This window comes from Rhinatrema bivittatum, chromosome 13 (assembly GCF_901001135.1).
Source record: "Rhinatrema bivittatum chromosome 13, aRhiBiv1.1, whole genome shotgun sequence".
Lineage (NCBI taxonomy): Eukaryota > Metazoa > Chordata > Amphibia > Gymnophiona > Rhinatrematidae > Rhinatrema > Rhinatrema bivittatum.
The window spans coordinates 45,316,811-45,605,168 of record NC_042627.1 but is presented as its reverse complement, the minus strand read 5'-3'; the positions used below and the strand labels follow the sequence as shown (position 1 = coordinate 45,605,168).

The following is a 288,358-nucleotide window of genomic DNA, read 5'->3' as shown; positions in this document are numbered from 1 at the left end:
CTGATTCCATGTTTTGTTGCTTTTCCACCCAATCCCTTCTCATCTCTTCCTTCCACCTTCTCTTCCCCTTCCCATCTTTATCCTCTTCATCATCCTCCTCATCTCTGGTCTCTCTCCATCCCTCACCTTCTCCCTTACTACCAATCCCCTCCTTTGTATCTCTTGCTTCCCTCTCCCATCTTCCCTCACACTCTCTCCCTTAGTATTGCTGACGTCCTCATCTCTCTTCTTCCCTCTATCCCTTTCCCCAATCTACTAATCCCTATCCCCCATGTTTTCACAGCTTTCTCTCCCCCATCTCCTCATCTCTTCCTTTCCCAGTTTACCTCTCTTTCCAATGAACCATCTTTAACTCTCGCTCCAGTATTGGACGTTTGGTTGGGCAGGCAGGAGTAGCAGTGCTGCCTGTATCCTAGGTCTAGCATTGCGGACATGGAGCAATCTCAGCACTACAGGCCGTGGGACCTGAGAGCATACACAGTGTCTCCGCTCTCTGGGGCCCCCTCCTATCTGCATACTTCCTGTTTGAAAACATCAGTTATGTGGGCCAACAAACCATCCTGCCTCAAGAGTTTTCCTGTGGAGTGCCTTAGATCTCAGTCCACTTCCCAGTATTTTACTTTTCAACATCTACATGCATCCTATCTGCAACCTCATCCACTCTTTCAGTATTGAGTGCCACCTATTTGCGGATGACATCCAACTCCCCATCACAATGGCATCTGACCAAATTTAATACATTACCAACCTCAATGACTGACTTACAGCAGTAGCCCAATAGCTTAGCAAACACGAACACAGATTAAACCTATCTAAATGGGAACTCTTTTGGCTCAGCTGCCAGGGTCACTCCCTACAGTCACTTTCCTCATTAGCAAGTAACACCTTACACCCTAAGGAGCCAGTACAAAGCCTAGGAATTCAACTCAACCAAAACCTCACAATAGAACACCACATCTCAAGAGTAGTAAGGTTCTCCTTCATATATCTGCATCAGATCCTCCAATTATGTAATTTCCTTGATAAACACAATCTTGATGCTGTAATTCATGCATTAATCAAAGGCAAATCAATTATTGCAATTCCTATCCAACAGCATGGCACAATACAGTTTGAAACATTTCCAGTTCTTACAAAGTACAACCATGAGAAGTTTTATAGGTGCATGTTATGGCTCAGGAGATGACCCCATAAGCCACTGCCCTTAACCCCAGCGCCGACAGTCTTCACAGTGGGAAGCCGCTAAGCCACACTGCAGGTCGCAACCATTGCCTGCCCCTCCTGGCTCATCCCTTAGGAGCATGCTCACATGTAAAGGGCCCATGGCAGGAACCAGGCTGTAGCTTCCATGGATGATGTCATGGCCCTAGCACTATTTAAGGGCCTGCCAGACCTCTGCCTTTTGCCTCAGCATACGTTCCCTGGTACTTGTTTCCAGTGCATGTTGCTTTCCATGTACCTTGCCTTGTCTGTGCCTTGTCTGTCTTCTCTGTCTTGTGCATTGTTCCTTGTGCCCTTGGCTAATTTCCTGAACCTTGACCTTGGCTTGGACTCAGACCTTTGTTGATTGCTGCCTGGATTTGAGCCCATGCTTCGGACCTGACCTCACTCTGTCTGCCGTCACCCATTGGCCATGGCCACCACTGAATTGTTAAATAAATAAATAAATAAATAAATAAATAAATAAAGTTAAATTCAGTTAAGGGAACCCCACTATCAAGATGCTTCATTGCTCATATTTTATTTATTTATTTAAATCTTTTTCTATACCGTCGTTAAGGTGGGTACCGTCACAAAGGTTTACAGTAAGGCACAAAAGTAATGCTATTAAAATCTATCAGTTTACACAGGTGCCATAAGGTTTGGTAGCAGTTTTTAATCAATGTTAGTTGTTAAATGAGTGTGAACACTATCATGTCCAGGTCAATTCTATAGCAGTTTTGAGTCTAGGACTCATTCTATAAATGTAACTTATCCTTAGTGATGAATTCTATTAAAACCTACACCCTTAGTGATTCCTGTTTGTGTGGGTGTTTCGTATCTTGCACTTCCCTGCTTTTGAACCTTGCAATTCCCTGGATTCTATTCTCCCTTCTCTTTTTGAAAGGCTTGTTTAAATAGCCAAGTATAGGTATTGCTTTAAATAATGGCTCCCCCCCCCCCCCCCCCGCCCCCAATGCTGGTATACCTCTTTCTCTATGCCCTGGCCCCCAGCTGGCAAAAGAGTGGCACAAGCAGCTTCTAACCTGCTTCTGCTGCTAGCAGGACCTGCTTCTCCCGCATTTGATTCAATCAGCTGTTTAAACTACATGGTGTTTCCTAGATTCAGAGTACCATGAAGTTCAAACAGCTATTCTATGAACTATGCAGTAGAGAAAAGTTTCTGTGGTAGGAGTGAGTTGGGAGCTCCAGGCTGTTAATGTATGATGCTCCCCTGCTTGGTGGGACCAGGCTGCAGATGGGTGTGGGATGTATGGGGATCTATAGCAGTTTGGCTTTCTATTTTAGCAGTATGAGATATAGTGGTGTTCTAGAGCCTGCTGTAATATTTGCAGTGTGGGCTTTTCTGGCGGGCCGATACAGTAAAAAATCGCAGGAGAGCGGGCGAGTGCTTGCTTTCCCGGCGCGCGCACAGGACACTCTCCTGTGCGCGCACCTCTTTTTGGACAGGAACGGCGGCTGTCAGCGGGTTTGACAGCCAATGCTCAATTTTGCCGGCGTCGGTTCTATAGACCACTGACAGCCACGGGTTTGGAAACCGGATGCCGGCAAAATTGAGCGTCTAGTTTTCAACCCACGGGCCCATTTAAATTTTTTTTTTTTTTAATGTTTTACTTTTTTTTAACTTTTGGGGCCTCCGACTTAATATCGCCATGATATTAAGTCAGAGGGTGCACAGAAAAGCAGTTTTTACTGCTTTTCTGTGCACTTCCCCGGCGCCGGCAGAAATTAACGCCTACCTTTGGGTGCTAATTTCTTAAAGTAAAATGTGCGGCTTGGCTGCACATTTTACTTTATCGCGCGGGAATACCTAATAGGGCCATCAACATGCATTTGCATGTTGCGGGCGCTATTAGGTTCGGGGGGTTGGACGCGCATTTTTGATGCGCTATTACCCCTTACTGAATAAGGGGTAAAGCTAGCGCGTCGAAAACGTGCGTCCAATTGCAGGTTAACTGCGCTCTGCCGGAGCGCACTGTATTGTATCGGCCTGTTAGGTGATTTCTGTTTTGAGTCCTGGTGCATTGTGTTGTTTTGGTCTGGCGGGTTTGTTATATAATTTGAGTGTGTTTCTACAGGGTTTTGTATTGGTTCACAATGTTCCTGCTAGTGGAGAAAGTTTGGGTTGCTGTTACCAAGGGAACATAAGAATTTGAATATTTTTTTTGTACGGTGAGCTGTAAGTGGAAATGTGCTGCTTCTGCTCTGTACTCATTGTGAAGAAGTTTTGTGGATGCAGAGTATGGTTACAGAACTGGAGGTTCAAGGTTTATCTTAGGGTTCTGTCCCATCCTGTTTAGAGGCCAAACTTTACTTTCATATAGAATTGGTTTAATGATGATAGATTTACTGGGTGGTCAAAACCAATCAGGGAATTCCTTATTACATATAAGAAAAAATTATAAGGGGTCTGTCTCTCTCTCTCTCTCTCTCTCTCTCTCTCTCTGTATGTATATGTATATATATCTATATCTAGATGTATATATCTATATGTATAGATATAGATATCTATCGATATCTATCTATCTATATCTATATAGCTATATCTATCTATATATATATATATATATCAGTTCATAGTTCTCTGTAAGACCTGTTTGCTATATTTAGTTTTATGTAAACCGATATGATGTTCTCCTACTAATGTCGGTATATAAAAATCTACAAATAAATAAATGTGTGTTTTTACAGGATAATTCTTGGGTGAAGAATGTGATTGCAATTGTTTAGTTTAAGTATCAAAACTGGGGAGAGGATGGAGACAGGAGGACCCATGGGCCTGTTCCCTGGATCATTTTTAGCAATGCCTCTGAGATTTGAGTCTGTATTTCTTAAGGGCTGCTTCCTTTGATTTCCAATCCCCATCTTCACGTCATGTAGCGCAGCATCACCCAATTCCTTCTGACGCAGATCTTTTCATTTAAAAAGTTAGCAAAGGACTGAGTCCAAATTGTCTGGATCAGTGGCCTCACTATTGGACTGAGGGTTTTTTTTCCTATACTGTTGCCATCATTGTAAGATGACAAAAAGTTAACAAAAAATAAGAACATAAGATGTGCCGTGCTGAATCAGATCATTGTCCAGCATCATATCTCCATAATGGCCAATCCCAAAAAGTAGAACTATTTCTTAAATCAAATCCACCTGCACCTAGAGAAATGTATAAGAAGCATCTACAAATAGAGAGACACAGGCAGCAATAGGCTTCTGTTGGCCTCCGCTGACCTTGTGAAGTATATTATTTTGTAAAAACCTCTGCACAGCCCTCAGTCCAATAGTGAAACCACTGATCCAGACAATTTGGACGCAGTCCTTTGCTAACTTTTTAAATGAAAAGATCTGCAAGCGTCAGAAGGAATTGGGTGATGCTGCGCTACATGACTTGAAGATGGGGATTGGAACTCAAAGGAAGCAGCCCTTAAGAAATACAGACTCAAATCTGGGGCTCAGAGGCATTGCTAAAAATGATCCAGGGAACAGGCCAATGGGTCCTCCTGTCTCCATCCTCTCCCCAGTTTTGATACTTAAACTGAACAATTGCAATCACATTCTTCGCCCAAGAATTATCCTGTAAAAACACACATTTATTTATTTGTAGATTTTTATATACCGACATTAGTAGGGGAACATCATATCGGTTTACATTTATTTTATTTATTTATTTAAGATTTTTATATACCGGCATTCATGATACAATCACATCATGCCGGTTTACATATAACAGGGGTGTACAATGAACAACAGTGTAACCTGTGGAAGTGAGCAGTTACAAATAACAAGGGAATTAAAACTTGGGAGAAGAGAAGAAAAAAGGAGAGGATAACTTTAGATAAAGAAATTTACATTAGATAAATATATTTACAATATCTATAATATAAGCTATAGATATTACATGGAGAAGGGGTAGGACTGGTTGGATAACGTCTGGTAGGACTGGCTGGATAGCGTTTGGTTGATGGTGTGAGAATTAGTTGGTGTCCGGGAATGCTTGTTTAAACAGCCAGGTCTTAAGTCTTTTCCTGAAAGTTGGGAGGCTAGGTTCTTGTCTGAGGTCGGGAGGGATGGAGTTCCATAAGGAGGGGCCGGCTGTTGAGAGGGCCCGATCTCTTAAAGTGATGTGTCTGGTGGTTTTAGTAGGAGGTACTTGAAGAGATCCTCTGAGTGTGTCTCTAATTGGTCTGGAGGAGTTGTATATTTGGAAAGGGACTTGTAAGTCGAGTGGAATATGTAGATGGATGGTTTTGTATATTATGGAAAGAGATTTGTAGAGGATTCTGAAGTGAATTGGCAACCAGTGGAGATCTTTTAGGATTGGAGTTATGTGGTCCCTTCTCCTGGAATTTGTCAGTAATCTTGCTGTAGCATTTTGTATTATCTGAAGTGGTTTAGTGTAGGAGGAAGGGAGGCCCAGAAGGATAGAGTTACAGTAATCGATCTTGGAAAAAATGATAGCTTGTAGAATAGTTCTGAAGTCCTGAAAGTGGAAGAGCGGTCTAATTCTTTTCAGAACTTGGAGTTTGTGGAAACAATCTTTGGTGGTTCTGTTAATGAAGGCTTTAAGGTTCATCCGGTTGTCAATTAAGACTCCTAGGTCTCTCACTTGTGTGGTAGTAGGGATAGCCGGAAGATTAGAGATGGAGTTGTTGTTATCTGGGGAGATGAGCAGCAGTTCGGTTTTGGAGGAGTTTAAAACTAAGTTTAGGTTGGATAGGAGGCGTTTAATTTGAAGGAGGCAATTTTCCCAGTAATCCAATGTTTTCATATAAGATTCTTTAATGGGTATCACGATCTGGATATCGTCGGCGTAAAGAAAGTGTTTGAGGTTAAGGTTGGAGAGGAGTTGGCAGATTGGTAAGAGATAAATGTTGAAGAGTGTAGGCGACAGCGAGGAGCCCTGGGGGACTCCTATGGAAGAGTCCATTCGAGATGATTCCTTATTCTGTATCTTAACCTTGAAGCCTCTATTGGAGAGAAAAGATTTAAACCATGAGAGTGCGGTGCCTGAGATACCTATAGAAGCCAGTAAGGATGTGAGAGTGGAATGGTTGACCGTATCAAAGGCCGCTGATAAGTCCAGTAGAATCAGGAGGAAGGATTGACCTTTGTCAAGGCCCATTAAAATGAAGTCTGACATGGAGATGAGGAGGGATTCTGTACTCATTGATTTGCGAAAACCGTATTGTGAGGGGAATAGAATTTTGTTGTCTTCAAGGTAGTCGGAGAGTTGAGTGTTTACAACTTTTTCTAGAATCTTAGCTATGAATGGAAGATTGGCGATGGGGCGGAAATTATTAGGGTCTTTAGTGTCCAAGTTGGGTTTCTTGAGTAGGGGTTTAATGGAGGCCAATTTGAGGTCGTCAGGATATGATCCTTGGGAGAGCGAGCAATTTATGATGTCCGCAAGTGATTTGGCGATGGAGTCAGGGATAGCCAAGAGCAGTTTAGTGGGAATAGTATCCAATGGGTGGGAGGAGGTTTCATTCTCCTTAAAAGAGCTTGTATCTCTAAGGTAGAGATGGGTTCAAGTGATTCCAGACCATTTTTGTTGAGGGAGGGTTGCAGAAGAGTCGGGGGGGAAGTAGGATCGGGGGGATTAGAAGGCAATTGTGTTAGAAGGCAGTTGACTTTGTTGTAGAAATGTAGAGCGAGTTCTTCAGCTTTGGTTTGCGCTAGGTCACTGGGAATCTCCTGGGGGTTAATTTGGGTTAGATTAGAGACATAGGCGAATAGGGCTTTTGCGTCGAAGATCAGGTGGTGAATCTTGGATGCATAGAAGTCCCTTTTGGAGTTTGAGGTAGCGGACTTGTACTGGTGGAGGGTGGCTTTGTAGATGGAGAGTGTATTGGTGCTAGGGGATTTGTGCCAGTTGCTCTCTTTCTGTCTTAGACTTTGTTTTAGCTTTCTTAATTCTTCCGTGAACCATGGTTGTCTTTTGGAGGCGTTTGGGAGTGATTTTTTGGTTGCTAGTGGACATAATTTATTGGCTATGGATTTTGTGATGGTATTCCAGGAGCTGAGAGCTGTGTTTGGGTTTGAAAGATCTATGGAAGGTAGTTGAGAGTCTAGGTGAGAGCTAAGGTCCTCGGTGGCACAGGATCTTCTGTATGGGAAAGATGATGAGGGCACCTTAGGTGTGGTATATTTTTTCAGAGAGAATGAGGTTGAGATGAGTGAGTGATCAGACCAGGGGATCTTCTTGCTCTTAAGGCGAGATGAATGCTTGATACCTGGGTTGATAAAGATAAGGTCCAGCGTGTGGCCGGCTTTGTGGGTGGGTTTGTTAACTATTTGCTTGAAACCCAGGGCAGATAGGGCTGTGAGAAAGGTTTCACAATTGGATGAGAGGGTGGGGTTGTCCACATGCAGATTAAAATCTCCTAGAATAATTGCTGGGGCATCCAAATTGATGAGAGTTGTGGTTATTTCTACTAAAGGGGAGGGGTCTGTCTCTAGGAGGCCCGGGGGGGCGTAAACGAGTAGGATTTGTAGTTGTTCCGATGTAAAGAAACCAATTTCTAGTTTAGAGTCTGATTTGCATGGGTGCTGGGTGAACCCGAAGTATTTTTTGGATGCAAATAGGAGTCCTCCTCCCCTTTTTTTCTGTCGAGGGAGGGAGAAGATGTCGTAAGTTGATGTGGGTAGTTGGTTTATTGTTGCTATGTCTGTGGGTTTAAGCCAGGTTTCCGTAATTGCGCAAATATCTGGCTTGGCGTCTAGGAGATAGTCGTTGAGGATTAGAGATTTCTTGGATAGAGATTGTGCATTGAATAAGGAAAGTGTGAATAAAGTGAGGCCTAAGAGTTGTGTGACTGGTGTTATCAGAATTGGGGTGAGTGATTTTAGATTGCAGTATAGCGCTTGTCGATGGGCTTTGTTTGTTGATGGTAAGTAAAGCTTGTTTGGTTTTCCTGATGAGGGTAGGCCGTGTTGAAGAATAGGTATTGGGAAGGTGGGATACATTCTAGAGAGCTGCGCTTTTGGAGGTGAGGGACCGGAATAAGAAGGTCGACTTGGAGAGCGGAGGCACGTTGGAAGCAAGTTGGTAATGAATGTGCTGCCCTCAAGGGCAGCATGAAGGGGCACACAAAGGGGCAGGCCCCTTTGTCGCGCTCCTTTGGCGTGAGACGCCTGGCGCGAGACGCCAGGGAGCGAGTCAGAGATTTAAATGAGTGCTGGGTGTCAGCAATTGGCTGCGATAGCACAGGGGTAGTCAGTGGGCGGATCGAGGGCCGAGCTGGGGCTCCCACGTGGTCGGCGCAGGGGTCCAGCGGCGGTAGGGCGAGAGGAAGGCCTTACCCCGGTGGGCTCAAGCGCCGGTCGCGCGGGCCCCTCTCCCAGCTCCTGCGGCCGACAAGGTGAGTTCCTCGGTGATGAGGCTGCGGCGAAATGGCGCTTCAGATCGCGCCTAAGATTTTAAATGTGCAGCTGGGCGGCAGCAATTGGCTGCGATAGCACAGGGGTAGTCAGTGGGCGGATCGAGGGCCGAGCTGGGGCTCCCACGTGGTCGGCGCGGGGGTCCAGCGGCGGTAGGCCTTACAGAGAACTATGAACTGAGTGAAGAAAAGCTTAGAACTAGGAACTGCATTATGAACAACTATAATATAGCAACGGGTTAAAATTAAGCTAGAATGGAGGAACAGGGGAATGAATGCAGGTTTTACATCTAGTGTATATATTAGGGAGGGATATCAGCCTATCACAAAAAACAGGGCCTAAATATTCATACAGTGTAGCATAGTCATTACATGGGCTTTACATCTAGTATGATTATTAGGGAGGGATCACAACCTATCACAAACTCAGGGTCTAATTATTCATATAGTGTAGCATAGTACAGAGCAGCATAATCTTTACTGTCAAAAAGCTATGAAGGCTGATATATATCAGCTGGGGGAAGCGTAGAGGAAGAGTGTATTATTGGTTAGGGCTCTCTAACGATCAGTATTGGTGGAAAGTACTGCAAGGACAGAGATTTATTTTTTATTTTATTTATTTAGGTTTTTTATATACCGGCATTCAAGACAGCAGTCACATCATGCTGGTTCACATAAAACGGGAGTGCAAAATAAACTTTAAACTAGAACTATGGTGCAGAAAAAAGTAGTTACATGTAACAAGGGTTGATAGAACTGGGCGAAGAGGGAAAAGAAAGGACAGGCTAATAATGGATAACGATAATTACAGGTAGTTAACACTGAAGTAGATGATGTTTATGTATTGATGTTGAGACATTAAATTAATTGGAGTCCGGAAATGCTTGTTGATGGGGGGGGGGGGGGTGAGGTAGGGAAGCTCTAGGTGCTTTGTGAGAAAAGCAGTTCAAGTATAAGCCTGTATGAAAAGCCAGGTCTTTAGGTTTTGCTTAAATTTCTTCAGGCAGATCTCTTGGCGTACGTTAGTGGGCATGCTGTTCCATATTGTAGGGCCTGCAATGGGGAGAGCACGGCCTTTGGTGGAGGAGAGATTGGTAAGTTTAGGTGATGGGGTGTGTAGGGTTGCCAAGTATTGATTTCTGGTGGGTTTTGTAGAGGTACGAAATAATAGTCATTGAACCAGAGCATGTTTCGATTGTATAGGGATTTATGGATGAGTGTAAGGGTCTTGTAGAGGATCCGGGATGAGATAGGGAGCCAATGCAACTCTTTGAGTACAAGGGTAATGTGGTTGTTTTTGTGGGTGTTGGTGAGAATGTGGGCGGCCGCGTTTTGGAGCATTTGGAGGGGTTGTATGGTATTTTTAGGAAGGCCTAGCAGGATGGCATTGCAGTAATCAAGTTTTGATAGTATAGTGGATTGCAGCACTGTACGAAAATCATGACATTGTACTTAACCCATTTACATTCAAGCTACTTCCCCAGCTTTTTTTTTTTTTTTTTAAGAGAGCAAAGCTCTTCTGTGTATCGGGAGAGTTATGACTATTTTTAATCAGCTTCCTTGATTCTATTTCCAGTTTATCTAAGGTTAACCCACCCTCTTGGTAGCACAACTCCTCCAATTCCGTAATAGATAGCATTATGGACTCCAGAGGAAAATTCTCTAACGCCTCTGTGATAACGCCTGATAATATCAGGCATTAATTTCAAACTCCTCACTAATTTACACAGCTCTAAATTTAACCTTCAATGAGAAAAGTACATTGAAAGAGGTCATAAAATGGTCCGACCAAGCTATAGGGACAATTTTAATATTGTCAGTCATCTCTGCACCAACGTCGTCAATAGAAAAAAAGAGGTCCAAACCATGACCTGCTTGAGGTGTCAGCTGGTAAATATATTGTTTTTAATACCTAACAATTGCAAAAATTCCAAAAGATTTTGTATGGGGCCCTGACCCGGGTGCTCTGCATGAATGTTAAAATCACTGTGCATGGAAATTCCACCTGTACTAAAGAAGTAATTTGGGACAGTTCAACAAGAATTACCTATATTTTCGAAGATCCTAGTAAATAAGAAAAAACAAATCAACTTCTCCCCTAACCTGATCAATAAACATTCAAAGTCAGATGAGCAGAAACATTCCTGTTTGCTAATCTGAATGGCCTCTTACTATCATCCCAAATCCTCTTCCCCTGCTCTCTCTGAGCATGGATTCTGGACCCATTTTATAAACATTTGGACATAATTGATTGCAAAGCACGGTCATCTTTTAACCATGTTTCTATTGATATTCTGTTTCTATTGCTAAGAGTGTGCTGGGGTTTTTTTTTTAAGCATACAACTGTGTAGTTTTGCTTTCAGATATTAACATTAAGAATTCCACATCGGAATCAGTAAAGGTGGTGGTGAGAGAGGTTTCTGGAGGATTGTAATATCTGAAGATTCATGAAAGCCAAAGAAAATTTCCCTAGTATATACTCGCTTGTAACCAAACCGTAGGGGATAGATTTAGTCGAGCCTTCTTGCAGGTAGCTGCCTTTTCTGTTTCAGCAGAAAGCACATAGGGAAGCCCTCATCCAAGAAAAATGGTAATCGTCTTGGGTAGGTAATCATAGTGAATAATAAAATATGGCAGATGACTGTAAAGGTAACATACAAATGAAGGTAAACAGACAATGCACATTAATAATAATACACAAAAGATGACCAGACATTCATTTACATATATTAAAAAAAATCACATTTAAAATTTGAGTGAAAAATAGATGCATTCATACATAAAAAATGAGCAGAATCAGTCCAATAATTTTAATCATTGGTATGTAATGATTATATACCCTGAAAAAGATTTTTTATAGTGTTCTGTTCAATATTCAATATCCACCCAATTCCACTCCCTTGTTTCATGTATATTTGTATCTTCTAATAAAACTCTTTCACCACTTGTTTCTTCTTCTCCTCATTGCTGTTCACTAAAGCCCCTTCTCCTCACTAACTTTTATCTTCTCATAAACTCTTGTCTTCTTCTGCTATCCCTTGTTTCACCCGATCAGGGCTTCCTCGGGCGACTACACTTCTGTAAATATCCTTTAAAAGTTGCTGATTCCAGCATGCTCCTTCACATCCATATTCCACAGCATAACGCAGCACCTAGAAACACAATATAATTATGCAGTATAGTGAATCTCCATCTTCCATTCATTCCTTCTAAGGTAACACATGCCCAGTCTACATCAATGGAGGACTCCAGTTTACCACATTTCACATTCAACAGGACACCTTTGGTTTACCCCAGCCTACAAAGCCCACTCGTTCATCTCTTACTGGCCCTAAATACTAAAACAACACATGCAAGAGCAATGCACCCACCATGACCTTGATGAGTTTTTGAAATTTCAAGAATCATTCCCACCTATTGCTGCCACCACTGCTCCTCGCTTCAGGTGAGTGGGGGGACGGGGGAGAGATCTGCTGTTATGGTTTGGTTGGCAGCTAGAGGATCATGTGAATTTTTAAGTGTTAAAAGGGGGTCATATTGGATAGAAGTTTGGGAAGTACTGAGCTGAATAATGTTACTAATTAAGGTGACCCGGTTTAAAAAAAAAAAATTGTAATGGGATGTATTACTCAGATGCTCTTTTGTTGTTTTTGTTATATTCAGACTCTGACAGCAGAGGAAATCATAATCTAATTTCATTTGCTCCTGGAAGAATCACTAAATCCTACGGCATTTTTAAGGAGCAGAAACAATTTGGGATAGATTTTATAAATCTGCGCGCGCACGTACTTTTGTTCGCGCACCAGGCGCAAACAAGAGTACGCGGGATTTTAATAGATATGCTCGTATCCATTAAAATCCGGGGTCGGCGTGTGCAAGGCTGCCCAAAATCAGCAGCCTGCGTGCGCTGAGCTGTGCAGCCTGCGTGCGCCGAGCTTTGCAGCCTGCCTCCGTTCCCTCCGAGGTCGCACCGAAATCGGAGCGGCCTCGGAGGGAACTTTCCTTCCACCTACCCCCCCCAGCCCTATCTAAAACCCCCTACCTCTTGTTGTACAAGTTATGCCTGCCCGAAGCAGGCGTAACTTGTGCGCGCCGGGCCAGCTGCCGGTGTGCGATTCCCAGGCCCAGGAGCCATTTCAGAGGCCTCGGCCAAGCCCTCGAAATGCCCCCGGGCTGGAACCACACTTGCGGCCCCGCCCCCAAATGACGCCGCCGCGACATGCCCCTCGAAAGCCCCAGGACTTGCGCGCATTCCGGGGCTTGCGCGCACCGCTGAGCCTACTCAACATAGGCTCGGCGCACGCAGGGAGTACTTCGGCCAGGTTTTCGGGAGGTACGCGCATATCCCTTTGAAAATCTGGCCCTTTGTGTAGAAAACTTCCTCCTCTCCACCTCCTATCCCATCCAAAAAAGGAAAAAAGAATGAAAAGATGTGTGATCTGTTCATCAAAGAGCATCAACTGCAAGCAACCTTAAGGGCTTTGGTAGCAATTTTCACCAGTACAATGGTTTCAGTAGTTATCCCAAAAATTGCTACCAAAGCTCCCCGTAAACTATCTGATTTTAATCAGCTATTTCTGCAATTTAAGGCAGTTGCACTTTTATCCTACCACTGCTCAGCATCAAACAGAAGTAGAGCGCAACTGTCATATCGGTAACATTTAATTTACGCTTGGCAGGGGCTGGAGCTTTTCCTTGTATGCCATGCTGCTAATAAAATTCCAGTGTAGAGGAACAGCACCACCAAGTGGTTAGAACAGGTTATTGTTTCTAAGAATTCAATTTGCTCCCTTTTTTTTTTTTTGGTTCATTTTATTCAATTCTTAATAAATAACCTACGGGCCGATACAGTAAAAAACACGGGAGAGCGGGCGAGTGCCCGCTCTCCCAGCACACGCACAGGACACTCTCCTGTGCGCGCGATACAGTAAAAAAATTTATTTAAATTAGGCCCGGCGGTAAAAAGAGGCGCTAGGGACACTAGCGCGTCCCTAGCACCTCTTTTTGGACAGGAGCGGCGGTTGTCAGCAGGTTTTACAGCCGACGCTCAATTTTGCCGGCGTCGGTTCTCGAGCCCGCTGACAGCCATGGGCTTGGAAACACCGGCAAAATTGAGCATCCAGTTTCGGCCTGACAGCTGCCAGTCCATTTTAAATTTTTTTTTTTTTTTTTTAACTTTTTTTTACCCTTCGGGACCTCCGACCTCCGACTTAATAGTTTCTGCCGGCACCGGGAAAGTGCACAGAAAAGCAGTAAAAACTGCTTTTCTGTCCACCCTCCGACTTAATATCATAGCGATATTAAGTCGGAGGGTGGACAGAAAAGCAGTTTTTACTGCTTTTCTGTGCACTTTCCCGGTGCCGGCAGAAACTAGCGCCTACATTTGGGTAGGCGCTAATTTCTTAGAGTAAAATGTGTGGCTTGGCTGCACATTTTACTTACTTGTATCCCACGCGCATACCTAATAGGGCCATCAACATGCATTTGAATGTTGAGGGCGCTATTAGGTGCCACGGGTTGGACGCACGTTTTCTTCCCCTTACTGAATAAGGGGTAAGGGAAAACGCGCTTCCAAGAGCAGGCTAATGGTGCGCTCCATCGGAGCCCACTGTACTGTAGCGGCCTGCTAGTTATTTATGTTGGGTTAAAAGAAAATCACTCCCTCTCTCACCTTCCCTTTTACCTCCCAGCCAGCCAGCAGAAGACAGTCCTAACCTTATTCCCAACCCCTTTATTTTTTTAAATTTTGGACTAGTGCTGAGACCTATTTATGAGAGAGCAGCAGATGATTAAGAAATGCCATCAGAGACTGCCCTGCAGGTGGCCCTAACCCAGGGCTTCCCAAACTTTTAGCCAGTGTGACCCTGTTTTACATTTGAAAATTCACATGACCCCAGCAGATGAGCCATGTGCCTTTGATTCAGGCTCCAAGTCAAGGCTGGTGATCTGTACATAGGAAGGTAGACATGTAAGAAGCTGCATTGCTTCTCTCACAGTTTATGGCGAGTACCTCCTGCCTACCACTCCGCCTGTAGGGCCTGTGAAAGGAGCAACTGTGTTCAGGCCCAGCATGACCGGCTGTGCATTTGCAGGGAGTGCCACACCCAGGGAGGTGGCGGGCCGCCAGCTGGTTAGGCTCCACCGGCGGCCCGCGGCTTCACCTGCTGCCATACTGCCCACCGATCTTCCTGCTTTGGGGGGGGGGGGGAGGGAGGGAGCGGAAGCTGTGTAGGGCATGCCTTCCTACGCACAGCTTCTGCTCCCTCCTCCTCCGAAGCAGGAAGGTAAGAGTGGGCCTGCACCACCACTGCTGCCTAAAAGAAGCCTGCACTATGGCTCAAGAAGAGGAGAAGAGCGAGGAAGGGCCAGCAGCAGAAATAAGGTGAACCAAAGCCAGAGCCTGGGGAAGAGAGAGAGGATAGTCGATATGAACTTGGGGGGGGGGGGGGGGGGGGGGGTACTGGAAGAGAGAGCCTGGGGGGAATGTGCTGGGGAGAGAGTGGGGACCACCCGGTGGGGGAGAGAGCAAGACAAATGGGGATGGGCTGGAGGAGAGATCGGTGGGGGTGATGAGAGAGACTGGTGGGAATGGGTTGGGGGAGAGGGAAAGATTGATGGGAATGAGCTGCTGGAAGACTGGTGTGATAGCAAGAGAGAGTGGTGAGGATAGGCTTGGGGGAGAGAACAGTGGGAAAGATAGACGGCCGATTCAGTAAAGTCCGCGGGAGAGCACAGGCCACTCTCCTGTGCGCGCGATTCAGTATGCTAATTAGGCCCGGCGGTAAAACCAGGTTAAAGGAGGCTGTCAACGAGTTTGACAGCCGACGCTCAATTTTGCCGGCATCAGTTCTCGAGTCCGCTGACAGCCACGGGCTCGAAAACCAGACACCGGCAAAATTCAGCGTCCGGTTTTCGACCCGACAGCCGCGGGCCGACTTCAAATTTATTTTTTTTTTTAACTTTTGGAAAGTTTCGGGACCTCCAACTTAATATCGCCATAATATTAAGTCGGAGGGTGCACAGAAACGCAGTTTTTACTGCTTTTCTGTGCACTTTCCCAGTGCCCAAAGAAATTAGCACCTACCTTTGGGTAGGCGCTAATTTCTGAAAGCAAAATGTGCGGCTTGGCTGCACATTTTTTCTGAATCGCGTGGGAATACCTAATAGGGCCATCAACATGCATTTACATCTTGCGGGCACTATTAGGTTCGGGGGATTGGACGCGCGTTTTTGGCCCCTTACTGAATAAGGGGTAAGGGAAAACGCGTGTCCAATGGCGGTTAACAGTGTGCACTGTACTATATCGGCCCGTTGGAGTGCACTGTACTGTACTGTATCGGCCTTGGAGATTGGTAGGGATGGACTAAGGGGATACAGTGTGGGGAACAGGCTGGGGAAAAGCATGGTGGGAAAGGGAGAGAGATCACTGGGAACAGGGGGAGGGTTTTGAGGCAGGGTGGAAAGAAGATTTGCTATCACCCCCATCCTCCACCCCATTTCCATCATCCCCAATTCCTTCCCTCCCCCATACTCACTACTGATCTAGTCTCTTTATTTCTTACATAATCACCCTGAGCACTGACTCCTCAATTTCTCTGTCAGTTTCTGGAATTTGAATTTATTAAAAATGTACAATCCGCACTTTCTCAGGCCAAATAATGTTCGGGGTGGATTTCACTCAATAACAACCATAAAATCCTTAACATGATAAAAACAGAATGACCACAGCAATATACAAACATATAAGAGGAAAAATTCTTGCATCAGCTCTGACACAGTGCCATAAAATAGGAGAATAAGGGTGTCATATCTGTTGCTGCCGCCAATAAAAGCACCCAAAATTATTGCTGGCAGTGCACCATGCACAGCTTCTATTCCCTCCTCTCCCCCCCCCCCCCCCCCCCCCCCCAAGCAGGAAGATTAGTGGGCCATATGTACAAAGATAGCAGGAGGCTCTCGGGCCGTGGTGGAGCTCATCCCGCCACGGCCAGAAGACAACAGGAGACCATGATGTGTGTGAGCTTGTATGCGTATGTGAATAAGTGAGAGCCTGTTTGTGTATTTGTGTGAGAATCTGTGTGTTTGTGTATGTTTTGTGCCTGTGAGAGCCTATGTGTCACATATAGGATCTCACAGGCACACACACACACACACACACACATACATACACACACATACATACATAATGTATCAGTGAGGGACAGGCAGCCTATGTATGTTAGAGGGAATGTGTGAGAATGAATATGTTGTTGTGCATGTGTGAGAGAGAGAAGATAAAATTTGAGTGGCCCTACCTCCCCCAATCCACAACAATCTCAGGGTGACTAGAAATCAGATCTCAGGTATGGAGAGCAGATTTTTAAAGCCGTATTAGTTTTAATTATTGGGTATAATCTGATGATTCTTCTCTTTTGAAATATTTGTTTTGTGGGGGGGGGGGGGGAAGAATAGAACATTATTTAATTGGATTTTTTATTCATCAGATATTTGAAATTTTTTTTTGGTGTTTGGAAAATTTTTGATATTCTATTCATTAACTGGTTTGAAATATTCTTTTTGGGGTAGATTTTAAAAGCCCTGCGCGCCGGCGTGCCTATTTTGCATAGGTCGCCGGTGCACGCAAAGCCCAGGGACGCATGTAAGTCCCGGGGCTTTGCATGGGGGAGCGTGTCGGGGGCGTGGTGGGGCGTGGTGGCAGTCCATGGGAGGGGCCGGAGGCGTGACGGCAGTCTGGGGGTGGGGCTAAGTGCTCCAGCACAGCGGCCTGTGCCGGGACAGGGAGCCGGCAACGCACACAAGTTACGCCTGCCAGAGGCAAGCATAACAACGAAATAAGGTAGGGGAGGGGGAGTTAGAGCTGGGGGGTGGGTTAGATAGAGGAAGAGAGGGAAAGGTGGGGGGGGGGGGGGGGGGGGGGAACAAAAAAAAGTTCCCTCCGAGGCCGCTCCAATTTCAGAGCGGCCTTGGAGGGAACGGAGGCAGGCTGCACGGCTCGGCGTACTTTTTTTAAATCTGCCCCTTTATGAATATGACTTTACTGTTATTATTGTTTTATATTTCTTGATTTTATTATTTGTTTTTATAAAGAATGGTAATGTTTCTGTTTTTCCATTGTTGCTCTGCATATAGAGGCTGCTTGTTGTGGGTTCCGGTTCAGTCCTCCGTAGCACGTTCCTGTTTATACTTTCCGATCTCTTTATTCTGAATTTGGTGAGGGTCTGTCTCTGTTCTGCATATGTGACTGAGCTAAGGTATTTTGCTAGCATGTCATTTCTGTATAGGGATCTATAGCAGCCTGGTTTCCTAATAAGAGCTTTTATTGGTGTTCTAGGGCCTGGTGTAATATGTGCATTGTTGCCTTTTCATAGATAAGGTTGTTAGGGTTGTTTTGGTATGGGAAGTTTACTATACTGTAATGGTAATTGTATTTGTTCATGGCTTTCTGAGGGCCAAGCCCACACCCAGCATGCATTACAAGAAGTCTAATTCCACAGGAGCTTCAAGTGTCTTTTTTGCAGAGTTTTCTGGTTGGCACCACATGCATATTGTGGTGCCAACCAATATGCATATTGTAAGTGATATTTTTGCCTCAGCAGACTGTACTCTTGAATGTTCTTTTTCATGTCAAATTTGTTATATATGCATAACTTAATTGTGTGTCACTGTAAAGGGTGTGGGAGTGTGTGTGGAAAGGGGTGGTGTGTGTGCAAGGCTGTAAGGTTTGCCTAGGGTACCTGATACACTTCCTTATCCATGGGTTCTGGGCTGGGGGGAAGGGGGCTTGTCAGTTTAAAAAAAAATATAGATTGCAGGACGGAGCTGGGTATTTGAGGGGTCCGGGACAGACACTGAATGAATTGGAGGGGGGGACGGGGCAGGCAGCACAGTCACTTTTCACAGAGGGGAGCCGGTCCTGTCTGTGTTCCTCTGCATAGGGTGAGAATTTCAACAAGCTGCTGCTCTGTGAGATAAGAGCATGGTGTCCACATACAGGTAAGGAAGGGCCCACTATGAGGAGTTCCCTTCACCAGCCCCCAGTGGCAAACAGAAGATTCTTCATTGAGAAGAGCCTGAGAATCAAGAAGAAGGCAAGAACCACTACACAGGAAGAAGGCTGCTGCCTCCAGCTGGGGCAGCTCACTTGGGTTCAGAGGGCTGTGACCTGATACCTATCCAGGAACATTTCTGCCGTGTTTGCTTCGAGATTTATTGAGATTTTCCTGTAGACCTTCTTTTGGAGCTTTGAGACGTTCTGGCATCCACTTGGAAAATGGCATATGCTAGCCATGGACTTGTTAATCTTGCTTGGCTAGATGTTAAAAAAGCAGAACATAAATCTTAGGTTGAATTAATTTAATTTAATTCTATGTGGTGAGGAACAAAACCTATGTGGTGAGGAATAAAAGCTTGACACTGACCTGGCATACAGGTGTGTGGAATAATCTTACATATAATAGCACAATAACTTCTGTTGAGGATCTGATGTAATAGAAAATCTCCATAAAGTCAAATTTATTTTCATTCACTTATTGTCTGTTGGGTTGGTGAAGGTTTCATTGTTCGCATAAATGACAAAAAAAAAAAAAAGGCTTGAGCTTCATGCAGCTTAATAATGTATTTCCATTTTTTTACAGCGTCTGCTAGAGTCTACTACCATGAAAAGCTCTGATTGCAAAAAATAAGTTTTACAGAATGTGGTTTTACTTACACATGAATTAAATACAATGGTAGATGTTATAAAACTACAACCAGCAAATTCTTGATGTCAGAAAATAGTGTGGCATGCACTATTAATTTATTATTTTTTCCAATTTGTTATAGGCCAGGCCACTGACCCACCCTTAGCATGATACAATAAAACAAATATACATAAAATAAATCTAGCATAGAAATCACTTAAATAGCAATTGATATCAACACTCTAATTTCACAGGATACCATAACATCAGCACAAAATGTAAAATCAAGAAAAGCCTACACTAGCAGGCTATGACTGTTCATGTATTGTCCTGATTGCATCTGATATGTGTTGAAATTGTAAGTTATTTCCACAGGAGGGAAAACAACAGAGCCATTAGATTAACATTTTATATAATGTTAGGTGTGTGTTTAGGGAACATGGAGCAATCAGATTGTTGAATACTGCTAGATGCAGAATTTGTGAGCCAGGACTAGAGGAACACACAAATGGGTGAAAAGGGAAGCAGTGATAGCAACTTACTTTCCTGCGAGTCATTTTGAATAAATGAATACAAACCAACACTTTAAATCTCTTAAAGAGGAGGAACTGGCATAGAAAAAAGGGAGATTTATTAATTTTATATGGAACAGCAGTGACATGAAAGGAAATGTTTAGGAGGCTGAAAGTGAAAACGAGTACCTTCTTTTGCCAAAATATGAGCAAGTCTCACTGCAGAAGATGGAGAGTTTGCAGTTTCTGTTCCTTTTCCCTCTTCCCCTCACCCTTAGCTGCTCTGATTCCTCTTTCCTCGAGTCTCTCTCAGCCCCATAATTAGCTGGGTTTCTTCTCTTCTGCGTTCAGTGTTTTATGTCAGCTGTAAATACCTCACCACTGAGTCACTGGGGCACACTGAATAACTGGATGAGCCGGTGTTGGAGCATTGGACAGGTACACTCACACGCCCTTAATGGCAACAGTTTATTTTAAACTCTTCTCCTTAGCTCTTGCCGAATCTCACATGGGTAATACTATGCTGTAGTTTCTCTTCATTGAATATTTAATCTTTCTCATTCACTGTAAAAGAATCCAACGTGTTATGATGTTTTTGAGCTATAATGAGGAGGTCACCATGTCCAGCCACCAGGTGTAGACAACAACCCATCACTGTAGACACCAATCCACTCTGGTTTTCAGGATATTTCCCTTTTGATGGGGATTCCAGCAAATGCAGCGAGAGTGTTGCAGATGGTTCAGAACAGTGCAGCCAGCATGCTCAGGGGCACTGCTCCACGAGAACATATTATTCCAGTTTTGAAGTCACTGCATTGGAGTATTAAATATAATGTCTTGATGCTGGTACATAAAGTGCTTCATAATAACCCAGCTTCATGGATAAATGCCATTTTATGAATTTACACATCATCTCGTTCACTCTGGTCTGCAGACATTGGCTTACTGGAAGTCCCTTCTTTTTGTCTGGTACATCTTAGATGAAGCTAGGGATCGGGTTTTTTCAGCTGCAGGCCCAGCACTTCCAGATGATGTCAGAACTTTTTAAAAAGTTGTAAAAACCTTACTTGTTAATCTGGCTTTTGGCATGGAAGCTGAGGTAAAGGGAATTCCATATATATAGATTTATTTCCATCTGCTGTTGCAGTTTTATGTCTATAATGGTTGAAAGCTTTTCAGCATATAGCAACTTTGTTTAACCAACTTTTGAATTTAGCAGATGAAATGTTGTTGCAGGGTTTATGGGTGGGATCGTTCATTTTTTATCTTAATGTCGTGTGTTAGTTTGGTGTTTTATTTATGAGGGCTCTCAGTGTAATCTGCTTTAAATGCTGTGATATGAGGGGAATAGAAAATTTTAATAAAGAATATGCATATGAGAGATGTGCATACAAATCCAAGCAGTGTACATTCAAATCTCTCTCATGCATATTCATTATGGATATTCTGAAATCATGAGCGAACTGGTGTCCACGTGGACTGGAGGTTGCCTACAACTCCCTGCCAGTCACCTAGGCAAACACAGAACGGATTATTTGTTGGAAAAAGCTGAGATAAGATAGAAGACACACCCAAACTATATATATAATATTTACTCAAGCTGTGAACTCTGATACTGCATCATGCATGCACATTTGATTCCTATATTAAAACCATGCCAAGTTCATTTTTTGTTATTTTAGGAAAGATAATTTAAGTTTGGCATTGTAAACAGAGGTAGGGTTCTGTACCTTATTCCAACACCGTCTGTATACAAAAGGCAGGACACACATTCAACCTCTTATTGTAAGTTCTGATCTTATTTTGCTCAGGTACTGTGTGGACTTTAAAACTGGATTCTTTGCAGATTGCAATACCTTCTATTGGACAAAACATAATACTTATTCAAAGAGGTTGTGCTTTTGAGAGCACACACCTTCCTTCTTTAGATGTGGCTTTGTGGTCTCAAAAGCTTATCTGTTTCATCTCTGGATCGTTCTTGTCTTGTTTCATTAGAAGGTGTCACAACATGCAGAGAATTCGGTTTTCTCCAGGTGGAAGCCAGTTGTATTCCTGCAAGCAGGGCCTATGTTTCTTCACTACAGTTATTGCCACGAAATTATATAAGGGCTGAATTTAAGCCATTGACAAGGTGGTGCACTTCCTGCATAGAGGAGTTCCTGGTCAAATCTTTATTTGCGTAGGTGGGAGACGTAATCTGAGTGAATTATTAGATTATAGAGGCCTTGTGGCACTCAAATACCATATTCCCACAAAAACTCTAGGATCATCAGGCATGTTTTTATGGCATTCACTTAAGGAAATATATAATTCATATTTGTTTTTAAATGGGAAGAACTTAATCCATTCACCATGTGCAAGTGTTTCTTGCTAACAAGTCATCTATTCTCCTGATTTGAGCATCATTTCTGAACCAAAGATGGAAGAATGGGCAGAAGATTCTCTCATTCTTTATAATGAGTGCATCCTTTAAATATGTCAGCTACTGTAAACAGTGACTTGCATTTCTTGCATCTTTAATGAGAGCTAGAACAAATAGTTACCATCGAGGAAATTCCCTAGGGCTCACTGAGGTACTTACCCCAACATCACAGATTAATATGAGCATGGGTGAATGCAGGAATTTCAGTGATTTATATTCAACTTGCAAACTGCAGAGTACATGTGTCATGCCAAGGGTCAGATGTACTAAGGGGGGCCCATTGAGTCTATGGGAAAAATGCTTAGTGCATATGGCCCTAAATAATAAAGGGAAATGCCCGGCTTACAGCTGCATTGATCTGATGATTGGTAATTTAGTCCCCTGTGCTTCAGAAACAGCACAAGCAATAGCGGCACTTAGGCATACAGACTAAAATTTCTTTGTTACTGCTCTTGTGGATTTAAAAATAAAAAAAAATCGTACATAATAGCTAAAGAAATATTAGGATGCTGGTAATTCAGTGCACACACAATAAGCATGTATAAAGCGGGATGAACCCTGATGCTTTTCTCTTTGATGTTTTAGTCCATTGGTGTCACCAGAAAGATAAATCAGTAAAAGAGAGAATATAAGATGACCCAAGGTGGCTGCTATTGTAATACAAAGTTCATTAAAGCTATCTTTCAATAACAAAACCGATATTTATGTGGAAGCTATTGCAAAACACTAAGGTGTACATTTTAAAAGAGAGCGCGCGTGTACTTTTGTTCGCGCATCAGGTTATGCGTCCCAGGGCTTGCGCGCGCCGCCAAGCCTATGCAAAATAGGCTCGGCGTGCGCAGGGGGGTTTTAAAAGGGGTTAAAAGGGTTTTAAAAGGGTTAGGGTTCCCTCCGAGGCCGCTCCGATTTCGGAGCGGCCTCGGAGGGAACTTTCCTTTGCCCTCCCCCCGGCCCTATCTAAACCCCCCCTTACCTTTATTCCACGATTTATGCCTGCGAAAAGCAGACGTAAATCTGTGCGCGTCGGCCAGCTGCCCCGCTCCGTGTTCCGGTCCTGGGGGCTGGTCCGGAGGCCGCAGCCACGCCCCTGGGCCGAAACCATGCCCGCGTCGCCGCCCCCAAAACGCCGCGTCACACCCTCGAAACGCTGCGTCATTCGGCCACGCCCTCGACACGCCCCCTCCCGCCCCTTTTAAAAAAACCCAGGACTTACGCGCGTCCCGGGGCTCTGCGCACACCAGCGGCCTATGCAAAATAGGCGTGCCGGCGTGCGTAAATTCGCCCGGATTTACGCGCGCAGGCCATTTAAAATCTGCCTCAGAATGTATATTCATTCAATAATGAAAAATGTTCTCCTTTTAAAATGCTCAAATACCCATTAGAAACAATATTGCTTGCAACTAAAGATAGTCGCCATTCACTTCTCTTGGTCAATATTTTCCATTATTGGTTCATAATTGATTTTATCCAGGACAGTTTATAATTTTCTTCTTTTTTATGCCGCTGTCTTGGTTGGATAAGCATATAAGATCCCCAACTTAGCTTACACCCAGCACCCCTCCATTCCCACCTCTAATCACAAGGCTTTAAAATGATCTAAACAGTTACCATGGCTGCTACCTGAACCTCCAGCCTCTGCTAGATCCATCCAGCTCAGAGAGCACCTGTGTCTCCAGGAGGGCCTCTAGTTATTACTGTATTTAGAGCAGCTTCTAAAGTGCATGTTCCTTGACAGGCCTAAGCTGAGGACAAATTATCCATTGAGGAAGAGAGAAAATTCTGGCACATGCTGCCTTGGATATCAGAGAAAAGTATAACTTAAAAAATAAATACATAAAATGTTAACCTCTGAAGGATGTATTGAATGCTAGGTCCTATCAAATGAGCAGCTGAATGTAGCTGACTTTTTAGTGGCTGGCTCGAATGCAGCCCCTGAATTCTGATGTATTAGTAACAGTATCTGTAAATAAGCTGAAGAGAGAATCATTGTAAAACCTTAACACCAAAATATGTGAAAGATGAGTGGGAAAACTCTCCCAGTTAGAATGAACCATATTGCAGCTCTAGCAATATAGTAAACCAAAGATGTGATTGCATGTTTTAAAGAGAAGGGTTAAGCCACAAAGTACAAATAAACAAGAGAGTTATTTTGTTAATTTCTTTTGTTTATTGATGTTTTCACTTACTCCTCTGATTTGAAGTGACTGAATTTACTCCAAGGATTACAAGTCTGTACTGAAATCCACTAAGACAGTAACATTGTACTTTCTGGCAGATACATCTTCTTTGTTGAGATGGTGATGAATGCCTGGAAAAGGCCACCAGTGAAAGTTGCAATAAACAGAATGGTGACAGAATTGAAACATGCATGGGACACTTACAAAGGGAAAAAGAGGAAGATTATTGAAGATTGAGTAGAGTCTGCAGTGATCTGGTAAATAGGGATAATTGGGGAGATTGCATGGGTGAAGAGGTTCTTGCCTCACATGTCCTTCTTTCCAGCATTATATCATGAACCTTGTTCATGAACTGCTTTTTCTATTGATAATGCTACCCTTTTATTGAAGCCTGTTGGACATATTAAGACCCTATCAATACAATGGTATTTCTTCATCTAAAAAAATAAAATAAAAACTACCAGGGCTTAATTTATAGACAAAAAAAAAGAAAGAAATTGACCTGGGGTTGAGCAGGGGCTGGGCCGGGTGTGACCTGTGAAAAGTGGAGCTAGGGCCACATATAATCTGTGAGAGGCACGTCTTTCACATGATTCCACATAGATCAGGGGGCTCTCAGCCCAGCCCTTGGGGCATACCTAGGCAGACAGGTTTTCAAGATATCCACATATGCATGAGATAGATTTGTATAAAATGGAAACAGTGCAGGCAAATCTATCTTATGCATATTTATTGTGGATATCTTGAAAACCTGACCTACTAGCTGTGCGCAAGGACTAGGTTGAGAAGCACTGTCATAGATGATTTATAAATTAACTGAGCACCCTAGGTATGGGGCCTAAAGTGACTGACCGGATTAGAAACTGATTGAGTGGGAGGTGATAAAAGGTAGTGATAAATGGAGTACATTCTGAGGAGAAGGGAGTTACTAGTAGTGTGCCACAATGATTGGTCCTTGGACCTGTTTGATTCAGCATTTTGTAAGCAATACTGTAGTTGGACTTTCAGGAAAGGTTTGTCTTTTTGTGGATGATACCACAACCTACAACAGGGTAGCTACCCAGAAAGGTGTGGAAACATGAGGAGAGATCTAGCAAAGCTTGAGGATGGTCTAGAGTTTGGCAGCTAAAAAATGCAGTCATGCATTTGGACTGCAAAAACTCAAGGGGACAGCACAATAAAGGAGGTGACATTCTTCTATGCATGAAATAAGAGCGAGATTGGGGGAGGGGGCGATTATATTTGATGATCTTAAGGTAACCAAATAGGCGGAGAAGGCGACAGCAAACGCCAGAAAGATGCTTGGTGCAGAGGGAGAGGAATGATCAGCAGAGAAAAAGGTGTAGTATAAATGCTTGGTGAGGCCTCATTTGGCATACTGTATACAATACTAGAGACTGCAATGTCAAAAGGATCTAAACTGGGAGGCCCATTTTCACACACAATCCAGATAGCAATCTGGATAGCTGACTAACTTCCGAGTTAGCCGGCTAAATGCTTTTGAATACGGACCTCTGGATAGCATCAATGGTCTTTTTACTATAAAGCACATAGGGACAGATCTAAACATGTATACCCTAGAAGAACGTTGGGATGGGGAGATATGATAGAAACATTTAAATACCTCCAAGTATCATTGCACAGGAGGTGGGCTCCTTTAAATGGAGAGGAGGATATGGATCAAGGGGTCTTGGCATGAGGGTGAAAGAGAGTAGACTGAGGAGTAATCTAAGGAATTATTTATTTACAGAAAAGGTGGTAGATGCATGGAACAGCTTCCCAGAATAGGTGGTGGAAACAAGGACAGTGTCTGAATTCAAGAAAGCATGGGACTAGCACTGAGGGAGCAGTAGATATTGTAGAGATGGGAAGACTGGATAAGTCTTTTTCTGCCTTCATATTTCTATAAAGAAAGAAAAACAAAAAGGGAAACTAAAATAAAGAGGAGAGTGCAAAATGTTGCATCTCCCTTCTCCCACCACAGCAGCAGGGGAGCAGAACCAGCGGTAGCCCAGGACTCTTCTAAAGTGCTGGTGCCTCTCCTACTCGTGAAGTAGGAGAGGCACCACACAAACAGATATGTCAGCTAAACCACACAAACAGATATGTCAGCTAAACTGTGAAGTACACGGCAGGAAGATCACGTGTTCAGTGGCAGTACTGCTTCCCTGCCACTTGAGTGGGTGGGGGATAGGAACGGAAACTTGTATGTCAGGTGAGAGAGAAATGCTGGCACTGGGGAGGAGTGAGAGTTGAGGCTTAAAGGCCACAGGAGAATCAAGAGGGAAATGCTTGGAGACTTGAGGACCAGCAATGGATAGAGAAGAGTAACTAGAAAGGAGAAACTCTGGGACAGGGCAGGGCAGAGCTCTTATAGTGGAAGTGGCATCTGCAGGTTTACAGTTTTATCATCACCATCCCCACCCCTCACCTCCCTGGCTAGTCTATGCTCCAGGTACAGTGTCAGATTGGAATGAAAGGTTGCAGATTATGAGTCCACCCTCTTTCTCTCGCTCCCCACTGATCCTCCATCTCAAACCTCAAGGAAGATTTTCTAAAATAAACAGGGTGCCAGGTCAGGTGGGAGTATGGGGTAAACTTCTCTCCACTCCCCTACACTACGGTGGTACAGACCCTTCCCCCAAACAGGATTTCTCTTACTACATGAGCAGCATATCTTCTTCCCCAGGGCCAAGCCGGTGTCCTCTTTGGCTTGCTCAGGCCACTAACACCATGGTCCCCTCCTTCCCTTTGGCTCATATAGGCCGCTGACACCAGTTCTTGCTCTCTCTGCTCTTAGCCCACTGACCCGAAAAGGATCTGGGTCAATGAACCACAGTAAATTGTCCTCCTTTTACAATACTTAACTTTAGGACCCCTTTTCTCATTACTTTCCTCTTCTCTCCACTGCATCTCATGATTCTCCTGTGGCCCTCAAGCCCCACATCCCTTTGTCCTCCAATCCCTGGTGGTCCTCAATTCCCAGGCTGGTCAATAATTTCCTCCCCTTCCCTCTGCTCTGCAATACAGAAGCAGCAGCCTTCCTGGCTTTCTTATCCTCTCCATTGGGGAGAGGGGTTGCAGAAATGGGCCAGTGATCCAACAGCACCTTTGCTCTTCCTCTGCCTCTAGGGATGGGGTGGGGTGGGAGTGTGCTGCTAGGAGCCAACCACATGGCTGTGACCCCTGTTCTTTAGCTTTGGGAGCAGGCTTGAGCTGCTCTTTCTTTGCTTCTGTGGGAAAGGAACTATTGGGAGCCATCCATATTGCCAGGCAGCTACTACAGCCACTGCTCTTTAACTCCAGATGCAGGCTGGTGCTGTTCTTTCTGTGCCCTGGGGGTGAAGGGGTGGGGAGATGGGATTGGTGAGAACCAAACATGGGGCTGTTGTTCTCTAACTTTGGCAGTGGGCAGAATTCATGGCCAGTGCTGCTGCTCTTCTTCTGCTTGTTGGGGGGGGGGGGGGATGGGGAGTGATGCCTCCATTGCTCTTGGTCTACCACTGCTATCTGATCTTTTTGATCTCCTAATTCCTTTCTCAGGATCTCCTGTCCATTTTCCATGTCTTCTTCAGTTCCTCCCCTACATCTCTATTTAATATTGATATTTCCCTTCATCTAATTTTTCTCAATTTCTCTCAACTGGATTTGAACCCTCATTCTCCCCTTCCAATTCTCTCAACTTCACAACTCTCCCCTCTACTGCCCATCAACACTTCATCCCCCACTTGTTGGGTTGTTCTCTTTACCATATAAGCTGGACCTCTTGTCCTTCCCTTCAACAGCTACCTGCATTCTTGGTTTTGCAACTCCTTCTCCCCCCAACGCACACAAAAACAAATCCTCCTCCCCTTGCCTCACATTACACCTTCCCCTCACCCTATGGACAGATTCTGGGGATTATGGAAGCCTTGGAAGGTAGTACTCCCTCCATCAAAATACTCCAGATGCTGATGCTGAATTGGCACCCCTCCTCTGCCAATCTGACCTGCCTAAGCCTATCCCTTGCCTCCACAAACTAAGTGAGCAAACTATGCCTCTGCTCCTTCTCACCTTCCAACCCCCTTTCCTTCCTCCACCTGCCTTTCACCCTTCCCTCCTTTATAATCTCCCTCACCTTCCATCTTCCACCTCCTTCTACCTTCTCCTCCTCTTCCTCACCATCCAACCCCCTCATCTTTTATGTTGAAAAGCCCCCTCCTCCCTTTCTATCCCCCTGCACCATCTATGTTACAACCATACCTTGGAACTTTTGATTTCTAGTCACCCTGAGATTGTTGTGGCTATAGGTGTGTGTGTGTGTTGGGGGGGGGGGGTGTGAGTGAGAGAGCTTCCTGCGGCTGCTGGGAAGTGGCAGAGCAGCTTAGACCGGAGGCAATCCAATCCTTTCCAATCCTTGCTAACTCAGTTTGTTAGCAAACGAAGGGCAGGCTAAATACCAGGATGTGATGATGTCATTTGGGGATGTCCTCGACACCACCCACGTCTATATCCATGATGTGGAAATAGATGTGGGTGGCGTGCGCGCGCACCCTAGGAGGCCCTCAGGAAATCATGGCAAACACCATCGCCAATCCGGGAACGCTGGAGAGAGTGGCATGAAGACGCGGCAGCAGCCATCTTCCCAAGGCTTGAGGAGAGAGAAGGAAGAAAGGTGAGGCACAGAGGTTGAAGCCGTCTGAGACCAACGAATGCAACAGTACCCCCCTTCAAAGGGTCCCCTCCAGACCCCCTACCTGGTCTAGGTTTTTGAGGATGCGATCAATGAAATTGACGAAGCATCTCTTTGTCCATGATATTAGCCAATGGTTCCCAAGAGTTTTCTTCTGGTCCGTATCCCTCCTATGACAGGAGGTATTCCCAAACTCTGCCTCTCTTTCTTACATCAAGGATGGCATCAACCTTATACTCGATGTCTTCTTCTGCATCAACAGGAGTAGGTTCACGTGTCTTGGTGGAAAACTCGCTAAGAGAAGCGGTTTCAGCAGCGAAACAAGGAATGCATTATGGATCTTCATAGCTGGAGGAAGTCTCAGACTATAGGTGAGTGAGCCCAACCGTCGAAGAATAGGAAAGGGTCTGACAAAGCGTGGAGCAAATCGAGCAGATGGAAGCTTAATTCTCAAATGTTTGGTAGACAGCCAAACTTTATCACCAGGCTGGAATTCAGGAGCCTTACTTTGGTGAGCATCATAGCCTTTCTTTGCTCTTTGTCCTGTTTTTTGGAGCAACTCTTTAGTCTTTCTTCAGAGCTGCTGTATTTCTTTGGCAGTAGATTGAGCTGCCAAGGATGACACAGAAAGTGGAAGTGGTAAAGGTTGTCGTCCGTAGACCACTTCAAATAATGTAGATCCAGTAGATGACGTTGGATGGGAATTGATGGCAAATTCAGCCCAGGGCAACAGTTCAGCCCAGTCATTCTGTCGTGAACCGACATAGGTGTGGAGGAACTGTTTGAGAGTTCTATTCTTTCTCTCAGTTTGGCCATTTGACTGAGGATGATACGCAGAGTTGAAGTCATGTGTGATGTCGAATTTCTTACACAAGGCTTTCCAGAACTTTGCTGTAAATTGAGCTCCTCTGTCAGAAACAATAGGGCAGATTTTTAAAAAAGTACGCGAACACGTACTTTTGTTCGCGCACTCGGCGCAAACAAGAGTATGCCGGATTTTAATAGATACACGCGTAGCCATGCGTATCTTTTAAAATCTGGGGTCGGCACATGCAAGGCTGCACAAAATCGGCAGCCTGCGCGCGCCGAGTTGCGCAGCCTGCCTCCGTTCCCTTCGAGGCCGCTCCGAAATCGGAGCGGCCTCGGAGGGAACTTTCCTTTCGCCTTCCCCCACCTTCCCCTACCTTCCCCTACCTAACCCCCCCCCCGGCCCTAACTAATTCCCCCCCCCACCTTTATTTCAAAAGTTATGCCTGCCCGAGGCAGGCGTAACTTGCGCGAGCCAGGCCGGCTGCCAGCGTGCCATGTTCTGGTCCGGGGGCTGGTCTGGAGACCGCAGCCTCGCCCCCAGGCCAGAACCACACCCGCGGCCTCGCCCCTGGAATGCCCCCAATGATGCGCCGGCCGTGACACGCCTCTGACACGCCCCCCAGGAAATCCCCGGGACTTACGCGTGTCCCGGGGCTTTGCGTGCACCGGCAGCCTATGCATCATAGGCTCAGCGCACGCAGAGGGAGCTTGGGGCAGGTTTTCGGGGGGAACACGTGTATCTTATGCGCATACCCCTTTGAAAATCTGCCCCAATATGTTTAGGCATGCCGTGGAGGCGAAAGATGTGACTGGTGAATAACTTAGCAAGTTCCATGGCTGATGGCAAGCCAGGGAGAGCCACGAAGTGAGCCATCTTCGAAAATTGATCCACTGTAGCCCAAATGGTATTGTTACCTCCGGAAAGTGGCAGGTCTATCACAAAATCTGCTGCAATGTGGGTCCAGGGCTCATCCGGTGCTGGCAAGGGTTGAAGCAGGCCCCAAAGGATGTCCGGGTGAAGGTTTCTGTCTGGCACAATTGGAACAGGAGGCTACATACGCAAGAGTGTCTTCTTTCATGGTGGGCCACCAATAGTACTTTTGTAGCTTAGCCAGTGTTCGCCATTGACCAGGGTGTCTGGCCAGTTTCGAATCGTGAGCCATGTTAGCAATTTATTTCTTAGATTGCAGGGTACAATAGTCTTGCTCGGGGGTACCGGATGTGTAGGTGTAAGAATCACTCTCTTTGCATCAATAATATGCTGGGGTTCATCAGGTACGTCCTCTGAGAGGAAAGAGCGAGATACTGCATCTGCTCTGACATTCTTGTCACCAGGGTGATATTTCAGCAGAAAGTCAAATCTGTTGAAGAACAGGGACCACCTCGCCTGTCTATGGTTGAGGCATTCAGCGTGACGGAGGTACTCCAGATTTTTGTGATCAGTGTAAACAGTGTTGTGCACGTTCAAGCCAGTGGTGCCATTCTTCAAATGCCATTTTTATTGCCAATAGTTCTTTATCCCCAATGCCATAGTTCTTCTCCGCTGGCGAGAAGCGACGGGAAAAGAATGAACAGGGGTGCAAGATCTTTGAATCACTGGTCTGGCTTAGCACGGCCCCTACACCAACATCAGAAGCATCGACTTCAACAGTAGGGTCTGGATGGCGGAGACATGGTTTGCTTGAAAAGGCATCTTTTAACTTCTGGAATGCTGTCACAGCTTCCGTAGACCAAGTGGCAACGTTGGCTCCTTTCTTAGTCATTCTGTAAATGGAACAGTCAATGAAGAGTAATTTTTAATAAAGGTCCTATAGTAGTTGGTAAATCCCAAAAATCGTCTTAGAGCTTTTAGGCCAGTGGGTTGTGGCCATTTTTGGATACTTTCAAGCTTCTGAGGGTCCATTTGGAAACCTTTGTTTGAGACAATGTACCCTAAGAAGGGCACCGATTCTTTATGAAATTCGCCTCTGTATCGCTCCATGGTGAGACCCTACCTTGAATATGGTGTACAATTCTGGTCGCCGCATTTCAAAAAGGATATAATTGCGATGGAGAAGGTACAGAGAAGGGCTACCAAAATGATAAGGGGAATGGAACAGCTCCCCTATGAGGAAAGACTAAAGAGGTTAGGACTTTTCAGCTTGGAGAAGAGATGGCTGGGGGGGGGAGGAAATATGATAGAGGTGTTTAAAATCATGAGAGGTCTAGAATGGGTAGATGTGAATCGGTTAGTCTTTCAGATAATAGAAAGACTAGGGGGCACTCCATGAAGTTAGCATGTGGCACATTTAAAACTAATTGGAGAAAGTTCTTCTTCACTCAACGTACAATTAAACTCTGGAATTTGTTGCCAGAGGATGTGGTTAGTGCAGTTAGTATAGCTGTGTTTATAAAAGGATTGGATAAGTTCTTGGAGGAGAAGTCCATTACCTGCTATTAATTAAGTTGACTTAGAAAATAGCCACTGCTATAACTAGCAATGGTAAAATGAAATAGACTTAGTTTTTGGGTACTTGCCAGGTTCTTATGGCCTGGATTGGCCACTGTTGGAAACAGGATGCTGGACCTGATGGACCGTTGGTCTGACCCAGTATGGCATGTTCTTATGCATTTGGTCAATTTGGCGTACAAGCGATTCTCGCAAAGTCTCTGCAGAACTCTTTTGACATCTTCCTGATGGGATTGCAGGTCCTGAGAAAATATCAAGATGTCGTCTAAGTAGACAACGACACACTGGTAGAGTAAATCACGCAGAATATCATTCATCATGTTTTGGAAGACAGCTGGGGCATTGCACAAGCCGAAGGGCATCACCAGGTATTCAAAGTGCCCATCCCGGGTATTAAAAGCGGTCTTCCAGAGCGGATGCAAACTAAATTATAGGCTCCTTTGAGGTCAAGCTTGGAGAATATCTTGGCTCCCTGTAACCTGTCGAATAGCTCTGAGATGAGTGGTAAAGGGTAGCAGTCCTTTATGGTGATCTCATTGAGACCTCTGTAGTCAAAGCATGGACGTAACGTTCCATCCTTCTTTCCCAAGAAGAAAAATCCTGCGCCGGCAGGAGACTTAGAAGGTCTTATGAAGCCTTTCTGGAGATTCTCCTGGATGTACTCTGACATCGCTTTATTTTCCACTTCGGAGAGGGGGTAGACCCTTCCTTTGGGTGGTTCTGTATTTGGCTTCAAATTAATTGTGCAGTCATATGATCTGTGTGGAGGCAACACATCAACAGCTTCTTTTGAGAATACATCTTGGTAAGATGCATATTGAGACGGCAACCCAGGCAACAATGGGGTAGTTGGCATGCATGGTATTGGAGAGACTTCCATCAAGCATTTGCCATGACAATCTGGACCCCAACGTGAAAGCTCCAAAGTGGCCCAGTTGAATTGTGGCATGTGTTTCTGCAGCCACGGTAGCCCAAGTACCAAAGGGTGCATGGCCTTCTCTAGCACAAAGAAGAAAATAGTCTCAGTATGAAGAGCACCGGTATGAAAGCTCACTGGTTCTGTGAGCAGGGTTACTTCACCCGGTAAGGGCTCTCCATGAATAGAAGACAAAAGTAATGGAGGTGTCATAGTAATGGTAGGGATCTGCAAATGTTCCACTAGATGTTTCAAAATGAAATTTTCCCCTGCCCCAGAGTCTACTAAGGCAAAGGTCTGGCATTCCAGATGCCTGCAGATTAAAGATCCTGGAAGAGAGAGTGGAGTAGAGGGTGCAGTTAGACCTAAGAAGAGTCCTCCCACAGAACCTAGGTCTGCCAGTTTCCCGGACATATAGGGCATGTTTGTACAACATGACCAGCTTGACCACAATACATGCATAGTCCCAACCTCTTTCAAAATCGTCTCTCTTTAGAAGTCAAATGACTGCGGCCCAATTGCTTTGGTTCTTCTATGCCAGCAACAGGCCCTGGGTGTGTAGGCCTCGGTACAGACTTGACACGAGTCTCTCCCTGAAGTGGTCTTCTGGGACTCTTGACCTCTTGAACCTTATCACGAATTCGGCAATCAATTTTTACTGCCAAGTTCATCAGTTCCGCTAAGGTCTCAGGCATCTCACGAGTCACCAGTTCATCTTTCAACCGGGAGTTGAAAGATGAACTGGGTCCCAAAGTAATTCAGAAGCCATCGTCTTGAATTAAATTGTGAAGTCTGGTAAAGGTTTATTACCTTGTTTTAGATGAACCAAAGTTGATCCTGCTGTTGAGTACCGGGCAGGGTCATCAAAGACTGACTTAATCAGTTCAAGATCATTCAGGATAGGGTCATTGCGCTCCCACAGCGGTGAGGCCCAAGCCAACGCTCTTCCGTCCAGTTACAGAAGGATATAGATGGTCTTGGCATAAGCTGTGGGGAAATGGTTAGGTGGCAGAGAGAAGTGCATGCAACATTGATTAATAAATCCTCTACATTTCCAAACTTCACTCACGAAGCATGTCAGAGCAGATAGAGGCACTGTAGACTTGACTGTCACTTCCGGCAGTATAACTTCTTTACCTGCGGCAGTCGGTGTATTCATCTGTGCATGTAATTGATTAAAGGCAGCAGTCAAATTGTCCAACAAATTCTGTTGTTCGGAGATTCGCTGGGCCAGGCCCGGAATGGCCTGTAAAGCGGTGAGCTGAGCCGAATCCATGGAGTTAGTAATCTGTTATCGTTTTGAGGTGTTGGAGTGGATTCTTGGGTACTGAGGTAATGGCCACTCCCATGGGGAGGAGCCCCATGAGGAACCGCAGTACTAGGCTATTTTTATTTACTTTTATTTATTTAAGAGTTTTTATATACCGTCATTAAGTTATTTACCATCATAACGGTTTACAATAGTGCACCAATATCCAAGTGAATATGGATCATAATTTACATAGGTGGTGCCAGTACTATTCAGTAACAAACAATATGGACTAATATAATTTACTATAAGGATTATGCATATGAAGAAAATCAATTGGGGGATTGTCTGTTTTATAGTGATGTATCCTATGCTTTGATTACAGTTAAAATTAGTGGTGAGCTAATTTCCAGTAGTAACTGGATTTTGTGAGCTTGTTGCTACATGTCCGCTTATTCTTGTTTACCTGCTTGCATCACTCTCTTTGTTGAAGGCTAGTTTGAAGAGCCAGGTTTTGAGTTGTGTTTTGAAAAATTTATGGTTGCTCTGAAGTCTAAGTTCAAGGGGCATGGAGTTCCATAAAATGGGACCGGCCAGAGACAATGCACGTTCCCTGACTTGGGTAAGTCTTGCTGTTTTCACGGATGGAATGGTTAAAAGTGCTCTGTTTGCTGATCTTAGATTTCTGTGTGGAACGTGGACTCGAAGTGCTGTGTTCAGCCATTCTGCTTTTTCGTCATGGATAAGTTTGTGTATTGTGCAGAGTGCTTTGAACTGAATTCTTTGTTCAATGGGTAGCCAATGTAGCGTGGTGAGAGTCTCTGTGATGTGATCCCTTTTACTTTTCCCAGTGAGAATTCTAGCTGCGGCGTTTTGTAAAATTTGCAGGGGTCTTACAGTAGTATAGGGTAGGCCGAGTAGTAAAGCATTACAGTAGTCAGTGCTAGACTCTATGCACGCAGACACAGAGAATTTGTATTTATTATACAGCTTGATAGTACTGCCCGGGGTGGACAGCAGTGAAGGTAACCCAGTAGAAGTAGTCCAGGGGTCCTCAGCCGAGGAGACCAGTCTTACACTTGAGTAGATGATAGGCAGCGCAGGGTAGCAGAGGCAGGTCCTGGATGTAGACTCCGAGCGCTGAAGCTGAAGGTGAGACAGACTGAAAGAGTTAGTACTCACTGAGTAGTAAGCTGTATTGATGAAGTTCCTGACAGGCAGAAGCAGATCAGATGCAGGCATCAAAGTAGGGAGAGCAGGCCCTCGAAGAGCGAGTACCCGGTTTCCCAGACAGGTACTTGACAGAGAGCAGAAGGGCCCCCGAGGAGCGGGTACCCAGGTTAGCGATGAATTACCCCGAAGGGCAGAGAGAGAGAGCTTCCTGCGGCAGCTGGGACGTGGCAGAGCAGCTTAGACCGGAGGCAATCCAATCCTATCCAATCCTTTCTAACTCAGTTTGTTAGCAAAAGAAGGGCAGGCTAAATATCAGGATGTGATGATGTCATTCAGAGGGGACGCCCCCGAGGTTCCCGCCATGACGTGGATATAGACGTGGGTGGCATGCGCGCGCGCACCCTAGGAAGCTCTCAGGAAATCATGGCGAACACCGTCGCCGTTGCCGATCTATGAACGCCGGAGAGAGCAGCATGAAGACACGGCAGCAGCCATCTTCCCAAGGCTTGAGATAGAAGGAAGAAAGGTGAGGCACAGAAGTCGAAGCCGTCTGAGACCGATGGATGCAACAGATTTCTCATGTATGGTAAGTTACTACCCTCCTCTGCCCCCAACCTTCCATCTTCTCACCTCTTCTCTTTCACTTAAAAACCCTCCCTCCTCAGTTTCCATCCTCCCCCACTTCCCCACCAATAGCCCAATAGGAAGGAGCATTTCTATCTAAATACTACCTTTTGCTGCTGGCCCCTCTCCCTTCCTCACAGTTCAAACAAGTTGACTTGTGCATGAGGGAGGAAAGCAAGCAATAAGCTGGGGGTGCTTAAAAAGAAATGCTGTGCTGGGGCTCTGGTCTCTTGCCTATCAGGCTGTGGGAAGGCATACAACAGTTGATCTTCATCCCTGTGGTCCATCAGGGTAGGTAGGTGAAAGGGCAGGTAGGTGCAAGGTCTGAGGGGGTGGAACACTGTAGGATCAACTACTCTTCTTGGTCTCTAGGGTTGCAGCAGCATACCGAGCCATCTTTTTTTCAAAAGAGAAGCAGCTTTTTTCAATAAGCATTGTGAAGGAGTTCTGACACCCCTAGTGGTTGGTACCCTGAGCGATTGCTCATGTCACACACCCCAAAAGCCAGCCATGACATTGTCTCAACTGAATACAAAAATGTCTTATACATATTCATTAGGGATATCCTGAAAACCTGACTGGTTGTTGGCTTTCCAGGACCAGAATTGCCCACTCCTGAGCTAGAGCATTGGTATATAATTAATTATGAAGGTGGCTTGTATTACACAGAAAAATACATGTGTGCATATCACAAAGGAGATGACACACAAAAGGGTTGAATTGGCACAAGTTTCAAACTTATGAGCAGTAGTGTTGATTGTCAAGGCTTCAGCCCTGGCTACTCCTATTCACTTAGGGCAGGATTTTAAAAGGGTTACATGCATAAGATACGCGTGTAACCCTTTTAAAACGCCCCTGCGCGCGCTGAGCCTATTTTGCAAAGGCTCAGTGGCGCGCGCAAGCCCCGGGACGCGCGTAAGTCCCGGGGCTTCACAAGGGGTGTGTGTCGGGGGGGGCGTGTCGGGTGGGTGGCGCGAATTTCGGGGCATTCCGGGGGCGTGTTGAGGGTGTGGCACCGGCCTGGGGGTGTGGTCAAGGCCTCCGGACCAGCCCCCGGGTCGGGTGATGGCGCGCCAGCAGCCCGCTGGCGTGCGCAGAGTTACACCTGCCTCCGGCAGGCGTAACTTTCCCAACAAAGGTAGGGGGAAGGTTTAGATAGGGCCGGGTGGGGGGTTAAGTAGGGGAAGGGAGGGGAAGGTGCGGGGGGGTGGAGGGAATGGGCAGTGCGTGCAGGGCTTGGCGCACGCAAGTTGCACAAATGTGCACCCCCTTGCGCGTGCCGACCCCGGATTTTATAAGATACGCGTGGCTACGCGCGTATCTTATAAAATCCGGTGTACTTTTGTTCGCACACGCATAGATTTATAACATCTACCCCTTATCTTTCATGTACATTCAGAATTCTACCATCTTAAAAAAAAAAAAAGTCTATTTAAATGGAGAGCTCCTTTGAGATCGTTTGGAGAGTGTAATTTTGATTATTTTGATGTAGGAGATATGCGGTTAGTTAGGCCTCTATCCTTCTGTGAGAGAGATGGGTTAAGAGTATGACATTAGGGATATTATTGTATTTTAATTATTCAAATTGCTGATATTTCATTGTCCTTTTTTCATTTATTAATATTTTATTGTATTTGTTTCTTAATGTTTTAAGCCACTCTGAATCTTATTGGAATATGTGAATATAAATGTAACTAGAAATAGGAAAACAGAAACAGATATTTTTTATTTTGTTTTATTATTCATTTCATTTGATTTGTTTCTTTTTCTTTATTTAAAATTTAAAAAAGCACAACAAAATTAAGAACAAAACACTTTTTAAAAGAAATAACTCCTGGTTCTCCCTCAACTCCCCTGCTCCCTGATACCTTCATACCCTCTTATTGCTTGAAATTTTCTACATGATGTAGAAATGATTCCTGGTCCCTCCTACTCTACCAGAAGTCCGATTGCACCATTGTTCATTCATATAAGAAAATGTGACACTTTATATTAATTCACGGGAAAGCACATAGAAAACAAGCTAAGAATAGTATGGATGTTTTTGCCAGTAATGATTGGAATATGCTAACCTATACAACACAACCACATATAATGGAGTATGTAAAGGGTTTATGAATTAGTGTTTCATCCCTTTTTTTTTTAAGCCTTTAAAATAAATATTTGGCAATAAAAAGTAAAAACTTCATAAAGAATAAATAAAGGGAATCTTTTGGGTGTTTCATGTTTTGTGTTGACAGAATTAGGAAGTGATTCTGTGGTATAAGTATATACTTGTATACTTTTATATATATACACACACACATATAATTCTTTTTTACTTTTAAGTTTGTTACTTTTCTGAGTTTGAATTTTTAAAATACTTTATATTTCAGAACTTTAATAATTAACATTTAATTCCTTTTTAAATTACTTTAGTGTTAATGGTGTTTTGGGTTGGTGACCTCAAGTCAGGTTCACCAACTCTCTGCCATTGTAATGCCATTGTCCAGCATCATTTCTCCAATAGTCATTCATCAGTGTTCTGGTTTCTCAAGGATACCAGTTTTCTTGTTCTTTATTTTTTATTTATTTATTTATATTATTTTATATACTGATATTCTGATTACAATCATAATGGTTCACAATATAAATATACAAAAAATAAAATCAACTGAAATATAAGATGACTAGTTCATCTAGACAAAATCATATAATTCAGCACAGATAATACAATAAAATTCAAATAAAATACATCCATAAAAATAATAAAATAACAGTAAACAAATAAAATCAGAAAATTAAACATCACATTCAATTAAAAACAATCAGCATACTATCTAATTAACTGCCTCATTTGGTTATGTTAGTATTCCTGCATAATATATTATTTCAAACTATCTGCACGCTCATCTATACGTTAATCTGGTTTACATTTCCATATGCTTGTCTAAAGAGCTAGGTTTTTAGATCTTTCTTAAATATTAAAAAATCAGTCTGCAGTCTTAAATCAACCAGGAGTGAATTCCACAATTTCAGCCCAGCGATTGATATGGCTCATTCCCTCACTTTACTTAAATGTGCCATACGCACAGAGGGGCAGATTTTTAAAAAGTACGCACGAGCGTACTTTTGTTCGCACGACCGGCGCGAACAAAAGTACTCCAGATTTTAAAAGATACGCGCATAGCCACGCGTATCTTTTAAAATCCTGGGTCGGCGTGCGCCGAGCGGCCTCGGAGGGAACTTTTTTTTTGTCCCCCTCCCCACCTTTCCCTCCCTTCCCCTATCTAACCCACCCCCCAGCCCTAACTAAATCCCCCTCCCCTATCTTATTTCATTGCGCGAGTCGCCGGCTCCCTGCCCTGGCACAGGTCGCTGTGCCGGAGCACTCGGCCCCCGCCCCCGGACCGCCTTCATGCCTCCGGTCCCGCCCCTAGACTGCTGCCCCGCCCCCGGACACGCCCTTGAATGCCGCACCGCCCCAACACACCCCCGACACGCCCCCAAGCAAAGCCCCGGGACTTACGCACGTCCCGGGACTTTGCGCGCGCCGGCGGCCTATGCAAAATAGGCGCACCGGCTCGCAAGTGTCCTGCATGTGTAAATCCGGCAGGATTTACACGCGCAGGACTTTTAAAATCTACCCCAGAAGGTATAGTTAGACCTTTATTTGCTGATCTTAAGTTCTGTTGTGGTGTAAGAATGTGCAAGGATGCATTTAGCCATTCTATTTTATCATTGTAAATAGATTTGTGAATCAGAGAAAGCACTTTATAGTCTATCCTGAATTTAACTGGGAGCCAGTGCAGATCAGTTAAGGTCGGGGTAATATGATATTTCCTTCCTCTGGTTAAAATTCTTGCAGTTGCATTCTGCAGTAATTGGAAAGGTCTTAATGTACTGGCGGGGAGTCCTAAGAGAATGGCATTGCAATAATCCAACTTTGAGAAAATCAAAGTATGAAGCACAGTCTGAAAATCATTAATGTTTAGAAGAGGTTTTAATTTTTTTAAAATGTGCAAATTTTTAAAGCCATCTCTAATCAAAAGAATTATATTTTTTCATATTAAGATCACTATTGACAATGATCCCAAGATCCCACGCCAAATAAGTTAAATTGTCAATTACTCCAGCTTTGTAGAGAAAAGGCGTTTTCTGAACTTGTTTGTTATTTAATAAAACTATTTCGGTCTTTTGGGTACTCAATGCTAGTTTCGAAAAGAAAAGTATTACTTACCTGCTAATTTTCGTTCCTGTAGTACCATGGATCAGTCCAGACCGTGGGTTATGTCCCCAATCCAGCAGATGGAGTCAGCAAAAGCTTTGAGGGGGCGTCACCATAAGTACTACTACCCCCTCTGCAGGAGTTCAGTATCGAGTATATCAAAGCCCGAGTAGACAACCAAACCCCCGTATTGGATCAAGTTTAAATGAATCGGCAACAATGAGCCGCTAAACCTAAGTAAAGAACTGCAACCGTCCCACCAACCGGTGGGAAGTCGTGAACTCAGCGTGTCAACCCGAAAGGGATTGTGACAAACAGTGAAAAACTGAAAAGTCGTGAAAGACATAAAACACTACAGTACCGTAGAGAAAAGACGAGCAGGATTACAACCCAAAACGCGGTGGGCGTCTGGACTGATCCATGGAACTACAGGAACGAAAATTAGCAGGTAAGTAATAATTTTCTTTTCCCTGTACGTACCTGGATCAGTCCAGACCGTGGGATGTACCCAAGCTTCCCTAAATCGGGTGGGGTCCTGCGAGGCCTGCTCGGAGAACCTGCTCGCCAAAGTGTCCAGAGACTGAAGAGGCGAGGTGCAGGCGATAGTGCCTCGAGAACGTATGTAGCGATTTCCAGGTGGCTGCTCTACAGATTTCTTGAGAGGAGACCGAGCGAGCCTCCGCCCAGGAGGCCGCCTGAGAACGTGTAGAATGCGCTACAATGCCGGGTGGGGGAGTCTGCCCCACCCCAATGTAGAAAGCGGCAATGCCGGCCTTCAGCCATCTGGCAATGGTCGTCTTCGAGGCCTGAGACCCCTTCCTAGGGCCGGACCAAAGTACGAAGAGATGGTCAGAAGTTCGGAAATCATTCGTAGCTTCCAGATAGAGACGCAGAGTGCGCTTGACATCCAGGAGTCGGAGAGCCCTCGACTCAGAGGGAGAGAAGGATGGCAGTTCCACCGTCTGATTCACATGGAATGCAGACACCACCTTCGGAAGGAAGGAGGGAACGGTGCGAAGCGAAACTCCAGAGTCGGAGAAACGGAGATAAGGCTCTCTACACGACAGGGCCTGCAGCTCCGAGATGCGTCGAGCGGAGCAGTTGGCCACCAGAAACACAGTCTTGAGGGTGAGATCTTTAATCGTCGCACTCCGGAGTGGTTCAAACGGGGGCCCCGACATGGAACGGAGCACCAGGTTGAGACTCCAGGAGGGACAAGGGTCCCGCAACGGAGGCCGCAAATGCTTGACACCCTTGAGGAAGCGAACAATATCCGGGTGTTGTAGCAGAGAGCCCCCATCGCGCAGGAGCGAACCAAGGGCGGCCACCTGAACCCGTAGTGAGTTATAGGCGAGCCCCTTGTCCACCCCCGCTTGTAGAAACTGAAGGATCTGAGGAACCGAAGCCTTAGTGGGTCTCGTGTTCTGGCTGGTACACCACAGCTCGAAGACCTTCCAGACTCGAACATAGGCCACCGACGTCGAAGTCTTTCGGGAACGCAGCAGCGTTGAAACTACTGCCTCCTGGTAGCCCCGGCGCCGGAGGCGGTGCCGCTCAAAAGCCAGGCCGCAAGACAGAAGAGTTCTGCCTGATCGAAAAATACCGGGCCCTGGTGCAGGAGGCGGGGGAGATGTCCCAGGCGGATGGGTCCGTCGATCACCAGTTGGAGAAGATCCGCAAACCAGGGTCGCCTTGGCCATTCTGGCGCGACGAAGATCACAGTCCCCTGATGAGCCTCTATTCTGCGAAGTAGTCTTCCCACCAGTGGCCACGGTGGAAATGCGTATAGGAGGAGATTGGTCGGCCACGGAAGCACTAGAGCATCTACCCCCTCCGCTCCTCGCTCTCTTCGGCGACTGAAGAAACGGGGAGCCTTTGCGTTTTGTGCGGACGCCATCAGATCCATGTGGGGGATTCCCCACTGCTGGACAAGCAGTTGCATCGCCTCGTCGGCGAGGGACCATTCTCCGGGATCCAGAAGCTGGCGACTGAGGAAATCCGCCTGGACGTTGTCCACTCCTGTGATGTGCGAGGCCGCCAGGCGGAGGAGATGTCGTTCCGCCCACTGCATCAACATCGCTGCCTCGAGCGCGACCTGCGGACTGCGAGTGCCGCCCTGTCGGTTGATATATGCCACTGTGGTCACGTTGTCTGATAAAATCCGAACCTCCCGATCCCGAAGGAGTGGCAGGAAGTGTCGCAGAGCTAGCCTGACCGCTCTGGTCTCCAGGTGATTGATGGACCACGTCGTCTCCTCCGTGGACCACGTCCCCTGCGTGGCGCTGTGGTCGCAGACTGCTCCCCAGCCGACGAGACTGGCATCGGTGGTTACCACCACCCAATTTGGCAGATCGAGGGACACGCCACGAGCCAGATTCTTCGGGTCCATCCACCAGCTCAGGCTGATCCTGGCAAACTGTGGCAGGGGAAGGAGCACCTGGTAGTCCTGTGAAAGGGGTTTCCAACGGGATAGAAGTGCTCTTTGTAGGGGCCTGAGGTGCGCAAATGCCCAAGGGACCATATCGATGGTGGAGCCCATCACCCCCAGGAGCTGCAGGTAGTCCCAGGAGGTGGGAACTGGTAACGCAGAGAACCGCTGTATGTGTTCCCGCAAGGCGTGTACCTTGTACTGCCTCAGAAAAACCTTGCCCAGACGAGTGTCGAAGGTCACCCCCAAAAAATCCAAATGCTGCGAGGGCACGAGGGAGCTCTTGGAGAAATTCACTACCCATCCCAGGGACTGCAGGAACTGTATTACCCTGGCTACCGCAGCCTGGCCATGTAGGAAAGACTTCGCTCGGATGAGCCAATCGTCCAGGTAAGGATGGACTAGAATACCCTCCTTCCGAAGGGCAGCCGCCACGACTACCATGATCTTGGTGAAGGTGCGCGGTGCCGTCGCCAACCCGAACGGGAGCGCTATAAACTGGAAGTGTTGGTCCAGGATCTTGAACCTGAGAAGACTATGATGCTCCCGGCGGATGGGGATGTGAAGGTAGGCCTCCGTCAGGTCCAAGGAGGCCAGGAACTCCCCTCGATGCACCGCCGCAATCACCGAGCGCAGCGTCTCCATGCGGAACCGGACCACCCGGAGGGACTTGTTGACTTCCTTTAAGTCCAGGATGGGCCGGTAGGATCCGTCCTTCTTTGGCACCACGAAGTAGATGGAATAATGGCCCGAGCCCACCTCTCCGGAGGGCACAGGCGCAATGGCGCCTATCTCCCAAAGCCTGTCCAGGGTCAACTGCACCGCCCTGTGCTTGGGGGCCGATCCGCAGGGGCAGAAGATGAACCGTCCCTTCGGAGCGCGGACAAACTCCAACGCGTAGCCGTGTTCTATGGTGTCCAAGACCCACTGGTCTGAGGTGATCCGCGCCCACTCCTCGTAGAAGAACGCCAGCCGACCCCCAATCCTGGGGACGGCGGAGTGGGCGAGCCGAACATCATTGGGAGGATTTAGGCGAGGGTTGTCCCGACCCGAGGGCGGGACGCGCGGGCCTACGCCCGCGAAAGGAGCGCGACCAGGGCTGAGACCTGGGGGCAGAAGGCCTGGAGCCCGCTGGTCTGTAGTTCCTGTAGCGTCTTTGCGCCCTGGCTCTGGTCCGGGAAGACGAAAACGCCCTGGAGGGCCGGTATCTGTCCTCCGGCAGGCGATGGACCGCGTTCTCCCCTAGGGACTTGATGATCTGGTCCAAATCCTCCACGAACAGGAACTTACCCCTAAATGGCAAGGAGCCCAGGCTCGACTTGGAGGACGTATCCGCCGCCCAGTTGCGGAGCCATAGCAGTCGACGTGCCGCCACTACCGAGACCATGGATCGAGCCAGGACCCGAAACAGGTCGTAGGAGGCGTCAGCCCCGTACGCCACCGCAGCTTCCAGCCTATCCGCCTGGGCGGCCTCCTCGGCCGGCAGGACCTGAGAGGTGAGACGTTGTTGCACCCAGAGAAGACTCGCCCTCTGGGCAAGCGAACTGCACATCACTGCCCGCATCCCCAGCGCGGAGACCTCAAAGACCCGCTTGAGGAAAACTTCCAACTTGCGATCTTGCGTATCCCGTAAGGCCGCTCCACCCGTCACTGGTATGGTCGTCCTCTTCGTGACCGCCGACACCGCGGAGTCCACTTTTGGTACCTTGATGAGATCCAGAAAATCCTCCGGCAGTGGATACAGTTTTTCCATGGCACGGCTGACCTTTAAAGAAGCTTCCGGGGTGTCCCATTCCCTAGTGAGAAGCTGCAGGAACGACTCGTGAATGGGAAACGCCCGAGCCCTCGGTCGGAGGGCTGCCAAAACCGGATCTCCCTTCTTAGCCGAAGTGACGACAGCGGGCGCTATGGGAGCGGGCGGGTCCGGCGGCGGATCGAGATCCAACTCCTGGATAATCAGTGGGATAAGGTCGTCCAGCTCTTCTCTCTGGAAAAGACACAGCGTGCGCGGATCGTCCCCCTCTGTAGTGGCGTCTCCCTGACCCAAATCCGCGGGGTCCAGCCCAGGGGACGCTGGGGCTAGCACCGCTCCCCCAGAGCCCACAGGAAGCCGGGTGCGGGCGGGAGGCTGAGGGGCCCCCACTCCCACCGGGACGGGGGGAGCCTGAGAGGGAGGCGAGGGCCGCGGGAACTTGGCTGGGGGTGGTCCCGCGGGAGCGTCGAGGCCCTGCAGATATGCAGTGTGCATTAGGAGTATAAACTCCGAGGAAAACCCCGGCCTACTCGAGGGAGCCCCGGAGGGGGGAGACCCCGTGGGACCCGGCCCCAGCGAGTCTGGCTCTGGCAACAAGTTCGGGGGAGAACCCTCGGGGGAGTCCCTGTCCTCCAGCGCTGCCCGAGTCCCCTCAGGGCGCTGGGTATGTAAAATGGCCTCCGTTCCCGCCAGAAATGGGGGAGGGGCCGGCCCACGCCACCCGGGCAAGCCTGTAAAAAATGAAAATTCGCCGAGGGACTGCGACGTGCCCTCCCCCCCTGGGAGGCACTGGGCACAGATCCCCTCTCGCGAAATTCGCGATCCCGGCTCTCCGCAGGCCGAGCAACGCGACGGCCGCGGCATCGGGAGCACTGCTGAAGACGGAGCAGACAGGCAAGACACAAAGAAAAAGCCTCGGGGGGGGGGGGGGGGGCCGTGAAAGAAACGCCGCTGCGGGGGGCCCGATTGGCCTGCACTGCCCGCCGACGGAGAACGGTGCCGCGGGGGGGCCCTCCTGGCCTCACAGCCCGCCGACTAAAAGCTCCCTTCCTACCTCCGCAGCCCACGAGGAGCAAACAAAATGGCCGCGGATGAGGGAGAAACGCGGGGAGGCCGGTCCCACCGGCAGCCGCGATCAAAAACGAAGCTGTAAGAGAAAGTACAGAAAAATGTACAACTTACCCCGGTTTGCAAGCGACAGGCCAGCACCGAGAGAGAAAGAGAGACAACACAGAGGGAAGCCACGCCTCCCCAATTTGAACCCTCTTTTTTTTTTTTTTTTTTAAAGAAACAAACTTGATCCAAAGGAAATAGTGAGAGAAAACAGGTAAGAAAATTAAACCAGAGAAGAAAATGGCTTAAGGTAATCGGGAGCAACCCAGATTCCCCTACTCGCATCTGCTGGAGTCAGAAGATACTGAACTCCTGCAGAGGGGGTAGTAGTACTTATGGTGACGCCCCCTCAAAGCTTTTGCTGACTCCATCTGCTGGATTGGGGACATAACCCACGGTCTGGACTGATCCAGGTACGTACAGGGAATGGGATAACAATTATTGAATTGAAGACATGTATACCTCTAGTAATTTAATAAAATAAAATAAGATTGGACTTCTCTCATCTGGAAAGATCTTCTGCATCCTAGATGTTTGTTTGTCTTGTTCACTGGATACCTTATATGAAACTGGAAATTTTAGCTAAAAATGAGTATACAAATGTTTCTTGTTTTGCTTTTTTTTTTTTTATATATAGAGGAGTGGAATGTTTCTCTCATTCACTCTCTTAATCATTCATACTCCTATATATAGTGGAAGAAAAGTTCTCTTTAGCCCACTAACTCACTGGCACAGATGTCAAACTCATACCGAGGCACTTTTGGGGTTTTTTTTTTTAATGTGTTCTATGTTAATTTTCACAAAATTCAGTCACAGAACATTCAGACTTTGGAAAGTTTTTTTTTCTTAAAGGATACTTCTACAATTGGCCAATTTGTTAAGAGGAGAAGCTGTTTCAATCAGAGATTTTTTAAAACCCCTTAGTGGTGATATTTCTCAAATCCCTCTGGGAAGCCATCGGTCTTTCCCAGGTTTGTTGGCTTGTTTATTGTACTCAGATTATCTAGGTTTACTAATTGTTTCCCCCTTGAACCCAAACCAAATCTTGACATCTTCCCTGGCGTTTTAATTTCAGTCAGGGGACACTAACAGCACCTTCACTAGCACTTCTTTTAGTTTACTCACTAATTCTCCCACAGTCCTCTCACCCTGGGCAAGCTTTCCCAAACCAAACAGGTTTTGGTAAGGAACACACACACTGCCTCGGCTTCCCTCTTTCCTCACTTTAGTTCTCTTAGCAGCAGCTCTCTAGCTGAGTGCCAGCCTTCTCCTTTTCTTGTGCAGGACCCCACCGACAGCAACAGGAGCCCTCTCTATAGCGTCCGCTGCAGCTGAACCTGAACCCCGTGGTTTCTCTCTGGCTTTCCCCTCCCCTTGCTTAAGGCACAGCACAGGCTAACCTGCGGAGCTGAGCAGCCATGCTGCCCATCTCTACCTCCAACTGGCAGCCAACCCAATGGGCTGCTGCATTACCAGCTGCTCCAGCACTCGTTCTCTCTCTAAGGGCCAGTGCCCAGCCAGGCAACTTTCACCGCCCTCCCGTCTCAGAACAGCTACTGTGTCTCAACGTGACCGGCAGAACAGGCGGCTTCAGGTGCACTATCTGCCTGTAACCTGAGCTGCTAGCTGCCTGAGCTCCCGGCGCATAGACGAGCCGACGCCCTCACATACTTTTAGCAAAAACAAAACGCGAGCGAGCCCCCCGCCGCCGCCCAACGAGTCAGGTGAGAAACTGGACCTGACGGGGGATACCTGGCGGTTGCCTGGCAACGCATGACAACCCGGCCAGCTGTGGCAGAGAAACGCAGAGGCGCGTGCGCCGGCAGCACCCCCAGTGGGCGGGGTTCGGAGGCTGCTTTCGTTTCGGGCTTCTTTGGTTGCGAGTTCCTCCCGTCGCGCGCTTCGTTTCCTGGCTCCGGTGCCACTTTTGTTCTTTGACCATGTTGGGTAAGAATTTCTGGTCGCGGCGGCACGTTTTCTAGCCTGGCGACATCTTACGGGAAGAAATCGGTGAAGTGTGTTTTTTTGGCCGGAGCGGCTGCACATGCAGTTACATAGAGCTGTATAATCATTCTGTCTCTGTATAAAACCCCCAAACCTTCCAAGCCTGTGCCAGCTTTGGACAGAATGATCAAGTACAACTCAGCCACTACTTTTGCCCTGACTACGACTTCGGAGACTCAAGAGACTCCTAGGAAAGTAAGTACTTGGAATGGATTGTACTTTTTCAATGTCCCATTAGCTGCATGAAGTTATTGACGCTTAGCAGGGCAGTGTCACACAAACTAGGGAGGGGGACCATTGCAGAGCGCATGCAAGGCTCGGACTCGGCCGAGAGCGGCGGCACCCTGCCTTCCCCACTCCACCCTAGGGATAGCGGCGGACCCCCTCCTCCTCCTCCTCCTCCCCCTGTCCTCGGATCCGGCGATCGCTCTGCCCCCTACTCGCATCGCTACATTACCGCCTCTGGACTTGCTGTGCAGGCACCATGTGAAACGGAGAGAGGGAGAGGCAGCGGAAATACAACCTCTCCATTTTCGTGTCCTTCATGGAGTTGTTTGTTTTTTTTGTACAGGTATTTAATGCAGTATGAATTCGGCAACGCAGAATCTTTACTAAGGATCGTTTCAAAATTGTGACTTGGCTAGACCCTGTCTTATGTCAGACATATGATACCAAGCTTGTCTTTCAATTTTTGTTGTGTTCTGGTTTAAGTGAAGAAAAACGAAATGTAAATTGAAATTAAACTAAATAGCAAACAAAGACAAATTCTTGTTACTTTTATGGGGCTTCGCACTAGGAAAGTAGGCTTCCAAAATTCTTGTTGAAAAATATATCCAAAGATAGTAACAGTTTAGTGGATGCAAATAGCAAAGTTGCCAATTGAGAGGGGTGGGGGTACTTAAAAAAATTATTTAATGACTAAGATCTTGATTTTACAACATTCTTTAGATACATAATTGATCAAATATCTGAAGATAAATGTTTTGTACAATTTGTTTTATGTTTGTGGATCAGTGAGGATATTTTGGCTGGGTTGGAGAGATTTGCAGCTGCTTATAAATTTTTGCACACCTCTGAATTCTGCAGACTAGGGGCCTGCATGCAAAAAATGGTCACATTTTGTTTGCGCTAATGTAAGTATGTCATCTTTTGCAAAGCATATTTACTGCTTTATAAATGGTTCCATTGTCAGTTTTTATTCTGATATAGAAACTTACAAGATTTGGAGGAAAGAGAGGACCAGTTGGTCCAGCCAGTCTGCCCATTTGTGCTTGCTTACTGTGCTGTCTTTGGTCGTTTTCAATTTGTTGTCTTCCTCTGCCACTGAAGATTTGTGGGTTGGTTTTGTTTTGTTTTTTTTAATCCCATGGAAGTCCGTTCTCAGTATTCACCTGATATTCTATGAAAAAAACTTTTTTTTTTTTTTTTTTTGCATTCCTTTGGAGTTTCCTTCTCTTCAACTCATATGATGATTCATTGTCCCTGAGTTTTTCATTTTATGGAAATTGCTATCTTCTGGTTCTTTGTAGCTCTTTAGCTTCCTTAGGGCTAGATTTATCAAAATACCGCATGCGATAGGAAGAGGAGCATGTTTTATAGTAATAGCCTATTTATTGCAATGTGCATAATCTTAGTGCTTCGCATAGGTTATTTATACTACTATAGGAGGCCCACCTAGTAACTTGAAATGAGGTTTAGGTAGTACTATAGGGGTTAGGGGCCACTTTGACATGCAGAGTGAGACATACAAACATAACAGTGCACTCTTGTGAAGATTTGATGTCTTTCAGAGTGAGGAAACTCACACAACGATGACATTTGTACAATGTTCTCTCACTCTAGTTTGATGTTACCCAGGTAGAGAGTCCATAAATCTAGGTTGAGAGAACAATGTACAAATCTCATCGTTGTGTGAGTTTCCTCACTCCAAAAGACATCAAATCTTCACAAGAGTGCACTGTTATGTTCGTATGTCTTACTCTGCATGTCAAAGTGGCCCCTAACCCTTACACTACTACCTAAACCTCACCTCGAGTTACTAGGTGGACCTCCTATAGTAGCATAAATAGCTGCTTACTCTGGTGCCATCCCCAGAAGCTCTCACTCTCCATATCTCAGACTCTTCCCCAGCCTAAAAATGCCCAAAACAGAATTTGTGAAAAAATCACAATTTGTGTTATGTCCATATCGCACAGCTTAACACTAATGAAAAGGGTGTAGTTATTTTCGGCGTTAAAACACTGCGATATCATGCATTATGGCTTTGCACTTTGCGAAGCCAGCCCATGTTTACAAAATTCCTGCCCCCAAAAATTAGCATCGCACCATTCGTTATGGTGCTTTTTGCATGTGTTAAGGCATTTTTCGCATCAAAAACACCATAATGCGAGTTGGAAAATGACCCTATTAGTCTGTGTATGGCTTATGTTAGCACTGGATGGATGTTTAAAACATAGATTTATTTTAATTTTATGATTGCACACTATAATTTTCAAGGATATCATGGAAAAATAAAGCACTTCAGTTAGGTTTGAGAGTAAGGAACAGTATGGAAATCATTGACCAAAGTGACCCTGCATATCATTTGAAAATATACAGATTTTTGAACTTAGTCTTGTAAGAAGGACTATTTAAAATAATCTGCTGTGCTAGTAATTTCCCTTATGTGAATAGCCATGATGATTTTCCCAGATCACAATATAAATCTATCTATTTGTAAACAAGTCATATTGTATATAGGTTATATGCTACAAGCTTATATTCTCTTTTATTTGTATTCAACTGTTACCATGTTTTTTATATACCATATTTATTAGTATTCAACTGTTACCATGTTTTTTATTTCAATTGTTTTATTAATTGTTATCATGTCACAATGTAAAACAGGGCAGATCTCGCCCCATTCAACCTGTTACCCGGAAACCGATGTGATATCTCTCGATCGAATGTCGGTATATAAAATAAATAAATAAATATATCAGAAAAAAATAACTTTTTTAAATTTATTTTTTTTATAGTTCTGTTTACCCTCCATGTATTTTCTCTGTTTCTTTTCTTTGCATTCTTTAGTAAGAAACTTGTATGGGTTAAAGTAGCTTTCTTCTTTGTGTGGTTGAAAATTACTGTCCTATCAAACACATTAGATTAGATTATAAAATAGAAGGACTTATTCCCTGATGAAGGTTTTATTATGGAGTGGAAATGAAAGCAAAGGATGGTGTTTTATGGTTAATCTGTTTTTTAATTGTAAAATAGCAAAAATGACAAACATAGCATGAAATGGAGCATGTTGGTTCCTTACATACCCCAGATACACAGATCATAATAACATTGCTTCTAACAGTGATAGGGATGGTGCTTTAATAGATAATGCTTATACATATTTGATTTTGGTGGTCACAGTTTATTTTAAATATTATTTTAATATGGACCACAAGGTGACAGTGAACTAATTATAGCAGCATGTTAACCTAGACAGTTCCAAAGCAAGTGATGTTGAAATGTGACCCAGGAATGTCAGAGGAGAGTTTAAGGTTGCCATGTACTGCAAAAATCTTATCTGTGGACAGAAAAGGTTCCAAGATAAAAACATGATCATAGGATACCAGCTTTCTTTGGCATCAGTTGCTGGAAGCAGGTTACGAGAGACTATATCATTTAGTTGGTTTACTTAAATTCACAACTATTGAGTGTCTTTTGAAGTGTGAAAGCTGGTTGGCTGGTCGAGAAGGGATTCCTGCTTTGGTAATATGTTACTAATTGAAAATTCCTTCCCATTTTGTCAGGTTATTATCCTGAGTCTGACTTAATCTTAGTCGATCAGTTTGCAGAGGTATTCCTCTTTTATGATTAATATTAAGGTGATGTACTGTTGGTATTTTGGTTTCTGCTCCTTTAAAAGGCATATGGTGTTTCAGGGTGTGGGTTTTGTGGAACAAAAATGCAAACTGGGTGGTTGAAAGCACATGGCAAAACTCATCTGGGGCGTGTGGCACAACCCACACTTTGGAATGTCACATGGATTATATAACTCTTGTTTATAACTCTGTATACAAAAGGGTGTAGCTAAAGACTGCATTTTTTTAAGATGTTCTGGAGACTTGCACTTCTCAAGAATCTCCCCCCATCTAGTTCAGATTCATGCTATGAAATATAGAAAATAAACTGTTTAACTTGATTGTATTAAAGAGCTGCTGCTGAGTATGTGGTGATGTTCAGTTCATTAACCTTGCATTAGGCAGGGCTTCTAAGGGTCATGTGATATGTACTAGTTCTAGACCATTACAAATGAATGGATTTCTGTGTATCCCTGGGAATGGCAGTTCTTTGAGGGTGCAGCTTTGTGCAATATATGGGCCTGATTTATTAAAGCTTTTCTCCCATTCTGTGTCTGTGGGAGAAATGCTTAGTGAATAAGGCCCTATGTTTGCCATTTCTGTTATCCTATTCATTATACTCAGTAGGCTCCAGTGAGTTTAACTTAATCTGTGACACCCAGGCGCCCAGAGAAATGCAAGTGTACTGTTGAAAGAATTGTAAAAATTATGACAAAAATGAAATGCACACAAAGTATTAGTAATGGTAGTGTGTGTACCACATTGAAATTTTAGTTCATAGGAAATGAATTCTTTAAATTATTTTCTTTTTTTGTGTTAAGTTAGCTATCTCATAGAGTATGTATATTGTCACAGGCCAGTGTTTCCCTGAAAGTACAATAGGCAAAATGATGGCAATCCAGTAAAAATGTATTTTCCCGTTTTGAGCCTCTGGTTAATCTTTTTGATTGGTTGAAAATGGTCGCTATCATTACAGTTGCACTTATAGAAATCTTTCAAGAAGAGAATCTATTGCACACTTCCTAGGTCTCACTGCTGGATTAGTTGACTTGCCAAAAAATTGTGATGCACATGTGTGTGTGTGTGTGTGTGTGTGTATGTATAAAAAACAATGTTTACTGAATATGAATAAAGTGGTCACCAGTATTTCTTTTATTTATTTGAGTATTTTATATATGTTCTTCCAAAAGAAGATCACAGTGGTTTACAAAGGCATCATTCATATTCTAGGTCAACATTCTATACATCAACAAATACATGTTCATGTTCGACACTACATTGATACAAGTTAATAAGGGTTAGGACAGTAGTTTGTTATACATGTGTTCTACTTCAATGACATTCATGTATTTTCCAGTAAGTTATCATAATAGACTTACATCTCTCGTTACTCTTTGCTCATTCTATTAATAGTATCTGGTTTTTTTTTATAGTGAATTAAACTAATTTGTAACAAACAATTTAAAGCTCATTCTTATGAATATTTTTTCCTAGGGTAACATCTGTAGATTACGCTTAACTGTACCACCTGAAGAAGCTTCACACTGTGAAATTAAGAATGAAAGAACAGAAAAGGTAAGAAAAGCTAAGGTGCTACGCCAAGTAATGAACGTTGTCATTATTTTGAAAGCTGCAAAATTGCCAAATCTAATCTTCAAAGCTGTATTACAGGATTTAAAACTTCCATTTTTAAGGTATCTTCTACATTTGTTAGACCATTATTTCCACATTTCAAGTGGACTAACAAACATCCACAATACATTTTTCAGGGAAACTAGGTTTCAGTTCAGGCTTTAAGCACATTAAAGAAAAAAATGTATACCTCTGAACTACTCTTTGTTTAAATTGATTTCTAACACACAGGCCGATACAGTAAAGTTCGCGGGAGAGCGGGCAAGTGCCCACTCTCCCGGCGCGCGCACAGGCCAGTGTCCTGTGCGTGCGATTCAGTAAAACAAAATATTTAAATTAGGGCCCATGGTAAAAAGAGGTGCTAGGGACACTAGCACATCCCTAGCGCCTCTTTTTGGACAGGAGTGGCGGCTGTCAGCGGGTTTGACAGTCGACGCTCAATTTTGCCGGCGTCTGTTCTCAAGCCCACTGACAGCCATGGGTTCGGAAACTGGACACCAGCAAAATTGAGTGTCCAGTTTTCAACCCGCAAGCCGCGGGCTGATTTTAAATTGTACATTTTTTTTAATTTTTAACTTTTTTTTTTTTAACTTTTGGGACCTCCGACTTAATATCGCCATGATATTAAGTCGGAGGGTGCACAGAAAAGCAGTTTTCTGTGCACTTCCCCAGCGCCGGCAGAAATTAACGCCTACCTTTGGGTAGGCGCTAATTTCTTAAAGTAAAATGTGCGGCTTGGCTGCACATTTTACTTACTGTATCACGCGGGAATGACTAATAGAGCCATCAACATGCATTTGCATGTTGAGGGCGCTATTAGTCTCGGGGGGGGGGGGGGGGGGGTTTGGACGCGCGTTTTCGACACGCTATTACCCCTTACTGAATAAGGGGTAAAGCTAGCGCGTCGAAAACGCGCATCCAAATGACAGTTAACAGTGCGCTCCACCGGAGCTCTGTTTTTCAAAAGTGAATTAAACAATTGGTCATGCAGTTAGTTGAGTTGAAAATGCATGTTGAGCATTTGCAAGCTTATTTCTTAAATATACACATATGTGTACTTGCCAAACATTTAATGTGCTCAAATGGCGAGATTTGCACAACTTGGCTAATGACTTAAACATTTGTTATATGTTGTGGAAAATGGAGCCCACAGGGTTTATATTTGTAAATTGTAAATTTAAGTGTTAATAGTTGTCTTTGCCATGCACACTTTTTTTTTTTTTGTCTTGTTTATATGTAGTGCATTTAAGCTTACTAAAACACATAGCTGAAGATATAAAATATTTTGTTAGCTTTTCAGGCTGAATAGTATTATAAGACAGTATGCCTTTAAAAATGGAGATGGATGAATGGGGTTAGCGGCTGAAAAGGAGAAAGTGGGCTGTCGTCCCACCTCAGCTTGGCTTCTTGACATTTATTTAAACATTTCTAGATGGTTTATCAACTTTACCAAGTGTTTTACAAATAGTCGTTCATAAAAATTTAAAATAGAAATTTTAAAACAAATTAAAAATAAAAAATAATAATCATGACACTATGGCAATTGCTATATTTTTCGATCCATAAGATGCACCTAGGATTCAGAACGGGAAAATAAAAAAAAAAAATGGTGTGCTTAAACCGGATCTATTCCCGGGCGTCTGTGCGTCTTATGGAGCAAATTAGGGTAGAGCACAAGATGGCGCCGGCTGTCCATTGCTCCTACCATGTGACAGGGGCCGACCAATGGCACCGGTAGCCCCTGTGACATAGTAAGGGCAAAGGCTATCGGCGCCATTTTGAATACTGGCAGCTGATGGCCCGAGTGCAGGAGATCGCTCCGGATACCTGCTGGACCACCAGGGACTTTTGGCAAGTCTTGGGGGGGGGGGGGTCAGGAGGGTGGGGGTTGTAGTTAATTAAATTTAAAGGGTTGGGATGGGGAATGGGGACAAAAAAAACATTGGTTGTAGTTAGGTTTTTTTTTTTTTTTTAATATTTGCTCCATAAGACGCACAGACATTTTCCCCCTCACTTTTGGGGGAAAAAAGTGCATCTTATGGAGCGAAAAATACAGTAATATTTTTCATTATCTGTTTTTAAATTTTTAACAACAATTGGCAAAAAATAAATCAAGCACAGCACTGACAATAGTTCACAAAATAAAACACAATTAGATCACTCTGCCTCTTTCCAAGTATGTGGGCAATTTGATGTAGGAGCAAGGCAAGTATCATGGATTAAAAGCCAGTTGGAAAAAGGTGACCTTAACCATCTTCCTGTTTGTTTTACCTGGCAGATTATTCCATAGCACAGGGCCCTGAACACAGAATAATCACTCACTTAACTCATCCAGTCATATCTCTGATCTTAGGCTTCTTAAGAACATAAGAAAATGCCATACTGGGTCAGACCAAGGGTCCATCAAGCCCAGCATCCTGTTTCCAACAGTGGCCAATCCAGGCCATAAGAACCTGGCAAGTACCCAAAAACTAAGTCTTGTTGGTTGATAGTTTGAGTGCTGCATTAAAGATTAGATACCCTTATCAAAGCAGTATTTTAAATTTTATTCTCCAAGTGATAGGTAACCAGTGTAAATTGGCCAAAATAGGAGAAATGTGTTGGTGAGTTGGTATTCATGCAATCATATGTGCTGCAGCATTTTGCACTAGTTACAAAGCAAGTAAAGAAGATTGTGGTAAGCCAACAAACAATGCATCGCAGTAATCAAATAATGAAATGACCAATGTATGCAAACTGATTTTAAGTCATCATCATTTAGAAAAGGTCTCAATCTGTGCAGAATGTGTAGTTTTATAAAAGGCACTTTTCATGACCTTAATATGAGGTTGGAGAGACAACTTAGGCTTCATAATCATGCCAAGATTTCTGGCTTGCTTAACTGAAGTTCTCTCTGTTCGCACTGAGCATGAAATATCAGGAGATAGAAATCTTGCTAGGTAAATAGTCTTTACAAAGTGTACTGCATCGCCTTCTTGAGAAGTTACCCTACTACCCTAGATAACACAGGGTATGCACAGTTTGTTTATTTATTATAAAGCTATTGGTCGCTCGCTCCAATGATTGCAGCGACTAACAATTACATTCATAATTAAAACATAACATAAAACAGAATACACATAAAATGCACTTACCAATATAATATGCCATATCCATTTTTATTCATTTTAATTTATAGCACCACCCCTTCCTGTATTCATAGCCTTTCCAAGTCACTTCGCTATTCTTCTAAGTGCCTTTATTCACTGAATGTCTGTTTAAATAGCCAGGTTTTGAGATCTTTTTTTTAAAGGTTTTTACATCTTTTGTCGTAGGAAACAACTGAAGCATAGAATAGGACTAGCAACTAATATAACCCTCTTATCTACCTCTCCTAAGTGTGCCTGTTGGATCATAGGGACAGCAAATAAACCTTGGTTTGCTGGCCTTAAACTGCATAGTGGTGTATATACATGATGCATGCCTATCTTAAACAGCATTGTAAATATGCCTGCTATATTTGTAGTCTTGCTTTCATTGTAAGTGAAGCATGTATTTTATCTTTATTTTAAAGAGTATATTCTGGTATATTTTTTCTAATTAGAAAATCTCATAGAAAAGTGAAAACTTAAATGCAAAAAGTTGCTCTTGAAGATTTTGTAATGCGCAGCAGGACATGCAAGATTCCATATAAATGTGGAGAATGGCAATATCTGATATGTTCAGTATATTTTTATCTTCTGTGAATAATTGTTAGAAATCCTGGGCTAATGATTCTCACTGACCTTGACAAAGCTATTGGGATAATCTTTAATGTTGGCAAATTTTGTCCTTGAAAAAGTACTTTTTACAGATTAGTACAAAGAGGCTTTTGTTTAACATCTGGCATGAATATCTTCTGTAAGCATAGCCCGGTGACCCTTGCAGGGTAAATTCCATTCACCATTAGATACTGTGTTCTGATACAGTATCAGCATGAGCACTGCTCACTTCTAGGGGTACAAAGAAACCAAGAACATGTTTTCTGTGAAAAGGGAGACAGTGTGCAGGAAGAGGGAGAATGTGTCCCCAGATAGACATGCAAGGAAGCTCTAAGGTGTGCTCTTGTCTCTGTCTCCCAGAAACTATTTCTGGGAGATTGACAGGATATTGTTTGTTACAACTTTGCCATTTCCTTTCATTGTGATATAAATGTAAATCGTTAACCTTTTGTGTAATTACGAGTCCTTTGCATATCTCTACTGTTTCCAACAATATACATCTTAGAACTAGAATAACATGCTGCTTATTTAAGATTTGTATTGGTTTCTAATCCATGGTCAGGCCAGAATTCCTTGGATGCGTTATTTTATTTGCTTTTGTCTTAGTGAGTTGGTTTTGAAGGATTGTTTGTATGGTCTAATTTTGCACTTTCTTGTGATGTAAGAATGTTATGAGCTGTGGCTGTTCTCACTTTTCAGATAAACTTTTCAATTTTTAATTGATAAGCTTTTATGTTAAGCACTTGTTTTACAATTTATTTTATGAATGTTTTAATTGTTGAATGTTTGAGTTTTTAATGTATTGAGGTTCATGTATGTTTACTCTTTATGGGGTTTTATGTACTGAAGTATTCAAATAGTATGTGTTTGATTTTATGAAATTATTTCTATGTTTTGGCATTTAGTGTTACATCTGCTTTGAATTATGCAGTACGTTTGTTATGTATTTTTATTGTAAATTGCCATGGGTTATCAATGAAAAAGTGTTAAGACTAATCCAAATCTGCTTTTAGAATAAATATTCCACAAATGAGGTAGCCATGTATATATCAAGCCATTACGTCCCCTCTACCCCATCCCTGGAATACCATTTATGGCAGTCACACGCCTCTCCTTTATATTTCTGGTAAGGTCATCTTGTGCTCATTTGCATTCTGAACTGAAGAAGAGATTATTTGCTCTCAAAGCTAGTCGAGAAATATTTAGTTAGTTCAATCAATAGGTATATACCTTTTGTATATTTTTCTTTTTTTGTCAACCTTTTATTTCGTTACATTCAAGTGGACTAACACAGCAACCAAACTACTGTTTTTTTTATTAAGGCATATTTCATCAGTGCAAAACGCCTACTTCCATCGCCTTGTGTCTCTGACCATTCATATCAGGAGCAACAGAAAACCTTTTTTCTTACTTTCCATTTACAGATAATGTCATTCTTTCTTATGTACATTTTTTGCATAAATAATAGATTGGAATTATTCATTTCCAGACCTACCAATAAAATACTTGATGCTAGAAAACCAGTAGGGTCTTCTTTCTGCTTGTGGGCAGGGATGGCCTGCCCCTGAGAAAAACAGCATTACTAAACGAAGTGTCAGTATTAAGCAACTATTCTTTACTATGCGGGGATAGAGAGATCAAGTACCAAGAGAAACCAAGAAAATGTGGCCTACAGATATCGAAACAGTCCTAATTGTTTGGGCACCACTCGCTTGCTCAAAAAGAACATCTAAGCTGACCTTGATATCTCGCCCCAGCATTTGCCCCCTGGAGAAATGAGAGACGGTGAATGGCAAGGGCTTGTGGGTTCTGAACTCTCTCAGGGATGATGCAAGGATATTAGGCACCCTAGTGAATCTTACAGCTTCTACCCCCGTCCCGCAATACACACACAATAATTATGCATTTATAATTGAATGTTCTTTTTCATGTAAAATCTAAGTACAGTGTTCTGAGAGATAATATACAAGTTATTGTAAGTGATAATTTTATTTACAAACACTGCTCTGATGCCAACAAGGAAACCTGCAAAAGACACTTGGAACCCATATGGTATTGGGCCTATTCTAAAGTGTGTTGGGTTTGGTGCTTGGCCCTCAGAAAGCCAAAAGTAAACTGAACTACAATTACAGTATGTTAAACCTCCCATACCAAAACACTTAACTGCCAGCATTCAAACCGTAATAATCCTACCCATGAAAATGCAACAATGCGAATATTACTCCTTAAAACACCAATACACATCCTATTATGAAAATAGAACACGTCAGGCTGCTATAAATCACTACACAGTAGCAGAATACCTCACCACGGTCACTCATGCAGAGCACAGAGAGACCTTCACAAAATAAAGAATAAAGAGACCAGAAAGTACAAACTGAAAAGTGCAGACAAAAACAACCGGAAACCACAAGCCAGACTCTGTAATGCAACAATGGAAAAACAGAAACCTCATCATTCTTCATAAAACATTAAACAATACAAGCTTCTAGATATGCTTGGTAAGTAGTGAGCCCGATAGAAAATTAGAAGGGCAGGGGGAGCAATCATGATCATTTTTGCCCTGAATTTGGGGGGGGGGGGCATGGCTCCTGTCCCCTGTTCCATCTTTCCACTGCCTGTGTTTCATATGAATATATTAAGCATCCTGTCCACTGCCTGTGTTTCATATGAATATATTAAGCATCCTGTCCATGGGCAAATTTTGACTGAAATTAGGTAGGAGAGTGTTTCTGAGATGTCAACACATCTGTCAAATTTCAGCCCCCCAATACATATGTGGTGAGAGTAGGCCCATTTGTGAACTGGAAGGTCAGGGGAAATGTTGCTTAAAAGAAGACCAAGAAATGTGACTTCTGTTATGTTTCTCCACCTTGTTATAAACTGGACTGGAAAACAGTCAAAACTTTGGTCAAATGCCATGTTTTGGCCCACCTTAAATACCTACAAGTGTTTCCTTGTCAGCATAAGCATTTTAACTCAGATTTTCTGTTTGGCTCACCTACTAGTGTATCATATTAGAAATCCTTTTCTGCAGTTCAGCAGTGTTGCATGCATGTGTGGTTACTTTCCTGTCTCACTTTCGTTCTTTTAAATCAGTGCAAACAAAGCAAGAACTTGCATGAAAGCTTATCGGCAAACCTTTTGGTTAATTTACCTTTTGCGGTGGCTTAGTGTCACTCTGCTAACAAGTTAATCACAAGTCGGTCAACTAGGTGTATTATGTACCAAGGCTAAAAAGCAACAATTTAGCATAACACACAGCAAACCAGACTGAACAAGATTCTTGCTGTATTTGAGCTTTATATTACGTGTAGATCCTTTCCCCACTTCCCAAATGTGTTCAAGTCTAATCTTAAAAAATGATGCACTCTTTTGGATTGCATGGTTTGTGTTTGCTGCTAACAACCATAGCAGACAGTGTCAGAGCAATGTTAGCATTTTACTGTGACAGTAAAGTGCCACTAGCACCTCCAAAGTTTCCTTTCATCATGGCAAAGGAGCTAATGGTACTGTTTCACACAGCTGAACACATTACAATGCAGTGAATAAAATTGTTCATCTGGTTTCAGAAATGCATTGTAGGGTATTTTGTGCCACTAAAGCCTTTTGTTATTTTACAGATAAAATGACTCTGTGAAACAACACCAGAGTTTGCTGACCTAGGGATACATGCGTTCCGCTAGCCCAGCACCTGAGAGGTTGCCAAATTTTCAAAATGCATGCAAGGCTGTGTGTAATAACCTAGGCAATATGACACTTGTCTCGCTTGGTATCTTTTATTTGCACTTGCTTTATCTCCACCTGCTCCATTTAGGAAAAGATCCAGAATTCCTGATCAAACCAAGTGCTTAAAGAGAGGCAGTCCACCTGCAGTACATTGCACATTAGTAATAGTTCCTCCTTTTTTTTTTTTTTATTTGGTGACGCCTTTGGCTGTGGTAGGGAAATTTTATAATTGCTCTATAAAACCTGATTCTATGCGTGTTTAGTGTACACTTCACAAAGGTTAAAGAACAAACTTCTTCCTCCCCCCACACCCTCTCGTAATTCAGAGGGGCATGTGTGCCCAAACTGCCAACTGAGAGATGATTAACAACATTTTCAGTCATTTTGTCAGCGTTCACTGCTTGTGCTGTATAATTCTCCTGATTCAAGCTTGGGACATACAAAGGGGGCGTCACATTTACAGATACTATGACTGTTTAAAGCTGCTGCTAAACAATGCCTCGGACAATGTTTGGAACATTTTGGTGATTTTTATTTTAAAGTCTTTCAATTTTTATCATAACAAACCATCAAGACACAATCTTAAACACTTCACACACATAGTGCATGATATAAATGAACTTTATTAGGAAATATTTCAAGTAACCACTAATTTTAATGGTGACATTAATATCCAAGTTCTCCTCTTTTAGGAAGTGGACTTCTTTTTCTTAATTGCCTGATGGTGAGCCACTGCTGGGATCCTGGCACCATGAATCTTCACAATTACCTGAGGATTTTTTTTTCCTTAAGACCCTCCTACTTTTTCCTCTTCTGGTCCATTGCAGCAATGGTCTGGAGGCTGGGAACCACACTCCAGCTCTCCTTCCAGGGCTCTGTATCATAAAGCCTAAATCCAGCAACTGGAGGTTGTGCTTATTGATGATCATGACTCCCCACTCCCTCCCCTCCCAGGGGCTGTGACTGCACAGCATCCCTGGGCCCAGCCAAACTGGGGTGCAGAAGACCCAATCTGGGAATCAAACCAGGACTTTTTTGCATGGAAGTGCAGAACACTTGCCACGAAGCCACCGGGCTGGCCCCTGAACTACTTGCAAAAATGATGAGCAGGTTTTAGGGGGTGACTTCCTAGATTATAGAGGAGTGGATTTTTTTCTTAGTGTAACGATAAGTGAGTTTCTGCTTGTGGTAATTACTGTATTTTTTGATGCTATGATCTCTACAACAAATAAGGCAAGTAGTATTAATGAAAATGTTCTTGCACCATAGGTGAGTAAAGTCATTTTATGGGGTGTAAATATGTGGTTCTAATTATCTGGAACTTGGTAACACAAAACCTGTTGTTTGAAGACTGTCATCACCTTGTGATTAGCAACCAGTAAATAATGAAGAAGGTTGAGACAGTCTAGTCAGAAGCTCTGTGACACCTCTAGCGTTTATTCTCTTTGCTAAGAGGGCATAGCAGTACAGTCTGCTGCTCACTGCTGAGCCTAATATACTGAAGGAAGTTCGTGATATATCTGGGATTCTGCCACAAAAGAGAGAGGCCAGAAGTTTAGATGAGAATAAACTTCCACAGACACACATTTACACATCACAGAGAAAAGCAAGGCAAAAACTCTAGGGTGGGGGTGGGAGGGAAAAACTATTTTTTGGATCCAGATCAGTGTTCTTATGATCTGCATACTAACAGGCAGAGAAGTGCATTTTGTTTTTCTGTTGTTGCATGAATAAATATGTTGTGTTTAAAATTGTATCTATATGAAGAAAAATATATTTTAAACAACAAACAGGAGCACTACTGCACGCAAATAATCTCAGCAGACCACAGAAATGTGCAGGAAAGAATTCAATGTCCACACAAAGTTCAGTGATATAATGTTTTCATTTTTAAACAGCAACACCACAGTGTTAAATAAGGAAATTGAATGGCGCTATTTCATCTGAACCTGTAAGCTTCGGGTTACTTTATTTTATCTGTCTGTCCTACATGTAGTATCTTATATATTATTACACACCATCTGCTGACACTGTTTTGCTATACCGTTGAAAATCTATTTGTTTACATGTACAAGTTTTCCTTTTGTATCTTATGTAAGTAACTTATGGACCTTGTACGGCTTTGACTGTCATAATCATTTTCAGTCTTCTTTCAAGTCTGTTTTCTTTTTCTGAATATACTCTGTTAGTCTTCTGTCACGTCCGGTTTATAGTACCTTCTTCTGATTGGTTACTGAACTTTCGTGCCAAACTTACTGAAGTCAAATAGCCACCATTTTCATGTTCGCGTTGCACTCCCAGTGACGCCATAATTTGAATTGGACAAAGGTATGTCTGAATATATTTTATTTAAAGTCTGGCACATAGATTTTCTAAGATTTGTGCATTTCTTGGAAGATGACAACCCTCAGGGAGCCCTGTCCCTTGCCTTTTCCCATTGCCCATCATAGACGAGCATTGCTACAGGATGGCAAGTGTGCCCGTCCCCCCACCCCCCCCCCAAAAATAAATAGTCTTGCCACTCCAGTCTTGGCCGCCACCTTTTAACACATTGTGGCTGCGGCTACTGCTGCAGTTCTGCTTCTAGCTTGGGCCCTCGTCCCTGCCTCCTGCAATCCATACAGTTGAAACATGAGACGTTTGAACTGTGGAGCTCTGATTCTGTGGAGCCCTGAGTGGTTCAAATATCTCTTTGAATGAAAAGGACCCTCTCAGGAATTAGTTCACTGGCATTTTTTTTTGTTTTCTCCACTTATGAATATTTTTACTGTATGCCTTATCGAGCTATGGATGATATGTGGCCTCCAAATTTTTTAAATAAATTTAATGGTAGTTTTACTGAGTGCTTGAAATTAATCTGATGTTTTTTTTTAATTGAATAGAAGGTCCTTTAGGACTTTTCTTATTGCATTATGTAGTCCATTTCCAAGGCAGGAAGCCATGTTGTGGGGATGGATGTGAGATGTATGAAAATGTCACTTTGGCTTGCCCCATTCTATAGTTAGTTTACAGCAGCCCCCTACTGTCTAGAAGTGTTTCCTAGTCTGTTCAAGACATACCTACATGAACAAAACGTTATATGACACACCAGCCTCCATGGAGCAGGGAGTGTAGACCTGGAGAATTAATGGCTAAAAGAGGAGCTACAGAAGCACCAGTTTCTCTTCAAAGGGAGAGAGGGAAGGTGGAGACACACATGAACTCATGACACTGGACCAGCTCCTTCTATGTACAAGTACAGGAGAAGGGCGAAGTCAGCCACATGACTGCCAGAGTTCCTCAGAGTGAGTCATATCCAGTGCTCTGTGCACAATGTTCATCTCACATAGCCTGGAGATAGGACAGAGCCTGGAAGAACTCAAAGGAGACTGAGGGGGAGAAGGTGCTGTATGCAATGTAAGGCAAACTTTCAAACAACCGCGTGGGCGTCCATGAGAGTGTGGTTCCCGGTGTGCGCACATGCACGCACTGATTTTATAACGTTGAGTCACTTTGCTGAGCCTGCTACTGTCCTGGCTGCTGCCCTGGAGACTGGAAATCAGCAGATGATGGGAAGGGGATGAGCATTTCTTGCATTTCACCCAGACACTCGGAATTTGCATCAATTGCAGGTCTCTGGGGAAAGTCTAGAAAACTCTGGTTGTCTCTGTATTTACTGCTCCAGCCACTTCCCTTCGTTAAGCCTGGAGCCCTCACACTGCCGAGAAATTGTAGAAGGGCTGCAAGTAACTTAGTCTTGCAGCTGTGATTGCAGGTCTTTGACCTCTGCTGAGGGCGTACAGGTCAGGGGGTGGAAGGGAAAGAATGCTGAAGGGGAAGAAAAGTGATAGTGGCGGAGAGAGTGAGGATCAGCAGAGAGGATGTGGCAAAGAGAGAGCTGATAACGTGTTATTGCACCCTACTCTGCCTGCTATCCACGACCATTTTCAGGGTGATCATGACTGGGAAGTTCCCAGGGATGGGGAGAGGAAAGAGGAGAATTTGTGAATTGAAATTATTCGAAGGACAGGCTGCAATCTTGAATCCTTTGCCTTGGGCACAAAAACCCCTTGTCGTGGTGCCGTGCAGGAGCCCCGCTTCTGCCATGTAGACATTCATGGGCCAGATATCCCCGTGTTGTTCCCAAGCCAAAATATTCTTCTCAGAAAGTTCATGGATAGAAAATACTGGCAGCCCTGTATCTAAGTGATTTGATTGCCTAGGTTTCTGGAGTTGAAGAGACTTTGTGCATAGCCAGCTCTAGGCTAAACGGCTCCCATGCCCCAGTGAAAAGTGTTTTGCTTCAAACACGCCACCACCCTCAGCCTCTTCAGGGATTTTTCTGTTCCCCCTGCTAGTTACATTTAGACTTTTGCCGCTTCTAGGCACTGTGGTGCCATCACATCCAACAGAGGCCAAACCAGGCCACAAGAACCTGGCAATTACCCAAACACTAAGAAGATCCCATGCCACTGATGCAATTAATAGCAGTGGCTATTTCCTAAGTACCTTTGATTAATAGCCATTAATGGTCTTCTCCTCCAAGAACTTACCTAAACCTTTTTTTAACCCAGCTACACTAAGGGGTAGATTTTAAAAGAAGCGCGATCAGCCTACTTTTGCTTGCGCATCAGACTCAAGCAAAAGTACGCTGGATTTTAGTAGATACGCGCGGAGCCGCGCGTATCCACTAAAATCCCGGATCGGCGCGCGCAAGGCTATCGATTTTGTATAGCCTGCGCGCGCCGAGCCGCGCTGCCTCCCCCCGTTCCCTCCAAGGCCGCTCCGAAATCGGAGCGGCCTCGGAGGGAACTTTCCTTTGCCCTCCCCTCACCTTACCCTCCCTTCCCCTACCTAACCCACCCACCCGGCCCTGTCTACACCCCCCCCTTACCTTTGTCGGGGGATTTACGCCTCCCGGAGGGAGACGTAAATCCCCGCGCGCCAGCGGGCCTGCTGCGCGCCGGGCCGCGACCTGGGGGCGGGTACGGAGGGCGCGGCCACGCCCCTGGGCCGTAGCCACGCCCCCGTACCCGCCCCCAAAACGCTGCCGACACGCCCCCCGGAACGCCGCGACGACCGGGCCCGCCCCCCGACACGCCCCCCTCCTAGAACCCCGGGACTTACGCGAGTCCCGGGGCTCTGCGCGCGCCGGGAGGCCTATGTAAAATAGGCTTCCCGGCGCGCAGGGCCCTGCTCGCGTAAATCCGCCCGGTTTTGGGCGGATTTACGCGAGCAGGGCTCTGAAAATCCGCCCCTAACTGCACTAACCACATCCTCTGGCAACAAATTCCAGAGCTTTATTGTGCATTGAGTGAAAAAGAATTTTCTCTGATTAGTCTTAAATATGCTACTTGCTAACTTCATGGAATGCCCCCTAGTCCTTCTATTATTTGAAAGTGTAAATAACTGATTCATATCTACCCATTCAAGACCTCTCATGATCTTAAAGACCTCTATCATATCCCCCCTCAGCCATCTCTTCTCCAAGCTGAACAGTCCTAACCTCTTCAGCCTTTCCTCATAGGGGAGCTGTTCCATCCCCTTTATCATTTTGGTTGCCCTTCTCTGTACCTTCTCCATCGCAATTATATCTTTTTTGAGATGCGGCGACCAGAATTGTACACAGTATTCCAGGTGCGGTCTCATGATAGAGCGATATAGAGGCATTATGACATTTTCTGTTCTATTAACCATTCCTTTCCTAATAATTCCTAACATTCTGTTTGCTTTTTTGACTGCTGCAGCACACTGAGCTGACAATTTTAAAGTTTTATCCACTATGATGCCTAGATCTTTTTCCTGGGTGGTAGCTCCTAATATGGAACCTAACATCGTGTAACTACAGCAAGGGTTATTTTTCCCTATATGCAACACCTTGCACTTGTCCACATTAAATTTCATCTGCCATTTGGATACCCAATCTTCCACTCTTGCAAGGTCCTCCTGTAATGTATCACAATCCGCTTGTGATTTAACTACTCTGGATAATTTTGTATCATCCACAAATTTGATAACCTCACTCATCGTATTCATATATATATATATATATATATATATATATATATCAGTCCAAGTACAGATCCCTGAGGCACTCCACTGTTTACTCTTTTCCACTGAGAAAATTGACCATTTAATCCTACTCTCTGTTTCCTGTCTTTTAACCAGTTTGTAATCCATGAAAGGACATCGCCTCCTATCTCATCTCAGTAACAGCAACACAAACGTCCTCCACTATCAGGCACTCTGTGATGCAGCATAAAACCCTGCAACAAAGTCACTCTGAACCAAAATAGCAAACCTGCCATACCAGAACAGCACTAATTCCCAGGATCACACAGCATCAACCCTATTGTGAGCCCTCTGGGGACAGAGAAATACCTACAGTACCTGAATGTAATCTGCTTTAAAGTGCCTGAAAAAGCACAATATAAATAATAAAACATGAATAGGGCATAGAACATAATAAACCTCTGATTGGTAAAACAAAACAAACAGGATTGTTAGAGTGTTTGTACATGCTAGCAGGATATCTGACCTTCTGACACACACACACACACACACACACACACACACACACACACATAGCACAGACTGTCAACAAATACAGAATAAGTGACCAAAATTAGAAATAAATAAGCAAGTAAAAAAATAAAATGGAAACCCAAGAAGCCAGACTTTGTGTGCAAATAGGATAAAATGAATTTCTGATTCTATCTTGTGCAAAATACAAAGAGATGCACGTTCTCAAAACTGAAATATTCTATTTGCTAAACTAAAAATAAATCTTTTTTTTTCTACCTTGGTTGCCTGAACTTTTTATTTTTCCAATCACATTTTTACTCATCTGTTTTCTGTTTTCCTGTTGATCTATTAACTCTTATTTCAGGATCTCATGTCCATTTTCCATTTCTTATTTCCTTCTCTCTGATGAATCTTTCCCTGTTGTCTAATTCTTCTTCATTTTTCTCTCTTACTTTAAAATCTTAGCTAAATCTCATCCTGTCTTCTCCCCTTCCTGCTCTACTTGTCCCAACCCTAAACCTCTCCAACTCTCCTCTGTCCTCTAGCTCTTCCGTGTTGGGTTGCTTAATTCACCATCTCTGGCTCTCTTGACCTTTACCTCTTACTTTCTGAAATCCCCTCCCCACCCTCAATTTACAATATTCCTCACTTTCCATCCTTGCCACTGCCTCCTCCTGTCCCACCCCCCCCCCCCCCCTTCCTCAGCTTTCGATCTCCCTTACCTAACACACTTCCTTCTCATCTCCTTGCATCTGACCCTCACCTTCCACTACCCTACTTTTCACACTCCCCTCTTTAGGCTTTCAGTGGCCTCACTTCCATCCTCCCCTTCCCTGCTGTTCTGTCCTGCTCCCTCCTCTCCCTTAGCTTACCTTCCTCCCCAGCCCCACTTCTCCGCAGCTTGATAGGAGGGAGAGCGGAGTTGGCAGCCGGTGCCACTAACTTCTCTTTCTGCCATTAGCTCCTCTCCCTTCCCTGTTTAAACGAAACAACCAAACCAAGCAACTACTTTTCGGCCCTGGGGTTGCAGCAACTCCTCTGCCTCACAGGCAGGATTACGGAAGAGAGCCAACTTTTTTTGCAGCTGCATTGGGCGTGGGTGCTGGAACCCTGGGTAACTGCACAGGTGGCATACACCCAAAAGCTGGTGCTTTCTTGATGCTCCTGACTAAAAAGCAGCTGTTGTCACCTGGTCAGTATTTGCACATTTTTTCACTTTAAATGCAACTCTTAGCTGATGATGGAGAGAAATTTGCGATGCTGTGTAACAGGTTTTCAGCTGGGCTGAAACTTTTAACCAGACATTGTATTTACAAGATTGGGATGACACTACCAGTAGCAGTATTAAAATTACGTTTTTAGTCTATATGAATAGAAACTATAGTGAATATGAAATCAATGCTAAATTTAGGCACAAGCTACCTATGCTACAGCTTTGGGCTTTTAAATATAAAAAAATTACTGCATTTCAGGTTTGGTTTTTTGAGTAATGCTGTGGGGCCTTTTAAACTTCACATAGTTTAGGGCCTCAGTATGTCTTAATCCAGCCCTGACTATGATTGTTAATGTATAAAATGATTAGCATAAAATTGTATACAGAAGTCTTCCTGAAGCAGGACTGGTTTGGTTGTGTTTGAGAGGCCCTCTCTTTGTGTAGTGCAGTGCAATAAATGTTTAGTGGCAGTAAATCAGCAGTGACCACAAACCATGTCTGGTGTGAAAAGCGTCCTGTAGCACCGGGAGGGAATGAAGCACGGCGAGTTCCAATCTCAAAAAGCTTAAGGCAGAAGGCCTGCTTCTGCAATGCGCTGGTGGGTTAGAGGGAGGGATAATGGACATTTCTGGAGAATTCTCTTTGAAATTGTTGAAACTTTGTCACTTTACATGGAAATGTTTTGGATTTTTTTTGTTTCTGTGTGGAAATTTTACACATTGTTTCTATTTAGAGGACAATGGTTATACATACAGGCTTTTAAACAAATGGAAGGAGATCCTAAGAACAAATAGTTGGTATTTTTCTTAGTCTTTAGGATTTTATGATTTTATTCTTTATTTGATTTCTTTTATGCATTTTTAGTAATTTTATATTTATGCAACAATGTTTATTTTATTATTTACTTAAACTTTTAGTATCATTATATAATAATTTGAATTATAATATTGTTATTTATATATTTTATTGTGCGATTTGTAAACCGTTCTGATGGTACCTCCAAACGGGGGTATAGAAAAGCTGTCAAAATAAATAGACAATTTCTACCATTTTCTTAAAAATCTATGCAGTTTTTTTTTCCATTTTCTGGGCCTCTCCTTCAGGGCTGATATTTGTTTACCAGCCCTGAGCCTTTAGTGACATCGGACACGGCCCCAAAGAATAACAGGAAAATGTAATGTGTTTGCTTAAACTAGTTGTTTGATTCATTTAAAATTACACACATGAGAATTGATTGCAGCTTTGGTGTGAAGTTTTGTGAAACTGAAATATATATATTTTTTAATTTTCTTTTATTAAATTTTTAGCATAGAAAACAGTACAACCCATAACTATCAATACAAAAGGTATGCAAAATTGCAATGTCGTACATGTCCCCCTCTCCCTCCTCACTCCCTCCCCCCCCACCCCTCCAATACAGCAGAGTGTTACAAAATAAACAAGCAAATGAACAGTTCGGTGCATATATGGTGACCTGGGTACAATCCATATAATATGCAGTAACATAATCTCACATGGTGTGTCTCTACAAAAAGCAAAGTCCGCAATGACTTCGGACCCTATGGATGCCAAAAGTCCGAGTCCATAACATATAAAAATGGTAAGTTACAGTCTGTTAATATAGGCCATAAATGGTTGCCAAATATTACGAAAGGAAGCAAGTTTGTCATTCTTTTAGCAGTAAGGGAAGCTAAATGATAAGCATGCAATTTAGTGATAACTTGGGGCAAGGAAGTCTTTTTCCATTTAAGAGCCAGCAAGCCTCTAGCAGCTATAAATACATGAGTGCATAATTTCTTAATCCCTATGGTCATAGAGTCAGGGAATTGCTGCATTAGGGGCAGTGGATATACCCAAAATGTTACTGATCCCCAATGTTACTGTATACAAATGTTACTGTATACCCAAAATGTTACTGACATAAAGGAGTGGCTCTTTATGTCAGAAACAATATCCAAGCATCTGAGCTGCAAGGAAGATGGGGTAATGAAGAAGCACTATGGGCCAACTTAAAAAAAAAGATGGGGCATCCATTTTTTATTGGAGTGGTTTACAGGCCTCCAAACCAAAAGGAAGAGCTGGACAGAGATCTGGTTGAAGACATCCACAGGATAGGAAAGAAGGGAGAAGAGGTGATCGTTGGAGACTTTAATATGCCAGATGTAGACTGGAGAATCCCATCTGCAGAAACTAATAATAGTAGAGAAATAGTAGATGCCCTGCAAGTAGCTTTGTTCAAACAAATGATAATGGAACCCACGAGAGAAGGAGCTATTCTCGACTTAGTGCTTACTAATGGAGATAATGTCTCAGACGTCCAGGTGGGTGTCCACCTCAGCACCAGTGATCATCAAACAGTATGGTTTAATATCACAAAAAGGACACGGAAAAGAAGCACAAAAACCCGAGTTTTGCTGTTCAAAAACACAGACTTTGATGAAATGGGGAAGTACCTGGAAGAAGAACTAAAAGGCTGGGAGAAAGAGAGAGATGTGGATCAACAGTGGACCAATCTAAAAGGAGCAATTACCAAGGCAACCAATCTATATGTTAGAAAAGTAAAGAAAAGCAAAAGAAAAATGAAACCTATTTGGTTCTCAAAGGAGGTGGCTGACAAAATAAAGGCTAAAAGAACAGCATTCAAGAAATATAAAAGATCCCAAAAGGAGGAGCACAAAGAAGAATATCTGGTAGAACTGAGGGAGACGAAGAAATTAATCAAGACAGCAAAAAGTCAAGCAGAAGAGAGGATTGACAAGGAGGTAAAGAAAGGTAACAAAACATTTTTCAGATACATCAGTGAAAAGAGAAAAGTTCAAAGTGGTATAGTGAAATTGAAAGGTGGAAAGGATCAATGTGTGGAGAGAGATGAAGAAATGGCAGAAATATTAAATGAATACTTCAGTTCTGTGTTTACTAAAGAGGACCCTGGAGAAGGACCGTCACTAGTTAACAAGAAACTGGAGGGGAGTGGAGTAGATGTAACGCCATTTACAGTACAAAATGTATGGGAAGAGCTGAGGAAACTGAAAGTGGACAAAGCCATGGGGCCTGATGAAGTTCATCCCAGAATACTGAGGGAGCTCAGAGATGTGCTGGCGGGTCCGCTGTGTGACCTGTTCAATAGATCCCTAGAAACGGGAGTGGTGCCGAGTGATTGGAGGAGAGCGGTGGTGGTCCCACTTCACAAGAGTGGGAACAGAGAAGAGGCTGGTAACTACAGACCGATTAGCCTCACTTCGGTGGTGGGAAAAGTAATGGAGTCACTGTTGAAAGAGAGAATAGTGAACTATCTACAGTCGGGAGAATTGCTGGACCAGAGGCAGCATGGATTCACCATTGGAAGATCCTGTCAGACAAATCTGATTGACTTTTTTGACTGGGTAACCAAGGAATTGGATCGAGGAAGAACACTCGATGTCATCTACTTGGATTTCAGCAAAGCTTTTGACACGGTCCCGCACAGGAGACTGGTGAATAAAATGAGAAGCTTAGGAGTGAATGCCGAGGTGGTGGCCTGGATTGCAAACTGGTTGCGGGACAGAAGACAATGTGTGATGGTAAATGGAACTCTCTCTGAAGAGAGAGCGGTTTTAAGCGGTGTACCGCAAGGATCGGTGTTGGGACCGGTTCTTTTCAATATCTTTGTGAGCGACATAGCGGAAGGGATAGAAGGTAAGGTTTGTCTTTTTGCAGATGACACTAAGATCTGCAACAGAGTGGACACGCCAGAAGGAGTGGAGAGAATGAGACGGTATTTAAGGAAGCTGGAAGAGTGGTCGAAGATATGGCAGCTGAGATTCAATGCCAAGAAGTGCAGAGTCATGCATATGGGGAGTGGAAATCTGAATGAACTGTATTCGATGGGGGGAGAAAGGCTGATATGCACGGAGCAGGAGAGAGACCTTGGGGTGATGGTGTCTAATGATCTGAAGTTGGCGAAACAATGTGACAAGGTGATAGCTAAAGCCAGAAGAATGCTAGGCTGCATAGAGAGAGGAATATCGAATAAGAAAAGGGAAGTAATTATCCCCTTGTACAGGTCCTTGGTGAGGTCTCACCTGGAGTACTGTGTTCAGTTCTGGAGACCGTATCTCTAAAGAGACAGAGACAAGATGGAGGCGGTCCAGAGAAGGGCGACCAAAAAGGTGGAAGGTCTTCATCGAATGACTTATGAGGAGAGATTGAAGAATCTAAATAGGTACACCCTGGAGGAAAGGAGGAGCAGAGGTGATATGATACAGACTTTCAGATACTTGAAAGGTTTTAATGATCCAAAGCCAATGACAAATCTTTTCCTTAGGAAAAAAATCAGCAGAACTAGGGGTCACGATTTGAAGCTCCAGGGAGGAAGACTCAGAACCAATGTCAGGAAGTATTTCTTCACGGAGAGGGTGGTGGAAGCCTGGAATGCCCTTCTGGAGGAAGTGGTGAAGACCAGAACTGTGAAGGACTTAAAAGGGGCGTGGGATAAACACTGTGGATCCATAAAGTCAAGAGGACGTCAATGAAGAGTGGGTGGTTCGCCAGAATGACGGCTACTACCTGGGGATAATACCCTTATTTAATAAACATACACACGGTTACTGCAACTCCAACATCGCTCTAAGCTTCAACGGCAAGAGGAAATGTGGAAAAAAGGATTTGCACTCTCAAAGCGGGGAGTGGCTGGCTTGTTGCGGCGGTTGCTACCCCAAACCAAATAAGCCTGATGCTTCACTTTCAATGCATATCCAGCATAGCTCTCTGCTTCAACGGCAGGGGAGAAGAAAAAACTGATACTTCACGCATATCCAACAGAGCTCTCTGCTTCAACGGCAGGGGAGAAGAAAAACTGATACTTCACGCATATCCAGCAGAGCTCTCTGCTTCAACGACAGGGGAGAAGAAAAACTGATACTTCACGCATATCCAGCAGAGCTCTCTGCTTCAACGGCAGGGGAGAAGAAAAACTAATTCTTCACGCATATCCAGCATAGCTCTCTGCTTCAACGGCAGGGGAGAAGAAAAACTAATACTTCACGCATATCCAGCATAGCTCTCTGCTTCAACGGCAGGGGAGAAGACAAACAACCAATAAGGGCTGAATAACATAGTCTGGGTAAACAAATAAGCATGGGTGTAGCTTGCTTATTGCGGTGGTTACTACCCCTAACTAATCAAGCTTGATATTTCACTTGGATGCAGCTCCATCACTGCTCTCTACATTAATGGTGGGGGTGAAAGGGAAATAGAACCAAAGGTTACTAAGAGCCAAGAGAAACAGATAAGTATGAGAAAAAAAGAAGTGTGAAGCTTGCTGGGCAGACTGGATGGGCCGATTGGTTTTCTTCTGCCATCATTTCTATGTTTCTATGATCCAGGCAAAACCTCTGTCCAAAAAGGGGTGAGTTGAGGGCATTCCCACCATATATGCAGGTAAGTACCACTAGCCCTGCATTCTCGCCAGCAGGAGTTAGGAATATGGGGGTAGATTCTATTAAGTTTATCCGGAGTGAGATACCATCTATAAATCATCTTCTAGCAGTTCTCTTGCAACCTGGCGGAAATGGAGCACTACCTAGTGAGGGAGATAATCTCCCCCCAGGTTTTCTTGGTCAGAGGAATACCTAGGTCAGCCGCCCATTGTAGCCTATGTTTGTGCTGTGCTGAGGGAGTTGGAAAGAGCAATTGGTAAAGTTTTGAGGTGGCCTCTTTATGGCATCACTGCTAAGAAGGTAGGATTCCAGCATCGTCCTACCTGGCTTTAAAGATTTGGAACGTTGAATGCATCGTACAAAATGGGAGGCTTGCTCATAGGCCAGAAAGTCCTGAGAATCTAGGTGGTGTAGATCAAATAACTGATCCCGTGATAACAAGCTACCTTGATGGAATAGATTGCCTACCGTAGTAATACCCTTTTCCCGCCATAAGTGCATGCTTTTGGATTGAAAGCCACTGGAGTATATATTATTAAATAGGGAGGTTTGATTAAAAATAGTCGTGGGTGCCCACCAAGGTCTGTTTATTATGGGCCCAAATTTGCAAAGTAGTCCTCAGTGACCAAGGGATACATTTGACTGGGCGCCAGGTATTTTGGGGCTGCCACACTAAAGAAGTCAATGCCATTGGGCCTACTACAGCCTGCTCTATATGCGCCCATTGTTTGGCAGTCAACTGGCAATGGAAATCCAAAATCGCTCTAAGTTGACACGCACTGTAGTACCATGACAGGTTAGGTACCGCCATACCGCCCTGTATCTTTGGTTGGTATAGCATAGCTCTGGCTATCCTCGGCCGTCTTCTCCATATAAAATCAAAAATCTTTTTCTGCCAAGTACGGAATATGGATGAGGGTATATAAACGGGAAGTGAAGAAAATAAATAAAGAAATTTTGGTAGGATCGTCATTTTGATTATGGCAATCCTTCCCATCCAGGAAAATGCATTCTTGTTCCATCTACTGAAGTCAATCGTTATTTTGTGTATGAGAGATTTAAAATTGAGAGTGAACAGTTCAGATAGGTTGGCTGATAGTAGGATACCCAGGTATTTTATATGGGCTTTGGCCCACCGGAAGGGAAATTTGCATGCTATAGTCATCTTGTCTAATGGGTTTAGGTTAATGTTAAGAAGTTCTGATTTTTCTAGATTGACTTGGAGACCCGCTACCTTGCTAAAACTTGTTAATTCCCTCATCACCCCCTGCAGAGAATGGATGGGATCAGTTAAATGTGAAACTGAAATATTTGATAGAAATGGAAAGAGAGAGCCCAAATTTATAGCAGCAAGCTTATGGCTAAAGTGTACGTGGACTTCAGCTCGAATTTTCAGCATGGACTTGCAAGCATAAATCCACTTTGAGTATTAGTGGGACTGCACGTCATAGGGAGCAGGCAAAAATGTTCATGCACATACTTTTGAAAATAGAAAACATAGGCATAAATGACTTCCCCACCCCAACTCTGCCCTCGGTGATGCCTCTTTCAAGAATGTATATGAGTAGGTGTGAAATTGCTTCCACGTGGACTCTCTATGTATACAGCCCCACCTCCTCCCCCCCCCCCCCTGGGTATTTTCAAAAAGCCCATTTGCCCATATAAATGCTTTTGAAAATGACTTCCAAAGCATTCTGCTTTTCTTAATGCTGCCCTGCATGCTCACAGCTGATATTGAGCTAGAATTCCCCAGGGGTACCAAATGGCTTGGAGCTTGAAGCCTGATCCACTGAACTTGCTAAATACCTAGAATTGCAGCAAGGGAAAAATTAATTTGTGTACAGTTCAGTAAAGCACCACATCTCTGCATTTTCTTTTGAGGGAGCAGTTTTCTTGTGTGCTCTTTTTTCTACTTTATTTTATTTCATTGTTTTAATTACAGATAAAACTATAAGAAAAGTACATATGCATATATTAGACACATGGTAGCATGTCTGGCGTTATGGCGCATTTATTTATTTAAACATTTTTGTACTCTGCTCCTTCCAACTTATTTTTCAGAGTGGATTATATGGTAAAAATTCATAAAAATATCAAATACCAAATAAAAATGTACAATAACTTAAAAAAAAAAATTACAACCAAAGCAGACCAATAGTGCATCAGCTATATGCTTTGATAAAGTACAGTGCCTTTACCCTTTTTACTAAAAATTTGTAGGTCTCCCTCACCTTATATCCCAGCTGGGAGAGCATTCCACAAACTGTGTCCCACGTAAGAGAATGTCCGCACTCAGGCTGTTTGAAGCATATAATCTTGAGTTGTGGAAATGCTCAGCATAAAGAAGTTTATGGTAACCATGAGAATTTTAAACTGCGCTCGCCACTTTATTTGTAAGCAGTGAAGATCGCATAAAATAATAAAATATGGGTAATATATTCTGTTGGTCTAACACCTAAAAGCAACATTGCCACTGCTTTTTGTATAAGCTGTAGCATCCGAATTTGTTTCTTCAGCGGACTTAATTGCCCAAACAGCAGGGCCTGCAAAACGAATCTAAAAAGCTCTTCAGACAAAAAACAACTTTTAAAGGTCTAAATTTAAGAGGGTCATTTATCATTTCATGTTAGGGCTTTAACGCTAGCCCTAATGCATGCGATAACGCCATAATGTGTACTAATATGCAAATGACACATTTACTATGCAGGTGGGAGGAGTTGGGGTTGAGTTAATGTTAAATGTGATAGAGTAACACACAGCATCACAGCTTTTAATGCCAGAAATAACCACATCTTTTTTCTGTGTGTTACCAGACAAAAAGGGGGAGGGGCGGGAGAGAGAGAGAGCAATATGTCACTTTACTTTGGAGTGTGGGGTAGATGGGGGGGGGGGGGAGGTTTTCACAGACACAGTAGGAGGTGCGAACAGCAAAGTTGTCATCACTGAAGATTTTCTGCTGTTTGAATCGATGAAAGGTACAAGAGGAATTGATTTGTACAATGCATTCTCTACCTACGGTAGTTTGCTGCGCTCTCTGCTTAGCTTGTTTGAAGCTAGGTAGAGAGTGCATTGTACAAATTAATTCCTCTTGTACCTTTCATCGATTCAAATAGCAGAAAATCTTCAGTGATGTCAACTTTGCTGTTCATACCTCCTACTGTGTATATAAAACGGCCCAATCAAACCCCCACTCTGAGTTAAAAGTGCTGCCTCTTACAGTGGTATAAATAGTAAAGTGACATATTGGACTCACTGTTGCTCTCTCTCGATTAAAAACCTTTTCGCTGTAACACGCCTGCTTGAATTAGATGAAGCAATATTTCACATAAAATTTTATTATCTGCTCATTTCTCTAAATATATGAGAGATGGGCAGTGGTGGTTTCATATATTTGCTGATAAAGGTATCGACTTGGTTACCTAATAGTCAATGAATTATAATCATTAACTGCCCGCCGACCACCCTTATTTAATAATTGCAGTTTAACTACCTAATTTTTTTTAGAAAGAAATTTTTTTGCATATAAAATCTACACCATGAGCGTATTCTAAAATAAAATCCATAAATTATTTACCACATTTTTCGCTCCATAAGACGCACTTGGGATTCAGAGCGGGAAAATTAAAAAAAAAAAAATGGTGTGCTAAACTGACTCTGTTCCCGGGCGTCTGTGTGTCTTATGGAGCAAATTAGGGGAGGGCTTAAAATGTTTTTTTTGTCCCCATCCCAACCCTTTAAATTTAATTAACTACAACCCCCCCACCCTCCTGACTCCCCCCCAAGACTTGCCAAATGTCCCTGGTGGTCCAACGGGGGTCTGGGAGTGATCTCCTGCACTCGGGCCGTCAGCTGCCAGTATTCAAAATGGCGCCGATAGCCTTTACCCTTACTATGTCACAGGGGCTACCGGTGCCATTGGTCCGCCCCTGTCACATGGAGCCATCTTGTGCTCCTACCATGTGACAGGGGCCAACCAATGGCACCGGTAGCCCCTGTGACATAGTAAGGGCAAAGGCTATCGGCGCCATTTTGAATACTGGCAGCCGACGGCCCAAGTGCAAGAGATCACTCCCGGACCCCCACTGGACTACCAGGGACTTTTGGCAGGTCGTGGGGGGTTGTAGTTAGTTTTTTTTTTTTTTGTTTTTGTTTTTGTTTTTTTTTTAAGTATTCGCTCCATAAGATGCACAGATATTTCCCCCCCACTTTTGGGGAAAAAAGTGTGTCTTATGGAGCGAAAAATATGGTAATATATTGCCATGCAATCATTATATCTTCAATAAATCTATAATTTGTTTTTGCTAACAAAACAGAGATCTTATATATCTTTGCTTCCTCCGTGATTACTTAGCTTATTGTCACCCAACATGGCCAAGTTTCGGAGGTTGGTGCTTTGATCAGCAAATATATGAATCTATCAATGTCCATCTCTAATATATTTAGAGAAATGAGCAGATAAACTTATATGTGAAATATTGCTTTATTATCTAATTCAAGGGGTTAAAGATTTCATTTTTATATGGTTTAAGTGTTAGCCCCATGAATGGAGATGTTTTGGTTGATTGGTGACTGGTCATAAGCATCTTGTGATTTACAGTATCAAAAGCTGACCAAATACCTAGCTAAACTAATATCCCTGGTTCACCATGCTCCAAGTTTTCCATAAGGGGTATCTACAGCAAGGAGTAGCAGTGTCTCTGTACTGTGCGCCTTTCGGAACCCAGACTATTGATCTAGAGCACCATATGCTTCCATATAATCAAAATCATCCAATTGTAAAAGTACACACTTTTCATTTAGTTTTCCTAAAGTTGTCCAATTTTGAAATGGGACAAAAGTTAGATAACTGTTATAGTTTTCGTAAATGGTTCTTCTATATAGGGCTTAACAGTTGCCATCTTTAATTTCGCTGGCACACATCCCTCGGCCAGTGACATATAAACTCGTAGGAGGTATCCCTAAGCTAGTTAATGACACTGAAAGGGCAAGGGTCTAATTATAGAATGGGTTAATCAAAGTTTTCCAATAACTGATCTCTCTTAATGAGACCATACTAAAGCTATGCCATCCCTCTACAACCTCTTTTTCCTGGTACTAACTCAACAGGCCCTTTATTTCCCTTATCAAGTTGTGCTTTTTTTTTTTTTTGTACTCTTTATTTATAGGATATAACAATACAGGAAATGTAATGTAATGCACAAGCGACTTAATATCAAGGCGATATTAAGTCTGAGGTCCCGAAGAGTAAAAAAAGTAAAGAAAAAAAAAATTTTAAATGGGCCAGCGGCCCATTTTAAAATTGAGCATCCGAAAACCGGATGCTCAATTTTGCCGGCGTTCTGTTTCCGAGCCCATGGCTGTCAGCGGGCTCGAGAACCGACGCCGGCAAAATTGAGCGGCTGTCAAACCCGCTGATAGTCACCGCTCCGGGTCAAAAGGAGGCACTAGGGAGCGCCTCCTTTTGCCCGTTTCTACTGCACCACCTAATTTAAATACAGAATTGCGCACGCCGGGAGAGCAGGCGTTCGTCCGCTCTCCCGCGGACTTTACTGAATCGGCCCGATAATGATATGGCTGAAAGATGTTTCAGGTGAATTGCAGTAGGTCCTACTGACTGGTTTCATAACTATTTTAAATATATTTTTTTCCCCAGTGAAATTCTGATAATTGTACTGGTCCTGGAGAAAACTGGAGTCTTAGTAGGTTGTAATTTCTTTTAAAGGACCAGCAAAAAAAGATGTGGTACATGAATTTATGAAAAACATTGTTTGCTCCTTTAAAAGGTATAACAACCAACTTAAACTCAGTAAAGACCTCCTGCAAAGCAGTGACAGATTATCCCTAGTGGCGATATAGGAGCACTGTTAAAGAAGAAAGGATGCCTGTGAATTACTAGTGTGGAATTAAATAAAGAGCTAAAATATTCAGCCCTAAAGCAGGCATTGGCAAGCCTGTTGAGCTGGTAGTTGATTTACATCAGTAATTTTAGATGTCAACTAGTACAAATAAAGATGCATATTTTTCCTTTAAGGAAAAAAAGACTTATCCTTTACTGCTAATCATCAGTGGTGCTATTGGGGAGGGGGGGGGAGAGGAACACTAGCTTTTAGTGAATTTCTTCGACATGCCCATAATTCTGGTATAACCGGTTTTAGTGTGCTGTTCATAACCAGAATGCTTTGTCAGGGTCCGTTGTGCTGTTATACTGCAATGCTTTGTTTTTGTACTTATGAATGGTAGGTAGTACAGATGTACAGCAAAGAAAAAAACATTTTTCATTTTATCTTTTGTTTTCGGTGGCAGGGGGGTTATTAGCTTCATGTAATGTCATTTCTCTCTGGTTTGTTTCCTGAACCAAAAAACCCCATTAAACACAGCTCTCACTTCAAACCTGCCGCTCACAAAAGCTGTGGAGTTTGGGCCTACCTAGTTGGGCTTCCATGGTCCCTTCCGACTCATCCCCTCCCCCCAGCCTCATAAAAAATGAAGCCCAAGGTCAACTAAGGTGTGGCCGGCGACATTATTTTGTGTGGCCATACAACATAATGATGCCAGCCACACTCGAGACAGGTGCCGAAGTGATACCACGTTGGCACTATCTCTCTATGCAGCCAGCACCATGTTTAAATCTATGATTGACAGGGCAAGATTGCTCCTGCTCTTTGCATCCTATGGACTCCATGGAAGGGAGTTAGTGGGGGCCCAGGGAGGGACACACAGGTAGGCCTGGCTCCTGGGATTGATTTTTCCGAGGCTGGGGGGCAGATTCAGAAGGGCCCAGAGATCCTCTGGCTGAGTTTGTTTTCAGCCTAGCTGGGTAGGCCCTGAGGTTTTCCTGGGGGCAAGGGGGGGGGGGGGGTTAGAGGGCCTCTGGGAGTCCCATGTTTTGTTATGTTTGTTTTTTACCAATTGGAAATATTCTCTTGTATCCCATTTTACCTATTCAGATGAAACCAAATGCACATCCCAAATGGGCAGGAGAGATCCAGTTTGGTTGTGAGGTTTGGTCAGAGACTGAGAGTTTTCTTTTTCTGCCTTGGGTCATTACGTTTTCATATCACTATTAGTCTCCTCTTTGTCATTTGATCAGAAACTTGGTGGGTGGTACTGGCAGTTCCAAAGCTCATTCTGTTGTGTAGTCTTTTTGCATGGCCACCTATTTTACCTACTGATTGCTAAGCTCTTCTGTTTGTGTTTCCAGGTGAGTTTCAGTTAAGGCTTTTATATTCCCATACAGGCTGACTCAGTACTGTGTTCTGGCCACAGTGCATGGCTCAACATGCGACTGGATACACAACTGTAATCCCCAATGCAAAATGGGGGCTAGCGAGTCTGTCCAAGTGCATAGCTTGTAGTGCTCATCACATGTAAATCCATGTTGATGAGGCTATTAGATATTTTTCCCTGATGCAAAAAAATAAATGTGTGCCCAATGCGCACATTTTACCCTCAAAAATTAACGCCTGCCTGTAAGCTGCTGACTGCAACCTCTCCTGAGTGCCCACTGCCGAGGAGGCGCTAAGGGAGGACCATTTCCCTTAGCGCCTCATTTTTACCGCGGCGGCCCATTTAAATATAACATCGGGTTCCCCGGAGAGGTGCATCGGCGTGTGTTAGAGCGGGCGCTCTGTCACGAGCGCCCGTTTTTTGTGCACCAATATTGCATCGGCCTGCTAAATTCTCTTGCTTTGCCACAGATACAGCAACCGATGTACTTAATTGTGAATGGCTTTGTAAACAGTTCTTCACAAAACAAAACTGCAGACAGCATGAGTAATTGTGGGTGTAAATTTTTTTGCACATGCCATTTTTCTGTGCATAATTCTGTGTTTGCAAAAATTACGCAAAAAGAATGAGCTGAAGAATCATGCAAAAAACCTCAATAGCAGTTTCAAAGTGGCAAAATTTTATTCAGTGTTTTTCTTTCTTTTCTTTCTTTTTTTTTTATAGTAAAGTCTAATTTCACGTGTACCTTATCTCAAACAAAATCCCTGCAATGCTGTTTGCTTGATTATTTAAATTGCCCATTGTTGCAAGAGAAGCTTCTCACTGTACCGGCCCATTTCAGCACAGTTTTCCAGTTAGCATGTTGGGCCTCTTAGTCTGTAAATGTCTCTTGAAAGAAACAATGTGAATTTTCAAAAGATTACGCCTGTTCGGACGCAGCTACTCTGCGAAACGTTGCCGACATCTGCATTTATTGGAATGAAAATGGAGGCAAAAAAACAGTTGTGCTTAAAAGAAATAGAAAAGATAAGTGCATTTGGATATTACTTTGAATATATGCATAGCCGAATTGTTAAATGATCATGGTGTTCATTGGAATGAAATAGTTGAACTATTTAAGTGATCATTACAAAAATGTTGGGCATAATTCTGCTGTTTTAATAAAAGCAAAAGAAAAAATATATTTGTTGTTAAAAAGAACTTTATTTATAAAATAAGAAAAAGAGAGCTTTTACAGATCTGTGATTGTACTTATTTATTTATTTATTTTATTTATTTACGGATTTATATACCGAAGGTTCCTGTATAATATACATATCACCCCGGTTTACAATGAACAGTAACTATCGCTTCAAGTTAGCGGTTTACAATGAACATAGTTAATCCAAGAAACAGAAAAAAAAAAATATATATAACAATGCTAACAATTAATAAATAACAATTAATAAATGAAAATAAATGCAATAACAATTAATAAATAATAAATAAACAACAATAAATATCAATGAAAAATGGCAATAAAAAATGACAATAAATAAAATACAATAGCAGTTGGTAAAATAACATGAGGGTTAATGAGAAAAATAACATGGTTAAATAACAAGGTTATGTGAAATATGCTGGGGTAATCGGAAAATATGTGACTGATTTTCTTCCTGCTCTTGGTTCTACGGGAATGCTTGTTTGAATAACCAAGTCTTAAGTTTCTTTTTGAATGTAGCGTGGCATGGTTCAAGGCGAAGGTCTGGAGGAAGCGAGTTCCAGAGTGAAGGGCCCGCTGTGGATAGAGCGCGTTTCCTCAGCGAGGATTTAGCCGGTTGGGTGGTTAGTCTGTTTTGATAAGCGCTTCTGGTCGGTTTTGTAGATGTGTGTAGTTGAATTTGGAATGTTAACTTGAGCGGTGCGATGTTGTGCAAAGCTTTATGTATCATCATTAAGGATTTGAATTGGATCCTGAATTTAATCGGGAGCCAGTGGAGATGAAGAAGGATTGGGGTAATATGATCTCTTTTTTTGGCATTTGAGAGGATTCTTGCTGAGGCATTAAGGACCATCTGAAGTGTGTACTTACTGGTATGGGATTCAGCTTTGGCGTTTTCCACAAGTGCTGAGATCTTTTCCTCTTTTTTTTTTTTTTTTAAAACCTTGTCTGTCTTTGGTGACAAAGAATTTAATATTAAATGTGAGTGCAAGAGTTATTCATTATAATTACACTGGATATTTGTTGGACTTTTCATGGTATACTGGTGTTTTTCCCTGGTTGAGATTGATAGTTTAGCAAATAGTTAAACAATTTGACTCCTTATCTAAAGTCCTATCTACAGTTTTTTAATTGTCCTAGGAGAGTCCCAAAAATCAAAAGAAGTCTTTCATAACTATAACAGATGATCATGATGTGAACTATACATGTTTGAGATCACTTGCGTAATATAATTAGCATGTGTAAAATTATGCTTAGTAAGTTGCCAAATCCTACATGTGTAAACCTTTTTTTAAATAGCAGCTTATGCATGTAAGTGTTGGCCCTGCCCTGAATGTCTCTCCTACACACTTATATTTGCACCTGAACCCTTATTTCCTTGCATATGATTGAGGTTTAACAAATAGAATATGCATGCATATATGCTAATTTTTCCATGCATAATCTTTTAAAAATTCACCTGTCTGCTTTTATTCAAGTGCTACTAGGACCCTGATGAGAAAATACATCAAAGGGTATTAATCAAGCTAATTAAGCATACCACAGACCTGTAAAGGTGATAAGCAGTTACACTGGAGTATTGGCTGGGTTGGAGGTCTGGGAGAACTGAGGGGTTTAGGCTGAAGAGCCAGAGGGTCTCTGATCTGGAGATGGACTGGGCAAACTGCTAGAAATTTTGCTGACTTACAAGCGTAAATAGGGGCTTACAGGATAAGTCCTACTTAATTTTCTCACGCAACTTCTCTGCTGGTAAAAAGGTGAATTTTAAAAGCCCACTGCATGCGCCTAAACTGGGAGCTAGGCAAATATGTCGGGCTGGCGCATGCCAAGTGGATTTTAAAAGCCGCCTGAGTACTTGCGTATTTCCCGCTATGCACACAAATAAAACATTTCAAAAAGGGGCGGAGTTTGGTCTGGGTGGGGCATGGGCATTCCTGGATTTCACCATGAAACCAGCACATAAATTCTTATGTACATAAGTGTCCGCCGGGGTCCCCTGCCGCATAAATTTACTTCTGCTATGGATGGCATGTAAGGAAAAAAAAATGTAGGCATGTAAGCGGGGTTTTAAGGGACAAGGCTAACAGGAAAAGGCAGGCTATTAAAATAGGGGGTTTGGAAGTTCTGTACATTATCTGGCTGAACTGGGAATGAAGTGGAAAAACTGGTAATGGCATCGGTGTGCTTGTGAATTAAAATCCCCCCCACTTACACGCAGCATTTGTGCCCATAAGTGCATGCCCACTTAAAATTATGCGTGTGTGTGTGCACAGTGAGCCTATTTTATACCATGCATGTATATGGTACGCATGGGTTATAAAATACATGCATGTGGCCATATAAGCACATATGTGGGGCCATGTGCAGTTATTTAAAAGTTAGCCTTCCTATCTTTTAAAATGATTGTGTCCTTTTGGAGATCAAAATCTTGGCACTCTTTGAGAAGGCTGGGGTTGACATTTTGCTAAATTTTACAGCAAAGAAAACTACATAGATGTTTAACTTATCAAAGATTTTATTTTTGCATGAAAGAAGATGAAGAAAACAGAGACTTTTAAAAAACATTTTACCATAAGCATAAGCTTGGAGATCTCTAGGAAACAGGGTCTACAGTCTTCTACATTTAGTCAGAAAATAGAATTTTAGATACAGAAGAATGGAATCATAATTTTGGCTTTTTTAAAATTTTTGACCTGCCGGTTTCCTCCTGCTCTTCTGGACTTCCAGCTCAATTGAAGGGTGGGGGAGAGGGAGCGGAGGCGGCACTGGATACATGTGTTTTTGGAGGAACCACGAGGCAACTCAAGCAGATGGAGGAAAAGTTACAGCACATGCCCACCTCCTTGGAAAAATGGCCTGCTGGTTACAGTTGTTCAGATAATTTTACCCACATAATTTTCCCACTCGCTGGTTACTCAGTATGGACCTCAATGTCTTTCTCACTCTTATGCAAATACTTAAGAAAGTTACAGAAATGCTTTGAAGAGAAATGATTGTTAACGTGTATATTATTTTATATATTTTATATATTAAGTAAACTTGTTTACTTCATTTGTTCAATGTAAAAACTTCGTTTTTTAATTCTGTTCTATGTAAACCGCTAAATGTAGCGATAGTTACTGTTCCTTGTAAACCGGGGTGATATGTATATTATACAGGAACCTCCGGTATATAAATTATTTAAATAAATAAATAAATAATTTTATCATTGCTATGCCAACATGACAAGAGCTAAGTAAGATGCTTACATCATTTCTTCACTGTGGTTATTGAAATTCAATATTTCAATATCATGAAAAAATTAAATATTTTATAAACAGTATAAAATTACAAACACATCTGTTCTTCTTTAGAGTTCATCATATTAGCATCAAACTAGGTTTAAGGTATTGATATATAAAATTCTTTTCTGTGCTTTTGATTCATTTGCCATCCTCCAGTGTGCCATTTATCTACAGAGGAGATTCTTGAATTCAGCTTAAAAATATATACAGTGTTCAGCTAGCTTTGTACCTCTTGTCTAAGAAATTCTCAGCCCTGGTAATATGGTTTTCATTTTCTGCTTATCACAAAAGACCAAATTGTTCAATATATGTAAAGTCCCTGAGTTCTAAACACACTCTCTTGTGTTCCTTTATCACTGGACACGGTTCTCTTGACCAAGGCTTGTAGTTTCTACAAGTTTCCTGAACCATAAAGAAGCGTTGGCTGCTTGAACACTTTGGAGTATGAACAGAAACTTTTTTTTTTTTTTTTTTTTTTTACCAGAGGCAGATTTTTGTCAGACGAATCTGATCAATTTGGATTGGGTAACCAGAGAGTTGACTCGGAGGAGAGTGCTAGATATAGTGTACTTGGATTTCAGTAAAGCCTTTTACATGGTTCTGCAAAGGGGACCTAAATTGACTGACTGGGTCAGAAACTTATTAGAATACACCACCTTAACTCATTAGAATACACCACCGCCCTTGAAATAGAATCATTTATTAAGAAAGCCAGACCTTCCTCCCACCCCTCAGACACAATCCCCACAAAACACCTCCTTTCTATCCCCACCAGACAATCACTAGTTGTCCTTCACGCTTACCCGTTATGGTGATTACACTCACTAATGGACTCTGACACCTCCAGGTTAAAGCACCATTATGCTTTAACCCGTACGCCCTATGGTATCACCTCATATTTATTTCCTGCCTTATCTTCTTTCCAGCTTGTTGCAAGCTTCCAAGTTCTCTTACCCTGTTGATTGTAACTTTGACTCATTCCTACCTACTGTTTTTGCTGTACTTGAATTGTTACCCCAGTTATATTCTTGTTAATTATAAACCGATCCGATATGGTTATTTACTATGAAGGTCGGTATATAAAACTGTTAAATAAATAAATAAATAAATCCCTAACTTAATCACCCAACCCATAGCCAACATTATAAATGCCTCCATCACATCAGGCCTTGTACCTAACCCCCTCAAACAAGCTATTGTCAAGCCAATACTGAAGAAACCAAAACTCGACCTCACTGATCTGTCTAATTACCCCATCTCAAACCTTCCGTTCATCTCAAAAATCCTTGAAAAAACAATCAATAAGCAACTCACAGAATACCTTGATGACAATCATCTCCTTGCTCCCTCACAGTACAGATTCTGGAAACTCCATAGCACGGAAACCCTCCTCCTTTCCATGTCAGACCAACTTATTAAAGGCCTTGATAAAGGACAAGCTTATATCTTAGCCTTCCTAGACATATCCTCAGCATTTGACACCATCAGCCACAATATCCTCCTGCAGCGACTAAATTAAATTGGAATAACAGGTGTTGCCTACAACTGGTTTAATTCCTATCTCAGTAATCGAAACTTCAAAGTGAAAATCGGAAACCATGAGTCCAAAGCAATACCCCTCGACTAAGGAGTCCCACAAGGTTCCTCCCTGTCTTCCACCCTCTTCAACGTTTACATCCTACCACTCTGTCACCTCCTATCCAACCTCAAGCTTCCCCACTATATCTATGCAGACGAAATGCAGATACTTATTCCAGTATCTGACACACTTCCTAATGCCATGAACATCTGGAAATTCACTCTACGTTCAATCAACAAGCTCTTAACCAACATTCACCTTGCCCTGAACACTGCAAAAACTGAAATCATGCTTATTTCACCCCAAAGTCACCCTAACACCCTTCCCCTGCTTCATTCTCTATCACCACCAATCCCATTCTCTCAACAGGTACGGGACCTAGGGGTCATCCTCGATAAGCACATCAACCTCAAGAAATTCATTAACACCACTTTAAAAGAGTGTTTCTTTAAATTGCACACACTTAAAAAAAGAAAAAGACCCTTACTCCACCCTCCTGATTTTCGTACAGTACTTCAAACTACAATATTTTCTAAAATTGATTATTGTAATTCACTCCTCCTAAGCTTACCGAAAAACTCCATCCACCCTCTCCAAATTCTAAAAAACACAGCTGCCCGGATCCTTGTGATTGTTATTGTGATTGTTATTGTTCAATGTTTAATGTTCTATGTACAAAACCCCGGTCTAACCTCCCAGACCAGGGCAACCTTTTCATTACTTGTAAACCGGAATGATTTGTATTGCATACAGGAATTCCGGTATATAAAAATTAAAAATAAATAAATAAATAATCCTCACTAACACGCGCAGAAACGAACACATAACACCCGTACTAAAGGAATTACATTGGCTCCCAATTGTATCCCGAATCCAATATAAGACCCTCTCTATCATACATAAGGCACTTCACAATCCTGAGATGAATTGGTTCAACGATTCATTGATACTCCACGAGTCAACTAAACCTACCAGACACCAATACCTCGCTACCATTTATACACCCTCCCCCATAAACACCAACCTGGCCTCCACAAGAGCACGTGCGCTCTCCGTAGCCGGCCCCGCCCTTTGGAATACAATGCCAGTTAAGCTACACCAGGAGGACTGCCAAAAAATGTTCAAGCAGAAACTTAAGACGCAGCTTTTCACAAAAGCTTACGCCTAACACTATCCAGCTTACGCCTAACACTATCCAGCTTACACCTAACACTACCCAGCTTACACCCAGCTTCCAGCTTACACCTAACACCACCCAGTCTATTCACCCTATACCTTACGCACCCAACTCCCCTGCTGTCCCTTCCTCCTCCTTATGTCTATTTTCTGAGGCAACCCCTTTCCTTAATGCACTTCCTTGATACTATTTCCGTGACACATGTTCACCATTCCCATTCATCTCCTTGAGTCGATTTCCACATCTCATGTTCAGTCTTCCCAAATCCTGCAGTATAATGGAAGCAATCTTGCAAGTAATTGATAACCTCCCTTTGTATTCTTTTAAGCATTCTCAATATACTTGAAGCAATCTTATTAGTATTTGTAGTGCAATGAATATAGTTCCCATTTACATACCACCTCATATATACAATCTTTCTGACTGTAGGTTTCTTTGAACCATCATATTCCGTCATATAGTGATCTTGAACTTCCATTTATCCATATATAGCTAATCTTTCTGACATATATTTTTTCCGACATATGATTTGTTCGCCTGTTTCATGTCAAACGCATCTTAAGCGTAGTTTACTGTTTTACTGTTAACCGATGTGATATGTTTGATGAATGTCGATATTTAAAACCATTAAATAAATAAATAAATAAATAAATAGAAACTGTTAGAGTGGAAGGTGACAAAGGGTAGTGGTAAATGGATTTCATTTTGAGGAGATGGGTATTACTAGTGGTGTGCCGCAGAAACAGACCCTAGGATCAGTACTTTTCAACAAGCTACAAAGGTACTTGGCTGCATAGGGAGAGGCAAGGTAAGCAAAGAAAAGGTGATAGTGTCCCTGTATTAATCCCTGGCAAGACCTCATTTGGAATACTTTGTGTTTAAGAAACCACAACATAATTGGTCCTGTTGTGCTATTATGTTTCTATATTTCCTTCAAAAAATTATAAAATAGTTGGTCCAGAAGGTGGCTGCTAAAATGATTAGTGGTCTTTGTTCTAAAGCATATGGGGAAAGACTTAAAGATTTAAGCATGTGTGCCCTAGAGGAAAGATGAAATAAGGGAGATATGATAGAGATACTTAAATTCCTCCAGGTATTTAAGATGCAGGCCTCTTTAAACAGAAAAGAGGATGTGGAACAAGGGGTCTTGGGATGAGGGCCAAAAGGAGTAGACTGGGGAGTAATCTAAGGAAATATTTCTTTATAGAGAGTTGTGGATAGTTACATGGCACAGCCTCCCTCTGGAGGTGGTGGTGATCAGGGCAGTATCTGAATTCATGAAAGTATAGGATGAACACAGAAGATCTCTGAGTAAGTGGTAGGGATTGTAAAGCTGAACAGTTGGTGTAAATGGTCAGATTAGATAGGCTGAATGGTCTCTTTGCCATAGTTTTGATGTTCCTCAGCAAAGCTGGCAGAATTTGTTGGCAGGCGTCTGGAGAAGAGAATGAGAATATCTTTAAATGGACAGCAATGTCTATTGGTGGACTTTAATGAACCTTTTATTATAATGTTTTATGCTTCAAATTTTTATTTTATTTTATTTGCTTTGATTTTATTTTATGTTTTAGAAAGTTATTTTTTATATGATAAAAGCATATGTTCATTGATTTATGCTGTATCTAAATTTTATAATATTTTATTCTATAAACCAATGTGATTGATCCAGAACACCGGTATATAAAACCAAATAAATAGTTTTCTACTGCTGGATATCAAGGCATTAGGGTATTCCTTTTTCCATATAAACATGTAAGAATGTTTGGTGTATTTCTGCTTGTGAATTTGGGGAACACGCCATCTGCTGAATTTGTGTCCTAGGAGGTAAGAAAGGGGTGGAGCGGAGGAAACTAACCAGTCAGAAGTTTGAAGACAAACCACTTCTGAGGAAGTTGCAGTGCTTTTGGGAAAGAGAGCAAGCATACTATTTATGTTGTTTTCCTTTCCTTCTCTCCCTCATGCTTGCTTACTGCATTACTCGGTGGTCTGCCTTTAACACTCGCTTTTTGGGAAAAGAAAGATAGAAGCAGAGAAATGATTAACAATACTGTGGAAACTGGAGAGCTTTCTAGCGGGGCACAATACTGCCTTCAGAATTGTTTCATTCCTCTGTTAAATGTGCAAAGCAGAGCAGCAGAAACCAAATTGTGTCCCGTGTGCAGCTTATGCTGGAAGGCAAGAGAGACAGAAGCTGATGACCTGCAGAATCGCATGCCCTCTTATGTGCTGAGATGGAGGCTTGAGAAGGCCTTTCTTACTCCCTGACCTTTATTCTGGCATCTATAATGAGAATAATTAGCATACATAGAAGGGAAAAGTATGAATTAAAGATTCTAATCATGTTCTTATGTAAGTATAATTAATGTATATTTCAGGCATGTGTAATTATATAGTATAATTATATAGGTGAAGGTATTTAGTTTTAATTGTGTGTGTTTGCCAGTAGTCCTGTTAAAACAGCAATACTACCCAAGTTCCTTAAAAATCTTAAGCTTTTTGTTTCTGGGCTGTGTTGCTTCTCTTTTGGGTAATTTTCCTAAATATCCTTTTTTTTTTTTTTTTTTGTTTTGCCCTGTAACTTCTTTATATTTTGGAATAAAAAGCATGCACACAATTTTCTTGGGCCCAGTTTGCCCATACTTCCCCCTAAATTCTCCTTTTCTGAGCTCGTTTTTCAGTTGCTCATGTTGTATTTATGCTTTACGTATATCCATGTTGTGCCTACAGAGAGTCCTGGACATAGTCAGCACATCCTCTCCCGGGTTTAAATAGATTCATAACGATAGTCGTCACTCAGAAGCCGATATTCAAAAGATTTAAGTGCCTTGATTTGGCAGATTGAAAATTCCTGATTCAGGTGCCTCAAATATGGGGTGGGTCTAGGGGAGAGGGGTCTGGTCGGGGGAATGAAGTTAGGGATTCTGGGTTGATTTCCAGCGCTAAGGCTTCTAAAGTTAAAAGTAAATGGCAAGCCTCAGTTTTAGACACAATAGGGCCGATGTAATAAGACCCAAGGTGAAATCGGCGCTAGTTGTCTGCGTGTATTTTTTACTTTTTTTGTGTGCGTGGCAAAAGCAGGTGCCTCCATGGGATGTAATAAAGGATGGTACGCAAATGAATTGCATGCAGAAAATCCGCACTAAATTAAAACACGTGTGCAAGTACGCTTGGTGAAAACCCGCACTGATACCTGCATTAATGTGGTGACCCACGAGTGATTCACGGAGCAAAAGCCTTCCCCTTTCATAATACAGTGAAGAAGTTAGTGGTCCAGGAGTGGGACTGAAGATGGGTAGAGCAGTGTCTAACCTCTTCATGTTCAGTGTCTGATCTCGTGGCAGCTGTACCGATTTCTTCAGTCGACCCGCTAAATGTACCGTAGCATCTGGAAGAAGTGAAGGTAATCTCACAACCACACCAACGCCAGCACTAGAGTAAACCGGCCTCCAGGCACACGCTTTAACTCCTACCCTGACCCATGCGCTAGAAACCCCCCACTAACCGATGCACGGCTCCCTGCATTGCCTCATTTGCATGCACGCATGCAAAACCAGCTGCGGGTTTTTCCTCGCGCTGACTTTGTATTACATATGCGCTTAAAACTAGCTTCGGAAAGATGCGCGCAAAAACCTGCAGCAGCTTTAGCGCAGCTTATTACATTGGCCCCAAAGTTTGCCGAAAATTAAGCACCTAATTTAGCTGTCCAGCTTTTTTTAAATTTATTTTTGAAAAGCAGCCTCTTAGTAAATGGCGTTTTCAGAATAGTTTTGATGGGACAGTTTGTTCCTCTTCACTACAAAACAGAATTGTTTAACTTTTTGTTTGCTAGCATTGCTGCTCTGAAACAATAGTCTATTAACAAGCCCTGTACTAAAGAGCAAGGGTTTCTGTGATCCCGTGCAAAGCCGTGAGGTGGTCTGGCTGGATCTTTCTTCTGCAAGGCGGAAAACTGAAAAAGCAGCTGTTTGGTGGTGTCAACCAGCCATGTGCAGTAGCAGTCCAGTTTCTTTAAACGTTTTTAGAGTCTCTTGAGCTGCCGCATACGGCATTATTTATTTATTTCATTTGGTTTATATTCCGCCTTCCAGGCCCTTCAAAGCACACTGCTTTCAGGTTAAAAAAAAAAAAAAAAAAAGTTTTGTAAAGCACTGAGTCTATTTATATGTTCTAGAATTCTGTTCTCCCGCTGTTCACTCCGCCCCAAGAGCGAGTGGTTTTGGTGTTTCCAAGAGCTTGGAATGCTGTACTACCCACGTTTCGTTAGTATGTGCGCCCAGCTCGTGTGAGTAGAACGAGTGCTTTTCTTTGGATGGGGAAAGAGTCTGAAACGTATTTCCGTTTGTGTGCTGCTGCCCCTGTTGTGCTTTGAGTGATTAGGACTTGGGTACTGTGTAATTCTGAATACATCCATTGCCTCTTTTCAACCAAGTGATGATGTTTCAGAGATGCCACCCAGCTGGTACATGCATGCCCAGATGTCACTGGAGGAAGAACAGCCTATTGTTTGGCTAAATTGCTCAGTGTTTCTTATATTTTTCTGCTCTGGCTGTTCACGTGCACTCGCAAACAGGAGCCAGATCGCTTGCTTTGGTGCCATGGAAAGCATGCTCTTGAGCCACCAAAAGCAGTTTTATTTTTATTTGCTTAAGTTAATGGTGAATGAAAAACATAAGGATATTTGTTGCTGCAGATAGTGTAAGCCCAACGGTGTTGGAGGACCTCCTAGGCTAACTTTTGGACATCATATAATTATTTATTATTTATTTTTTTAATAATTAAATATTGGAACACAAGAACTGGTTCGGCAGCGGTAGAGTTTGAGCATTAAACCAAAGCTTTGCTCTGGAGGAGAAACAGGATCATTCCAACCATGGCACAAGGTGGGCACCCTTACTCAAAATGCACTCAGCAAACAAATTCAGAATGTGAAAAACCTACTGGAAACAAGGAAGCCAAGCCAGCAGTGAGTACAACAGCTGAAAAATGTCCTGTAGGCTGAGAGAAAATATGACTAAGAAATAATACACAATATATCAGTTTGACCTCCGTATTGCTTTAAGTACATGGAAGTATTTTTCCTGCTTTTTTTTTTTTTTTTTTTTTTTTAAGACAGTACCCTAGGGGGATATTGAATGTTTGTTTTTTCTTGAATTCTGACTTGAAGAAGAGACTATTTAGCTTGTGAAAGCTAGTCAAGAAATTTATTGTTAGTTTAATAAAAATATATCACTCTATGTATGTATTTTTGTTTATTTACTAGGGGGAGATTGACAGCAGTACAAATAATAATTGTTGTTTGAAACTGAGAGAGAACTCGCAGACCCTCACAGCACAGAATCATTATCACAACTCTTCATGCTCCGCTCTGTGTCCTTGGTTTTCCAATAACTTCCCTTTCCGCTGATTTGCTTGCTACACTCCCACACACCTTGAAATGCTTGTCAGCAATGCATACACCTGGCTCAGCAATTAGGCTGTAAGTCTTCTGAGCAAGTGGACTCGAACAAAAAAGGCATTTCATGGAATTTCCTCCCAAAGAAGTCAGGCTAGATCCTTTACAATATCACCTTGCTTTGTACCCAATTATTGCATTCTGCTTGATCTATTCATATAGATTTAGCTCAAGCCATTCTATTGGTAGCTGAAGGTGAGTTAAATTCCAGTTCTGTAGGTATTTCCCCCACCCTAGTCTAAGGGCTTCCTTTTCTGTGTCCATGAGAAAAATGCTTTCTTTGTACCTAAGGCAATGGAGGGGAAAGCGACACATGCCCCATGATCCCGGCACAAGAATGTGGGTTTTTGTTTTTTTTTTTTAAAGGTACCAAGAAGGTGGGTAGGATTTGGGGTTGAGGGGGAGGAGGCATTGCTGGCAGATTTTGCCAAGCTGAGGAGGAGGTGGAGAGAGGGGAAGCAGCCTCTACCAGTTTATTTTTTTAAAGAGCTCTTGCAAGGGGTTGGGGAGGACTTGGTCCAATGGGACCCACGTTTTACTTATTATTGGGTGAGGGGGTAGGAATCCGGTCACCAGGCCTGTATGTCACTTATTTTTTTTCTTTCACTATCACTGTCTAACCGGCTATATTCTTTTGAATATAGTTGTTTAAGTCTAAAGTTGCCTAGAACCTGTTCCTGGGTAAGTTTTAGATCTGCTCTGGGAGCTGCTGAAAAACATATTCAGCTAACTCCTAATATTGGAGTTAGCCAGATAATTTTCCTGGTTACATTGTCCCTGCCCTGGAAAATTCCTGAAATACGCATTACTTATTTGGCCAATTTTTAGCTGGATAATGACTTACCTGGTTAAAAGCTAGATAAGTAAACTATTTATTTAAAACTTTTTCTATACCGAAGTTCAGGTAACAGAGTTACTTATCACTCCGGTTTACATTGTAACATATTTAAATGTTAAACAATGACAACAGTGTCTTACAGAGAACAGGGAAAGAAACAACTTGGATAACATAACTGGGAGCAAGAACATTACAAGCTATTAATGTGAAAACAGGTCATGGAAAGGGAGATTAGCTATTGGTGTTTACAGTCAGTGGGAGTTTAAAGTACTTAGCAAGTTATGGGAATGCTATATTGAATAGCCATGTCTTGAGTCTTGTTTTGAATGTGCTCTGGCAGTATATCAACCTTAGTTCCGGAGGAAGAAGATTCCACTGTTTAGGGCCTGCTGTAGAAAGAGCTCTTTTTACTTAATGATGTTTTCATGGGAGGCGTGCGTAGCGTTCCTCTTTGTGCTAATCTTATTGGTCGGGAAGAAGTGTGAAGTTGGAGAGGAATTCTGAGGTCCAGTGGGGTATTGTTGAAAATGACTTTGTGGGTGATTGATAGAAGTTTGAAGAGGATTCGAAATTTGACAGGGAGCCAGTGGAGCTTTTTTAGAATTGGAGTTATATGTTCTCTTTTGCTGGATTTGGTGAGACATCTAAAACCTCCAGGTAGTTGCAATTGAAGGCTCTTGGCAGCAGATCCAAACTCTGGTCCTGATTGAACTGGAAGCCCAAAGGAGCAGGAGGAAGCAGTGCAGTCAAAATAAGATCCAAGTCACAAGTACCTGGTAATGTTTGGGATCCTGCCAGGTACTTGTGACTTGGATTGGCCACTGTTGGACACAGGATGCTGGGTTTGAAGGACCTTTGGTCTGACCCAGGATTGCATTTCTTATTGTCTTCTGTATGTTTTTAAGATCCATAGAATCTAAAATGTAAAAAATAGTCTTTCACGTCTGTTCGGGGAGCAGAGCTAGGGGTGCACCTGAGGAAAACCTTTGGTTTCATTTGCTGTTTATTTTTCCATTTTGTTTGTGTTTTAGCATACACGGAAATAATTTTGTGCTCATTAAAATGCAGGAATGAAAGAATTTGGGGGTATTTTTTGTTTGAGATGGGAAGTGACACAAAGTGAACCAAAGAAGAAATGTCATTTAGACACTTATTAAAAACTTATTAAAAACGTGCCACAAACAAATTCAGTTAGTCCACTATAAAGGTTGTTTGCAGAAATAAGTCAGCAATGTGAGTTTCCCCAAATATCTTAGACTAGTTCATATGATGGACAAACTTGAATGCATTTGTAGCGTTCTATGCCTATGGGAATAATCTTTTGAGGAAAGGTTTCTAAAAGTGTGTCCTTCACAGGGCCAGAGGAACCACTATTATTTATTACTTTTTTATATACCGACATTCGATCTGAGATATCACATCGGTTTACAGTCAGGTACTGTAGGCATTTCCCTATCCCCAGAGGGCTTACAATCTAGGTTTTGTACCTGAGGCAATGGGGAGGGTAAAGTGACTTGCCCAAGGTCACAAGGAGCGACAGCAGGACTTGAACCCTGTTCTCCTGGTTCGTAGCCCACTGTTCTAACCACTAGACTATTCCTCCTCCCACTAGGCGAGCTAGGCCTGTGCCTAGGGTGCCGAGACTTAAGGACGCCGCCGCCGCTTGCGGCCACTTCAGGTGGCAGAATTTTGAAAGGGCAAAAAGTGCCCCTTCAAAATTCTGCCCAGCACCAGCCTCACCCTGCTTCCCCCCCACCCCCGTCGTGCCACCCTCCCGACACCCCGCTGGTGGTCAGCGGAGGGTCCGGGAGCGATCTGCTGCTTCCGGGGCCTCGACTGCCACTAACCAAAATGGCGCCGGTGGCCTTTAGCCCCTACCATGTGACAGGGGCCAACCAAAGGCACCAGTAGCCCCTGTCACATGGTAGGGGCTAAAGGCCACCAATGCCATTTTGGTTAGTGGCAGCTGATGACCCGGGAGCGGCAGATCGCTCCTGGGCTCCCTGCTGGACCAGGTGTTTTTGTGAGGTTTTTTATGGGAGGTGGGGGAGTGGCGGCATGTGGTCCCTGCCCCTAGAGTCAGGGCTGTGACCGGGGGGGGGGGGGGGTTGGTGGCAGCATGAGGAGGGGGGGGGGCGGCGCGGCGCAAGGCTGAAGGGTGCCTAGGGCGCCGAATCCCCTTGCACCAGCCCTGGTCCTTAACCCAACGTTAGCATCCAAGAAAAATTAAAGCGGCGAGAAATTAAAAAATGCGCCGAGATCGGAAGCCCCGCCCGCCGAACAAAGCCTCCAATCGCAGACAGCCCAGAGGGGCTTTAAATCCTCTTCAAACCGGCGCCATTTCCTCTTCATCACTGCTGCCACCATCGGGGAAGACCTGCGCGATCGGCGCCGAGCCCCGCCGGGGGAAGGTCAGTAAATTGCTCTCCCCACCCGGGCGGACTAGACGCCGACAGCGCTGCTAAAATCCCTACTGCAAAAAATTAAAGCGGCGAGAAATTAAAAAACGCGCCGAGATCGGAAGCCCCGCCCGCCGAACAAAGCCTCCAATCGCAGACAGCCCAGAGGGGCTTTAAATCCTCTTGAAACCGGCGCCATTTCCTCTTCATCGCTGCTGCCACCATCGGGGAAGACCTGCGCGATCGGCGCCGAGCCCCGCCGGGGGAAGGTCAGTAAATTGCTCTCCCCACCCGGGCGGACTAGACGCCGACAGCGCTGCTAAAATCCCTACTGCAAAAAATTAAAGCGGCGAGAAATTAAAAAACGCGCCGAGATCGGAAGCCCCGCCCGCCGAACAAAGCCTCCAATCGCAGACAGCCCAGAGGGGCTTTAAATCCTCTTCAAACCGGCGCCGCGCGACGAAGGAGCACGACAAAGGGGCCTGCCCCTTTGTCTCGCCCCTTCGTCGCGCGCCCCGAAGGAGCCACAAGTCAAACCCTCGGTCTTCCAGCTCTGGTTTTATATCTCATCTCCTCGTCAGCTGCTCACCATTTCAGCTCCTTCATAATAACAGCGGATCAACTACTGGCTGAAGTATCAGAGCTCAAACACCGAAAGACAGCGGCACTAGCCTTCAATCTCCATCCTCCCACAATAAAACCTACCAAGCCACTCCATACTACCGCGTCCAAGATTCCAGCTCCAGACCCGCACAGACCACACCAGCTTCAATCCAAGAACCAGTGGAATTGCCGGAGTGGCAACAGATTCCACAGAGGAACTTCAGAGATCTTAGAAAAGGAGACTATTCTCGGACTACACTAACCCAGCATTCGCCCAGCATACACCCAGCATTCATCTGATTACATTCTCCCAGCATTCGTTCGACTACAACGATTCCGTCAGACATCTGACTTCAGCTACCTCCACCCGCTAACATGCACCCCATCACAATTCCCATTATACATAACTACAAGTGGAGAGCACCAAAACCCCCCCACTCCCCACCTTCACAACTGCCCACATAGATTCAGGCCCTTCCCCATACCAAGACAACAAAGACTCATATCCATCATGACTTCTCCCATCACGCAACTTCTTGGCCTCTCTCTTTTCACTTTAACCCTATTCAACGCTCAATCACTTTCCAAAAAAATTCACCTTCTCAATGATTACCTCATCGACAACAACCCAGACATATGTGCAATAACAGAAACTTGGTTAAAACCTTCAGACATAACACTAACAAACCAGCTACCAACTCAAACATTTGACCTCTTCTCAATACCCAGACCCAAAAAAAAAGGAGGAGGAATCCTACTTGCCGCAAAAAAACAACTGGGCCTAACCCTACAACAATCATATTCCACTACAAAACTGGAATGCTCCCTATTCAAATCACAACAACTTCAAATATTTCTCATCTACGCCACACCAGGAACCCTAGACACCAACCCCTCTCCTCTAATAGAGCTAATAACCAAACACCTCAACTCAGAAAAACCATCTATCATCCTAGGAGACTTCAACTTACACGTCGACTCCACCCCTCAATCTTCAAACTGTGAAACATTTCTTACCTCCCTCAGTCACCTAGGATTCTCACAAATAATCAGCGGTCCCACACACAAGGCAGGTCACACATTAGACCTCATCTTTATCAACGACAGCTTATCTACCTATTCCAATCCCTCCTGTACTCCAGTCCCCTGGTCAGATCACCAGATCATCAACACGACTCTCAAAATGAAAAACACTCCACCTCCAAACATTAACAAAACCAAGATTCATTTTAGGAAACCATGTTCGATTGATCAACTTAACGAACAATGTTCCAAAGATCTCAACCAACTAGACCTCTCAGATGCCGACACAGCCATTACCTCATGGATCAAACTCACAAACAAAATAGCTGATCAACTTTGCCCAATCTCCTCCAAAACTATTCAACCAGCACGAGACAACAGAAAACCGTGGTTCACCCCAGATCTCAAATCCCTGAAACAAAAACTTCGAAACAAAGAACAAAGCTGGAGAAACAACCCTTCACACTCAGCAAAACTGGACTACAAAAACACCCTCAACACCTACAGAAATGCCATCCACAAAACAAAGAAAGACTTCTATGCAAAAAGAATTCACAATTTCATCTTCGATTCAAAAGCTCTATTTTCATACGTCTCATCTCTTACCAAACCAATGCCCCCATCCATTCCAGACCAACAAGCACTCAACAAGGCAAACGAATTGGCCACTTATTTTAAAACAAAAATCTCCAACCTCACTCAACACCTTACAACCCACAACTCCCCACCTATACCTATGAGCGCTTTTCAATTCACTCAGAACGCCAGACTAGAGGCTTTCGAACCCACATCTGCCATGGAGATCGAAAACATACTCAAAAAAAATTAAACCAGCTGCTCATCCCTCAGACCCACTACCAACCAACTTGCTCACCGCCATCACTAACACTGTAGCAAAACCCATTGCAGAAATCATTAATACCTCCTTAGCCCAAGGCATGGTACCCAATCAGTTGAAACTAGCAATTCTCAAACCACTACTGAAAAAACCAAACGCTTCACCTTCTGACCCAGCTAACTTCAGACCCATTGCTAACTTACCATTGATTTCCAAACTGATGGAAAAAGCTGTCAACAAACAACTTTCCGAATACCTCGAGGAACACAACATTCTCTCTCCCGCACAATACGGTTTTCGGAAATCATTAAGCACAGAGTCCCTTCTGCTTTCTCTCACGGATACCTTACTTCTGAATCTGGAAAAAAAACAATCATACCTACTGGTTCTCCTAGATTTATCCGCAGCATTCGACACGGTAAATCACTCACAACTCTTAGACCAACTATCAAACATAGGAATTAAAGGCACGGCTCTCAGTTGGTTTAAATCATTCTTATCAAACAGGTTCTACAAAGTCAGAATAAACAACAAGGAATCTGAACCTATCCTATCAGACCAAGGCGTTCCACAAGGTTCATCTCTATCTCCCTCCCTGTTCAACATTTACCTCCTCCCCCTCTGCCATCTGCTATCAAAACTCAAGCTTACCCACTACCTCTACGCAGACGACATCCAGATCCTCTTACCCATCTCAGAATCTATTCAAAAAACTTTATCCTTCTGGGAGGACTGTTTACAACCAATTAAACAACTACTCTCCAACCTTAACTTGATTTTAAACTCCAGCAAAACAGAGATGCTACTTATCTCACACGACCCACACATCAACTCACCTTACCTTTATCAATCCACCTCATCAAATATTGATCTCTCTTCAGACGTCAGAGATCTAGGAGCATGGCTTGACAATCAACTTAACTTGAAAAAATTTATAAATACCACCACCAAAGACTGTTTCTATAAATTACAAGTCCTCAAAAAGTTAAAACCTCTCCTTCACTTTAATGATTTTTGCCTTGTCCTACAATCCATTATTTTTTCAAAACTCGACTACTGCAACGCAATCCTGCTTGGCCTCCCCGCTAACAGTGTCAAACCCCTTCAGATGGTACAGAACGCCGCCGCCAGAATCCTAACAAACACCAATAAAAAAGAACATATCTCCCCTATCCTGAGCAACCTCCACTGGCTACCCATCAAACAGAGAATCCTTTTTAAAACCCTTACCATTATTCACAAATCAATAAACAACATCGCCCCTATATCTCTCCAAACGCAACTTCGTCCACACCTATCCTCCAGACCCATCAGAAGCGCCTACAGAGGCACACTGTTCGCCCCACCAGCAACATCTTTACTAAGAAAAAGAGCACTCTCAACCGCAGGACCACACCATTGGAATGCTCTCCCCCCAGACCTACGCCTTGAACCCAGTCTGCCAGAGTTAAAAAAAAAGTTAAAAACCTGGCTCTTCAGACAAGCGTTCCAATTTACAGAATCCAACTAAGCACCTTATCCTGATTGTACCTTAAATTTATTGTTTTATACAGTTAACAATATTCAACATATATATATGCAATATTTAACTTTTTAATTATTTTAATTTAATTTAGGTCACGAAAACATTCAATGTTTAATTGTTAATTGTTATTTTTCAATGTTCATTGTTCGATGTTCATTGTTAGATGTAAACAACCCCGGTCTGACCTCCCAGACTGGGGCAATCTTTTCGTTTATTGTAAACCGGACTGATTTGTATTGTATACAGGAATTCCAGTATATAAAAATTAAAAATAAATAAATAAATAAATAAGAACACTGAATGCAGGTCAGGTTTGGACTAGTGGAAGTATAATTGTGTTTACTTACTTATTTAAAACATTTATTACCTGCTCGCCTCCAATAACGTTCATTGCAGTGTCATCCTCTGGGCTCTCAGGAGCTGTTTGTTAAATTTATTTTATAAAACCAGTTTTTGAGCGTGTGGAACAAAACAGACGAGAGCCCCTTGATGATAAATGCAGTAGGAGAAGGGAGATGGGACATGGAGCCTTTTGTGGGGGATTGTCCAGCCATGTGTTGTGGAGCCGGCTAGAAAATGGTTTCCAAATTGAACGGTTGCTCGTTGGTCAAGCATGATGAGCTAAGACTATGGTCTCCTAATTGCTTTATTTTTTTTTATTTTTTTTTTCTTTTTAAACAGGCAGAAACGACAAATACAGTCGCAAGGAGGAGACGAAAAAATGGCTTGTTACACTCTGAGCAGCCTACTCTGGTGAGATGATGCACTAATTAAAACAAAACAAAACAAACTTTATATGGCTGAGTTCTTGGTTGGTTATAATGAAGCTCTTTGGTAGACCAAAATCATTATGGGCTAAGAAGAACTTTTGTAACTTAAGCATTATAACTTGGCTGCCCAAAAGTTGGTAGTTTTCATCTAACATGGGAGAACTGCCAAGATGATATTCCCAGCAGGGACAGCTCTCAGCTTACCACACTTCTGTGCTGCCTCCTCCACCCTACCACCCCCACAGTGTTCAGCAACTTTTCACCTCTTCCTCACAGTGCTCAGGAGCTTCAGCCCCCAAACCCAGGTAGAGATGTTACCCAGGTAGAGAGTCCATCAAGCTAGGTTGAGAGAACATTGCACAAATCTCATCACCGATGTGATATCACTGATGAACGTCGGTATATAAAAACTGTTAAATTGTGTGAGTTTCCTCACTCCAAAGGTCATCAAATCTTCACAAGAGAGCACTGTTCTGTTCGTACATCTCACTTTGAATGTCAAAGTGGCCCCTAACCCCCTACACTAATACCTAAACCTCACCTCGAGTGACTAGGTAGGCCTCATATAGGGGTATACATACCTGCCTGGTATGAGGGCATTATGGCTTCTCTCTCTCTCTTGTTCTCTCTCTCTCTCTTGCGCTCGCTCTCGTGCTCTCTCTCTCTTCCCCCCCCCCTCCCCTCCCCCCCAGTGGTTGTAGAAGGGCCCAGATAGCTAGGCTGGATCTCCAGCAGCTTAAAATGGTCCCCCCAGTGGTTATACGTAGGAAATACAACAATTCTGGCATTTCTTGCCTCACAAATCTGCTTCACTTTTTTGAAGGAGTTAATAAACACGTGGATAAAGGTGAACCGGTAGATGTAGTATACTTGGATTTTCAGAAGGCGTTTGACAAAGTTCCTCATGAGAGGCTTTTAGGAAAAGTAAAAAGTCATGAGATAGGTGGCGATGTCCTTTCGTGGATTGCAAACTGGCTAAAAGACAGGAAACAGAGAGTAGGATTAAATGGACAGTTTTCTCAGTGGAAGGGAGTGGACAGTGGAGTGCCTCAGGGATCTGTATTGGGACCCTTACTTTTCAATATATTTATAAATGATCTGGAAAGAAATACGAGTGAGAGAATCGAATTTGCAGATGACACAAAATTGTTCAGAGTAGTTAAATCACAAGCAGATTGTGATAAATTGCAGGAAGACCTTGTGAGACTGGAAAATTGGGCATCCAAATGGCAGATGAAATTTAATGTGGATAAGTGCAAGTGAGGCATATAGGAAAAAATAACCCATGCTATAATTACACAATGTTGGGTTCCATATTAGGTGCTACAACCCAAGAAAGAGATCTAGGCGTCATAGTGGATAACACATTGAAATCGTCGGTTCAGTGTGCTGCGGCAGTCAAAAAAGCAAACAGAATGTTGGGAATTATTAGAAAGGGAATGGTGAATAAAACGGAAAATGCCATAATGCCTCTGTATCACTCCATGGTGAGACCGCACCTTGAATATTGTGTACAATTCTGGTCGCCACTTCTCAAAAAAGATATAATTGCGATGGAGAAGGTACAGAGAAGGGCTACCAAAATGTTAAGGGGAATGGAACAGCTCCCCTATGAGGAAAGACTAAACAGGTGGTTAGGACTTTTCAGCTTGGAGAAGAGACGGCTGAGGGGTGATATGATAGAGATGTTTAAAATTATGAAAGGTCTAAAACGGGTAGATGTGAATCGGTTATTTACTCTTTCGGATAGTAGAAAGACTAGGGGGCACTCCATGAAGTTAGCATGGGGCACATTTAAAACTAATCGGAGAAAGTTCTTTTTTACTCAACGCACAATTAAACTCTGGAATTTGTTGCCAGAGGATGTGGTTAGTGCAGTTAGTATAGCGGTGTTTACAAAAGGATTGGATAAGTTCTTGGAGGAGAAGTCCATTACCTGCTATTAAGTTCACTTAGAGAATAGCCACTGCCATTAGCAGTGGTAACATGGAATAGACTTAGTTTTTGGGTACTTGCCAGGTTCTTATGGCCTGGATTGGCCACTGTTGGAAACAGGATGCTGGGCTTGATGGACCCTTGGTCTGACCCAGTATGGCATTTTCTTATGTTCTTACTTATCGCAAAGTGCGAAAAAGTTATCGTAGTTTGCGGGAATACCAATGTGAAGTGCTGATAGCGCACTTTGCGATAAACTATTAGCATAAAACACACCCCTTTTCTTATCGCAGGCGATATTTACTGCATTTTGATAAATCCAGGCCTTAATTATCTGTACAAGTAGCGGTTCCTGAGACTTATGCAGCTAAGTGCCCCCTAAGCCGCTACTTATCCAGAGAAGTAAAAATGTAGTTGGATAAGTGGTGTAAATCTGCTAGGCATGCGTATTTGTGCTCCTAATTTTAATCATTTACACAAGAAAATGTAACTCCTGTGTCTTCCTTAGCACTTGATGGCTTTTATGCGTGTAAATCATCAAATCTTGTTGTTTATTTATTTATTTACTTACAGATTTTTATATACCGGGGCACCTAGGTAACATCACCTCGGTTTACATTCAGACATTAATTCAGCATAGCGCTTTACAATATAACATAATAACTGAAAGAGTACAATACCATGTATAACTTTGTATTAAGAGAATAAAAATCAATATATGAGTGTCTGTGGATATAAACTAGGATGAATAGTAGAGGACTCAGTTCATTAATAGTAAGCTTTTTTGAATAACCAGGTTTTTAGGTTTTGTTTACATTTTTTGTGGCAAAGTTCCTGGCGTAATTTAGAGGGCATGGTGTTCCATATTGTGGATCCAGCAATGATGAATGAACGTTCTTTCATAGTAGAAAGATTGGTCAGATTAGGCACGGGGATCTTCAGTTTAGCTAAATGCTGGAATCTAGTTGGGCGGATTGATGTTTGAATTGTAGATGATCGGTGAACCAGTACATATCTCTGTTGTGAATGGCTTTATGTATAAGCGTCATGGATTTATATATTATCCTGGAAGCCACGGGTAGCCAGTGCAAAGACTGAAGTGCTGGAGTAATGTGCTCGTGGCGGCTTGTGTCGGTGATGATGCGGGCAGCTGCATTTTGTAACATTTGCAAAGGTTGAATTGTAGTTTTAGGTAGACCTAGTAGCAGTGCATTGCAATAATCAATCTTTGGTAAAATAGTTGCTTGTAAGACTGTGCGGAAGTCATATTGGTATAAGAGAGATTTAATACATTTTAGTGTGTGTAGCTTAAACAATCCATTTTTAACCGTATCCGCGATGAATTTTTTAAACGTGAGATTGCTGTCAATGATGATGCCAAGGCTGCGTACTTGCTGTGTCATAGTGGAGATGTCTTGTGTAAGACCAGTGTTGCTCAGTGTTGCATTTTTGGAGGTGAAATTATGATAAGCTCAGTTTTATTGGTGTTGATAGCCAATTGGTTGTCCGTGAGAATTGTTTTAATTTCTAATAAAGCTGCATTCCAAGTGTTCAGGGCATTTGTGATTGTGCTGGTAATAGGTATGAGTATCTGAACATCATCTGCGTAGATGAAGTGTTGAAGACCCAGTTATATAGCGTGTGAAGGAAATTACCAGTTTTACCAGTTACTTCAGTTTGCCCAGTCTATCTTTAGGTCATAGATACCCTTCTAGTTCTTCAACCTAACCTCGCCCCTCCATTTACCCAGACCCCTCACCCAGTCAGTATTTGGATATGAAGAATTTTATTCTCACTTACGCCAGACAGTTAGCAGGTGTAAATATGCATAGGTAACAGCCATACACACATCACTTTCACAGGTTATAAAATAGCAACTTATATGCATAAATGCTGGCCCCGCCCCAGAACTCCTCTAGCCCTCCCCTTTATTGTACTAGCAAATTTATTCACACACCATTACTTGCACATGTATGTTTAAGGTTGATAAAATAGCACTTGCACAAATATGCGCTATTTGCACACACATGCTAATTTGTATATGTGAAGCTCTTTGAAAATTAAGCAGGGCTGGGGAGATGTTCACATTTAGGTGCACAGTTTGTATTTTCAAAAGTATGCACATCACCCCAACCCTGATTGCATTGTATTGGAGCCAGTCGAGTATATACAAAGTTCTAACAATAATTTACAGCAACATGAATCCAAACAATGACTTGATGAGAATAACATTTAAACCACATATTCCCACATGAGTGCTTAGATCTCAGAGCAAAGGCCTGCTAGAAATCCCGACCATAAAAAAAATTCTCATCTAACACAAATGAGAGACAGAGCGATAACAATTGCAGGCCCAATACTATGGAACTCAATGCCAGAGAATCTTCGAATAATAATAGACATTAAGAAATTTAAGAAAGAATTGAAAACTTGGCTTTTTGATAATGCCTACTCTCTGGAATAACCAATTCCCCCTCACTCTGATAACCTGCTATATCCTGCACATTACCCCATACTGTCATACCCCTCCTATAACAATTCCAAATGCATCTTATTTGTCTGTCTTTGAAGTACACCCTTACATTTAGAATGTTTACCTGTATGTATGCCTGCCTTTGTAACTCATCCATTGTCTGTGAGTGTTAAATCTGTGCACCATTATGATCTAGTGATTCTCACATGGAATGATGGTATATAAAACACTCAAATGTAAATTTTCCTACAAAACATCTGCGCCCAAATTAGCAAATAGAAGCAGGCCAGGGAGGTTTTGGTGGGATTATTTTAAAGGGAAAATATGTGCATACTTTCCCTTTTGAAATTCGTGTAACTTTTATGTTCATGTTTATTTTAAAATACATATGGACTGCTACAAAATTACCCCCTTCAGCAAGCCCAGCATTTTCACTTGTATAGCATGTTTTAGCAATTTTCCTACTTTGCTACGCTCTCTCTCGTATGACAGACCCTGTGTTTATCTTTATGGACTACTAATTTGTCTTCAACTATGACTAAGCCTATGTTCTCATGAAGTGTCTCTTTAACATAGGACTTTTTCCCACTCCAATAATTATAAATACTGGTGTCAGTTTGGGTACAATGCAAATGACTTTAGCACTGCCCTACCTGATAATGAGTTGTAATATAATTGGTGTACAGATTTTGAAATCAATTGTAACATAATTAATGTTTATTTTTTTTAACAATTTGTAATTCTTATAAGAGCATTATTGTTATAGCACCATTGGGAACAAATGCTAAAATACTGTATAACTGTTTCTGATTAGCTTCTATGAGAGCATGAAACACAAGTGAGAGGATGAGCTAGCAAGCTCGTGATAGAGACTAAACTTACACAATTCTTCCTCTGTTTGTTTTGTATGTTGCTAAGTTTTACAGTAATGGTTATTTTTAATATACGTTAACTTTTTTTTGTTTGTTTTACATTTTTTGGTTTTGCTTGGACTCGTTCCGGGACATTATTTTCCTGAGGGGAATATTTTCCTCTCCTCCCAGGTGTGATGTTGTAGACTGGTGATGAGGTTAATGGTTTGCTGGGTTTTTTTCCACAGCATCTCTACACCGTGCCCAAAGGAGGATCCCCAGGCACGCCTTCCCATGGAGTTGTGTATGGAGTGGTGCACAGGCCCGATGACAACCATCAGAATGAAGTGGTGGTGTATGAGTGGTCGGCTCGCCAGCTGAAAGAAGAAATGAATTACATTAAAGACGTGAGTCCTAAATTTGTTTTTCTCCCCGCCATCTTTGTTTGTGTAATTTCTCTCCAAAATGCTGGAAATGTGTATAAAGGATGGACCTGTCATTCTGAAGTTATAGGAAACAACTGGAAAGGCAGGCGTGAGATTTACTCAGATGTAGTTTATAAGACACTTTATATATAGGAGCTGGATAATAGGAGAAAATGTCAGATTTTTTGCCATTGTTTGTGGGAATCTTCTCAAGTTATATGACTTGCCAGTCACTGACATTTTCTGAAGCACCAACTAATTAGTGGCTTGACCCATACCAAGTCCCAGCTAAGCAGCAAGCAAGAGCAAGTGCCAGATGATAGGGCCGCCCGACCTGCTGGTGTTCCCTAAAGACTCCTTTCTGTGGTTAACAAAAGCTTTTTTAACTTTCCACATCCCTTTTAAAAGGCATACCCCCAAAAAGTTTTTAATCTCTAATCTCCCCTCAACCTTTTTTGCATTACAAATGTAAATTGTGCTGTGATTTAGGTAACTCTGCTGCTTTAGCTTTGATCTCTTCAGGGAAAGAAAGTTTATTTATTTTATTTATTTATTGGATTTTTCTATACTGGTGGTTGGAATTACCGTCACATCGGTTTTGCTTGTTATCTCTTGTCTGCATGGTCCCGAATACACAAAGTGATAGAGACCTTGTCAGTTGCCAATGCCACAGGAGCTATGATAGGTTAGCGAGTTCCACCTACTGCAAAAGCTGTACAGGGTGAAGCTATGGCTGCTGCTAGCTGTTTTACCTATTTTTGCAGGTGAGGGAGACCCTGGAGAAAATCAGAGAGAGGATGTACGGAGAATACGATGACATGAAGCAGAAGATCAAAGAGCTTACCAAAGAAATGCAAGTAAGCAACGAGTTATTCTGACACAGGCAAAGATCACAGTGGATAATTTTATGAAATGTAATTATTTTAGAAATACACTTTGATTTCGATACTTTTTCAAAGGACATTCAAGGCCCCAAGTTTCCTGCAATTCTGCAGCCATGGCAATTGCAGTATAATTTCTGTTTTGCTATGGAATCATAGGAAATGAAAAATAAAGCAAAAAGCTGAAATGGAGAAAGGGAAAAATATAAGGTTGTTCTGATTCATGTAACAAAGGTTACAATTTTTATGTTAAAATATTTAAAAGCTATGATTTTCACTAAAAATAGGCTTTACATACATTAAGTAATCTACAGCGATGTGTAAATTTGTATGATATGCTACAGAACTGACCCAGAACTTTCTAGCCCTTTTTGCAGAATCTGCCTCCGAGCAGCTGCAGGAAATAGGGGCTGCGAGTGAAGAATAATGCACCCTTATGAATGCAGGCACACTGTATTAAATTCATGTGGGAGGGCATTGCAGAAATGATCTAGTTAGTACAGCTGATAAAAAAGGTTGAAATATTCCCAGGGATGCAATGGTAAAGCACAACATTGCACACACTCAAGAGGAAGAGAACCTTTTAAATGAAGTGATTTGGAGTTTGATATACAACTCCAGATACTGTGGAGTCTATCATGGAGTGCCTTGCTCCTGCAGTGGTGGTCTTGATAGGTCCTGCAGGAGGCTAGAGGTCAGCACTCAAAATAAGCCTTAAAAGTATGAAGGAAATAATTTAAAAAGTTTTCTCCTTATTGAGAGTGTGTAGTACTATTTTAGTGCTTTTTACACCCTTGAGTACCATTCAGGGTTGCCAACTTCCGAGAAACATTTTTACTGATAAGAACATAAGAACATGCCGTACTGGGTCAGACCAAGGGTCCATCAAGCCCAGCATCCTATTTCCAACAGTGGCCAATCTAGGCCATATAAACCTGGCAAGTACCCAAAAACTAAGTCTATTTCATGTTACCATTGCTAGTAATAGCAATGGCTATTTTCTAAGTCATCTTAATTAATAGCAGGTAATGGACTTCTCCTCCAAGAACTTATCCAATCCTTTTTTAAACACAGCTATAGTAACTGAACTAACCACGTCCTCTGGCAACAAATTCCAGAGTTTAATTGTGCGTTGAGTGAAGAAGAACTTTCTCTGATTAGCTTTAAATGTGCCACATGCTAACTTCATGGAGTGCCCTCTAGTCTTTCTATTATCTGAAAGACTAAATAACCGATTCACATCTACCTGTTCTAGACCTCTCATGATTTTAAACACCTCTATCATATCCCCCCTCAGCCGCCTCTTCTCCAAGCTGAAAAGTCCTAACCTCTTTAGTCTTTCCTCATAGGGGAGCTGTTCCATTCCCATTATCATTTTGGTCGCCCTTCTCTGTACCTTCTCCATCGCAATTATATCTTTTTTGAGATGCGGTGACCAGAATTGTACACAATATTCAAGGTGCGGTCTCACCATGGAGTGATACAGAGGCATTATGACATTTTCCGTTTTATTCACCATTCCCTTTCTAATAATTCCCAACATTCTGTTTGCTTTTTTGACTGCCGCAGCACATTGAACAGACGATTTCAATGTGTTATTCATTATGACGCCTAGATCTCTTTCTTGGGTGGTTGCACCTAATATGGAACCTAACATTGTGTAACTATAGCATGGGTTATTTTTCCCTATATGCATCACCTTGCACTTATCCACATTAAATTTCATCTGCCATTTGGATGCCCAATTTTTCAGTCTCACAGCGTCTTCCTGCAATTTATCACAATCTGCTTGTGATTTAACTACTCTGAACAATTTTGTATCATCTGCAAATTTGATTACCTCACTCATCGTATTTCTTTCCAGATCATTTATAAATATATTGAAAAGTAAGGGTCCCAATACAGATCCCTGAGGCACTCCACTGTCCACTCCCTTCCACTGAGAAAATTGTCCATTTAATCCTACTCTCTGTTTCCTGTCTTTTAGCCAGTTTGTAATCCACGAAAGAACATCGCCACCTGTACCATGTCTTTTTACTTTTCCTAGAAGCCTCTTATGAGGAACTTTATCAAACGCCTTCTGAAAATCCAAGTACACTACATCTACCGGTTCACCTTTATCCACATGTTTATTAACTCCTTCAAAAAAGTGAAGCAGATTTGTGAGGCAAGACCTGCCTTGGGTAAAGCCATGCTGACTTTGTTCCATTAAACCATGTCTTTCTATATGTTCTGTGATTTTGAGGCTTAGAATACTTTCCACTATTTTTCCTGGCACTGAAGTCAGGCTAACCAGTCTGTAGTTTCCCGGATCGCCCCTGGAGCCCTTTTTAAATATTGGGGTTACATTTGCTATCCTCCAGTCTTCAGGTACAATGGATGATTTTAATGATAAGTTACAAATTTTTACTAATAGGTCTGAAATTTCATTTTTTAGTTCCTTCAGAACTCTGGGGTGTATACCATCCGGTCCAGGTGATTTACTACTCTTCAGTTTATCAATCAGGTCTACCACATCTTCTAGGTTCACCGTGATTTGGTTCAATCCATCTGAATCATTACCCATGAAAACCTTCTCGGAACGGGTATCTCCCCAACATACTCTTTAGTAAACACTGAAGCAAAGAAATCATTTAATCTTTCCGCGATAGCCTTATCTTCTCTAAGTGCCCCTTTAACCCCTCGATCATCTAACGGTCCAACTGACTCCCTCACAGGCTTTCTGCTTTGGATATATTTAAAAAGTTTTTATTGTGAGTTTTTGTCTCTATGGCCAACTTCTTTTCAAATTCTCTCTTAGCCTGTCTTATCAATGTCTTACATTTAACTTGCCAACGCTTATGCATTATCCTATTTTCTTCTGTTGGATCCTTCTTCCAATTTTTGAATGGATAGTCTAAGACATTGTTGATAACCTGAAAACCTGATTCGCTGTGGGGTCCCCAGGACAGGTTTGGGAAGCCCAGTCTTAGAATATCAGTAAAAATGTTTCTCGGAAGTTAGCAACCCTGAATGGTACCCAAGGATGTAAAAGCACTAAAATAGTACTATACATTCTCAATGAGGTGAAAATAACTTTTTAAATTATTTCCTTCATAATTTTAAGGCTTATTTTGTGTTTTTGTTTTAAACTGTCATTAAAAGTAGCTCTTGGGCATCACTGGACTCTGAGGGGCAGGGCCCCTGGGTGAACATCTCTCTGTAAGGAACAGGAGCCCCTCCAGACTCAGAGATCCTGGCCTCTGTCTCATTCCCTGTTTACAGCGCCATCCCTGGACTTATCCACCTTATGAATCTGGTTGCTGTGTTGTTCCTGTTTGAAGTAGTATCTTTGTTCACTTTTGGCAAAGATAATTTTTAATATATTGCCATTGCAGCAGTATTATATTTATTTTTTTACATTGATAATCAGTTTGCTAGCATGTGATTGTTCTTTAACTTCTCTGTAACATATTCAGATTGCAAGTGTTCAGCAGGAGTCCTGGCAGAGTCATTCCCAAACTCAGTCCGCTGCTTTGGATAGCTTTGGTGACATGAACAGCTCCCTGACGGCGGTGGCAGTAGACTTACAGGTACCTGTATTTTCTTATACAGCTTATTTGATTGCCACACTTCCCCCAGCCTGTATTTCTAGTGTACAGATCCTGTTGGATCCCCTATAGAATAGTCCATTAGTGTGGGGAGGAAACAACATAGTCAACATGTGGGTAGGTAGTTTCCCCATGTGAGAGAGTGTACCGCTGATTTAAATATTCTGACCACCATCTTATGTTGTGGATTTTCCTATTTCCCTCCCAGAGTCAGCATATCTTGACTGTCCCCTGATTTTTCTGTTTAAGTGTTAATGCCTCCTTGGAGCCTCTTGTTTTGGATGGGAATTTCTTTCCAACCTCCTTATCCTTTTGATATTTTTATGCTATTTTATTTGAGTTCCGAGTACTCATTAGCTAGGGACTCAGTAGTTGTTTCTTTGCTGTTCTAATATCAGTGAGAGGGATCTCTTCACTGAGAAGGAACCGGTGAATTATCGGTATCCAGAGGAGGGATGACTTAGAGCCATCCCAAGGAGAAGGAGAGAGGGGATAAAGGAGTTGGGATGGACCCCTTTAGGGCCCATGAACATCTACTGGAGATTTTGGAAGAAGAGGATTAATGAGTATCGTTCTGATACTAGAGAGGAGAAGAGGAGAATAACTGGTGCCATTCAGGTACTGTGAGGAGACTAAGGAGTGTGAGAAGACAGCATGAAGAGGTAGGAGAGAAATGACTGTGTAAGACTGGATTTCATCTTTAATATTTCACCTACATTGGGAGGGAAGCAATAAACTTGCCCTATGCCAATGGGATGGGAAAAATTAGATTAAAGATTGAATTAATTGGCTTTTTACCATCTTAAACTTTTAAACAAGACATAGAGGTCACAAATTTATTGAAAAAATGTTCATCATTTCACAATATCTCAGTAAAAATAATGGTAGAAACTAAGTCAGCTTCTAGTGTGCTTTTTTGCTGTCTAGCGACTTTAATGCTCATTAGTGCTGTTTTCATCACTGCTGGGTACAAGAACTATGAACTAGGACTTAAGGGTTTGCAATGACAAGGGCCTTGAAAGTAAGATTTTCCTCTGCTCAGCAATTCCTGAAGATCTAAGTAATTTACTATCAAGGGAAATGTACCTCCTAAAACTGTGATTTGAAATATGGCCTCTGTATCCACTGTCCGGTATAAACCAGCTCAGGAGTACAGTGTCAAAAAGCAATTGCATCATTTAAGTACAGAGATCTTTCTCCCAAGCACTTTGTAAAATAAAAATTCCTCTGTTTATCTAAGGCAAATCCAAATGTAAAATTTATAATTTTTTTAATGCAAAAATATTTTGATACTGATGTCCTACTGTTTAAAGTCATTACTATTTTGGCTTATCAAAATTGCTTGCCTCACTCTGCTTATCTTGCAGTCCATATGAGCGAATCTGCATGAGGTTTACAGTTTGATACAATAAGATGGACTGGCAGCATCACTATTGACTTACATTATTTCTAGCTCTGACACAGGTGACAGTTTGAAACCTGTATTACTAAGCTCCGGTCATCGAGAACCTTGAGCATGCCAGGTTTTTTGAATTTCATCAGCTTGGTCTGAGTTGGTTTTTGAAAAAGAGAAAATGACTGGAAATTCCAACATACGTCAATACCTTTGTATCACAATTCAAGCAAAAAAGGTTTCAGAACTGAAGCAATATTACAAATTTAAGGGCAAAATGATCAGAGTGCCTATGCATCAGTTTGCTGGGGGCGGGGAGGGAAGGGCAAGGGAGATGCTGGGGGAGTGAGGGTGAGGGTGAGGATGGTGCTAAAGAGTGAGGGTGCGAGAGATTGATGGGGAGGTGAGGGAAAGGAATTCAGGAAAGCATGGGATAGACCCAGGGAATGCCTGTTGGTTCAGAAAAGCTAGAGATCAACTGGGGCCTCTGGCATCGCACCAAGCAATGAAAGTGGCCAGGCTAGATGGGCTTTTACCATTATCTGCTGTCATATTCTGGTTTCTGCATTACTTGGATGAATATGACAGCACTTGCTCTTACAATTTCTTTAATTTTTTTTTTTATATATTTGTGTTCTTTCAGAAAACACTAGTGGATGTGACTCTAGAAAACAGTGACATTAGAGATGAGATAAAAAGTTTAAAACACTCTTATGAAGAATCCCTGGAAAAGCTGAAAGAAAAGCAGAACCTGCTGGAGGCAGCTCAAGTTGAAAACCAATTACTGCACCTCAAGGTATAGTACAAGAGTTTAGTAGTTTAGAGGTTCTGCAGTAAATGAAATTGTTGTCATGGCTGAGCTGACTTGCTTGGCCTGCTGGTGAAGGAATGTTGGAAAGACGGAAGGTATGAGAAGACTGCATGGGCCCAGTCTGTGCAATGTCGCGAGATTATCGCTGCCAGTGTAATTGCAACTTACTGTGTGTTAGTACTTTGAATGATGCCCATCCCCAGCCCTGACAGAGAGGCTTTGGAATTGGAGATATTTTATTGTACCCCGTTTCAAGTGTGTGTGTGTCGGGGGGGTCATTCCTTCCAAGGCAATTTCCGTAGCTATGGCCACTTCATTTTCTAAAATACTTCTCATTTTGGTGTGTGTTTATGAGTGAAAGAAGTGATAAAGTATCCCCAGTGCTTGCAAACTCGACCATTACTATTTTATTTTGGTCATATCTCCATCTCTTTCTTTTCTTTGTAACTCTCTCTACTTCTCATGCAAATATATTACAACTGTTCAGAATACTTTTTTTTCCCACCCATTTAATATGTCCATATGACCATAGCGGAACAGTGAGTGGCAGAACAGGAAAAGGTCTTTAAAAGATGAAAGGTTTCTAGAAGCATAGGGAAAATAAATATGGCTTTCCTTTAGTTTATATTTATTGTTGCTGTCCTGTGTTTCTGTAACATGAGCCATAAGAACATAAGAAATTGCCATGCTGGGTCAGACCAAGGGTCCATCAAGCCCAGCGTCCTGTTTCCAACTGTGGCCAAACCAGGCCACAAGAACCTGGCAAGTACCCAAACACTAAGAAGATCCAATGCTACTGATGCCAGTAATATCAGAGGCTATTCCCTAAGTCAACTTGATTAATAGCCGTTAATGGACTTCTCCAAGAACTTATCCAAACCTTTTTTAAACCCAGCTACACTAATTGCATTAACCACATCCTCTGGCAACAAATTGCAGAGCTTAATTGTGAGTTGAGTGAAAAAGAATTTTCTCCGATTAGTCTTAAATGTGCTACTTGCAAACTTCATGGAGTGCCCCCTAGTCCTTCTATTATCCGAAAGTGTAAATGACCAATTCACTTCTACTTGTTCTAGACCTCTCATGATTTTAAAAACCTCTATCATATCCTCTCTCAGCCGTCTCTTCTGCAAGCTGAACAGCCCTAACCTCTTCAGCCTTTCCTCATATGGCAGCTGTTCCATCCACTTTATCATTTTGGTCGCCCTTCTCTGTACCTTTTTCATCACAACTATATCTTTTTTGAGATGCGGCGACCAGAATTGTACATGGTATTCAAAGTGTGGTCTCACCATGAAGCGATACAGAGGCATTATGACATTTTCTGTTTTATTAACCATTCCCTTCCTAATAATTCCTAACATTCTGTTTGCTTTTTTGACTGCGGCAGCACACTGAACCGACGATTTCAAAGTATTATCCACTATGATGCCTAGATCTTTTTCCTGGGTGGTAGCTCCTAATATGGAACCTAACATCGTGTAACTATAGCAAGGGTTACTTTTCCCCATATGCATCACCTTGCACTTGTCCATTAAATGTTAGGCCTCTCAGACCATTTGTTACATCCTAAGGATCATTCCCTTTTCTCTTAAAATACATCAGCAAAAAGAATTGTTTTTGTCTCCTGTGCAGACCAAGATTTTAAAATTTTGAACTGCGCAAAATACTGTTCTTTCAAACTGCAGGATTTTTCCATTTATGTAGATCAGCAAAACTTGTATAATACTTCCTGTTGACAGGCAGAGGGCCCTTGATATAAGGAAAACCAGATCCCTCAATAGACAAAAAAAAAACCACCTGCAGGCTAAAGCAGCAAAACATATCGCCTAGTGGGCAATTTTCAAACTGCCTGCCTAGGAGCATCTTGCACCTAATTTTCAAAGAGAAAGTACACACATACCTTCCCTTTTTGAAAATTGTCAAGGGAAAGGAAGACGTGTTTTTTTATGGGCAAAATTTCTGAGGAAAATAAGACATGTAAGTTTCAAAATATAGTCTATGCCCCCAAATTCCCACCCCCCTCCCGAGGAACAGTTCCTTTAGTCTGGTTGACAGTGTATGTGCTATGGAACGCTGTGCATGCTTTTAGCTGGACTGAGTGAGGGCAATTTTCCCACAGTAAATTTACCCAGTTGAAGGATTGTGAAAGCTGCCCAGATAGCGGTCCATTTTCAAAGCAATTTGTGGGTAAAAAGTGTTTTATTCCTGTGAACCATCTGTTGGAAAGCCTATCCTCTCTCGCTTTTAGCTGCATGGAGAAGGAAGCATTCCGGGGGTGTGAGGGCTGGGGCAGGGAGGTGTGTTTAGGTCTGAGGAGGAAAAGTGCATATGCAAATCCTCGCATGTACTTTTCCAGCAGAAATCAACCTACACAAACAGCAAGTACAAGTCACTGCACGTGAGTTTCATGCATACTTTCACCCTGAGAATCTGTGTAAAGCTCGAGGGTAGGAAGAGCACCGGGACTCTGTGTCCCCCTGTGGATGGTATGAAAATTGGCCCATAAAGTTAGAAGAGGACTGATTACTTTTCCTGGTAAGCTGAAAGCTCCAACTTCACAGGACGTTCTTTTTGTTTATGAAGAAAACAAGTTAAGCCTCTAACAGCCTCTCTGCAGTGTTACCCTTTGAAAACGCGGTGGGGGATGTTTTGTAACCCACATTGCAGGTTAAACGCGCTGTGACTTTTTTTTTTTCAAAATGATATCCCTACATGTGTTTGCACGGTCCTATCCTAACCCCATGCCTAGTGGGCGAATTGAATTCTATCCCAAGGACAGCAGCAGGTGCCCATTCTCTGTCACAAACAGTCCTAGAATTGCACAAAGCAGAACCACACTCGAGCAGACTGAAGCAGTTTCAGCTCCTAATCCACAGCTGTGTTGCTACTCGTACGATGGGTAAACTTCTGGTAAACCTCTCATAAGATTTATTCAACAACTTCAGCATGGTGGCGTCCTGGAAGAAACATTTCCTCTCTGTTTCTGGGGTTTCTGGTTTCCTCCTTTCTTAGTTACTCTTGTGGGACCACAGCCCTGAAGCGGTGCAGAGGAGTGGGTGACTCATTTTGTCCTGGATACGGGGCTTGATGTGTGGGGGAACTGTCTGGAGCTGAGTTCCACCACTTCTTTTCAGATTTAAGAGGTGGAACAGCAGGGGCTCCAGCCTCCTCCCCTCCAGGGAAGAGGAAGGTGAGCCTGGAGCAGGCAAAGCAAAGAAAGGCCACTGTGCTCTCTAATTCAGCCTCCTGTTATTCTGCCCCCCCCCCCCCCGGGGTTGAATTATCACAAGTTTGGCATTACTGCTCATAAATTTCAATCATCAACTCTGCCTATTACACTAAACTTGTGTAATTCACTGCCTTTCTGTGTCTGTTACGCAGGACTTAATTTCTGAAAAAAAACAGTCTAGAATGGTGTTTCATCCAGAACCTGAGGAAGTGAAGCAGGCTGATGGTGTAAATCAGTTCTTGTGGGTAAAGAACAGCCTGGGGTTGAGCACTGGTGGGTGCTGGGGATGGAGGAAGAAACGTGTATTTCGGTATGTGTCTGAGATCTGTCCCCAGTCCATCACACATGTCACGCCTAGCCCTGGCCTCCTCTTCCTCCTCTCCGGCTGCACAGTTCCACTTCATCTACAAATTAAGCCCTGCCTGGATGTATGTGTATTTATCTTAGAAAAAATAAAGGCAGGAAGAATTTTTTTTTTAACTTTTTGAGATTTGTGAACTTGGAAATGCAATTTGTAAAATGCAGAAAAATTGGTTATTAAGTAATAAGTAAAAAAAGCAAGAGTGCATGAGATCCCTTTGCACAGATTGGAGATACAGTTTATGAAAATTCATCTCGCTGTAGATAACCGGAAAACCCATCTGGCTGTGGGGCTGACCAAGAAACCTGCATTAGATAAAGGATGTGTGTGAGAGGAGGGATTCCATAATAACCAAACCACCTATCCCGTAATGAAACCCCCCCCTCCCGCAAGCAAGCCGGAAGAATGAACCCTCCAAACAAATTCAACCATTCTGCATTTTCTTTGGCATTTACCTCTTTAAAAAAAAAATTAAAAAAAATTTTAACACTGTTGTGTTTCCTGTGGCAGGTGGAATCTTCTCAAGAGGCAAACGCTGAGGTGATGAGAGAGATGACCAGAAAATTGTACAGCCAGTATGAAGCAAAGCTACAAGAAGAAGAGTTCAAGCACCAAGCTGAAAAGGAAGCACTCCAAGTGTGTAAAACCAGTTCTTAACTTGCAGTCGTGTCCATATCTGAGCTTTTATTAGAGTAATTTAGCTGCTTCGTCTGTAAATACGGAAAGTCCGAGGTAATTTCCCATTAAGTGCAGTCTGGCTGTGCTGGTCATTAGAGGTTTGTATCATTCAGGAGAATGAAGGGCCCTTCAGGAGTACTAATCCCAGGTATGTAAGAGACCCCAGGTGTGTATATCTTATCTTTATCTTTCTTGTTATCAACAATGTATTTATCGCCTGGTGCACATGGCTGTAGGCGATTTACACAATAACATACGTAATAAACTTGGTATTGTTACCTGGTACAAAGAGGCAGTTTTCAAAGGGATTTCCTGATAAAAGGTATAAAAATCCACTGTCTGAGCATTACCCACATCCTGTATGGGGGGGGGGGGGGGGGTAAAAGTATGCGCATAGATCTACAACGTGTACTTTTATCCGCATTGCAGTGGAGATGTTCCTGAGGAGGGATTAGGTAGGGGGAGAAAGCCATGTGCATAGTTTGTTGATGGATGATAACCTCTGACTTTTATCTTTCCTCATTTATTATTGAGTAAATTTTCAAACGAGCAACATGCAGAAAAATAACATGTTCATAAATATCTTGTGTGTGTGCGCGTGTGTGTGTGTGTGTGTATGTGTATATATATATATATATATATATATATATATATATATATATATATTAGTTATAAACATTGAAAGTACATGTGCATCTTCATATTCATGCACACATTTTACTGCACAAAAAAGGGGCAGTCTAGGGAGGTCAAGAGGTGCATGCGGTAGTTGCTAATTTATAAGAAACATATGCATATAAATAATCAAATTTAGGGCCTGGTTCACTGAGGCATTTCTCCCATTCTGTGTGTATGAGAAAATGCCTTGGTGAATCAGGTCCTTAGTCATAATATTTTACACTTGCTAATTGACTGATGCAAGTGAAATTGGACTTGTCTACTATGAGCAATTTTTGGACTGGTTGAACTGGTGATTTAAAGTACATGCTCAAGTATTTTCAAACCTGTGTACATGCAAACTTTATAAAATACTTGCCTTCGCGTATACATCAAGGTTATTACACATATGTTTTTCTTTTTGTGCCTGAATTATACATGTGTGTGTTTATAAAATAGGTAGAGAAAATAAGTGCTTTCTTGCAGTGGAAATATTTGCGTGTACTTTCAGAGCAGAGCTATGCAGTATTTTATAATCTGTGCAGTTCCCACCCACACATTTTTATAAAATACTAGGCTAAATATGCACATGTTTACTTACATATGCAAATGCAGTTCTGTGATTAGGTTTGAGAGTTAGGCTGTACGCAGAGAATTTTCAAAAGGATTTAGGTGTGTAAAAGGGTTTTTGAAATTTGTTACTTTTTTCACACGTAACTCCTTTGAAAATTCACTCCATATACCTGAATTGTCAAAAGGTTTTACACATGTAAATGGGCTTTTGAAAAATGCTAGGATATATGCTAGTTTTAAACAAATCCTTTTGAAAATAATCTCGTGGGAGGATAACTTTTTCGAAACAACTCCCATGCATATATGACCGCTTGGAAATCTAAAACAGTATTATAACCTACACATATCAAATCCTTGCAGGTTATAAAATATGTATGTGTCTGGTTAAGCATGTGCATACTTTCCCCACCTATTTTATAAAGATAAGTACATACATTTTGCATGCAAAAAAAAAAAAAAGTCCGACTTACACAAAAACGATGATTTATGCACACAAGCTGACACATTTTAAAAGACATGCACGTAATTGAAATCGCCATTTTGGTAATACCGCCCAGTCCTTTTCCGAGTCATCGAGACCCTCCCACCCAACAAATAGTAGACAATAGATAAGACAGGACCACCATCTAATATACAATTGTTATCTAAGAGGGGTTTTTTTTGGAGTCCTACCCAGGGCCAAGCCTAGAAGTGTGTGTGTGGGGGGGGGGAGGGCTTAGGGCAAGTATGTGGCCCATACCCCCTCCCATACACAAACGTGTTTCTCTCCTTGCCCCCAGAATGATCCTCTTCTCCACCCCACTCAATTCCCCCCCCCCCCCCCCCCAGAAGAGAGCAGTACTTCTTATCTGCATCTGCCACCTCCTCTGCAGTCTTCAGTCTGGCCTATGTGCTCATGGCCCTGCACATTCAGACTTCAGGTTTTAGCTGGCAGAAAAGGAGATAAAAGGAGAGGGATGCAGGTAAGAAGCTCTCTCTTCCTGCCAGCAGGAGGAGAAAGAGGATTGCATTGGGTAGGGGTGGGAGGGAGGGGGAGGGAAGAGGGGATCGCACTGGAGGGGGTTGTGCCTCAGGTTAAATAATATAAAAGGATCTGCAGAACGATGCATTTCAGATTCATAAAATGATTGTGGCTTGACTTCTGTTGTTTCACCGTTGCTGAGAAGAACCTCAACATTTTTCTTTAAAGGCCCAAACAAATCAGTTTTTGCAAGCTATTGAGGAAGCCAACGAGAGAATTCAGTTTGCAGAAGTAAGAATAGAAGAAAGAGATCAGCGGATTGCAGAGCTGGACAGGTTAATCTTTCACATGGACGAGGTACTCTGATTCTAGAAATGGTTCTGACTTCTTTTCAATCTTTATTTATCTAATTCAGCATAAAGAAGCTTTGTGCTAACAGTGAGTGAACCTGAGAAGAAAGGGGGTGGAACTTTTGTAGGTACTTTATCTTTATAGGCTGATTTCCATGTACTTTTGCTTTGAAAATTACCCGAGGGAAAACTGCCAGCACAATTACACCTGCTAATGCCTGTGGCCAGTTTTCTCGGGGGAATTTCCACACGTGCTTCTTAAAATTGAAAAGTGTGTGTAGATGCTAATCTCATCCAAACAACCCCCTCCCCACTGAAAGATGCCTCTTTTTTTTTTAATATGCAATTAAAAATACTGTGTACAGGTGCACATGCTTTGTGAGCGGGATATTTTCTAACAGGCTGTTTATGTGGGTAAAGCTCTGTTTTACCTGCATGAATGCCTTGAAATTTATCCTCAAGAAGACCAATGCAGGAAGGGTCTGATTCACTACAACTTTTCTCCCATTCTGGGTCAATGAGAGAGAAATCTTTTCAACATTTTGGTTCAGAATGTGGACCTGCATCAAGCATTAGTCTAATCTTGGTGAGTACATCTTTACTATCTCCCAATCTCAACATTCATTAAAGATACTAAAAAAAAAAAAAAAAAAGAAAAAAAGGCAGTTTCAGCTCATAAATATGCAAATTGCCTATTTGAGGCAACAAACAAGATACTGGAAAATGCATGGAAAACAAATATAGAAATGAGGGGCATAATTTTCAAAGACAAAGAGCCACTGCTTTTATGCTTTATTTTTTTGTTGTTGTTTTTTATTTTACTATTGTATTTTATTGTATGTGTGTTCTGTTTGTATCTGGAAAGCAAAACTTTAATTGAAATAGAAATGAAATGATCAATGTGGCTAGACTGCCCTGTATGAAAATTGCCTTCCTTTGGTGCAGTCAACAGTGTGTGTGTTGCAGTACTTGTGCTTTTGGTTGTATTGGAAAGGAGTGCGATTAGGGTGGGGGAGGTAAAAATGTGTGGGGATTTCTGGGGTACTTTTGTACATGTAGTCTTGGACAGCCCTGAATTTTTATTTTTTTGTTATATTTTCAATTTACATACAGAACAAGAAAAAAAAACATTGCATTTAGCTGTAAACTATAAAAGAAATACAAAAAAAAAATATTAAAAATTACTTATATATACAATGCGGGTAACCAAACATTCAGCAAGTTATAAGAAAAATAATGAGAGATGGGAACAGAATCGAGGAGAGCCAAAGAAAACCAATATCTAAGGAAACAGCTTGACATGATTTCAGGGTCTGCACTAACTCTTAATGCCATTACATCGGATCATCAAATGGGAGCTGGTGAAGATGTTACTCTTTTCAAATCAAGGAAGAATTTCAGTTGTTAAAGATATTTCTTTTGCTCTGGATCATTATATTTAACCAAGCATTTGCTTGGGTTTCTCAACAAAAAGGAAGCACTAATGAAATAACTTCTGACCCGAGATAAAAATCCTTTTCTCCTCTGTGTGATTTTCGAAAGATCAGGACAAATTCTTAAGGCTTGACAATGAAATAAATTACTTAAGATTCTGAAAATACAATTTCATAACCTTACAGATATCCTGTTCAGTAACAAAGGAAACCAAAATCCTTCTCTCTCTAATTTCAGGCCCTGAATTTTCCAAAATGTTAGTCAAATTAAAAGGTTCAGAAGAAATTTGTACAGACTGATTCTGTTGCAGATTTCAACATGTGGTACCAGGCAAAAAAAAAACAAAAACCTTTATTAATCAAGGGTACCTAGTCTGAATCAAAATGTCCAGAAAGTATTTCCTTAGCATCATTAACAGCATCTCGCCCATAATTTCGGGAAAGTTCAGAAAGCGAAGATTCAAGTGCTTAGAATGACTTTCTAAATATTCAAGTCTCCTAGTGTAGTCTAAGTTCTCCTTTGCAACAGCAGAGTTGAATCCTTTGTCTTTAATGTCTCCTTCTAAAGTGGTGATCTTTTTGGCATTAACTTGTAGGAGACCTTCATGCTGATGCACCAAAGGCATTTTGGGACATTTGATCAATCTTAACGGCACAATCCTTCAAGGACTTCCCAAATCCAGCAACCAGCTCTCATAAAGAGTCTAATGTTACAATCTCTAGTTTAATCAAGGCGGCAGGGAGCTCAGCCCTGGATTTTCAGAGGCAGTCTCTGCAGTACATTAAGATGAACACAAATATGCATTCACATTGCTGTGGTAAATCCTCCTCAGTCTGAATATGGCTCTCAATTGTTTCCCAGCCTCTCTTTGGCTAAGAACAAGTGTAAGTTTTGAACCATGAGCTAGGGATGATACCTGCTTGGCTTTTTGACTGAGCCTGACAAACCTGCACAATGTGAAGGGTGTTGACGCTCTGCCACCTGACCCCACCAGTGACATGAAAATGGATTAAGCTCAGAGTTTGAGAATGAAACTGGTATCATAGCTAAACATATCAATGCCAGAGGAGTGGTGACTGGCGGGGGAAACCCCCTCCAATGACATATGGCCAGTCTTCTGCTCAAAGCGGCTGGTGGGATATATAGCATTGCTGCAGGTCTGACACTGGCAGCAGCGGTAGGGGATCAGCTGATCTAGTAGCTGCACGGTCACCCATCTTGCTCGCCCCTTGCAACAGCCTTGCATTAAATCTCCTACTAAAAACACAATTAAAAAACCCCCCCAAAAAAACCCCTCACCTTTTGGAAGGAAGCTAATTATACTTTTAGATGTACCTATGAATGTGTTTTATTTCTGGAATATAAAGATCTTCTGTCTGCGCCATCTGAAGGGGTTGTGAATAAGCTGGGAGGGGAGGGGAATGAGAGAGGGGGAGTGACTGAGGGGAGGGGGAGGGAGGTGAGAGGGAGTGGGAGGGAGCATGGGGAGGCGGGAGGGGGAAGGGAGAAGGAGGGGGGAGGAAATGGACCGACAATTTTTTTTTAATGTAGCCCGTTGTTACGGGCTTAATGGCTAGTATATTTATTAATGATCTGGAAAGAAATACGACGAGTGAGATAATCAAATTTGCAGATGATACAAAATTGTTCAGAGTAGTTAAATCACAAGCAGATTGTGATAAATTGCAGGAAGACCTTGTGAGACTGGAAAATTGGGCATCCAAATGGCAGATGAAATTTAATGTGGATAAGTGCAAGGTGATGCATATAGGGAAAAATAACCCATGCTATAATTACACAATGTTGGGTTCCATATTAGGTGCTACAACCCAAGAAAGAGATCCAGGCGTCATAGTGGATAACACATTGAAATCGTTGGTTCAGTGTGCTGCGGCAGTCAAAAAAGCAAACAGAATGTTGGGAATTATTAGAAAGGGAACGGTGAATAAAACAGAAAATGTTATAATGCCTCTGTATCGCTCCATGGTGAGACCACACCTTGAATACTGTGCACAATTCCAGTCGCCACATCTCAAAAAAGATATAATTGCGATAGAGAAGGGCTACCAAAATGATAAGGGGAATGGAACAGTTCCCCTATGAGGAAAGACTAAAGAGGTTAGGACTTTTCAGCTTGGAGAAGAGACGGCTGAGGGGGGGATATGATAGAGATGTTTAAAATCATGAGAAGTCTAGAACGGGTAGATGTGAATCGGTTATTTACGCTTTTGGATAATAGAAAGACTAGGGGGCACTCCATGAAGTTAGCATGGGGCACATTTAAAATTAATCGGAGAAACTTCTTTTTCACTCAATGCACAATAAAACTCTGGAATTTGTTGCCAGAGGATGAGGTTAGTGCAGTTAGTATAGCTGTGTTTAAAAAAGGATTGGATAAGTTCTTGGAGGAGAAGTCCATTACCTGCTATTAATTAAGTTGACTTAGAAAATAGCCACTGCTATTACTAGCAACGGTAACATGGAATAGACTTAGTTTTTGGGTACTTGCCAGGCTCTTAATGCCTGGATTGGCCACTGTTGGAAACAGGATGCTGGGCTTGATGGACCCTTGGTCTGACCCAGTATGGCATGTTCTTATGTCCTCCAATATTGTGCCTGGTTGGGGAGGTGGGGCGGGTTCCTCTCTGATGCAGCCAGCAGGCCGGTCCTCCTTTTTCTTTTTTTTTTTTACATTGATGCAGCCATGCAGGGGCTTACTTCTGCTATCTTGATAGTAATAGAGATGGCAACCTGACTCTACCATCTTTCTCTCCCCTACCAATGGCCCTGCTCCTGGTTTTGGAATTGGTAGGAGAAGCCTGGGGTGTGGATGTCTATCTTCATATTTTTCTTGTCTTTTTCTTTTCCAACATGAGTATGTAATTCATTCAGGGTAGAAAAGAATCCGGAAAGTGAAGAACTGGGCTTCTACACATGAACTTGGCTAATTTTGAGCTGATTGTTTTTTTTTTTCTTTTGGCCAGCTCAGCATATTGTTCCTAATTTGAAGCGTCTAGGGAGATGTACTTCTTTTGGAGGACTATAGAATATGTTATACAAGGAAAGCACATAATTACTGTGTAGTCTGGTCCTGCAGTAAGATTTTCTTTCTCCTGCTTTATGTGTGTTATTTCTGACTCTTGCTTGTTTGTTTGCTGATCAGCAAGATCTGAATGCTGTCAAGGGGCAAACAGGAGTATATCAGCAGGTGTGAATGTACACTGCTTTGATAATACCCTATCTTTTTTTTTTCTGTTGTGATGAGCCTAAAACATATATGAATATAAATTTTGATTCTTTTTAACACGATTGAGCCTCTATACAGACTAGTCTGTTGGTCATGGGCGTGTATATATGTTGTTCTTTCAGATTACTCATATATTTCCGTAGGCAAAGCCCACACCCAATGTGTTACACCAGTCTTACCAGCATGCATGCATATAACACATCTTCAAATATAATATATATTCATGAGCTGGAACCAACATTTAGGTCACCTTTAGTGGATGTAGAGATTACATGGAGGTTAGGGAAGGGATTGGTTGACTTTGGGTGGCTATTTTTTAAATTAAATCTATAATAAATATGTATGTAAGGTCACTGAAATCTGGTAGTGGCATGGAGTAACTTGTGTTCTTTTTGAATGTGGAATACCTGCTGCAGGGCTTTATGATTTCTTCAAAGCCTCCTCGTTTTTCTGAGTAGATGTCCCCTTTGCTGAATTGATTGCATTTTACTCCTGGGGGAGTGCAATGCATTTCTACTTCCTTCAATAGGCATCTTTAGAACATTTGGCAGTAAGGAAAATAAATTAGATTTGATGCCAATAAACTGCCTCTAGGTCTTGCAACCCCCTTACAGCAAAACAATAGCCATGTTATGTAAATCAATAGAATCTCTATTAATTGTTAGTGAATGTAACCCTGACATTTGTTTACCAATCGTCCAGCCACCACAAACAGAAGGACAAAGTTTGACCCTCTTATGCCATCTTGTTTTTTCACACACAAAACTAAAGGGGAGAGTACTATCACAGTGCAATTCAGTGAAAACCCAAGCGCACAAAGCAGAATTGGAATATATTTTGTCATTGTGTATGAAATCATTAATACCGTAATACTTGGATTATTCAAATGTGTTAATATGTAATACAGATTGAGTGATGTTTCTGGTGGTTTATATGTTAGTCAAGACAGAAATTGAATATGCTGCTACAACAATCTGAGGCCCATAATCAGTCACTGTCCAGATAGAAGTTAGCCAGATAAACTTTTTCAGCTAACTTTGGAGGTATATTAAATAGTGCAGCCACACTATCGAATATATCCGGCCATCTTAAATTTATCTGACTAACTTTAGCTGACTAACTTTAGGAGAGCTCTTTGGACTGACCAGATTTAGCCAGCTAAGGTATCTGGTTAACTCTGAATTCCTTGCAGTTCAGTTGCCTGGATATTGTTTTTGATATAAAGATCTACTCCTCCCCCTTTTTTGTTCTCTCTGTCCTTCCTTAACAAGTTATAGCCCATTATGGCCATATCCCAATCATGAGACTCAGCGAACCAGGTCTCTAACAGCAACTATGTCCAAGTCCGCTTCCACCATTAAGGCCTGCAGGTCTGGGATTTTATTGCCCAGACTATGAGCATTTGTGGTCATAGCTTTCCAGTTTGTCTCCCTAGGATTGCTGCTCTTCTTAGTCATCTTTTCTGCTATTTTGAGTTGATTTACTTGTTTTTCTCCTGTCTTGCTTGGGAGTGACATGGCAATTTCATTTGCCACCTCCACCTTATAGTTTAAATGCCTCATAGTATATGCTCTGAATTTCTCACAGCATCCTATTTCCAGCCAAGGACAAATGTAGACCATCTTTACAGTATAACCTTTTACTGTTCCATACACGGCCCCATCCACCAGTGTAACCAAAACCTCTTGATTTACACCCTGCTTTGAGCCAAACATTGAAGTTATCTACATGGTAGAGCCTTTCCTTCCCATTTCCATGAACAGGTAATATTTCTGAAAAGGCAATGGTCTCTGCCATGTGTTTAATCTTTGTCCCTAGGTTTTGGAAATCTTTCTGTACTGCAAGGATACTAAGTCCAGCAAGGTCATTGTTCCCCAGATGGATGATAACATTGGTACTGGAATCTGTACTTTCTTCTGTAATTGCGTTGACTATCTGGTTGGCTGAGGATGCTGGAAGGCATTTAGCTGTTGTGTCCCCATCAAAATTATTACCTAAATTGGTTCCTCTGATTACTGAGTCTCCCAGCAGAAGAAGAAGCTTCCTTTTATGACCTTTGATGTTTAAGGGTTTCAGGGCACACAGGGTGACTACATCCCTTTCAGATATCGCCACATTTTCTATTCCTGGAGCTTCTTTGTTATCCAGTGCAGAAAAGATATTATGTAAGAGTAATGGTGGAGAGAGTGGGTGTCTTTTCATCACAGGCCTTATTCTGCCAGAGCCCACTGTAATCCAGTTATTCTTGATTTCTGAATCCTGGATGTCCGACTTCTACGTGGGAGTGGGGTTGGATATTCAAGATGCTCCACAGTTAGGGAAATTGGCTGTCTATTCTTTGCGTTTTGTTTACAAAAAGCTTTTTATAGTTGGGGCAGGCTGCAAGATGGAGAGAAGGCCCATTGCTCAGGTTGCAGGATTACACATGTGGTCATGGAGGTGATGTGCTCATGTTTGGGAGGGGGGAGGGGTGGTAGAAAGAAAGGAAGGCAGCTGCTACCGTGGTGATGCTTTCTGATTGTACAGGAAGTTTGTCCATGCTTCCAGAGACACTCAAGCTTGCTATTTGAGATGGGGGGGGGGGGGGGTTATGTAATAAGGGATGAGTGGGAAATCAGAGAGAAAATATTTTTTGCAAAAAGATCAGAGATATGATGAAGCTGAAGCCAAGTCATGAGACAGAAGGACCATAGTATTTGACCATGGGAACCATGAGAATCTAAAGTAGTGTGGATGAAAAGAAAATAAGCCGAGGAAGACAGCCAGATTCCTAATGGATATAAACTAAATATAAAACTCTAACCATAGATCACATTCAAATGTCTGGAAGAAGAAATACAGTGGGGGTATATTCAGTAAGTCATAACTGGCCTTGCCAAGGCAAGCAGCCTCCAACTCGCCCAAATCCCTCCAAAGATGTTTAAAAAAAAAAAAATGTTGCGGGTCACAGAACAGCCTCCACTTCTCTCCTTCCCGACCCCCCTCCTTGCCCTCTACCCACCTGTAACCTCAGGCACATGACCCCCGATCCCTGAAAACTCAGCTGAGATCAAGGTATCTCTTATCTGCCCTGGTGCTTCCAGTGCTGCTCTGACAGAAGAAGCACAGGAAGCATAAATAGGCTAAGTTAGCCAAATAACTTAGGACTCCCCTGGAACACTTTTTTTCTAAAAAAATTTTAATCCAGCTAAATTTTTGCTGAATATGACTTCAGCTAAAATTTAGCCAGATAAGTGGTCCAATATTAAAAAAAACTTGCCATTTAACTGGATAACTTGTGAGTCACACCACTTAAATGGTTTTGAATATTGACCCCCAAAGTGTATAGTATGATGCAGAAACAGGATATGATAGAGACATTTAAATACCTCAGATGGTTTCTATGCAGAGGAGACAGGCCTCATTCAAAGGAAAAGGAGGCTGTGGAATGCGTGGGCATGGGATGAGGGTAAAAGAAGTAATCTAGGAAATATTTCTTTACAGAGAAGGTAGTGGATGTATGTAACAGCCTCCTGGTGGAGGTGAGGACGGAATCTGAATTCAAGAAAGCATGGGATAAACATAGAGGGGCCAATGTAATATCACACATGTACAACTGTGCATCCAAGCTGGGCGCCGTTTTTTCAATGTGCACACATCCACCTCTCCTGGGCGCGTGATGCAATATTATAATGAGCTGCCATGCTAAAAATGACGCGCTAGAGTTAAATTGTGTGTCCCTGGTGCTCAAAAGCATTGGGCAGGGCACCCAGGAGACGTGGCTGTGCACAGGTTAGGAAAAAGATGCTCAGTATGAAGGTCTGTTTTATCCCACTGCAGATAATTTACTGGCACAATATACACAGCCTGAAGCTGTATATTGTGCGCCCCAAAATTATTTTTTCATCAAACCTTTTATTTTTTTTAAATATTTTTTTAGTCATCACAAGTATTAGATCTTAGTATCATAACGATACTAGGTAGGAGGAACCACAGAAAAGCAGTATTTTGTTTTTTAGTTAAACCCTTGACGCGTAGCAAGACTACGCCAGCACAGGGGCTGGCGTTGATTTGCTGTGTTAAAAAAAAGTGCATGTTGGGCACACAGCATTTTTTTGTTTTGTTTTGTTTTTTGCATCAGGATAACAGCTAATTGCCTCATTTACATGGCATTTGCATGTGATAAGCGCTATTAGCTATGCGTTTGTTTGGACGCGTGTTGTGGATGAGCTCATCCCCTTTTTATTGCATCGGGTGTTAATTTAATGCGTCCAACCGCAGGTTAACCTGTGCTCTAGGCTGAGCGCACTTTATTGCATCGGCCTAAGAGGATCTCTGAGGGAGTGGTAGGGATCGTAAAGCTGAATATTGGTGTGGACGGGCAGACTAGATAGACTGTAATGGTCTTTTTCTGCCATCATGTTTCTATAGGAAAGGGCATAGAGGCTTCAATTTCTTGATCTACACCAGACAAAGGGGCTATATTCTAAGGAAAGGACAAAAAAATAGGGAACAGTTGTATGCAATGCAGTTGTGCAGGAAATCCTACAGGTTGCATCACTAAGCAATAAATATACTTTGCACAAAGAAATCTACATAAGAATCACAAATCGTTTAGCCTGCACAATTTAAGAACATAAGAAAATGCCATATTGGGTCAGACCAAGGGTCCATCAAGCCCAGCATCCTGCTTCCAACAGTGGCCAATCCAGGCCACAAGAACCTGGCAAGTACCCAAAAACTAAGTCTATTCCATGTTACCATTGCTAATGGCAGTGGTTATTCTCTAGGTGAACTTAATAGCAGGTAATGGACTTCTCCTCCAAGAACTTATCCAATCCTTTTTTAAACACAGCTATACTAACTGCACTAACCACATCCTCTGGCAACAAATTCCAGAGTTTAATTGTGCGTTGAGTAAAAAAGAACTTACTCCGATTAAATTTTTAAATGTGCCCCATGCTAACTTCATGGAGTGCCCCCTAGTCTTTCTACTATCCGAAAGAGTAAATAACCGATTCACATCTACACGTTCTAGACCTCTCATGATTTTAAACACCTCTATCATACCCCCCATCAGTCGTCTCTTCTCCAAGCTGAAAAGTCTTTCCTCATAGAGGAGTTGTTCCATTCCCCTTATCATTTTGGTAGCCCTTCTCTGTACCTTCTCCATCGCAATTATATCTTTTTTGAGATGTGGCGACCGGAATTGTGCACAGTATTCAAGGTGTGGTCTCACCATGGAGCGATACAGAGGCATTATGACATTTTCCGTTTTATTCACCATTCCCTTTCTAATAATTCCCAACATTCTGTTTGCTTTTTTGACTGCCGCAGCACACTGAACCGACGATTTCAATGTGTTATCCACTATGACACCTAGATCTCTTTCTTGGGTTGTAGCACCTAATAAGGAACCCAACATTGTGTAATTGTAGCATGGGTTATTTTTCCCTATATGCCTCACCTTGCACTTATCCACATTAAATTTCATATGCCATTTGGATATGATGTAAATTTCACTTAACATGTAAATTAGCTTTAAGTAAGTCTAGTACGAAAAAAAATTGTGCATGATTTATTTATTTTAGATTTTTATATTCTGCCTTTTGCACTTTTTTCAGCACTTCAGATTACATTCAGGTACTGTATGTATTTCCCTGTCCCCAGAGGGCTCACAATCTAAGTTTGTACCTGAGGCAGTGGAGGGTAATGTAACTTGCTCAAGGTCACAAGAAGTGACAGTGAGACTCAAGTACCAATAGCACTGGGGAGCTTTTGCGCAATGTATACATTTAACTCAAAGCCTGCTATCTTTATAGGCTGTGATACATTTCAGAGAACCAACAAGAAATCGGATGTAGTATGTGAGCATTCAAGGCTTCACAGTCTGCCTCTTCTCATAGACTGCCAGAATGCAAGTGAAATGTCAGTCTAGCAGTACAAATCAGTTTCCTGCTATTGATTATTGTTTTCTGAGAACAAAAAAAAAAAAAATCCTTTTTTCAGCTGCATCTTCTGATATCATATAAATCTTTAATAGTTTATTGGCATAGCATATAGAGTTATTTATTTGGATTCACAGGACCTCCTTTTCATGAACACGTGTGTGGGGTTGATCAGTGAACTAAAGTTTGGGTTATTTAACCTTTGCTCAAGTTGTTTCCTTTAGTGGACAATTTCAAAACTATCCTAACAATCGCTAACCAGTAAAGTATTGTATTGCGCATGGGATAGTGGTGATTATAAAAAAAAAAGTAAATTGGTCCTCTTGATGATTCAGGAACGGCAGCATCTCCAAGCTCAGTTGTCACAGCACGAAGAACAGATTCGTGGATTTGAAGCACAGCCTCAAAGCGGTGACGTAAGCAGAGAGAGGTAAAGTCCCGTTCCTTGGGAGATCTCCTTATGTTGATCACTTCTGCGCTTCAGCGGGAATTGATGGCTCCATACTCAGTTGTTTCAAAAGGGGCTGGCCCTTTTTCAACATTTTTTTGTGAATTCTTTGTCTGCAGCAAAAACATTTATTTGAAAGCCAGGTTTGATGTACTCTTCTTCACATGAATTGGAAGGGAAAATGCCAAGTACAAATTATGTATTGCAGTTGCATTTGTAGTCTGGATATTGCATTGGCTACATACCTTATTACTTGGGAAAACTTGCCGTCTGATAAAATAAATGCTTACAGTGTGTTGTACTAACCCACGCTGTTTACTGTAGGTTAATGGCCCTTTTGCAAAATTTTGCTACAAATACAAATGAGGTCATTTGCACCCACAGCAAAAGTGCAAGAGAAATCTTTCATGCATTGCCACAACTGAGAAATTACAAAACATTTCTATGGCTGGAGGACCCGGACAGGGCCACCATGTTGTGTAAGAGCCATGAGGCCAGACAGACACACACACACACACACACACACACACACAATATGCAGCTCTTTGCAGAAAGCCCTGTTTCCCTGAGCCAAGAAAATAACTACATCCCTTTGAAGCATAGCTTTATTTTGTGTTTTTCTTTTATGGCAACGGACCCGCAAAGCTTCTTTTGCACACCCGTTTTCACAAAATCCCCCTCTAATAAATTGTTTTGCACGATTTTACATTGCAGGAGCTCACTGGGGGGAAAGGGTTTGAAGGTAGGGTTTCAATAAATGTTTGCGTTGTAGCCAGCTGCATGTGAAAGTTTTACTTTTGTGAGGACTGCTTTTGTGAAATTATTTTTCTGCAAAAGAGGTTTTTGTGAAAAGTTTCATGCAAAACACCCAACTTTTCGCATTTTTGCATGTTCACAAGATGCGCGCGCCGAGCCTATGTTGCATAGGCTGCCGGCGCGCGCAAAGCCCCGGGACGCGCGTGTTGGGGGCGCGTCGCGGCCGGTGCATCATCGGGGACATGTCGGGGGCGTGTCGCGGCGGCATGTCATTGAGGGCGTTCCGGGGGTGTGGCTGCGGCCTCCGGATCACCCCCTGGACCGGATCATGGCGTGCCAGCAGCCGGCCTGGCGCGAGCAAGTTACGCCTGCCTTGGGCAGGCGTAACTTTCGCGATAAAGGTGGGGGGAGAATTAGTTAGGGCCGGGGGCGGGTTAGTGAGGGGAAGGTGCGGCGGGGTGGAAGAAAGTTCCCTCCGAGGCCGCTCTGATTTCGGAGTGGCTTCGGAGGGAACGGAGGCAGGCTATGCGGCTCGGCGCGTGCAGGCTGCCAATTTTGCACAGCCTTGCGCGCGCCGACCCCGGATTTTAATAGATACGCAGTTGTAAGGTTGTAAGAAATTGTTCACACTGAAACTCATTGTGTAGAAAATTTTTTGCGCTTTAATTCATCAGTCACCTAGTGATTGGTTATTTATATTAGACCCAGTATTTCAAAGATATCTGGTTATCTAAGTTATTTGGATATAACTTATCTAGATATCTATGCTGCTAACCAGATAAGTATTGAGCAGGTCTAACTTATCTGGTTAACTTAACCAGATAAGGCTGAATATAGGCACTTATCCAGTTAAGTGCCCTGCCTCAATCCACCCATTGCCTGCCCCAAAAATATCTGGCAATCTTCTTAGCTGGATAAATACTTATCTGGCTAAGTGGCAGCTGCTGAACATAGCCGAATATTCAGCACTGCAGCTGCCACTTATCCAGATACATCCTACATATCTGACTAAGGAGCGTTTCAATATTGGCTTCATTATGAGAATGTGCTCTTTTCTGTAGTTGTGGAGACCCATGTCTGTCATAGAATTACAATTTAACAATTTAGCATTGAGTGTTGTAATCATCAAAAATCCCCCATCTATTATCGTTCTGTAGTATTTGACTCGTTTGACTACAGGATGAAGTGTGGTTGTCTAATGATACTTCAGACAAATTCACCAGCTACCACACAATTCAAAAACATCTTACTTCTGATGTGAGTAAAAACACCACCAGACTTCACTAGATTTATGGCTGGATGATATAGTCTTGAGAAAATATTTAGCTTATGATGCAAAATAAATTTTCTCTCTTGAGGATTTGTTACCTTCACAGAGTAATGTTAAAAGCCATTTCCATTGGTAAAACAGTGCTTTACCCACAGAAATTAGCTTTTTAAAAATTGCTTTCCCTGTATGGGGGTAAAAGAATGCATGTAGGGCTTCTATCTGTGCACTTTTATGCACAGTGCACAGAAGTGCCCTGGGGATAGGGGGAGGGGAGGGGAGGTTGCACTTATACCCATGCTTTTTGATTTAAAAAAAAATTGTAAATGTGTGTGGGATGATTTTCTAAGGGAAAACACATACTTTCCTTTGAAAATTAGTATAAAGTTTGCAGGTAAAAAGTATCAACAGACTTTGCACAAATGTGAGCAGTTATAAAATTTGCCCCCTGAATTGCTAGTTTTTATGCATTTGTAGGGGAGACCCTCCCTTAATCAGCTTTAGCAGCTTGCACGTTCTGCAGGCAGAAAGGTGCATTTGGCTGAATGCACCCGTCTACGTCTGTTTGAGCAGGGAAGACCCAGGAAGTTTACTGTTTAACATTTTATCTGAACGCATTATATGTTGCACTTGTAGTAATGTTGAGTGACCACTGGATGGCATTTATTTATTTGATTTTGTGAGAAAGAAATAAAAGTATGGACCTGGCCAGTAAGGTACTGCTGAGATGATTGGCGTTGGTCATGGCTCTTTTTTTGTTTGTTTGTTTATTTGGATATACTCAGGTTTTGGCAAAGATTATGTACATTCTGTCTGTATCTTTGTTTTAAGTTTATGGAATTATGGATATTCTGTTTCTCGCTGAGATGTTTGGATCAACAATTTATACATTTTATAAACAAAATGAATTATCTGAGCAATGTAATATGTTAATATTGCTTGGGTTTAGGGGATGATGTGCCTGTTCCCTTAATAACATGGGTTTACATGATTGATGGAAGAAGATTTAGCGGGAAGTATAAATTTGGTTGGATTTGGCGAGAGTTTGCCCTTTCCCAGGTTGGAGTTGGTGTGAGAGGAACCTCCAAGATGTAATGGCCTGGAGTAGCCAGCCTGTGGGCTGGTGGGCCTGGGGACCATTCCAGTATGGGGTGGGGCCCTGCAGGACCTTTCCCTTCAAGGAAGAGGTCCGAGGTCATACAGTAGAAAAGTTTCCTTTCCCTGAGGAAAAAACTAGGAGTTAAAGGTGGAGAAAAGGCCTTTCCTCCCCTTGAGGAAAATTGCCTGGTTGAAGAAGAGAGGGGTGGCTCTGAGCTGAGGAGTACCCCATGAAGAACCCTGTGCATGGAGGATACTAAGAAGACCTGCAAGTGAGTATAGAAGAGGAATGGAGAAACAGGAATGAAGAGGCAGTTGTGAGTAATTCCTAAGGAGGTGAATCTAATTTCCCACGAGGGGTCGAGACTGGTGTTTTAAAATGGAGAGGGATCTGGAAGTGTTGTAACTGTCCCTTGTGTTCAGAGTGGGTTGAAATATGGAAAGGAAAGTGTATCTAATGGTGTGAAAATGGGAGAGCTGTACTATGAGGAATGAAACAGTTATATTTCTGTAAAATGTTTGGAAAGTGGAGTTGAGAGATCTGACTTTCGAGTGTAGGATGAGTGACTGACTGCTGCACTTATTCTATGGAGTCCTATATGGTATATTATGAGTAAGATTGCTCAACTGTTTGTATCCCATGAATTCTGAGTATAAAGAGGTCCATATTCAGTTGCTGTGTGGCTTGGCAAGTTAGTCAGATATATTATCTGGCTGACTTTGCCGGGATAGTCATCATTGTGGCAGTGCCGCTGAATAAGTTTATCCTGCTAACTTTAAGACAAGTAAGTAGCATGACTAGAGTTAGTTGGGTATGTTATCCCACTAACTTTGCATATCAGACTTAGATAACTTATCTGGCTAACTCAGCTCCTTCCCGGAACACCTCCCGCCTGCCCCCGGAATGCCCCCGACTTATCCAGCTATATTCTAGTAGGATAACTAGTTATCAAGCTAGAATTTAGCCAGATAAGTGGCTGAACATGCCAGTTTTGCCATTTACATAGTGACATAGTAATGATGGCAGAAAATGACCAAATGTTCCATCCAGGTGCTCAGCAAGTTTCTTATGGTATTAACTGCCACTTCATTGAGATTACCCCCGGCAGTATGTTAAGGGTAGTATCTACCTCTCCATGTAGATTACCCCCAAGCCTTATGTTAAGGCTTGGGGGTAATCAAAACCAAGCAACAGTCAAACCCATAACAAAATTACTGCTATCAGCATTTGTACAGGGCGAGCAATCTTCTTGATAATTCAGACAATGCTGCTTGAATGTGATTTGCTTTTGGAGTTGGTTGTATTAGTAGTCCTGCACATTGTCCCAAATGTTTGCACATCATTATCTTGGACCGTAAATGTCAGGGCCCAGCGTTGGCTGTTGTCTGAATCCAGTTTCCCTTTTTTTTTACCTTGCCCTTGAAGCATAGAGCGATATTGCAGTTGTGTCATAATCATGAAAGCCAATTAGTTAAGGGTAGTAATCCCCATGCCTTCTGACAGGGGTAGTAGCTACTGCTCCATGCAGGTTACTCCCATGCACCCTTTTCTTTATTTCCACCTCTCGCCTTTAGGGATCCAGTGTTTATCCCATGCCTTTTTGAATTCGTTTACCATTTTCGTCTTCACCACCTCTTCCAGAAGGGCATTCCAGGCATCCACCACCCTGTCCTTGAAGAAATATTTCCTGATGTGTCTGGTCATTCCTCCCCCCCCCCCCCCCGGAGTTTCATTTCATGACCCGTAGTTCTACTGTTATATTTCCAACTGAAAAGGTTCAAGGATTGTTCATCATTAAAACCTTTCAGGTATCTGAAGGTCTGTATCCTATCTCCCCTGCATCTCCTCTCTTCCAGAGTATACATATTTAGATCCTTCAGCCTGTCTTCATAATTCTTCCAATACTGCCCCCACACCATTTTGGTCATCCTTCCTTGGACCACCTCAGTCCTGTCGCTATCCTTTTTGAGATGTGGACTCAACTGAACACAGTACTTTATTTACTTATTTAAAATGTATAAACCGCCTATCAATATTTCTAGGCAGTTTCCATAAAAACATTCACAATAAAGTACTCCATTATCACCTTTTTCTTACTGGTTATTCTTCTCTCTATGCTGCCCAGCATTCTTCTGGCTTTAGTTATCACCTTGTCACATTGCTTTGCCACCTTCAGTTAACTTTTAAGTTATCCGTCTAAATGGCTTTTGAATACGGACCTCTCAGTATATTTATGTCTATGCTATTCCTGTATATAGTGGCTGGATTAAAACCAGAAATAAAGTTCAGAGTTTGATTACCTAAAAGTGATGTGGTTCTGCTTAATCTTGATTGCTGCTAGCAGTATGAAATAGTTTAAGGGCCAGAGTTCATGGAGGGGAAGTATAAGCTACCCCTGCTGTCTCCATTCAGGTCTACTTCACCTTCAGCATGACTCATAATTTTGAATCCACTACATTAGTTTGGGAGATGGATCCTTCTTGAACAGGGAAAACTCTCCCATCGTTTTATGTGTAGTAAGATGGGGTTACATATATACCAATTAGATTGGTATTGTAAATACCCATACAAATCCAAGAAGCATGACATCATTGAGGCAACTTTCAATGCTAGAACTTGTGAAACAATTCTCTAGCCTTGTATGACTCCCTCTGAAATGCAAAGTGAAACTCAGCATAGAGATGTAGTACTGTGATCAATTCCTTTAGTATTGCTATTAATAATCCAAAGTATGATGATATGATAACTTTGGAAGGTAACATGTGGCCATGCCACAGAACACTTACATATGCCTTGCTATGGAATCTACCTTCAACTTGTTGGAGAGTGCTAAAGTCATAATGACCCATAATAACTTGCAGAATCAACTGAAAATAAGTTTTTCTGAAAGCTAGTGAATGAGAAGTTTCATAGGACTCAGCAGCAGGCTGCAGTTATGATTGAGTGCTTAGCTAAGTCCTAGTTTTCTGAGAAATAGTATATTATTTCTACGATATATTTAGTTAGCCAATAACTGGTAAAATGCTGTTTAAACTATGTTATTTGTCTAAAGAGGCACTTTAACATAAAATCCCTTTAAAATTGAGCAATAACAGTTGTTCGTAAATAATTAAATAAATGACTTGCTTGATGGAAATACTATTGGACATTCTCTAGCCCCTCATATTTCAGCACATTTATTTTAGTCAAGTTGCTGATTCTTTAGATGCCGAGTCAAGCCAGTGCATAATTTATGTGAGATTGCATTTTTGCTGCTTATGCTGCATTGCCTCATAAAATAGTTACTGAATCTTCCTTCCCATTGTGTTAGATCTCAACATCTGGAAGAAGCAGCAGTCAGTCTACGAGAACGAATTAAACACCTGGATGACATGGTTTACTGCCAGCAGAAGAAAGTAAAAAATATGATTGAAGAGGTATGCTGTAGAAAAAATTCATATTCCTTAAATGTGTCTCATGAATATCTGCATGATTTGTTGTTTAAAATGCTGTGGTCTTAGTGGATTCAATGTGTTTTAGCTGCTGTGTGTCACTAAAAATAGAATATTATTTGCCATTTTTATTTAAAAATTTCTTGTGGTAATATGAGTAATAGTTCACTTTATTTATAATTTCTTATATTTCTAAAGTGCACAGAATTGTGTACTTGATTTCAATAAAAGCTGCAGAAAAAAAGTAGCTGTTGCTGTAATATACACTTAGTGTGTCCAGACACACATTGTATATTTAGCCCATGAAAAGTGCTTAATGGGCTAATATCCAGCACACATAGAGAATAGGTCATCCATGGAAAGCTAAATCATGTTATTTTCATGACTAATGGTTCCCCTGGAGGACATTATAGAGTCTACCTACTATATATATATATATATATAATATATAGATATAAAATCGATGATGTATGAACATTTTATGAGCAAAGCAGTATTTTGCTTTAAGATGTGCTGCAATACTGTAAGGTAAATTTATATTGTCCCATGACTTTGGTCGACAAAAACACATTAAACTGGGAAAGACATATGTTGATGTAATGTAGACACTGTTGCACTTGCCAAGATACTTGGTGGTCCTGTTGTGAAAGCTGAAAAATGTGCTGCAACAGGAAGCTTTTATCTGGACTTCAAAGGAGAAAAAAAACATCAGTATTGCTAACTACAAAATAAGAGCCTATAGTCTTACACAGCTGTTAGAAAACATTGTGACAATTCAGTCAAAGCAAATAGTAACACTGTTGAACCTTGGGTGCTGTGTCTTCAAATGCGAGCAGAAAACATGTTCAAGAAATTGGCTGAGCTGTGTGCTTAATTTTGATGTAATTACAATGTTTAATAAATCACTACTATACATTTGTGAAGGCAGGCTCAGAACACCTTAAGGAACTGGCAGGTATCTGGCCAGGTCCACCTTAAGAATAACTCAGCAGGGAATCCTGCTCCCAGGGCATTTCCCTTAGCAGGGGGATAACTAGCCAGACCCAGGAGAGAACAAAGGGCCTCAGGAGGGGAGAAAGGAGTATCCTGAGCTAAGACTCATCTCATCCAGTTATGCCTCCAGAGCGCCCCTAACTTACAGATCGATACTCTAAGGCCGCGGTAGAAACAGTGCGGCAGTGCCGGGCGCACCCTCGTTCCCCGCATGCACAGTTCTCTTCACCTACCGCTCGATACTCTCTTCAAATTGCATGCAAATGCATGCCGCGGCCGCGAAGCGTTAGGCAAGCGTTAGGCCCGCGCAACCCATTTTACTGTATAAGGTGCTAATACAGCGCCTATACAGTATCCTGGGTGCGCTGGTACCTGTCATTTCAAATGTCATTTCAAATGACATTTGAAATGACAGGCACCAGGAAGTGGATGGTTCCCCCCCCTCCCGAAGCAAGGCGCAGGGCGAAAATTAAAACGGGAATAAAGTGTAAAAAATGGGGGTAAAACCAAAGGGAGTAAAGTGTAAAAAACCATGGACGACCTCCATATTAACATTGCAGCGTAAGTTGTTTATATATATGTATAAATACCTGTCACTTTCCTGTCACTTTCCGAATCCCCCAGGCGTGCGGTCATTGAGGCGGCGGCGGTGGGAGCCGGCGGGCGGGTGGGCGCGTGTTCGATCCAGGCCGCGGCCAGGTGGGCGTGCATTCATCCAGGCAGAGGGAGCCGGCGGCGAAAGCGGCCTCCGGAGGCCGCTTTCGCCGCCGGCTCCCTCTGCCTGGATGAATGCACGGCCCCCGCCGGCAGTGAAGGAATGCCCGTGCGATTTCGGCGCTCAAGGCAGTCACATGGCGTGACGTCAAGCGTCGTGACGTCACGCCTTGAGCGCTGAAATCGCACGGGCATTCCTTCACTGCCGGCGGGGGCCGTGCATTCATCCAGGCAGAGGGAGCCGGCGGCAAAAGCGGCCTCCGGAGGCCGCTTTCGCCGCCGGCTCCCTCTGCCTGGATGAATGCATGCCCACCCGGCCACGGCCTGGATCGAACACGCGCCCACCCGCCCGCCGGCTCCCACCGCCGCCTGGATCCAACGCGCGCCCACCCGCCCGCCGGCTCCCACCGCCGCCGCCGCCTCGATGACCGCACGCCTGGGGGATTCGGAAAGTGACAGGAAAGTGACAGGTATTTATACATATATATAAACAACTTACGCTGCAATGTTAATATGGAGGTCGTCCATGGTTTTTTTACACTTTACTCCCTTTGGTTTTACCCCCATTTTTTACACTTTATTCCCATTTTAATTTTCGAACACCACACTAACACACCACACTAACACCAAGTAGAGGGTAGCGGTAAACTAACAGGTTAAGGATGCGGCAAAATAGCGGGTTACAAAGGAGATAATCTGAGCGCGCGTCACAGTATCGGAGGGGAATAGCTAATTCCTTCATTATACAGCTAATTCGTTCATTTACATATCATATACATGCTGGGTGTGGAAAGGGTTATGCGTCTGTTTTAAGAAGCGCTAAGGACGCGTGAAACTGGAGACTGTATCGCTGGATTGCCTTGCGCGTCCGAATTGTGCGCTCACAGCACGTTACAGACGGGAAATCTTCAACCGCACGTTACAGTATCGATCTGTTAGCTGGCTAAATTCCAGCTGACTAACTTATTAGCTAGTTAAAATATAGCCAGCTAAGGGGGTCATTTTTGCTGCAATCACTAAATGGGGGCAGAGTCGGCCCCGGAAGAGGAGGAGTTGGGGCGGCACCGGGGCCGACTCTGCGGAGACATCGCTGGCGGCGAGAGGTAAGGACCCTTATCGTCGCCGGCAGCCAGTGCACCGCAGTGGCGCGATGGCTGCCAGCTTTCGCAGGCCCGCCCCCCATTACCACCGGATTTTCTAAGGTCTGCGACCTTAGAAAATCCAGGCCTAAGTGCCCAAATATTAATTTGGCCAGATAACTTCTGAGTTATCCATCTAAATGCTTCTGAATATGGACCTCCTAATGTTTTTATTTGTTTTACAGACAACTATCATAACATTAAAAAGAGCCATAAATTACTAGAAAATATAATTGCTAAAAATGGATTTCGTCCATCTTCTTCAATGATCTGTGTTCTTAATGGAGGACAAGGGCAAATTTTAAAAGCGTTGCTTGCACTATAAAGCCCATATATGCGAGTATTTGGGCTGCTCACAAGCAATGCGTATTTTAAAAGCCAGAAATGATGTGCATACATACTTATGCACGAGTTAAAAAAAAAAAAAAAAAAAAAAGGGAGGGGGGAAGGAGTTGGGGGGGTGGGGCATGTGTGTTCTAAGGCAGGGTCAACAGTTATATGCACGTAATTCCATATTTTAAAACTGGCCGCTGCAGTGCGCAGTGACCTGTTAGCTGCGTATATTTACTGCTGCTCCTGATGAGGTGCAAGTCTGCAGAAATTGCTATTTAGGCTTAACACGCCAGCGAGAGGTGTCCGGGTCAACTGGGGAGGAGTGCAGGATGAAGAACCAGAGGGGTCTGGATGACCTTGAGATAGACTGGGCAAACTGGTGGAGCAATTGGAAAAACTGGCTGTGTCTCTCACGTGAGCATATTTTAAAATCTGCTTATCTTTGCACGTTAAAGCCGACAATTTCTTGAGGAAGATACCCAAAGTACGTTGGCTCGAGTAATGGCTTAAAATTAGGGCACGCACATGCGTGCAATGTGTATTTTAAACCTTATGCATGTAAACGTGTGCATGATTTAAAATTCCAGCATATGTTTGTTTGCATGCCCATATGCGTGTGTATGGGCACCTGTGCGCTTGTTTTAAAGTTATCGTCCTTGAGAGCATTATCAGAAAACTTGGTAACGCAAAGTCCTTGTCTTTTTATTTTATGCTGCTTGTAAACCTGTTCACCCTGATGATAGAATAATATGACTTAAAATAACAAACAACTCTCTTTGGTTTCCTGTCTCAGAGAACTGCACCACATAGATTATTTGAGATGGAAAGGTAGCAATCCATTTTAAGCATTCTTTCATGCTACGATTCATTACCTGGGATGGATTTATGCATGGTGTTAGTTTTCAGCATTTCACGATGCTTAAGTATTCAGTGCAGCTGGCCTAGTCCTACGTTGTACCAGGCACAGATCTTTTGTAAGATTTATTGCTGTGGGTCAAACTTGGGAAGATGTAAGAAATAAAAGTGCACTAATGCCTTGTGCTATGAATCGAAACACTTGTTTGTATTTGTGCGCTTTTATCTTTTGTTGCCAACAGAAAAGGTGACAGATGTTATGTGAATGGCAGTCTGGTCTAACATGTGCCTTGGAATACTCTTATGTCTCTGATAAAGCAAAATTTCAACTGATTCAGAAAATAATGTAGTATTCTTCCCCATTTTTCTGGGTTTTGTAGTTTAATTTTATTTTTGATGAGAGAGATGTTTTTGGAGGATGTTTCTAATTAACCAGACCCACTTATGAATCTCAGTAAATGAGAGTCTTGTGCAAGCATCACGTTGCATGTTGACTATGGAAGGACAGTTTAAAAATGTGGTTGTACAGACTGAAGAGATGCACTTTTAAAAAGGTGAAATGAGTAATAAAATAGGGCATAAAAAGGACCTACATATAAGGCCAGAATAGTCCCAACCCCTCCTCCTCCAAGTGAGTTGATATTTTGACAAATTGAGCTAGTAGCGTTGATATATTTTCAGAAACTGATATGTAGACATATGGGGAAAAGCATAGGACTGCTTCTACAGCCAAGTAACAAAGCACATTAAGCAGCATTGTCTGAATTTTCAAGAAGGCTCATCACCCAGTAAAAATGTTGCTAGCAGTAAATTTTTATGGGTTATCATAAGGCTTGGGGATAACTGCACGGGGTAGCAGTTGCTATCCTTAAGAGAAACATAGGGGTAACCTGCATGGTGCGGCTGGTACTACCATAAGCTTGCTGGGCAGACTGGATGGACCATTTGGTCCTTTTCTGCCATCATTACTATTTTTTTTTAATAATTTATATTCTGCTTAATCTTAACATATTAAAAATTCAGATTGCAATAAAACATTCATAAAATATAAAACAAACACATACAAAACATACATAAACATACAACTTAATATATAAAATTAACTATACCATACCATCAACTATCACAATACCTCCAAATCGCCCTCCTCAAAAGCTTTGTGGAATAATTCTTCTTTTAATAACTTTCTGAATTTTGAGTAATCAGATTCACCTCTTATTCCCATAGGTAGAGCATTCCACATAGGTGGTGCAGCAATAGAAAAAGCCTTGGTTCTAGTTCTATGCAGCTGATATTTTGTTATAAAAGAAATTAATAATAATTCTTGACTTGAGCACAAATCTTGGTAAGGCACATATTCCTCAACCCTCTTCTTTAAGCCGTGTGGAACACTGTACACTACCTTATGCATAGTAGCCAGTATTTTAAACTGCACCCTAAAACTAATTGGTACCCAATGAAGTTTCTTTAAAAATGGTGTAATTGATGTCCTCCATGGTAAATTAAAAATAACCCAAACTGTTATGTTCTGCACCTGCTGTGAAATCCTCAGCAGTTTTGCAGATGTATATGTTATGTAAGAAACAAAACTAAGCAACATTAGAGGCAGTTTCACTGGTCTGATTCAAAAGCTGACCAAGCTGAAAAGCCGCCTGGTTGGCATATGGTACTAGAAAAGCACTGTTATACTGCTGGCATATCAAAAAGTAGGGTGCTATCATCACAGCTGCCCGATGGGCTCAGCAGAGACTTAGGTGGCAGCTTGGTGCAATGCACTTGGTAGAAGTTCTGGTACTAGAGATGAAAAGGTCCATATTAAGATACAGTCTGGATAGCAAAAATAGCATGGTAAGCTTATCCATCTAACTTTGGAGGGAGGTATATTTAAAGAATGCAGCCAGCATTCTTAAAGTTAGGCGGCTAACTATAACCAGCTAACTTTAGGACAGCTCCTTAGCCCAACCAGACTGAGCCAGCTAAGTCATCTGGCTAACTCTGAATATTGGAGTGTGCTTCCTACTGATTGTCTGTAGCCCACAGCAAAAAAGAGATTTCTTTTGCCAGCACAAGGAATGCTTTGATATCAATTTATCTTCACTATTGCTAGCCCATATTGTATGAGTTTTGAGTTTTTAGCAGCTCAATTTTTGTTTGTTTCTTGTATGTACAAAGGGAGGTGTTTTGCTTATGTTTAATACCGAGTATCACTGAACAAAATGGTTTTTTTTCTCCATTCCAGAGTGTATAACTCTGCATTTTTATACTGTATTACCCACAGGAGATCATCACCTCTCAACTGAAGCTAATTTCCTACGGGTAGAACTACGACATTGTATCAAATGCAAAGTTTTGTTTCAGTCTTATCAACTGCTTGCTGGTTATTTTAGTGGGTTGCTGTAGAGAGAATATCTAAAATCTCATATAAACTGAAATCAACTATTTTTTATTTGAAGGAATATAAGTTATACCTATTATATAAATAAATGGGTGAATTTTTTTTTCACAGGTTGAAATATTAAGAAGAAAAATCCACCACAAAGACCTGCTGATACAACAGCTTTTAGAAAGGATAGCCTTGCTGGAAGGCGAGGTAAAACCTTTAGACTTTATTCAGCTTTCCGAACACTGGCAGGAGAAACTAATTCTTAGCATTTGCACTTTTCTGTGGAAACACTGAACTTCTGTTCTGCAGATGCCTGTTAGAAACATTTTGACAGACTTGCTAAGTGTGTTGGTAAAATAAGCAGTTTATGAAAGACACCATTTTATTCAGTTTAACATAAGAGGCCTGGACGGATATGTCCTTCATTGAACGGCAGCTTATTATTGCATTACCTACTCAACCTCAGGTTCGCTAAATTTTGCCTTTTTTTCAGTGTTTTTTCATATCCTACATCTGTGGTCCAAATGTTCAAAAATTATTGGTTCTTGCGTATGTATAAAAACGAGAGGAATTTAAAAACTGATCATGAAGATGAGGAAGCAGATCTTTATTGCTTGTCGTCAAGCATTCTCTGCCCCCCCCCCCCCCATATAATTTCTTAAATCGTGAAGCTAAGTTAAATAAATTGAATTGAATGACAGAGTTGTCTATGGCTGATGGACTGAAACTTTAGCCTAGATATATAAATTACATTATACTTCATATGGTAAGTGCAAGGATTGAAATTCCCAATGCAGTCATTACAAGATTCCAGGTAACTGCAGACTACACAACTCACTGTCTCTCCTGAATGATGCTTGAGCAGACCTGATTCTGTAAGTTGTAACATAGTAATATGGTAATTGATGGCAGATAAAGATCCAAATGGTCAGGCTAAGAGAGAATTTGAAAAGAAGTTGGCTGTAGAGGCAAAAACTCACAGTAAAAACATTTTTAAATATATCCGAAGCAGAAAGCCTGTGAGGGAGTCAGTTGGACTGTTAGATGATCGAGGGGTTAAAGGGTCACTTAGAGAAGATAAGGCCATCGCGGAAAGATTAAATGATTTCTTTGCTTCGGTGTTTACTGAAGAGGATGTCGGGGAGGTACCCGTAATGGAGAAGGTTTTCATGGGTAATGATTCAGATGGACTGAATCAAATCACGGTGAACCTAGAAGATGTGGTAGGCCTGATTGACAAACTGAAGAGTAGTAAATCACCTGGACCGGATGGTATACACCCCAGAGTTCTGAAGGAGCTAAAAAATGAAATTTCAGACCTATTAGTAAAAATTTGTAACTTATCATTAAAATCATCCATTGTACCTGAAGACTGGAGGATAGCAAACGTAACCCCAATATTTAAAAAGGCTCCAGGGGCGATCTGGGAAACTACAGACCGGTTAGCCTGACTTCAGTGCCAGGAAAAATAGTGGAAAGTGTTCTGAACATCAAAATCACAGAACATATAGAAAGACATGGTTTAATGGAACAAAGTCAGCATGGCTTTACCCAGGGCAAGTCTTGCCTCACAAATCTGCTTCACTTTTTTGAAGGAGTTAATAAACAGGTGGATAAAGGTGAACCGGTAGATATAGTATACTTGGATTTTCAGAAGGCGTTTGACAAAGTTCCTCATGAGAGGCTTCTAGGAAAAGTAAAAAGTCATGGGATAGGTGGCGATGTCCTTTCGTGGATTGCAAACTGGCTAAAAGACAGGAAACAGAGAGTAGGATTAAATGGACAATTTTCTCAGTGGAAGGGAGTGGACAGTGGAGTGCCTCAGGGATCTGTATTGGGACCCTTACTTTTCAATATATTTATAAATGATCTGGAAAGAAATACGACGAGTGAGATAATCAAATTTGCAGATGACACAAAATTGTTCAGAGTAGTTAAATCACAAGCAGATTGTGATAAATTGCAGGAAGACCTTGTGAGACTGGAAAATTGGGCATCCAAATGGCAGATGAAATTTAATGTGGATAAGTGCAAGGTGATGCATATAGGGAAAAATAACCCATGCTATAATTACACAATGTTGGGTTCCATATTAGGTGCTACAACCCAAGAAAGAGATCTAGGTGTCATAGTGGATAACACATTGAAATTGTCTGTTCAGTGTGCTGCGGCAGTCAAAAAAGCAAACAGAATGTTGGGAATTATTAGAAAGGGAATGGTGAATAAAACGGAAAATGTCATAATGCCTCTGTATCGCTCCATGGTGAGACCGCACCTTGAATACTGTGTACAATTCCGGTCGCCGCATCTCAAAAAAGATATAATTGCGATGGAGAAGGTACAGAGAAAGGCTACCAAAATAAGGGGAATGAAACAGCTCCCCTATGAGGAAAGACTAAAGAGGTTAGGACTTTTCAGCTTGGAGAAGAGACGGCTGAGGGGGGATATGATAGAGATGTTTAAAATCATGATAGGTCTAGAACGGGTAGATGTGAATCGATTATTTACTCTTTCGGATAGTAGAAAGACTAGGGGGCACTCCATGAAGTTAGCATGGGGCACATTTAAAACTAATCGAAGAAAGTTCTTTTTTACTCAGCGCACAATTAAACTCTGGAATTTGTTGCCAGAGGATGTGGTTAGTGCAGTTAGTATAGCTGTGTTTAAAAAAGGATTGGATAAGTTCTTGGAGGAGAAGTCCATTACCTGCTATTAAGTTCACTTAGAGAATAGCCACTGCCATTAGCAATGGTAACATGGAATAGACTTAGTTTTTGGGTATTTGCCAGGTTCTTATGGCCTGGATTGGCCACTGTTGGAAACAGGATGCTGGGCTTGATGGACCCTTGGTCTGACCCAGTATGGCATGTTCTTATGTCCTGTCTACACAGCAAATTGCTTAAATGGTAACTGCTGCTCCTTGCAAGTTACCCCCAGTGTCTTCAGTTAAAGTCTGTGTGGGTAACCACTGTGCCTTCTGTTAAGGGTAGTAACTCCATGCCAATTACCTCATTCAGAAATATTACATCTAAAGAAAAAGTTTAGGTTATCCCTTTTCTTCTTTTCCATCCTCTAGTCATTAGGGATCCTCCGTGCTCATCTCATGTCCTTCTGAATTCCATTACTATTCTCGTCTTCACCAGCCCTTTTGGAAGGGCATCTAACACCATTTCTGTGAAGAAATATTTCCTGATGTTCCTGTGTCTACCCCCAGGAATGTTAGCTTTCAAAGGGGCGTGGGCGCACATTGACGCATGTGCGTTGGCACAAATCCCAGGGACACAGCTATTTTATAACATTGCGCACATACACACTTATGTTATGTTATAAATAGAATAGGCACATGGATGTATGTACTGTATTTTGCAACTGGGTGCACACAGCCACACAAATCGGTGTGAGCTGTGTAAATGGAGGAATTTTATAACAGATGCATGTCCATGCCATGACCAATTTCACCAGTTCATCCACCAGTTCACCCAGTGTAGAGCTAGGTCCTCTAAATCTCCTGGTTTAATAGCCTGCACGCCCCCCCCCCCCCGCCCCCCAGTTACCCCAGACCCTTTAACCGTTGAGAAATGGCTGTTTGGTTTTTTTAGTTATATCTCTTCCATAGCAGAAATAAAGTTACGTGGCACTGGATCTGGGGGTGTGCCCAGGTGCACAAGTATTTGTGTACACGTCTTCCAGCCCAACCATGGAATTCCCATGTCCCGCCCACGCCATGCACCTTTTTGAATCGGAGTGAGATATTTGCTCCACAAGAGATGCGCGCGCACGTAGGCAGCTTTTAAAATCTGCTTGGCGTGCGCATGCATTCACATCTTCCAATTTTGGCACACGCTGGGTTTTTAAAATTTACCTCTTGGATTTTCAGATTGTGAGCCCTAGTTCTACAGCTTCTATCCATCGGAAAAGGTTTGATTTTTGGGCATTATTTATACCTTTAAGATATTTAAAAGTCTGTATCATATTTCTTCTGTTTCTCCTCTTCTCTAGTTTAGATCTTCCAGTTTCAACTCATAAGACTTTCCATTTTAGTCATCATTCTCTGGACTACTTCATCCTGTCTCTTTCCTTTTTGAGATAATCTCCAGAAATGAACACAGTACTCCAGGTGAAGCCTCATCAAAGACCTGTACAGGGGCATTACCACCCTCTTTTGTTATGTCTCTCTCTATGCAGCCTAGCATCTTTCTGGCTTTAGTCACTGCCTTGTCAAATTGCTTCACTACCTTCAGCTCATCAGACATTTTTCCCCGAGATCTCTCTCCCAGGCAGTGCACATGAATCTCTTACCCACCAGCATGGACAGCTTCTTTGGATTATTGCAGCCCAAATGCATAACTCTGCACTTTTTGGTATTGAATCCTAGCTGTCAAACCTTCAACCACTCTTTGAGCTGTCTTTGATCACTTCTCTTTCTCTCTGCTCCTTCATAGGTGTCCATTCTGTTGCAGATCTTAGTGTCATCCACAAAAAGACAACCCTTTCCCTGTAACCCCTCCATAAAGATGTTGACTAGAACAAGTCTGAGCTGACCCTTGAGGCACTCTTCTTATCATGTTCTCTTTTCAGAGTTTGTTCTGTTTACCATTTCATGCAATTGTCTGTCAATCAACCAATTTGTAATTCATTCTTTGGGACCCACTCCCAAGCTTTTCATTTTATTAATGAACCTCCTTCACAGGACCATATCAAAACCTTCCAAGTAAACCACATTGAATGCTCTTCTTTGATCTAATTCTGTAGTCACCCAATCAAAAAAATCAATCAGATTCATTTGACACAATCTTCCTTTAGTAAAACCATGTTGCCTTGGATCTTGCAACCCATCGGATTGTAGATAGTTCACTAAAATTTCCTTCACTAGCATTCAAATTTTCCTGTGACTGAGATAAAGCTAACCAGCCTATAGTTTCCAGCCTTTTCTCTGCTATCACTTTTGTGAAGTGAGACCACAGCCTACCTTCTCCAATCTTGTGGCACCACTCCTGTTTCCAAGGATCTATTGAACAGTCCATCAGTGAATTTGCCAGCACCTTTCTTAGCTCCCTTAATATCCTGGGCTGTATCTCATCTTGCCCCATGGCCTTGTCCATTTTCACTCTCCTCTGTAAATGGGGTGGTATCTACCCCTCATGCATCTGTACTCTTTCCAACCAGCAAACCTAGTAGTTAGTAATAGGAAAAGGAATGACATTTACGTTCAAATTATCCACTGCCAACAGCCAGAGATGTAATTCTTAGAAAGCCAACCTACAACTGGTTAAAGTGGCTTAACTCAAAATGAAATTTTACCTTGAGTAAAAGGAAACCTAAACTAAACCTAAGCTTTTTCCCAAATGATTCCCTTTTTTAAAAAACTTTTTCAAATGAGTCCACAATCTCCATTTAAAAAACTTTTTCAAATGAGTCCACAATCTCCATTTTTCCCCCCATTTTTGTCTCATTATATCCTGACCAACAATTGGATATTTTTAAAGCAGTATCCAGGGTCCTTTGGATACACAGGATTCATTTTGCAAGTCTAGTTTGACTGGGAGCCCACACTGTTTATACAGTTCCCTCTCCCTCTTCTTGGTCACAGGGTCTTGCGCTCATGCTATTTGTGGTGGTGCCACTGGCAGAAGAAGAGGCTGAGATGGAGAGGAGGGAGAAGGTTTTATTTTATAGAGCGGAGAGGGAAAATAGATTGAAAGGGGGGAGAGGGAACTTGAGGGAGCTGAAGAGAGGGGAGATGGGAGATAATATTCCATATGTGCATAAATGTAGATAACACAAGGGACTGGGGGAGAAAGACAGAACTGTAAAAAATGGAGGTAAAATTGTTTAGGTGCTGCCCTACTTATTTTAATGTGTGTATTAAATATCCTGTAACATGCTATATAATTTGCTAATAATATGTAGAACTAAAATGGCTGCTCTAAAATGAGCATAGCCACTGTGGAGTGTCCACGCTCTGTATGTCAGGACCAGGCATGGTCTACCCATGCTAACCAGCCCGAAGTCGAAGGGTTGGTTAGCATGGGAGGCCTCTCGCCTATCTCCCCAGTGCCACCTCTTCTGATTTCCCCCCTCCCCCCACCTACTCTCAACAACAAAGACACACCTGATGTCCCCCTTGCTTCCCACAATGTGTATAGTTCAAAGTTCATAGTGCTGCTAAGCAGCGGCATTACAAAACAGTAAGCCTGGCAGCCACTTGACTTCTGCCAGCTGCTTTAGGAGAAGGGGAGAGTTCAGTTGGGCATCTCTGTTGCCAGAAGAGGAATTGGATGGGCGGGGGGGGGGGGGGGGGGGTGGGATTTGGGTGTCTGTATTGCCAGGTGGTTGGAGGGGATCAGAAGGGACGAGGTAGGGAAGGAGGAGAAAAAAATGGACATAATAAGATAAGGAGAAAATGAAGTCAAGAAAAGATTTAAAATAAACTTAGAACACCTAATAATGGCTTTATTATTCTCTGCTTTTACAATCGGAGTTTAACACTAGAACATTCTTTGGTTGGGAAACCAGTATAGTCACAGAGCCTGAGAGAGGAGGATTCTCTATTATCAGCACTGTGGTAGGAATATCCATTACAGAGTTACTGCAATTAGTGCTTCTTTAGAGGTACATATTCAGCCACTGTGCAACTTGGCAAGTTAACTGGATAAACTTATACGGCTAACTTTTCTAACTATGAATATCGGCATTAGCCAGATAGCTTCTCTGGCTAACTTAACTCCTCCCAGTTATACTCCCAGAACGTCCCTGACTTATCTGGCCAAATTTTAGCTGAAAAAAATGTTTTATTTATTTATTTAGATTTTTATATTACACTTTTCGCACTTTTTTTTTTTCCAGCACTTCAAAGCGGATTACATTCAGGTACTGTAGGTATTTCCCTATCTCCAGAGGGCTTACAATCTAAGGGGTTATTTTTCAAAGTGTTATCGCATGCGTTAGGGCCCTAACACATGCGATAAGGCAAATTAGCTGGAGGGGAGGAGTCGGCCGCGGCATCTCTGCTCGCGATAATGTGAGGAACATTATTGCCGGCAGTAGCGCGGCGAATAGCACCATCATTTTTACGGTGGCACTATTTGTGCGAAAGGCTGCAGCCGGCCGCACTACTACCGGTGAAATCGCATCGCCGCGGTGCGAACGGCTGTGGCCTTTCGCAGGCCCACCCCCCCTTCGCCCCCCAGCCCCCTTTTTCATGGGATTCATCATTCTGTGAAGAATGATGAATCCAGCCCCAAGTTTGTACCTGAGGCAATGGAGTTTAGCCAGATAGGGCCCAAATATTCATTTAGCCAGATAACTTCTGAGTTATCTGGCTAAATGCTTCTGAATATGGACCTCCATATTTCATTCAAATTCATAATGGTATAAGATTGTGATTATTCCTCCAGTATACCAATTCAGTGGCTGTTATGGTTTGTTATTATGTCTGTTACTAATTAGAACTTTATGAAATGTGTAATACATTAATTTTAAAGAAAATAAATTCAAATAGCACAGTTCAAAAATTCTATTTGTCCTAGACTGAAGTCTACAAAGTCTCTGAACTGTGTAAATGGACACGTGTTCAGAAATATTCGGTCCATAGCAGTTTCTTATTAGGCAAATAAGAGACTTGGATGGAGTGTGGGAATTTTTGGCTTCCTCCAGTGCATAAATTTACGTACACCTCTGAGGTGTGCAGGACTGGAGCCACGTCGTGTTTATACTCTGTGAGCTACCAGCACTACCCTGCTTTGAGTAGCCCTGCATATGATGGTCCTAAGCGTTTGCAATTTTTAAAAGTTGTTGGAAGTTGACCGTAATCATTGATAGGTGTTTATACTGTTTCCATAAAGATCAGCAGCTCTTATGCCATCCTCCTACGTACCTAAGAGAAAAACTAAAAAAAATATATATATATTGTTGAGCAATCCAATATTCTTATTTCTTCTAGGGGATGTAGGATTATATTTAATACATTATAATTTAGCTGATCTTCAGTTTCAAGATGTTTCACAAAAGATACAGAAAATAAATTTGGTAGATTTTACTAAGTAAAGGAAGAACAAAGGCTGGTTATGGGAAGTGGCTGCTCTCCCTTCACCCCGCTGGTTGTGGGAGGAACCAGCTGCAGAATGTCTCTCTCTGGCTGCATGCCACTCTGTCTCGGCAGGCAATCAAGTGGGTGGCTTCACTGCCTGCAGATCCTCTCATGTGGTTTATGGTTGGAGGTCACAGTGCCAATAGGGTTTCATGTCTTTCTGAGCAACACATACCTTTTGTAGGGCTCCAAGGATAAGGAGAGAGGTTTGTATAGATTATAATTTTATGAAGTCCAGGGATACATTGCAAGTAAATAACTTTTTTTTTTTTAAATTGTCTTCCCTTTGTCTCCCCAGAGATCTTTACTGCCTCTCTTGCCTTGCCTCCTATCCTTCCCAACCCTGTGGTTGGCATGCTTGGGAGATCCTTGGCATTTCATAAGCTGGAACGAATCCTCTCCCCAAGGCGTACCCTTAAAACCAGTAATTGGCTGGCACAGTGACAACCAGCTTTCCAACTCTTTGGGTCTTACATGTACTGCTACTGCAGTGCATCCAGTGCCAGGTGGCCCGGAGGAACAGGGGCATCCAAACCTGGATACCCATTGAACACAGCACTAAATCCTGAGCTACTTGGCAGGCTCAGTAAATGGCTTTTGTACAAAATTTAATTTGCTTCTTTTAACAGTGTCTATACCCATGGAGCAGCAAGTTTTCAGCTGGCTGTGCTGAAATCCTATTTTAAAATGTGACTCTTTAAACCCTCAAATCTTGTCCTCCTTGACCTTGTACCAATGGGTATATAAGAAATATTGGGTGAATAAAGTTTAAAAAAAAAATCTGCACTGGATTTATTTTATAGGCATGTTCAGAGAAGCTACTTAAAAGCTTTAAGAGAATTTTTTTTTTTTTTGCAGAATAAAGAATTGGAAGATAAGCTGGACTATTTAAGAGGACTACAGTCTCAAAGCGACGCAGAAACCCAAGACATTGGAATATCTTGTGATCTTACTAAGAGGTGTGGCTGGTTTTGTATTGTAACAATACATGTATTTTTGGTTTTATAATTTCTCATCACCTCTTCTGTATAATTCGTCTGTTTCTCCAATTCTAAGCAAGCAGTGCATGCTCCCATTTTTGAACTTTGGGTATAATAATTGATTTAAGAAATCATTATACAATTTACACTTTTTTTGGTGATTTTGACCTAACTAGAAAAAGAATTGCATTTTTTCCAAAAATAAATGTAAGCCATTGGCAAAGAATGTTTTTAATATTCATAAGGCAATTGCAATTTATAGTTTGGTTAATAGAAAGGCAGATAAGAAATATTTATTTATTTAAAACCTTTTCTATACCGGTGTTTGTGTATATCAAATCGGTTTACATCATAACAAATAGCTTGGAAAGTACATTTAACAAGGGAACAACATGGTAAGGGACGGTGCACTCAAAGAAAAGCATAGAAAAACAGCGCAACTGGCGAGAGGTTCCAATATAGTAAATGCTGGTATTTATCATGCTCAATAATATCATAATTGTATGTTATTATTTACATTATGTGCAAGAGTGCATATAGTCGCAGATTATAGTGGTATTAGCGATGGTGGCGGCAGATTTAGGTTTAGGGGAGGCAGATTGTAGAAGGAAAGGTTGGTTAGTCAGGAAATGCCTGTTTGAACAATCAAGTTTTTAGTTTTTTTATTAATTTGAAGTGACAGGATTCAAGACGGAATATTGAGGGCAGGGAGTTCCAATGTGAAGGGCCTGCAATTGTGATGGTACGTTCTCTTGTGGTGGATAGGTGTGCTATTTTTAGGGAGGGCACATTAAGTGTTCCTTTATTAATTGTTCTGGTGAGACGATCTGGGTGAGCTGCGGTGAAAGGATGATCGAGCCAGTTGGAGTGGTGGGAGTAAATGGCTTTATGGGTGATAGTGAGGGTTTTGTAAAGAATACGAGAAGGGATGGGGAGCCTGCAGGTCTTTGAGAGTGGGAGTTATGTGGTCTGTTTTGCGGATATTTGTTATGATTCTTGCCATGGCGTTTTGGAACATTTGTAGGGGTCTTATGGTGGAGTAAGGAAGTCCTAAGAAGAGTGCGTTGCAGTAATCCAGTTTTGATGATAGAGTGGTTTGGATCACTGTCCGGAAATCATGGGAATGTAGTAATGGCTTGAGGTTTTTTAAGCACATTAAGTTTGAAGAATCCTTCTTTAAGGATGGAGTTGACGTGTTGGTCAAGGAGAACTCAACGGTCTCTTACAAACGGTTGTGTGGTGATCAGCTTGAAGGCTGGGTCAATAGCAAAGGATAGTTTAGGGGTGGAGTGGTGAGAAATAAATAGTAGTTTGGTTTTTTTTAATGTTGAGGGCGAGGTGGAGATTGGTAAGAAGGGAGTTGATTGATTTGAGGCAGGTCTCCCAGTGAGCTAAGGCATCAGATATGGAGGTGTGGATTGGTATGACGATTTGAACATCGTTGGCATATAGAAAGAATTTTAGCTTGAGATCTGAGAGGAGTTGACAGAGCGGAGTTAGATAAATATTGAAAAGGGTGGAGGAGAGGGAGGAACGCTGAGGGACTCCATGAAGGAGGGGATAGGGGGCGGAAATGGCATTACCTATTTTCACAAATATTTTACAAAATATTTTCTGTTGGAGAGGTAGGAAGAGAACCAAAGGAGGGCTAAGCCTGAGATGCCAATGTCTTTTAGGCAGGTGAGGAGATGGTTGTGGCATATGGTGTCAAATGCCGCTGAAATATCTAGAAGGGCAAGGATGTAGTTGTTCCCCTGGTCCATGCCTCTGAGGAGGTAATCGGAAAGGGTGAGAAGGAGGAAGCCAAATTGTGCAGGGTGAAGGATTTTGTGGTCTTCAAGGTAGTCTGTCAGTTGTGAGTTGACTACTCTTTCCGTTATCTTGGTTATAAAAGGGAGGTTTGAGATGGGGCGGAAGTTGGCTGGGTCCTTTGGGTCCAGCGAGGGCTTCTTAAGGAGGGGTTTAACCACTGTTTCTTTTAGTGAGTCTGAGACTATGCCTGTGGAGAGGGAACAGTTGATGATGTCAGATATGGATTTCGCAATGGAGGTTGGAACAGATAGGAGTGCTTTAGTAGGGATGGTGTCATTGGGGTGGGAAGTGGGTCTGAGCTTTTTTAGGATAGATTCAACTTCTTTGGAGGAGGTGAGATCCAGGGAGCTTAAGGATGCGGTGGAAAGGCTGGTCCCTGATGGTGTGGGGTGCAGGGGGTTGGAGAATCTGGAAAGGAGATTTGTTATTTTATTATTGAAGAATTGCGCCAGTTCTTCACATTTGGCGTGGGCTTTGGAATCAGGAATCGCGTGCGGAATGGATTTGGTGAGGCTAGAGATTTTGGAGAAGAGCGCTTTGAGGTTGTACAAGTATTGGTGGATCTTTAAGGCATAGAAATCCCGTTGGTGTTTAAGTGTGGTGATTCTGTAGCAGTGAAGGGCCGACTTGTAGTTGGAGGTATGCTGTGGGGTGGGGGTCCTTGCGCCATATTCGTTCTTTTTGTCTTAGTTTATTTTTCATTGTTTTTAGCTCTGAGGTGTACCATGGGTTAGAGTGTTTGGACTCCGTGTTTAGTACACGTTTGGAAATTGGACAGAGTTTGTTGACAATCTCCAACGTGAGATCGTGCCATGAAATAATGGCCAAGTCAGGGTTGGTGCATTAGAGATTGGGTAAGGAGGCCGCTAGAGCTGAGGCAAGATCATCACTGTTGCATGACTTCCGGGAGATTATGGTGGATCCAGGGTCGGTGTGGCTCAGGAAAGAGGTTTTGATGGTGAGGAGGGTTTCAATAAGGAAGTGGTCAGACCACAGGACTGGAGAGCAGGAGGGGGGGGGGGTTGTATATTGAAGGCCCGCATTAGTGAGAATCAGGTCTAAAGTATGACCAGCTTTGTGGGTGGGGGAAGCAATGATTTGTTTAAATCCTATTGCCTGGAGGGAGTTGAGGAGGGTGTCACATGAGGATGTCAATGGAAGGGAGTCAACATGGAGGTTGAAATCTCCTAGGATGATGGTCAGGATATCGGAGTTGATATTGTCAGCAATGAATTCAATAATGGGTGACAGGTTGGATTCCAGGAGGGCAGGTGGGGAGTAGACTAGACATACTTGTAGTTTGGAGGACTTGTAGAGGCCGATTTCAAGTTTAGACTGGGTGACTATATGGATGGGTTTGAGATTTAGGGGTTTCTTGGCAGCAAGTAGAAGGCCACCACCTCTTTTTTTTTTTTTTTTTTGGGTCTGGGGATGGAGAAAATATCGTAGGAAGAGGTGGGGAGTTGGTTGAGAAGTACAATATCTGATTCTTTAAGCCAGGTCTCTGTGACGGCGCAAATGTCTGGCTTGCAATCAATCAGTAGGTCACTGAGGATGGGAGTTTTTTTAGAGAGCGATTGTGCATTGAATAGCACCAAAGAGAGAGTGGTGAGGCCCAGGAATTGTGTCAGCGGGGATATAAGGATAGGAATAATAATGATTTATTTGATAATTCCATTTAAACCTAGATTCTCAAGGTTCTGCATATTTTTTAGATTGTAGATAGCATATTATTTATTATGTTGACTACATGTTTTATTGTCATCTGAAAGTTTGACTTCATAATCTCAGATATAGCTGCAAAATTTGCTTATTAGCAAGTTCCCAGACTTGCACTATTTTGTCATGGGTATACTAGATTGTAGAGATGTGAATCGGAACCGGCATCGGTTTGGATTCCAGTTCCGATTCACATCGTGAAATTTTTATCTTGCAGTCCGATCGGGTTTTTTTATCGGCTGTGCCCGAGCCCATAACCAAAAAATACAGCCAACTCTTTAAAATGAGTTTGTTAGTATCCCCCTACCCTCCGAACCCACCCCCAAAATTTTTAAATACCTGGTGGTCCAGCGGGGGTCCCGGGAGCATTCTCCCGTGCTCGAGCCGTCGGCTGCCAGTAAACAAAATGGCGCTGATGGCCCTTTGCCCTTAGCATGTGACAAGGTATCCGTGCCATTGGCCGGTCCCTGTCCCATGGTAGGAGCAATGGATGGCCGGTGCCATCTTTAAAAATGGCGCAGGCCATCCAGTGCACCTACTATGTAACAGGGACCGACCAATGGCACCGATAGCCCCTGTCACATGGTAAGAGCAAAGGGCCATCAGTGCCATTTTGATTAGTAGCAGCCGACAGCCCGAGCATGGGAGAATGCTCCCTGGACCCCCGCTGGACCACCAGGTATTTAAAAATTTTGTGGGGGGGGGGGGGGGGTCCGGAGGGGGGGGGGATACTAACAAACTTATTTTAAAGGGTCAGGTTGTGTTTTTTGGTTGTGTCCTTTCTTCCCGCCCCCCCCCCCCATAATGATAAGAAAACCCACTAAATTAATCGTGGGGTTTCCTATCGCTATCGGGGACCCCCCCGATATCTGACGATATTGAAAATATCGACGATATTTTCAATCGTCAGATAAACGATTCACATCCCTACTAGATTGATTTGGGACTGTTTCCCAAAAATTGGTTCTGCCTATACCACTGAAGGTGAGAACTACATAAGTGACTTCTATACTTTCAGTATTAAATATGCTTTTGACAGATGTCACAAGCAATGATTCTCAACCTGATCTTTGGGATCACCCAGCCCATTGTGTTTTCAGGATATCCATAATGAATATGCATGAAATATTGTTGCATACAGTGCATGCAGATACATCTCTTGTGTATTCATCATGGACCTGTTTGAGTACTGACAGAAGGAACTATTTAAACTTCTACATTAAAACTGGCATCATTTAGACTTTATGAATGGATTAATAGCTGAGATTATCCAGTATCAGGAGGTTTGTTGTTCAGCATTACATGTTTTTTTTCCCTCTGTGTAGTGATATGCCAGAAGATCTCTCTAGAAACAACACTGCACTTGTGTAAGTTATATAATAATCATATTTTTTACTTGCTGGCCACCTTCTGAGTGGGAGCATTCAGAGGCATTGCCATGATTTAACATTTCTTGTTTCTTTACAGGAGAAGTGGCAAGAGCACAAGCAGTGGACTCTGTAAAATCTCAGACCCTGCACAGAGATCTTGCACCCCATACATGAGAGTCCTGCAGCTAAGCATGAAAAATATAGAATCCTGAACAGCATCCTTCCGAGAAAGAAAATGTCTTGGGCTTCAGCAGGTCAACATCCAATGTGAAATGTTATCAGATACTGTAAATAATACAGTCGCTGAGAGCCTTGGTCAGCATGTTCAGAAAGCAAATATTCCATAAAAGCACATCTGATACTGCTACTTAAGACTTGGTGTGCCTAAGGAAGATGGAATTTATTGCCTCTGAAGGAGATGCTATTGTGCAATATGTCCTGTTTAGAATACCTGCCCATGGGAAACACTTATACATTTTTTCAAAATGCATTGTGTATGAATTCTAGTAACAGTCTGTAATATAGAACAATTCAATTTTCAAATTAAAATTAATCACTGTTCATTAAACAAAATCTCATTTATAGTGCAAGGATGCACAGTTTTAACTAGTTGCTTGGTAAATGTGTTCCATGGTTCGGTAAATCTTGGGGGGGGGGTGTTTGTTTTTTTTTTAAACAAAGATGTGCAGAAATTGCACACACACTGCTCTCATTGTATAACAGGAATAGTTATTTTGTAAAACTACTGGATAATAAAAGGATAGCAGCTTCCACTCGTCTACTGAACTGTACCTGTGCAGTCACTCTGCCCCATAGTGACTTGTGCATGTAGCACAAACAGGAAGATACTGCAGTATGGTGCTAGAAGTTTAAAGTTGCCAGGAATTTGCAGCTGTGTCCCTGTGGAACTACTGCAGTAATTCAGTGTAGTTGCACTGAGTCTATGATGAGTTGCTGAGGGATTCCATGGATTGCTTGCAATTTCACATCATTTTTAAGTGCATTTTGCTGGAGTGAAGTGCATCTGTCTTTTCATCCATATTCTTGATGGAAGTCTGAAAACTCTAAATATGTTGCTGAAATTTGGGCTTTGAAGGAAGAGTTATCATGCAAATTATAATTTTGGTTTGACTCGAGCAAAATTGCAGTCGCCTGACAACTTTTACTGTCTGTTTCCAGTACCGATTTTTTACTAGCGCTGAGAAAGGGAAATGTGCTTCTGTATAATGCTTGTAGCATGCATTTTGCACCTTCTTTCTATTGTCAGGACTGATTTCTAATTCATTATATTTGCTCAGAAAGCTTGTCGCAGGGTATGTGAGCTTAATAAAGCAACAATTTTATTTTTTTTTTACCAGAGAGGTATAAAAATGAGAGGTTTTCATTGTAGTTTTTGAATATTCTAACTAAGAAAACAAATAAAAGTTGAAGTAATAAAGGGAAAAGAACCCACAGGTTGATACTTCTGTGGAATCTAATACTGTGACTTTAAAACAAATCTATCGCCATTCCTCACTTTGTTGCTTTTTATGGTGGCAAGGTAGGGAGCTAAAGAAACATTAACACAGCCAGTGTGTGTTTAAAGTCCTTTTCAGTGAGTATAGATCACTTGCTCAGTGTACCGCTATGCTACAGGAGGTTCTTTAGAATTTTGAGGCAATTTTCAGATCTAGCACAGTTAGCTGACATTTGACCTTCAATGGATTTTATCTGTAAGCAACTTGGGAACATATGCAGGACCTCAAAGGGCCCAAGGGAGCAACACTGAGGTCCTGAAATTACAGAAGGGACTTTTAAAATGAGCTTGCTTTTACCTTCTCCGTGTGTATGCTATAACACTGTATGCATGGGTAAAGGCATTAAATGTAGGCAGATGTGGGGTCTGCTATGTTGAAGTATTGCTTTAACTGGAATTTTTACATATATTTAATGCAGGGGAGGGGAGATTAGAAATTGCTGGTTATGATGGGGTAAATATTTAAAATATTGTTTGTTTTTTATGTTGTGTTTTTAAAAGTAGTCCAGTTCTGCATCAGTGTGTGCATAAGCGTGGCTAGAGGTGTGTGAAGATTGTGATAACACAGAAGTGTGTGAAAACTGTGAATAATCCCTGAACACTTCCTGTTTCCACCCTGTTAGATTTTACTCTGATCTCACAGAAGTGTGTTATCAACTGGTTATATTTTTTGCATTTTTTTTATCTTCAAGTTAGATTGCCTGTTTGTTAAAAGCTTTTGCTAAATTTTGACACTGCTTGTGAAAGATTTTTGCATTATAGCCTCTGGCAAAGGCTTTCTCATAAAGCATTCTGGTAGTATTCACAGAGCGAGAAATTTACAGTTCACATGTCCTTGAAGAAAATGGGAGCCTTTAAAAAAAAAAGGTCCTTGCCATACAGAGACATCTGAAACACCCCTCCTCCCCAAATGTTTTCAAAACTCCATCTAGTCCATAAAAATGAAATGTAAACTACTAAAGACTTTATAGCACAGCCCTACAATGTCTTTTGTTTAGGTATGCTGTTTCCTCTTTAGCAAAATGTGCAATTTTTTATTTATCAACTGGTTGCACACACACATATATATATATGTATGTATGTATATATGTATGTATGTATATATATGTATGTATGTGTATATATATATATGTATGTATATGTGTGTGTGTGTGTGGGTTTTAATATATATATAGGTTTTAATGTTTACACATGTATATATTAACTGTAATCTACATAGAATCTGTTTTTCTCTAACTCAGCTGTAATATTGGCTTTAAATGTTCTCAGGCTTACATGCCGGATTATATTCTGGAGTGTTTTACAAGGCCATTATGCAACCTTTTATTTGGTAAATATTAAATGTTTTGGTAAGCACTGATTGTTTTGTGATGCCATGAAAGGACACTCCTCTTTTATTGCTGAATGATGACAACCTTCTCTACTCCAGAGAACTGCAATAAATAAATGTAATTCTGAAGCAGAGGGAATCTGTCATTTTTAAATCTGATTTCAAAGCACTCTTTCAAAAGAAAATAAACCTCCCCCCCTTTTCCCTGTCCCCACCAGAAAGGTATGTGATGATCACACTTCCTTACAGTAGTTCTTATGCTGTGTCTGGAGAGGGGAGATTTGAAAACCATTCTGTAAAATTCTAAGATTCCAGTTTTGTTTGAAATGCACTATTGTCCATTTCAGGGACTAGTTTGTAGAGTTTTTGCTACACACACATTTATCCTGATCTATAAAGCACCAAGAAGAATTTGGCTAATTATATTACTCGATTAGCTAACGGGCTCCCTGTCTATAATTCCTGCAAGGTGTTGCCAGAGTGGAACAGCAGTGGGAGCGAGACAAGAGGGAGCATCACCCCCATCCCTCAAATATAAAACTTTGTAAGTGCCTTAAAGTATGTTAAGATATGGTGGGGATGGTGTCTTGCTAGATGGTTAGGGGTTCGCAATCAGCTTGACAAATGAGTATATGGTGTTGCACCTCAGTATGTGTTAACTTATAAATTATCTACAAATGTTGTAGTTCCAGGTGCTCTATAATCAATTAAGACATTTTTAATTCTAGTTAAATATCCATGTCCACTGATACTGATCCAGTGGACTAAAACAATTTCAGTTTACATTTCTCCTTGAGCCATACCTATGAAAAAAATACATATTTATAACTTCTGTAAATACAGCATTGTACTGCCTGTATCCAAAATAATGTACGTGAGGGATATGCATGCTTGGGAATGTAGAAATAGCTTTCTTCAGCAAATGTATTCTAAAGAAGTGCATTATTTTTATTAACAGTATGTTGTAAAAATATATAAATATTTTAAAACAGTGCTTTTGTATAAAGATGCTGTAACAATTGCAATATATTTTATTACTTATGCATTCGTATATTTGCTGCATTAATATGGGCACTGCTGCAATTACATATGCGTTCATGTATTTGCTGCTTTAATATTCATAGCTGTAATGAATCTGTTACTGCATTTGAAGGTTTTGGAAATAACTTCTAGATGAAATAATAAAGTAGCTTTTTTTTTTTCTACCAATTTTGGCTGAAATATTTTGTCAACATCACATAAAGTTAAAGTAGACACAGCAAAAAGTGCAGAAATGAACCCAGAATGTCAGAATTTGGTGCTTTTGACTATGCCTTTAATTGTTGCCTTTGGCCGCAGTACTTTTGAGAACAGGAAGTCACTCCCTTGTTACAGATTCAGGATACTTGTTCAGAGTCGCAATAATTCAGTACAGAAACTCGGATCACCTTGTAGCTACAGAAATGTGTGGCTCATAAACTTAGATTTTTTTTTTTTTAATGAGTGTTTCCCCTTAAAAACAAAACAAAAAAAAAGCCATAAAACAAAACCCAGAGACTTCCAAATAACTCCTTTGAGGATTGGCATAAGACTTGAAATTGTGGAATAAATCTCATTTCCACCTAGAACCCCTTTGAAGTTCCTGGTGTGTTTTGCATGGTTGGTTTTTCTCCAAAAGACTGAACATAAAATTCTCTCTCATCTGTCTGGAAAGAATTCTGTGATGTAGAGTATTTGAGGGTTTGGTTGGGAATTGGTTGTTTTGAGTCTGCCAGTAGATGCCTGCCACATGTAGTCTTTGGGAGGGTTAAACTACTTATTTATTTAAAGACATTTATTACCCGTCCATCCTATGTTCAGAGCGGGGAACAGTAATAGCATACATAATCAGAAATAAAGGGGAAACATGACAGTACATAGGGCCGGATTTTCAAAGGCTCGGTGACGCACATAAAGCCCCGGGATGCGTATAAGTCCCGGGGCTTGCAAAAAGACGGTCTGGGGGGAGGGGAGGGGGCGTGGCCAGAGGCAGTCAGCCAGGGCTGAAGTAAGTTTTGAAATAGAAGCCAAAACCCGAAAACATTAAGGGGGAAAGGGCGGAGGAGGAAGGGGAAGGGAAGGTGAGGGGAACGGGGGAAGACAGTGCGGCTCGGCGCACTAAAGGTGCACAATTGTACATCCCCTTGCGCGTGCCGACCCCGATTTTATAACTTGCGTGCAAGTTATAAAATCGGGCACACATGTAAGCCCGCGTGCACTTTTAAAATTCTACCCCATAATTGGAGGGGGGGGGGGGGGGCGGGCAAGATGGCGGCGTGAGCAGACAAGGATCGCTGAGCTCTCGATATCCACAAATTTTTACGTTTAAGATGCCGGCAAAAAGGAAAGGAAAGCTCCGAGTCTTTCCTTCAGAATCGGAGATTGCAGCCACTCAACGTTTGATCACCTCTTTCGTGTCTGCTAAGGCATTTGAAACGGGAGGAGAAGTCTCCATTGCGGGAACCGGCAAGGGAGCATTGGTCTCGCCAGGAGAAGTTACTCTGAGTCCCCCGGATCTTCGTATGCCCGAGATTGCTACTTTCCCCAGCTGCTCTCAGGCTGCTGAGTCGCAGAGCCATGACGTGGCAAGAGCGACGGCAGCAGAAGGAAGTCTGAGGGCAGAGGATGCCGGAGCACCGTTACAGCCTTCTGTGTGCCTAGATCTTTCATGAGTAGAAGTTTTAATCTCTACACCTCCCGAGCCTATTTTGACACGGGAGAGGGAAACTGAGGTTTTGGAAGGAGCGACTGCACCCACTGCAGAGGAAGTTTCTCTGGCTGGTCTATCGCCTGTGGTGAAAGCGGGTGAGTTTTTCCAGCGTCCCCGCCTTCAGATGCCCAGTAAGCCAGAAAAAAATGGCGGCATAGGTGAAGTCAGTCGGGGATTTTCAAGACAAACTTGAAACGGTTGATTGTAAGTTGGATAACCATGATATTCAGTTACAAGAATTTAAGCCGAGGCTGGAAACAGTAGAAGCTGGATTGATGAAGTCCCAAGATTGCAACGTAAAAGTAATGAAGGACCTTAATGTGGTTTCTCGTAGATTGGAACATTTAGAAAATTATTCCAGACATTTAAATTTAAGATTTCTTAATTTCCCTAAGATAGTTGCAGAACTCCCTTATATTACACTTAAAAAATACTTTATGGAGATTTTGAAATTTCAGGAGGGAGAGTTACCTTCAGTGAACAAGCTTTATTATTTACCAGAAACAGCTAAAAATAGAGACAAGTTAGTGTAAATAAGGGAAATTTGACTAAATTTCTGGAAGATTCTATTGCTGAATATTATGAATGTGCTACATTGATGGTTTCCTTTATTTCAGAAAAAGATATTGCTGAAATTATGAAAAGATATTTTAGAAATATAGAATGCCTTTTCAGAGTTTACAGATACGGGTATTTCCAGATTTTGCTCCAGTCACATAAGACAGGAGACATGAATTGCTTGCATTGAGGTCTCACATTGTTGCTTTGGGGTATTCATTTGTTCTAAAATATCCCTGTAAATGTGTCGTGAAAACTCCAGCGGAGTGTTATATTTTCTTTTACCCTGAGCAGTTAAAATCCTTCCTTAATGCTAGGAGGGTAGTAATCACCTCCATTAAGTAACTTTAGTGAGAAGATCATAAATAAATGAATGCCTTATTTCATGTTAAGCCTTTTTTTCATGTACTATTTCTTTATTTGACTCTCTTTAAATTATCTGCCCCTCTCTCAAAATTTTCCTTAAAGGGGATTGCAATAGCACTTGATTATGTTAAAGATTTAAACTTGTTTATTTGAATTTGTGGCTGTGCTCTATTGCATTTCTGTTTTCTGTAAGTGAGAAGTATCTTGCTGTAATGTTTAAAATGACAAAAACAAAAAAATCTACCCCATAATATTTAAGCTTGAGTTTTTTTTGAAAAGGAAGATTTTGAGGGCTTTTTTTTAAAGAAAGTTCTTTGGATAGGGTGTTCCAAAGGAGTGGTGCTGTGGAGAAGAAGGCGCGTTCTCTGGTTTCCTCGAGGTGTATAAGGCTAGGGGATGGGACATCTAAAAGCATGAGATTAGATGATCTTAGGTGCTGGGAGGGGGTGTGGATTTTTATTATAGAGGAAATCAAGGGGAGTGTAAGTTATGAATATGCAAATTTCCTCTCATGCATATTCATTGTGGATATCCTGAAAACCTGACTGGCTGGGGCCGTCCCCAGGACAGGGTTAAAGTAACCCCCCACCTTAGAAATCAGTAATTTTATAAAATTCAGAAGAAAGACTATCTGGCCCAGGAGATTTTAATAAGTGAGCCTTTTTTATGCCCTGCACTATTTCTTGCAATTGGATAGTTGATTCAACATATTCAAGTGATCTGTAGAAATATGGGGTAATACAGCCGCTAACTGATAATCTCCAATGGTTTGTGGATGTCCATCATCTGCAGTGTATAAGGTTTGATAATACTTTCTAAACACCCTCACATATATCTTTCCCAGAATTCACCCATCTCCCCTCTGAGGTGTACATAGCAGTGTCATATTTAGTGCCAGTCCAATTCCTGGTTAAATTGGCCAAAGACTTCCCTACCTTATTGCCATGTTGGTAAAATTTACACCTATACTAGGCTAGTGTTTTCTTCACCCTTTGGTGAAGCAACTCCTTTAAAGCCACTTGAGTCAACAAAAACTTAGCTTTCAATTTGTTAGTGGGATGACACTCATATTGCTGATTGTCCTTATAAAGCTATCTATCCAACCCCGATATGGCTGCTGTCATCGCTTTGCGTTTAGCTATAACATAGGAAATGATATCTCCCCCCCCCCCCCCCTCAAATCTACTTTTGCAGTTTCCCAGTACAATACTGGGCAACTACAATGTTCCTGACTATGGAGACAATATTCATCCCACATCTTTAAAAGATATTTGCGAAATGCCAAGTCATTGTATAAATATCTAGGAAATTGCCAGGCATAAGTGGCATCTGCAGGGTAAAAACCCTCAATATCGACCCAAACAGGAGCATGATCGGAAATCACTGGTGACCTAATCTCAGCAAGAAAAGTTCTGGAAAAAGTCCCAGGACCTAGGAGTACATAATCAATCCGGGCATGTTTATCATGCACTTGAGAATTATGGGTGATTTCCCTAACCAAAGAATGGAGGGAATGCCAGCCATCCACTAAATTTTAAATCATTAGCAGGCCGATACAGTACAGTGCGCTCCGACGGAGCGCACTGTTAGCCTGCTCTTGGACGCATGTTTTCCCTTACCCCTTATTCAGTAAGGGGAGGAAAACGCACGTCCAACCCGTGGCACCTAATAGCACCCTCAACATGCAAATGCATGTTGATGGCCCTATTAGGTATGCGCACGGGATACAGAAAATAAAATGTGCAGCCAAGCTGCACATTTTACTTTCAGAAATTAGCGCCGACCCAAAGATTGGCGCTAATTTCTTCCGGCGCTGGGAAAGTGCACAGAAAAGCAGTAAAAACTGCTTTTCTGTGAACCCTCCGACTTAATATCATAGCAATATTAAGTCGGAGGTCCCGAAAAGTTAAAAAAAAGTTTAAAAAAAAAAAAAATTTTGAATTTGGCCCGCGGCTATCGGGCCGAAAACCGGACGCTCAATTTTGCTGGCGTCCAGTTTCCGAGCCCGTGGCTGTCAGCGGGCTCGAGAACCGACACCGGCAAAATTGAGCGTCGGCTGTCAAACCCGCTGACAACCGCTGCTCCTGTCAAAAAGGAGGCGCTAGGGACGTGCTAGTGTCCCTAGCGCCTCCTTTTCCCCCATTTTTACCGTGTCACCTAATTTAAATACAGAATCGCGCGCACTGGCCTTTTGCCGGTGCGCATGCCGGGAGAGCGGGCATTCGTCCGCTCTCCCGCGGACTTTACTGTATCGGCCCGCATGTAAGTAATCTATACCCTTTCTCTGGTCAGCTCTTATAGAAGCTCGAGGAACAGAGTGATCCAGTTGAGGGTCATGTACACAATTCAGGTCTCCTAATATCAAAGAAGAACTGTAAGAGAGAAGTAACTGTGCCAACCACTTCAAAAAGGAGTGATCATAAACATTTGGGGCATATGCTGTACAAAACAAACACTATAGGTTTCCCCGAATAATTTCCCCTCTACAATCAGATACCTCCTTACCTCATCAGCAGTGATCTTAATATCCTGAAATGGGACAGCTTTACCCATCATAATTGCCACTCCAGCCTTCTGGGTGCCGGACTGTGCAGCATAAACTTTCCCCAACCACTGTCTGCATAATGTTTGATGCTCCTTAGCATCTAAGGGGGTTTCCTGCAAAAGAGCCACTTGTGTTTTCCAGCAGTGTAAAGCTTGTAAAACTTTGTACTTCTTAACCACCAAACCGATACCCCCACCATTCCAAGTTACACAACGGAAGCTATTAACCATTATCCCAGTTCCATAGAGTAAAAAAACATCACTTCAACTGCCATAATACCCAGTCAGCCAGGGCTCCCCAGCCTAAGCCCCAGCTGGAACTCACACTGGAATTGCCACCATTCAAGAAAATAAGAAAAGTAAACCCCATTCACAGGATCACAGGCTCCCATTCCTTCCCTACCTGACCCCTCCCTCCTCCCACCCTCAACACCAAATGAATCCCTAAAAAGCACAATATCAACCTCTAAGTCCAACAGGCTGAAAAACTGAGCCATGGGATACCGTGAATACTGTCAGGGCCCCCCCCCCCCCCCCCCCATGTATAATAAGCTTGGGAGAGAAAAGGAAAACTTGCAAATCTCCCAATTAGGCTATATTGCTACACTGAACAATGCAACTGGAGGAAAAGCAACGCCTAGGAGGAAACAGTAGCATTGAAACCCCAATGCAAAGAAATAATCCCCTAAGAAGTCTGTCAGCCTCCGCAGCAGGAGAGAGTTGATCATCTGTTCCCTTCAGCCTGGGGTGAAAGAAAGCTTTCGCCTCTGTGACCATCTGAACTTGTTAAAGGAGACCTTCAATCATGCAGGAAACTGAAGAGTGAAGCTCACACATTGGCGCACCAAAGTGGAGCAGATATTGGCAAACGTTTTGCATCGCACAGAAATCGCTGCGGAATAGTTGGCAAAGAGCAATATTTTATTGCCTTCGTAGTCTAACACATGATGTTGCTGATAGTGAGTTAAAAGCAGTTCCTTGTGGTGAAAGTTACAAATTTTCGCTATTACAGGGTGGGCTTTATTTTGCCCAAGTGTCTTGACTCCCAAGCGATGCACCCGCTCGATCTGCAAAGCTCCGAGCTCCCCCTCCAAGCCGAAGGCGCGCAGTAGCCATGTTTCCAGCATGCTCCACAAGTCTCTATCCAGTATCGTTTTGGGCAAACCAATAAATCTCAAATTATTCTGCCGGGAGCAGTTTTCAAGGTCCTCAAGTTTGTCCGCTTTCCCTAGCAATGATTTGTCTGAGTCTAACTCAATTTCTAGTGTTTGTACCAGCTCTTCCGCTGCATTGATATGCGTTTCGGCTTCCCTTATTTGGCAGGTGTTGTCTTGCAGTAAGGCTTGAATATCATCAAAGAGGGTATGAAGCTTTCCCAGCTTTTCGTCCATTGCCGAAAGGACAATTAAACAGGCATTAAAACAATTAAACAGGCCTTACCCCAGCGGGTCTCCGGCGCCGGAGACCCGCCGGGGTAAGGCCTATTTAATTGCACTTATCCACGACCGCCTCCGCTGACCACGAGGCAGCCCTTTCCTCCCTCCGCAGACGCTGACGCCATCCAGCCGACCTTCTTCCTCCTCTGAGACGGCAGCCAACCCAGCACGAGAACGCTGCCGACGTACAGCCAATCAGGGGACAGCCCTGATTGGCCTTTAAATCCACGCGGCTCCCGAACAGAGCCCTTTTAGACCGGACGCACCAGGAAGAGAAGGAGACATTGGAGCAGTGCAGGGCCTGCGCGATCGGCGCCGGAGACCCGCCGGGGTAAGGCCTGTTTAATTGCACTTACCCACGACCGCCTCCAACGCCGACCACGAGCAGCCCCTTCCTCCCTCCGCAGATGCTGACGCCATCCAGCCGACCTTCTTCCTCCTCTGAGAGGGCAGCCAACCCAGCGCGAGAACGCTGCCGATGTACAGCCAATCAGGGGACAGCCCTGATTGGCCTTTAAATCTGCGCGGTTCCTAGGCGTCGCGCGCCGAAGGAGCGCGACAAAGGGGCAGGCCCCTTTGTGCGCCCCTTCGTGCAGCCCCGCAGGGCAACTAACAAGTCCCCCTATAACAGCATCACTTAACAAAATCAAAAAGAACTAACCTACAACCCTCAGGCCAACAGGGAACTCGCATTCACCGGACTCAGCCGCTTCAGAATTCCTTCCCCGCGCCCAGCAAGGACAACACCTCAGAGAAATAAGAACCTGACTTGAATCTTGCACACACTAAAGCCCATCGGGGCAAGGACATCTCTCCTACTCTACCCCCCAACGGCCACCTTCACTTCCTCGAGGCGCTCCCTTAACACACCCCCTCTGCCTACAACTACCTCCACAGCAGGCCTCCCCAATATCTCCAATGCTCAACTGTCCACGCATGTACAAATCTCTCATCCCCATCATGATCTCCCCCACCACACAGTTTTTAGGACTCACACTATTCACCATCATTCTGTTCAACGCTCAATCGCTCACTAACAAAACGCTGATACTCAACGACCTTCTTCATGATAACAACCCAGACTTTTGCGCCATAACTGAAACATGGCTCAAAACCTCGGACATCGCCCTCATAAACTAATTACCAACACAAAACTACGATTTCTTCTCCATCCCAAGGCACAAAAAAAGAGGTGGGGGTATTTTCCTAGCAGTCAAAAAATCTCTGAGATTTACTCAACATCCAATCAATTCATCTACCAAACTTGAAATAGGCCTCTTTAAATCTGAACATCTCCAAATTCTCCTAGTCTATGCCCCCCCCCCCCCCCTTCTAGACTCGGATGCCTCTCCCATTCTGGAAATTATAGCATCTCACTTAAACCTAGACTCCCCAGCCATAAACTTGGGAGACTTCAATCTACATGTTGACAAGTCCCCTCTCTCATCCAACTGCGAAGCCTTTCTCACGGCCATGGCAGCCATGGGTTTCAAGCAGCAAATCAACAAACCCACCCATAAAGCGGGTCATACGCTGGATCTTATCTTTACTAACCCTGGCATTTCACACTCAGAGCACCCGGAGTGTAAAAAAGTCCCATGGTCAGACCATACATTAATCTCCACCTCATTCTCACTGTTACAACCGGGCTACAATCACTACTCCCCACCATCATTTCTCTACAGGAAAACATGCTCCTCGGAGCACCTCGCCAAGCTTCTAGCCCCAGATCTTTCTCTCATAGACGTCTCCACTCCCAACTCAGCCCTCCAATCCTGGTCTAAAATAACAGAATCAGTAGCAAATATACTATGTCCCCTGACAACAAAAAATTTCAAACACAATGCGCCCAAGTGTCAACCATGGTTTAATGAGGAACTGCGAAAACTCAAACATCTACTACGACAGAAAGAAAGAAAGAAAATGGCGTAAAGCCCCATCACTGACCTCCCTAGCTGAATACAAACTCTCCCTCCACTTTTACAAGAATAGCACCTTGAAAACCAAAAGGGACTATTATGCCCGCAAGATCCATCACCTCATCTTCGACTCGAAAGCTCTGTTCAATTACGTTTCCAGTCTCACAAAAACCATCACTCCAGTCATTCCAGATGACCTAGCACAGAATAAAGCAGACGAACTGGCTCTTTACTTCAGCAGAAAAATCACCGACCTCCTCAAACAGCTGACACCAAACCCATATGCATCCTCTAATACATCATATCTACACCCAAACAAAGACATCTCTCTCAACTCCTTCGAAACCCATCACCATTTCTGATATACAAACGGTTCTGAAGAAAATGAAACCATCATCACACCCTTTCGACCAAATCCCTACCAAAATGCTCTTACTAATCCCGGATACAATATCGAAAACTCTAGCCGACATTATAAATTGTTCCCTATCCCAGGGTATCTACCCAGATGACCTTAAAATGGCATCAATCAAACCACTCCTTAAAAAACATACTTAAACACCAGTGATCCCAACAATTTCCGTCCCATTTCCAACCTCCCGTTTATAGCAAAAGTCATGGAAAAACTAGTAAACACACAATTATCTAATTACATTGAGAATCACCAAATTCTATCCCCTAATCAATTTGGATTTCTCAAAGCATTAAGCACGGAAACACTACTACTCTCTCTTACAGACTTCCTCCTAGCCGGCATCAATAAAGGTCACGCTTACCTTCTAATCCTTCTTGACTTTTCGGCGGCATTCGATACGGTCAACCATCACATCCTACTAAACCAGCTGGCAAATCGGAGTTACAGGCACAGCACTGACCTGGTTTAAAACCTTTCTGGAGAACAGAGGATACAAGGTCAAAATTCATACCAAAGAATCTCACTACCATCCATCCTCGCTAGGGGTTCCACAGGGCTCTTCCCTTTCACCCACCCTTTTTAATGTTTACCTGCTCCTACTCTGCCAACTCCTAATAAAACTAAACCTGAAACACTTCCTATTCGCAGATGATGTTCAGATCGTAATCCCTGTAAAAGAATCCATTACAAAAACATTAGAATTCTGGGACAGCTGCCTAATTGAGATCAAACACCTCCTCAACAGTCTAAACTTAATTCTCAATGCTTCAAAAACAGAATTTCTCATTATAGCCCCGGAAAACAATAACATCTCCTCAAACCCACCAGCCAACCTGCAAACCTCTCACGTAAGAGACCTAGGAGTTATCATCGACAACCGTCTCAACCTAAAACCATTCATCAACCAAATGACCATGTTCCACACGCAAAAACCTTTCAACACAAATCCCTCAAAGACAGAGCGCTATCAACAGCAGGACCACTTTTATGGAACTCCATCCCAGCTGAACTGCGTCAGGAACCATGCCTACCAACTTTCAGGAAAAGGCTAAAAACCTGGCTTTTTAAAAAAGTCAATCCAGACACAGACTGATCCCTGCTACCGTCGTCACAAACACATTGTTATAAATGGGTTTAAACACCAACACTCTGTCATCAACCTCATTCTCGACATCATTTCTTCCACATTGGAATTAATTTTGCATCTCTGTAAATAATCATTGTAAATAATTTGCTGTCAATTAATCTCTCTTTTCTTCTTCCTCTGCTCCCAGTTGTGTACTTCCCTGTTTTATTGTAACTGCAATTCCTGCACCAGTTATAGTTGCTCGAGTTCTCTGTATAATGCACACCCTGTTAAATGTAAACCGGTTTGATGTGACCCCTGTCTTGAAAGCCGGTATAGAAAAATAGTAAATAAATAAAAAAAAATAAATCCCCTGACTCAGTGGTTTGTTGGCCGGGCGAAGGAGGATTGCCGGTAACCTCCGCCATCTTGCCTCCAGCTAACTTGGGCCGCTCCTTGTGAAGGGTTTATGTGGCCCTCTGCAGTGAGTAAATACTCCTCCTGCACTGACCCCAAAAAGAAAAAAATTGGGAAAAAATAAGCAAAAGAGCAAGACTAGCACGGCAGAAAAGCTGATGAGACGGATGTGGGGAGTGGGGCCCTGGAGCAGCTGAAGAGCATGTCTTCACATGCTCACCACATCACGTGACCTGTAAATTGTTTATTCATTTATTTTGTCTCATATTGCTGATGTTTCTTTGTACTTCACCCAGAATGTCTCCTGACAAATGGCATGTGCTAAATATGATTAAATAAAATAAATACATTTTTCCAGTTTTCCTTTAATATTCAGGACTAGGCAATGGCCTTTGAGGGCCACAAACCAATCTGGTTTTAAAATTGTTCATAATGAACATTCAACAGATATAGCTGCATACATTTGGGCTGTGTGAACTGGGTTCAGGGGCAGACTGACAGTGATGTGGGCCACCAAGCAACAAGGGTCCTTGGCCCCTTGGCCCCTTGGCCCCTAAGTACCCATCCAAGGATAGGACAGAGTGCTGTGGGTCCTTGGGCACTGCCCTATTGCACAAATGGTCACTACACCCGTGATCATGTTCATTTGTCTGTTTTGCTTATTCTGAAAACCAGATCTCTTTGCAAACTGACTGTTGTCTATCTCTTATGTGTATTGATTACCTCTAGAGGGGGCTATTTAGCTTTGGTAGGTCTACCCTAGGTGCATTTTTTTATTTTTAAGTGTACATTACATGCCTTTTTTTCCTAAGAGAGTGGTTCTCAAGTTCAGACCTTAAGAACTCCCAACAATAGTTTGGCAGCTCTGACTGATCCTGTTCCTGGACATTTCATAATGAAGTAATGATTTTATGGACTGGGCTTTTTGAAACTCATTTATTTGAGAGAAAGCAGCTTAGTCACAGGTCTGCTCCCAGTAGAAAACAAGTACCTGTGTATGGATAGTACCACTATCACAAAATGATTGATGCATTCAACTCATTTGTTAACCTAAAAAGAAAATGTATATGTATATGATCTGATGATGCTTGGGAATCATCACTATATGGCCCTACACTGGAATTCTTTGAGCTAGGTAGGGAAAGGTAGTGGAGGCAGGGGCGCACCATGCAGAACAGCTTCTCCACTGAAGTTGCTGGAATGGCCAGCAACCTGCAGCATAGCACAGTGTGGCATTTTGGTTAAGAGTTTGAGGAAATAGCAGTGCTTTTCCTGCATTTGTTCCCCTGCTTGGGTACTGGGTTCTACAGCCTGGGCCAATACCCTAGTGGGAAGGGGACTGGTACTTTTCCTTGGTGCTAGTTCTTGATTTTGATTGGAGACTTTTTGCCCTTTTTGAGGTTTCCTTTTTATGAGAGTGCTGGTACACCTGGCTGGAAGATTTTGGGCTAGGTTGGGGGTAGGGAAGATTCCAATGCTGTCCAGCTCTCACAGTAGGGGCTGGACCAGAGATAACCTGCTGCAGGAGGATTCCTGAGGTTTTTACTAGAGATGTGAATCGTGTGCCAGATCGTCTTAACGATCAGATTCGGCTGGGGGGGAGAAAATCTGATCGTTAAGATATGTGAATTGGAATAGTTTCCGATTCCAATTCACATCGCTCATTTTTTTTTTAGGGAGGCCCGCGCCGCTAAAAAAAAACCAACCCACCCGACCCTTTAAATCGACCCCACCCTCCCGACCCCCCCCAAAACCTTTTAAAATTACCTGGTGGTCCAGGGGGGCCTCGGGGAGAGATCCAGGGGGGCCTCGGGGAGAGATTTCCCGTTCCCAGGCATCAGCTGTTCTAAAAAAAAATGGCGCCGATGCCCCTTTGCCCTTACCATGTGACAAGGTATCCGTGCCATTGGCCGGCCCCTGTCACATGGTAGGAGCACTGGATGGCCGGCCATCTTTACTCATCAGCCCTAATAGGGTCATTCCACCAGGAAAGCGGATGGTTTTTCCTACAGAGCAAGTTCAGCCTCCTTCAAGCTGGGTGTCCAAGTTGGGCGCTCGAGGCAGCGGGAAGGTGCATGAACGTATGCTGTGACCTCAGATGTCCAGCCAGGCGCTCAGGTCACGGCATGCGTTCATGCACCTTCCCGCTGCCTGGAGCGTCCAGCTGGGTGCTCAAGGTCCATGAATGCCCGAGGTCGCGTCTTGGACATCCAGCTGGGCGCTCAAGGCAGCGGAAAGGTCCACGAACAGACGCTGAGACCTCTGCTCATATCCTATCTCATATCCAGCTGTGTCTGAGCCCTGCTCTAACATGTCCGATCTATTGTACTGTGGTATTCCATGTGCCCCTCTTCTGTTTTTGTAGAGTTTCCCTTTGTATTCCATGTGATCTTCTTGTGTTCTGTTGATTTTCTTGTATTCTATGTTCTCCTCTTGTATTCTATGTTCTCCTCTTCTGTTTCGGTTCAGTTTCCCTTTGTATTCCATGTGCTCCTCTTCCGGTAACTTTTCCCTTTCTTTTCCGCCAGTATGCTCTGCATGTTCTCCTCAACCTTGGCAGTCATTCTGTTCTTGATTATGGCCACAGTATCAACACGTAAGTGACATACAATCGATTGTGGAAAGGAAATGAACCAACATTTTTAAATGAAAAAAAATATATATTTGCAAAGTAATTGTTAACTATACAAATAAAACTATTTACAATAAATTTAAATTTTGATAGGGTTGGGAAAAATATGGGACGGACCATGCCATGGGGGAGGAGGAGGAGCATCGTCATTGACGGCGCTCAGGCGGTGCCCGTCCTGCAGGAGCCCGCGACATGGACAGTAGGGACTGAGCTCCAGCCATTGCTCGCAGGAGCTCAATTATCTCCTGCTGGCCAAACGCAGATCGTGCAGGATCGTCACCGCCTGCACTGCCATTCCCGCCTGGGTGTCCAGGTGGCTGGTTATCTGTGCCAAGAGGTACAGCATAGAGTCCAGGCGCCCCTCAATGTTTGAGGGCCCTTCCCCAGATGCTACGCTGCCCTCCGGCCGCAGACCCGCCCCAGGCAGCCCAGGAGAGCCAGGGCCGACAACGTCAACGACGATGTCCTCGTCATCTCCCATGGCAGGTGGGGTGGGTGGGGCAGGAGAGAGTTGGGCGGGAAAACTAGGGGGGGTTGGGTTGGGTGTGACATTGGTGGTGGGTGAAAAACTGGGACTGGCAAGAGAACAGAGGGGCGCTCGATATTGCGGGGGGGGGGCTCCATTTCCGCCTCATTCTTTGATGTATCTGAAAAGAGGAAAAATAAAAGCGTTAACGCTGTCCCACATGAATTCATGCACAACTGTGTAAGAAGGAGAACTTAACAACATTTTAACCAGAAACATAACCTGTACCATTACAAAGAGTATGACATTTACATATGCACATTTCATCGGCGTGCCAAATGGCATAAAGTATGCCGATGCTATTAAAGGCTCACCGTGGCGTTGTTCTGGAAGAGCATATTCCTCCACGCTGCTGCTGTCATCCGTTCTGCTCTCTGAAAACAGAAATATTTAAATTTTCACAGCTGCGCATGCAAAGATCAAGAATGGTACAAATATTAAATTTCTTAATGGCATTTCTTAAGAAGACCGTATCGCTTTCAGGTCAACCATGACATCTGTAAACTGCACGTACCGTGGGGCCCTCAGGTATTCCGGCTCCTCCTTCCGGATCCTGCGTGCCCACTTCTTCAATGCCTCAACCTGGTGGTTATACAATAGAAAAAGGAAACAGAAGTTGAACTAAAACTTTTTGATATACAGGCAAAAATAAATTCAAACCAAACAAGTCTAACAAGTGAAGTGGGAAGTGTCATTTTTCCATTTGTCATCCCCATCCCAATACAAAACTAGTACCCAAATACTTCCAAGTCAAGTCCCAGTTGTCCTGTTGAGGTGCACAGCAATACAAAACAACCCCCCAAATAAATGTAAATTACTTGGTTCAAACAAGTCAAGTGTCAGTTTCCCTACTGTCACACACAGCAATACAAAACAAACCCACAAATGTATATTTCACGTGTAGTTTTCCATGTGTGTTACAAGATAACAAGAAACAGAGGCCTATGAACTTACCTCCCTCGGAAAGGAAGCTTGGGCGTTGAATCGGGCAATGAGCACCCGCCAGGCCTCATCGGCCCTGTCCTGGTCCTGCGGGTGCCCAGGGCTGAAGAAAAGGTGTCACAGATCCGCGGCTACTAGTTGTGCCAGCAGTCTTACATCGCCGTCAGTGAAATTGGGCATCCTCCCTCTTGGCATCCTGACAATCTTTTACAAAATGGCCGTCCGGGCGTGGCATTGCACGTGCGAGCGCCGTGCCACCTGCTTCCGGCCCCTTTGCTGCGCCATGTTCCTAAAGCAGAACTTATCAGACGCTGAAGCCTAGACTTAGGCGTCCCTTTGGTTCCGCCATATCCCTATTGCTACAAACTGTTCAGGCACACAAGCCTAGAATTGGGCGTGCATTTGGTTCGCCATGTTCCTACGGCGGAACTTATCAGACGCTGAAGCATAGACTTAGGGTCCCTTTGGTTCCACCATGTACCTATCACTACAAACCATGTAACTATCGCTACAGTGTAGCATGCGTTTGGTTCGCCATGTTCCTACACGGGAACTTTTCGGACGCTGAAGCCTAGACTTAGACGTCCCTTTGGTTCCGCCATGTCCTATCGCTACAAACTGTTCAGGTGCACAAGCCTAGAATTGGGCGTGCGTTTGGTTCATCATGTTCCTACACGGGAACTTTTCAGGCATTCAAGGCTGAACATGGACGTTCCCACCATTTTTGCTGCTGTTTTGGAACTGGAGTTTCCGATTGGTCAAAACTGGAGTTTACAATTGGTTTGGGAACTGGAGTTTACAATTGGTCAGCACAGTGTTATAATCCTACCATGAATGTATAAATAGATCGCTTCTCGGAATGGAAAAGTCCCTTTCGAATTCGTTTGGACTAGGACACACCGTATACAACTGTTTCGTCGGATATCTATCGGGAGATCGTCAAGGCTTTCAGCAGGTAACAATGCACGCTTCTTTTTTTTCCAAGAATTCGGTGTCCCTTGTGTTGATCCGTGTGCCTTTGCAACTCTTTTCTATGCGCTTATGCTTGGGCGCACAAGGAGGAAGTCTAGAATCCGGTGTCCCTTGTGTAGCTCCGTGTGCCTATGCTACTCTTTTCTATGTGCTTAGACTTGTGCGTTCATGCATGAAAAGTAGAATTTGGCGTACCTTTGGTTCCGCGCTGGCCATGGACGTTGGAAAGTTAAAATGGCCGACGAACATGGACGTTCCCGCCTTTTTCTCGCTACCCTCCATGGCCTCGGTAGCCATGGAGGAAAGTCTGTTTTTCATTTTCTGGTTTGCAATATTTTGTTTGCCTCTTCTTCCTGGTAATAATTATTTAGTTTATGATTTTCACGGTGGGTGTTTGCTGTATGCGTGCCACTCCTCTTGGCGGAGATTTCAATGTTTGTTATTTACAGTACCTGTATATGCTAGCCTCTTCTTTGCATTTATTGTTTTTGATGTTTGTTATTTCAATGTAACCAGGATATGTTTCCCTCTTCTTTGCATTTGATCTGTTTTTGATGTTTGTTACTTGCAGTTCCTGTATATGTAACCCTTTTATTTGCATTTTTACTGTTTTAGATGTTTGGTATTTTACTGTTACCTGTTTGTCACCCTCTTCTTTGCATTTTTTCTGTTTTGGATGTTTCAGTTTAGACTCTTGGCTGTATTCTGTCCATTGCGCCCTGTACCTTTGTTGTCATTTGCTGCATTTTCATCAGTCATTAACCCATTTTTCCCTTGTTATTTTCTCCGATTCAGACAATGATGCCCGGAAAACATAGCATTGCATGGGTGGAGGTGGAGCCCGGAGACCGGCAACCAGTTGTGGAATGCTCTTCTGGCTCTTGCTCGATGCTATACAGGGGCCTCAAGATATTCTAGTATATTTTATTAGTACAGATTTAATCTTCGTCGTGCTGTCCATTAATCACGTGCTCTTTTTTACCGTTCAGGTATAACTATGCCAGGAAAGCGCACTATCGCTGAGGTAGAAGAGCATGCCATCGAGCTGGAACAAGAGGAAGGCACAAGTGTGAGCCAGCCATCCAGAAAGCAAAACCGTAATGCTCGCTTTATGGATGAAGAAAAAGAAGTATTGTGCCGTGCTGTCTGCGAAAAACATAATCTTCTCTTCAAGTCGAAGATCTCGTGGACCAGCAGGAAAAAGATTTGGGAAAAGATTGCCCAAGATGTGAGCTCCCTTTCTGTGATGCCCAGGGATGTAAAACAGGTGCAGCACCGGTGGTGGGACACCAGGAAAGAGGTTAAAGAGAAGGCCGCTAAAATCGACGCCTCTGCAAAGAGGACCGGTGGAGGGCCACCATGCAACATCATGCTGACACCTGTGGAGGAGATGGTTCTCCGAACTATCAGGATGGAGGTTGTGGTGGGCGTGCAGATGGAGTACGGTGCCGACTCGGCAGCATGTGGAGGTAATCATGTAGCTAAATCTGGTTACCGCTGCATGTTAACTGTATGGGTCACGAGTGGTCAACCGATGTGTGATTGCTCTTTTTCCTCGGTTTTAACTTTTTCCCACAGTAAGTTAAATGTGCATCATTGATCGCCCTACCGTCACCATACTTGTGGCAATACTATCTGATAGCATTACCAAATATGACACGTCTCTCCTGTTATAAGAATTCTTGTTCGATAACATATATATTAGAATTTAGTTTGACAACGGTACTGCTATAAATTCTGATGAACTCTTCCCAGCATATGGAATGACGGCGACCTCTTTCTATAGCTTTATCCACAGAAACAACGGGTGATGGCAATGACAATGTTATCAGCGAAGACTCCAGCCAGACCCCTGAATTCATCTTTCCAATGTCGAGCGCAGACTCCCCCAGCCAACAGATGTCAATAGAGGACATGGTGGCACCGAATCTGTATGATGTCTCTCTCAGCCAAGGACCTGAAGTTCCCCTGGACCCCCAGGATTCAGCATCTCTGCAAACATTTCTAGACTCTGAACCATCCCAGCTACTGGCTGACGCTCCACTGATTATGGAAACTGCGCCAGTGGTGCTGGACCTCGAACTGTCACTTTTTGGACATGATCCAAAGACAACGACAAACCTTTTCCGTCAGAAAAAAATCAACAGAACCAGAGGTCACGATTTGAAGCTCCAGGGAGGAAGACTCCACCAATGTCAGGAAGTATTTCTTCACGGAGAGGGTGGTGGATGCCTGGAATGCCCTTCCGGAGGAAGTGGTGAAGACCAGAACTGAGAAGAACTTCAAAGGGGCATGGGATAAACACTGTGGATCCATAAAGTCTACAGGATGTGAATGAAGAGTGGGTGGCTCGCGGGAATGATGGCTACTGCCTGGAGATAATACCCTTATTCAATAAACATGCACACAGTTAATACGACTCCAACATTGCTCTAAGCTTTAACGGCAAGAGGAAATGTGGAAAAAAGGATTTGCATTCACAAAAAAGCGGGGAGTAGCTTGCTTGTTACAGCGGTTACTACCCCAAACCAAATAAGCCTGATACTTCACTTTCAATGCATATCCAGCATAGTTCTCTGCTTCAATGGCAGGGGAGAAAGACGATACTTCACGCATATCCAGCATAGCTCTCTGCTTCAATGGCAGGGGAGAAAGACCGATACTTCACGCATATCCAGCATAGCTCTCTGCTTCAACGGCAGGGGAGAAAGACCGATACTTCACGCATATCCAGCATAGCTCTCTGCTTCAACGGCAGGGGAGAAAGACTGATATTTCACGCATATCCAGCATAGCTCTCTGCTTCTACGGCAGGGGAGAAAGACCGATACTTCACGCATATCCAGCATAGCTCTCTGCTTCAACGGCAGGGGGAATGAAGAAAAGTGGATCTATATACAGACAACCAACAAGGACTGAATTACATAGTCTGGGTAAACAAATAAGCATGGGTGTAGCTTGCTTATTGCAGCAGTTACTACCCCTAACTAATTAAGCTAGATATTTCACTTAGATACAGTTCCAACACTGCTCTCTACATTAATGGTGGGGGTGGAAGGGAAATAGAACCAAAAGATTACTAAGAGCCAAGAGAAACAGATAAGTATGAGAAAAAAAAAAGTGTGAAGCTTGCTGGGCAGACTGGATGGGCCGCCTGGTCTTCTTCTGCCGTCATTTCTATGTTTCTGTGTTTCTATGTTGGCCTGAGTGAGCAGTTTCTGAGTGGAATAACCTCGCATCAGGATCGTCATAATGAGCTACTCCTCCAGGAAGTGCGGTTGCTGAGAGCCGACCTCAACGCTGGGATGGCCGCTCAAGCAAATGCAATTAGAGAAAGTATGGCAGAAATGATGGCTGCTCAGAGAGAAAGTATGGCTGCCCAAGTAATTACAATTAGAGACAGTATGGCGGAATTGATAGGCGCGATCCGAGAAGTGGCCTCAACTTATCCTTCCATCAACCATTCTTAAAATGTTCAGTAAAAGTTATTTTTTGCAATTAGCCTACGTATCCTTTTATGTCACACCCATCATTGCATATGTACAAAAAGGGCTAAGTTATCAAGGTTATTACTAATAGCAAATTCTTATAGGTTTACACATGGGGGATAGGATGGGTATGGCAAGGGAACAGACCATGCAGTAAGTGGGAATAAGAGCTTCATTGTCACTGCGGTTGGCGGGGGGACATACCGTGTTCATAATGGCGATGCCACCCCATCCCCTAGGCCTGGTATGAAGGCGCAGACAGCTGTAGTAGGGCCTGGGGTGGGGCGGGGAAATCCTTTGTGCTGGAGGGGTGCTCCACATGCAAGAGTATAAAAGACTGGTAATGTTGGATACAATGGGTAGACACACATTATTTATGTAACACATCATGAAATGTTAATGGAAACTTAAACAGATTTTTATTGCTGGGAAAAGCTGTCATATTCGGAGAAGGAAAAATAGATGTCGGTAGAATATTTGTAAACGTTATATCGATGTAACACATCAAGGGATATTTATTCAACCATTAAAGAACCATAGACTATTGTTCATATTTCGGTGGCTAGAAAAGGCATAGATGACCATACAAGAGGAAAGAATTTATCAGGTTTCAATGGGTTGACGAATTTTTAACATTTCCTACCTCGACAAATAACATTTCACAAAATATGGATACAATGAAAATCGTGAATTGTTAAGGGTTTGATGGAGGGGTCATCTTCGTGTTATATGTTCTGTTCTGAGGGGTTAATTTTTAAATAGATCCATCTCAGATTCTGAAACAAAAAGAAAAAAAAAGGCAAGAGTAAATAGGACATGTAGGTACACTAATGATTGAAATCTACAACTGAGCACAGCACTGAACTACAATGAATGCGCCATATCATCATGGGGCACTGTACACAGGAGTGGTACTATAAGAGCAGTAAGGAAATGGATTGTATGACATTTAACTTACAAGAGAAATAACTTTCGATGATCCTTCGTCGGACTTCATGACCCCGTGCAGTGTTGTCCACTTCAGCTGCCAGCTCCACGGGCAGATCTGGTGGCAAGTTTTTGTCTACCTCTGCATGCACACCAAATCTCTGACAAATGTTGTGTAGCATGCAGCAGGCAACAATTATGCTCACCACCTTTTCTGCTCTGTACTGCAGGGCTCCCCCTGAGTGATCCAGACATCGGAAATGCCCCTTCAGAACTCCAAAAGTGCACTCTGTCACGTTTCTGGTGCTGCCATGAGCCTTATTGTAGCGTTTTTTGGCAGCTGTGCACGGGGACTGCAGTGGAATTAGCAACCAGGGCTTACAGCCATAGCTGCCATCACCTATAGGATCAATAATCCGGAATGCATCAAAAACAACTTTGCAGCGCAAAACACCCTAAACATTGCATGACATCATAAACATTACTGTATACCGATCATCCTGAACATCCCCAGACCTGAACACATGACAGATAGAATTCCAGGAAGTAGCTATTATCACTTACCAAGTAGCCAACCTTCACCGTACTTTCCTTCTGGGAATTGGGTCCCCAGAGCTAAATGTGCGAGAATGTAGGCGTAATGACAGCTCCCAGGAAACTTCGCTACAACATTTAGAATCCGAAGGCGTGCATCGCAAACCACTTGCACATTCATGGAATGGAAGTGCTTGCGATTCCGGAACGCACTCTCTTCATCCAACCTGGGGGTAAACGCAATATGAGTGCAGTCGATAGCACCCAACATGTTAGGCATCCCCGCAATACCCATGAACCCGCTGCAGATCTGTTGCAGCTCAGCTGGATCCGTAGGATAGATGATGTACTTCCTCATCTGCTTCATCATGGCCTTCAACACCTGTGACAGATGCCGTGAAATGGAGGCCTGCGTCATACCAGCAATTACACTCACTGGGTTTTGAAAACTTCCAGTACCCAAAAAATTTAAGGCGCAGAGAAGTTTATTCAATCCCGGCACAGCATGGTGTCGATTAGCCTGGGGGTCTAGGTCCCCACGCAGATCTTCATAGAAGGACAAGATTGCCCGTGAGCTCAGCCGGTAGGTTCGGACAACATCTCGCTCACACGTGCCAAAAAGAGTTGTCCGTGTGCGAATGAAACATCCCGGCCTACCGATGGCCTGCTGATGGCCTGGCATGCCGATGGCACGGTGCTCTGCCTGCATGGCACGGTGCTCTGCCTGCATGGAATACAACAGAGGCAAACACACAAAATTCAAATTAATAGATGAACACATATAAATCCTTTAACAACTCATACATGCATACATATGCCCACTGTGGGCTCTCCGGTGTACAGTTTGAATGGCAGCACACAAAAATTATGTTACAGATCAATGTGGCGAGAGAGAAAGGGAAAGATAAACCTCCACCACAATTCAGAGTTAACTATCAAACTTTACTCACAGCTAAGTATTTTTTAAATTGATTTCAATGCAGATATAGGTGAAACACAATCTGTCACATTTAAAAACAGAAAATATATACAGATTGAAAAAAGAAGCATGGACATGGGTTAGGGGGAGATGTACATACATGGATCACCAACACTGTTATTCTCAAGTTTGTATTCTTAAATCGGTTATGTGTTCTTATTTCAGAGTCTAATACAGCCTTATTCCAGACGCAGGAGGAAGCCTCCGTATAGCCAGCCGTATAGGCGTCCGTAGAGGAACCGGAGCCTCAGGATCCCTAGTGGACACCCATCTCTCCGGTGTCCGTAGAGGCGTCCGTGTCTCTCCGCCTTTAAGGGCGCCCATCTCTCCGGCGCCCGTAGAGGCGTCCCTGTCTCCGCCTTTACGGACACCATTCTTTATGGGTGCCCATCTCTCCCTGGCGTCCGTGTCTCCGCTTTACGGGCACCTATCTTTACGGGCGCCCATCTCGCCGGCGTGCGTAGAGGCATCCCTGTCTCTGCCTTTACGGATGCCTATCTTTATGGGCGCCCATCTCGCCGGCGTCCGTAGAGGCGTCCCTGTCTCTGCCTTTATGGACGCCGTTCTTTACGGACGCTGATTGCTCCGTCCATGTCCGGAGCCTCAGAGAGGCCCAGGGATGGATGGATGGATGGTACAGTTAAACTGAAACATATCACATACCTCCTCCGGTCTTGCTGCTGGGTTCTCCGGTCGGATGGGTTCTCCTTGCTGTGGGCCCCCCCTGTTCACCTCTCCAATATGCCATTGTTTAAATACTATCTCAGAAGCCCAAATAAAATGTTTCCCATGCATTAAAAAAGTCTGAAGGAAGAACAAATGATTGTCAGTGTTATAGATGAAAGAAAAGAACACTTTTCCCTTGCGGGAACAGATTACTGTGAACTTACAAATTTATCAGCAAAAGCAGGGTTTTTTGCATATCATGATATGGGTGCACACCCTGTCACCAGACAGATCAAGAGACAGGTCTATTGGCAAGGTAGCACACGAGTTTCAGGAACTGGAAGGCCTTCTTATAACCCCCTTCTTTCTGGTTTAAGCCTTGTGGTTTCCTGCTATTCATTGATAGGCTTATGATTTACAAGCATTTTAATTGGAGGGGAGAGGTGTTAAGAAAGTTTCTGGTACTTTCTGGAAGCAAGTAGGGGAGGGGTGGAGGAGAGGGGATTGCTGTTATTTGTGAAGGGTTGCACACTTACTTTAAGCACCGTAGATGGCAGTATTTAATCATCTAAAAGTTACTTCCCCTTTTCAAGCCTTGCATTAGCTCGTTTCTTAACAAGGTGGGAGGGGGGTTACTGAGGGATATTTGCAACAACATATTTCTTAACCACAGAAACTAACCGTCTTGCCCACACAGTGTAGAAAGCCGGGTTAGATCTAGGTTAGGTCTTACTGGCTGTTGGCCATTTATTTACCACAATTTAAGTTCCTGTTTTACTGAACTCAGGCATTCAAATTGATCTTTGGTATCTCTGTTTAAATCCTAATAGCTTCTATATACACAATTCTTACTATTTTATTCCTATATTGCAGTCAAACATGAAATATAAAGCTAGCTTAGCTGTCAGTATCTCGCCCACCCTACCTATTGTGATTATAATAGCAGCATAGGTAGGGCAGGCCCTTGTTAATAGCCTTTCAAGCATTTTATTACTGTGATAGCAACACTAATTTCTATTTATCACACCGGCATGGTTTGTAATGGTGAGGTGAGAGAGACAGTTAAAGCCAAAAGGGTATCATTCAAAAAATGGAAAGCAGACACAAATGAAGAAATTAAGCAAGAACATAAGTGGTGGCGAGCTAGATGTAAAACAATAGGAAGACACAGGAGAGAATTTGAGAAGAAGCTTATCAGAGGCAAAAACTAATAATAACATTTTTTTTCAAATACATCTGAAGTAAACATACCTTGCCAGACTAGAATCGTTTGATATGTTCCATGTAAACCGCCACACGGCGGTAGTTATCTCTGTTACCTGTGAACCGGAGTGATATGTATTTTATACAGGAACTTCCGGTATATAAAAACCAAAAATAAATAAATAAATAAATAGAAGACTGGGCATTGGAATGACAGATGAAATTTAATGTAGAAAACTGCAAAGTGATATACATAGGGAAAAATATTACCAGCAACAAGTACACAATGCTAGGTTCCATATAGGGAATTGCCACTCAGGAAAAGGCTGTTGGAGACCTTGGGGACAATACCTTGATATCCTCAATGTGCAACAGCAGTCAAAAAAGCAAATAGAATAAGAACATAAGATATGCCATACTGGGTCAGACCAAGCGTCCATCAAGTCCAGTAGCCTGTTTCCAACAGTGGTCAATCCAAGTCACAAGTACCTGGCAAGAACCCAACATTAAATAAATCACAAGCTACTATTGCTTATTAATTATCGTAATAGCAGTTTACAAATATTTTGTCTAGGAACTTATCCAAATTTTTTAAAAAACCCAGTTACACTAACTGCTGTAACCGCATCCTCTGGCAATGAATTCCAGAGCTTAACTATGCGCTGAGTGAAAAAGAATGTTAGGAATGATCCAAAAAGGAAGAAAGAGGAGGGGATTGAAGGGACAGAAGAGAGCCTTGCTTGCTACTTTTTTAGGGAGGGGGAGAGTGAAAGGGGATGTATAAGGGTAGATTTTTAAAAGCCATGCATGCGTAAATCCTGGGGTTTACACGCATGGCCAGGTCTTGTGCACGCTGGGCAAATTTTTAAAGGGGCCCGGCCTCGTGCATAAACTCCAATACATGCACAAGTGCTGGGCCTGGGTGTTATGGGAGGGGTAGGGGGTGGGCAGGGACAGCACCACTGAACGCTGTCCTGAAGACTCGCACGCGGGCCCTGAAGAATGAAAACAAAAAAAACAAGGGTAGATAGGTAGGGGTTAGGGGGGTGGAGAGGAGAAACATAGAAATGACGGCAGAATAAGACCAAACGGCCCATCCAGTCTGCCCAGCAAGCTTCACACTTTTTTTTTTCTCATACTTATCTGTTTCTCTTGGCTCTTAGTAACCTTTTTGTTCTATTTCCCTTCCACCTTCCAACTGTGTACCCATTAATGTAGAGAGCAGTGTTGGAACTGAATCTAAGTGAAATATCTATCTAGCTTAATTAGTTAGGGGTAGTAACCGCCGCAATAAGGGAAGAGGGAGGGAGTTTAGGTATGAGGGTAGGGAAGTTCCCTTCCAGTCTTCTTTATTAGAGCAGACCGAGAGGAAACTAGGGAAGACCGATTGCGTTGTCGCACGGAAATTGCAAAAGTTCCCCCCTCCTTGCATGCACTTCCCACACATGCACGTGCAGCAACTCAATTTTATAACATGTGCGCGCCAATGCACGCATGTTATAAAATCAGTGCGTCCATGTGTGTGCGCCGGGAAGCGCGCGCTCGTGTTATGAAATCTACCCCATAATGTTGAGGCTACCGAGCCATGGAAGTTTTTCATGTGGGAGGAGACCTCTCTGCCCTCTTTGTTTTTGTGCCCTTTCCCCAGCTCCTTCTTTCTTTCTGCCCTCTGCTCCCTTTCCCCTGGCCCTAGTCCTCTTGTCTTTCGTTCTGCCCCATTGCTCCCTCCTCCTCTTTCTTCTCCATCCTATCCCCATCCCTACCCAGCAGAGAAAATGATGAGGACTTAGTGGCCCCCATCTCATACCAAATCACATTGGGGTGGCCGAGCCTTCATCATTTCTCTTGTGGTGGGGTGGGGTTATTAGGTGGATGCCACCAAGTCTTTATGGTTTTTCATGGGTAGGGGAGCGGATTATATTGGGACCGCTGAGGCTTTGTTGTTTTTCTTGTGGGGATATTGTGTAACATAATATAGCACTAATTATAGGAGTTGGGGGTTAATTTCCATGCCCCTTCCTAACCAAAAGGGTGATGCGCTACGCTTGGGACACAGGATGCTGAACCCCATGGACTTTTGCCTGACCCAACATAACATTTCTTATGTTCCAAATTGCATTCCTCCACCCTCCTATCATTTTTATATTTTGTCTTGAACTTAAAATACATTGCCCTGGAGTTGGGTAGAAGCAAAAAACCCAAAACAAAACAGAATGTAAAAAAGCATGGCAGTTCTGTGGCTGAGACTCTTTCATTTGATATCTGAGATAATCCTCTTGCGTGAACTGACACATCATATATTATAAAACCACTAAAATCATAATGACGTGGACATCGCGATTAAGCAACTGTGTACCCATTTAAATAGGAAATCAAATTTCTTGTCCTTCTGAGACAATCCCATGTTACTGTGTAGTGTCCAGGATTATCAATAAAGTTGGGGCAGATTGTGACTTCCGCTAAGAAGGTAGGGCTTCCGGTGCGCTGTGAGTGCGCAGCGATGCTTCGGTACATTGGGTGGCCGGAACTGCGGGGAGGCAGTAGCGTGAAGCTTCTTCCGAGTCCTCTTGTCCTACCACCGAGTCCCGAGCGTCATGTCTGCGGCGGGAGAGGTCGTCCAGTCTGGGGATCTACGGGGCAAAAGTCGGGAGGAGCTGGTGGACATGCTGCGGCGGCAGCAGATGCTCCTTGCTGACAAGTGAGCGAGGGTGGCAGGAGCGTTTCTCGGTGGCCTGACCTATTTCTGTTTATGTTAGAAATAACAGCCGGTTTATAAAGACTGCTCTGTGCTGTGTATCATGGCTCGGCTGAATCAAGAAATTTGATTTCCTATTTAAATGGGTACACAGTTGCTTAATCGCGATGTCCACGTCAATCTGTTTTCATTGTTAGACAATTATTTTAGTAATCCCCGTGTTTGTGTGGGGTTCTTACCTTTTATTCTTCAGGGAGTTTCTCCCTGTTTGTAGTATTGGAAACACTTTGATTTAGGCAATAGACAATAGGAAAACTGAACTAGTACCTCAGTACTTGTCTATGTTTAACCTGATGATTCAGCAGTTTGCCATTTAGAGGTTATCGCGTATATAATGTTAAAGGGATATTTTTTGTTGCATTATTAACTTTTATGAAATTGACTTCTTGTAAAATCCTTAGTTGCAATATAGGCCACACAATCTTCTTTTTTTTTTTAGTCACATTTTTATGTAATTTGCCCATCCAAATCAACTATCCATCTTTATGATTCCTACCACTCTCTTGGGATTCATCCCATGCTTTTTTGAATTCAGATAGTGTTTGGATATTAGAGAGAATAGTCTTTGAATCTGAAAAATGTAACGTTTTCTTATATATTTTAGGAAATTTATGTGTAAGCTCCCTGATAAAGGAAAAAAGGTATTGGACTTTGTTGAAAAAGTGAAGTTTGCCATATTCCAACAAGAAGATTTGAAAAGAACAGCTGAGCTTCTTCCTGTTGTTAGACTGGAGGTTCAGATGAAGGACAAGAACTTTAATAAAGGTAAAGGAAATGCAGCTTCACATAACAATGATGAACTGTGCTATAACCTGGCACAATCCACACAGGACTGCAAGAAAACAGAAGCACTAAACATTTCAAGTCTTTCTGATTGTGAGGAAGAGGAGTATGTGATTGAAACTAATTTTGTAAACCAGAACTTGGAAAGTAATTTGACATCTGATATAAAAAGCCTTTTGGAACAAAGAATTGATGAAAAACTAGTGAAAACATTGGGAGTAAAATCCATAACAGATTATGAAAATGTTTCTCACATGAATGAAATTGGGCAAAACTCTATCACAGATGTTTACCTCAGAGTTAACCAGAAAACTTCCACAAATGGCCCACAGAATTGCAGAGAGAGATCCAGAAATGCTTCCTGGAAAGACGCTGAAATGCTAGCTAATAGCTTCCAAGGCGTTACCATTACAGATGAAGGCAATAACAGTGAAATTAACAGAAGCAAACAAGACATGACTTCCGGAATAACTAACAATGTCATCTTTCCTCTGAATAATGATATAAAGAGGCAGCCACATTATGTTGAAGTTTTAGAAACAAGAGCTAAGAACCCAGTAACAAAAAACTCTAAATTCAGACCTAACCAGTGAGTATAATACATGAAGCAGTTATGTCTGATATGTACTGTGATGAGACTCGGATGATTACTGTGCATTGTTTGCATAGGTTTCAGCAGTGCATTTGTTACCCAGAGGTAGGTCAAGAAGAAGACTGAAAAGAGTTGGGAACACAACATACTGCTGATTTTTGGAAGCGTGTTTAGTTCAGCCTTTAGATTTATTTTTTTTTAAGTGTTCACTGAGTGTCAGTAATATTGTACTCCAGTAGGGATGCTGAGATACTCACTAGTGGATTGCAGCATGTTGCAGTATAACTAAAAAACAGTAGTGGGAAATTTAGATTCCTAGCAATTTATTATTATTTATTTTTTTTTGCACTTTGAGCTTAGACTTTAGTATTTATTTATTTAAAGACTTTTATAAACCGGTATTAGTAGGGACATCATAAGGTTCACATTTGAACAGCAGGTTTGAAAGTACATGTTAACAGGGAGTAGGAACTGGGAGAGGGATAACACAAGTGTAGCGTGGAAATGTAAGTTAGCAACAAATGAACATAGAAATCCTTAACATAAGGAGAAATAGTATTGTCTATATGGGAAATAATATAACATCATAATACAGAAGCACATGGGAAGACATTTTGTGTGGAAGGCTATTCCGGATAAGCTAACTGGCTTGAAGTCACCAGTTTGTCAGAGACTTCAGTGTAGTGTTTCATGTTAGGTTTTGGTCTCAAGTTACATTATCTTTTCCCCCTATTCACTGAATAAGAGGATAGACTTAATAAATGAAGTCTTAGTTGTTACTTATTTTAATATCACTATGAATTTAGGTAGTATATTTTTTTTATAGACCCTCCCCCTTTCAGCTTTCTCTATTTGTGTTTAAAAAAAAAAAAAAATCCCTTGCAGGTTTCCGCCGGGGTCTAATGATTCGTCTTGTAGCTCATCACCTGGTCATTCATCTGGTATAGCAGAATCTCCAATCTCTGCTGAAGAAAGACAAGTTCTAGAGAGAAAGCATCTTGATGACATCACAGCAGCCAGGCTACCTCCACTTCATCACATGCCCACACAGTTATTACCCTTAGAAGAATCAATGAGACTTCAGCTGTTACAAAAGCAGAGTTGTGAGGTATGGAATACATTAACAGTTGAATTGTTACGTTTAGATGCACAGGCCCCCGGTCTCTGAGGCTGGTTTGACAAATTTGCCGAGTTGTGATTTAAAAGTAGGATTGAGCTGACAACTGATTAGTTTTTATTAGGGATATAAATATTTTGCAAAGTACCCATTTCAATGATTTAACATTTCAATTAACCATGTAACTGTTAACATGTTAATGGGGTGGTGCAGCGCAAGAGACTGAGGACATTGAATGGTAATCCAAGTCCAGGTGTGAGGCAGTATGGAGCTGAGTGAGTGCAAATGCTTGTGGAGGGTGCAAGAATGGCTGAAGCAGTATTACTATGAGTGACTGGCCTGGTAGAGCTATGTCACTGCTGTAATGACAATGGTAACACCAGCTTCTGTTGTATAGTCCTTCAGGGTCTGGGTCCTACTATTGTGAGGGAGCTGTTATGTGGTCGGACTTGGGGGTCCAGGTTTTGACCTTTTTTGTTTAACTGCCTGCTTTATATTAAATGGTAAAACTACATTTACCTGTTAACAAACTATGGGGTAGATTTTCAGACATACGCGCGGGGCGTAGATTGGTTCGTGCAACCCGGCGCGAACAAATCTATGCCCGATTTTATAACATGCGCGTGCAGCCACGCGCATGTTATAAAATCCAGGGTTGGCATGTGCAAGGGGATGCACAATTGTGCAATTTGCGTGCGCCGAGCCGCGTAGCCTTCCTCCGAGGCCGCTCCGAAATTGGAGCAGCCTCGGAGGGAACTTTCCTTCCGCCCCCCCCCCCCCCCCCCCCCCCCCCCCCCCGACCTTTATCGTCGAAGTTACGCCTGCCGGCTGCCTGCCAGCACACCATCCCTCGGCAGGGCCACAACGGAGGAGGCCTCGGACCCTTTTTCGAAGCCCCAGGACATACGCATGTCCTAGGGCTTGCGTGCGCGCCGCCGAGCCTATGCAAGATAGGCTCGGCGCAGGCAGGGGCAGTTTTTTGGGGGTTATGCGAGTAACCCTTTGAAAATCTACCCCTATATCCATACATGTAATTGTGAGCTATGATCTTTTTTTAGTAAGGTTAGAAACATGAAAGGACATGATCTGTGCTTAGCAGCCATTGTTGAGTAGTATTTCATTTTAGCAGAGATTTTATGTTCTTATTTTGGGAAGAGAACAGGAGCCAGCTTCTTCAAAGTACTGCTGCTAGAATTTTGGGAGGAACTAGATCAAGTGACCACTCAATTTATACTCCACCTACTGCACTGGCTCCCAGTCAAAAGCAGGATAACATTCAGAACTCTGCTTTGTCTACAAGTGCATGAATAAACAAACACCTGAGTACCTATCTCACCTTCTCTCCACTTATACCCCTGCAAGAGAGCTCTGCCCTCCCAAATGGCTCTCTTTCTCCTGAGTGTTCTGCACTAGATGTGCTTTCAGCTGTTATGCAGGAAAATTTGAAATAAGGTGGTATTACCCCTATGACTCAAACCTTTACTTTCAGGGGAAAAAAGCTATAGCATGGCTTTTTCTCCAGACCTTCCCTGCAGAGACTCCATTCCCCCTGTTCTAACTCCGTGTTCTGATTAAGGATTTGAAGTTATATATTCTGGATTCCCAGAGCTTTTCCAAATGTAAATCTGAACATCACTGTCAATTAAATCAGTTGCAGTTTGTTTTTAGTTGATTGGGGTCAAGGTAGTTCCATGTACTTACCAGGATCAGTCCAGATGGTGGGTTATGTCCCCCGTCCAGCAGATGGAGTCAGACAAGAACTTCTGAGGGTGCTGCCACATAAGCCAGCACAACCAGTATCCCTCTTCAGTATCTTTCTGACTCCAGCAGATAGGAGCAGGGGAACATTTGTTCCCCAGTACACTGTTCTAGGTGTTCTTTCTTTATTTATTTCCTGTGTCTTCTCCATTGAGTTTTTGTAGAGGGATCAAGTTTGTCAATAAAAAAAAAACCCAAAACAAAACAATTTCATCAGACTGCTAGTTTGGTATTTATTCTTGCAAGCAGACCCTGTGTCTCCTCACTTTGTCTATTGTCTTTCTATCACTGAACCGGCCAGGGTAAGTTGTTTTATTTCTCTCTTTCCTGGTAGGATTCGTGTTCTCTGGTCCAGCCGTTGGGGGTTCGAAGTGCCTTTCCTCCCGTCTCCGCCATGCCCCGAGACGCACATTCCCCGGGGCCGCTGCCCGCTGAGACGTAGCATTCCTCGGTGGGCCCTGTGAGGATCAGACTGTCGGGGGTTTCCTGGGCGGATTCCCCTTCTAGGCGCGGCACTGCCTGCTTTTCCCCGTGGTCCCCTCCCCCCACTGGCATGGCGAGGGCGTCAGTATGTGTGGTGTGTGGGCAGCCTGGGGCCAGGCTTTCTAGGGAGGGGATCTGTACCGGGTGCTTCCCTGGGGGGGAAGGCACCTCGCGGCCAGCGGGAGGCTCCTCTTTGCGCGGTCAGGCGCGTCACGGCAGACAGGCCCTGTTTCCGCTGAGCTCTGGAACGGCGGCCATCTTGGAGCAGGAGCCGATGGACCCGTGTACGTATGAGGAAGAATCTGAAGTTAATTTCTCACCTTTACCACCGGTCCTGGCCCCGGTTCCTCCACTGGATTCGGGTTCTCCTGCAGGGGATGCTTCAGCTAGGCTCCCCCCGGGTCCGCCTGCCTTTACCATGGATTTTGTGCTTCTCGTGCACAACGCATATTTAGCCAGAATGATGCAGCCACCGGACCCTACCCCAGAACCCCTTCCTCCCAAGCTGGCACGGACAGCGGACTCATGCCCCGGGGGTGGGGCGGAGGAGGGCGTCCCACAGGGGCCTCCCAGTCTGCAACCGATGCTCCCCCCCGGGGGAGGGGGCGGCTCTACCTACAGACCCTGCCCTGGATGATCCACTCCTGGCAGACCAGATGGACGGCGATGATCCGAGGGTGTTGCGTATTTTCCATAGGGACGAGTTGGAGACTTTGATACCGTACATTCTCCAAGAACTGGACATTGAGGCTCCCCTAGACCCGCCTGGTCCAGCTACCTCTGGGAAGAAGGGGGGACCCTGTGTTGGCGGAGCTTTGCCCGCCGGCGAGAGCTTTTCCTACGCATTCACGTTCCACCAGTTGTTATCCAGGGAATGGGATTCGCCTGAAGCCTCTCTCAAGGTCAGCAGGGCAATGGAAAAGCTATACCCTCTCCCTGAGGACTTCCTCGAAATGCTAAAAGTCTCGACGGTTGACTCCGCAGTCTTGACGGTCACCAAGCGCACGACCATACCGGTTACGGGGGACACCTCGCTGCGGGATCTCCAAGATTGAAAGTTGGAGGTTTATCTCAAGAGAGTGTTTGATGTTTCGGTGCTAGGTGTTCAGGCGGCTAGCTGTAGCTCGCTGGTACAAAGAGCGGGCCGGAGGTGGGTTCAGCAGCTCCTCGGGAACTACCACCGGAAGAGACAAGTCAGGCAGACAGGTTAGAGGCCGTTATTGCCTACAGGGCGGATGCCCTCTATGATCTCCTACAAGTCCTGGCTAGGTCAATGGTCGCGGCGGTCTCGACACGATGTCTCCTGTGGCTGCGCAACTGGTCAGCGGATTCCTCCTCCAAGACGCGTCTGGGATCCCTCTCGTTTAAAGGAAAATTTTTGTTTGGGGCAGATCTGGACCAGATTATCAAGGACCTAGGAGAGAATGCGGTGCATAGGCTCCCGGAAGATCGGCCATGGTCCACGAGATCGTTCAGTGCATTCAGAAGCCGGTATCGCAGTCAACCCCGTTTCCGCACTATGAGACAGCAAACGCCTCTGACGCCCTCGTCCTGGTCACAAACATGGACCCGTCCCTTTCATAGGCGCAGACCGGCCAAGGACGGGATGGCCCACGGCACGTCCTCCAAGCCTTCTCAATGATGCCAGGCCGACCCACTCCTCGATCCCCAGGATAGGGGGCCGGATTTCTCTCTTCTACGAGGAGTGGGTCTGGATCATGTCGGATCAGTGGGTCCTCGATATTTTAAAACAAGGCTATGCATTGGATTTTGTTCGGCCCCCAAGAGACAGATTTCTCTTCTCCCCCTGCAGGTCACTTCAGAAGCAGCTAGTCGTACGCCAGATGCTCGACCGACTCCTGGCTCTCGGAGCAATTGCACCTGTGCCCCCCACTGAAGTGGGACGGGGCCACTATTCAATCTACTTTGTGGTCCCCAAAAAGGAGGGCACTTTCCGCCCGATTCTGGATCTAAAGTCTGTCAACAAGTCCCTCAAGGTTCCTCACTTCAGGATGGAGACCCTGCGCTCGGTGATTGCGGCAGTCCATCGGGGAGAATTCCTGGCCTCTCTGGACTTCACGGAGGCTTACCTCCACATTCCGATCCACAAGGCGCATCAACGCTTCCTCAGGTTCAAGATCTTGGGTCAGCATTTTCAGTTCCAGGCCCTTCCGTTCGGTCTGGCGACGGCACCTCGAACGTTTACGAAGGTCGTGGTGGTGGTGGTGGTGGTGGCGGCCGCTCTCCGCCGAGAGGGAATCCTTGTTCACCCTTACCTGGACGATTGGCTCATTCGAGCGAAAACCTTGAACCAAGGTCGGCGGGCGGTCAAGAGAGTGGTACAACTCCTCCAGTCCCTCAGTTGGATCATAAACTATACCAAGAGCAACCTTACTCCGTCCCAGTCACTGGACTTCCTGGGAGCGCGGTTCAACACGTCGATGGGCAAGGTATTCCTGCGGCCGGATCAGGCCCAGTCGCTAATAGCGCAGGTCCAGCATTTCTCTGGTCTCTCTTTACCCACAGCCTGGGATTACCTGCAGGCCCTGGGATCCATGGGATCCACTATCGATCTGGTACCTTGGGCTTTTGTGCATATGCGTCCGCTGCAGAGGGCACTACTCTCCCGCTGGAAGCTGGTGTTGAGGGAGTTCCAGGCCATCCTTCCCCTTCCAAGAGTCGCCAGGGACAGTCTACTATGGTGGATGGAACCACATCATCTGGCACAGGGGATGTCCCTGGACATCCCAGAATGGGTAATAGTCACTATGGATGCCAGCCTCTTAGGTTGGGGTGCAGTTTGCCAGTCAATCTCCGTGCAGGGACAGTGGACTAAATCGCAGGCGGTCTGGCCGATCAATCGTTTGGAGACCAGAACGGTCCGGTTAGCTCTGAAGTGTTTTTTTTCCCCTCGTTCGCCATCGGGCGGTCCGGATCCTGTCGGACAACGCGACCACGGTGGCATACATAAATCACCAAGGTGGCACGCGAAGTTGTCATGTCTCCTTGGAAACGGACAAGCTCATGGCATGGGCAGAACTCCATCTTGCCAGGTTGGCGGCCTCACATCGTGGGAGTGGACAACATTCAAGCGGACTTCCTCAGTCGTCAACGTCTTGACCCCGGGGAGTGGGAGCTCTCCGAGGAGGCGATATAGCTCCTCGTGCAGCGTTGGAGGGCTCCTCACCTGGACCTCATGGTGACCGCTCGCAACACAAAGGCACCTCACTTTTTCAGTCGCAGAAGAGAACGCGGCGCCGAGGGCGTGGGCCGTGGCCCCGTCACCACCTCCTCTACGTGTTTCCACCGTGGCCCCTTGTGGGCAAGGTCCTTTGGCGGATCGAGTCACACCAGGGACAGGTGATTTCTAGTGGCTCCGGAGTGGCCCCGTCGTCCTTGGTTCGCGGACCTGCTCAACATGGCGATGGACGGACCCCTCAGCCTAGGTCACCTAGTGCACCTCCTACGCCAGGGGCCAGTATTTTTCGACAAGGCAGATCGCTTCTGTCTTGCGGCTTGGCGTTTGAGAGGCACAGGCTAAGACGCAGCGGTTATCCGGAGGCCGTGGTCTCGACCCTCCTTCAATCTCGGAAGAAGTCCATGTCCGTCGCCTACATCCGGGTGTGGAAGGTTTTCGAATCATGGTGCACGACCCACTCAGTTCATCCGCGGACAGCTTCTGTGCCTCACATCCTCTCTTTCCTACAAGCGGGTCTAGAGAAGGGTCTAGCCTACAATTCTCTGGGGGTACAGGTTGCGGCCCTTGGATCCTTTATCCACAGAGGCAGGCACTTCGGTTTTCCTTGCACCCGGATGTCGTCCGGTTCCTCAAGGGGGTGAAACATTTGAAGCCGCCACTTCAGGCTCCTTGTCCATCATGGAGCCTCAACTTAGTCTTACAGATCCTGGGTGGCCCTCCATTCGAACCTCTACGTGCCGCTACCCTCAAGGATCTCACTCTCAAGGCGGTATTCCTCGTAGCCATTTCCTCTGCCCGTCGTGTCTCCGATCTTCAAGGGCTGTCCTATAGGGAACCGTACCTTCGGCTCACTGATTCTGGGGTCACCTTGCGTACAGTACCCTCGTTTCTGCCCAAGGTGGTCTCTGCTTTTCACATGAACCAGACGGTGGAACTCCCTTCCTTTTCGTCAGCGGACTCTAGAATTCTCCGCAAGCTCGACATCAAATGAGTGCTCATGCATTACTTGGAGGTCACCAACGAGTTTCGTCTGTCGGACCACCTCTTCGTCCTCTGGTCCAGTCCCAAGAAGGGGTCCAGGGCATTGAAGACTAAGATTGCTCGCTGGCTGAAAGAAGCTATTGCGGCTGCGTATATAAGCGCGGGGAAGCAACCTCCGTTGAACGTCAGGGCCCACTGTCTTCGCTCCCAGGCGGCGTCCTGGGCGGAGAGCCAATCCGTTTCTCCTCAAGAGATATGCAGAGCAGCCACCTGGAAGTCTTTGCATACCTTTGCTCGGCACTATCGCCTGGATGTCCAGTCGTCCGCAGTTGGTTCGTTTGGCAGCAGGGTCATCCAGGACCCACCCTCAGTAGGGAAGCTTTGGTATATCCCACCGTCTGGACTGATCCTAGTACGTACAGGGAAAAGAAAATTATTCCTTACCTGCTAATTTTCATTCCTGTAGTACCATGGATCAGTCCAGACACCCTCCCTCAGATTCGTTTGGGCATTGTTTCTTGGGATCTACTGCTTGACTTCCTCCTTTGTCTATCTGGGTCTCTAAGACCAACCTGTTTTTCTGTGACTCTGTTTTCACTGTTCTCTTTGCAAGTTTGCAGTTGGGCATGATTGTGTTCACGTTATAGCTGAAGATCACGTTACCATAGTTGACTTGATCCCTCAGTCTCTCTCTCTATGGCTTTGATAGTCTAGTTACTAAAGAGGGATACTGGTTGTGCTGGCTTATGTGGCAGCACCCTCAGAAGTTCTTGTCTGCTCCATCTGCTGGACGGGGGACATAACCCACCGTCTGGACTGATCCATGGTACTACAGGAACGAAAATTAGCAGGTAAGGAATAATTTTCTTATTACATTCTTGGTAAAAGTCGGAATTTGAGATGTCTATAAATAAATAGGTTCAAAAAGTTTTAGAGCTTAAGAATCTAAAGGGAACTCTGCCAGCATTCAAAAGGGCATTGCTTGGGAGAGAAGAAAGCTGCTTTTAAGAAACAGTTGTTCAGCTAGTTGCTGGCTGACTGACAATGCTAACAATAAGATGTAACTTGCAGACTTAATAAGACTGGCATACTTCAGTCTGTGGATTGGATGGATGGCTGTCAGTCATATCTGTGTCAGCCTTACTTTCCAGCATAGGACGTTTGCTTCCTCTTTCCCTCAGTCGTCTTACAAACACTTGAGGAAATGGGATGCTGATATGTGAACAGTTGACAGTCTGTTTACACAGGGCCAACTTTATTAACATTTCCATTTCAGCCTGCTACACCACTCTAGTCGATACAAATGGGTTATGTCCCCCTACCAGCAGATGGAGGCAGAGAGAAACATTTTCCTGGATAACATCATCGCCACTACTTAGAAGTGATGCAGCACAGGCACAACCCAGTATTTCTCTCTGCTTGCAGCAGATATTAAGACTGGTGCAGGTAGGATTTCTTCAGGCACTGTTTGAGATTCAGGGCCAGGCCCCTGTTACTCCTAGGAGGGTAAGCCCACAGAGAGGGTTCCCAGTACCAGGGTGGGGAGTTATTTTTTTTCCTTTAGCTTCCCCAAGCTCTGGAGCAGAAGTTCTCATTAAAAAGAAGGAATTAAAGATGAAGCAGAGAGGACCTGGTCTGGTGCAGAGCTGAAGCAAGAGCCTCTTCTGCTTGGTGGGGGGTGGTGTGTGATTTGAGCCATTCCAGAGGCTCTCGTACTATGCGGCCTTGGGGGAGATATGCTGGGCCTTCTCACACATAAGCCTGAGTGCAGCCACTGCTGTGGAGCCTGCGGTTGCAGGTGGGGCCATTCTGTCTAGTGTGTCTGAGCAGGAGAGAGGCCAGACACCATGGCCCCTCCTGCAGGGGAAGGTTCTTTCCCTGTCTTGCCCCACTGTCGAACATGATTTGAGTATTGCTGCCATGTTGGTTTCCTTCCCTCTGGCTGTTTCTTCGGCGCAGTCCCCTTCTGACGTTGTGGGCAATATTCTCCACAGGGGGTTTTTCCTCCTGTTTTTTTGTTTCCTTTCTTGCACCAGTCTTTCTGTGCAGTTCAGAAGCCTGGGATCAGGAGCAGTCTATCAGTTATTTTGGAGCCTGCCTGCCTTTCACAGCCTAGGGATTAGATTCCTGCTTAGTTCCAGAGAGGCAATGGGCTAGCCTATATCGGTCCCAGAGAAGGTGTTGATGGGCTTGAAAGAGCTGCCATACTCGGCTAGTTGTGCGTCCTGGGGACAGGGAAACTTCCTTCTAATAGAGATGTTTCCATAATTAGCTTCTTTCATAAAGAGGAGTTTGAGGATCCAAAGGTGAGGAGGCTCTGACAGGGGCTCGATTATTAAAGGTTATTATTGTACGCAAGTCCTCTGTAATCTGTCCTCTTCTCTCGCAGGTGGGCAACTTTGTGGTGTTGGAATGGGAGGATCTAGAGCAGTAGTTCTCAACCTTTTTTTCTATTGGACACACCTAAAAAGGCAGCAGTGCAGAACCAGTGCATGTCCTATTGAGAATGAGAAAACGCAACAAAAAAGATGGATGCAAATCCTTACCTAGTAATAAAATACCTCACCTCAGTCACACATACAGATCCGACCTTCACCAAATACAGAATAAAAGACCACAAATTACAAATGTGGAGACAAAAACCGGAATGGCAATCTCAAAAAGCCACTCTGCATGCAGTGCAAAACTGGAGAGCTAGAAACAGAAGTATGTATCCTCCTACACTAAGCAAAGTATAAAGAAGAAATGCACATTCCCAACTGGCATATTATGGCTCTTGCACCCCCATCACTCCGCTTCCATGCCTCCATCATCCTTCAGTTTTTCCAATTACTCCCTTTCAATCATCCATTCACACTCATAATCCTGCCCCACATCCTCTTCTCTTTGCTTCTCTCCTCTGCTTGACTCTCCCTACCCCCTTCATCCCATCTGCCTGCCTGCCAGCTACGCCAAGCCCCCACACTCTCTGCCTTCATCTTCCCAGCATCCCCAATCTCTTTTCCCCCACCCTCCACAGGGTGAAGAGGTCATCAGCAGTATCACTCCCAGACTCAGCAGGGGAAGATAAAGTTTGCATCCCATCAGACCCAGAACAGCAGGAGCTGGCAATGTCTCGCTCTGATCTGGGTGAAGGAGGAAACAGCCTCCCACTGGGCCAGAAAGAAGAGAAGGAAGGGAGAGCAGCCTCCCATCAGGACCAATGTAAGAGAAGTCAAACAAATCCCACCCGGGCTGATAAGGCAGCCATCTGCTGGCCTTGCTCTTTTTCTTGGTGGCAGTTTGTTCTACTTGGCATATCTTGGAGGGTCAGACTCGTTCCTGTGAGGATCCATTTGAATTTTGCAGCAGATTCAGTTTTTTCTTCGGACTGTGCAGTTTCTCTCAAAAGTGTTGGCGTTTCTGCTCAGTCAGTCCATCTCTTTGCAAGCTGTCTTCAAGGAGGAGTCTCGGGATAGCAATAAATCTTTGGGATTCCTGAGTATTGAAGACTCACGGCGTCACGGTGGTTTGTGCACCTCTTCGTGTGCTCTTGAAGTAAAGTGGATTAGTTCATAGATAATGGAGCAGATGAGCTTCATTGAGCCCATACTAGGACGGGGCCTGAATCTGTCAAACGATAAGTACAAATGCTTCCAATATCTCATCATGTCTAATATTTACTCTGCTACTATTGAATGTTCAGTCTGTCAAAAAAAAATGCCTTTGATTAATGACCTGCTAGAAGATTTACAACCAACTATGTTCTGCATTACTGAAACCTGGCTGACTGACAAAGATAATGTACTGCTAAACCAAACTTTCCACCCTAACTATGAGGTATTTCACTTTCCTAGAAATAAACAAAAAGGTGGAGGTTTATTAATAATCTATTAAAAAAAAACAAAAACTTAAGCTAGTACCATGCAAAGTAGAGATTTACCTTCCCTATGAAGTGGCAATTCTGAAATCTCATCAGCTAAACATAGGACTGGTCTACTGTGCACCTGGTTTACTTCAAAAAGAATGCTCACCACTGATGGAAACACTTTAGTGAATAATTCAATCACCATAATCTACACTAATTGTAGGAGACATTAACCTCCAGGTGGACAAAACACCAAGAACCATAGCCTGTGAAATAAGCAATGAAAACCCTGGAATGGTCACAATTAATCTCGGAAGCCACTCATAAAATGGGCCACACTCTAGATCTAATAATTGCTAATACAAATAATTGCCTAATCAAAACCTCACGCATGATATTGCCATGGTCTGATCACCGATTAATAAAAGCAGATATAGCTTTCACCAGCCAAACCCATAATAGTACAGATAATAAACTTACATTTACCTTCAGGAGAAAAATAGAGATGGAAGTACTTGCTGAAGCAACAGAAAATCAGAGCCATGAACTAAATCAAAACAATTCCACATCGGCTTTTGATTCATGGGATAAGATAGTCAATAATATAGCTGAAAACCTTAGTCCTGTCCAGACAAAAACTATTAATAAAGAAAGGAATAATTAAAAAAAAAAAAAAAAAAAAGCCCCAGTACAATGATGAGTTGAGAAGCACTAAACAGAACCTTAGAAAACTAGAGAAACAATGGCAGAAATGCCCATCTGCTGAATCCCTAGGAAAATATAAATCTTTCCTTACAAAATATCCACTAACCAACAAAGCAAAAAAAGAGTACTGTGTGAAACAAATTCATGGGCTTATGTTTAATTCAAAACTACTATTTCCTAGCCTGTAGCAGATGGACTCAGGACCAATGGGTATAGTGTACTGCTGATAGCAGTTGGAGACGGATCAGATTTCAATCTGACGTCAGCCCTAGTACATATACCCCTGCAGGAAGTGCAGCTCTTCTGTATTTTCTGTTTCCAAAGCAGTTCGGGACTCTATGCACGCTAACACAGCGTTAGAGTAAATTACCAAAGAAAACCAAAACAAGAAGAAACTTTACCGCGACAGACGAGCCCCGCTCTCCTGCGGTGACACCCTTTGGGTCCCTCCCCCAGTTGAGAATTCCCGAGGTGATTTCCGCGATCCCTCAGAGGTAAGCCTCTGTCCAGCGGCCGACCCTCAGCGGGGACCTAGCACCTGACATTGGGTGAGGCTGAGAGGCAGCGGGTGCAACTTCGAGCACGGCGGTGAAGGTATTTACCCTCTTCCCCCCGCAGCTGGAGACCGCCTGGAACGTGACAGGGAAGCGCCGAGACAAGGTAAGGTAGAAATCTATTTAAAAGTCTCTGGTCTCCTAAGCTCGAGGAGTCGCACAGGTCGCTAGCCGGGACCAGTGCCACTGGGTTGATCTGCCCTAGCAGGGCTAGACCCCGGTCAGATCTGAGGGTCCTCCCACGTGGAGACTCTCCGAGGTGGTCACCGTCACCATTTTGACCTGTTTGCCACCCTGTCTGCCGCCCCAATCCGTGTGCACAGAGGCAAGCTGTGCGCACGAATATCGTGTGCGCATGACGTCGCGCGTCCAAGTACCGTGCGCACAAGCAACGCCCATAGCCACACGCTTACTGTGCCGAGCGCACAACTTTGATCTGTGCGCACAACAGCACACACATCTCCCTGGGCGCGTACCGATCCTACGTGCATAACCAAGCCACCCGGGCCCTGCTCTTTACGTGCACAAGCTATGGCACCATCGGAGAAAAAGCTCAGGGCCTTTGCCCAGCATGCCATGTTAGAGCTGCATAGCATGAAGAGGCCACGGCCCTGTGTATACAGTGTGATGAGGCCCTGGGGGATCCAGCCCATGGCCCTCCCCAGCCGGTACTGGGTTCCAGCTTCTCAAACAGTATGCCAGACCTACTGTCCCCCAGCGGGACCCTTCCTCAAACGGGGCTCCCCTGGGACACAGCGCCTCTTAATTTAGACCCAGCATCTATCTCCTCGGTGGAATTCTTCAAAGGCCTGCATACCTTCATCCACATGCAACCGGGGCCTCCGACAATACGGCCACAACCTCCGCCAGAGGACCTCAACATCCAGGGACCCTCTATGCCCAGGGAAGTGATTCCACCACTCAGAAGCCCCACCTTCGGGGACACTGACAACTCGGATGAGGATTCAGAACCCCTGAAGGAAGGGGAACTCCCCCCCCCCCCCCCCCCCCCCCTACACCCAGGAACAGAGACCAACCAAACCATGAGGCGCTTCTTCACCAAAGGATGAGCTTCTAGACCTGGTCACACACAGCTTGAAAGAGCTCGCTATCCCGGGCACAAGTGCCTCGGGGGAACCTAAGACGAATCCCCTCCTAGAGGGACTCCGTCAGACCTCCTGTCATTTCCCACTATTACAAGCCATCCAGCAGCCAATTGACCTGGAATGGGATGCCCTGGAGACTACGTTCAAAGGGGGGCATGCCCTGGCAGCCATGTACCCTCTGGACCCAGCTGCCAAAGATCTCCTGGCATGTCCGAAAGTGGATGCCATGGTCTGTGCGGTTTCGAAGCGCACTACTATCCCAGTTGAGGGAGGAGCAGCACTCAAGGATGCTCAAGACCAGACGTCTGGAATCCATCCTCAAACATTCTTTTGACATCTCTATGTCTCTACATATTGTGGCCTGCTGTGCCGTGGTGACACGCGCCTGCTTATCACAGACCAGGAACAACACTCCTGGGGAAGCCCTGGAACCAGCAGTATCATTCCTCACGGATGCTGCTTCTGATCTGGTGTGCACCGCAGCTAGAGGAGTGTCATCAGCCGTGGCAACCAGAAGACAACTCTGGCTCTGAAGCTGGTCGGCCGACGCATCTTCCAAAACGAGACTCACAAGGATGCCCTTCAAGGGAACCCTCCTGTTCAGAAGCAAACTGGAGAAGCTAGCCAACAAATGGGGCGAATCCCCACTGCCACGGCTACCGGAGGACAGGAATAAGAGAAACCAGCGACCCTGCCCCCCCCCCCCGAGCTTCCAGGGGCAGAGGATCACAGAGCTTCAATCCATTCAGAAGCACATATCAAGCGGCTCGCCCCGCAGGCAGGAGCCAGTCCTTTCGGATCAAGCACAACAAAAGGGGAGCTGGCTCGGGCCCAGGCCCCAGCCACACCCCACAATGAAAATCAGCCAACCCGTCCAAAGGAAGAAGCCATAGGGGGCAGACTTGCCCTATTCTACCAAAGATGGGTCGAGATAACTTTGGACAAGTGGGTCCTAGCCATCATTCGAGAAGGATATTACCTGGATTTCCACCACCTCCCTCCGGACAAGTTTGTGGAATCCCCCTGCCACGACCCTGCCAAGAATATGGCAGTGGAAGCTACACTGACCTGATTGCTAGCCTTAGAGGCTATAACACCAGTGCCCGCACAACAAATAAATACTGGACATTATTCCATCTATTTTATCGTTCCCAAGAAAGAAGGAATGTTCCGGCCCATCCTGGACCTAAAGTCTGTCAACTGTCACCTGAAGATTCCTCGCTTCTGCATGGAAACCCTACGCTCGTTAATAAGGGTGATAAAACCAGGAGAGTTCCTTACATCCCTGGATCTGTCAGAAGCCTACCTACACATTCCGATCCATCAAGAGCATCAGCGCTTTCTATGCTCCACGATCCTGGACCGACACTACCAGTTCCGGGCACTACCATTCGTGTTACCCACAGAACCCCGGACATTCACCAAGATCATGGTGGTAGTGGCAGCAACACTGAGGAAGGAAGGAATCCTTGTACACCCTTATCTAGACGATTGGCTGAACAGGGCGAAATCCACAGAGGAAAGTCACCAGGTGGCCAACAGAGTCAAAACTCTACTGGAGAGCCTCGGGTGGGTGGTCAACACAAACAAGAGCTGTCTGCAGCCCTCCCAATCTCTAGAATACTTGGGAGTTCGGTTCGACCCCAAACAAGACAAGGTCATCCTGAGACTATCCTCACCAACCTGGATCCTGCTCACCACAAATGCCAGCCTACGAGAATGGGGAGCACACTGCCAGGAGCTAACCGCCCAGGGGCAATGGAACAAAGAAGAGTCGGGATGGAACATCAATCGCCTAGAAGCCCGGGCAGTCAGACTAGCCTGCCTATGGTTCGGTCACAGACTCCGAGACAAAGCGGTCAGAGTAATGTCGGACAATGTCACAACAGTGGCCTACATCAACCGTCAGGGAGGAGCCAGAAGCCAACAGGTGTCTCTGGAAATAGACCCCCTAATGTCATGGGCAGAAGTGAACCTTCAAGAGATCTCGGCCGTCCAGATCGCAGGGAAAGACAACGTTGCTGCGGATTACCTCAGCAGAGAAAGTCTAGACCCAGGAGAATGGAGGTTGTCGACCACAGCATTCCAATTGATAGTAAACCCTTGGGGAACACCAACCATGAACCTCCTGGCAAACCAATCCAACGCCCAAGTGCCCAGCTTCTTCAGCTGCAGGCCGGAACCTCAGTCCCAGGGAATCGATGCACTGGTACAGACCTGGCCACAGGAACCTCTGTTATACGCCTTCTCACCGTGGCCCCTATTGGGCGCAATCATCCACAAGATAGAACACCACAAGGGACCAGTACTTCTAGTAGCCCTGGACTGGCCATGAAGACTGTGGTATGCAGACATGCGAAGGCTGCTGACAGGGAACCCCCTCCCGCTACCCCCACACAGGGACCTGCTCCAACAAGGACCGATTCTCCACGAGGATCCAGCTCTATTCTCTCTTACGGCCTGGCCATTGAGAGGACTCGCCTGAGGAAGAGCAGATACTCTGGGGCAGTAATTGACACCCTGCTCCGAGCACGCAAGTTCTCCACATCCCTAACATACATAAGGATTTGGAGAGTATTTGAAGCCTGGTGCGAGGACCGCGACATCATTCCATGCTCAGTCAAAATTCCTGCGATTTTGGAATTCCTACAGAATGGTTTACAGAAGGGATCGTCTCTCAACTCCATCAAGAGTACAGGTGGCCGCATTGTCATGCTACGGAACCAAGAGTGAGAGCGGCAGCCTAGCCTCTCACCCGGATGTCTCCCGCTTTCTGAAAGGAGTCAATCAGATCCGACCATCCCTAAAGTGGCTGGTGCCTCTATGGAACCTCAACCTGGTCTTAGATTTCTTAGCAGGAGCCTCCTTCAGACCTCTTCGCGGCCTGTCTCTCTGACTATTAACATTGAAGACAGTCTTCCTGGTAGCAATCTGTTCGGCCCGTCGTATCTCCGAGCTACAAGCAATGTCCTGCCAGGAGCCGTTACTCAGACTCACTCCAGGAACCATCCAGTTACGCGCAGTCCCGTTCTTCCTCCCCAAAGTGGTTTCTCACTTCCATCTCAACCAAACCATCTCACTACCATCGCCAGATGAGTGTAAGAATTCGGAAGAGTCTCACAGTCTACACCACCTCAACGTAGGCAGACTCCTAGTCCGATACCTGGAAAGGTCGGAATCCGTACGAAAGACGGACCATCTATTCGTCCTTCACAGCGGGAAGAAGCAAAGGGAAGCGGCCTCGTGAGCAACCATAGCCCGCTGGGTCAAAGAAGTTATCAAGGTGGCCTACGTAGAAGCAGGCAAGCCACCGCCTTTAGAAGTCAAGGCCCATTCCACTAGAGCCCAGGCAGTGTCCTGGGCGGAAACCAAGATGCTGTCACCCGCCGAGATCTGTCGGGCGGCGACATGGTCCTCCATCCACACCTTCTCCAGGTTTTACCCGCCTGGATGTTCAGGCTCGAGAGGACACCGCATTTGCAAGGGCAGTACTAAATGGGCTACGGGCAGCCTCCCACCCGATTCAGGAGTAGCTTTTATACATTCCATTGGTCCTGAGTCCATCTGCTACACGCTAGGAAATGGAGAAATTACTTACCTGATAACTTCGTTTTCCTTAGTGTAGACAGATGGACTCAGCATCCCACCCACGGCTGCCGTTATTCATGGAATTCTCGCGTGACATCCCCGAGAGCGAGTGATTCACGGGTAAGCTATGCCTCCCTTCAACTAGGACACTCATCCTACCGAGTGTCTACGTTTCTCGGTTGAGGGCAATGGCGGTCTCCAGCTTTAACCAATTCAACCAGTTCAAATTAATCAAGTTATCCAAATTATCCAAGTTATTCAGTCATGCATATATCCACAATTGCTTTTCGAGGAGAATACTGAAGAGCTGTACTTCCTGCAGGGGTATGTGTACTAGGGCTGACGTCAGATTGAAATCTGATCCGTCTCCAACTGCTATCAGGAGTACACTATACCCATTGATCCTGAGTCCATCTGTCTACACTAAGGAAAACGAAATTATCAGGTAAGTAATTTCTCCATTTGTTAAAAATTGAATTAAAGACCCATCATCTGCTCCTCAAGAAACTAAAATTGCACAAAGGCTTCATGCAATGAATATGCCACCGCACTCCTAGACAAAACCACAAAAATGACTTAAGTGGTCCACATTCAATAGACTCTCAAAACGGAATCAGTAAAATAATTGCTAAAGTTAAACCTGCTACTCACCCACGTGACCCAATACCAGCCAGTTCCTTGAAACAAGGGATATAACCCACTTGTATGAACTAGACTGGTGTAGCAGGATTCATGAAAACAAAATTCTCCTTACAACTTATCAAGGATCCGTTATCATAACCACAATAGGTGAAACACGTTGAAGAATACCTAAAGAGTACAAACCTTTCAAATCCTTCTTTGCCCAGACATTTACTAGCATACCTTTTTGGTTTTTACCCAGTAATTCCTTCTTTCAGCTCCGATGGAAGCAGTGCTGATATTCTGGTGCCGTGAGCCTTCATACACAATTATCTATGAATTTCCCCCATCCCTGGTTTGAATAGATCTTCTTCCCTCCCACTGTGCCTAATTTGGTCATTGTAACAAAGGTCTGAGGCCGGGAGCAATGCACCAGGATTCCTTCCAGAACCTGGTATCATGGACTTTAAATGCATGTCACCGCCCCAGTTCAGGGGATGTAAATGCTGCCTCCACAGCCAGGGACTTTCTGTCAACATGGCCACTGAGCCACCTTGTTGGTCCCCTAGTATCCCATTTCTAATCTTTCTGCAGCTGTTACAGACTAACATTGTAGTTGTTGATTGGCCAAAGGAATTAAGAAATGGCTAAATCTGAGTATCTAGCTGATGTAGTTTTAAATTTACTTTTTGTTTTTGTTTCTTGGAGGAAATTCAAGCAAAGCTTGCAGCACAAAAGCTAGCTGAGAGGCTGAACATTAAAATGGTGACGTACAGTCCTGAAGGCGAGGCCTTCATGAAGTACAGAGAAGTACTGGATGTTGAAGACTTATCTGAAGAGTAACTACCAGAAGAACAAAGATCTCAAGCTCTCCATGCCTCCTGGATATAATGAAACACGGCAATTTGGGAATCTGAGCTGTCCAGAAGTGCTGCATCATAGACTTTAAAGGCTCCTGCTTCTGTGAAGATAGGGTTAATTACCACTGTTATTTTTCTATCAGTCCTAGGGTCTGGGCCTTTACAGGGCTCTGCTGCTGCATGGTTGCTATGACAGTGATAGCATAAGTGACGCAAATGGGCTGTATTCCTCTGAAAGGGTGAAATGGCTATGCACGTATAAGTATGGAGGATATCAAATGGCCTGACTGAAAATAGGTATTTTATTAGCTGTTCGTAGCCCAATAATTATATTAGCATACAATAAAGAAAAACTGAACTTAAATGATATTAAAAACCAATTCAGTCACCCCATCTGATATATTGCTTTTCAAGACTCTGTTCATATTCACTCTTCTTCTGGTTTCTGAAATGCCAGGAGCTTCTATTTTCAAACTTCAGTTTTTACAGAGGATGACGTCCTCTTTCTGCAAATCCAGAATTGTTTTTATAAGCTATTTATATAAAGACATAAAAAATGAGACTGTGCAGAAGATGAAAAATGTTAATAGATTGTATTTTGTAACAATACATTTATAGTACCTGGTGAAAAGATTCATTTTGAGGTGGACCTATGACTACCATTGCAAAAAAGGTAATCTTCTGTAACTGCTTTTTCTGTGCATGAGTCGTCTCTGTTATTGCAGACTCTAACAGTATTTTTAGCAGAGTTTGTCCTAATTGGTTTAAGAGCATGTGTTGTGCTTAAAGAGGATTCATTGGGACTTTGTTTATTATTAAGTACAATAATTTAAATAAAGGCAATTATATTTTCTTTAAAATGCGGTGTTTGGTATTTTCTATGCAAGTAAGGTTTTGAATGTTTATGCTGAAAGATTTCAGCCTTTGCATCTTTGCTGAACAGTCCATTTATTCAAGAAAACAGAAGTGTCTCACTCTATTACCCAATTAAAGTGCCATTAGAGTTACTAAACCTCCAGAGCTTTGTCCATCTTTCAGACCTGGGATAGCCATAAAGGAAGTGGAAAAACAGAGACTACAGCTCCTTTTTTTTTTTTTTTTGTGCCAGAAATAAAATGGGTGTCCGTCGCCTCCTCCCATCCCACCTCCTCCACATCCACATGCACACGTACACTTTCTGTACTGGAAAGAAGCAAGAGAAGTGCCACAAATAATGGGTTCTGTCCCCCGAGTGTGTGGTTGTTGAGGGCTTGACATGTAGGGAAGAGGCGTACGGTCGGAATAAATTCCATAGGGTTGAAGATGCTTCATGCGAGATGCGGTTTGGAAAACAAGATGGCTTTAGTCAATTCAGGATCTGATGGAACAAACAGAATGAAAATGTCTAAATACGAGTGCGGCCCCCAGCGTAGCGGGAATATTGTGCAGTGAGATTTAGAGACCTAAATGGGGCCAGGCATATTTCAGAGGTTCATGGTAGCAAGTAACAAGAAATATATTTACTTTTTGGGTTCTCCTAGGATCTCCTGACCCAGACTGGCTACTATCAGGATGCTGGGCTCAATGGACCTTGGTCTGACCTAGCATGGCATGTTCTTAGGTGATTCTACCAGCCTGGGTGCCTTCAGCTGCTGTTTTGATGGGGTTTTTTTCACACTAGCAGTAACGGACAAGGTTGCCAGGGAAATAAGAGATGAACAGGAAAAATAAAGTTGAATGGTGACTGACTACACAAATATCGTAACCTCATCCCTGTGTTTGTGAGTAGTCTTGACTAGGAACCCTTTGTAAATCATACAGTCAGCCTTAATTTAAATAAGGAGCTTAATTTTATATATTTTTTAATGTACTGGAAACCTAACTGGTTTACGGCTTCTCTAATCAAGAGGTAGTCTATGAATAAAGACTTGGTTTCATCATGTTCTCTTTTGGTTGCCTGATAACTTGCTTGATTTTACTGCAGGAACATGACACTTATCCTTTCATAACGAAAACCAAAATATAAAAACTCTGTAGCTGACCCGTTTGTGGAAGTACCATGAATACTTTTCCTCATGGGGTTACTGCAGAGAAAGCTAATCATAGCCTTTCAGCACATTGAATAGTAAAAGTTTCCCTTTTCCCCCATAAAGAAATGTTCTTTTTGGACCTTTTTTGTGGCAGTTCAATTGGTACTCCAGTTTTAACTCAGAATGTTATCTGCTGCATTAAGAATAACCAGTGATCAAGAGAGAGCTTTAAAGAAAAAGGAAGGCAAAAAGGAGCAAGAGGGAAAGAGTAAGATACCCCAGAGAGACCTAAGAAAACCTTGGCCATCTTTAGGCCTGATATTTGGTAACAGGTTTTTTTTTTGTTTTTTTTTAGAAGGAAATGTTTTTGAAAACATGCAAAGTTAACTAAATAGAAATAATATGGAATGAGGAATTTAAATAATGTGAACATTGCCAACTGAATGATACTGTTCATGTTACCTGACTGCTCAAAATTTATTTAAATTATTTATAATCACATGAATAATATCTAGGAACTCAAAAGACAAAATAAAAAGCCAGAACATACATTTAAAAATTTGAGAAGTCCCTAAAAGAAAACTGACATCTATAAACTCAGAACAGGCAACTTAATGATAGTAAAAGGACTTTTAATTAGTCTTTAAATAGACTAGAAATTGGAGTCATTGGATATGGGAAATGCTTGGCTAAACAACCAGGCCTTAACCTGTTTCCTGAAGCTTAAATGAGCTCAACACACTTCATTGGATCTATTTCGAGACGCTGAGAGCTGCAGACGTAACTTATACAGTATTTAAAGAGAAAAATGTTTTATTCTGAATTGTACTACAACCATCAGTAAGATCAGAGCAATGCAAAATGTTCTATAATACTCTCCTCTTCTCTACAGTATACTTTAAACTACTTTCAAGCAAAGAAGATTATTTGCTTGCATTAGTACTGCCTATTTATTTGTATCAGGTGCACTCGGGTACAGTTCCATATTTACATTTTAGATGTTTTGAATACAACTTTTTTTTTTCTTATGGTTGACAAATGTTTTCCTCATTAAGACCTTAAATTTCCCTGTGTATATCAAGTCGTGTCTGAAGCCCAGGTTGTTGCCAGTGCAGCAGATTTTTGTGGAGCTGGGCCAGGAATTTTAATGAAAGAACACATCAAAGATTCAGGAGAAATGAGAATATTAGTCAAGGAAGATACACAGCGATGATCTCTGATAACCTTTAGTAATTGACATTAGAACTATGTGGGAGCAACTAAAATAAACATCTGGACACTGAGTTTAGACATTTCCACTGACAAAGCCCAGGCAGATCTTTTTGGCTTGCAATAATAAATATTTCAGCAGAGTCTAAATTAACTGCCTTTATTTATTGATTTGATTTATATTAGAATCCTGTTTTCAATTATTCTGGTTTTATAAATATGGTGCACTTACTTAATCATTCAAGCTTAGAATTTCTTTGGAGGATCCTGGAATTTTATTGTGAAACGTCTTCATTTTTATTCAGCTGTTTGGAGAAATGTAGTTCTACTTGAATGCCACTGATCTAGATTTCAAACTGTTTCTCAGGAGGCTTTCTGAAAGCCATACATATTTACAAATATATAAATTTTGTCTTCTAAAATACCTATAAATGACAACACTTTGTTTTGTGTTTTATAAAAATAGTATCTGATGAGTTCTCCCAAGTTAATTCATGAGGTCTGATTTTATGAAAGGCTTTATCCATTGAAATGAACTGAATATACCATTGTAAACAACAGCATTCAGTTTTTGTCATGTTTGTAATGCTAATAAAAAGAAAAGAATATGACGCCAACTGTGACTTGTATTCTATTTGTTTTTAGTGTTTTATATCCATAAAATACAGCAGCGTAAACCAGAAGGTTTATCAACAAATGCATGTTGATGAGCCAAGCCACACATTTTACTCTCAGAAATTAATGCCTGCCTAAGGGCAGGCGTTAAGATCTAAGCAATCCAGAAAAGTGTACAGAAAAGCAGAATATTAAGTCGGAGGCACCAAAAATACAAAAAAATAAAAATCTGCCTGCTGGTCGGTGGGTTCGAAAACAGACATCAATAAAATTAAGCGTCAGTCGTCGGACCCACTGACAGCCGACTCTTCCGCTAATAAGAGTCCCTAGCACCTCCTTATTAGCGCCCAGCCTAATTTAAATACAGAATCACGTGCCCAGGAGAGTGGGCGCTCTGAGTGCTGGCCCTTCCGCACCTTTTATTAAATTGGCCTGCATTCTTGTCAAAATACAATGAAATGTCTTTATGTGGCTCAAAATATATCTTGTGCTTTCTAAGCAAAATTGTAATATCAAGCTGATGACTTGTATGATAAAGGAGTATTAAAAAGCAATGATCCAACATGGCATGCATTTTGCCAATTTGGCTGCCTGAGGGATACTTCTAAAATATAAATAATTTAAATAAAGTGAATGCAGACACATTCTCTATGTAAATATTTCTATGAAATTTGTAGCCCCCACATTTCATTGGAGATAACTTCCATCAGAACATTACAATTTCACAGTGACATGCAGTCTACCCAAAGAAACGTGCGAATGATTGACACACACACTTGGCTGCACCTTATGTAGAGAATATGTTTCTGATGTGAGTGGTGGAAAAAATTCAAAAAGATCTAAAAGAACATAAGAAAAGATTCATACAATATTTAATGGAAAAATTAGTGTAGCACCCAAAAACATTCTAAGTCATCAGTTTGATATTTTACAATTTTGTTTCTAGAGCATAAGAGGTTTTGAGCCTGACAAAGACATTTCACTGTGTTTTGATAAGCATTATTAGAGACGTTCCAAAAAGAAGGTTTTTTGGACTCATATAACTTTGGACTTTTATAACATGCGCTGCCCCGCGCATGTTATAAAATCCAGGGTCGGCGCGCACAAGGGGGTGCACACTTGCGCGCGCTGAGCCCTAGGGGAGCCCCAATGGCTTTCCCCATTCCCTCCCCCCACTTCCCCTCCCTTCCCCTATCTAAATCCCCCCAGAAGTCTAAGAAGTAAGATGGGAGAATTAGAATGTATAGCAGTGAATGATGAGATAGACTTAATTGGCATCTCAGAGACATGGTGGAAAGAGGATAACCAATGGGACAGTGCTATACCGGGATACAAATTATATCGCAATGACAGAGAGGAGCACTCGGGAGGCGGTGTGGCGCTTTATGTCCGGGATGGCATAGAGTCCAACAGGATAAACATCCTGCATGAGACTAAATACAAAATTGAATCTTTATGGGTAGAAATCCCTTGTGTGTCGGGGAAGACTATAGTGATAGAGGTATACTACCATCCACCTGGTCAAGATGGTGAGACGGACAGTGAAATGCTAAGAGAAATTAGGGAAGCTAACCAAATTGGTAGTGCAGTAATAATGGGAGACTTCAATTACCCCAATATTGACTGGGTAAACGTATCATCGGGTCACGCTAGAGAGATAATGTTCCTGGATGGAATAAATGATAGCTTCATGGAGCAGTTGGTTCAGGAACCGATGAGAGAGGGAGCAATTTTAGATCTAATTCTCAGTAGAGCACAGGACTTGGTGAGAGAGGTAACGGTGGTGGGGCCGCTTGGCAATAGTGATCATAATATGATCAAATTTGATTTAATGACTGGAAGAGGAACAGTGTGCAAATCCAAGGCTCTCGTGCTAAACTTTCAAAAGGGAAACTTTGATAAAATGAGAAAAATTGTTAGAAAAAAACTGAAAGGAGCAGCTACAAAAGTAAAAAAATGTCCAAGAGGCATGGTCATTGTTAAAAAAATACCATTCTCGAAGCACAGTCCAGATGTATTCCACACATTAAGAAAGGTGGAAAGAAGGCAAAACGATTACCGGCATGGTTAAAAGGGGAGGTGAAAGAAGCTGTTTTAGCCAAAAGATCTTCATTCAAAAATTGGAAGAAGGATCAAACAGAAGAAAATAGGATAAAGCATAAACGTTGGCAAGTTAAATGTAAGATTGATAAGACAGGCTAAGAGAAAATTTGAAAAGAAGTTGGCTGTAGAGGCAAAAACTCACAGTAAAAACCTTTTAAAATATATCCGAAGCAGAAAGCCAGTGAGGGAGTCAGTTGGACCGTTAGATGATCGAGGGGTTAAAGGGGCACTTAGAGAAGATAAGGCCATCGCGAAAAGATTAAATGATTTCTTTGCTTCGGTGGTATACACCCCAGAGTTTTGAAGGAACTAAAAAATGAAATTTCAGACCTATTAGTATAAATTTGTAACTTATCATTAAAATCATCCATTGTACCTGAAGACTGGAGGATAGCAAATTTAACCCCAATATTTAAAAAGGGCTCCAGGGGTGATCCGGGAAACTACAGACCAGTTAGCCTGACTTCAGTGCCAGGAAAAATAGTGGAAAGGGTTCTGAACATCAAAATCACAGAACATATAGAAAGACATGGTTTAATGGAACAAAGTCAGCATGGCTTTACCCAGGACAAGTCTTGCCTCACAAATCTGCTTCACTTTTTTGAAGGAGTTAATAAACATGTGGATAAAGGTGAACCGGTAGATATAGTATACTTGGATTTTCAGAAGGCGTTTGACAAAGTTCCTCATGAGAGGCTTCTAGGAAAAGTAAAAAGTCATGGGATAGGTGGCGATGTCCTTTCGTGGATTGCAAACTGGCTAAAAGACAGGAAACAGAGAGTAGGATTAAATGGACAGTTTTCTCAGTGGAAGGGAGTGGACAGTGGAGTGCCTCAGGGATCCATATTGGGACCCTTACTTTTCAATATATTTATAAATGATCTGGAAAGAAATACGACGAGTGAGATAATCAAATTTGCAGATGACACAAAATTGTTCAGAGTAGTTAAATCACAAGCAGATTGTGATAAATTGCAGACCTTGTGAGACTGGAAAATTGGGCATCCAAATGGCAGATGAAATTTACTGTGGATAAGTGCAAGGTGATGCATATAGGGAAAAATAACCCATGCTATAATTACACAATGTTGGGTTCCATATTAGTTGCTACAACCCAAGAAAGAGATCTAGGTGTCATAGTGGATAACACATTGAAATCGTCGGTTCAGTGTGCTGCGGCAGTCAAAAAAGCAAACAGAATGTTGGGAATTATTAGAAAGGGAATGGTGAATAAAACGGAAAATGTCATAATGCCTCTGTATCGCTCCATGGTGAGACCGCACCTTGAATACTGTGTACAATTCTGGTCGCCGCATCTCAAAAAAAGATATAATTGCGATGGAGAAGGTACAGAGAAGGGCTACCAAAATGATAAGGGGAATGGAACAACTCCCCTATGAGGAAAGACTAAAGAGGTTAGGACTTTTCAGCTTGGAGAAGAGACGACTGGGGGGGGATATGATAGAGATGTTTAAAATCATGAGAGGTCTAGAACGGGTAGATGTGAATCGGTTATTTACTCTTTCAGATAGTAGAAAGACTAGGGGCACTCCATGAAGTTAGCATGGGGCACATTTAAAACTAATCGGAGAAAGTTCTTTTTTACTCAACGCACAATTAAACCCTGGAATTTGTTGCCAGAGGATGTGGTTAGTGCAGTTAGTATAGCTGTGTTTAAAAAAGGATTGGATAAGTTCTTGGAGGAGAAGTCCATTACCTGCTATTAAGTTCACTTAGAGAATAGCCACTGCCATTAGCAATGGTAACATGGAATAGACTTAGTTTTTGCGTACTTGCCAGGTTCTTATGGCCTGGATTGGCCACTGTTGGAAACAGGATGCTGGGCTTGATGGACCCTTGGTCTGACCCAGTATGGCATTTTCTTATGTTCTTATGTTCACCTTATTTTATTTTTTACGTCTGCCTCTTGCAGGTGTATCTTGCGCGCGCTGTCCAGCTGGCAGCGCGCCGTGCCGTAGGACTCGGGACCGCCCCCAGACCGCGGCCCCCCCACCTTCCCTCCCCTTTTTCAAAGCCCCGGGACATAGGCGCGCCCCGGGGCTTGCGCCCGCTGCCGAGCCTATGCAAAATAGGTTCCCTGTACATACCAGGATCATTCCAGACGGTGGGTTATGTTCCATGTCCAGCAGATGGAGTCAGAACACAAAATTCCAAGGGGAGGACCCATATTTTTTATTTTTTTATTTATTTAAACATTTTTATATACCGGCATTAGTTGTGGACATCATGCCGGTTTACAGCAAACGGGTTAAGCTTGGAAATTACATTTTAACAGGGAAATCAAAACTGGGAGGGGGGTAACAAGAAGTAGAAGAGAATAGAAATGATAACAATAACATGGTTCCTCAATGTGAGAAGAGAGAGGATAACAAAATATGGTTCCTCAATATGAGGAGAAAAGAGTAGACGCAAAGTGGTCTATTTTTGGAAACGGTGTGGTAGCCTTTTATTCTATTTTATAACCATGCCTCCCCTGTAACAACTCTCTGTAACGTTCTGACTCCAGCAGATGTGAGCAGGGGACTTGTGGTCCCCAGCTTGTTAGCTTAGGGCTACCCCTCAGGGGGATCAAGTTTAAAAAAAAAATAAAATAGGAAGTTTTAAATTTACAGTTTTAGGTCACTTTGCTAAGGCTCCTCTTACAGCAGGGGGAGAGCTCTCCGCTGGTGCTGGCTCATCGCTTTCTAGCCTGGTGACTTGCTGACAGGCTGTTGCCTGTTTTCTTTCTTTCTTTTCTCATTTTCCTCACTGAGGGCTCAGTTGGAGTAAGTGTATTTTTGTTTCATCTTCTTTTTCAGCAGAAGACTGCAATTTTTGGACTCCGTTCGGCTCTCTGAGGTGAAAGTCGGTAGTGCCGGCCTCTCCCTCCTGACCCAGGTTTTCCCCCCTCCCTTTTGGGGAGCGACCGACGTCCCGACCTGCGGCCCCGCGAAGCACCATTCCCCGGGGCCACCTGCTGTCAGGAGGTTAATTCCCCGTCAGTTCTTCTTTAGGTTGGTGGGGGACCGTGGCAAGCGTCCGTTGCTGGGTCGGCGCTCATTTTAGGCGTGAGCCACCTGTAGAGCCTCCCTCCCCTCTCTCTCTCTCCCTGCGGCGATGCAGTCCGCGGCGCCTTGTGAAGGCTCCGACAGGGCCGGATTATTTTCTGAAGAGGGTCTGTGCTCAGGCTGTTTCCCCGAGGGGGAATGTGCGCCAGCTACTAGCAAGGACATTCGAGCTGCAGACCGCGTGGGAAGGAAGCGCCAGGCCCCGTTCCCTCTCAACGCGGGAACGGCGACCATTTTGTTGCAAGATTCTGATGCCGCGCTTTCTGAGGAGGACACAGATATTCCGTTCTCCACTTCTAGGCCCGTTTTGGACCCTTACTCCGAGTCTAATCCTGATAGGCAGAGGGGGGATCCCCCGGGGGGTGACCCCTCAGGATGCCAGGCCTTTTCCCCTGAATTCATAGTCCTGATGCACAGGGCTTTTCTTCAGAGCAGAGACACAACCTTCGGGACCTGGGGACCCTCTCCCCTCAAGATACCATGTCCTGCCCCCCTCCTGGGTGGGACCCTCCCTCAGGCTCGCCCCCCTTTAGTAGGCGGGAGAACGGGGACATCTCTTGGCCCTACCGGGACACCATCGATAATACAGACTTCGTCGGGGGAAGGACAATCCCAGGACCCTGTCGTGGACGACCCCACCTTGACGGCCCAGGTGGAGGGCGACGACCCTAGGGTCCTCCGCATCTTCCAAGCGGCAGAGTTAGATGACCTCATTCCCTACATCCTCCAGGAAATGGATATTGATCCCCCTCCAGAACTGGTGGGGCCTGACCCGGCTCTCAAGAAGGGGGACCCCCTCCTAGCAGGACTGCGGCTTCTAGCCAAGTCTTTTCCCACTCATTACAAGATCTTGCAGTTGATCACTCGGGAATGGGATTCCCCGGAGGCCAACCTTAGAGTCGGTAGAGCCATGGAAAAAAAAAATTGTATCCTCTGCCGGCCGATTTTTTGGAAATTTTCAAAGTTCCCGCCGTAAATTCTGCGGTATCAGCGGTCACAAAGCATACCACTATTCCTGTCACTGGAGGGACGGCATTGAAGGATATGCAGGATCGGAAGCTTGAGGTTTACCTCAAGCGTATCTTTGAGGTCTCAGCCTTAGGGATGCGGGCGGCTATCTGCAGTTCCCTCGCACAGCGAGCGGGTCTTCGGTGGGTGCAGCAGCTTCTCACCTCCCAGTCCTTAACAGACGCTGAGGCTCACCAGGCGGACAGACTGAAAGCCGTGGTTGCCTATGGAGCGGATGCTTTATATGATCTTTTAAGGGTCCTAGCCCGAACCATGGTGGCGGCGGTCTCAGCGCGTCGGCTCCTTTTGCTTCGCAATTGGTCGGCTGATGCCTCTTCAAAGACTTGGATCAGATCATCAAGTCCCTTAATGAGAACGCGGTGAACAAGTTGCCCGAAGATTGACCCCGTTCGTCAAGATCATATAATTACTCCAGAAACTGTTATCATAACCAGCGGAGAGCGCGTCCTCAGAGGCCCAATGATGCCAGACGGATCCGCGAGGTGGTCCCTCGACTGGGGGGTCGCTTTGCTGTCTTCTACGAAGAGTGGGTCCAAATCACGTTGGATCAATGGGTTCTGGATATTCTAAGACGCGGTTACGCTTTGGATTTTGTTTGCGCTCCTCGGGACCGGTTCCTGTTTTCCCCTTGCGGGTCCTTAATCGAATAGGGAGCCGTGCGGCAGACCCTCGATCGTCTCCTTCAATTGGGGGCCATGGTGCCGGTGCCAGCCGCCGAACTGGGACGGGGGCATTATTCAATCTACTTTGTGGTTCCCAAGAAGGAAGGTACTTTTCGTTCTATCCTGGACCTCAAGCAGGTCAACAGGTCTCTCAGAGTCCCTCGTTTCCGCATGGAGACACTCCATTCAGTGTTAGCGGCAGTTCATCCAGGAGAATTCTTGGCTTCGTTGGATCTCACAGAGGCGTATCTCCACATACCAATTTGTCAAGCTCATCAGCGTTACCTACGCTTTAAAATTTTGGGTCAACACTTTCAATTTCGCGCTCTTCCCTTTGGCCTGGCCACAGCTCCTCGGGTTTTCACGAAGATCATGGTGGTAGTGGCAGCAACCTTGCGCAAGGAAGGCATCCTTGTGCATCCTTACCTAGACTATTGGCTCATCCGTGCAAAGTCACGAGCGCAGTGTATCCTCGCAGTCGACAGAGTGGTACAACTCCTCCAATCTCTGGGATGGATTGTCAACTTCACCAAGAGCAGCCTGGTCCCGTCCCAGTCGTTGGATTTTCTGGGAGCTCACTTCGACACCAAGAATGCCAGGGTTTTTCTGCATCCGGGCAGAGCTCATTCTCTGCGTCAGCAGATTCAAGGATTTATGGTGCTCGAGACGCCCACTGCCTGGGACTACCTACAGGTACTGGGGACCATGGCCTCGACCATCGATCTGGTTCCTTGGGCATTTGCGCATCTGAGGCCTCTGCAGAGATCCCTACTCTCCCGGTGGCAGCCGGTGTCGAGAGATTTCCAGGCAATCCTTCCGATTCCGAGAGGAACCTTCATCAGTCTCCATTGGTGGCTGGAACCGTGGCACCTAGCTCAGGGAGTGTCGCTGGAGGACCCGGATTGGGTGATTATCACCACAGACGCCAGCCTCACAGGCTGGGGAGCGGTCTGTCGGGAACGCTCAATCCAGGGTCGATGGACAGAGGAACAGTCGAAGTGGCCCATCAACCGCTTGGAGACCAGGGCGGTCCGTCTGGCATTACAGGGTTTCTTCCCCATAGTACGCCATCAAGCAGTCAGGGTGCTATCGGACAATGCGACTACAGTGGCGTACATCAGTCACCAGGGAGGCACGAGAAGTCGGTTGGTCTCTCTGGAAACCAACAAATTGATGGAGTGGTCAGAGCTTCACCTCCAATGACTAGCGGCCTCGCATATAGCGGGAGTGGACAACGTACAGGCGGACTTTCTCAGCCGACAAAACTTGGATCCCGGAGAGTGGGAGCTCTCGCAGCAGGCGATGCGAATAATAGTAAGGCGATGGGGGACACCGCACGTAGACCTAATGGCAACCGCCGGAAATGCAAAGGCCGCCCGCTTCTTCAGCCGCAGGCAGGAGCGTGGTGCCGAGGGCGTGGACGCGCTGGTCCTGCCCTGGCCGCGCCACTGTCTCCTATATGTTTTCCCACCGTGGCCCCTCGTGGGCAAGGTCATCCGCAGGATAGAGGCACACCAAGGGCCGGTGATCCTTGTGGCGCCAGAGTGGCCCCGACGACCGTGGTTCGCGGATCTGCACAATTTGACGGTGGAGGGTCCCCTTCGTCTCGGTCAGCTGCCACGTCTTCTACGCCAGGGACCAATATTTTTCAAGGAGGCAGATCGCTTCTGTCTTGCGGCCTGGCTTTTGAGAGGCGTCAGTTGAGGAGGCGCGGTTATCCGGAGCCGGTTATTTCAACGCTACTGAAAGCACGTAAGATGTCCACCTCTGTTACCTATGTTCGAGTCTGGAAGGTCTTTGAGGATTGGTGTGGAGTGAATGACATTCTTCCCATGCAGGCCTCAGTGCCACAAGTCCTTTCCTTCTTGCAGGCAGGTTTGGATTTGGGTCTTGCTTACAATTCTCTTCGGGTTCAGGTGGCGGCCTTGGGGGCTTTTCTTCGCAGTGGAAATAAGGAGTTTCTGTCCTTGCATCCGGACGTCTCCCATTTCCTTAAAGGAGTGAAACACTTGAAGCCTCCGATTCGCCCACCTTGTCCGTCGTGGAATCTGAATCTGGTGCTCCGAGTCCTCTGTGGTTCGCCGTTCGAACCTCTAAGCTCGCTACCATCAAGGACGTCACTCTCAAGACCATTTTTCTCATGGCAATCAGTTCAGCAAGACGTATTTCCGAGCTGCAGGCCCTATCCTGTCATGAACCATACCTTCGTTTCACGCCTGAAGGGGTTTCGCTGAGGACGGTTCCTTCTTTTCTCCCTAAAGTGGTTTCGGCATTCCACCTCAACCAATCGGTGGAATTACCATCTTTTGCCTCTTCTGAGTCTGGAGACCTGCGCAGACTGGATATACGGCGGTCTCTGATACGCTATCTGGAGGTGACTAATGATTTTCAGCTCTCCGAAAATCTGTTTATCCTCTGGTCCAGACCCCGGAAGGGTTGCATGGCCTCCAAACAATCTATAGCGCGGTGGTTGAAGGGAGCGATCATAGTGGCGTACCTTGGCGTAGGTAAGTCCCCTCCGCTGGTTGTCAAGGCTCATTCTCTTCGAGCCCAGGCGGCATCTTGGGCGGAGAGCTCCTCCGTCTCCACTCAGGAGATTTGTAGGGCGGCTACCTGGAAGTCGATCCATACTTTTGCGAAACATTATCGCCTGGACGTCGTTGCTCTGTCGGGCGGTCAGCTTGGAGACAAGGTAATACAAGCAGGGCTGTCTGCGGCCCACCCGTGATGGGAAAGCTTTGGTACATCCCACCGTCTGGAATGATCCTGGTATGTACAGGGAAAAGAAAATTATTCCTTACCTGCTAATTTTCGTTCCTGTAATACCATGGATCATTCTAGACACCCTCCCTTGGTTTGGGGGTTTGCTTGTGGGACATCCCTGCCTACCTGTCTTAACAATCTTTTACTCTGTATTTCGAATACTGCGCGTCTTTTTTGTTCACGCACTGCTGTTCGCAAGTTTACTGTTCAGAATTTAGTTGCTGTTTATTTGGACAGCGGTTATTTCAATTCCTTCTTTGATTACTTGATCCCTCTGTTTTTAGTCTCTCTCTTTTGGGCTTTGTTAGTCTAGTTACTGAGAGCTGTTACAGTGGAGGCATGGTTATAAGGGTCCTCCCCTGGGAATTTTGTGTTCTGACTCCATCTGCTGGACATGGAACATAACCCACCGTCTGGAATGATCCATGGTAATACAGGAACGAAAATAGGCAGGTAAGGAATAATTTTCTTCTCGGTGCGCTCAAGGGTAGGTTTTCGGGGTTACGCGTGTAACCCTTTGAAAATCTACCCCATAGTGTTATAGAAAGTCATTCTCCTCCTTTTTATCACTTATGTTGGGGTCATTTATTTACTGGACAAGGTTTTGTATTTTTATTTTTTTTTCCAATAAACGGTATCGCAACCTGCAAAGAATCCAATTCTCTCCTGGACCAATGTATCTGCTAGAACTTTGTCCCCACTAGGAAGACAGCTTTGAAGCTGCGCTCCAGATCCATTTCTGTTATTGTATCTTGGGAAAGAGAAGTGTGTAACTAAATAAACAAAGACTTTGATGTGGGTCTTGAGTTTCATGTGCAGGATTAATTAGCCTGAGGTCCCAAGTATAAAATTACATAACTTTACTTATAACGTATCTTACAGCCCATATATATTTCAAGGTATGGAAAAAATAATCTTCTTCTGTGATTTCTCTTCTCTTCAGCAGATGTCAGTAACAGCACAAACATTTCAGGAATTATTCTGGAAAAGAGACAGTTGCCTTTAAGTTTCTGTCTGTATAATTAACAGCTCCCCCCTCCCGCTTGACTTTGCACAGAAGCAGCAATACTGAAAACATCTGTATCAATTTTCCTCAGCACACGATACAGACCGAATTAAAAAACTGCAGCTCAGCATTTCTTTGGTGAGAAATACTCATAATACAGAATGGCAGTAGAACACGTGAGGAAGGCTTAGTACTACCATTTTCACATTTTCTGTAAGTTTTTGGTTTGTTTTTTTTTCACATTTATCCTCAAGGCAAAAGAGAAGTAACATAAGTTAGCCAATATTTTTGCTTCTCTCTGCAAAGGAAATCAAAACCCTGGGAACATTTTCAATTAATTCTATAAACTCTGACTCTTGCAGTATATTGCTATGTCCAACTAACTAATTTCATACAATTAACATTGCCCCTGCCAGCAATAGAACTACAAAACAAGTGTATGCAAACTTTGAAATACGATGGGAAAAAATAGATTTCTAGTATAAATCTTGATTACATGTAGAATTTTTTTTAAAAAGGGTGTAAATCCATAAGTATTGTGAATATTTGCACGTTTCTCTTGAATTATTCCTGTGGTTGCAATTGCCGTTCATTGTTATACTCGTGAACGCTTACAGAGACTGTTATGAGGAATTGCCACAGTACCATATAACAATCAGTGGTTCAGTACCATAGAAAGCTACTAATATTGAGAAGTCCTGTGACACTCAAAAAGAACAAAATCAGTCAAAGAAAAAAATATATAATATAAAAACATTCATTGGGTGCTCATAGGTATATGGTTGCAGCCCAATAATAACTAGAAATCTAGTAGGCTAATACTACTAATTCAATAGTTGACTAATACAACTCATTACTACTTTAATATGGACAGTGGCACCATGATTTCATAGCATAGAGATAAGACAGTATCACTAGATTTGCTTTGACAGGCTCTATACATACAAGTATATGATAGTTTTATATCTGATTTTCTGTTTTTCCTTAATCCAAAGGAAAATTCTGCTTTGGGTTTAGAACATTAAGTGACTGAAAAAGCATTCACTGTATTCAAGTTTGGAGAACTTCATTGTCGTTGGTTCACTGTGGATTGGTGGTTGTTACTGAGCTTCAATATTATCAGCAACCAGTGGAATCTAGAATTTTTGCTCATTGGTTCCTTGATCTGTTCATGATCAGCAAATCTCACTCTTCTCTGATTCTAGTACTTGATTGAGCTTCTGGATCACATCTTCGCTTTGTGTCCAAATACTGAAAAATGTTACAGGTGCTATGAGGAGAGAAACCTACATAAAGAGCTACACAAAGGCCCTAATTTATTTCATGGTTCCCAAGAAGGAAAGCACTTTTCAGCCCATTCTGGGTTTGAAACGGGTCAACAGAGTCCTAAAAGTTTTTCATTTCAGGATGCAGACTCTGAGATCAGTTATGGTGGTAGCAAGATAAGGAGAGTTTGACTTCCATTGATTTAATGGAGGCTTATCTTCATATTCCCATCAGAGAAGGGACATTTCTCCAGTTTGCAGTCCTGGCGGGGTCTCTTCCAGTTCAAGTGCTTCTTTTTGGGCTGGCTACAGCTCCAAGAACCTTCTCTATGGTGAAGGTAGTGGTGGCAACAGCTCTGCGCTAAGAAGGAATTTTGGTGCATCCAAATCTAAATGACTGGCTGATCTGAGCAGGGACGGCAGCAGAGAGCCAAGATGTCACCACCAGAGTGATAGGAATTGAGCAGGGTGGTGAATTTTGCCAAGAGCAGGTCTTAGAATATGGGGTGCCTGATTCAACACCAAGAGGTGTTGGGTGCATATGACAGCAGAGAGAAGAGAAAAGCTCCAGAGTCAAGTGTCTTATTACATCAGGCCAAAAGCTTGTCTGCCACTCTCTAGCCTGGGAACAGAAGAAGGCATCAGCCTGCAGGGTAGCAACACATGGAGAGAGAAGTGAAGAGACATCCAGAGAGAGATGGCGAGAATGCAGAATCAACAGCTGGTATGGCCTTGGAAAGCAAAAAATGTGACACTAAGCACTCAGAAAACCAGAAAGAAATTCTTGTTTTATTTATTTAAGAACTTACATTCTGCTCTTGGCTTGCCCAGTAGTTCAAGGTGGATTATATCTAGAACCCCCATAATTAAAGCATCAAGAACAAAAAGCACTATATTAAAAATAAAACCAAATGTTGCATTGCAAAAATGGACAAAATACAGATGTTAGGAAACATAGGTAATCTGGCTGGAGGCTAAGGAATCATCTCCCCCCAAAAGTCTGCAGAAAGAAGGTTTTTCACTGTTTTCTTAAATGAGGAACTACATTCAATCTTATAGTTTTAGGCAGTGCATGCCAACACGTAGGGCCTTGTCTGAATTTAGCTAATATATTACATTAACAAATGTGCTTTATTAGTACAAGGTTTAGTTACAGCATTTGAGTTTTTTTAATCACAGCTATATTCTATTTTAATTTTCTGATGGCAGCTTTTCACTTTTTTTTTTAATTTCCAGTTTTTCTTGCAATTATTTACAAATGTTTCAGCTTTAAAATTTCTTGCAAAGGTTTCTGCATATTTCATAATCATACATATTTTCTTCATTATACTTTTAATAGCAGTTTATTTTACTTGGAATGCAGCTAATACAAACATTATATATATAGCTCAAGTGAGCATAGCATAATCTGTAGCTGAGGGGAAGACAGTGTTTGTGTTGATTTTTGTTCCTTTGCGAAGTTGATAACATCTGGCAGACTCCAAACAGGTATTGATCAACACTTTGAAGAGGGTCTTAGTCTGTCCTCTGTCCCACAGGGGTCATTGCTGCAGTCAGTCTGCTGGGAGGAACAGGATCTAAGAACCATGCATAAAGATAAAATGAACATGAAATTTAAGTTCTTTATACCATAAAGAGAATTAATGCCAAAAGAATTCTTCCAGCAGTACATAGCAATAGAGCATACTACTTGGGTAACATTCTGGGCTTATAATAGTTTCTGGAACCTTAAAGTTGCATCACTGTATTTGTATGGTAAATCCTGCTTCAGGAAGGATGTTTAATGTGCAGCCAGTACATAAGAACTGCCATATTGGGTCAGAGCAAGCCCAGCATCTTGTTTCCAACAGTGGCCAATCCAGGTCATAAGTACCTAACATGATTTCAAATAGAAGACAGATTCCAAGTTGCTTATGCCCAGGGGTAACTGTTTGCCGTAAGAATAATTAAATGTCCTCAGGAAACTCAAACCCTTACGACACACTCAAGATTTTCGTACTGTAGTTCAGACCACCATGCTTGCAAAACTGGACTATTGTAACTCCCTTCTACTTGGCCTTCCTGCCTCCACCATCACGCCACTCCAGATCCTTCAAAACTCCATGGCCAGAGTCATAACAAATACTCGCAAAACGAAACACATAACTCCTATTTTAAAGGACCTGCACTGGCTCCCCATCTCCTTCCGCTCACAATACAAAATCCTTACCATTCTTCACTGTTCATTACATAAATTCAATCATACCTGGCTTGAAGAAATGCCTCGCTTCCGCACCACTAACCGCCCCATAAGAAGTGCCCATGTAGGTACCCTACACACTCCTTCCCTTAAGTCTGCGCATCTGTCCCTCACCAGAGAAAGGGCTTTCTCCATAGCTGGTACCTCCCTCTGGAACTCTCTCCCCTCATCCCTCCGTATAGAGCCGTCTCTCACCAAATTTAAAAAAGGATTCAAAACATGGCTCTTCAAGAGGGCCTACCCTGCTACAAATATAGCGTAGATTTACTGCCTAATCGGATTTCCTCTATGACTTTTTCCTCTTACCAGCCCCTCTCCCTCCCCGCTCCCTCCCACCACTAGTGCCTCCTACCCCCTACTCCCACTCCATTCCTCCCCAGAATTTTTGCACATTTGAACTCCCTCGGCATACGAACTTCATTGATAAAGATAATGATGTATATAATGTACAAAGTTATTTTCTGCCCTTTCTGCCTTTTGCTTTCCTTTCAATATCTGATATATAATGCCTCATACTATATACATAGTTTCGCCTTACATTGACTATGATATGGTATTTTTTGTTTATTGTATTTCTTCCTTTCAGTTCAATGTAAGCCGGCATGCTGTGCCTTATGAATGTCGGCAAAGAAAAGCCTATAAACAAATAAATAAATAAATACATAAGAATGGAAATGTAGTTTACAATTGGACATCCATGAAGCTGCAAAGCCTGCAGTTAGGGGGGTATCTATCCTATGTGTGCTAAAAATGAAAATACCAGTGTTTGAAAATGTTGGTAGGAAGTTTACCTGAGTTCTAAGGTTTTCATCATGCAAGACATTACAATCAGATATAAATATAAATATAAGACATTGATAAGACAGGCTAAGAGAGAATTTGAAAAGAAGTTGGCTGTAGAGGCAAAATCTCACAGTAAAACCTTTTTTAAATAGTCAGTTGGACCGTTAGATGATCGAGGGGTTAAAAGGGCACTTAGAGAAGATAAGGCCATCGCGGAAAGATTAAATGATTTCTTTGCTTCGGTGTTTACTGAAGAGGATGTTGGGGAGGTACCCGTAATGGAGAAGGTTTTCATGGGTAATGATTCAGATGGACTGAATCAAATCACGGTGAGCCTAGAAGATGTGGTAGGCCTGATTGACAAACTGAGGAGTAGTAAATCACCTGGACCGGATGGTATACACCCCAGAGTTCTGAAGGAACAAAAAAATGAAATTTCAGACCTATTAGTAAAAATTTGTAACTTATCATTTCCTAGTGTGTAGCAGATGGACTCAGAACAAATGGGTATAGTGTGCTCGTGCTAGCAGTTGGAGACGGATCTGACGTCAGCACGGGTACATATACCCCCGCAGGAAGTGCAGCAACTCAGTAATTTCCATCTCCAAAGCAGTTTGGAGCTACCTCACGCTCGCTGAGCGTGTTTCCAAATTCTACCATCTAAATTCATAGAGATATCCTACCTGAAGACGAGCCCTGCAGTCCTGCAGTGATACCATCGGGTCCCTCCCCCAGTTGAGTTTCCCGAGGTGATTTCCGTGGTCCCTTGGAGGTAAGAGCCTCGGTCCGGTGGCCGGATCGTGGCAGGGATCTAGCCCCCGAGTGAGAAGGGCTTGGGCGCGGCTGAGAGGCGCCTCGGTCCTGATCCGTTCGCGGTGAGGACTTGGCCCCCGAGCGAGACGAGTTCGGGCGCGGCCTAGAGGCGGCGGGTGCACTTCCTCGAGCATGGCGGTGACGGTAATCACCCTCTCCCCCCGCAGCCGGAGACCGCCCTGGTTGCAGCCGGGAAGCGCCGAAGATCAGGTAAGGCTTATTTTACTTTTGCTGGTCTCCAAAGAGCGAGGATTAGCGGGATCTGCCTATGTGGAGACCTGCTGTGGAGGTCACCATTTTGCCTGCCTGCTCGCCGTCGCCATCTGCCCTTGTTCACAGGTATCGGGCGCGTGTGGTATTGGATAAGTTGGGACGCACACTGATAGGCGCACAGTGATAGACGCACCCTGATAGGCGCACATTGCTACGCGCACATTGTTAAGTGCATATTGTTGAGCGCACACTGATAGGCGCACATTGATAGGTGCACAGTGATAGATGCACATTGTTAAGCGCATATTGTTAAGCGCACATTGATAGGCGCACAGTGTTAGACGCACATTGTTAGGCGCATTAATTAGCGCACATCTCCACGTGTAAGCCTCGCGCATACTGCAAAGCGCATACTTTAGGCTGGGAGCGCAACGGCGCATAGAGATAACAGACGCGATGGAGCGTATGAGAGCCCATGCGTCCTCAGAGGCGGCACCTCCAGAATCAGGCATAAAAGCTCTAGACCTCTGCTCAGCATGCCACCTCAGAGCTACACGGAGCGAGGAAGCAGACTCCCTATGTGCCCAATGTGAAGAGGCCCTGGGAGTTCCAGGCCAGGGCCGGTCTCAGCCCAGATTAATTGCCAGTTCCTCAGGGAACACCCCGGATCTAGCAGGCCGAGCTGAGCAGCCGGGGAACCCGAGAGACCTGGTGCCCCTAAGGCTAGATCCTGCTTCGCTCTCCTGGGTGGAACTATTCAAGGGGATTCACGCCTTTGTCAAGATGCAGTCTGATCCCCGAACGGACCCATATGTTCCGGATGACCCTGCCCCGGGACCCTCAAGATCTAGGCACGGACACCCGCCACCTGAGAGCCCCACTTATGGAAATTCAGATTACTCTGAGGAAGAAGGCGAGCTCCCTGAGGAGGGAGAACTTCCCTCGGGGATAGAGCCGTATCGGACCATGAGACGCTTCTTTCCTAAGGAGGATCTCCCGGACCTGGTCTCTCAATGCCTGTCAGAGCTGGCTATCCCAGGCCCAGGCACCCCAGGGGAACCTAGAATGAACCCCTCCTGCTAGAGGGCCTTCGTCAAACAGCCCACCATTTTCCCCTCCTACAAGCAGCACAACAACTAATCGATCTGGAGTAGAAAGCGCCGGAGGCCTCATTCAAAGGGGGTCGGGCCTTGTCTGGCATGTACCCCCTGGTCCCGGCAACCAAGGAGCTGCTGGCGTGCCCCAAGGTAGACGCCATAGTTTGCGCAATTGTGAAGCGCACCACCATTCCTGTGGAGGGAGGGGCGGCCCTCAAGGATGCACATGACCGGCGCCTGGACGCCATTCTGAAACAAGCCTTTGAGGTGGCAGCCATGTCCCTATGAATTGCGGCCTGCTGCACAGTGGTGACGCGTTCCTGTTTATCACAGGCTAGGAGCAACACCCCGGGAGAAGACATGGAATCAGCTCTGTCGTTCCTCACTGACGCTGCCTCCGACCTAGTCCGTACGGAGGCCAAGGGGGTCTCATCCTCAGTGGCAGCCAGGAGACAGCTCTGGCTACGAAATTGGTCGGCTGACTCCTCCTCCAAGACATGCCTTACAAGTATGCCCTTTAAAGGATCCTTCCTCTTCGGCAGCGACCTCGAGAAACTGGCAAACAGTTGGGGCGCATCTCCATTACCCCGTCTACCGGAAGACAAGTCAAGGAGAAACCAGCGCCCCTTGCCTAGGCCATCTAGAGGTAGAAGCTCTCAACGCTTCAATCCCTACAGGAATAACTACCAAGCACCTCGTTCTCAGGCCAGGAACCAGTCCTTTCGGGCCAGGCACCACAAGAGGGGAACCGGCTCGGGTTCGGGTCCCGGCCGCACTCCACAATGAGAATCAGCCGACCCATCTGAGGGAGGAAGCCATAGAGGGCAGGCTAACCCTATTCTACCGCAGATGGGTCGAGATTACGTCGGACCAGTGGGTCCTCGCCATCATCCGAGAAGGATATTACCTGGACTTCCTGCGCCTCCCTCCGGACAAGTTTGTGGAATCTCCTTGTCCTCCCCTCAAGAGGGCGGCACTGGAGGCGACCTTGTTGAGGCTCCTGTCCCTAAAAGCCATAATCCCAATGCCTGCATGGGAGATAAATTCTGGGCATTATTCCATTTATTTCATAGTACCCAAGAAAGAGGGCACTTTCAGGCCCATCCTGGACCTCAAGTCAGTCAACCGACTGACTTGAGGTCCAGGAAACTCTGCGGTCAGTCAGAAGTGCAATACAGCCAGGGGAGTTTCTCACATCCCTGGATCTGTCAGAAGCCTACTTGCATATCCCAATCCATCGGGATCACCAGCGCTTCTTATGCTTCAAAGACCTGAGCCAACACTTCCAGTTCCGAGCTTTACCCTTCGGGTTAGCCACCACGCCGCTGACCTTTACCAAGGTCATAGTAGTAGTGGTGGCGTCACTCAGGAAGGAAGGAATTCTCGTCCATCCCTACCTGGACGATTGGCTGATCAGGGCAAAGTCACCGGAGGAGAGCCACCGGGCAACCAACAGAGTTATATCTCTTCTGGAAAGCCTAGGATGGGTAGTCAACACAACCAAGAGTTCCCTACAGCCTTCCCAGTCGCTGGAATACCTAGGAGTCCGATTCGACACCCAGGAAGACGAGGTCAGCCTGACCTCCAAGAGGAGATCAAAACTCCGGGATCGTCTGCAGGCCCTGCTGAGCGCCACCCGGCCCACAGCTTGGGATTACCTGCAGGTCCTCGGCCTCATGGCATCCACTCTGGAGGTGGTACCATGGGCGCGGGCTCATATGAGACCATTACAACGCGCCCTCCTATCTCGGTGGAGCCCACGATCACAGAACTACACCATACACCTACCTCTACCAGCCAGAGTGCGGAATCAGCTACGGTGGTGGTTGCAGCCCGGCCACACGAGCCGGGGGTAAAAAATGTCCTCCCCAACCTGGACCCTGCTCACTACAGATGCCAGCCTGAACGGATGGGGAGCACACTGCGAAGAACTAACCGCCCAAGGGCGGTGGAACAAAGAAGAGCCTGCCTGCGATTTGCCCACAGACTCCGAAACAGGGCGGTCAGAGTGATGTCGGACAACGCCACCACGGTGGCATACATCAACCAACAGGGCGGAACCAGAAGCCGACAGGTATCCTTAGAAATAACCCCCCTGATGGCTTGGGCGGAGGCGAATCTCCAGGACATCTCCGCCGTCCACATCGCCGGGAAGGACAACACCACGGCAGACTTCCTCAGCAGAGAAAGCCTAAACCCGGGGGAATGGCAGCTGTCGCCCACAGCTTTCCAGATGATTGTGGATCAGTGGGGGACTCCGGGCATGGACCTACTAGCGGACAGGGCCAACGCTCAAGTACCCAGATACTTCAGTCGCAGACGAGATCCTCTCTCCCACGGGATCGACGCTCTGGTACAGCCCTGGCCTCAGGGGATCCTGCTATATGCTTTTCCTCCATGGCCTCTGCTGGGCGCCATTATACACAAGATTCAGCGGCACAGAGGCCTAGTTCTTCTAGTGGCCCCGGACTGGCCAAGAAGACCCTGGTACGCAGACATGAGAAGACTGCTGGCAGGGAATCCACTACCCCTGCCTCCACACAGGGACCTGCTGCGGCAAGGTCCCATCCTCCACGAGAATCCAGCTCAATTCTCTCTTACGGTCTGGCCATTGAGAGGGCTAGACTGAAGAAAAGGGGATACTCGGGGCCGGTGATAGATACACTCCTCCGAGCACGCAAGTTATCCACATCACTAACATATATAAGGATCTGGAGAGTATTTGAAGCCTGGTGCGACACTCACATCACCAATCCACATGCCGCTAAAATCCCTATCATTTTGGATTTCCTGCAAGATGGACTCTTGAAGGGTCTGTCCCTCAATTCCATCAAGGTTCAGGTGGCAGCGCTATCCTGCTACGGTCCCAGGAGTGAAGGCAGCAGCATTGCCACACACCCAGATGTTTCACGTTTCCTGAAAGGAGTCAAACACATTCGCCCGCCACTGAAGTGGCCAGTGCCCCTATGGAACCTCAACCTAGTTTTGGAATTTCTAGCGGGACCTGCCTTCAGACCCCTTCAAGGCCTATCCCTCCGTTTGTTAACCTTGAAGATGGTGTTCCTGCTGGCCGTATGCTCCGCACGCCACATCTCAGAGCTACAAGCGCTGTCCTGCCGTGATCCGTTTCTCAGAATCACTCCAGAGGCTATCCATCTTTGCACGGTTCCTTCCTTCTTACCCAAAGTAGTCTCACGAATCCACCTCAACCAAACCATATCCTTGCCAACCACGGAAGGTTTGAAGAAGTCGGAAGAAGGTCGAATACTGCGCCATCTCGACATCGGCAGGCTGCTGTCCAGATACCTGGAAATGTCAGAAGCAGTACGAAAGACGGACCACCTGTTCGTGCTTCACAGTGGGAAGAAGCAAGGGGAAGCGGCCTCATGGGCAACCATCGCCCGCTGGATCAAAGAAGTTATCAAGGCGGCCTACGTAGAAGCGGGAAAACCACCACCTCTACGGGTCAAGGCTAACTCTACCAGAGCGCAAGCGGCCTCCTGGGCAGAAACTAGGATGCTGTTGCCTGCAGAGATATGCAGAGCGGCAACGTGGTCCTCCCTCCATACCTTCTCCAGATTCTACCGTCTGGACGTCCAGGCCAGGGAGGACACAGCATTTGCGAGGGCAATCCTAAACGGACCTCGGGCAGCCTCCCACCCAGTCCGGGAGTAGCTTTTGTACATCCCATTTGTTCTGAGTCCATCTGCTACACGCTAGGAAATGTAGAGATTACTTACCTGATAATCTCGTTTTCCTTAGTGTATGCAGATGGACTCAGCATCCCGCCCGGCTGCCGGTATACATGGGGATTCACCGACTCACGGTAAGCCATGTTTTCTTATATAGGGCATCCACCCTGCCGGGTGTCGATGCCTTCCGGTTGAGAACACTGGCGGTCTCCAGCTACTATCAATCGGTCAGGGTAATCATGTTCATTTAATAGATCGGTCAGTCACACATATATCCATAAAGCTTTTGCAAGGAAGATTACTGAGTTGCTGCACTTCCTGCGGGGGTATATGTACCCGTGCTGATGTCAGATCCGTCTCCAACTGCTAGCACGAGCACACTATACCCATTTGTTCTGAGTCCATCTGCATACACTAAGGAAAACGAGATTATCAGGTAAGTTTTTTATTTATTTATTTATTTATTTTATTTAACTTTTTTATATACCAACATTCAAGACGGTGGTCCCATCATGCTGGTTCACAAGAAACAGGGGTGTAATTATAATAAACTTTACCATTTAAACAATAGTGCAGAAAAGCAGTTACAAATAACAAGGAATCTCTACATTAAAATCATCCATTGTACCTGAAGACTGGAGGATAGCAAATGTAACCCCAATATTTAAAAAGGGCTCTAGGGGCAATCTGGGAAACTACAGACCGGTTAGCCTGACTTCAGTGCCAGGAAAAATAGTGGAAAGTGTTCTAAACATCAAAATCACAGAACATATAGAAAGACATGGTTTAATGGAAAAAAGTCAGCATGGCTCTACCCAGGGCAAGTCTTGCCTCACAAATCTGCTTCACTTTTTTGAAGGAGTTAATAAACACGTGGATAAAGGTGAACCGAAAGATGTAGTATACTTGGATTTTCAGAAGGCGTTTGACAAAGTTCCTCATGAGAGGCTTCTAGGAAAAGTAAAAAGTCATGGGATAGGTGGCGATGTCCTTTCGTGGATTGCAAACTGGCTAAAAGACAGGAAACAGAGAGTAGGATTAAATGGACAATTTTCTCAGTGGAGTGCCTCAGGGATCTGTATTGGGACCCTTACTTTTCAATATATTTATAAATGATGTGGAAAGAAATACGACGCGTGAGATAATCAAATTTGCAGATGACACAAAATTGTTCAGATTAGTTAAATCACAAGCAGATTGTGATAAATTGCAGGAAGAACTTGTGAGACTGGAAAATTGGGCATCCAAATGACAGATGAAATTTAATGTGGATAAATACAAGGTGATGCATATAAGGAAAAATAACCCATGCTATAATTACACAATGTTTGGTTCCATATTAGGTGCTACAACCCAAGAAAGAGATCTAGGCGTCATAGTGGATAACACATTGAAATCGTTGGTTCAGTGTGCTCTGGCAGTCAAAAAAGCAAACAGAATGTTGGGAATTATTAGAAAGGGAATGGTGAATAAAACGGAAAATGTCATAATGCCTCTGTATCGCTCCATGGTGAGACCGCACCTTGAATACTGTGTACAATTCTGGTCGCCGCATCTCAAAAAAGATATAATTGCGATGGAGAAGGTACAGAGAAGGGCTACCAAAATGATAAGGGGAATGGAACAGCTCCCCTATGAGGAAAGACTAAAGAGGTTAGGACTTTTCAGCTTGGAGAAGAGACGGCTGAGGGGGGGATATGATAGAGATGTTTAAAATTATGAGAGGTCTAGAACGGGTAGATGTGAATCAGTTATTTACTCTTTCAGATAGTAGAAAGTCTAGGGGGCACTCCATGAAGTTAGCATGGGGCACATTTAAAACTAATCGGAGAAAGTTCTTTTTTACTCAATGCACAATTAAACTCTGGAATTTGTTGCCAGAGGATGTAGTTAGTGCAGTTAGTATAGCGGTGTTTAAAAAAGGATTGGATAAGTTCTTGGAGGAGAAGTCCATTACTTGCTATTAAGTTCACTTAGAGGTAGATCTTTAAAACATACGCGTGTGTGTACTTTTGTTCGCGCCATTGGCGCGAACAAAAGTACACCAGATTTTATAAGATACATGCGTAGCTGCGCGTATCTTATAAAATCCGGGGTCGGCGCGCGCAAGGCTGTGCAAAATCGGCAGCCTGTGCGCACCGAGCCGCGCAGCCTGCCTCCGTTCCCTCCAAGGCCGCTCCGATTTTGGAGGAACTTTCCTTCCGCGTCCCTTCACCTTCCCCTATCTACCCCACCCCCCAGCCCTACCTAAATCCCCCCCTACCTTTGTTGGGCAAGTTACGCCTGCTTGAAGCAGGCGTAACTTGCGCACGCCGCCCCGGCATCCCCCGGCCCAGGCCGCAGTGCCGGGGGACTCAGGACCACCCTCCTGGCCCGCCCCCGAACCGTCGCCACGTCCCGGACCCACCCTGGACCGCCCCCTGCCCCCAGACACGCCCCCTCCCACCCTTTTATGAATCCCCAGGACTTACGCGCGTCCCGGGGCTTTGTGCGCGCTGGCGCGCGTAAATCCAGGAGGATTTACGCGTGCACGGGTTTTAAAATCTACCCCTTAGAGAATAGCCACTGCCATTAGCAATGGTAACATGGAATAGACTTAGTTTTTGGGTACTTGCCAGGTTCTTATGACCTGGATTGGCCACTGTTGGAAACAGGATGCTGGGCTTGATGGACCCTTGGTCTGACCCAGTATGGCATTTTCTTATGTTCTTAGATTTTTGTAATTTCCCAATAAGGGTCATTTATTTAAGTATAAATTTAAAAAAATGTGACGTTTATAGTCACCAATTATATCCAGCTCCCCCCCCTCCACCCTCCAATGGAATCCAGAGATTCCTACCTAAATGCACAAATAAATAATGAAATGTTGGCATTGAAAAACAATACTGTATTTACCATGAGAAAATGACATTCCTTTTTATATTGCATTCTCACTGAGCGTGTTTATGTAGTGACCGTGACGGTGGAATTCCTGAGGCGACTCAGTACACGTTTTCATTTCATGAGATGGTCTAGCCAGGACTCATCATGCACAAATGTGTTTCCACTCTCTGAGGAAATGGAGCATGAGAAAAATGTATACTGGGGACAGTGGTGGGAATTCTATTGATATTAGAAGTTCTTGGATTTATCAACTATATATTTAAAAAGGAATTGTTTACTTTTATTTCCTTCCAAAGCAAACATAGCTAATATCTCTAAGACTGAGAGACGACAGACTACACAGCCATAAATCACTGGCCAGGGTACATGGCAGAAACTGTGCAAACCGTCCGCAGGTATACCCAAAAGAAAATACAACCAGTGCACAGAACAAAAATGACAGCTGGTTAACAGATTCCACAGCTAACCAGCTGATGCACACATATAAGTTATCAATTAAATAGACATCCATGCTCTTTCATATAACTTTGGAATCATAGTCTTGCCCCAGAAAGACCTCAACCATTTGGATGTGAGATCAAGCAGATTTCTCCATGCCCACCAGCTAATCTAGAAGAATAGTGTATGCCAAGACAGCACATCTGAATAACTGAAAGAGGTGTCTTAGCGATGTTTTAAAATGAAAGAAAAACAAACAGCCTTTTGTTCATTTTCAAAAAATGTTCACCGACACAACCAACTATAAAAAAAAACAAACAAATCCCTAATCCCCCCCCCCCCCCCCTTGCATCTCCTCATTCCCAAGCTCTCTTACCAGGCTTTCTCATTTTTCACAAGGCAGGAGTGATCCTTGATCTCATCTTGCCACACCAGTGGTGTGCCTTGACGTTGTGCCAGCAGTCTGAGGCGAGCGCGATTGTCAATTTCTTCTGTGCGAAATGCTGCCAGCCTGGGTCTGGGTAGCACAGATTTTATTTTATTTATTTATTTAAGGCTTTTTTTATACCGAAGATCATGCACAAGTACATATTGCTTCGGTTTACAGAGAACCAACAATAGGAAATTACAGCAAACAATATGAACAAAGATCGAACATGGATTACATGAAAGGAATAAGGGGAACTCCATTCTCTGGAAACTGCATAGACACTGTGATATTTGCTATATCAGAAAAACCCTGGGATCACAGAAATTATGAGCAGCTGGGACAATCCCATTCCAACCCATAAAAGGTGTGATGCTAGCAAAGCAGACGCAATGGTAAAGGAGAAAATTACAAGGGCAGCACAGCTAATTATCGAAGTGTTATTACCAAGTGACTATTCTCTATTAGGTGTGGACAAAGAAAAGATCCCCAAGAACCAAGCAGAGGTGTGCCCAGACATTTTTGTCATTCAGTTTTGTTTGTTTCATTTCTTTTCGTTTATTTAAAATGAAAAACGAAACAAACAACAAAAGAAATTAAAAAACGAAGAAAAAATACAAAATAGAAAGCAAAACAACCCCCCCTCCCCCCCCAAAAAAGTATGAGGGCCTGAGAAATAAAAAACCCTCCCAGGCCATACCCTCCAATCCCCTTGAGCGTTATTACTTTAGTTTTCTTTTTCACGGGGGCCAGAGGATCACTCCAGCCCTGTGAAGGAAAAGGGAAAGATGGTGAGAGGGTTTGGGGAGAGCTGGGATCAGAGAGGAGACCCGGGGGGTGTGTGTGTGTGTGTGTGTGTGTGTGTGTGTATTTTTTTGTTGGCAGAGAAATTTTAAAGCAAACTGAAAGAGAACACTTTTTTTGTTCTTTAGTTTTGTTTTAAAAATGAATTGAAGTGAAACAGAAAATGTATTTAAAATTTAATGTTTCATTTCAAAAGAATGCACATCCTTAGTGCAAAACAGATGCAATCAGAGACCAAGAAAATGTGGTAAACCTTTTCAATGCTTCTTTAGAGTCTGGAGTAGTTCTGGAGGACTGGAAAAGGGCAGATATGGTTTCTATTCATAAAAGTGGAAGTAAGGAGAAGGCTGGTAATTAAAGGACAATTAGTCTGACCTCTGTGGTGAACAAACTAATGGAATCGCTGCTATAATAGAGGATCGTGGAATTTTTGAAATCGAATGGATTGCAAGATCCAAGGCAGCCTTCCTGGCTGTCCACCCTATTACAGATAAATCTTGTCAGACGAATCTGATCAATTTCTTTGATTGGGTGACCATAGAGTTGGATCAAGGGAGAGCGCTAGATGTAGTGTACTTGGATTTTAGCAAGGCCTTTGATACAGTTCCACACAGAAGACTTATAAATTGTGCAACCATGGTATGGATCCTAGAGTGACTGACCAGGTTAGAAACTGGCTGAGTGGGAGGTGACAAAGGGTAGTGGTAAATGGAGTTTCCTCTGAGGAGGGGGTCGTTACTAGCAGTGTGTCTCAGGAATTGGTCTTTGGACCGGATCTATTCAACATTTTTATGAGTGACAAAACAGAAAAGTTGTCAGGAAAGGTTTGTCTCTTTGCCAATGATACCAAAATCTGTAATAGGGTGGACAGCCAGGAAGGAATGGAAAACATGAGGAGCAATCTAGTGAAGCTCAAGTTCAGATTAATGCAAAAAATGCAGAGTAATGCATTTAGGATGCAAAAACCCAAGGGAAAGGTTCAGTATTGGAGGTGAAATTCTATGCACAAAGGAAGAGCGAGATCTGGGAGTAATTGTATCTGATGATCTTAAGGTGGCCAAACAGGTGGATAAAGAGACAGTAAAAGCCAGAAAGATGCTTGACTGCACAGGGAGAGCAATGGTCAGCAGAAAAAGGGAGGTGATACTGCCCATATAGGTCTCTGGGGAGACCTCACTGGAATACTGTGTACAATTCTGGAGACCTTCAAAAGGATATAAACAGGATGAAGTTGGTCCAGAGGGTGGCTACTAAAATGGTCAGTGGTCTTCATTCTAAAGCATATAGGGATAGACTTAAAGATCTAAATATGTACATTCTAGAGAAAAAGTGAGATAGGGGAGATACGACAGAGGTTTCCATGCACAGGAGATGATGAGCCTTTTTCAGTGGAAAGGAGGCTCCAAAACAAGGGGTCATATGAGATGAGGTTGAAAGCAGGAAGACTCAGGAGTAATCTTAGGAAATATTTCTTTATGGATAGGGTGATGGATGTGTGGAACAGGATTTCTAATGAGGTGATTAAAATTATAATGCTAAATTAATTGGATGGATAGGCAGACTGAATGGGCCATATGGTGTTTTTCTGCCATCATGTTTCTATGTTCTGTGTTTCTAAAGATACAGAAATAGTCCCAATTGTGATGAGTGCCATGGGTTTGATTACAAAGAATTTCCAAATGCATCCTGATATGTTGCCCTTACATATTACACCCTATGACCTCCAGAAGAAAGCTCTGTTTGGCATAATGCAACTATTAAGAAGCACACTAGTAATAAATTTGAGAAATTGAGACCCAACATTTCCCGGCTTAAGAATGAAGTTGATTTACTACTGGAAAGGCAGTATATTAAGTTCAATAAACTAAACTAAATATTAGGGGGACTGAGTTTTGTTGTTTTCATATTTTATCCACTTACACCCTTGCTGCACTCATCTAGTGAAACACCAATGACAAATGGGAGGCAACGATCAGTCAGAGAGAATGAGAACTGGAACTGCCATGACTGTGCTCCTGACACCTTCCCCCGGCAGCAGTTTGCACTGTCTTTTTCCTCCCCCTGGCTGCTGAGCTTTGACTGGAAGGTCAAAAGGAAGACAGAAAAAGGAGATAGCAGGTAGGGAAAGGATGAAAGAAGCAAACTTGTAGGGATTGCCTTTTTTTTTCCTGCTGTGCCATTGTAAATTTCCCTTCCATCCTCCCTCATATTGTAAAGGGTGGTGTGATGTAGGCATAAGCTTCCAGTTATGTCAGAGTGGGGCAATGTCCCCGCCTTAAGAGAACTATGTTGGGATGTCACCCTAAAGGAGGTGCTCAGTTGGTGGGTTGCTACCCTCTGTTACCCTGAGGAAAGGAAAGTCCTTCCCAGCTGATGAGTAGTGGCTGAGATTAGGCCATCACTAATCTACCCAACTGGCATGGCACTGGATAATCCCTGGAAAGCCATGTGGGCCCAGCTGGTTCTGTGGTGGGGGCCAGAATAGTGGAAGACTTGTTGGTAGCCTAGCTGCTCTCATGGTAAGCCTTGTGGTGGTGATCGGAGATTACCCAGGTGGGCCAATGGTGAGCATGCTGAGATTAATGAGATGCTTAGGCATCCACCGGGGAGGGGGAGTTGTCTAAATTTGATTTGGGTGCATACAATTTATCTCATTGATAAATTGTTTAATAAAGCTAATGACTGTTTTACCAAGCATTCTGATCCTGGTTACATTTGTACTTGGCGGCCAGTGTGGAGGTATGTGGGAGGGGGATTTCATGGTTGCCTATATTAGTTTTTCCAGGCTTCTTCCAGTGCCAGTAGATTCCATGGCTCAGAGAGAGCAATGAGTATTAAGTCCCTTTACAAATTCATGGATTATCAAAGTTAACATGGGGTATGAGACAGCACATGTTACACTAAGTCTTTTGTGTCCCAAACAAGTTTACAAATGGATTAAGCAGATAATTTGCCATTGTGTTTGATAAATTACTGTCTGGTGCTCAGATATAGAGATTTCGTTTGTCATCCATCAGTGATTTGACTTGGTTCCCAGGCTTAGTACACTATCAGTAGTACAACTAAAGTATCCATTTCAATTGTAAAATTATACATTAAAAAAATCAACTTCCTTTGGTGTAAAAAAAAAAATAAATTCTAAGAGTTCCACGGAACTTTCAGAGAAAACCTAACCAGCTAATTCCACCAGCACACAATCTAAATGTTCCTTGAAAAAGCTGCCAGGATCTGTGTTTTGCAAATAGTAAAGAACACGAATTACTTTGGATGTGCTGTTCACAAAAAAATGGTAAAAACGAAGGGAGAATAGAAACCAGGGAAGTGCAAGGTTCAAACCAGGGAAGTGCAAGGTACAAACAATAAACACCCACACAAACAGGAATCACTAAGGGTGTAGTTTTTAATAGAATTCATCACTAAAGGATAAGTTACAATTATAGAATGAGTCCTAGACTCAAAACTACTATAGAATTGACCTGGACATGATAGTGTTCACATACATTTAACAACTAACATTGATTAAAAGCTATGTTACCGAACCTTATGGCACCTGTGTAAACTGATAGATTTTAATAGCATTACTTTTTTGTGCCTTACTGTAAACCGTTGTGACGGTACCCACCTTAACGACAGTATAGAAAAAGATTTAAATAAATAAAATAAATAAAAATGTCACCCTTCTCCTTGACACAGTCATATGTGAATGAAGCACATCATTCCCTCACCCTGCCAAAAAATACTGTTGCAAACATTTTTGTTCAAAATATTCACAAAACTGCCTTCCCCAGAAAACACCATTCTGACCCGACTATAAGAGGGCCCAAACAGAAGATGACTTTCTCCCCTCTTATATCTGGGCTAAAACAGTACAGGGAACAAACGGGGCCTCAGCACCCCTCCTGTTCCTCCCCATCCAGCTTCTGTTTGCATTGATGGAACTCTGCTTGCTGCTCCCCAGATGCATCTGCCAACTGCCCTTTCTCTTCATTCGCCGGGCCCAGGAGGTCTGCACCCCCTCTTCCCCTGGTGGGATGCCAGTTCTACTTACTCCTTCCTGGTCCAGCAGGTCACTGCGTCCTCTTTGCCTGGTGAGATGCTGTTTGCTTCTTTGCCAGGTTCTGTAGCACATACCTTGCTCCTCCCCAGACTAATCTTTGAATATAAAAGGAGGTGGGTTTTTGGCACTGTGAGGCTGACTAGCCTTCATTATATGTTTTATTATGTGCTCATTTCCAGCAATGGGAAATTTAGAGTTCTTTTTGAGTGATCGGGTCCATCCCCTACAGCAGAGGTTCCCAAACCTGTGCTGGGTGACCCCCAGCCAATCAGATTTTCAGGATATCCACACTTATTATGCATGAGATAAAATGTTCATGTCATGGAGGCAGTGCATGCAAATGCATATTTATTATGAATATGCTGAGAACCTGACTGGCTGGGGGTCCTCCTGGACAGGTTCAAGAACCACTGCCCTACAAGATGGGTCAATTGTCCAAAATCTCTAAAGGCAACTCTGATTAACTGGGCGTAATCATGGACCAGGTAAGTAAGGGAGAGACAACAAGAGCTGTGAAATGGCAGTTTCTTTCATCTCCTTGGGAGAGCCTGTTGCTCTCTGTCAGTTGGTTGGAAGGACTCATCTGCCCATAGCAGGGGTTCTCAGTCAGGTTTTCAGGATATCCACAATTAATATCCGTGAGAGAGCTCTGTATGCAATGAAGGCAGGGCATGCAAATCTCTCTCACGCATGTTCATTGTGGAAATCCCAAAAACCTGACCTGTTTGTGGCTCTCGAGGACTGGAGTTGGCCAGCCCTAGGCTAAAGGCACCAACCAGGAACATGTTCAGTTTGTCAATAGGGAGAAGATGACTTTGCAAGTTCCACACAGGGTTCTATGGGAGCAAGAAGAGGTCTCATGCTCCTGTCAATTTACTCAAGTGTAATGAGAATCTAAACTTTTGTGTTTATGGACTTTGGAAATTTTAAAACAGCCTTTTTCTTAATTTTGTATCACTGAAAACGTTTACTTCTGTCTTCAGTAAAGGTTAGTGGGCCAGATTTTAAAAACTACATGCGGGCGTAGATTTGTGCGTGCAACCCGGCGCGCACAAATCTATGCCTGATTTTATAACATGCGCGCGCAGCCACGCGCATGCTATAAAATCCAGGGTCGGCACGCGCAACGGGGTGCACAATTGTGCAACTTGCGCGTGCCGAGCCACGCAGCCTTCCTCCATCTCCCCCCCCACCTTCCCCCACCTTCCCCTACCTAACCCGCCCCCCCAGCCCTACCTAAAAATCCCTCTTACCTTTAATTTTTAAGTTGCGTCTGCCTCCGGGCAGGCGTAGGTTGCACGCGACGGCGACGGCCGGCCTGCGATCCTGGGCACAGTGGAAAATGGCCACTGTGCCTGGAGGATCCGGCTCCGCCCTGGCCCGCCCACTCCCCGTCCATTTTTTCAAGCCCTGGGACATACGCACGTCCCAGGGCTTGCACGCGTCGCCGAGCCTATGCAAAATAGGCTCGGCACACACAGGAGGCTTTTAAAAGGGTTACGCGCGTAACCCTTTTAAAATCTGCTCCATTTTGTTTTGGGTGCAGACTTTTAGTGAGAGACTGGCAGTGTGATTCCTTTGGGCCTTGCAGCTTTTTGCTGTTTCCCACGGGAAAATCCTGAATCCAGGAGTACAAGTTGGCTAGGGCTCCGCTGCCCTTGTAGGTGGCCCTTTGCCTGTTTCAGGGAGACCTTGAAAAAAAAAAAAAGGGGGGGTGGGGTTAGAGAAGCACAACAACTATGGTGGTTATAATCATGATTGGAGTGGAGGAGTAGCCTGGTGGTTAGAGTTTCAGGCCATGAACTAGGGAAGCAAGGTTCTGCTCCTGGTGACCTCGGGCAACTCACTCCACCCTCCATTGCCTCAGGTACAAACTTGGGGCCCTGTTTACTAAGACTGTGTCTATGGGAAAAATAGTAAATGAGGCCCTTAGCTAGCGAGCCCTCTGGGGATAAGGAAACACGTACAATACCGGATCAAAATCTGCTTTGAAGTGCCAAAAAAGCAGAATATAAATAAAAGGATTCACATTACCTATTCATGTCCGTTCCAAGATAAATAATCATTCTTCTGAATACAAAGTAATAACACAAATATTTATCTGTCTCCGTGCAGGACAATTTCTCATTCTTGGCTGTGGCTGCTCTTTTCCTTTTCAATTTCTTTCTTGCACTGAACTTTCTGATTGTGGGTTTTTTTTTTGCGGGATGAATGATGTGAAATAGTGATCTCTTTCATGACTGAGGCATTGAGAAATGTGATATTCTAGAAATCTCCATTTTTTATGAACTGTTCATCCAAAAAAAATTAATCAATATTTGTAATTTTATATGAAAAGCCCAGATCCTTGCCATTCTTTTTAATTAATATAACTGTATGGAACCCTTGTCCTGCTAACTTAAAGGTAGATTTTAAAAGGGCCACGCGAGCATATCGTGCCATGTGCAAAAATACACGCTATTTTATAACCTATGGGGCGGATTTTAAAAGGGTTATGCGTGTAACCCTTAAAAACTCCCCCTGCGCACGTCAAGCCTATTTTGCATAGGCTCGGCGGCGCACGCAAACCCCGGGACGCGCGTATGTCCCGGGGCTTGCAAAAAGAGGCAGGGTGTGGGCGGTCTGTGGGGTGGGGGCGGGGCATGGCCTGAACCTCCAGGTACAGCGGCCATTTGCCGCTGTGCCCGGGATCACGGGCTGGCCGTCGACCGGTGCACGTAAGTTACGCCTGCCAGGAGGCAGGCGTAACTGCTTCAACAAAGGTAAGGGGTGGGGTTCTAGGTAGGGCTGGGGGGCGGGTTAGGTAGGGGAAGGGAGGGGAAGGTGTGGGGGGCAGAAGGAAAGTTCTCTCTGAGGCCGCTCCGATTTCAGAGCGGCCTCGGAGGGAATGGAGGCAGGCTGCGTGGCTCAGCGCGCACAAGTTGCACCGGGCGAACAAATCTGCGTCCGCGTGCAGGTTTTAAAATCTGCCCCTATGCTTGTAGGTTATAAAATACTCTTCATGTGTGCCTGCATGACACTGCTCCTTGTTGGAGAGAGAGAGAGAGTAATTCAAAAACTCTTTAATGAGATCAGTTTTACAATGGATACCTCTGAATGTGTCTGTAACAACACCCCCCCCCAACCCCAACCCACCACCCAAAAAACTCACCCCAAATCAAAATGCCCCCTTACAGTGGTCCATATTTATTTATTTATTTATTTTTGGCTTTTCTACACCGACGTTCATGTAAAAAATACATATCACAACGGTTTACAATACAACAAAAACATTCGCTCAGGGCGATACAAAGAACAGAGATGACTTTTAACATTAAAATGGATCATAACATAACATAAACCTTATAAAATAATTTAAATACAAATCATTTCAGAGTGGATGGGATGAGAACTGGATAAAACAACGGAAATAACAAACTGGATTGTGGTGTCCGCATGGAAAGTTTACTTGAGAGAGAGAAGCTGCAAGTGAAGAAGAATTACGTGGCCCGGAAGGCTTGGCTGAATAGCCATGTTTTAAGTTTCTTTTTGAAAGCAGATGGGCAAGCTTCTTGTCTGAAGTCTGGGGGCAACGCATTCCATTGGTGGGGGTCCTGCTGTCGATATGGCGCTGTGTCCCTGTAGGCACTCCTAATCGGTCTAGAGGAAGTATGAGGTCTGAGTTGGGTAGATAAGTGGAGAGATGTGAGGTTATTTTTTGCTTTATGGATGATTGTGAGGACTTTGAAGAGTATCCTGTATTTGATAGGTAGCCAGTGGAGGCTCTGAAGGACGGGGGTGATATTTCCCATTTTTTGGTATTAGTGAGGATCCTAACCGTGGAGTTCTGCACCATTTGAAGGGGCTTTGTGGAGTTGGCCGGGAGACCGAGAAGGAGGGAGTTGCAATAGTCCAATTTCGACATAATGATGGATTGCAGCACTAATCTGAAGTCCTGGAAGTGAAGTAGTGGTTTTAGGTTTCTTAGAACTCGCAGTTTGAAGAAGCAGTCCTTTGTGGTGGTGTTCACGAAATTCTTTAGGTTAAACTGTTTATCCAAGATTACACCTAAGTCTCTCACCAGTGGAGCGTCATTGAACGTAGCGTTGGCTGAGGACGGCAAGATCGGCTGAGTTGCGAGACCATCCGGTATAAAAAGGTTTTTAAATAAAAAAATAAAATCTTGAGAAATTATTAGGATCTCAGTCTTATTGGTGTTCAAGACCAGGTTAAGAGTGGAAAGAAGGTGGTTAATTTCTTGAAGGCAGTTGTTCCAGTGGTTAATGGTTTTTTGTATTGATTCTGTGATCGGGATGAGTATTTGGACATCATCCGCGTACAGAAAGTGGGATAGTTTAAGCTTTGTAAGTAGGTGGCAGAGTGGTATATATATAGAGTATATATATAGAGTATCTGACTGAGCCTTATAAAGAGATGCCTAAGCAGTAGGAAAGTGGTGTGTGTATGCCAAGGAAAATTAGAGACTATGCACATGCCAGTTCTGGAACACCCTGTTCAAAGTATATGTGTGAATCAGAACAAGAACCAAGCTAAGAAATCCCAATGCTTACGAAGGAAAACTAGAGTATCAAAGGGAATATAAATCTTTGCACAAAAACATTAAAAAGGGGGAAAGAATCAGAACTAATAGTGCTCAATGGTTATAATCCACAGGCTCTTGCCCACAATGGGCTGCAACCAGTATCATATATTTGAGCACAGAATTTTACCTCATTTACTTTTCCACTTTTTAAAAACCCATAAAAAACTTTATTTGAAATTTTTTTTTTACCTGTTCTAACCTTTTACCTATTCTAACCTTTAACCCATTATTATAATCTTAAAGAAAAAATAAATACTTATCTGTTGAATTTCACAGTTTTAGCTCTTCTCATTTGTTTTATCTTTTATCTCTTCACTTTTATTTTACGTAAACACACTCCAAACTACCAAAGTGCTCAAATACAACCTGGGTTTACTGACATTGACAATGTTTATGAACTTGCTATGCCTGCCTCAGGGGAGTTGCAACACTCTAGAAAAGAGCACAAAAACACAAAATCAACAAGCATAAACACACACTGAAAACACATTATAAACATAAATAAAAATAAATAAAAAGACTCTCTCTCAACCCCGAAGGGTTTAAACAAACTGCTCAAACATGGTAGAGATGAGTTGACTGCGGCCGATAACACCCAAAATTTTAAAGGGATCAAAAGACTTGCTTTCAGCCAGTCAGAAACCCTTATACTGATCCTTATACTGACCAATCAATTTCTTTGTTAAGTCCTAAAGGGTGGACTGTTTCCAAGAAATGAATCCACCATTGTTCTAACTGCAACAACCGAGTATTATGATTGCCACCCCCCTCAGGCATCTACTTTAATTTGTTCTAAAACAGTAAAATATAAAACTTCAAAAGTATGTTGGCTAGCAATACAATGCTCAACTAGAGGAGCTTCCAGTTTTTGACAACAGATCACACTGCAATGCTCAATTAAACGAGTTTTCAAAGCTCTCATAGTTTTCCCTATATATAACAAGCGACAAGGACACCAAATCATATAGACCACTCGTTGAGAGAGACAAGTTGTTCCTGCTTTAGGTTTGAAATTATGTAATTTCTCGAAAGGTAACAAATCATTAGGATGAGATTGGGCACACACAGAACGCGACCCACATGGGAAGTGTCCACGTTCTTCAACCATAAGTTGTTTTTTACTCGTAAAATATGAGCATACCAGTTGATCCTTTAAATTACGGCCCCCTTTTATACGCTATCAGTGGGCTATCACAAAAATTAGGATACGTCTGTAAAACATGCCAGTGTCTATAAATGCTCTTCACTACATGACATATAGATGATGAGTAAGGGAGCACACAGGTCAGTCTCTGGGGTGATTTCTGACATTTTGCTGCTAGTAAGGCATCTCTATCGTTCCAACGAGCCCTCTTTATAGCCCGATGGACAACCACCACAGGATATCCTCTTTCAACAAACCTAGAACGCTGTTTAATTTCATTTACGCACACATGTTTTAAAATTGGCCAACTTGCATGTGTAAATCAGAACTTTATTTTCGCATATAAAACATATGTATGTGTTGCGGAGCGCTCGGAGAGCGATCCCACTTCCTGAGAGAGGTGTGTCCTTGGGCCGCGGCTCGACCCCAGAGGATTCCGAAGAGGGCCGCGGGAGGCGTGGAATGCCCGAGCATGGGTAGGACGGAAGCAAGACTGGAGTGATGACCAGGCGACAGGCCCTCCTCCGGACCTGCACGCTTCAGAAGACCCAACAATACAATGCAATGTTGGTCTTGTGAACAGTCCTCCGACCGTTCCCAGCCCTTTCGGACCTGCCGCAGGGTACGGCACGAAGCGGCAGGCCGGACGGAGGCCAGGACAGCGAAGACTGGAACATAGATTCAGACGAGACTCAGAAGCAGGGTACTGGAAGTGCAGACGTAGACTCAGAAGCAGGGTACTGGACGTGCTGACGTAGACTCAGAAGCAAGGTACTGGACGTGCTGACGAAGACTCAGAGACAAGATACTGGGCGTGCTAACGTAGACTCAGAAGCAAGGTACTGGGAGTGCAGAGGTAAACTCAGAAGCGAGGTACTGAAGGTGCAAAGGTAGATTCAGAGGCGAGGTACTGAAGATACAGAGGTAGGTTCAGAAGCGAGGTACTGAAGGTGCAGATGTAGACTCAGGAACAAGGGCTGAAGGAAAACATGGGCACTGTCCCTCATGGCACCCCGCTCAGACCACTCCTGGGACTGAGTCAAGGGCCACCCTGTCCCACGCGTTCCCAACACTGCCTTGGAGGGCAGGTCACGGACCACGCTGAGAACAGGAGAATGCAGGAGAGATCCAGGCAAAGCGAACTCCGATGCTGGGATACTGACATCCGAAGCCCCGTCGGCTGGCAGGAAGGGAAGCTCCAAAGCACAGGGACGAATCCCACCTGTTGGCCACTCCAGGGCCCAACAGGCCAGAAGGCTCAGGAGCCAGACGAAGACAAAGGGCAGAACATCTGGGACTGGATTAGGAACTGGATCAGGCACCGACATCAAGGCAACAGGGAAGAAGCAGGTTGCTGCACACCGGCAGCCAAAGCAGGATTGCTGCGCACTGGCAGCCAAGGCAGGTAACAGGGTCAGGAACAAGGACTTCTCAGAGACTTAGAAATTAGGTATATGGCTTGCATCACAGATGGCCCTAATCACCCCGCCCCGAGGGTTGGTCACGGACCACGGCGTGGCTTGCCGCGAGGTACCAGGACATTGGAAGACACAGGATCAAGGTGCTAGCTTTCAAGAGATTCAAGAGCAAGGTACTTAGCTTTCAGGCGAGTTTCAGGATCAAGGTACAAGGCTTGTATTATCTGGGCTGGACCATGGATACCGGATTAGAAATCAGACCTCAAGGCAGGAACAGGAACAAGCAAACATCAGGACTGGAACAACTGGACAAGGAACTCCGACAGAGAACATGGAACACTGGACCTTGCAGAAGGCTGGAACACAGGCAGCTTCTGGAACGAGGATCTCAGGAGTGACCAACTCCTTGCGAAGGCAAAGACAGACTGAACGCTGAGCCCTTTACTAGCGCTGAGGTGGTCAACGCCCAGGGAGGGGTCAGCAGGGGGCCACACCTGGCTGACCCTTGAAGAGGAGCAGAGAGTCGCGCGCCTGCGCCTAAGGAAGCTGGAGAGCTGGTGCTGGAAGCTGGTGGCGTCCTCAGCCACGTGGAGGACCCATGGAAGCCAGGCAAGCATGGAGGCAGCCCTGCCCTGAAGCTGGAGAAGTGGCAGGCTGCTGGAGCGGCTTGCAGCCGCGAAGTCAGAAGCAGGAGAGAAGGTAAGGCTGGCTGCAGGGCTGTAAAGACTGAGTAGGCTGCAGGCACCAGCAGGGACGGCCTCCCTGCCGGGCGAGGACCTGGACTGCAGCACGGGCACCGGCAGGGACGCCCTCCCTGCCGGCTGAGGACCCCGGGAAGGCAGAGGCACGTCGGGGAGAGCCCGGAAGGACAGCGGGGTTCCCGGCCACGAGGGAGAGCTCGCGGTGGGTCGGCCCCGCTGCATGGAGGAGAAGGCAGCCGGGGAGGAGCCCGGACACCGCGGAGAGACCGCGGCAGCGGCAGCAGCATCGGTGGCTCGACTAGCCGCGTGAAGGTGAGGGCCTGCCCACGCTCCTCGCGGGCAGGATCGTAACAGTACCCCCTCCTCAAGACCCCCCTCAAGCCACTGGTCAAGCTTGAGAGGAAGGTGATATTCCATAACCCTTGAGGTCAAGCGAGGGTCTAAGGACGGGCTGGTACTTCTTGGCAGGAAACTGTAGCGAGAAGAATACTGAAGCAGGAGACAAGGCAGAAGTGGTCAAGGTCCAAGCAAGACAAACACAGAACATGGGCTGCAGAAGACGAAGATCAGGCAGGATACAGAATGCAGAACTGCTGGACGGCATCTTGGTTCTTGGATCAAGTGGTAGAGCTGGAGTCCTTTTAAGGCTTGACTTTGAACAGACAACCTTAACGCTTCTTAAGGTTGACGCTGTAGTGCAGGCTGGATTACTAGGTGAGAGTTAGCTGTTGAGTTGATGGTTCCAGGACTTAGAAGTTCAGTGACTCACAGTGGATGCAAAGAGTCAACACGGTGACAGGCATCCCAAGATAGTTCGAGGGTCATGGACGGCATCACACCTGACAAGGGTCATTGGGTGAAGACCTCTGGTTGGTGAGCAGAGGGTGTACCAGTCTCTAGGTATAGTACGAACAGGTGTGAAATTCTGGTATGCATAGTTCAGGATAGCAGGTGGACGGTAGTCACGGCTGGAATTGAGTTTGGCAAGGGAAATAAGCAAAAGTTCTTTGATTGGTAACAGAGTCCTTAGTGAAGACATGCTGCTGATGCACAGGTGAGTAGAACTGGTTGCTCAAGTAACTGGTGGTAAGAATCAGGATCAGAGCGGTACAGAGGATCAAAGGCACAAAAGTTCAGTAACTCCCATCAGGAGTGAGCCCTAAGACTGGGTAGAATCTTGGTGTTGCTTGGTTAACTGACACTCACACTCGAGTGGTCCTAGGCTGATCGAAGAAATGGACATCTTCAGGACGGCTAGTGAGCAAGCTGGCAGTAAGTTACTTGGAAAGGCATACTTGGACCAGTACCTTTGCCTGGGTGGTGAAGCTTGCAGCAGATTCCCGAAGAGGCTGCAGGACTCACGCTCGAGGTGAAGAGCGAGGCAAGCATGTGCTAACAGAAGTATTGTAAAGGCTGAGCGGGAAGAGCGAAGACATCTGCTGGTTCAGCTGGAAGAGATGACAGATATTCCAGGCCCCATTGAATAGAAGACCACAGATGGGGTGCAGGCGCCTCCTGCAGGTCGTTTGGAGAGGTGTACCATTAGGTGGCGAGTAATAGGCATCTCTTGTAGGATGGTGAACTCAGAGAGCGAGATATGCAGGAGTTTCAGTAGAGTAAGCTCTACGGAGCAGGTACCGCTGGCAGATGAACAAGCATTCTCGGTGGGAAAAAAATAAAAAATTCTGGACAAGATAGTTGTGCAGCACAGGAACCAGATGCTGCTGCGTGAAAGATGGTGGTGAACCTGGGTGCAGGCGCCTCCTGCAGGTCGTACAGCAAGTGTACCCAGGGTAAGCAAAAAGTCTCAAGCAGGCCGTTAGTGAAACAGGAGCTAGGCCTCTAGCGGTGTGGGAGAAACCAAGAGTTCAAGCAAGCTGGCGCCTCCAGCAGGTCAGTAAATACAGCGAAAAAACTGGGACTGAAGTTTTTTCCTTTTGAAAAAAAAAATTCTTTAGCAGGGAAAATGCAGAACTTGGCACAGGCCCATCACAAGGACATGGACGCCGAATACATGGCCTTCGCAATCTGTTGCGGAGCGCTCGGAGAGCGTTCCCACTTCCTGAAAGAGGTGTGTCCTTGGGCCGCGGCTCGACCCCAGAGGATTCCGAAGAGGGCCGCGGGAGGGGTGGCATGCCCGAGCATGGGTAGGACGGAAGCAATACTGGAGTGATGACCAGGCGACAGGCCCTCCTCTGGGCCTGCACGCTTCGGAAGACCCAACAACGCAATGTTGGTCTTGTGAACAGTCCTCCGACCGTTCCCAGTCCTTTCGGACCTGCCACAGGGTACGGCACGAAGCGGCAGGCCGGACGGAGGCCAAGACAGCGAAGACTGGAACATGGATTCAGACGAGACTCAGAAGCAGGGTACTGGAAGTGCAGACGTAGACTCAGAAGCAGGGTACTGGGAGTGCAGACGTAGACTCAGAAGCAAGGTACTGGATGTGCTGACGTAGACTCAGAAGCAAGGTACTGGACGTGCTGACGAAGACTCAGAGACAAGATACTGGGCATGCTAACGTAGACTCAGAAGCAAGGTACTGGGAGTGCAGAGGTAAACTCAGAAGCGAGGTACTGAAGGTGCAAAGGTAGATTCAGAGGCGAGGTACTGAAGATACAGAGGTAGGTTCAGAAGCGAGGTACTGAAGGTGCAGATGTAGACTCAGGAACAAGGGTTGAAGGAAAACATGGGCACTCCCTCAGGGCACCCCGCTCAGACCACTCCTGGGACTGAGTCAAGGGCCACCCTGTCCCACGCGTTCCCAACACTGCCTTGGAGGGCAGGTCACGGACCACGCTGAGACAGGAGAATGCAGGAGAGATCCAGGCGAAGCGAACTCCGATGCTGGGATACTGACATCCGAAGCCCCGTCGGCTGGCAGGAAGGGAAGCTCCAAAGCACAGGGACGAATCTCACCTGTTGGCCACTCCAGGGCCCAACAGGCCAGAAGGCTCAGGAGCCAGACGAAGACAAAGGGCAGAACATCTGGGACTGGATTAGGAACTGGATCAGGCACCGACATCAAGGCAACAGGGAAGAAGCAGGTTGCTGCACACCGGCAGCCAAAGCAGGATTGCTGCGCACCGGCAGCCAAGGTAGGATTGCTGCATACCGGCAGCCAAGGCAGGTAACAGGATCAGGAACAAGGACTTCTCAGAGACTTAGAAACGAGGTACATGGCTTGCATCACAGATGGCCCTAATCAGCCCGCCCCGAGGGCTGGTCACGGACCACGGCGTGGCTTGCCTCGAGGTACCACGACATTGGAAGACACAGGATCAAGGTGCTAGCTTTCAAGAGATTCAAGAGCAAGGTACTTAGCTTTCAGGCGAGTTTCAGGATCAAGGTACAAGGCTTGTATTATCTGGGCTGGACCATGGATACCGGATTAGAAATCAGACCTCAAGGTAGGAACAGGAACAAGCAAACATCAGGACTGGAACAACTGGACAAGGAACTCCGACAGAGAACATGGAACACTGGACCTTGCAAAAGGCTGGAACACAGGCAGCTCCTGGAACGAGGATCTCAGGAGTGACCAACTCCTTGCGAAGGCAAAGACAGACTGAACGCTGAGCCCTTTAGTAGCGCTGAGGTGGTCAACGCCCAGGGAGGGGTCAGCAGGGGGCCACACCTGGCTGACCCTTGAAGAGGAGCAGAGAGGCGCGTGCCCGCGCCTAAGGAAGCTGGAGAGCTGGTGCTGGAAGCTGGTGGCGTCCTCAGCCACGTGGAGGACCCATGGAAGCCAGGCAAGCATGGGGGCAGCCCTGCCCTGAAGCTGGAGAAGTGGCAGGCTGCTGGAGCGGCTTCCAGCCGCGAAGTCAGAAGCAGGAGAGAAGGTAAGGCTGGCTGCAGGGCTGTAGAGACTGAGTAGGCTGCAGGCACCGGCAGGGACGGCCTCCCTGCCGGGCGAGGACCCGGACTGCAGCACGGGCACCGGCAGGGACGCCCTCCCTGCCGGCTGAGGACCCCGGGAAGGCAGAGGCACGTTGGGGAGAGCCCGGAAGGACAGCGGGGTTCCCGGCCGCGAGGGAGAGCTCGCGGTGGGTCGGCCCCGCTGCACGGAGGAGAAGGCAGCCGGGGAGGAGCCCGGACACTGCGGAGAGACCGCGGCAGCGGCAGCAGCGTCGGCGGCTCGACTAGCCGCGTGAAGGTGAGGGCCTGCCTGCGCTCCTCGCGGGCAGGATCATAACATTTATGTATATTTTTGAAATAGGAAATGTATGTACCTTCAATGGATTGATGTATGTGGTTTCAATGCATTGCATGTATTTGCATGTAAGCCAACATACATGCATATGTTGCAGGGTAGAGTTATGCATACTTTATAAAATGCATGTGGGTAATAAAATACAGGCAACCATATATATACATAAATGCTGCCGTGCACAGTTATCCTCTAAGAGTTTATATTTGGTGTTGCTTTACATTGCTGGCACTAAGGACGCTTGCAGAGACCTGAGCACAATTTGATTACATGATATACATACCAACTGTATTTGTGGACACTCCAGAGACATTGGAACGGGTTAGGCCACCCAGGCCAAAGCCTAACCAACTTTCAGCAAGAGAGCATTAGGGGTTATACAATGAACATTAAAAAAAAAAAATAATAAACCCAACAAAAACCATACCTACTCCACCCAGCAAGATAATATTCCCTGGAACTCCTCCCTTCTCTTACCCATCCTCAGGTTTAAATGGAGTAGGAGTGAGTCCCAGTCGTCTCTGCTCCACTGCCTCTGTTCCTTGAAAACTATATATGTGCTCTACCAGCACAGCCTCTGCATCCCTGCCACATCTCTGAAGCCACAGCACAGCAACCGGGGGGCGGGGAGACGGGGGGGAGACGACGACAACTATCACATGCACCAGTCTCACGTTTGCCTCAGGATCCCTCAAGTCAAGCCATACTGGAAAAAAGGGAGTCAATATTGCCAGTGAAAGCAGCCCATCTTAACACATAAGGATGAAAATAGTTAACAGGAAGATAAAATACAAAGCTATGAATTATCAAACCATGGTGAACCATCTCCAACTCTTCTGGAGCATATCATGGTCTTCCGCATATTATAACTTACTCCAGGTTGAGCCAATCCTGCTTTTTTCTCATATAAAGAGTTTAGTTCTGGTCTTCTTAGGGAATGAGGCCTATAGGGTTTTCTATATAAAGAGAAAATGAGGACAAACTCAGGCTGCCTTTGATGAGCTGCAGTTACCCTGTTCAGAATACACCAACCACCATGACACAGGTCAGACTTTTACATGGCAAAAAATATCAGGAGAGTTCATCTGCAGCTATATTATACTATGTTACAGATAAATGGAAGTTCTTTGGTCCTTTTCAGCATTTAACACTGAAATGAATTTTAAGTTGAGATAACTTAATTGTAAAAGATATAGCAATAAAAAATTAAGCAGAAAAATGAAATCTCACTATTTCTGTACCATCATTGTGTATGCAGTGTTTTTAATTCATATTTTGCAACAAAATTTTGGAAAGCATTAAAATAAAGTGCTGTTTTTACCCCATTTGGAGACAAGCATACGTTATTTAATTTCTTGGGTGGAATCCTCCTGGGGCAAAATGTGGCCCATGGGGCATAGTTTGCCCATCTCTTCAATCGCTGGTAACCAGGATATTATGGGAGAAAAATGAATCTTTAACAAAATGTTTTCTCCTTTGGGCAATTACAGTACAATTTTAGACTGCACTTTGGGATTCATTAATCCAGCCTGTTAGATATCTTCTAATGATCAATTAGAAAATCATATCCCATTGTAGTGGAATGGCATCTTTAATTTTGCTGCATGGAAACAAGTTCCCTATTAATTAGACATTTTGAGAGTTGATTTGTAAATATAAGAACTGTAAAAATAAGAACTATGGCTTGATAGAGTTGCACTTCAACCTCAATTAAACCATATTTATATTGAAACATTCTAATATTAACCTTGATTTTTATTAGTAACTAGCAAAAGAGAAATCAAGCTATCTGATATTATAATCATTCAAGACTATTCAATGGGGTTTTTTTTTTTTATTTCTTACTGATTTTCTGTGTGGCGTGAGTTTCAGACTTTGCTTGCCAGGCTTTCTTTTTGTGTTATAGATATTAGGGTGATTGAAGCACCCACAAGGAGATCAAAATCCACCCCCTACTACTTTGCCTGTTGACTCCCAATGGCTCAGTTAATCTCATGAGTGTATATGCACCAACACTTTAGCTCTCCACCTGAAATAAAAGACCAATTCTATAATGAACTAGATATCACCATCAGCGAGAATCCATATAAGTGAACAACTTTACCTGCATGGTGATTTCAGTGCGAGAGCCAATCACAACTCCTGGCTCACATGCATAGGAAACCAAGGTATGGAAGATGAGTGAAAATGGGCAGAGACTCGTAGAACTTTGTTGTCGTCATAATCTTTGTGTCATAAATTCATTTTTCCAGACCAGGCTTCAGCATAAGATCTCGTGGAGACACCCAAGATCAGGTTATTGGCATCAACTGGATTTGATCATTACAAGAGAGTAGGGTCAGTGCTGGAAGGATTTCTGTAACTAGAGCCCTATTTGTTAAGACGAATCAGTGTACAGCAGAGGAATATAACATCTTGTTCCAGCACTCCTACTGGAGGCTGCTGAAGTGGTAGTTAGTTTCCTGCCTGCATATTAGCAGTTTCGGTGTGGCATTTTGCTATGGAGTTTGGTGGAGAAGGATCTGGTTTTGTGGTTCCCCCTATTCCTTTTCAGTATTGTCTAAAACCCTTTTCTGAGAAGCATGGTAGATTAATGTGGTTGGTGAAGTGGATCTCTGGCATTTTTGTGTTTTTGAGTACATGTGATATTAATTTGGAAGGAAGTTTTTGGTCCACATTTCCTACCCAAGAGAGAGGAGAAGGGGAAGAAGGATTTTATTTTTCCAGTTGCAGGATTTTTGCATCATTTAGACTGAAACATTCCAGCAACATCTGAGAGAGGAGTTTGAGGGAATGAAAGAATGCCACTCGAAATCCATTACAAAGAGGAGAGAGGAGAACACTGAGGCTCCACACAGGAGTCTCTGCTAAGGAGAACAGGAAAGGAGAGTTTTGGAGCTTTCAGGATCAAGCAGTGGACCACGGGTACTTAGAGGGAGAGGAGAACCCATGCCAGTGCACCCTGGGCAGCCTTATATTCTACTCACAGGAAGAAAGCAGAGACTGGGAAAAGATCAAGGCAAAGATCAATTTGGATTTGATTTATTGATGTGATTATGGATGTTACAAGAAGCAAATGTACCTGGTGCCAATTAATTACCCTTAAGCTGAAAAGTACATTTTTATTTTTTTTTGGAGCACTATACTCATGTCTCCAGTCTGTTTCTTGGCACTGAGAAGTTACAGATACGGAGTCTGAATTTACACCCATAGAAAAGAGACTCTGCCTTGGGCCGTGGAGATCTATCTTCCACCCCACCCCCATACACTTTTGGAGAATCCATGCTAGGTTTCAGTGGGACAGTTTATGGACTAAGCCCTGCTATTGAGTGTGCTCCCTGTCTTCATAGCTACATCTAGAAGAGGGGCTGCATGTATGAGGACCTACAAATGGCCATTACCGACAGAGTGATTTGCTGGTTGATGCCCATGATTTATATAGTATGTACACGAACCTCTGCCTGCAGAAATTAGAGCCCTAGCTCAGATTAACAAAACCGGAAGCTGGGTTTAGACTTTTGTAAAGCATAAAGTCACGGCCCCTTGCAAAGCATAAAGCAGGAAGTAATGCTGAAGTCCATTGCAAAGGGTGAAGCAAAAACATGAAGTGGTTTCAGTAAAATGTAAAACACAGTCAGAAAGATGTTCAATCTCCTTGCAAAGTTTTAGAATAATTTAAAGCTTAAGATCTCCTTTTCCAAAGACAAATAAGGCAGGTTTCATTGTAGCCGTGTGTTGCTTTTTTAATGCCATTGTGGTACACAATTCATTTGCTTAAGGTTTTGATAACTGGGTTGACGTCACCTAGACTTGTTTTATCAGTTTCTTCCTATTTCTTTATGCGTACCTGTTATTGTATTTTAAATTCTCCAGTGAAATGTTTGGTTTAGTCCAATATTATGGATCTGATTCAAACTTTGGAGGCTGGAATTTCTCTTCCCCAAAGAGGGGATATTCAGTCCAAAAGAAGCCGAATCCTCTATCTGCTATTTAAATCTCCCCTATAAAGGAAATATACATTGGGCCACTAAGTCTGACTGAAACCCTGTGTGTTTGCTTACACATTTAACTTTATTAAATGGCTATTCAAATGGTGACAGTAGAAGGGTCCCGAGCAATCTGTAAATAAGATATAATTAGCATTTTTATTTAAAGTACACTTTTTCTGGTTTTGGAAAGGATGTAGGAGTGACCACTTTTTGGAATGCTATTGAATAAACTAATGATTTGATTGCCTCATAAAGCCAGATTTATTTGTGGTGTTATGGCCAATTTTTGCTTTAATATTTTAAAATAAAATCATCATGAGTGATATAATTGTAAATATTTTCCCACCATTTGTTCCTCTCTTTTATATAATTACTTGCCCTAAGATGGCATACCCAGACCTCAGGGGCTGAGATTTACAGTTAACGCTACTCACTTGGCCAGCAAAGGTTGCCACAGTGGTTGTAGATGTCTTCTCTCCCTCCTCGGCAGGGCTTCCACCTAGCTCCATGTCATAAGGAACAGGCTGATCCTTCCTGGTTTTTACCATACGGCATGCAAGGACTTGCAGTTCAGATTTTTCCCATCAATTTCCCTAAAACAAACAAAAGATGCCTACAGAAAGTTGGCTGCTTCATAGTTTGAATATATTGGATAAGTCTGCACAGTGAGTTTTGCCCTAAGACAGCTTTGGTAAATGAAACACTGGCCAACTTTGCGGATAAGATGGTGACAAAATAGCACAGCTTCTCTGGTTCAAACCCCCTTTAAAAAAAAACCATTAAGATAAGTGTTTTTTAAATAAATTAAAAACAAAAAAATATTTTTATCATGAAGAATAAAGTTTAGGGAGGGGGAAGTTTTTTCATCAATGATTGAAGGCAGTTCTGAGGTCTTTTCCTCCTTTTAGAAAATGTAAAATGGCTATTGTGAATTTAACAATAGATGAAAACTTTACAAAATATTTTCAGAGGAGTTTTGGTGAAGTATTTTTGATTATATTATTCAATGCAAACAGGGAAGATCTGACTTTTTTGAAGGAGTTAATAAACATGTGGATAAAGGTGAACTGGTAGATATAGTATACTTGGATTTTCAGAAGGCGTTTGACAAAGTTCCTCATGAGAGGCTTCTAGGAAAAATAAAAAGTCATGGGATAGGTGGCGATGTCCTTTCGTGGATTGCAAACTGGCTAAAAGACAGGAAACAGAGATTAGGATTAAATGGGCAATTTTCTCAGTGGAAGGGAGTGGACAGTGGAGTGCCTCAGGGATCTGTATTGGGACCCTTACTTTTCAATATATTTATAAATGATCTGGAAAGAAATACGACGAGTGAGATAATCAAATTTGCAGATGACACAAAATTGTTCAGAGTAGTTAAATCACAAGCAGATTGTGATAAATTGCAGGAAGACCTTGTGAGACTGGAAAATTGGGCATCCAAATGGCAGATGAAATTTAATGTGGATAAGTGCAAGGTGATGCATATAGGGAAAAATAACCCATGCTATAATTACACAATGTTGGGTTCCATATTAGGTGCTACAACCCAAGAAAGAGATCTAGGTGTCATAGTGGATAACACATTGAAATCGTCGGTACAGTGTGCTGCGGCAGTCAAAAAAGCAAACAGAATGTTGGGAATTATTAGAAAGGGAATGGTGAATAAAATGGAAAATGTCATAATGCCTCTGTATCGCTCCATGGTGAGACCGCACCTTGAAAACTGTGTACAATTCTGATCGCCGCATCTCAAAAAAGATATAATTGCGATGGAGAAGGTACAGAGAAGGGCTACCAAATGATAAGGGGAATGGAACAACTCCCCTATGAGGAAAGACTAAAGAGGTTAGGACTTTTCAGCTTGGAGAAGAGACGACTGAGGGGGGATATGATAGAGGTGTTTAAAATCATGAGAGGTCTAGAACGGGTAGATGTCAATCGGTTATTTACTCTTTGGGATAGTAGAAAGACTAGGGGGCACTCCATGAAGTTAGCATGGGGCACATTTAAAACTAATTGGAGAAAGTTCTTTTTTACTCAACGCACAATTAAACTCTGGAATTTGTTGCCAGAGGATGTGGTTAGTGTAGTTAGTATAGCTGTGTTTAAAAAAGGATTGGATAAGTTCTTGGAGGAGAAGTCCATTACCTGCTATTAAGTTCACTTAGGGGCGGATTTTCAAAGGCCGGCGCGCGCCGGCGCGCCTATTTTGCATAGGCCGCCGGCGAGCGTAAAGCCCCGGGACGCACGTAAGTCCCGGGGCTTCCTGTCGGGGGCGTGTCGGGGGCATGTCGGGGGGCGTGTTGGGATGACGCGGCGTTTAGGGGGCGGGGCGCGGCATTTCGGGGGCAGCGACGTGGGCTTGGTTTCCGCCGGGGGCGTTCCGGGGACGTAGCCGCGGCCTCCGGAACAGCCCCCAGGACCGGACCACGGAGCGGGGCAGCTGGCCGACGCGCGCAAAGTTACGTCTGCTTTCAGCAGGCGTAACTTTGACGACAAAGGTAAGGGGGAGGTTTAGATAGGGCCGGGGGGGGGTGGGTTAGGTAGGGGAAGGGAGGGGAAAGTGGGGGGAGGGCAAAGGAAAGTTCCCTCCGAGGCCGCTCCGAAATCGGAGCGGCCTCGGAGGGAACAGGCAGCGCGCGCTGGGCTCGGCGCGCGCAGGTTGCACAAATGTGCACCCCCTTGCGCGCGCCGACCCCGGATTTTATAAGATACGCGTGGCTACGCGCGTATCTTATAAATCCAGCGTACTTTTGTTCGCGCCTGCTGCGCGAACAAAAGTACGCGCTCGCGCAAGTTTTTAAAATCTGCCCCTTAGAGAATAGCCACTGCCATTAGCAATGGTAACATGGAATAGACTTAGTTTTTGGGTACTTGCCAGGTTCTTATGGCCTGGATTGGCCACTGTTGGAAACAGGATGCTGGGCTTGATGGACCCTTGGTCTGACCCAGTATGGCATTTTCTTATGTTCTTATGTTCTTATGACTTGACCAGAGCTGGCCAGTACTCCTTGATAAGAGATTGGTAGCATGTCTATGTATGGTATTGGTAGCATGTTTATGTATCTGGAGGTGACATAGTAAAGTTAGACTTTATTTGAATGTTCAGATGGGAAATGATGCATGGAGACAGTCCTCTCTATCCCCAGCTGAAATACATGCTGAAAAAGAAAAGCTCAATTACAATGAAATCACTGCATCTTGTTTGTGATATGACATCTGATTTGAAGAGTACCAGAGTCTAACACTGATAATTGGAAATAGCTTAGGGAAATATTCCAGACATTACAAACCAAAAATATGAAAATTCATTTAGTGGGTCAAGTAACGTAATAAGCACAAATGTCAAATGTTATTACCATATGCACGCACTATGACTATGCAAGTGTAAATCTAACTGTTGATTGCAAAGTTCCACCAAAGAATAATTTCCTGTATAGTAATTTTTTGCCTTTTTCAATGTTACTGAATGCTTGCAATAGAGATAATGTCCCTTTGTTACAAAGATTGATCTATTTGATTAGATTTCTTTTTTTTTAACCTTCTTGAGAAATCAAGTTAATTACTCTTAGTTAAAACAAACTATACACAATGCATATGTAAAGTCAGGGTTGTTTTTTGTTTGTTGAGATTGGCATAATAACAGGGGAACAAGAATATAAATTTACACAAATTAGTTTTGCTTATTTAATAGCACTTACAATAACATTGGTGTTTGAACTGATAAAATAAAGTAGGAATTATATTCCAAAGCAATACAACTGTATGGGGAAACAATATATAAGATGACCAGACATCTATTAATAATAGAAATTTATCCAACTCTCATTGGTTAATGGTGAAACAGCTTGGGTGCATACAGTACATATGAATCTAAATACTTCCTTCTTTACATAATAAAGACTGATTTTAAATGGCCAGAGTCTATTGCACAAAGTCTTAGAGTTTATTTATTTTATTTATTTATTTAGCCATTTTATATACTGTCAGTCCAAATGAAGATCACAACGGTTGTGAATCAAAAGAGCTGAAAAACTAGAAATAGCCTGAAAGTTCTAAAACAAATACAAAAAGGCAACACAAAGGCCTTTTGTTTCTAAAATGACTTTAAGACAGGAGTCATAACTGCAAATAGACACCTCAATGTTTATTATCATGTTCTTTTCTCTTCTGTTCATAATTGCAATTCACTTTTTTCCCTTTGATTATTTTGCCCTCCTGTGTCTGTGAGGATGTTACTGCATCTGACCACCATTTTCTTGCACTTCATTGGGTTGTATGAACAGTCAAGGGGTCCCTTCTGCTAAATTGAGCAGGCTTTGGAGTTTTTGACTGAGAAGCTGAAAAAGCCTGCAATTTCTGAAATAATGGACATAAATTCTGAAACAATTGAAATGATTATTTCAGAAATAGATTGGGCAATTCCTATACTGTATGATGTGTAAAATTTAAAATGACCAATGAAATTATTGAAGTGGGTTTTTTTTTCCAGCAAGGATCAGGATTATAAAGCATTTTGTATGTTTTATTGTGCAGTATTGGCCAATAATAACTTATAAATTTAGATGAATATGAATCAAATCAATCAAGATTTGGGATAGATGCACTAATTCAGATACAAAAAACCCAAGTTCCCTGTTTGAATAATACCTAAGAGACAGACAATGAAAATCCACAGTTGTTTCTCAAAAAGAGAAACATTGCTGACACCACAGCTGAAGAAGGGCACACAGGCAAATTGCCTAGTTGACTTAGTTGAGCCAATACTTACAGTACAATAAGAGGAGCGGAAGCATCTATGGGATACCAGGGATTTGGTTTGGCTGAGAATATTTTTTTTTAGATATTTATATTTTAGCATTTTGTGCACACAGGTTAAATATTTAAAAATGAATGAAGGCATGACTAAGAAACTGAACTTCATTTAGGAGTATATCAGGCGTTTATGCAAAATTCACATTGGTATTTAGGCCTTGCCCTTCACTTATTCTGAATCTGGTTAGTGTTTGAGCACAGAGGATTGGGACTATAAATTCCAGCTTGTACAGCATCATGTTAATGTCATGTTGACAAGTAAATTTGCTGCTCTAGGCACACAAATAACTTTAAAAAAAACCCCACTGTTAGAACACAGGCTGGGATTAGAACATTCTCCTTGCTATTACCAACAAGCATTATTCAGCTAAGAGAAATGTTGACGCAATGTATGCTTGCAGTCTGGAAGCAGAGCTACACAAGCTAAAAAAAAAAATGAACAAAACATGACAGGTAATAAATAGCTAAGAATGACATCAACTTTTACAAGGTCTACTGTCTCAAATCTCCCAGAGGAGACGTAAACCTTCACAGGCAGTGACTGTTCAACACCTCACTGATATTTCTTTTCCTTCTCTCACGATCTCTGTCACATATTGATTTTGTAACAAAAGTGTAGGAAGTATTTTTTTCACTCAGTGCACAATCAAGCTATGGAATATGTTGCCAGAGGATGTGGTCAAGGCAAATAACACAGTGGGATTCAAAAGAGGTTTGGACAAGTTCCTGAAGGAAAAGTCCATAAACAGTTATTAGCCAGGTAGACTTAGGACAGCCAGTGCCTATCCTTAGGAGTGATACAAAAAATAGATCAAGTGTTTGGGATCTGATCTATGCAAAGCCCTTGATTATGTGTGGATATGTGCATGCATGTGGGTACTAGAGAGGGAATAGAAAGAGGAATCGGCACAGACCCTTACCATTATCATTCTGTGTGCCCTACATTTTTCACAGGATGTAAAGCTGAGGATGATTACATTGAACTCTCAGAGTTGGTCAACTTATATTTTAGAGACTAAAATTCATTGTCCATATGAGTAAACCCAATTGTTAGTAAATACATTTAAAATATTGGAAAAGTAAACCACAACAGTGCCATCAGTTAAAGTTGCATGGGGATTTATGGCTAGAAGCCTTGCAGAAGTCAATGGATCCTTTGAGAGGTTCTGTAGTGGGCTATGGCAGCAGCCTATGCAATTTTACCTATCCTTCTCAACTAATATACTGCATGACAAAGAGGAAATAGGCATCTATATCGCCCCTATATGTTTTACATTTTTCAGAGTTTATGTGCATTTTGCATATTATTATTTTTCTAATTTTAAATAAATTTGAATTAATAAAATCCTTTTGTTAATACTGATTTAGGGGAAATCCTTAATTAATAAATCTGACAGTTCAAAGCTATATAGAGGCTCATTTGTGAAATATCTGCCTCAGTGTTGTTCCAGGGTAAGAACTGTGGCAGATGTATTCAATAACAACATCTCGTTATTTTCAAAGGGAAAAACACTGGCACAAAATTAATGTGATTTTTGTACCGTAGCAAAACTGGCTTAAACTTGGGAAAGGCAATTTTCAGAAGTGATTTATTTGGGTAAACAGGCTGTCTGAGAATTGCCTACGCTGTCCCCAGATAAAAGTACACCTGCAGATCAAGAGTGCACATACCATTACCCAGGGGCAAAGTAGCAGACTCTGAGGCAGGATTAGGGCGGGCGAGGCAGTGTTGTTACACAGCGAGTTGTTGTTTTGAATAGAAAAAAAAGGACTTCCGGGTGATGACATCACCAGCAAGGAAGCGGGGATATTGAGCTTCGTGGCCCCCCCTCCGGTATTCCCCTGCTGGACACCTTATTATGCGGCGTTTTGGTGGTAACTTACCGAGAGAGGTCATCTGAGGGCTCCAGGCTCCCCTCCGTGAAATTTGTGCCGTTTCGGAGGTCGCAGGAAGAAGGCAGAGACAAAATATGTTGCGGAGCGAAGGGATCGGGCTAAGATGGCGTCCGGGGCCGTGCCGTGCTCCCCACAGCCGTAGCGATGCACACTCAAATTAATTGATCCTGCTGGAATCTGCCCGCGATACTGCCTGGGAGACTCTGTGCTGCCTGAATGTGGGGTTTTTTGGAGCGGCTGACACTCGATTACTGCGGCGAGTGGAGAGCGGGCAGGGCCGGTAGAAGCATGGCCAAGATGGCGGCCGGCAACGTGAGTTTTTTCTTCATTGCTTGTTCAGGTGTTTTGCCGGAGAGGGCTACTCGCCGCGGTGGGCTCCTTGTGCGTGTTTGGGCCTCTTGTCCAGCTGGTCCCTCCGAATGATATTTTTGCCTCAAGGGAACTTATTCGAGAAACGGACTATTGCTGGATGAGAGACAGAGATATTTGTAAACGAAAGTGCACTTTGACCCTTCTGAATTGCTGTTTGCACGACGAATAAATATAAAATACAAGGCTATTTCAACCTTTGCCTCTCTCCGGGAGAGAATCATTGAAACATTGATATCTGTGGTGGGCAGTGCGAGGGGCAGAATTCGCATCCACGTAGCGACAGTGGCGTCAAACAAAGGGAACCTCTTCCTTGGATAATCCTCGTGGCTACATTGACTGTGACATATACATGAGGGAGAGGGGACATTCATTAGGGCGCTCCTGAATTCCTGCAATCATCTATTAGAGATGTGAATCGTGTGATCGATCATCTTAACGATCGATTTCGGCTGGGAGGGGGAGGGAATCGGATCGTCGCAGTTTGGGTTTTTTAAATATCGTGTAAATCGTGTAAATCGAAAACCGGCACACTAAAACATCCCTAAAACCCACCCCGACCCTTTAAAATAAATCCCCCACCCTCCCGAACCCCCTCAAAATGCCTTAAATTACCTGGGGTCCAGTGGGGGGGGGGGGAGGGCGGGAAAACCGGCACACTAAAACAACCCTAAAATCCACCCCGACCCTTTAAAATAAATCCCCCACCCTCCCGAACCCCCCCAAAATGCCTTAAATTACCTGGGGTCCAGAGGAAGGGTCCTGGTGTGATTTTTTACTCTCGGACCTCCGTGCGTTGCCGTATGGCTGGCGCCATTTTGCGCAAAATGGCGCCGGCTGTACAGCAACACGATTCGACTGCAGGAGGTCGTTCCGGACCCCCGCTGGACTTTTGGCAAGTCTTGTGGGGGTCAGGAGGCCCCCCCAAGCTGGCCAAAAGTCCCTGGGGGTCCAGCGGGGGTCCGGGAGTGATCTCCTACGCTCCTGACATCAGGGGACAAAAAAACAAAATGGCGCCGGCGCTACCTTTGACCTGTCGACAGGTCAAAGGTAGCGCCGGCGCCATTTCTACAACGCATGGAGGTCCGAGAGTAAAAGATCACACCGGGACCCTTCCTCTGGACCCCAGGTAATTTAAGGCATTTTGGGGGGGTTCGGGAGGGTGGGGGATTTATTTTAAAGGGTCGGGGTGGGTTTTAGGGTTGTTTTAGTGTGCCGGTTTTCCCGCCCTCCCCCTTCCCCTCCCACTTCCCCCGATTTACGATTTTTTAACGATAAATCGGGGGAATTGTTATTGTATCGCGGCTCTAACGATTTTTGACAATTTAAAATATATCTGATGATATTTTAAATCGTCAAAAAACGATTCACATCCCTATCATCTATATCAACTTTTGTGGGGGTCAACTTTTGCCTCGATCGGGTGTGGAAGCTATAGCGGCTATAAGGCGAACTGTGGGCCTACAGGGGCGACGTCACCCGGAGCGGATGCAGGTTTGGTGAGCTCTGTGAACCTTATTCTATAGCCCCACTGCTTTTTTTTTTTACATTCGCTGGTGTTCTCGACTTCTTGCGCACAGAGTAATGCTGAGTCTTGGGAACCTTTGTGGTGGGGGGGCGTGATATGCACCCGCGCCAGTCAAGATCCGTCACAGAGCGCCGCAGCTCGAAACCTAAAATGGCGTCCGGAACTGATCAACCCAAACAACTGGCGTCGGTGTCAGAGGATGCATTGCTCCTGATTTCCTCGCGGGTATCTGCAGCCCTGGATGATCGTTTACTTAAACTACAGTCTGCTATGGATGAAGTAAAGGCGGCGGTGGAGGGTCAGGCACGACGGCTGGATGGTGTGGAGCAGCGGGTTGGAGACCAGGAGGATTGCCTCGTGACCGCTGAAAGACAGGTTCAAGCACTTAAAGAGCAGCATGCGGTACTTCTTGAGCGACTTGAAGACCAGGAAAACAGGAGCCGCAGAAATAACCTAAAAATAGTGGGGATGCCTGAGACCGTTCGGGACCCTGACCTATACAAGTTCTTGGAGGATTGGCTGCCACAGCATTTGGGACTTTCAACTCTGGTGGGGCAGCTACGTTGTGAACGAGCACACAGAATGGGAAGACAACCGGAGCCCGGATACAGACCGCGCCCTGTGATGGCGAGAATTCTCAATTGGCAGCAAAAAATCCAGATAATGCGAGAATTTCGAAAGAAACCAACTGTGGAATATATGGGCTCCTGCATTCTACTTTTCAACGATTTCTCCGCCGCGGTGGCAGCGCAGCGCAAGGCCATGGCCCCAACTTGTACCGAGCTCCATAAGCACGGAATCACCTTTGCCTTGATGTATCCAGCCAAATTGCGGGTTCACCATGCAAATAAAACAGTGTTCTTCACCTCCAAGGAGGAGGCGTCACAATTTCTGGCACACCTCCCGCAAGATGAAAATACTTGAGGATGTAGTGGTTCCTTTTTCCTGGAGCAGGAAATGAGCTTATTCGCCATCGGTCTTTAAGTTTGCAGTTTAATGTTAGTACATGATTGATGGCGAGATGTGGTATTCTCCTGGTTTGTTCTGCCTCCTTGGGCTGAGGACACCTGACCGCCAGCGCTGGTGCTCTGGCATCGGTACGGCCCACATATACGTTATCTACTGGCACTGGACTGTGGGGCCGATATATGTTTCACTATGTTGACTTCTCAGAATTTTGTTTTGGTCCTGTTGACTACGATGTGGAGTGATCTGTAGTTAGGATCTGGGACCATTATGCCATTATGCTCGGGTTGATCACAGTTCATACCCTATTTGTGTGTAGTTACGGGTTTAATAAAATCTGCCTTTACATTGGTGGGATGTAGGCGGGGGAGGGGGGGGTCGGAGGGGGCCTAGGACACACCCTGCAAGCAGGGGGTGCCCGAGGCCTGTGCCTCTTCGAGCGATGTATGTGGAATTTTGGAGTATCTGGGTATGTGTGTGGTATGTCTGTGTATGGCTGTGGGGGAGGGGGGGTCTTGGGGGGAGGGGGGGGAGAGGGCTACGGGGAGTTGGTGCATTACAGTAACACTTGTTGCGGTAGAATTGGTTGTGGGCCCTGATGCTATGGTGCCAGTTGCATTTGATCCCGGTGGCTCAGGCTGGGGAGCCCCGGGTGCCCATGTGGTGGGCACCCGGGGCTTTTTTCTTCTTATGCTCCTCTGGTGAGTCGTTAGGGCCTCTCAAATTTTTTCAAGATGACTACAATTAAAATTACTTCACTTAATGTTGACGGGATTCACTCTCCCGTTAAACGGAAAAAGTTATTGCAGCTTTTCCGTCGATTAGGATCTCAAATAGTATTTTTGCAAGAGACTCACCTTACTGCCGGGGAACATGCTAAACTACAGAGAGAATGGGTGGGACAATGCTTTTCATCCTCTTATTCCTCCAGAAAGAGGGGAGTAGCTATTTTAATCCACAAGCAGGTGCCCTTTCAGGCGGAGAAGGTGTAGCACGATGTGGAGAGACGGTATGTTATAGTTCGGGACAATGCTGCCAGCAACAAGTGATTCTTTGCAATGTGTATGTGCCAAATGTATATTCACATGAATTCTATACTCATTTGACGGGGCTATTGGCCGAGCTCTCCTCTAATGCAGTGATTATGGGAGGGGATTTTAATATGGTGCCAAATAAAACGGAGGATTGTAAACCCTTGAAACCTATTGCACCTAATGATTGCCGAGTGGGCGCTAACTTTATTAGCCAAGAGTTGGGTCTTATGGATGTGTGGAGGGCTTTGCATTCTGGAGAACAAGATTATACTTTCTTTTCCCATCCTCATGGTTCTTACTCCCGCCTTGATTATTTTTTGCTCTCTGATTTCTTGTTTCCCAGGGTGACTACAGCCACTATCGGTACTATATCCATTTCTGACCATGCGCCAGTGTCGGTTGGCATCACCCTAGGAACCTCTCCTAAGCCACCATTCTCCTGGCGAATGCCCCCTGGACTTATGTTAGATAAACAGTTTCATCAATATCTACAGACTCAATGGGATGATTATGTGCGCCTTAATACACACCCTGAGACGTCACCCACTGTTTTGTGGGAGGCAGGCAAGGCCGTAATGCGGGGCGCAGTGATAGCTTATGTAGCAACCCAAAATAAGAAACGGAATGCGGCCGTCTTGCGCCTCACAGCAGAACTTAAAAACGCGCAAAGGCGTCATATGCAAACAATGACAGATGCTAGTAAGATGGAGGTTGTGCAAATAAGGGAAACTCTAAATACTCTTCTGTACCAGCGGGCCACCAAGTCCCTCAGATATTACCAATTGAAACTTTATAAACATGGTAATAGGCCAGGTAAATTGCTAGCCAGGCTGGTCCGAGCACGAAGACCGAAGTCTATTATTTCCAGTATTAAGGACAGTCAGGGACAACACCAATTTGTGCCTGAGGCAATTGCGGCTCGCTTTTTAGAATATTATAAGAGTCTCTATGGGGAGAAGCCTAGCCCATTGGAGGCGACGGCTAACTTCTTCAAAGACCTCCCCTGGCCGCGATTGAACTCATTGCAGTTAGAGGCGTTAAATGCCCTGGTTAAGGATTGTGAAGTACATGCCGTTATTCACACATTAAAAATTGGAAAGGCGGCGGGGCCTGATGGCCTGGGGCCTGAATTTTATAAAATTTTGAAGTTCCCCTTACTGCCAATTTTGACTTCATACTTTAATGATTTACTTAAAGATCGGTCTTTAAGCGACCTAGCGAACCAATCTACCATTGTGCTTCTCCCTAAACCGGGGAAGGATCCTTTTGAAGTAGGCTCTTATCGCCCTATTTCCCTGATAAATAGTGACTTAAAAATATTTGCAGCAGTGCTGGCGGCTCGGTTGGCCCTGATTCTCCCAACATTGATACATCCAGACCAGACAGGCCTCGTTAAGGGTAGACAGGGGGTGAAGAATGTCCGCCGACTAATAGCTGCTCTTAGTTTTCATCGCCAGACAGACGCATTAATTTTGAGTCTGGATGCTGAGAAAGCGTTCGACTCTCTCTCCTGGGGTTATTTGTTTTGGAGCTTGCGTCAATATGGCTTTGTAGGCAACATTGTCACCTGGCTGGAGGTGTTATATAGTAACCCTGGTGCACGCCTCCTTATTAATGGAGCGCTGACTGAGCCTTTCTCCTTACACTGTGGAGTGCGCCAGGGTTGCCCCCTGTCCCCATTGCTGTTTGTACTGGCCATTGAGCCGTTAGCTATTAAACTGCGCTTAGATCCCGAGTTTACCGGGCTGCGAATAGGGAGACATCAGTTGAAGTTGGCGATGTTTGCAGATGACATCCTGTTATTCGTGGGACGACCCAGAACTAGTGTACCTGTGATTATTAGGCATTTTTCTCTCTTTAAAGAAATTGCGGGCTTGACTATTAACTACGCTAAATCTGAAGCCTTGGCGCTCGTACCTGATACTGTTCGACAGTGGGGTGCGGGGTTTCCCTTTGCTTGGGCCCCGGATAAGTTAAAATATTTGGGGGTGTGGATACCAAGGAATCTATTGGCCCTTTATGCCCTCAATATTAAGCCCACCATGTCTGCTTTGGGGGCCCAGCTGAATGCTTGGCGTACCTTGCCGATATCTCTCTTTGGGCGTTGCGCCTTGATTAAGATGATACTGGTCCCCAAATTGCTGTATAAGCTTCACATGTTGCCCTGCTGGCTCACAAGGGCTGATGTCCTGTGGCTACAGCGCTCTTTTCAAAGGTTTTTGTGGGAGGGGGGGGGGAGGAGAGCTCGGCTGAACTACTCAGTGCTGGTACACTCTAAGGAAACTGGGGGATTGGGTATGCCAGACTTTCGCATGTATAACGCGTCTTGTCAACTCCGCTTTGTGGGGGAGTGGATCTTGGACCAATATTCATACTGTGAGGATAATTTGTTTATTAGTATGGTGGCTCCCTGGTCTCCAGTATACCTTGTTCAAGCTGACACAGTTACTTATAGCGCTCTGAAAATCCCTAAAGAGCTCCTGCAACCATGTCGGCAGGCGTGCCGTTGGCTGCGTCAGCAGGAGGGGCTCAAAGGTATGACATCATTGCTTATGCCGCTCATGGGAAACAAAAACTTTTTGCCCGGCCTGGATTGTTGGGCAGTTTTTCAAGATTGGCTTCAGAAAGGATTACCATTTATATTCCATTTTTATCTTTTGGATACCCCGACGATACGGGACTTCACTTCTCTGGCCCGGGAATACACGTTTCCCAATAGACATTTCTTCGCCTACCTACAGACCCGACATTATCTACAGTCGTTTAAGTGGACGGCGGAAGATTTTCGCAAGGAGTCCAGTTTTGCCCAACGTTTCTTTGATACAGCTTTTCATCAAAACTCTATCAAGGGCTGGAGTGTCGTGGGGCGGAAATGTCCGTAGCCTAGCCAGTTATTGGACGGAAGTCTGGGGGAGAACTATTTCTCATACCGACATCATTACCTGCTTTAGAACCTTATCTCACTCAATACCTGATCTCACCCTGAGGGAACTTCAATTTTGGATCTTGCACCATGTCATCTGTGATGATGTTTGTCGTTACCGTATGGGTTGCTTGACATCCCCCCAGTGTATTAAATGTAATGGCGCACTTGGCACACTGGCTCACAGGCTTTATCAGTGCCCGACTCTCCAGACATTCTGGGACGGTGTCCTTACCCACGTAGCCTGCTGTATAACTTCTACTCTTTCAAGGTCAGGCAGACTGCTATTGTTTGGGCTGCGAGGCAATATGTCGTTCTATACTGCGGCTGCTGATCGATTCGGTCACACTGGAATTTTGTTAGCTTGCCGGACGATACTGGCCTCTTGGATAGAGCCTACGACACAACCTACTATGCAAGCTTGGTATTATAGACTGGCGTCCACCATGCAACTGGAGCGTTTAGATGCTCTTTCAACAGGACGCACTTTGAACACCTCCTATGTGGCCTATTGGGCTGCTTGTTTTGCATTACTACCTTTGGATATACAAACTCAACTTTTAAATACTGGATATAATACCACATGGACCTGAACACGTCATCTATTTGAATAGTTGAGTGTTTGAATATTTAGCTCACTTGCTATTTGTTTATAATGCACCATTCCCCGGGGAAGGGGAGGGGGGCACTATAGGGGGGTGGTTTGGATGACTGCTTGTGTGTGACTGGGATGGATGGCAAGAGGGATGGGTAAATACATATTAGAAAATGGGGACGTATATGCAGTTGCAGCACATGCATTGTTTTTATTTGTTTTCTTCCAACTGTCTTATAATATGTCGATGTTTGGTGCCCGCTTCGGGCTAATATTGGTCATTTTGTCTTGCGGCGGTTGTAGTTGTGTTTATGCGTTCTCAATAAAAATGATTTTGAGAAAAAAAAAAAAGAAAAAAAATATCCTCTGCAAAAGCAGACGAAATCTCTGCAGGTACTTCTTCTCTAATCAATTTTTAAATTGATTTTGAGAACTGGTGTAAACTCTGCAGGTAAAAGGGCTCCCTTAATAAACGAACCCCCTATGCACCAATATGTATCTGGTGTTACAGTTTTGGCTGCAGTGCAACCACCTCACCACAAGGGGTCCCTCTAGTGCTGGCTTTCCGGACAGGCCCCGTCCATCTCCTCTGTCCACTCTATGCTCTGGGTGTGTCCTTATAACCCTGCCTGACAGTTGCCTCGGTGCTTCGGCATCGAGCTCACCTGGGCTCCCTGCTCTAGCCCTGCGCGGCCTTCGGGCCTTTCCTTGCCTAGCCCTGCGCGGCCTTCGGGCCTTTCCTTTCCTTTCCTTGCCCTGCGCGGCCTTCGGGCCTTTCCTTGCCTTGCCCTGCGCGGCCTTCGGGCCTTTTCCTTGCCTTGCCTTGTGTGGCCTACGGGCCTTCTGACCTGCCTTGCTCTGCTTACGGTGTGTGGCCTACGGGCCTTCTGTATATGTGTGGCCTACGGGCCTTCTGACCTGCCTTGCTCTGCTTACGGTGTGTGGCCTACGGGCCTTCTGTGTATGTGTGGCCTACGGGCCTTCTGACCTGCCTTGCTCTGCTTACGGTGTGTGTGTGGCCTACGGGCCTTCTGTGTGTGTGTGTGGCCTACGGGCCTTCTGTGTGTGCATGTGGCCTACGGGCCTTCTGACCTGCCTTGCTCTGCTTACGGTGTGTGTGTGGCCTACGGGCCTTCTGTGTGTGTGTGTGGCCTACGGGCCTTCTGTGTGTGCGTGTGGCCTACGGGCCTTCTGACCTGCCTTGCCCTGCTTACTGTGCCCTGACCCAGCCTGAACCTAGACACTGCTTTCTGCCGCCTGCCCTGACCCAGCCTAAACCTAGACACTGCTATCTGCCGCCTGCCCTGACCCAGCCTGAACCTAGACACTGCTATCTGCCGCCTGCCCTGACCCAGCCTGAACCTAGACACTGCTATCTGCCGCCTGCCCTGACCCAGCCTGAACCTAGACACTGCTATCTGCCGCCTGCCCTGACCCAGCCTGAACCTAGACACTGCTTTCTGCCGCCTGCCCTGACCCAGCCTGGACCCAGACCCTGTATCAGCCATTCTTGTCTCTCTCAATCTGGAGCCACCCTTCTGGGTGGTGTTCACGACTCCTGACCGGAGCCCAGTCGTAACAGTATGCCGAAGCCATTTACATTGGGAGAGACAGTAAGGACTCAGTATTCAGACGGTGAGTCTCCACGCTTTATTATCTGTACCATTTGTCAAACTCTGAATTATCCTACGTACCTGAACTGTTTAGCTTGTCAGCTCTCGGACCAGGAGCACTGGATTTGCAGCAACTGTCACAAAAGGAATGTGTCTGTATACCAAGAATGCCTTAATTGCAATTCTCCCAAACCAGGCTGGTGGAAGTGTCTCTGTCTTCCTTGTCTTTTGCCTCCAGGCAAACCCTGCCCCCGCTGCACAGCTAACGGGCCACCTTCTCCTCCGAAAGATTCAGCCAGAGCTATCACACTCTGCCCTGCTTCTGGCTCAGCTAGGAATGTTTTCACCCTGGACAGTTTACTAACAGAAGATTGTAGCATAACTTGTCACAAAACTTTTTACCAAAAAGCAGCTTATACTCCAAGAAAACCAAAAACTTACCTGGCCAAGAGAACTTCTAGGACTTCCGTTCTAGGAGAGCAAGCACAAAAACAGATGGAACTCATTAACCCGAGCAGGGCTCTGCTTCCCACAGCTGCTGAACAGCCTGTAACGAGCACCTTCGCTAGACGTCATAGAACTGCCTGTGCCTTCTCTAAAATGCTCCCCCAGAAACAAAATCAGGAGCTTCAGACTTTGGCTCGAGGTATCAAGCCCTTGGCAGTACAATCTGTGTCTTCCATGTACACTACTTCTAACCTTGCTGCTCTGCCATCTGAGCCTGCTTCATCACCCCAAGAGGGGGCCACGCCTGCTGCATCGCCCCGAGGAGGATCCAAGCCTGCTTCATCGCCCCGAGAGGGGTCCGAGCCTGCTTCATCGCCCCGAGAGGGGTCCGAACCTGCTTCATCGCCCCAAGAGGGGTCCGAACCTGCTACAATGCTCGGAGAGGGGTCCGAGCCTGTTTCATCGCCCCGAGAGGGGTCCGAGCCTGTTTCATCGCCCCGAGAGGGGTCCGAGCCTGCCTCATCGCCCCGAGAGGGGTCCGAGCCTGCCTCATCGCCCCGAGAGGGGTCCGAGCCTGTTTCATCGCCCCGAGAGGGGTCCGAGCCTGCTACATCGCCCGGAGAGGTGTCCGAGCCTGCTTCATCGCCCCGAGAGGGGTCCAAGCCTGCTACCATGCCCCAAGAGGGGTCCGAGCCTGCCTCATCGCCCCGAGAGGGGTCCGAGCCTGCCTCATCGCCCCGAGAGGGGTCCGAGCCTGCCTCAATGCCCCGAGAGGGGTCCGAACCTGCTACAACGCCCCGAGAGGGGTCCGAACCTGCTACAACGCCCGGAGAGGTGTTCGAGCCTGCCTCATCGCCCCGAGAGGGGTCCGAGCCTGCTGCACTACCCCGAGAAGAGCCTGCTAAACCGGTCCTGCTGCCACCCCCGGAGGGGCTCAAACCGGTACCACTTACAGACTTTCTGACTCAGCCATCTGAGCCTGTTGAATTGCTCCAGCTGTTGTTGCCCTCGGAGGGGCCAGATTTCATCTTTGAGTACCCCCTGCTAAGATGGGACCCAGGAGGAGGGGGAGGCCTTGAGGAGGGGGTACTGTTACAGTTTTGGCTGCAGTGCAACCACCTCACCACAAGGGGTCCCTCTAGTGCTGGCTTTCCGGACAGGCCCCGTCCATCTCCTCTGTCCACTCTATGCTCTGGGTGTGTCCTTATAACCCTGCCTGACAGTTGCCTCGGTGCTTCGGCATCGAGCTCACCTGGGCTCCCTGCTCTAGCCCTGCGCGGCCTTCAGGCCTTTCCTTGCCTTGCCCTGCGCGGCCTTCGGGCCTTTTCCTTGCCTTGCCTTGCCTTGTGTGGCCTACGGGCCTTCTGACCTGCCTTGCTCTGCTTACGGTGTGTGGCCTACGGGCCTTCTGTGTATGTGTGGCCTACGGGCCTTCTGACCTGCCTTGCTCTGCTTACGGTGTGTGGCCTACGGGCCTTCTGTGTATGTGTGGCCTACGGGCCTTCTGACCTGCCTTGCTCTGCTTACGGTGTGTGTGTGGCCTACGGGCCTTCTGTGTGTGTGTGTGGCCTACGGGCCTTCTGTGTGTGTGTGTGACCTACGGGCCTTCTGTGTGTGCGTGTGGCCTACGGGCCTTCTGACCTGCCTTGCCCTGCTTACTGTGCCCTGACCTAGCCTGAACCTAGACACTGCTATCTGCCGCCTGCCCTGACCCAGCCTGAACCTAGACACTGCTTTCTGCCGCCTGCCCTGACCCAGCCTGGACCCAGACACTGCTATCTGCTGCCTGCCCTGACCCAGCCTGGACCCAGACCCTGTATCAGCCATTCTTGTCTCTCTCAATCTGGAGCCACCCTTCTGGGTGGTGTTCACGACTCCTGACCGGAGCCCAGTCGTAACATCTGGGACCATACAAGCTTTCTTAGATATTGCATCTCACACGCTGGTTGCAAATACATAGCGCCAAAGTCATCTACCTGGTATAAAACAAATAGCATTCTAGAAAAAAAACAATCTTGAGTATTATTGCTGTAGGAAATCCAGGGCAGGGTTAAAGTCGTTCTGCCATTCCAGATTGACTGGCTCTGTTTTGTCTATAGGGAAAGAGGAGTTAATGTTTGAAAGATGTCCCCTTGAGAGAGAGTTCAGCTCAAAATGTTACTGTGTCAGGGTAACATTATAGCGCTCCCCAGGACACAAGCAATCCCCCCCCCTTCCCCCGCATGGTGCAAGGATTTAAGGTGGGGTCCTGGGTTAGCTGTCACCCATGATCCAGAGGGACTACTCACTTAACGGGGAAAAACTCTTCCTCCTTTCCCCACCATCCCACCCCTCTTCAGGATTACTTAAAGAAATGGGCACTCCTGCCCTGATGATGTCTCTCGGAGAAGAGGGGCTAGGAAAGGGGGGAAAACGCCCCCCAAAACAAATGAAGATATCGTTCTGCTCCAGGTAGGCTGGAGGGTACAGAAATGAAATATGAGCCTAGGAAAGACAAAATGTAGGGAGAATTACCTCTGAAAGATTGCTGAACTTTATTTCTCCCTGTCCACTGATTAAAGCATGAAGCTGGTAAGGCAGTCTCAATCAACAGGTAAGTAATAGTGCCCCTTCCCATTATACCATGTACCCCTCCCTATACCAGCAGTTACAGTAATTCTGCGTTTTCCTTTACAGGTAACAAAAGTGACAGGGTAGTAGTTTCTCTCTTATTTCCCTTTTGGGTTTCCCAAATCTTCAGGAAAGCAATCAAACTGACTAACGCGTCCTTTTCTTATTGCTGCAGGTACCTGTATCCCTCTATTAACCTTATTCTCTTCTATTTTACAGGAACTTCTGAACAAGATGTGCAATATCAGTTAAGTATTTATAGCACAAACATGATACAAAAATCTTCAAAACTCCTTTTTTTAATTAAAAAAAAAAGAGCAAATTCTTCAAGTTTAAAATATATCCTGTAGATTAGAAAACTGTTGTACCCTGCCTTGGGTGAACAATTGGTAATAAATCCAAATAATAATTTTAAAAGAGGACAGGACTTGGAGAATCTTTCTAGTTGGCTGACAGTGAAAAATGTATGTGATCAAAGCGGCTGTCATTCAAAACGAGCACAAGACAAACACAAATCTTTGAATTTTCTTTCAACAGCCAACTTATACAGCTAACTGCCTTAGAAAAATATCATGGCATCAACTTTTTTGGGGGGGGGGGGGGGGCTTTTCTTTAGCTGTGATCATTTTTTTCAAGATTTAGGCAGGTTTAGGGTGCCTGAGGGGTTTCAGGACACTTCTGTAAACTCTAATTGTGGGGTAATTTCTTCCTGCACTAAAGCCAGTTCTATGGATGTGATACCTTGGGAATCGTTTGTTACAAACACAAATACTTTGCGGCACTGGAAAGCTGAAATCCTAATGCTTTCCTGTGATATAGGTGAGACTGCTGGTGCTTTCAGCTTCCATGCTTGTACATATATTTACAAGTTGAACCCTACATATGCAATTTTCAGATTTTAAAGGACATTAGCTACTGATTGAACATTATATATACCAGTGAGCAAAAAAGGTGGATATATTTGATCCCCAGCCATTTAACTATGCACATAAAAGGCTCAGACTAGGAAAAATGCCAGTGATACTTGTTGAAGTCATAATTAAGCTCTGAAAAGAAAGGAACTAGGAAAAAGTGAAAAGCACATGTGTTACCATATGGATGTTACATTTGTACATTGGAAGAACTATTGAAAAGCTTTTCACTTCTTCCAAATATATTCCATGGCATACAGAGAAAATATCAAAAATATTTTATATTTTATAGGTAGATATTGAAAAGCAATTTAGTCAGATAACAAAGTTATCCATCTAAATGACAAGTTTTGGTAGATTCAGCCTTTTATCTGGCTAGTTTTATAGCTGGATAAGTCATTATCTGGATAAAATCTAGCCTGATGAGAAAAGAGGCATTCTGGGGGCAGAACAGGGAGAAGCTACTTACCTAGCGATCTTAGAGTGAGCTGCGATACTCATACTTAACTGGCTGACATTAAACTTATCCAGCTATATTCAGCAGCACGACTGCACCACTGAGTGCATTTTTGCCCACCACGATTGCAGCCGCAGCGCACATTATTGTCCCCATGGTGCCCCTGCAAAAGGTGTAGCTATTTCTGCCACTACTGCTGGCGATAATGTGTAAAACATTAGCCCGCAGAGCTACTGGGCCCAAAATTTTGTTAACCCTGCCCTAACCCCTCCCCTTTCCCTCATTTTAATTTTAACGTCGTGATGAGGTCGCTATCGCATGCGTTAGGGCAGTATCACATGCGATAAGGCCCTAACGCACGTGATAGCGGCACATTGCATTATGAAAAATGACCCTGTTACTTAGTCAGCTGTGTCTAAATATTGACCTCATAGTGTGAAACATCTTAACACACCATTGACCTTTTATTATCTCCTATGACTCCCTCCCCAATGAACCCATTATTCACCTGGTTCCTAGCCCCCACAAACCCCTGACTCACCCCAGTTCACTCCCTTCTCCTATCCCATGAATCCCTCATTGCCCTTAGGCCCCCCTCCCACCTAACAAACCCTTCATTCACCCCAGTTTCGTCCTCCCCCCACCCCACAAACCCCTCACTTTCCCCAGTTCACTCACTCCCCCCTCTCCATGGTTCATTCACTCCCCACGTCGTGATCCCTGTTCTGTGCATTCACTCTCCCTGGGGCCAAGCATCACACTTTGAACCATGTGGTTGAAAGTATGCCATGTTGTTCGGGCTCCAGCAGGGGAGGAGAGAGGATGTGCTAGAGGCACTAAAAGGCTGCCGTCCTCCTCCTCCTCCTGTTTTCTGTCATCAAAGCCTGTGAGCGAGGAGATACGAATAGGGCAGGGAGGGAGTGAACTTGGGAATGTGGGGTTTGGGGTGGGGGAAGGATAGTTTGTGCCATCCATTGCCACTAATGTTAGTCTTTTAAGGCGGGCAACCTGGAGCCCAGACATATATATTTATTTATTGAAATAATTTATTAACACATTATCCAAAAAGTAGCCGGCGTTCCTCAGATTGTCTGGTCTATAACAGCTATACATTTTAAAATTGAATAATAGTGTTTAATTATGTGTCTGCTTGTGTGTGTGTGTGTGGGGGGGGGCTGTGCCTGTGTGTGTGAGGGCCTTTGCCTGTGTGGGTTTGAGGGAGCCAGTGTGTGTGTGTGCCTCTGCCAGGGTGTGTGCTTTTGCCTGCCTGTGTATGTGTGTGGAAGTCTAAAAAACAGGGCTTTGCAGTCAGAGCATACTGTCTTTGCACAGTGCAGCTTCCACTGTTCAGAGTATCACCTGGTGGCCACAGACAGACACAAAATTATGACCAACACAAGCCTGTTGGCCAGCACCATTCAGTACTTTCTCTGGTTTACTCCATCAATGAATTCTCACTACCTAAATAATTTTCCCATGGGCTCCACCCTTACAATGAAATAATTTAATCTCAAACACTGACTTTCTGGACTTCCTGCAGTTTACCCTTACAATGAAAGGTCCTTACACTACCCAAGGCAGTCATCATTTCCTGTGATTTATCCCAGTGCTTGTGGGCTTCAGGTTTTTCCCATTGGGGCATGCAGTGATATTCGGTCTTTCTCATAATGTTACAGGTTTGAAATGTAACATATGAACACAACAAAATATGGGAAAATAGCATAAATAGCAACCATTAAATGAGGAATGGCACTAAAAGCACACTCACTAATCAAGTTGCTTGAAGGTCTTATGCTATTATGTGGGTCATGTTCTTCTTGTATGAGATCTGTTACTAATATGCATATATCCAAGAGCATGTGTATTCTGTCAAACTGAGAAACTGTGTTGTCTGTGAAGTAAATTAAAGTTAAAAATATATATAACGCAGACACACACACCCAGTTATTATTTACACTGTGCACTAGTGGCAGCATTTATCATATCTGAGTGTTTGCTTTGACTAAGATGAACTGTGGCTTTAATTAGAAACAGAATTTTTTTTTCAGTCCACCTAGTTATTATACTAATGGGACTTCTATATTATCTGCCATTTTCTTCCCTAACAACAAAGTGAAAAGATGGCAGTTATGTAAAATAATTGCTCTATTGCAGCTTAGTCTGTAGTAAAAGAAATATTTTAATAGTGACAGTTCTCAAAATATTTTAACTTTAAATACTTGCAGCAAATAATATAAGTAGAACCATATGACTATTGCCAGAAGGGACTATTAATGGTTTCCATACATCTGTTTATGATATAATCTCAAAATGAAAAACATTCATGAATAAAGGTGGATGCTTGTGCAAGTGCGCGTATGCAGTGCCTCACTACAAACTTTACACAAATGTGCAGGCATTCTTGGGAAGACTTAACCTGATCATGATTGATCATCTGATCACTACTTAGACAAACCTCAACATTACCCTTGTGTTTTACCCACTTTAAAATCAGTATTCTTATGTCAAAGTCAAGAGAGAAAGGGCTAGTTAACTCCCTTGGCTTTGCCATAAGAGTGCCACAATCAGGCCTTGTATTCAGGGGATCTATAATGAATATGCATGAGATATACCTGCATGCACTGCTCCATTTTATGCAAATATATTTCATGCATATTCCTTATAGATATCTTGAAACCAGATCTGTTTGTGGCACTTGAGGGCCGAAGTCTTACACTAAAGCACACTTTACAATCATAGTATAAGAGGATGTTTATTTGAAGATGCAGGATTGCTCTCTTCATGACTTACTGCTATGTTTTACATAAAATTTGGTTAAACATCACTTCACTTTCAATGTTTAAATATTAAGAGATTTATATATTTACATAGTCTATTGATAGATAGATAGTCATGCTCCAGTATTTTACAGTAAGACCGCCTTTGTGTGCATGTGCAGATTAGTTTATCCCCTGAAGTCTAGGGTATGTTAATGCCCAGCCAGTTTGTACTAAAGGGTCACTAGATAGGCCACATGGACTTTTTCTGCTGTCTTATTTCTTGGTTTCTCCCACTTTTGATCTTCTTCTTGAATTGTCCTTTGACATTTTTTCATTGTGGAGTCCTGTCTCACTGATGCAGACACCTTTTTGTCTTTAATTAGCTGTGTCCTCCACTATCATTCATTCAGTTTGATTTATTAATTAAACAAATTTATATCTCGCACCATCCAGATCTCTGATTGCAATTCTCCATCTCTGAATCCATTCCTCATATGGCAACTGAATTTGATTCCATGGCCTCACTTGGTCTTGTTGAGGCCATTAATTCTTCTACTCATATGCATGTGGCTAGTCAATCTATAGATCTGTTATTCCATCAAAATACTGTGAACAGTAGTGATCTGATTCACAGATTACATATCCACCCAGTCCCTTGGTTAGACCATTGCTTAATTCAGTGTGGCCTCAGGTTTCACAGAAGAGTTGATTCTCCCTTGTGCAAGAGCCTTGTAGAACTTGTAGGAGTCTTATTGATCTTGTAAAGTTTGAATCTCACTGGCTTCAGTTACAGGAGAGTCTATCAATGGAGAATGGCACATTGCTAGTTAACTTATACTTTAGACTCAGTTGCTTCCATTAGAATAGGCTTTTCTTGTATTTCTCATCATCATACCTCACAATTTACCAGAGAGCTTGTGGTTGCTAAACCATGACTTGATGTTTTGATCAGCGCGGGCAGAAATCCTACCACCCTGCCCTCAATGTTTGACTCTTACTTAGCAATGTGCGATGAGGCTAAGATGGCTTATTTTACTCTGCAAATTCAAAGATAAGTTAACTGGCCTTGTGAGTTGAACTTGTTTAAGATTACTAAAGAACTATTAGAAAAGCCTGCTCAGAGCAAGAACCCCTTGGGAGTCAAAAGTGAATCCCTAGCAAATTATTTCATAGATAAAGATGTTGGGATTCAGGCCTTCCTTGAAAGGTTATATTCTTGCAAACCTGTGGTCCAACTGTCCTCACCCAGCCGGGCAGAGTTTCATAGGTTAGCTTCTATGGATCTGTTGAGTCACCTTTCCTTACTGAGGTTTACCTCATCTGTTTTGACCCCTGCTCTTTCAAGGCTTAAAGGATACCTTTGTGGGTGCCTTGACTAACACCATAATTGTATCCTTATTCAAATGGATTGTTCAAGATACCTTAAAAGCAGTGATTGTTTACCGTATTTTGAAGAAACCTATTTTGGAGCCTTTAGATCTTGTGAGCTACCACCCAATCTCTATGCTTCCAACTTTAAGTAAACTTTTGAGTACTCTCTACTTGATTTGTTCCAGTGTGATTTCGAGAGGGTCACAATACCAAGATCTTATTGTTCTTATTGCTTAACTCCATCTTATGTGACCTTGATGGGGGCTGTACCATTTTCTTGGTGCTGTTAGAGATTTCTGCAGCTTTTGATACCTTAACCATACCATCATAATTGATTTTTTAAGGTCACCTGAGCTTGGGAGCACAATCCTAAAATAGTTTTTGGCTTTTCTACATGGCAGGAACCAACAAATGTTCTTATGTTCTTAAATGTCACTGATGTTCCTCAGGGTCAGGATTCTCAGCTACATTTTTTAATATCTTCTTCCAACATTAGGTAAGCTGGTATCATCATTACCGTATTTATGCAGATGACATCCAGCTGTTCCTGCCATATGAGAATGATATTGCCCCCACATTGGAACATTTAGCTGAATGTATTAAAGGTGTCTATAGCTGGATGAAGAGTAACAGGCTGGCACTTAACTGTGTGAAGACAAAAGTAATTTGGATAGGCCGAACGTCACTTCCTGATAATGTAAACAACCTGACTATAGATGAGGCAGAGATACATAATCTTGGAATCTTGTTTGATACCAGTCTTAATTTCCCTCAATTAAAAGTGGTGGCGGGTGCTTCCTTCTGCAAGTTGTGCCTATTGCAATGCCCTGAGATTCTTTTTACTGCCTGATGACTTTCATACTGCCTTAAAGGTAGATTTTTAAGAACATAAAAACATAAGAAATTGCCATGCTGGGTCAGACCAAGGGTCCATCAAGCCCAGCATCCTGTTTCCAACAAGGCCAAAACCAGGCCACAAGAACCTGGCAATTACCCAAACACTAAGAAGATCCCATGCTACTGATGCAATTAATAGCAGTGGCTATTCCCTAAGTAAAATTGATTAATAGCCATTAATGGACTTCTCCTCCAAGAACTTATCCGAACCTTTTTTGAACCTAGCTACACTAACTGCACTAACCACATCCTCTGGCAACAAATTCCAGAGCTTTATTGTGCGTTGAGTGAAAAAGAATTTTCTCCGATTAGTCTTAAATGTGCTACTTGCTAACTTCATGGAATGCCCCCTAGTCTTCTATTATTCAAAAGTGTAAATAACCGAGTCACATCTACTCGTTCAAGACCTCTCATGATCTTAAAGACCTCTATCATATCCCCCCTCAGCGCGCAGGCACACAAGTAAATACATTTGCTGGCGCGTGCACATGGATGTGCCGATTTTATAACATGCATGTGTATATGCATGCATGTTAGAAAATCCGCTACCTGCTTCCATGATTTTATATCAACACTCACATGTGTGTGCGAATGCCGTCTCATGCACGTAAATGGGGGTATTTTAGTAGATGCATGCGGCGACACATTAGGGCTTATTTCCTTGTTCCCTCCCAGTTCACCCCTGTAAAGGGGCGGACTTCCTAAACCCCCTACCTAATCTGCCTCCCTTTTACGCAACCAACCCTGACCCCTAAAACCTCGCTGACTACTCTAAATGTTTTTATTTTACTACTTACCCACAGACCATAGCAGCAGCAGCAACTTACACGGTCATTGGATCCCGGTGCGCGCTTGTGCGAGACTCGGACTCGGACTAAATGGCGCTGTCTCGGCCTGCCCATGCCCCACCCAGACCCCGCCCAGACCCTGCCTCCAGCCCGCCCCTTTTTGCAAAATCCTTTCCAATTGACATACCAGGAGATGCACGCCTGGCTGCGAGCCTCTTAAAATCCGCGCGGTCTGTGTGCGTCCCAGTCATGTGCGTATCTCCCAGATTTGACGCACATAGGGCTTTTAAAATTCGCACTTTAGTGCTTAGTAGCATAGATTATATCTCCATCTACTTGGGCCTGCCCCAGCAAATATGGCTCTCCAACTCATTCGCGGTTTGGCTGCCCAGTTGGTGACTGGGAAATCCAGGCATGCACATATTACCTTTGCAATGCAGGATCTGCGCTGGCTCCCAGGTGTCCTAAGAATTAGCCACAAGATTTTGACCTTGATCTTCAAGCCTGTTCATGGCTCTGGCCACAGTTATCCTGAGGGACCTTTTGTGCCTTACACTTCTGTGCATCTGTTAAGTTCTATTGGAAAGTCTCTATTAGCAGTACCCACTTTCCAGAAATTTAATTTGTCTGAGACCCAAAATCGGGCATTATCAAATGCAGGCATGATATCAAGGAATGCCCTGCTTCTTGAGCTTTGAGAAGAGGGAGATTACCTTACCTATAGAAAGAAACTTTAAGCATTTTTTCTCTCATGCTTTTCAGTCATAGGCCTGGATTTTCCATTCTTGCAGAGAATGGTGAATTCCGGCAGTAACGGGGGGCGGGACTGCGAAAGCCGGCAGCGATCGCACCATCGCGGTGTTATCGCTGCCGGCTTTCGCACCCAATAGCACCACCGTGAAAGGTGGTGATATTGGGCGCACTACTGGCGGCAATAACATAGCTTACTTTATTGCCGCCAGCGAAGATACTGCCACATCCGCCTCCTAACCGCCCCACCTCCTCCCCCTTACAGAGTTTTTTCTATGCACTGTTATGAAACCTAAGAAATGCTATACTGGGTCAGACCAAAGGTCCATCAAGCCCAGCATCCTGCCTCTGACAGTGGCCAATCCAGGTCACAGATATCTGACAGGATCCTAAAGAACAGATCCAGTCCCTTCTTGCTCATAACTAAGGATAAGATGTGACTTTGCCTAGTCTACATGACTAAAAATGGTTTACGGCATTTTCTTCCAGAAACTTTTCTAAACCCTTTTTAATTCCAGCTATGCTGTTTTCCCTTTCTCTTCTGACATCAAATTCTATATTTTCACTGAATTGTTTTAAGTGTGCTGCGTATTATCTTGAAGTGTCCCCTAGTCCTGTAGTGTCGGAAAAGTCAAATGTGTTTATTTATTTATTATTATTTATTTAAAACATTTATTTCCCACCCATAAAAAAAACCTGTTGTGCTGGGTGGGTAACAACAAGAAATCATGGTTCCCTATTTACCCATTCCATTCCACTCATTATTTTATAAATCTCTATCATATCTCCCCTCAGCCATCTCTTCTCCAAGCTGAAGAGCCCTAACCTGTTTAGCTTTTCCTCATAGGGAGCTGTTCCATCCCTTTTACCATTTTGGTCGCTCATCTCTGTACCTTTTCTAGTTCTGCTATCTCTTTTTTGAGATGGAGTGACCAGAACTGTACACAATACTCAAGGTGTGGTCACACCATAGATCAATAGACACAGAGGCATTATGATATCCTCTGTTTTATTTTCCATTCTCTTCCTAATAATATTTAACATTCTATTTTGTTTTTTAATTGCCATCCTGCATTGGAGCGAGGATTTCAGTGATTCCAAGATCCTTTTCCTGTGCGATCCTTTTCCTGTGTAATGATGCCTAATATGAAACCCAGAATCATGTACCTATAATATAGATTACAAGCCGTAAAGCCCGTTAAAACGGGCTACATCCCTCTGTCTCTCACCTCCCCCTCATTCTCTCTCCCCTCACTCTTCACCACCCCCCTCCCCCACCCACTCCTCTCCACCCTCCCTCTCCTCTCACTCAGTCCCCCCTCTCCCTCACTCCCTCCCACTCAGTCCCCCCTCTCCCTCCCTCCCACTCACTCAGTCCCTCTCTCCCTCCCTCCCTCCCACTCACTCAGTCCCCCTCTCCCTCCCTCCCTCCACCCACCTCCATTTCCTCCCGGCGCCGTAAGCGCGACTTCCCGCAACCCTCACCCGGCTCCATTAACTCCTCCCGCTCCTGCCGGCAGATCTGGGGGGGGGGGGGTCACTCCCGCGCGTGCGGCAGTGACCCCCCCGAGATCTGCTGGCAGATCTGGGGGGGGTCCCTCCCGCGCCCCCCCCCCCCGAGATCTGCCGGCAGATCTCGGTGGGGGGGGCGCGGGAGTGACACCCCCCCCCCCCCCGAGATCTGCCGGCAGATCTGGGGAGGAGAAGCAGCGGCACCGCGCGAGTGCGCGGCGCCGCTGCTTCTCCTCCCGCTCCTGCGGCCCCACCGCCATTTTTTTTTCTGATCGACATCCTTGCCCGCACATGCGCAGTAGAGCTGCGCTCTACTGCGCATTTGCGGGCCGTCGGTCACAGGCCATTTATAAGGTAGATTCTTCCCAATATGAATCACTTCACAGTTCACATTTGTCTACATTAAATTTCATCTGCCATTTAGGTGCCCAAAACACTAGTCTTACAATTCTTCATAATCAGCTTGTGATCTAACAACTTGGAATAATTTTGTGTCATCTGTGAATTTGGCAGTAGAGGAGGACTGGAAGGCTCATCTGCATACTGCTCCCAGCATCCCCTGGGAGAGGAGTCCGGAAGTCACCGCAAGCGATCCAGGGATTGACATCCACAGCCCCAGCTTCTAGAGGCCCCGCCCCCTTTGCAGTAGAGGAGGACCGGAAGGCTCATCTGCATACTGCTCCCAGCATCCCCCGGGAGAGGAGTCCGGAAGTCACAACAAGCGATCCAGGGATTGACGGCCACAGCCACAGCTTCCAGAGGCCCTGCCCCCTTTGCAGTAGAGGAGGACTGGAAGCGTGCGCCTAATGGCACGCAAATCTCAAACCCATTAACTGAGTGAAGATTAATTTATAGGTGGTTAAAGAAGATTGGTAAGTATAGTTTTCAGAAATTTTTGGGCTTATAAAAGTTTGGTGAAAGGTGAAATTAAGGCATATATTCTTTAGAGTTTTTGTGTGTCTGAGGTAATAAGCAAGCCAGATATAGTTAATTCTAGGGTCTGTCTTTCCCACCTACTCAACCCTTGATTTTTAGGCATGAGACACTTTCTGATTAAAAATCAATCAGGGTCTTATCTAAATCATACTATTGTACCAGCTATTATTGAAAGTTTAATCATCCCCTTGTAGGACACTAGCTGATTAATTAGTAAATTCACCTGTACATTTAAAGTACTCTCATTCCAACTCCCTTAGTATCCTAAACTTAACTAGGAACTCAATAAAACTAAGATGAAGGCAGCAGTCCAGCAGCAAGAAGGGGGCTTTCCAGTCTTTTGCATTGAGTGTCACATGTATGATTTTTTTACCCGCCGGTGAGAGATTGTATGTGTGCACTCGGTGCAAAGAGCTCCTGGCTCTCAGAGAACGAGTCCGATCTCTGGAAGCTAGAGTAGCAGACTTGGAGGAGCTGAGGCAGACAGAGAGGTACATTGATGAGACCTTCAGGGACATAGTAGCCAAGTCCCAAATCCAGTCTGGCAGCCCCATTGCTGCCTTGGATCAGAAAGGTCTCCCAGTAGGAGAACATCACTCTGATGTAGCAGGAAGTGATCCTGTAGCAAGGACCAGGTGATGTATTGTCCTCTCGCACTGAGGACAAGTCTCCCAGGGCTACTGCCCAGGAGGGAAGGGTTAGGTCGGCCATCATAGTTGGTGATTCGATTATTAGAAATGTAGATAGCAGGGTGGCTAGTGGACATGAAGACCGCCTGGTAACTTGCCTGCCTGGTGCGAAGGTGGCAAACCTCACGCGTCACCTAGATAGGATTATAGACAGTGCTGGGGAGGAGCCGGCTGTCGTGGTACATGTGGGCACCAATGACACAGGAAAATGTGAGAGAGAG

General features: G+C 44.0%; 1 protein-coding gene and 2 long non-coding RNA genes across 6 annotated transcripts; 1 reads left to right on the top strand and 2 right to left on the bottom strand.

Moving 5' to 3' along the window:
- The first annotated feature begins 47,603 nt into the window (after positions 1 to 47,603).
- Positions 47,604 to 212,884, top strand: LOC115075226 (myocardial zonula adherens protein-like). Of its 3 annotated transcripts, XM_029575508.1 has the most exons (16): positions 47,605 to 47,977; positions 53,113 to 53,193; positions 101,681 to 101,752; positions 107,277 to 107,435; positions 108,218 to 108,310; positions 111,793 to 111,906; positions 113,961 to 114,113; positions 118,232 to 118,357; positions 120,819 to 120,947; positions 131,884 to 131,978; positions 138,429 to 138,534; positions 145,090 to 145,173; positions 153,914 to 154,014; positions 189,460 to 190,227; positions 191,116 to 191,338; positions 208,898 to 212,884. In XM_029575508.1, the coding sequence occupies exons 1-16, from the start codon at positions 47,906 to 47,908 to the stop codon at positions 209,030 to 209,032; spliced, it is 2,511 nt and encodes an 836-aa protein (XP_029431368.1). In that variant the 5' UTR covers positions 47,605 to 47,905; the 3' UTR covers positions 209,033 to 212,884. The 3 variants fall into 3 exon arrangements, with proteins under 3 accessions (XP_029431366.1, XP_029431368.1, XP_029431367.1); XM_029575506.1 differs by lacking the exons at positions 189,460 to 190,227; positions 191,116 to 191,338; positions 208,898 to 212,884 and adding exons at positions 158,892 to 158,933; positions 159,034 to 162,987 and having other exon boundaries at positions 47,604 to 47,977; XM_029575507.1 differs by lacking the exons at positions 47,605 to 47,977; positions 189,460 to 190,227; positions 191,116 to 191,338; positions 208,898 to 212,884 and adding exons at positions 48,251 to 48,353; positions 158,892 to 158,933; positions 159,034 to 162,987.
- LOC115075227 lies at positions 175,969 to 177,002 on the bottom strand. The gene is made up of 3 exons (XR_003852467.1): positions 176,904 to 177,002; positions 176,704 to 176,763; positions 175,969 to 176,510 (listed from the first exon to the last, which is right to left on the bottom strand). It is a non-coding gene; the product is annotated as an uncharacterized LOC115075227 (long non-coding RNA).
- Positions 212,885 to 225,546: 12,662 nt separating the features above from the next.
- On the bottom strand, positions 225,547 to 274,512 carry LOC115075426. Of its 2 annotated transcripts, XR_003852502.1 has the most exons (5): positions 274,452 to 274,512; positions 258,703 to 258,861; positions 256,384 to 256,588; positions 237,313 to 237,453; positions 225,547 to 226,355 (listed from the first exon to the last, which is right to left on the bottom strand). It is a non-coding gene; the product is annotated as an uncharacterized LOC115075426 (long non-coding RNA). The 2 variants fall into 2 exon arrangements; XR_003852501.1 differs by lacking the exon at positions 256,384 to 256,588.
- Between the last annotated feature and the right edge of the window lie 13,846 nt (positions 274,513 to 288,358).

Coding starts and splice junctions, on each gene's coding strand:
- LOC115075226 (XM_029575508.1), top strand. CDS start 47,906: ATGATCAAGTACAACTCAGCCACTACTTTTGCCCTGACTACGACTTCG. Junction 118,358..120,818: donor CTGAAAAGGAAGCACTCCAA/GTGTGTAAAACC, acceptor TTTTCTTTAAAG/GCCCAAACAAATCAGTTTTT. Junction 120,948..131,883: donor TAATCTTTCACATGGACGAG/GTACTCTGATTC, acceptor TTGATGATTCAG/GAACGGCAGCATCTCCAAGC.